The sequence below is a fragment of the Dendrobates tinctorius genome, unplaced genomic scaffold (genome assembly GCF_039654945.1).
Source record: "Dendrobates tinctorius isolate UK_male_01 unplaced genomic scaffold, ASM3965494v1 ptg000018l, whole genome shotgun sequence".
NCBI classification, from domain to species: Eukaryota; Metazoa; Chordata; class Amphibia; order Anura; family Dendrobatidae; genus Dendrobates; species Dendrobates tinctorius.
Genome location: NW_027361686.1, coordinates 19,907,405 through 20,195,762, shown reverse-complemented (window position 1 = coordinate 20,195,762; position 288,358 = coordinate 19,907,405). Strand labels below are relative to the sequence as shown.

At 45.2% G+C, this 288,358-nt stretch overlaps 3 protein-coding genes across 14 annotated transcripts; 2 read left to right on the top strand and 1 right to left on the bottom strand.

Moving 5' to 3' along the window:
- Positions 1-42,451: 42,451 nt before the first annotated feature.
- On the top strand, positions 42,452-43,465 carry LOC141082591 (olfactory receptor 5V1-like). The gene has a single exon (XM_073566573.1). It carries the CDS (start codon positions 42,452-42,454, stop codon positions 43,463-43,465), a length of 1,014 nt encoding a protein of 337 aa, XP_073422674.1.
- A 49,493-nt stretch (positions 43,466-92,958) lies between these two features.
- ZBTB45 (zinc finger and BTB domain containing 45) lies at positions 92,959-126,240 on the bottom strand. Of its 3 annotated transcripts, none has more exons than XM_073566550.1 (3): positions 125,979-126,240; positions 117,151-118,752; positions 92,959-99,303 (listed from the first exon to the last, which is right to left on the bottom strand). In XM_073566550.1, the coding sequence occupies exons 2-3, from the start codon at positions 118,733-118,735 to the stop codon at positions 99,050-99,052; spliced, it is 1,839 nt and encodes a 612-aa protein (XP_073422651.1). In that variant the 5' UTR covers positions 118,736-118,752; positions 125,979-126,240; the 3' UTR covers positions 92,959-99,049. The 3 variants fall into 3 exon arrangements, with proteins under 3 accessions (XP_073422651.1, XP_073422652.1, XP_073422653.1); XM_073566551.1 differs by lacking the exon at positions 125,979-126,240 and adding an exon at positions 125,614-125,889; XM_073566552.1 differs by lacking the exon at positions 125,979-126,240 and adding an exon at positions 125,492-125,563.
- THAP7 (THAP domain containing 7) lies at positions 126,098-218,792 on the top strand. 10 transcript variants are annotated; one of them, XM_073566563.1, is made up of 7 exons: positions 126,098-126,179; positions 180,304-180,410; positions 184,126-184,333; positions 188,047-188,126; positions 200,336-200,491; positions 214,753-214,881; positions 215,273-218,792. In XM_073566563.1, the coding sequence occupies exons 2-7, from the start codon at positions 180,331-180,333 to the stop codon at positions 215,940-215,942; spliced, it is 1,323 nt and encodes a 440-aa protein (XP_073422664.1). In that variant the 5' UTR covers positions 126,098-126,179; positions 180,304-180,330; the 3' UTR covers positions 215,943-218,792. The 10 variants fall into 10 exon arrangements, with proteins under 10 accessions (XP_073422664.1, XP_073422656.1, XP_073422658.1 ...); XM_073566555.1 differs by lacking the exon at positions 126,098-126,179 and adding an exon at positions 148,919-149,002; XM_073566557.1 differs by lacking the exon at positions 126,098-126,179 and adding an exon at positions 177,748-177,947.
- The last annotated feature ends 69,566 nt before the right edge of the window (positions 218,793-288,358 follow it).

The following is a 288,358-nucleotide window of genomic DNA, read 5'->3' as shown; positions in this document are numbered from 1 at the left end:
GGTCAGGGGTAGAGAGGAATCACATACACATGGGGAGACCTCACTTAACAGTCCCAGGCGGAGAGACTTCCCCGGTCTCTTGGGACATGAGCGTAGAAAGTGGGAGGCATCCCCACAATAGAAACAGAGCCCTTGTGCCTGCCTTTTCACACGACGCCGTTGAGCTATCTGGAGGCAATCCACCTGCATAGGCTCAGGTACCGGATCTGCCGCAGATAACTCGGGTAACGGATGAGAAAAACTGCGAGTGGACGAAGAGAGGCGAGAGGACCCTCTCTCTCTGGCTGACTCGCGGGTGCGCTCCTGGAAGCGCAAATCAATGCGTGTCGCGAGAGAGATAAGATCCTCCAAATTGGTAGGGGTATCTCGGCCCGCCAGTTCGTCTTTGATCCGACCGGACAGACCACGCCAAAAGGCCCCTACGAGGGCATCATTATTCCAACCTAGCTCAGAGGACAAAGTGCGAAAACATATCGCGTATTGTCCAACCGATAGAGAACCTTGACGAAGATTAAAGAGGGACTCGGTGGTGGAAGCAAGGCGACCCGGCTCGTCGAACACCTTACGGAAAGTGTCCAAAAAGATGGAAAGCTGAGCGACGAGCGGGTCATCACGCTCCCAAAGGGGATTCACCCACGCAAGCGCCTTACCCTCTAAGTGAGAAACAATAAATGCTATTTTAGCACGATCGGTGGGGTAATGCTGCGGCAAAAACTCAAAATGCAAACGACACTGGTTCAAGAATCTGCGACACAACACAGGGTCACCACTATACCGGGGTGGCTTGCATGTGGAAGCATGGCCTGTGCAGATTCTATGGAAAGGAGCCGATTATCTACCGACGCTATATAGTTGAGAATCTGATCCTGGGAGTCGCGTTGCTGCGCAAGTTCCTGCTGGAGACTAGCCAACTGGGCAGCATTCCCAGGCTCAGAGGACTGAGAGGCAGATAAACCGGACTCCATGGACTTGAGAAATGCCATAATCCTAATCTGGTTTTCCCGGAGGAAGGTCAGCTCCTTTTGGACGGAAGCCGCAGTACCAGCGGGGTCCATGGCCTGATTATACTGTTAGAGTGTTAGAGTGTTAGCGACTCCTGGAGTGGACCTCTGGGTCGCGGCACCAACCCTCCCAGGGCGAGCTAGCCTAGTGAGGACCACCCCCTATACAGGGAGTGTCAGGAGCAAGCCCCAGGGGATACGATACCACGACTGCTGGCACCAGGCGGCCGGCTCACAGGAGATACGAGACTGTGTGACTGGAGGGTGCAGGATACTAGGGAACACAGGAGAGTACACGGGAGTGCGCTGAGTACAGGGTAGTGCTAGACGGGTACACGTGGGCACATAAGGCGTGTAGCAAGTAACAGAACACAGGAATAGGGTGAATGCCAGGAGGCACGGCGGAGCAAGAAACAAGGGACAGGATACGAGAGGATGTGCCAGGAGGCACAACTGAGCATGAAGCAACAAGGGTTCAGAGCAAGTGCTAGGAGCACCACAGAATAGCAGACAGAGCAGAGGACCTGAGAACAGCGCACAGCCAGGCTGGGACACAGCTGACCCAGCCAGGAAGCACAACAATAATCAGGCACCTCCCCTAGGGGGAGGTCGTCTGATATAGCACATGACTACTACTGGTTCCGGGTCAGGACCTAGCCAGAAAGCACATGACCACTAGTGGTTCCGGGTCAGGTCCTCCAATACCATAGAGAGGACCGAGCCCTATACAGCACTGACAGGAGCGCGCAAGCGCAAGCGTGGCATGGAGGAGGAGACCCGGGGACGAGAGTTGCGCGTGCGCACCCGACGGGGACCCCTGAGGGACCGCCGTACCGGAGGGAGTGACGTCGGGGCCGAAGCCCCGCCTCCTGGTGAGCGCGGCATAACAGTGTCTTTCCTTTCCTATCCTATATAGACAGTTTGGGCCCCATCATTTGCTCAGTCTATTTTCTGCTTGTGTTTGTACCTCATCTTGTCTCACTGACAATATATGTTTGGGGGCTATCTATTCCTTTGGAGTTCTATTCCGGGGCAGTTTAGATTTCACCTTTCTTGCTTTAAGCTTAGTTAGTTCTCCGGCTGTACTGAGGCATCTAGAGCATCGTAGGTACGCCCCACGGTTACCGCTAGTTATGTTGTTAGGATTAGGGGTCTGCAGTCCTCTAAGTTAGCAACCTTTCTGGTTTCCTGGTGGTCTAGCGTATTCCTGCCATCCTCCTCGGTGACCTATTCATAACAGCGGGCACTAGGAGAGGTGAGGATTGTGTTTGTTTGTGTTTTAATATATCAGTGTGAGTACTGGACTGTGAGGCCATTCTCTGGGGGGTTATATGCTACGTGGTGCTGTGCTATATACCATGTGGTGCTGTGCTATATACCATGTGGTGCTGGGCTATATACCCTGTGGTGCTGTGCTATATACCATATGGCTGTGCTATATACAATGTGGTGCTGTGCTATATATAAGTGCTATATACCCTGTGGTGCTGTGCTATATACCATGTGGGGCTGGACTATATACCATGTGGTGCTGTGCTATATACCAAGTGGTGCTGGGCTATATGCCATGTGGTGCTGTGCTATATACCATGTGGTGCTGTGCTATATACCATGCGTGGCTGTGCTATATATCATGTGGTGTTATGCTATTTATCATGTGGTGCTGGGCTATATACCATGTGGTGCTGCGCTATATACCATGTGAGTCTGGGCTATATACCATGTGGTGCTGGGTTATATACCATGTGGTGCTGGGCTATATACTATGTGGTGCTGGGCTATATACCATGTGTGTCTGTGCTATATACCATGTGTGGCTGTGCTATATACCATGTGGTGCTGTGCTATATACCATGTGGTGCTGGGCCATATACCATGTTGTGCTGGGCTATATACCATGTGGTGCTGTGCTATATACAATGTGGTGCTGTGCTATATACCATGTGGTGCTGGGCTATATACCATGTGGGGCTGTGCTATATACTATGTGGTGCTGGGCTATATACTATGCGGCTGTGTTATATACCATGGGGGGTACATTATACATTATATTCTATGGGGGAGACTGTGTTACATAATATGGGGGGCTACATTATATTCTATGGGGAGGTGGGCTGTATTATATTTTATTCGGGGCTACATTATATTCTTTGGGGGGCTGTATTATATTTATTTTATTCTATGGGGGTAAATGCATCATACTCTATGAGGGGGCAACATTATACTATATGAGGAGGCTACATTTTATTCTATCGGGAGCTGCATTATATTCTGTGGGGGGGCTAGATTATATTGTATGCGGGCTTCATTATACTTTATGAGGGGGCTACATTATATTCTATGGGGGCTGCATTATACTCTATGAGGGGCTGCCATATATTCTATGGAGGGGCTGCATTATACTATATGAGGTGGGCCGCATTATATTCTATGGGGGGTTACATTATATTCTGTGAAGTGGCTGCATTACACTCTAAGGGTGGCTGAATCATACTATAAGAGGGAGCTGCATTATATTCTATGGGGGGTTACATTATATTGTATGGCGGGGCTGCATTATACTCTGGGGTGGCTGCATTATACTCTGTGGGGTAGCTGCATTATACTATATGTGGGCTGCATTATACTGTATCGCGGACTATGTGGAATACATTATACTGTATGAAGAACCATGGGGTGCATTATGCTATGGGAAGTGAATTGTACTACATGGATAACTATGGCGGTGCATTATACTGTATAGAGCACTATGAGGAGTGTATTATACTATATGAAGGATTGAGCAGTGTATTTTAATATATGGAGGACTATGAGGAGTGCATTATATTATATGGAGGACTGAGTGTATTTTAATATATGGAGGGATAGGAGGAGTGTATTATACTATATGGATGACTGAGGAGTGTATTATACTATATGGAGGACTATGGGTCACATTAAATGATATGTAGGACTATAGGGAGTGTATTATACTATATGGAGGACTATGGGGCACATTATATTATATTATATGGAGGACTATGGGGTGTAAACTGTAGATGTGCTTACGATAACATGATGCTGTATGGTGATCTTTTAGTGATCCATTAGTGATTGTTCTGTCCCCATCATTCTTTCTCAGATGGTGGAAAGAGGCCAGGAATCAAGTGTTGAATGACTTCAATATTGTCGATCATGCTTGTTTAGCAGCCTGAACTCAGCGCATGTAAATACAATCAAAATGCTTCTGTGTGATGTGCAATATGTTGGCATTTGGGGCCCCATTTTAAACTTTGCCTAGGGCCCCACTTTGCCTAAAACCGGCCCTGAATACATCATAAACTAAACATGAGTCAACAGTGTGATGCAGCAGCAAAAAAGGCAAATATAATTCTGGGATGTATTAACAGAAGGAAATAGACACACTGAAAAAAAGCAAAGCAAAATAAAGTATATAGACAAGTAAAAGAATGGCAAAATGTAACCCATAAATATACCAAAAATATTTGCTAAAGGAGTAAATGGCAGACCATTCGGAAAATTTAATAGCAAAAAGGAGAAAAAAAACACAGAACTGGAAGGTCAATCAAATAAATATAAAAACAGGGACATAATAATAAATACAGTTTATTTAGGACAAAAAGGGGGGGGGGAAAGGACAACCATTGATGGTAATGACAACCGATTGTCTGACTGCCCAAAGCAACAGGTGACCAAAAATATTGAAGTAAGATCACTGGGACATACAAGTAAGATGCTAGATATATATCTCTAGTAAGTAAAATACTTGATATACATAGGTATGTAAATGTCATCAAAGTTATAGAAGCACCAAAAAGATATATATATATCAGATAAAAAAATATCATTATATGTGTCCCTATGAAAATAGCAAAAATCAATGAAACAGATATATAATTATCCATGATCCAGTTTAGAAGATAAAAAATATATAATAAAAAAATGTATATATGCCAGCACAGGAAGAAATGAGGAAAAAGGATAAAGTGCAAGTGCATACAAAGTGCATATAATATAATCAATAATTAGTAAACAATGTTACAATAAGGACCCGTTGAAGCGCAGGAGCGCAAAACGGTCGTCGTGCGCTCTCTCTGCATTGCTCCCGAGCCCATGCATTTTTATCCATGAAATAAAGACTTCTACTTTTGGTAACTGTGAGTGCCATCCTTTTTTCTTTCATTGTGCCAATGTTACAATAAGTAGTCATGAAAAACAGCAAAATTAATAATGAAAATAAGTAACAGTATAACATAAGTGTGGCCAATAATAAAGTGCAAATGCTGAATGATAATAAGTAATCATATACTGTATAGCAGCAAAATCATTAGTGCCAAAGAGTAGCTGGTAGCATAATGTGGCCAATTATAAAGTGCTAATGCTGAATAGCCAATATATACTGTACCAAAGAGTAAGGGCAGCTGGAAGATGGATAGTGTAAACAATTACCCGAATGATCACACTGGCATGGGCAGACAGCGTGTTTCGGATATAATCCTTCGTCACTAATGTTTACTAATTATTGATTATTATATGCACTTTGTATGCACTTGCACTTTCTCCTTTTTCCTCGTTTTTTCCTGAGCTGGCATATATACATTTTTTATTGTATATTTTTTATCTTCTAAACTGGATCATGGTTAATTATATATCTGTTTCATTGATTTTTGCTATTTTCATAGGGACACATATAATGATATTTTTTATCTGATATATATATATACTAGCTGAAGAGCCCGGCGCTGCCCGGGCATAGTAACTAACTGTGGTTAGTTCTAACAAATTATAATTATCCTCCATCCCATAGTCCCGTGCCCATATACCCATCATACATATCCACGATCCCATAGGCCCGTGCCCATATACCCATCATACATATCCTCCATCCCATAGTCGAGTGCCCATATACCCATCACACATCCTCCATCCCATAGTCCCATGCCCATATACCCATCATACATATTCTCCATCCCATAGTTCCATGCCCATATACCCATCATACATATTCGCCATCCCATAGTCGAGTGCCCATATACCCATCACACATCCTTCATCTCATAGTCCAATGCCCATATACCCATCATACATATCCTCCATCCCATAGTCCCATGCCCATATACCCATCATACATATCCTCCATCCCATAGTCCCATGCCCATATACCCATCACACATCCTCCATCTCATAGTCCACCATTATGACATCATAATGAGCGGCGGGGCTTGCAACCTCTGATGACATCAGTGTCGCCATGGCAATCATTGTGACATCATAATGAGGGGCGGGGCTTGATACGCACACACTGTTTCCCCATTATGCAGATAGGGGCATTATGACATCATAATGAGGGGCGGGGCTTGACGCGCACACACTTTTTCCCCAGTATGTAGATAGGGGCAAAATTGTTTGGTGAATTGGAATGCGCGGGGTTAAAATTTCACCTCACAACATAGCTTAGGATGCTCTCGGGGTCCAGACGTGTGACTGTGCCAAATTTTGTGGCTGTAGCTGTGACGGTGCGGATGCCTATCCCGGACATACACACATACACTCATACATACATATATACATACATACACACTTTGAGCTTTATATATTAGATATATCTTTTTGGTGCTTCTGTAACTTTGATGACATTTACATACCTATGTATATCAAGTACTTTACTTACTAGAGATATATAGCTAGCATCTTACGTGTATGTCCCAGTGATCTTGCTTCACTATTTTTGGTCACCTGTTGCTTTGGGCAGTCAGACACTCGGCTGTCATTACCATCATTGGTTGTCCTTTCCCTCCCCCCTTTTTTGCCCTAAATAAACTATATTTATTATTATATACCTGTTTTTTATATTTATTTGATTGATCTTCCAGTTCGGTGTTTTTTCTCTTTCTTGCTATGTATTAACAGAAACATACAGTCTAGATCATGTGACGTCATTATTCTCCTCTACTCTGTCATGATCCAGGTCAGAGTTTGTTCTCTATTAACCTTTCCTCGGTCTGGTCATGCGGGGCTAACTTTCTCTGCTTCACTTTGGGATCTGTTTGGCTGTTTCAGTCTGCTGCTATTGGCAGGCAGTGTCAGTTATAGTTCCTGCCCCGGCTTGAGCGGCTGACCACGTTACATTCTGTTTCGTCCTCTGCCCGTTTACTGAGTTCCTGTGTCTGCCCTCTCCTTTTACCCTACTCATCTTGTGTCTGCTTCCCATACTGTGACCCTTGGTATTTGACCCAGCTTGTCCTCTGACTTGTTTGACTGTCTCCCATCTCTGGTATCTCTGCTCTTGACTGGCTCTGACTTCTCTGGCTTGTAGCCGACCACGTGTTTTGCTGTTTGCTCTGGTAATGTGTTCCCTCTCCATTGTTGACCTGGATTGTCTGACTACTCTTCCGCCACTTAGTGGTGCCTGCACTGCTGCACTCTGGTGTTTTGCTGGTAGAATAACCTTTATCCTCCACCTGCACCCCCTAGTGGAGGTTGGAGGAATGGTGACCGTTCTGCAAACCATGTCCTATGAGGAACGGTTTCAGGATTTGGGAATGTTTAGCTTGCAAAAAAGAAGACTGAGAGGAGACTTAATAGCTGTCTACAAAGATCTCAAGGACTCTCACATTGTAGAAGGATCATATTTATTCTCATTTGTACAAGGAAAGACTAGAAGCAATGGGTTGAAACTGAATGGGAGGAGACACAGATTAGATATTAGAAAAAAGTTTTTGACAGTGAGGGTGATCAATGAGTGGAATAGGCTGCCACGATAGGTGGTGATTTCTCCTTCAATGGAAGTCTTCAAACAGAGGCTGGACAGACATCTGTCTGGGATGATGCAGTGGTGCAAATAATGTAACTCTTCCATCACTCGACCTTGGAAGCAAGCACCTTGGTCAGAATGGATCGTTTTCTTGCAACCGTACACCCAGATGAAGTCTCGCCAAATGGCCTGTGCAGCAGACTCAGCAGTCTGGTTCCAGGTCGGAGTCACTACAGCAAACTTGGTGAAGTGGTCAGTCATCACTAGACAATGTTCATACCTGAGATGTGCCAGGCCGACAGCTAATTAGTCAATCATCTATATCTCCAAGGGGGCAGAAGTCAAGATGGTCTGCTTTGGGGCCTTTTGCTCTGGAGTTTTAGCTAGTTCACAGCTCCAACATCTTTGACAGGCCTCCACTACTGCAGTTCTCAATCGGGGGATGATATACCAGCTTCTGTAGCCACTGGAACGTCTTCTCAGGACCAAAGTGAGCCCCTCTCTCATGGGCCTCCGTAGCCACCACATGGATCAACTTTTCTGGGAGCACTACTTGCCAAGTTACCCCCAATTCTAGCAATCCATCTTTCAACTGGAGCCTCTCCCACTGTCTCAGAATCTGCAGAGCTCCTGGGGACAGAGCGTCTCACTCTCGCCGGCTGGAAAGTTGCTTCAGGGCCAGCCACTCCCTCAGCTGGGCAAGTTCTTTATCTGCTTGCTGGAGTTGCACCCAGTCGTCCCAAGGTCATCCCAGCACCCATTCTCCAGACGCCTTTCCCATCTGTCCCTGCATCACCACCAATGACCTAGCAAGGTCCTGAAAACCAAGAATCTCTTCTGCCTCCAATTCTTAATCTCTGTTGCGCTCAGGATGCTCATGAGTCACTCTCGAGAGAGAGAGAGAGAGAGAGAGAGAGTGTCAGCGTGTGTATTCTAGGCCCAGGCCCAGTAAGCAATCTTGTATTGATATTTTGTCATGTGGGCCACCCATCATTGTTCCAAGGCCCCCAATTTTGCAATTTCAAGGTGAGCTAGGAGATTATTATCGGTACGCAACAGGACTTTGAACCCCGACAAATATTCTGTAAACTTTTCGATCATTGCCTACACCAACGCCAGCAGTTCCAACTTGAAGGAGCTGTTATTGTCCGGGTTTCGTTGTGAGTCGCGAAGAGACTGGCTTGCATTGGCTATCACTCATTCCTTTCCTCCCAGCATTTGTGATAGAACAGCCCCTAGACTATGTTGGCTTCCATCAGTGTGAAGGATGAAGTGCTGTGAGAAATACACATAGGTGAGTATTGGGGTCTCTGTGAAGGCCATTTTCAAGGCACTGAAGGCTTCTTCCTGGCTGCTTCTCAATTGAATAGCTCAATTCTTCCAACGCGATGGCAATCCTTTTAGTAATTCCAGTAGCGGATTAGCGAAATGAGTGAAATTCTTCACGAATCTTCAGTAGCACCTGGTAAGCCCCAAGAAGGCCCGCACATCTTTTACTGTTGTCGGGGTGGGCCACTCTTGCACGGCCGCTATCTTTCACGCGCAGGCCACACTCCTTCACCGGATACAATACGTCCCAAATACTCAATTTGCTTGCGGAAAAGGTGGCATTTTTGAGGCTTCACCTTCAGGCCGTGATTCTGCAGCAGACTCAAGACTTGCTTCAGTCGCCGAAAATGTTCTTCAAAGGTGGCCGCATAAACAATGATGTCATCCAGGTAAATGAGTGTTGATTCAAAATTCAAGTCTCCCAAGCATCTCTCCATCAACCGCTGGAATGTCCTGGGGTCATTGGTTAGGCCAAAGGGCATCCTATTAAACTCAAACAGTCCCATAGGCAGTATGAATGCCGTCTTTGATCGGTCGTGTTCAGCCATGGTCACCTGTCAGTACCCGCTGGCCAGATCCAGGGATGAAAAGTACTTTGCCTTTCCCAGGGCTGACAGTGATTCCTCAATTCTGGGCAATGGATAGGAGTCCCACACTGTACAAGCATTCATTCGTCTGTAATCAACACAGAAGCGCAGAGTTCCATCCTTCTTCTGGAATAAAACAATGGGCAACACCAACGGGCTCTGACTTTCCAATATGACCCCGCTCTGCAGCATGTGAGCCAGCATCTCCTTTTCTTCTTTATACATCTGAGGAGGTATTTGCTGACAGAATTGGTGCAGCACTTCCTATAGGAATTTCATGGGTGATAGCTTGAGTGCACCCAAAGTCATCTTTATGACGGGCAAAGACCTCTTGATATCGCTGTAACATAGCTTCCACCTGTTGTACCTGCTGGGGCGAAAGTCCCATCAATTCAGCCAGCATTTGCTTCAAGATTCGGCCACCCTTCTTTGTGTTTCCAGACGGGTGCTCCGGTATCATTGTAACGGCTAGGGTCCAGGGATCTCCTTTTCGGCCTACATCCTTTCCACATACTCTAATCTCCATCCAGACTACCACTGAGACAAGGATGGGCAACTGGTTGGCAGCTGTCTGTCTGCTCACCGGGGCCCACTCTGGCCATGTCACTTCTGGAAAATGACGTCTAAAGTAAGCTTCTGGCATGATGGTCACTTGTGATCCAGTATTAATTAAGCAACAAACTGCTCACCCATTCACTTCAGCCCAGACGGTAGGGCTCGTAGAGATTAAACCTCCGGGACTCCCATCTCTCCTCCCTGGTCTTTCAGGCTCTGGGCTGCGTCCCCAGCCATGGAGCCCACTAGTTTAGCAGTTGCCATGGCAGGGACCGTCCCCGTCTCTCGCAACCTCAGGAATAGTGTCCAGTGTTCCCACACTTGAAACATGTTGGATTCCATTCTGCACGGAGCTGTCTCGTTCCCTGACGAGGCTCGATGAACAAGTGGGACCCTGATTCACTTCTCCCTCGCACTACGCATTTTGGGCTAAAGCAAAGCAGGCACTCTTCTCGCATTTCCCGTATTTCCTTCCATATTTACCGGGCCCACTCTAGTTCAGCTGCGGGCGGGATGGGTACCTCATTGCTCCGGACCATCCCTGCCAAGGCCGCTGTCTCCTGTTCCTGCTCTCTCACTTGCACTTCCGCCACTATTTGTAGGCACGTCATATGCGGTTTAGTGTGCAGGCGCTCTCGCAAAGCTTGTTTAAGTGGCGTGTCCCTGAGGCCCAACACAAACTGATCCCTCAGTATTACATCAGGAGGTTCCGCTCCTATAGCCCCACACCATCCCATTTAGTGATATGCGTATTCACTTCCTGCAATGCATTAATGTACTGAGTTACAGACTCCTCCTCCATCTGGACATGGTGAAACAGTAACATCAGTAATTCCTCAAAGTTGGTGGGATCCCCATGCATCTCTTCCAGGATCTGCATCACCTTGTTCAGAGTATCCCATTCATTAGGAGGGCGAAACATCTCAGAACACCGAGCTTCACCATCCAGGGCCATCACAGCAATCTCCTCTTGCATAGCAAGGGTCATGGGATGCATTTTCAACATGCTTTTAACCCGCTTGTTCCAGTACCACAACATTAGATTATCCCCGGTGAATTTTGGGAGATTGCTGAGTATGTCCTCAAGTGGTAAGCTAGACCTCAGGACACTCATTATGGATGCCACTGTGTTCAAGGACTGCATCTTGCCGACTTCGCCAAAATGTAAAGCAGGTAAACGGATGCAGTAACGCAAAGGCGCAGAGCAAGGGTTAACAGGAGAGCTGTTTAATTAACAATAATGAACTCCTCGCAGGAAGGGGGAAGACAGGTTAAACAGTATAAATGTGGTTCAACGCAACAGTCTTTCTAGCAGCTTTAACTTATCGTGACTCCGGTGTCTTTTAGTCGCCTGTAGTCCAATGATGTAATGCCAGCGGAAGACAACACTGCGTCTACAGTCTTTCCCACCCAACACACGGTCACGCTTGTGGCGGCAGCGGGAGGTCTCCCGTTTTGCCCGCTGAGCCCCTAGTCAATGGAATGGCAGAGCCATGTTGTGAATCTCCGCACAAGTCTCTCCTCAGCGTGTGCTCCCCTGCGCACCTGCCAACAACTGGATGCATGCACCACGATGTCTCACTTGGCATTTGTCCCTCAGTACACCTGCCGGTACCTGAAAATCTGCACCGTGCTGTTTTACCCGGCGCCCATCTCTCTGTGCACCCAACGGTACCCGGGAGTCCTCACTGACCCCCCATCCTGGGTCTCTGCTCTGCGCTTCAACTCGCTCCGCAGCGCGCCACCGGTCCTTGCTTTCTCGCTTCTTTGACTGGAACTTTGTGACTTTTGTCGTTCTAAACCCTGCCGTCTCCCATCACTTACCACGCCCGCTCCTTTCAGGTCATGGGTTCTTTCTGTCTCCTCTTTTCTTTCCCCCCCTGTAACACTGGATGCTGCCTCGGCAGTTCCGGACCCGGCGTCTCAGAGATACCCACAACCTGGTCCTCTTAAGGCTATTTTCACACTAGCTTATTTTCCATGCAGCTCTCGGCGCCGCTAAGCCCCGCCCCCTGCCGGGTGCGCAGACCGTGCGCTAGTAGGATTTTAGCGTGCGCTGCGCACTTTTGAAGGTGCGCCGGTGTGCGCTGAACGCACTATGTTGCATTTTGGCGCGCTCGGCGCACCTTCAAAAGTGCACAGCGCACGCTAAAATCCTACTAGCGCATGGCCAGCGCACGGTCTGCGCACCCTATGCTAAAGATAGGGTGCGCAGATCACATGCAGCCGTGTGCGATAGTAGGCGGCAATGACCGGATGGGGCGGGCAGGGAGCCGACAGGGGGAGGGGCTTAGCGGCGTCGAGCGCTGCGTGGAAAATAAGCTAGTGTGAAACTAGCCTTACATGTACATAATGGACACATACCAGCTGGTCCCAGCTCAGAAACTGTCTAATCCTCACAACTCACAATGCATGCATTGGGAACAGTCATAAGTCTGCAGTCACACAAAGTGACTGCAGACTTATCAATTTAGACTGGACAATCCCTCTAATATTGGCGTTTCATACACCTGTACTAATAATCAACTTACAGGAATGAGATGCACCAAATTTTTTGTGGTTTATCCCTTAGACTTATCAATTTGGACCGGACAACTCCTTTAATAATTTGATGTCGAAGTATATTAAAAGGTTGTAGAACCTTTCACAAGGTTTATCCTGTGATGTCCTAGGCTGTGGTTGCTGGATCATGAGGTAAATGCACTGAGGTGTTTATTACCTGGAGATTCATTAATAAGATGATCTGTTATGGTAACAAATGTATAATAATTTAGCCTGGGTCTGACATCAGCTCAGTCGTTAAGGAGACTACTGGGATTCATTACCAGGCTCCACAGAGAATAGGACATGTGGAACGTAAAGCTGTGTGTTCATCCTAATTGTAATGAAATTGATGACGTCAGCGTAACAATATTAATCTATGAATTCAGCTCCACCACTTACGAAATATCATAAAACCATCTAAGGTTATATTCAATTGCAGCAGGTTTTTTACTGCATTTTTAATGCAAATTAAAAGTTGTTTTTTACAGTACCAGCAAAATCTACAAGATTTCAGAAATTGAAAGCACAAGCTTGGTTTTATTTTCCATTAATAAATTTAAGAACTGCAGCATTTTTTAAATCTGCAGCATGTTAATTCTTTCAGCATTTTTGCAGTATTTTGTAACATGTAGAAAGCAATGCAAAAGTGAAAAAAAAATGCTGCAGAAAATGTAACAAATGATTTAGAGGCGATTTCACAGAGTTTTTTGCTGCATTTGTAATTGATAAAACTAACTTTATTAAACACTAGCTGAAGAGCTCGGTGCTGCCCGGGCATAATAACTACCGTAACTACGGTTAGTTATAACAAATTATAATGATTATATATATATATATATTTATATATATAAAGCTGAGTGTATAGCCCTGCCTACTCCGCATATCCACAATCACTATAAGGCCGGCGTCACACTAGAGAGAAATACGGACGAGTGAGAGATGCTAAAACCACGCATTGCACACGGACCAATGATTCTCTATAGAGCAGCTCCCAACAGGCGTATATTTCTCAGCCATATTTTAAGTGCCGAGACAATCGCAGCATGCTGTGATTGTCAGCGTACTTCAGCCGAAATATGCAAATACAAGTCTATGGGTGCGCAAAAAATAGGCATTACACACAGGCCACACGTGTGATTTGCGAGAAATACGCAAGACTTCTCCAGGTGACAGGAAATGGGCCAATCCATTATAAGGAAGCTTAGACATGCTAATTAGCTCAAAAAGCGCTCCAGACATCCCGGAAGAACTCCTCCACGGAGTCCAGCAGCAAGTCTCCACACATCAATGTGGAGATGTTAATCGTTTTGGTCCAGGAAAGGCCCGAAATGTGGGACCAAAGGGATTGCAGTGCGAATATAAAAATGGCTATTTTGAGTCCATATATTGAAATATCCAGAATGCATTCAGACCAGGACAGAGCTACATTTCTAGTCAAACAGTTACAGACAACATAATGGTTACAGTGACAATCTTGAGACTCTATGTTTGCTGTTTGTCATTGTAAAACATTAAGGTTTATTTAACCTCTGTCTGTGGTGAGTTTATCAGACCATTAGCTGCATTTCTGATGTGACAGACAATAATGACAGTTAGGGTACCGTTACACTTAGCGATGCACCAGCGATCCCGACAACGATATGGATCGCTGGTGCATCGCTAAGTGGTCGCTAGTGAGCTGCCACACAGGCAGATCTCACCAGCGACATTGCAGGGGTCGGGGGTCGCTACTTACCTGTCAGACGAGGCGATCCTGACATCCTCCCGCCCGCGTCCACGCGCTGCTCGTCGGCACCACAGGAAGCCCAGCAGAAAGCGCCCGACGAGAAACGGCCCAGGACATTCTCGCGCGATCAGCGATGAGCAGCAGGGGAGCCGGTCAGAGGTAAGTATCAGACATAGCGATATCACTAGCAATATCGCTGCTACGTCACAAAATCAGTGACGTTACAGCGATATTGCTAGCGATATCGCTATGTGTAACGGGGGCTTTACACAATCTTGAGATTACCTAAAACCATTTCACTCCACAAATAGTTCTAAGTTTCTATGTTTGTTATTGTAAGAACATTAAGGTTTGTCTATGGTAGCTTTATCTAAATCCATATTATAATTATTATTATTATTGTGGCTTTTATATTCTAAGGGTCTATGACCCATTGTCTGATGATTCCATGATATCTCAGTTTCATCCAATCTTGAAAGCTGGCCACTGAAAGGCATGGCTGAAACTAGTTGTTACACCTAAGTGTAATTTATTATATAAGGCCTGAGAAACATGACTTAGACAGAAGCAAAAACTGGATACCTGTATGTGTACAGTGTCGATACCTGCATAAGTGGGGACGCCCGTGCAGTGTTGTGAATCTTCCAGGGGTCTCTCTCTTGGTGTTGCTTCTCTGATATTCCAGACGGATGATGTTTAAAAGCCTCTTGGTGATTGATGAAGTGAGTATACTGTATATAGTTAATCTTTATATACATCTAATCATATGTATTCAATCTTTATCTGTACTTAACCTTTGTATCTTAAATTATACAAAAGTGTACGCAATCATACTATCTAATCAAACTATTCCATTAATTTTATACCTTGTAATAAAATTGCGTTATATCGCAAGCAGTAGCCTTCTTTAAAGCCGTATCCGAACCTTAGTGTTAAAAACTTGGCAATACAGGGATGCACATTATTCCGACTGGGCCAGAAAAGAGCATGGAGGCGCATCTGTGGGCAGATGTTTACTGAGTTTGAGGAACGTTCACGTGAGGAGCAGCAACAAATGAGTAAGTTAGCGTCTTTTTTAACAATCATCTTAAATGCTAGAACTAAGCTTTTTTCAAAGTAGCCCCTAAAATCCTATACTGTGTATGTAGTTATCATTGTTTGTAGGCGCAAATCTGTTCATTAAATCACACCCTACTAGGCCACATGACTATGTGAAATGATGAGACGCTGGCGCAGCATCCGCTACCAGTACCGGCGGGAACGACAGCAGCGGGCCAGGAGTGGGGCTGCAGCACCGACCAATTGTAAATACATATATTTTGACTGCCTTGCTTTTTTGGCTCCAATTATGGATCTCAGACCGTAAGTACAGACATCACACCACGTTACACATATGCTGTTTAGGGTCAGATCTCCAACCTTTTTTTATTTTGCTTACATTTCCTAACAGAACTCAGTCCAACCTCACAGAGAGGGAGACAGGGTCGGATTCTGAGGCCATTATAGACCCTTCCAGCTGCAACCCCCAAGCTCCACCAGCAGCAGCACCAGGACCAGCATCTGTTCCTTTACCTGGCCCAGAACCAGCAGCTGCACCAGCACCCAGCATCCTTGACGAACCTGGCAACAGCAGCAGCCCTACTGTCCGTCTTGAAGGTTCCCCCCAGCCTGCAGCCATATCCCACCATAGGAGACGTAGGCAAGAGAACACTGCCTCTGATACCCGGAGGCATGTTGACACAGGTATCCTCAATTACCTGTCCAGGGCTGCCCTGGATGAGGGTGAAGAGGCTTATTCCCAAAGCCTGGCCCTGTTCCTCCGTCCCCTACCCCGTGAGGTGAGGCTACGTGTGCGAGGATCCATTCAGATCCTAATTGATGCATGCACACACCCCAATACCCCATATGAGGTATTTGAGTTTCTTGAGATGTGGCGGCTCTCACCCCGTAACTGTCTCCACCTTACCCCACACCCAGATGTGCATGCTCAATTAGGATCTGAAGTTCCTCCTGCATGTGTGCCTACACCTCAACCCATCCCCCCCCCAAACCAACCTTGGCCACAACAGGCTCAAATTGCGGCCTATAACCAACCTGCCCAATATGGCCACTTGTACAGACCCGGTGTTGGAGGCATGCCCCAACCTGGATTTGCTCGACATGGTCATATTGGGGGGTATGGACAGGCCTACTATCAGCCACAGGAGTATAATATCCATTTTCCATATGGCCACTTTGGCGCACAGCAACATGACCCTAGCCACATATTACCACAGGGCCAAGATTATCCACCCCAACACGGTGATGGTCAAGCTGGGAACCCCACCCACCAACAAAGTGATGAAGCCCTCCAGCCCTCACCTCCACCAACATACCAGCAAAAAACTAAGTTTTTTATTTGTTTGCCTTAGCAAATGTTTGGTTTTGGTTATCTATTTGGTTGTCCAAATAATGTTTAATACAGAAATGCCCAAATTTTAAGAGCAATATATGCCATATGAAAAAATATGGTACCCATTATCACAAGTTACCTTTTGCATTTATAAAAAATAAGAAAATGCAATGTTTTGACTATTCTTTCATTATTTTAAGAAATCTGATAATTTACACATCTTTAAGCCAAATTAACAGAACACACAAACCATATTAAAGGCAAAAATAATATTTATATATACACATAAGAACATCACAACATGGATACAGCCTGATCTTGCCAGGTAGTAGCACCCTGAGGTGAAACAAAATACTGTGTGAACACATCACAGTCCTGAGAGAGGACGACGTAAAGGGAGCACATGTGGCCTAGGCCTAGACCCATTGTCCACCACACCTTTTGGAAATTATTGGCAATTATCAAGACACCTTCAATAAAGGAGTGGTTTTGCAGGTGGGGACCACAGACCACATTTCAGTACCAATGCTTTCTGGCTGAAGTTTTGGTCACTTTTGAATGTTGGTCATGTTTTCACACTCGTGGTAGCATGAGATGGACTCTACAACCCACATAAGTGGCTCAGGAAGTGCAGCTCATCCAAGATAGCACATCAATGCGAGCTGAGGCAAGAAGGTTTGCTGTGTCTGTCAGCGCAGTGTCCAGAGGCTGGAGGGGCTACCAGGAGACAGGCCAGTACACCAGGAGACGTGGAGGGGGCCGTAGGAGGGCAACAGCCCAGGAGCAGGACCGCTACCTCAGCCTTTGTGCAAGGAGGAACAGGAGGAGCACTGCCAGAGCCCTGCAAAATGACCTCCAGCAGGCCACAAATGTGCATGTGTCTGTACAAACAGTTAGAAACCGACTCAATGAGGATGGTCTGTGTGCCCGATGTCCACAGATTGGGGGTGTGCTCACAGCCCAACACTGTGCAGCCCTCCATAGAAATGTCACCCCACATCATTACTGACCCACTGCCAAACCGGTCATGCTGAAGGATATTGCAGGCAGCAGATCGCTCTCCACGGCATCTACAGAATCTGTCACGTCTGTCACATGTGCTCAGTGTGAACCTGCTTTCATCTGTGAAGAGCACAGAGCGCCAGTGGTGAATTTGCCAATCTAGGTGTTCTGTGGCAAATGCGAAGCGTCCTGCATGGTGTTGGGCTGTGAGCACAACCCCCATCTGTGGATGTTGGGCCCTCAGACCATCCTCATGGGTGAAAATGGCACCTTAAGAAATTCTTCCTTTTTTATTATTGTTATATTGATCTTTTTCTGTATGTTCTTATTGTTTTTTTCTTGTATATATGTACATGATTTTTATTTGCTTATTCTTTGTCTTTTAGTAAACCCCATGATTAAGACCCAGGAGGGTCGAAATGTCGGGTGTTTCTATTTTACTGGGTTTTGGAACAATTTTTGTAACTTGGCACTTATCTGTTTGTCTAAAATAAAATTCCACTGATGGTTGCAAATTATTCCATTAGAGTGTGCGGTGAATTTTTGCTACAGATTTATATCTTGGACAGTGAAGAAGCATTAAGTACAAGAAGTCAAGCAAAAGCAGGACTAACTCCTAGCCGCGGTCTACGGACCAAACATTGGGCATGGGCAGGGCCTTTGGGGCAGATCCCAAGGGCGCTCAACCATGTAAAATAGCTTAGGCTGGTTTCACATTTGCGTTTTTTAGCGCTGGAAAAAAACGCACACCTGCGCATGCGTTTTTTCCCCTATATTTAACATGGGTGCGCATACCTGCGCGCTGGTAAGCGCATGTATGCGATTTTCATGCGCTGCGTTTTTTTGGGGTGTGCGTTGGGATTTTCCAGACGCAGCATGTTGCATTTTTTGGCCCTGCAAAAAAGCGCATGCGCACATATGCGCACGTTTTGCGCTAAAAATGGCCATTATAGCCTATGGATGCGCATATGTGCGCACTGGCATGCTCATGTATGCGTTTTTTTGCATATGCGTTGTTTTTTTTAAACCATGGAATTTAGGGGTTTGGGTTAGAGTTAGGGTTAGTTAAGGGGGTTTAGGGTTAGGGTTATGGTCAGGGTCAGGGTTAGGGTTGGGGTTTGGGTCAGGGTTAGGGTTAAGTATGGTTTTGTTAAGGATTAGGGTCATGGTTAGGGTCAGGATTAGGGTTAAGTATGGTTTTGTTAAGGGTTAGGGTCAGGGTTAGGGTTAGGGTTAGGGTTAGGGTTAGGGTTAGGGTTAGGGTTAGGGTCAGGGTTAGGGTCAGGATTAGGGTTAAGTATGGTTTTGTTAAGGATTAGGGTCATGGTTAGGGTCAGGATTAGGGTTAAGTATGGTTTTGTTAAGGGTTAGGGTCAGGGTTAGGGTTAGGGTTAGGGTCAGGGTTAGGGTTAGGGTTAGGGTCATGGTTAGGGTCAGGATTAGGGTTAGGGTTAGGGTTAGGGTTAAGTATGGTTTGGTTAAGGGTTAGGGTCAGGGTTAGGGTTAGGGTCAGGGTTAGGGTTAGGGTTAGGGTTAGGGTTAGTTAGGGTTTGGGTTAGGGTTAAGTATGGTTTTGTTAAGGGTTAGGGTCAGGGTTAGGGTTAGGGTTAGGGTCAGGGTTAGGGTTAGGGTTAGGGTTAGGGTCAGGGTTAGGGTCAGGATTAGGGTTAAGTATGGTTTTGTTAAGGATTAGGGTCATGGTTAGGGTCAGGATTAGGGTTAAGTATGGTTTTGTTAAGGGTTAGGGTCAGGGTTAGGGTTAGGGTTAGGGTTAGGGTTAGGGTTAGTTAGGGTTAGGGTTAGGGTTAGGGTCAGGGTTAGGGTCAGGATTAGGGTTAAGTATGGTTTTGTTAAGGATTAGGGTCATGGTTAGGGTCAGGATTAGGGTTAAGTATGGTTTTGTTAAGGGTTAGGGTCAGGGTTAGGGTTAGGGTTAGGGTTAGGGTCAGGGTTAGGGTTAGGGTTAGGGTTAGGGTTAGGGTCAGGGTTAGGGTTAAGTATGGTTTTGTTAAGGGTTAGGGTCAGGGTTAGGGTTAGGGTTAGGGTTAGGGTTAGGGTCAGGGTTAGGGTTAGGGTTAGGGTTAGTTAGGGTTTAGGGTTTGGGTTAGGGTTAAGTATGATTTGGTTAAGGGTTAGGGTCAGGGTTAGGGTTAGGGTTAGGGTCAGGGTTAGGGTTAGTAAAGTCATGGTTTGGGTAGTGTGAGGGGCCACCTAAAAATGTTGGAAAAAAACGCAAACTCGGTAAAAACACGCTAAAAACGCATACAAACGCATAAAAACGCTGCGTTTTTTTCATGCATGCTCATAAAAATGCTTGAAAAAAACGCAGCAGTTGTATGCTTATGTATGCGTTTTTTCAATGCGTTTTTTTGCGGGAAAAACGCGCTGCAAAAAAAAGCAAGTGTGAAACTAGCCTTACGCTCAGGAACATTGAGGGATAGTGCTATCAGATAGCTCTACTGGTTCATTTCCTTTAGGAATAGAGCTATGGGATAGCTCTACCCGTGCACTTTCTTCATGGATAGCGCTATCAAATAGCTCTACCCAAACAGTATTAACGACAGTGCTTTTTCATACACAAGGTAGGAGTGGCAGGAGAGGTACTGTCATGATCCAGGTTGGATTATGACAGGTTTTTGTATAAGTAACCTTTTTTTTCTTTGAGCTGTTTGCTCAGGGTTGATTTTGCCCCCAGTGGCCATTAGAGTTATTACACTGTGGTGTCTTTTTCCTAGTTTTGCCCCCGGTGGCCATTAGGGTCATTGCACACTGGTTCCTTTAATTTAAGTGCACATGATTATAGCAGGTGTGATTGCTCTGGCTCTGCTATGACCCTGCCCTTAGGAGTCAATTTGTGCAGGGTCTGTCTCCAAAGTTGCAGGATACTCTGGTGCAGTACGTCTCCCCCAGGTCGCTGGTGGCCGCCATGTCCCTTGCCATCAGGGTGGATAGATGCCTCAGGGAGATACATACACAAAATGTGCCCCCCCCGTTGTCCTCGCCAGGGAGAAGGACCCACCAGTGCGGACGGAGGAACCCAGACAGTCCGGTGTTGTTGGTACAAAAAGGGGGTGTCTGCAGCTCGTCGTGGTGGGGGGTTTGCTTTTCCTGTGGGAAGCCGGGGCATTTCATGAGAGCCTGCCCAGTTCATGCCAAGGCTATGTGAGTCGGAGGAGCTAGTTTGTGTTTAGGCCTGCCTACGGTTCAGGGAGTGGGGTCGGCATGTTTTTACTGTGGGCAGACTGGTCATGTCCTTAAGGCTTGCCCAATGCGCGCCAAATCATCTGTGTCATCTCAGAAGCCGCATTCCCCTGGTCGCTTGGAGGGAGGCGACCAGGGAGTATATATTTCCTCCATTTTGCCCTCCCAAGGTACTATGTCAGCAGAGGTGCTGGCTGGCGGCTTACCGGAGGTGATACCGGTGCTTGTGGACAGCGGAGCAGGAGTTAGTCTGGTGGATGCTCGCTTTGTCCAATCTCATGGCCTGAGGTGTAGGATGCTTGCCCAACCTATAAGCGTCCAGGCCATAAGCTCTGTTCCACTGAGCCAGGGGAGCTTGACCCAAGTCGTAGAAAATATCCATCTTCGTATAGGACATCATGAGGAGTCCTTGTCATGCTACATCTTGGAGGGTATGCCAGTACCTATCGTTTTAGGCCTCCCTTGGCTGAAAAGACACAACCCGGTAATAGATTGGCGGGCGAGTGAAGTGGTCAGCTGGGGGCAGTCGTGTGAGGGCTGCTGCCTAGGGACTACTGTCTCTACCGTCTCTCTTCAATGGACCCCTTGCTCTCCAGTGAGAGCAGCAGATGTGCTGCAGGAGAGTAGGAGCAAGTCTCAACCCTCGCCATTAGCCAACCCTTAGAGACGCAAACCTCGTGGTGGAAGAGGTTGGGGGATGGTGTACCCCGTGGGGAATTGCAGGGGTGTGAGTGTGGTGACACAGGGGAACGCCTCTGTTGTCAATCCCAGAAAGAGTTTACCAATTTGTGACAAACGAATGAGTGGCAATAAATGTTCAGGTCCGGACCTGTGTGTGAACGAGCATGTATGGGTGGCCACCAAAAAACATCCAGTGGAAGTGTGTTGCAGAGTCGTTCCACCTCGAGTACCCCCAAATATACACATACACAACTCGTTCACCAGGTCGGCGCTTCAGAGATGTGTGGTGCCTCCAGAACATACATTGCCAATATCAATGGTGCTCGTTTGTCATCAACCTGACATGCAGGGGTGAACTCTAGATCTGGGCGTCCCCTCTGCAGGTAGTTCTCTGATGAGGAGTGGTCTTGAGGGTCCAGAGGCCCCTCATTAAGGGAGGGTACTGTCATGATGCAGGTTGGATTATGACAGGTTTTTGTATAAGTAACCTTTTTTTTCTTTGAGCTGTTTGCTCAGGGTTGGTTTTGCCCCCGGTGGCCATTAGAGTTATTACACTGTGGTGTCTTTTTCCTAGTTTTGCCCCCGGTGGCCGTTAGGGTCGTTGCACACTGGTTCCTTTAGTTTAAGTGTACATGATTATAGCAGGTGTGATTGCTCTGGCTCTGCTATAAAAGAGTGTCAGGTGTTGCAATCAGTGTTGGTGATAGTATTCATTTCCAACCATCCTTGGTGAAGGAAGGAGCTGGAAAGAGTTCCTTGCAGCACAGTCAGAGGGGATTTTCTTGCAACTCTGACAGAGCTTGGTGGCAGCTATTCTAGAGGAAAGCTGCATTCTGGTGGTGGACTCTGTTGCTGGGAGCAAGAGCAACAGAGCAAAGCTAAGTGGTGTTTCCCTGTTTGTGCCTTTCCTTTATGTGTGTTTCAGTGCAGTGGTGGGATTAGTCTCTGAACCGGCCATTTCACTAGAAAGAGGTAGGTGCAGGGCGAGCCAGGGTTTAAAGGTATCCTGACCGGCGCCCGGTGTGGAACCGGCCTAGGGATCCGTAGGAGTGTAGAGACACTAACTCAGAGGAGTGCAGGAGGTCTCCATATCCCCGTTCCCTATTGCAGGGCCCACCATTGTTATTGTGTCCCTGGTGTTTCCCCTTATTATTTAAATTCGCCCTGTTGGAGGCGGTGTATCCGGTTTTACGCGTATTTCTGAAATTCGCCAGCTGGAGGCGGTGTATCCGGCTGCACGTCTTATTATTTAAATTTGCCCTACTGGAGGCGGTGTATCCAGGTTTCACGTGTGTTATAAATTCGCCCTGCTGGAGGCGGTGTGTCCAGTCACACGTTGATCGTGACAGGTACACCATGTATTTATGTTTGCTGTTAGTCTGTACATACGCCAGTCTGGTGCGTGGTTACACCCCATTGCGAGGTCAGTCTATTGCGTGGTTCGTAATCCTAGCGTATCACTCATATAGAAGTATGTGTTTCCATGGTCACAGACTACAAATTTACACTGTGTAGTCAGATTCTCTACAAATAACAGAAGAATGAACTTACACCTAAATGAAGGATGATGCCACACAACTACGCCTGAGCGCTGTATACATAAAATGACAGGAGATTTTTATTACACAAACTTTGAAACTTTACAAAGATGTGTTTTGACACTGCATACATCATAATATGTGTTTAGTTTCCAAGTCATTACATGTGGAAATATTACGTCAACCTAATTATAATCACACAGAAATTAAATTGCAGTTGGGGAACAAATCTAGGAAAACATTTTTGTATAAGGCGTTATGGAGATTTCGTAACACTAATGGGACAAGTTCCCTCAGAGATCACACAGATTATAAAATCAGTAGCCTGAAAGCTTTTGTCTTTGGCTGGAAGCTCAGCTTCTTCATCACAATCATCAGTTCCAGGATCTAAACAAAAGAGGTACCGTGATCTATTTCCATACAGTATTTGCCTCATCTATGCCAAGACTTCACACACACAAAACAATAAAAAACCTACAAGAAGCAAAGTAAGCATAAACCTTGCTGTAAGGCCTCTTTCACATATCAGTTTTTTGGCGTCAGTCGAAATCCGCCGTCGCGACGGATCGACGGATCCATTGAAAATTGTGAAAAACTGATGCGACGGATCCATTTTTTGATAGATCTGTCACATCCGGTTTTTTTCATCCATTTCTTGTTTTTTAAAAACGCCAAATTGGAGGCTCCAAAAGGTGATTGGCTACTGGAAACTTATATATAGAGTGTTTTAACACCCCATCTTTGAAAGGTTGTAGAGCAAGTGGCAGAAATGGAAGGAGATACTTGGAAAATTATGAACATCTATGCGGATTTTGCTTTTGAGGCAAATCGTTTGGCAGTGATCGTTTCGGGAAAAGGAGCAAGAAAGACAGCGCATACTGCGTCTACGGCGGCGACATCTTTGGATCCATCCGATCACAGCACAGCACAGCGAATGACATGTGGGGTCTATTCAACGCTGTATGGAATTGAGGGTAAACTCCGAGAAGTTTTTCAACTACGTACGCATGAGAACGGAAAATTTCAATTTTTTTGGTGGAACGTGTTGGAGAAGCAATCAGGAGAAATGGCACGTATTGCCGCTTCTCCATATCTCCGGTGGAGCGTCTGATGGTTACTCTTCAGTAAGCCATTTGTATTGTTTCTCCTCCTGCAGACTTATAACTGTAATGTTGTTGCTAGTAGTTTGTATCAATTATTGTCTTTGCCTTTTTGAACAGATTCCTTGCAACTGGCGAATCCCTTTCCTCACTACATTATCAATTCAGGCTTGGGATTTCAACCATATCTGGGATTGTAAAACAGACCTGCCAGGCATTGTGGGACTGTTTACATGAGGAGTATATCACACATCCCACAACAGAGAGGTGACTGGACATAGCAGAGAACTTTGAAAAGATTTGCCAGTTTCCCAATTGCTTGGGTGCAGTGGATGGTAAGTGGGTCGCCCTCTCAGGGCTGTGGGGTACTAGGTACCGGGCCCGATGAACCTCAACGGGAGATGTCACGGCAGCTGGGACCCGGCCCGTGGCCCTGGGCGCCCATTGTTTAAGGGGAAAATGTTCAGTGTGCTTATGATGATTAGAATGAATGAGTCGTGACGCCACCTGTGGTGTTCGGCAATGAAGATGTTAAGCCGACGCACAGACAGATCCTCTGGGACAGATGGTGTGGTGCAGCAATGATGTTATGGCCCTCCACAGGCAGGGCTGTAGTCCCAGGGCAGAGTAGGTGAAGTGACACTTAGATGGTGTAGTGTCGGGCGCAGGGGATGTAGCAGTGCCGGGCAGGTTGACGCAGGAATAAGTGGAGGACACCAGGGCATGTAGTTCCAAAGCTTTACTCAGTTTGTGGAGGCACAAGAGCCCGCATCCGTGCCGTGTCCTCCGGGTCAGGAGCTCAGCCAACTTCCAGGCAAGATGAAGTACTCGTTTCCAACAATCCGCCAACATATTTGCCCTTTCTGAATGAGTCCCTTTTGCGTCTATAGTGAAGTACTCTCAGTACTGAGTTACATTGGAGTTCCTCCTGTCAGATGTTCCTATGAACTCTACTTGTACGGCAGACAGCTGTAGCCTGTTTCGGGGACTCCTTGCTACCAAGTCCCGGCTCACTATCGTTGCTGTTGTGCCCCCAAGTCTTGTGTGGGAATAAAGTGGTGACAACTTCTATTCCTCCGGTGTCTGCTGCAGGACCATTAGTATGCATACAACCTCGGGGACCGGACCCCGGCCATGCGCTGTGAACTTGAGAAGGGTTCTGCTCTAACCCTAATCCTTAGTCCTCTTTTCCTTACGTTCCGTACTAATCCTTCTTTCTTATGGAGAGAGTCAGGCTTTCCTTCAATGTCTCTTTCTTGTGCCAGCGGACCCAGGTCACTGAGGTCGGCTGCAGCACTTCCTTCATTCATCCCACTCTGGGGATCTTCACTCCTCCACTGACTCTGTCAGACTGACTAAATCCTAAACTCTTCCCACTCTTTTGATGCAAAACCTAAACTCCACCAAAGGGTGCCTTGCTACACTACTATGTTGTGTGGGATGCAGGTGTTGGAGTGTGGTCAGTGTCTCCACCTTACCTGAATGGTGGGGTACCACACCTCAGGAGGAGGTGCAGTACCTCTGTGGCGACTGAACCCTCAGGGGCACCACAAAAGCATGTAAGGATAGTCAAACCAGCTGCATCTGGCTCAGAATATTTTAATTGAAAAAATATTTTTAAATTGTGCTTATGGCCATTGCAGATGCGCAATGCAAGTTTATAGCGGTGGATATTGGGGCTCCAATGGTTCTCAGGTTTTTAAAATGTCTGCAATGGGGCGTCATTTATACGGAGACACAATCCAATTTCCACCTCCAAGACGACTCCCTGGAACTTCTGGGCCACCAATGCCATTTGTGTGTGTTGGAGATGAAGCTGTCACGTCGCCGTCAGACTCGGGGCCTGCTGTCCCAGCCTCGGCCACTTGGAGGCGCCGGACTGTCACATTGCCGTCAGACTCGGGGTCTGCTGTCCCGGCCTCGGCCACTATGAGGCGCCGGACTGTCACATCGCCGTCAGACTCGGGGCCTGCTGTCCCGACCTTGGCCACCAGGAGGCCCCAGACTGTCACATCGCTATCAGACTCAGGGCCTGCTGTCCCAAACTCGGCCACCAGAAGGCCCCGGACTGTCACGTCGCCGTCTGACTCGGGGCCTGCTATTCCTGCCTCGGCCACTGGGAGGTGCCGTGGTTTGCCCCTGAGTTCCCCTGTGTGCTACTGTGTGACTTGCTATTGTTTGACTCTGACCTCAGCCTGGATTTCTGACCCCTCTACTGCCTGCCGCTTTTGTACCTTTGCCGCTCTCCTGGTTTGTGACCTTGGCCTGGATATTCGACTCTGCTACTGCCTGCCGTTTTTGTACCTTTGCCACTCTCCCGTTTTGTGACCTTGGCCTGGACTGTCGACTCTGCCACTGCCTGCCGATTCTGTACCTCCGCTGCTCTCCCGATTTCTGTCTACGTTTTTGGTTCCCTGCCTTTTTCCCTTGGCGACCATCCTGCTCTAGTCCACTGCTCCTCTAGACAGCCACCCCCTGGGCCTTGCTACAATTACAGATCCCTGTATAGGGGCAAAGGGTCTCGGGGTTTCTCGGGGTGCTGTCCCTACTGCAGACCAGATTCGAGGAAGGACGTTACATTATATCCGGCCCAAAAAACTGCTTCTTGTGTATATATCCAACATACACAAAAGCAGTCTCCCTGAACTTTTTATTTCCTTCTTCTCCTGCCTGAGCTGATTTTTAGCCTAAACACCTGTTACTTGCTACAGTTCACAGCCTGGAGGATCACTCCCATCTTCCTGCACAAGCATGCTGCAGTCTGGAGACTTCAGGAAGAAAGCTGAACGTCAGAGATCCACACTCCTGGGACATCGGCCCCTGGGCAGCTCTGGCATTGGTTGCCCAGGGGCTCAGGTACTACCTGCAGATGCGGCTAAAGTTTTATTACCCATCTCTCTTTCATTTGGTCAGAAATATCTGTGTTTAAAAGCTTATGTGGATTGTGGATCTGAAGGAAACTTTATGGATTCTTTGGCTCCTAGGAATCTTGGTGTACCGCTGCTAAGGCTTAATGCCCCTATTAAAACCACGGCTAGTAATGGCACATCTATTATTCAGGAGGGGGTTAAATTTGTTATGGTCAAAATTGCTATGTCTGTGGGAACATTACATACCGAACTTATGTCATTTTTTGTGATGGATAATTTATCTGCTGCAGTTATTTTGGGTATGCCATGGTTAAGCCAGCACAATCCTGTCATTGACTGGCACCTGGGTGATGTTGTGTGCTGGAGTTCGCAGTGTCAGGATAACTGCATATCATTAGCAGTAAACCAAGTTAACGTTAAAAACCCCCTCATACCGTTTGCTTTCAGAGACTATGAGGATGTTTTTTCTATTGTAGAATCTGAGAAGTTACCCCCACATAGAGAGTATGATTGCCCTATAGACCTGATTCCGGATGCCCATCTCCCAAAAGGGAGAAAATTTAATCTCTCCTGTCCAGAGCGTCAGGCCATGAATGACTATATAGCGGACAGTTTAAAAAAAGGTTTAAGATTAACACACTGGCGCCAGTCCACTTGGACAGAGAAGGAAGGTCCACTATTCCCAGATGCAGCTGGTGAATAACAGGCTCTGTGCTGGTGCATGTTTAACCCCTTCACCCCCAAGGGTGGTTTGCACGTTCATGACCGGGCCAATTTTTACAATTCTGACCACTGTACCTTTATGAGGTCATAACTCTGGAACGCTTCCATGGATCCCAGTGATTCTGACATAGTTTTCTCGTGACATATTGTACTTCATGTTAGTGGTAAAATTTCATTCAAATAACTTGCGTTTATTTGTGAGAAAAACGGAAATTTGGCAAAAATTTTGAAAATTTCGCAATTTTCCAACTTTGAATTTTTATGCCCTTAAATCACAGAGATACGGCACACAAAAAACTTGATAAGTAACATTTCCCACATGTTTACTTTACATCAGCACAATTTTGGAACCAAAGTTTTTTTTTGTTAGGAAATTATAAGGGTTAAAAGTTGACCAGCGATTTCTCATTTTTACAACACCATTTTATTTTTAGGACCACATCACATTTGAAGCCACTTTGAGGGGTCTATATGATAGAAAATACCCAAAAGTGACACCATTCTAAAAACTGTATCCCTTAAGGTGCTCAAAACCACATTCAAGAAGTTTATTAACCCTTTAGGTGCGTCACAGGAATTTTTTTGAATATTTAAAAAAAAAATGAACATCTAACTTTTTTTCACAAAAAAAATACTTCAGGTTCAATTTTTTTTATTTTATCAAGGGTAACAGGAGAAATTGGACTGCAAAAGTTATTGTGCAATTTGTCCTGAGTACGCTGATACCTGATATGTGGGGGGGGGACCACTGTTTCGGCCCATGGCAGAGCTCAGAATGGAAGGAGCGCCGTTTGACTTTTTCAATGCAAAATTGGCTGGAATTCAGATCGGACGCCATGTCACATTTGGAGAGTCCCTGATGTACCTAAACAGTGGAAACCCCCTACAAGTGACCCCATTTTGGAAACTAGACCCCCCAAGGAACTTATCTAGGTATGTGGTGAGAACTTTGAACCCACAAGGGCTAAACAGAAGTTTATAACGTACAGCGGTACAATTAAAAAATCATATTTTTTCCACAAAAATGATCTTTTCACCCCAATTTTTATTTTCCCAAGGATAACAGGACCCTAAAAGTTATTGTGCAATTTGTCCTGAGTACGCTGATACCCCATATGTGGGGGTAAACCACTATTTGGGCGCATGGCAGAGCTCGGAAGGGAAGCAGCGCCATTTGACGTTTTTGGCTGGAATTGAGATCGGACATCATGTCGCGATTGGAAAACCCCTGATGTACCAAAACAGTGGAAACCCCCCACAAATGACAACATTTTGTAAACTAGACCCCCCAAGGAACTTATTTAGATGTGTGGTGAGCACTTTGAACCCCCCAGTGCTTCACAGAAGTTTATAACGCCCGGGCGTGAAAATAAAAAATTCGTATTTTTTCCACAAACATGATCTTTTAGTCACCAATTTGTTTATTTTCCCAAGGGTACCAGGAGAAATTGGACCCCAAAAGTTGTTGTCCAATTTGTCCTGAGTATGCTGATACCCCATATGTGGGAGAAAACTACTGTATGCGCACACGTCGGGGCTCGGAAGGGAAGTAGTGACGTTTTGGAATGCAGACTTTGATGGAATGGTCTGCGGGTGTCATGTTGCCTTTGGAGAGCCCCTAATGTACCTAAACAGTGGAAACCCCCCACAAATGACCCCATTTTGAAAGCTAGACCCCGTAAGGAACTTATCTAGATGTGAGGTGAGCACTTTGAACCCCCAAAGGCTTCACAGAAGTTTATAATGCCAGGGCATGAAAATAAAAAAATCTTATTTTTTCCACAAACATTATCAATTAGTCCCCCAATTATTTTATTTTCCCAAGGGTAACAAGAGAAATTGAACCCCAAAAGTTGTTGTCCAATTTGTCCTGAGTACGCTGACACCCCACATGTGGGAGAAAACTACTGTATGGACACACGTCGGGGCTCGGAAGGGAAGTAGTGACGTTTTGGAATGCAGACTTTGAGGGAATGTTCTGCGGGTGTCATGTTGCCTTTGGAGAGCCCCTAATGTACCTAAACAGTGGAAACCCCCCACAAATGACCCCATTTTGGAAGCGAGACCCCCTAAGGAACTTATCTAGATGTGTGGTGAGCACTTTGAACCCCCAAGGGCTTCACAGAAGTTTATAATGCCCGGGCATGAAAATAAAAAAATCGTATATTTTCCACAAACATGATCAATTAGTCCCCAATTTTTTCATTTTCCCAAGGGTAACAGGAGAAATTGGACCCCAAAAGTTGTCCAATTTGTCATGAGTACGCTGACACCCCATATGTGGGAGAAAACTACTGTATGGACACACGTCGGGGCTCGGAAGGGAAGCAGTGACGTTTTGGAATGCAGACTTTGATGGAATGGTATGCGGGTGTCATGTGCGTTTGGAGAGCCCCTGATGTACCTAAACTATTGAAACTCCCCACAAGTGACCCCATTTTGGACACTAGACCCCCCACGGAACTTATCTAGATGTGTGGTGAGCACTTTGAACCCCCAAGTGCTTCACAGAAGTTTATAACGCTCGGACGTGAAAATAAAAAAATCATTTTTTTCCACAAAAATGATATTTTTGCCCCCAATTTTTTATTTTCCTAAGGGTAACAGGAGAAATTGGACCCCAAAAATTGTTTTGCAATTTGACCTGAGTAGGCTGATACACTATATGTGGGGGCAAAACACTGTTTGGGCGCATGGCAGAGCTTGGAAGGGAAGGAGCACCATTTGACTTTTTCAACTCAGAATTGGCTGGAATTGAGATCAGACGCCATGTTGCATTTGGAGAGCCCCTGATGTGCCCAAACAGTGGAAACCCCCAATTCCAACTCCAACCCGAACCCCAACACACCCCTAACCCTAATCTCAGCCCTAACCCTAATCCTAGCCCTAACCCTAGCCCTAACCCTTCCCTAACCCTAACCCTAGCCCTAACCCTAATGGAAAAATGGAAATAAATACATTTTTTTTATTTTATTATTTTTCCCTAACTAAGGGGGTGATAACGGGGGGTTTGATTTACTATTTATGGCGGTTTTTATATTTGGCAGCTGTCGCACGCTAAAAGACGCTTTTTATTGTAAAAATAGTTTTTGCATCACCACATATTGAGAGCTATAATTTTTCCGTATTTTGACCCACCGAGTCATGTGAGGTCTTATTTATGGCGGGACGAGTTGACGTTTTTATTGGTACCATTTTCGGGCACGTGACATTTTTCTTTTGGGGGGGTGTGTTTACACCATTCCGCGTGCGATAAAATTGATAAAGCGGTTTTATTCTTCGGGTCAGTACGGTTACAGCGATACCTCATTTAGGTCGTTTTTTTATGTTTTGTCGGTTTTATGCAATGAAAACTATTTTATATAAAAAATAATTATTTTTGCATCGCTTTATTCTGCGAGCTATAACTTTTTTATTTTTTCGCTGATGATGCTGTGTGGTGGCTCGTTTTTTGCGGGACAAGATGACGTTTTCAGCGGTACCATGGATATTTATAAGCGTCTTTTTGATCGCGCGTTATTACACTTTTTGTTTGGCGGTATGATAATAAATCATTATTTTTTGCTTCTTTTTTTTATTTTTTAAGGGGTTCGCTAAAGGGGTTAACTAATGGGACAGTTTTATAGGGCGGGTCGTTACGGACGCGGCGATACCTAATATGTGTACTTTTATTGTTTGTTTGTTTTTTATTTCCAAAAAATGGATTTATTTGGGGGAATATTTTTTCTTTTTTCTAATTTATTTGGCGATTTTTTTAAATTTATTTTAACACTTTTTTTTATTTTTTTTTAACTTTATTAAATAGTCCCAGGTGGGACATCACTGTCCTGTGACAGATCGCTGATCTGTCACATCACAGATCACTGTGACAGATCAGCGATCTGTCACTGGCAGTGCAGAAGGCTTCCTCATGCCTGCGCTTTGCAGCAGGGATGCTGCGATCACCATGTGGGCTCCGCTGATCGCGGTAGACGTACTATCCCATCCATGGGCATAGGGGCCCGGGTCCCATGGACGGGATAGTACGTCGGATGTCAGGAAGTGGTTAAAAAAGCTAAAGCTGATAAGAAAAGAAATACACCGCGCTATACTGGGAAATGAAAAAATAATATAACTGAGTACTCACTTGCTGATGTATGAAAAAAATCACATGGTGGTGGATGTATAGCAGTATCCTGAGATTTGGCCATCCCAAATGAACAAAATATCATCAATGAAACGGCGCCATAATTTTATATTCTTATGTAAGGCGCCATTGTTGTAAATATGTTCATGTTCCCACATGCCTACATAGATGTTTGCGAAACTAGGCGCGAATCTCGTGCCCATCGCAGTGCCATGGGTCTGAATATAGAACTGGTTTTCGTACGTGAAATAGTTGTGTTTCATAATTAAATCAATACTGTCAAGGATGAATTGGATCTGTAGAGGTTTGTAAGTTTTTAAAGCGCCAAGAAAAAATTGTGCTGCCGCCTGACCTTTAGAAGGGTCAATGACCGTATATAATGATTTAATGTCCAGAGATGCTAAAATAAAATTGTCATGCCACTCCAATGGTTCCAGGACATGCAAAGTGTGAGTGGTATCTTTTAAATAAGCTGGCAGCAAGGACCCGCAATCATTTAGTTATATGTTGACACACCAGTACTTTGTACTACATCTAATCAAGTCGCTCAATCAGGCATTTGGGTCAGGTGATCACTTAATTCAGGCTCAGTCTGCTAAAATCTGACGGTCCGCACACTAAGAGGCACAACCCTGATGAAGAGAGTAGCTATCTCTCGAAACGCATCAGTATTGTGCCACCTTTGAGCCACCGTCTTATCCCCAGTGTGACGTCACGCTAGCCCCGCCCCATCACACGCCGACTCCCTCAGCGTTGCTCTCGGCCGGATCGCACAAGGCAGCGGCAGTCTCCACTTCCATACGGAGTAGCAGCAGCAGCAGCAGCCCCCACGCTGAGCACCCAAGCCAGCCTCACTGAGCACTGGCCCTGCAAGTAAGTGCACCAGAATCGAGCACCCCATTCCACTAGCGGGCACAAGCTGTCACTAACTCTCATTCACTTTGCAGGACCTGTGCCATCATTTGTTTTGTACAGGATAAATCATTCTGACCTTGCCTGTTGAAATTGGCATGCAGTAAGGTCAGCATTCAGTTATCGTCCCAAACATCGATTTATTCCACCTCTTTTTTAGTGTTTCATTTTATTTTTCAACTATTATATTTTTTTACATCAGAAACAGGCTGCAACATTCCAATCTTAATACCTTGCAACGGCTACATTTACAGCATGTATTTTATATGGTTCTGACATACTCAAGCGAGTAAATTAAGCTTAGTTCATTTTTTTTCTTTCTCTGAAACACACTAACAGGCTCACCCCTATTTAACCCTATATTATCTACTTTGGCATCCAAATGAAACGCAATATACATCAATGACAAGGTGAATAGTCTCAGGATACTGCTATACATCCACCACCATGTGATTTTTTTCATACATCAGCAAGTGAGTACTCAGTTATATTATTTTTCATTTCCCAGTATAGCGCGGTGTATTTCTTTTCTTATCAGTTTAAAAAAAGGGTTTATTAGACCATCCATTTCACCAGTTGGGGCCAGGTTCTTCTTTGTGGAGAAGAAAGATGGGGTCTCAGACCTTGCATTGATTACCGGGTATTAAACGTAATCACTATAAAGAACCAGTATCCGCTTCCACTCTTCCCTGATCTTTTTAATCAGCTAATGGGAGCCCGTTGGTTTACTAAACTTGACCTCCGGGGGGCATATAATCTGGTTCGCATAAGATGGGGGATGAGTGGAAAACCGCGTTTAATACATCCCTTGGCCACTTTGAGTACCTTGTAATGCCGTTCGGTCTCAGTAACGCACCTGCCATTTCAGAACTTCGTTAATAGAAAAGGGGGAGACAGGGCGCTTCCAATGCGTAGGTCTGTATGGAAAGTAGATGAGTGCACAGCAAGTGTTAGGCTCACCTGATAGGGTTGTGAGAGTCACAACACCTATAATCGCATAAAACAGCTGCAGCAGTCTGCACGAGGTCCAAGGACTTGGTACAAAGAGAAGGCTGGTAGTGCAATAAGAGACTGCGCTGCTGTGGTAGAATTCAAGATATCTTTATTGCCTTAATGATATTTTCAGAGACATTTGTGGAGTGTATGTCGTCGTGTATTTGGATGACATTCTGATTTACTCTGCTGACCCTGTGACACACGCTCAACACGTCTGTTCTGTGCTGCAGAGACTACGAGAACACTCCTTGTTTGCTAGAGTTTGTTTTTTTTGTTGAGGAGGTACAGTTTTTAGGGTACATGGTCTCAGGCAAAGGGTTCCGCATGGATCCTGCCAAGATCCATCCTATTAAAGCTTGGGTACAACCCAAATCACTAAAAGCGCTGCAGCGATTTTTAGGGTTTGCTAATTACTACCGCAAGTTCATCAGGGGTTTCTCAGAAATTGCCCAACCACTCACGGATTTGACCCGGAAAGGGGCAGACGTGGCCAATTGGAACCCTGAGGCAATTCAGGCATTTTCTACGCTAAAGGAGTGCTTTGTGGCCAACCCAGCTTTGGTTCAGCCTGATCTGGACCGCTCATTTATTGTAGAAGTAGATGCCTCTGAAGTCGGAGTGGGAGCAATGCTATCACAAGGCACTGCATCCCTCACTCAGCTTCGTCCATGTGCTTTTTTTTCCCGCAAATTCTCTTCCACTGAGAAAAACTATGATATAGGTAAATCGGGAACTATTGGCAATTAAATGGGTCTTCGAGGAATGGCGCCACTTCCTCGAGGGCGCCAAACATAAGATCACTGTAATTACTGATCACAAGAACCTGACCTACCTGGAGTCAGCTAAAAGACTAAATCCTAGACAAGCAAGGTGGGCCTTGTTCTTCTCTAGGTTTGATTTTATAATCACCTTCCGCCCTGGTACTAAAAATGTGAGGGCCGATGCCCTCTCTCGCAGTTTTTGCTCCTCACAAGCCGAGGACTGTGAACCAGTCCCGATATTGGCCAATGGGATCGTTGTGTCGGCAGTGTCTTTGGACCTTCTGGAGGAGATCCGTAGGTCCCCAGAACAAGCTCCTGACACTACACCCCCCAAAAAAAATGTTCGTTCCGGCTACGTTTCGCCTACAAATTCTTAAAGAATCGCATGACTCTGTTCTGGCAGGCCATCCTGGTCTCAATAATACCACCAGACTGGTAACTAGGAATTTTTGGTGGCCGACGGTGGTTAAGGACTGTAAAGACTATGTCTTAGCGTGTGAAGTCTGTGCCCTCGCCAAGTCCCCCCATAATCGCCCTGCCGGCTGGCTCCAGTCCTTGCCCACCCCTGAGAGCTCCATGGACCCATATCTCCATGGACTTCACTATGGACCTGCCGCCTTCAGATGGAAAAACGTGTATCTGGGTGGTGGTGGACAGGTTCAGCAAACAGTGTCATTTTGTCCCCCTGTCGGGGTTGCCTAACTCCGAAACTTTGAGTAAACTGTTCATTGTGCATGTTGTACGTCTGCACGGTGCTCCGGTGAATATTGTGTCCGACAGGGGTACCCAGTTTGTTTCAAAGTTCTGGAGGGCGTTCTGCAAACGCATTGGTATTGAGTTGTCCTTCTCCTCGGCCTACCACCCCGAAACCAATGGTCAAACCGAGCATACCAACCAGGATCTGGAGCAATACCTTCGCTGTTATGTGTCAGAACATCAGTCCGAATGGGTGGAACATCTGCCATTAGCTGAGTTTGCCCTAAATATTCGATACCAGGACTCCATTAAGACTACCCCCTTTTTCTGCAACCATGGACTGCATCCGCGCTTTGGTTCATTCTCGGCCAGGATGTTGGAGCTCCCTGGGGTAGAGAAAAATATACATCGCTTAAAAACGATTTGGTCTGAGGTAAACTCGAACTTGAAATGGGCCCAGGTTAGACAGGCTTCGGCTTCGAACAGACGGCGATCTAAGGGGCCGCACCTGGGAGTTGGAGACAAGGTCTGGCTCTCCACCAAAAACATCAAGCTTAAAGTGCCGTCTGCCAAACTGGGTCCCAGATTTAATGGTCCATATGAAATTATAGAAGTGATTAACCCAGTAGCCTTCCGTTTAAAACTCCCTCAGTCATTCAAATTGCCCAACGTGTTCCATAAATCTCTCCTCAAGCTGTATCGCTCCCCAATTCATCTGGTCCAGTCCCCTCCTCCTCCTGTTTCGGTCAGGGGTACCTTGGAGTATGAAGTCCAGGGAGTCCTTGACTCCCGCCTTGTGAGATTGTCCGTACAGTATCTTGAACACTGGAAGGGCTACGGCCCGGAGGAGAGGTCCTGGGTCCCCGCGGGGAACATCCATGCCAAAGCATTAATTAGGAGATTTCATCTCCTTCACCCTGACACACCGGGTTTTGAGGGTCCTGAGGCCCCTCTTAGAGGGGGGGTACTGTCACGTCGCCGTCAGACTCGGGGCCTGCTGTCCCGGCCTCGGCCACTAGGAGGCGTCGGACTGTCACATTGCCATCAGACTCAGGGCCTGCTGTCCCGGCCTCGGCCACTAGGAGGCGCCGGACAGTCACATCGCCGTCAGACTCGGGGCCTGCTGTCCCGACCTTGGCCACCAGGAGGCCCTGGACTGTCACATCGCTATCAGACTCAGGGCCTGCTGTCCCAAACTCGGCCACCAGGAGGCGCCGTGGTTTGCCCCCGAGTGATGGCAGCGACAGAGAAGGGACTCCTGCGCAGGCATCTGGTGGACGCAAGCTCCGCTCCTCTGTCAGTTATGAAGGGATTGGTGTATTACCATCTGGCCTCATCCTGGGGGCGGTCCTGATGACATTATCAGTCCGGGAACCTGTGAGGGATGACCTGATCCCTCAAATACCTTGGCACTGGTCTTGCAAGCTGCCGGATATATTCTTGGTTCCCCTGTGTGCTACTGTGTGATTTGCTATTGTTTGACTCTGACCTCAGCCTGGATTTCTGACCCCTCTACTGCCTGCCGTTTTTGTACCTTTGCCGCTCTCCTGGTTTGATTTCTGTCTACGTTTTTGGTTCCCTGCCTTTTTCCCTTGGCGACTATCCTGCTCTGGTCCACTGCTCCTCTAAACAGCCACCCCCTGGGCCTTGCTACAATTCCAGATCCCTGTATAGGGGCTAAGGGTCTCGAGGTTTCTCGGGGTGCTGTCCCTACTGCAGCCCAGATTCGCAGACGGACGTTACAAAAGGGTTTTCCAACTTTCGCAACACCTGCTGAAGCCATACGGAAGTAGTGGCTTGACACCAACTAAAAGAGTATTCAATTATCGGTTAACACGAGCGCGAAGTGTAGTGGAGTGTGCTTTCGGCATTCTAACATCGAAATGGCGAGTTCTGTTGACCGCTATTAAACTGAAGACTGAGACTGTGGATGAGGTGGTGAAGGCTTGTGTGGTCCTGCACAATTTTGTCATATGCAAGGAACGGGTTCCCATGTATGATACTGTGTTTGAAACCACCTTGCGTGATTATCAAAATATTATGTTTCGGAGTCCTGTGGCAGTTTCCAGAATGAGGGACAAATTTGCTGAGTACTTTATGTCACCTCAAGGAAGAGTAGAATGGCAGGATGAGATGGTTTGATATCTTTGGCTTTTGATATAATGTATGTTGGAGTACCAAACTTATTGCTGTTGTCATAGTTGTGATTATACCATGATTTTTGTGTATTAACCAAAGTTTTGTACCTTGTTACCAAAAGTTGTGCATGTTTTGTTATTTTTCCCCAAGTGTTGTACGTTTTGTACCTTTTACACAAAGTATTTTACGTTTTGTACCTTTTTCCCAAAGTTTTGTAAATTTTTTACCTTTCACCCAAACTATTGTACATTTTGTACCTTTTACCCAAAGTGTTGTAACTTATCATTAAAAAAAAGACAATAAATGTTTTTTAAACCAAAACATATTTTTATTTACAACCTATTTACAAATTAGTATAGTCTGGGGTGGAGATAGTACCGGAGGGGCTGACAGGGCGGACCACGTCAATAGTGGGGGAATGGAGACCGGGTTGGGGTTGATCTGAAGTGGAAGGGGTGGAGAAAACATGAGGTTGGGCAGGGAGTGGAGGTACAGATGGTGTAGATGGGAGATTGTATGGTGAAGGAAGCTGGGACGGGGAAGGAATCTGTAACGGGGAAGGAATCTGGTACTGGGAAGGAGTGGGAGGAGGGACAGTGGCTGGAGGGGGGGCAGGTGCGAGAGGAACTACCGGGGCCGGTAGAGGGGGCTTGGGAGGTGACCTGTGCTATGGCAACCTGGCAGGCTTGCATGACATGCAACTGATGGTCAGGAGATAGCCTTTGCATGCGCTCGAGTACTGCCTGAAAAAAGCAATGATTTGGCGACTTACTTGCATCTAAATGCATCCTATCCAGAAAATTGCTGAATTCAAGCATGCTGTTGCGCAACAAATTGAATCCAGTAGTCATATGCTCGGCCAAAAGCTTGATCGAGTTCTGGAAGGCTGTATTTAGATGCAAGAACTCGGGTGCATAGCTCCTTTCCTGACCTCTCTGGCGCTGCCGGCCAGAACCCAAAGGTGATCTAAAGGTGGCGGCAGTGTCAGAGGGGTGGGGTAAAGGGAAAGCTACCTCGTCACCAGCAGCTTCATGTGACAAAGTCTGCCATGATGCTCCAGCGATGGTGGATGGGGCCGAGGGACCAGACGTGAGGGAAGGGTCAGACAGGTGGGGTCTCTCGACGTGGTCCCCGGTGGCAGATTCCTGTGGGATTGCTCCAGAATGATCCAACTCAGCAGCAAGCTCCCGAGTGCTGCAGACGGTGCTGTCAAAGAAAAAAAAAAGAATTAATATATTGATATTGCATTGCCCTGGCTGAAACCAAAAAATAAGGTTAGACATGTAAACATTTTGACATAATAAATGGGTTGGGGAATATTTACCTTCTGCTCACCATCGTCGACCGGAGGAACGACAGGGCTCTAACATGCTTGTACTTGCTCCTGCGTCCTCCCGATCTACTCGGGGCCTGCATCTCCTTGTTGAACTCCCTCTTGAAGCGATCCCTGAGTGACCGCCACCGCTTGATAACCCTTTCACCTGTAAAGTGAAAGCACAAATTGGTTAGTGTACAACACATTACATCCTGCAACATAAATTACTGAACTGTGAATACTTACGCGCTTGATTCTGGGCCGGAGGTTCGAGGTACTCCCAGTCTTCCACAAGTATAAAGGAAATTTTCTCCCAGAGCCGATGGGTGATGACGAGGTCAGCATGGCGGCGGTCCCCCTTGTTCCACAGCGGCTCCCGCTCTCGTACCTCATTGATGAGGCGGTCAACGTCCAGACTATCATCATCACCATCCGAGTCAGGAGCACGCTGTGAAGCCTGTTAAAAAAGAAAAAGAAAAAAACATTAAACTCAAATCATCCACATGAACTATAAAAATAACAATAAAAAAATAGGGTACTTATTCTATGCTGACAGCCGCGACAATCACGACGACGACCCTGGGAGGTACTTCTAGGCCAAGCCCCAGAATGTGAAAACCATAAAAAAATTATGTGCTTGGATGTAGGCATATGCATTGTGTGTACTGTGATGTCTGTGATGATCTGTTTTTTATGTGTTTGGTGGACTGTGATGTCTGTAAGGATCTGTTTCTGAGAAACTTACACTCTGCTCGCCCGCTGGCATATCATCCCATCCATCTCCTTCTGGTAGGCCCTCTGATGCTTCAGCTTGCTGTGAAACCAGAATTAATGCATATAGTGTTAAAAAAATGTTACCATCCCACTGAGAGGGAGGGCTCCCAGAAGAAGACATAATGGCCTGGCTTGGTCCCTGGTTTCTCGAAGTATCTGCAAGTATAAAGACACTTGTTTGCTACTATACAAATTATATATTTAAGCTTTCTGGCCTTTAATACTTACATCACGAGTTTCACTGGTGGCCTGGCTTGGTCCCTGGTGGCCTGGCTTGGTCCCTGGTGGGGTGGCTTGGTCCCTGGTTTCTCAAAGTATCTGCAAGTATAAAGACACTTGTTAGCTATTATACAAATTATATATTAAGATTTCTGGCCTTTAATACTTACATCACAAGTTTCACTGGTGGCCTGCCTTGGTTCCTGGTGGCCTGGCTTGGTCCCTGGTGACCTGGCTTGGTCCCTGGTTTCTCGAAGTATCTGCAAGTATAAAGACACTTGTTAGCTATTATATTAAGATTATTTCTCTGTTGTCCGCTGACTTAGAAAAAAAAGTTAGCTCCAGAGTTATTAGGATTTCAACCCCTCCCCCCTAAAACATCCCCCTATGCCCTCCCCAAACAAAAACTGTACTTTAGTAGGTTTCTAAACCACCTCCCTCTGCAATTTTAGATATGCGCGATGCGCAATCAGGCAAACCCTCCACCTCCTGTATTTCCCAAAAAAAAACCAAAACCTAACACAGCCACCCAAGTAGTACCTTGAAACCCTTCTTCCAACTTGATATGCGAGATGCTCAAACTGGCAAACTGTCCACCTCCTGTATTTCCCAAATAAACCCAAATCTAACAAAGCCACCCAAGTAGTACCTTGATACCCTCCTTCCAACTTGATATGCGCGATGCGCAAGCTGGCAAACCCTCCGCCTCCTGTATTTCCCAAAAAAAACAAACCTATACCTTGCAAGCACCTAATACCCTCCTTCCAACTTGAAATCCCTAAACCCCCACTTGAAGATCTATTGACCACAGATGCTATGTTTTAAAAACCCTGGTAAAATTTTAAATGCCCAATTTCTGCATTCCCCATTTGTATACACCTTTTTAAAAAAAAAAAAAAAAAATAGAACCTTAAACACTTCTGTATTGCATGTTGTGCTTTCCTGTGTGACATAAATTACAATTTTAAAGTGAACTTGGTGAAATGATACTACGGACAGTTTTGGAGCAATTTTTATTTTATCTTTTTTTACCTTTTTTACTTTTTGTGAAAGCAAGAAGGAGCTACACTGCTCTTTATTTTAAATACAAGTACAGTAAATGAAAAATAAAAAAAGCTTGGCTGGACACACACACTCGCCGCACACACACATGCCGCACTCACACACATGCCGCACTCACTCACACACACACACACACACGTCGCACTCACACACACGCCACAGCACTTTGTTAGAAATATAAGTGCAGTAAATGAAAAATAAAAAAAAGCTTGGCCGCACTCACACACAAGCCGCACTCACTCACACACACACACATTCCGCAGCACTTTGTTGGAAATACAAGTACAGTAAATGAAAAATAAAAAAAAAGATTGGCGGCACTCACACAAGCCGCACTCACACACACACATGCCGCAGCACTTTGTTGGAAATACAAGTACAGTAAATGAAAAATAAAAAAAGCTTGGCTGCACTCACACACACACACGCTGCCCTCACACACACATGCCACCCACACACACACGCCACCCTCACACACGCCGCCTTCACAAACACTCACGCTGGCAGGACTCACACTGGCAGGACTCACACTGGCCTCTGTGTAACTGCACGCTGGCTGGACGCTGGCTGCACACTGGCTGGACGCTGGCTGGATGCTGGCTGTATATGCTTTCTGGCACATTGAGGAGTGGAGCCCTACCTGGCAGGTTTATATAGATTTGGGGCTGTCTGGCCAATTGGCTACAAAATAAGAGTTGGAGCATGGTCAGCTTAAAAAAACAGAATCCGTCGCTGGATTCCATCATTTGACAGACAACGACGGATCCTGCGCCCATAGGCTTCCATTATAGCCAACGACGGACGGCGCTGGATCCGTCGCTGTCCAACTTTTCGACGCAGACAAAAAACGTTACTTTGTCCGTCATCTCCAACGGATCCAGCGCACAACGGACAAAACGTGAGGTCATCCATCGCTAATACAAGTCTATGAGAAAAAATCAGATGCAGCGGGATCATTCGCTGGATCCGTTTTTTTCCAAAAATGACAGATTTCAACTGACGCCAAAAAACTGATGTGTGAAAGAGGCCTAACTAAATAGGCAATAAACAAAGCAGTAGTGAAGAGACATTGAAAAATAAGAGGTTTTAGATATTTAAGAGAGAAATAAAAATTAAAGAAAGTGAGATTTTTTTCGTTATTATATTATTTTTTGCTAGATATTTTTGGATAGACAAGGATTTGGGCACCCTTGGTCAAAATTACTGTTATAGTGAAGAGTTAAGGAAATTGAAGAAGAAATGATCTCTAAGGTTAAAGATGACACATTTCCATTATATTTTAGACAATATATATATATATGAGTGCTTCTTTAATTTTACGTTAACAAGATAGCAACCTGTATGGTGTTCCGCGCAGCTCTGAAGACGTATTCCCATCATTTACATTTAATCCCTACAATTCACTTCATATTTTGTTGATACCTTTCTTTTAGATCATCGTTGGTGAGATGATAAAGCAAAATGAGACTTCAGACTTTAGTTTCAATCTGATGGGATTTTCCTACCTACAGAACCAGAGGATTACACTGTTCTTGGTCTTCTTTCTTCTCTATCTTCTCACCATACTTGGTAACACGATCACCATCTTTATTATCTGCATGGACCTTCATCTTCACACACCTATGTATCTCTTCATTAGCCAACTCTCGTTCGTGCACATCTGCAACACATGTGTGACCATCCCCAAAATGCTGATCAACATCATAACCAAAGACAAATCTATTTCTTTTGCTGGTTGTGTCAGCCAACTTTTCATCTTCTCTTCTCTTGGTACAGCAGAGTGTGCCCTGTTAGGTGTTATGGCATATGACCGATACTTGGCCATCTGTAGCCCCCTACGTTACATGGAAATTATGGGTAGTTGGGTATGCATGGTCCTGGCATCTGTCCCATGGTTATCTGGTTTCGTCCAGTCATCTATTCACACCTTTTTTACCTTCCAATTGTTCTTCTGCCAACCTAGAAACATCAATAGCTTCTACTGTGATGTTCCCTCTCTTTTAAAGTTATCGTGTTCAGCAACATATCTTAACGAGATTGTACTGTTCTGTGTTGGGGGACTCTTCAGCTTGAGTCCATTCCTGTTGACTTTTGTATCTTACACCCTAATCCTAGAGGCCATTTTTCAAATCTCATCATCAGAAGGCAGGAGTAAGGCATTTTCAACTTGTGGATCCCACTTGACAGTACTAAGTCTCTTCTATGGGGCAACCATGCTTGTCTACTTTCGTCCCACTTCCAGCTATTCCTTGCATGTGGACAGACTGCTGTCAGTGTTCTATACCTTGCTGACCCCATTACTCAATCCCATTATATACAGTTTAAAGAATAATGAGGTTAGGGAAGCAATGCGAAAAATATTCAAAATCAAAGAAGGAAATTTGAATTCAAAAACACTGACAACGAAAAATGAAAATAAGAAAAAAATATTTTTGTACAACAAAGTGGAATCTAAAGGGTAACGTTTCTCCTTGTGGAGAGGCAATATGCATACAATAAAGTGATTATAACACTTAGATGACCACTAAAGGATATATAGATTCTGAAAACAATGTGACCATATGGAGGTGTTCCAGGAAAAGGCCTACTAGAAGCAAACCAAAAATATGTAGCTAAAATATAACAAAAATTAACAAGAAATGTCATTCAGCTGACTTATAAATAATACTGGTAAAATACAAATAATAATAATAATAATAATAATAATAATAATACTTACAACTACAAATTAAGAAGTTATCACAACAAATGACAGGTCTGTCCATTCATCACTTTCTATGTGTTTTGCAATAAATGTAATAAATATATTACTTATTGTATAAATTGCTAATTAACATGTATTACATTTTCATATATTTTACTTTGGCCAAGAAAATATATCCATCTCCTGATATTTTTTTTCTATTTTTACAGTGCCTTGGTATTTTTATTTTAAGGCATAAAAAACAGCATAAAAATAAAGTTTACCCCTTCTTGTGAAAAAATCATTCAAGCTTGTCGGTGATTAATACTAGTAGGCATGCGCTCTTCTGCTTTTCGGCTTTGCCTGCACTTGGGCGAAGCATACTGCGAACGCGCAAGAAACCATTTGACTGCGCACGTGCAAAATCTCACAGCGATCTGCGTTATTCACGTCAAGGACTGTGTACATCAGACGAGGAGAGGGGTGGAATGAGTGAACCGAAGCCACGTCCATCATACCGGATGGACCCTACTAGCATAAATAATAACGAAGATTTTTATGGGTGATACATGGGGAGTCAGGGGATTACATAACTATTTAGGGAATGCATAGCTGAGACTGAGTAAAATGATATTTTTAGCTGGTAGTATAGAGAAGTGGTGACAGGTTATCTTTAAAATCACTTAATGTAACTGCAGACTACTAAATCCTCACAGTCCCGCATCACTCGCTGTGAGAACTTGCCGTCTCTGGGAGTTGGCTGTCATGTGACCACAAGATTGCGATTTTCAAACATGTGGTCACATGCTGACTAGATTTGCACACTCTCACTATATACAAGCACATTTAGCAAGGCTGAGCACGTGTAGTTTAAAATATGGCCAGAGGGGTGGAAATCACATACTTGTGGTCACATGACAGCTCGCTCCCAAAGCCGGCACAGGAGAACCCTGACTGTCTGAGCTGTGAGAATTCAGAAGTCTGAAGTCACATAGACTTTTACCTTAAGCCTGGATAACTCTTAACAATCAGCATGGTAGTGTTATCAATACTGCATACAGTAAGCTGGCAATATCTGGTTATGGTTTGCTGGTATTTGTCTGTTATATTGCAATATTATTATTGTGGTGTTATTCAATCTTAGATGGCGGAATTATTGGTATTATTAGAAATATTGGTCTTGTATAGTAATAAGCTAGAAACAAATTCAGCAGACACAAGGGTATCATTATTCATATAGAAAATGACATATCAGACATTACTGAGTATGCTCGCTTATTACTATAGAAACCACAACCACAAGAGAAGAAACGATCATCAAGTCCAAAGTACTCAAAATATATCAATTTTTATTTAATTAATTACAAATATAGCAGCAAGTGTAGGGTGGTACAAACCAAAGTGCTATGTGCAGTTAAAGGAAAAACCAAACAAACGGGACGCAGGTGTGCTATCTAAATAGTACAGAAAATATATCTAGTATTGTTATATATATGAGGTAACAAGACCCCACTAGGATTAGTATAATATGTATCCAGATTCCCTCAAAAATATTAACATAAAGATCCTATTTATAACACCCAGGCAGCAATCATTATAACATGATTCCATATAGTATAAACCAAAATGGAGCCATATAGCTCCCAGTACATACCAAATAACTATCACCAGGCCGCTAGGGAAGTGGTAACGAGAGGGAATAGAGACAGCCACACACTGGCGTCACTCCGATGCGCGTTTCGGCGAGCCTTCATCAGGGAACATGACCTAAGTAATATTATTATTATTTTAATTTTGATTTTTATCTTTATTTAATTTTATTACTTTTATTCAATTTTCTATTTGGTTTCTTTCCATTCAACATATTTTACAGTGTAGTATCTCCGTCATAAAAGTGCCAAACCATAAAAAAAGACATAAATGAGGTATCGCTGTAATCGTACTGACCCAAAGAATAAAACCGCTTTAGCAATTTTACCGGATGCGGAACAGTGTAAACGCACCCCCCAAAAAACAAAATCATGAAATGCTGGTTTTTGTTCATTTTGCGTCCCAAAAATCGGAATAAAAAGTGATCAAAAAACGTTATGTGCCCGAAAATGGTACCAATAAAAACGTCAACTCATCCCGCAAAAAATAAGACCTCACATGACTCGGTGGGTCAAAATATGAAAAAATTATAGCTCTTAAAATGTGGTGATGCAAAAACTATTTTTACAATAAAAAGCGTCTTTTAGCGTGTGACAGCTGCCAAACATAAAAACCCGCCATAAATAGTAAATCAAGCCCCCCTTTATCACCCCCTTAGTTAGGGAAGAACAATAAAATTAAAGAAAATGTATTTATTTCCATTTTACCATTAGGGTTAGGGCTAGGGTTAGGGCTAGGGTTGAGATTAGAGTTAGGGGTGTATTGGGGTTAGGGTTGGAGTTAGAATTGGGGGGTTTCCACTGTTTACGCACATCAGGTGCTCTCCAAATGAAACATGGCGTCTGATCTCAATTCCAGCCAATCCTGCGTTGAAAAAGTCAAACGGTGCTCCTTCCCTTCTAAGCTCTGCCATGCGCCCAAACAGTGGTTTACCCCCACATATGGGGTATCAGCCTACTCAGCACAAATTTCACAGCAACTTTTGGGGTCCAATGTCTCCTGTTACCCTTGGGAAAATAAAAAATTGGGGGCAAAAATATCATTTTTGTGGGAAAAAAATATAATTTTTTTATTTTTATTGCTCTATGTTATAAACTTCTGTGAAGCACTTGAGGGTTCAAAGTGCTCACCACACATCTAGATAAAAAAAAATGTTGGTTCCAAAATTGTGCTGAAGTAAAGCAAACATGTGGGAAATGTTATTAAGTTTTTGTGTGCCATATCTCTGTGATTTAAGGGCATAAAAATTAAATGTTGGAAAATTGCAAAATTTTCGCCAAATTTCCATTTTTTTCACAAATAAACGAAAGTTATATCAATGACATTTTACCACTAAGATGAAGTACAATATGTCAGGAGAAAACAGTGCGGGATCCATGGAAGCGCTCCAGAGTTATTACCTCATAAAGGGACAGTGGTCAGAATTGAAAAAATTGGCCCGGTCATGAACGTGCAAACCACCCTTGGGGGTAAAGGGGTTAAACTGTGGTTTTCCCACACACAGATAACATATAAGTTCGATCCAAATTCATCCATTTGTAGTGAACGTGGAAAATATCGTAGTCCATTTAAAATGGGCAAGGCGCGTGGCAAGGGACGGGGAAGTGGACGTGATGATGATGGTGCATGCAGAGGCTGAGGCTGTGGGCAAGCTGAAATTGTGCCAAAACAAACATCCACATCTTCTCACCTGACCTTCCTGTCTGAATTACTAGGAGATCACAGAACACCACTATTGAACCCAGAGCAGTGTCAAAAGGTTGTTGGTTGGATAGCGGATAATGCTTCCAGTCACTTTGCCGCCACCACCACCACCCTTTCTTTCACACGGTCTAGTCTGAGTAGCCGTGAGTCTGGACCGCATATTCCTCACCCTGATCCTCTTTCCTCCCACCATGCCGAGTGCCCGGAGTCAACTGATCCTACACTTGGACACTCAAAAGAGCTGTTCACTTTTCCATTTATAGATTCGGGCCTCTCGCCAGGTCCACTTGAAGCGGGGCAAGATATGATCGCATGTAGTGATGCCCAAATATTTGAGCAGCCACGGTCACACGAAGACGACGGTGGGAACGTGTCACAAGAGGTGGACGATGATGAGACAATTGCCAGAAAGTCAGGAGGAGGACCAGCGTGCTGTCGGGATCCCTCAGATTACTCTTTCATCTGAAGGACCGATGTTCTTAGGTGTGAAGCACCATATGTCTCTAATCAAAGGCTCCGTCCAGAAGAATAGCACAGACACGGCTGTATGATACCACTCGGGATGCCTCCAAGACGCCTCTGGCTTATCAGTTAGGCTTCCGTCTTTTATAGTAAAGAATTTAAACATTTTACAGACATGCGCAGTACAAATGATTTTACAACTTGTTTTCGACAAAGAAAGTCATTTAGGCGAAAAAGCAGAGGTATTTGACCTTGGTTCACAAGGGAAATGTCTGAGACATCTCCTCGAAGAACAGATAAGGTTTTAAACAAGAGAATGCAACATAGACAGAACTCAATTTAACTCCTTCAGTTCCTATCATTCCCCCCTTTGACATCTTCATTTTCCACAATCTGGAACACTGGATCCTGCAACAACAGCGGATAGTGGCTCGTTCACCAGGTACTATCCCAGGCCGACGGGTTGCCCAAGGGAGACAGGTCTTCTACCTTCTCCATCCCCCAGATACTGAAGCCACGTCCATCATTGCAAGAGTACGCTCCTTCATGCCAGAAATGAGATGTCAATCTAGGACTCAAAGGAATAATAGTTAAATTCTTGTTGTTTACAGTCAAACTTCCTTATCTATTTCTACATCTTTTCTTGCATACAGAGATACACCAAAAAACAAGTTTCAATAGCACATATATTACGAAGATACAAACAACAATACGTAATAGACTTAGTATAATCCCAGCTATCCAGCCTCCAATACCCTTAAACCAATTAGCTGGATTAAGAAAGGAGAATGTATCTGACCACCAACTATCCTTAGTACGATCATTGTCTTTATCGTACTGATCTCTAAGTTTTTGAACATCCTCTATTTTCAATTTTAACTTTAAACTACTGTTGGGATCTATATAATGACAGCAAGCTGGTCCGATGACTTGACACATACCTCCTTGCGCTGCAGTTAAATAATCTAGTACTATGGTATGCTGATTAGTGGCTATGATGAGCTGATTTTGGACAGCAACGGTGGTGTTCAATATATCCAATATATCCCATATTTGGTCATCTAAGTAATCTGTAGCCCTGACTAATTTATCCCACATTTGAGTGATCATAGGATAAATAAAAATAGAGCTGACAATTTTATTAGCCACACTCATCTGCACTATATGTGGTCTCCCAGAGAGGCGAGGTGTATTGTCAGCAGCTCTTTTGTACAACGTGTGTTTAGGTATGCTCTGAGTATTCAACTGGTCATTCGGAATAACAAAGGTAGCTGGAGTCAAACGACCCAGAGTACAAGCACCTTTTACCCCTACTGGCAACCATTTATATGCATTGTCTCCACATACCCAGTACATGTCACTAGGTAGGTCCCATAGGGCTGAATGTTGTAATACCAGTCTAGGAACTAAATCTATGAACGCAGATACATTCTGAAGCATACACCAATTTGGAAGTTGTCCTAAAGGGCTACAATACCCTACATCGGAATTTCCACAGGTGGGAGTTCCTTTCTCATATCCAGATGACTCGTTGCAAGGTATATTACCTGAAATATTAAAACAAGTTTCATTATTGCCCTGGGGAAATAAATTGGAATACTCCCAGGACGTATTATGCAACCTTCTTTCTAGCAGTATTGGTTTGAAGGCATCAGTAGAGTGGGAAGTTACATTAAAACTAACTTGTAGGCCATACATTGGAATTTGCCCCAGGTAGGTTAATCGAGTTCTATTCCTGGGTACCCAAGCCCCCCCTTTATATGCCAGATATTGAAGGTATGTATTACTTCCTGAAAGATTACCCTGCCACCAAGGGTATCCTACCCATCCCACAATAGGTATTCCAACAGTTGTGTTCCATAACTTCACATTATTTGTGGCATTATTAGCAAGTGTATCAGAACAACTGGTCCAGGCAAATAATTCCTCGGGTGGCATAGGAATAACAAGGAACGGAATACTAGTGGCCGATACTGGTGAATGTGTGCAGATCCAGCAATCTGCTGGAGACTGAGTGTCTTTTGACCAATCATTTAGTATTTTTTCATGATGTTGTATAAACTTATTATTCAAGGACATTGGAGAATTTAGATTGTCCCACGCAGCTACCATTATTACAGATAATGCAACAAAACCAAACCAAAACATTATGCACTCTTATGCTTTGTTAATTCCTGTGGCTAGTTTGCAATGCGATGCTTGGATCCAGGTTGGTCGTCCTTCCAACTTAACAGAAGTAGGCGTTGTTAGGAGTACTTGGTAAGGTCCTTGATATCGGGGTTCAAGGGTCTTTCTGGAGTGTTTCTTGACATATACGTAATCACCAGGTTGTAGACAGTGAGTTCCTTCCACACTATCTGGATCTGGAATGGAAGAGAAAACTAGAGAATGCATTTGAGTTAAATGCTTTTGCAACTGGATTACATAACTTGTCAATTTATCCACATTGAGTGTTAAGACCTGTGGGTAGTACAACCCTGTGTTCGGTGGTCTTCCAAACAGTATCTCGAAGGGTGACAGTTTAGTTTTCCCCGTGGGTGTGTACCTTACTGAGAATAATGCTAATGGGAGACACTCTGGCCATGGTTTATGGGTTTGTTCCATGGTTTTCTGTATTTTCAATTTTAGTGTCCCGTTCATTCTCTCTACCTTCTCTGAACTCTGTGGGTGGTAGGGTGTATGAAATGCTTGTTCTACACCTATCATTTGCATTACATTTTGCATTACCTCAGCAGTAAAGTGTGTACCTCTGTCTGATTCAATTGTTTCAGGGACACCGAATCGTGGTACTAGTTCCATCACCAGTTTCTTTGCAGTGGCTCGAGCTGTAGCCGTTTTCACCGGGTAGGCCTCTGGCCATCCAGAGAAGAGATCTACACATACTAGGATATTTGCATACACTCCTACCTTGGTAGCTGTATGTCGTCAATCTGCCGTCTCTGAAACGGGTAGAGAGGCCTAGGTGTCGCTTTCTTAGGGACTTTTACTGTTTTACCTGGGTTGTGCTGTGCACAGATGAGGCATGATTGTACAAGTTTCGCAGCTGCGCAACTGAAGCCAGGAGCGATCCAGAAGGCATCTACCATGGCACACATGTGACTTTTTGAGGTGTGATTGGGGCCATGTGCTGCTTGCGCCATGATTGGGAACAGGGACTTTGGTGGGCACATTTTATCCTTATTCTCCCATACTCCATTTGAGTTCAGCTCAGCTCCCAGTCTCCCCCGGTGTACCTTCTCTGTTTGGGCAGCCTTTTGCTGGAGGGATTTCAGGACATCTAGACCCAATGTGGCTGGAATACGCTGACTCCCCGCCACCGTCCACTGCTCTCTCTAGGCCGCCTTGTGCTATTTTAGCAGCCTCGTTCGCCCTTCTATTGCCCTCTACCTCCACGGAGTCACCTTTGTGTGTGCTTTTACCTTGACAATGCCAACCTGGACTGGTAACATCAATGCCTCCATCAATTGTTTCACCAGCTCTGCATTTTTAATGGGCTTCGAATCTGTGAAAATATTAGCGACTTTACCTGCAGCGGCTCTACACGCCTCAGTGAGTGCCTTCAACTCTGCCTCCTGCGCCGACATGTGAGGAGAGAGTGGTTCCGCTCAGATTACCTCATGTGAGGATACTACTGCATATCCAGTGTAGAATCGTCCATCCTGGTGGTATCTGGGGCCATCTACAAAAAAGAAACTCAAAGTCTGCATTAGGAACAGGTTTTTCATGAACGTGTGCAAACCCAACTGTCTCCTGACTCATCAGTTCTATGCAGACATGTTCATGCGTCATGTCAAAGTATCCTTCCTCACTTGCCAATACGGTCACCAATTCCCCCTTTTCTGAATCCACAGGCAGGAGGGTGGCTGGATTCAGAACGTTACATCTTTTGAGGAGTGACATACTCAGGAATTAGTAGAGCACACTCAAGTCGGAGCTGTCTGGCCATAGACAGATGTTTTGGTTGAACTTGTAGGAGTATGGCATGGATGTCATGTGGGGAATAGATTGTCAAAAGAAACGTCAGTGTCATCTCACATGCCTTCCCTATTACGTCTCCACTTTTTTCCTTGTGCTCCAGCATACATGACAGGTCGTTTTATTGTCCTTGTTTGCTCAATTTCTTTAGCTACCTTAAGGAGGTCTTTCAGATCTACATGTCTCCATTCAGGTCTGGCTGTCTGTACTGCGTCTTCTAAGTCTTTGTTCATACCGTCAATGAATGCATCCACCAGTATTCTAACATCAAGTGGGTTTATGCAAATGTACCCCATGTCTGCCCATTTCAGCTGTAACCGTCCAAGGTATATCTCTACTCTCTCTCCTCTTTGCTGTGTCACATTAGTCAGGAGTACAGACTGCTCTGATTGTTCCACTGCAGCCCATTGTCTTAGTGACTCACAGTACGTCTCCCCAGATCGTGCAGATTTATCATCCATGCCCCAAGCCTGATTCTTTGTCACATCTGTGTGTCTTAATTATATGATCTAGTGCGTCACCTGCCTTTAAACTCACCAACCTCTCTAGGTCTGCCCAGGTACACTTATATGTCTGCTGTACTTCCTTTATGTGTCTGTAAAACGGGAATGGTTGGTCTTCAGGGTCAGGCAGCTGCTTCAGCAAAGCTAGCTGGTCAGAGGGGCTCCAGGGATAATACACCTGTATCTTTCTTATTCTAGTCACACTTCTAGGTCCTGCTGGGGTTGGCCGTCTGATGTCTACTGTCAGCTTACTCCTCAAGGGCCAATGTCCCCACTACCCACTATCCACACTATTATGTCAGCTTCTTATGATCTTGTCTGGATAGGATTTAGTGCAATTCTCTTAGGTCAGTAGCACAGGTCACACAAGTAGCTATTCAGTCTGGGTTTGTCTGAGTCTGACCACAGTGTTTACAAGTCCATCTGTTTTGTCTGGGTCTCTGGTTACACTTTGTCAATCAAACATTCATAATACACCTTCCACACTGCTGCACATTCTCAAGCATCATTTATTCACTTGCTATTTTCTTCACTTGTCTGTGCCTTTTTGTACATCCAAACATTCACACTCTGGTATTTTTGCCTTTTTCAATATTTGTCCCACTTGTTTTACTGCTTCCTTCCTTCTCTGTCTCTTGTAATTTGACACAATTTGCTATACAAATCAATCACACAACTAGAAGCAGGTTCAAACACATTAATGACCAAGCAATCACTTACAATTCCCTTCTAAATTAGGCACCATATCTTACTTTTAACTTCCAATCTTCAATTAAGTACTGTTGCTTTAAAATGCACAAATCTTTCAGCGCGTACCTTACGGATAGAATTACATAGAATTTTGAGCACAGCTCACACTCAGCAGAGATAAGAGCGAAGGGAGAAGAAAAACTGTGCAGCGGTATCATTCCCCCCTCCCATCAGAATGCAGCGTCGTCCTTCACAGAATTCTGTAGTTCTTTAGACTTATCAAAATCAATTTCTACAAAGAAACTCAAAATCACGGGATTTCACTGTAAGGGCAGATAACTGTATAATGAGATTAACCATGCCTTGCCCTTTTTCTGGCCAAATGCATTCAGGAAACTTTACAATGTAATGCCACATATAACACGAACTATATCATTACTCAATTCATTCAGTCTCAGATGTAGATTTGAAATATCTATAACGCATCTGTCCGGGATTCCACCACAACTAGAAAGGTCACAAATCTCTTGACACAAAAACGATGTGTGATGATTCATTCATACGTGCTCATTCACTGATTTTTTTTTTTTTTTTTATATCCAATTACTCATCTCTCATCTTATTCAGAGGTTCTCATAGACATATATACAAGGATTCACACAGCCTGCCTATCTTGCACTTTGGATTTGATTAATACTTTTTCCAGGTTCTTTGCTGCACTACTTCCATATCTATCCTCAATTATATCACATAACCGATTTCCTTCTTCAGGTGTCTTTCCCTGACTGTTCCCCATTTTATCTTTTATTCTTATCCTGTTTCTCTTGTTGTCTTCCTGTTAGTCCCCTGCCTTAGGTGGTGTATTGGGTAAGCTCAAGACTAGGCTCTACTATACCTCGTTACCTTCTTCCTAAGGTGCTAACAGGCTAAATGGAGTGTCTGTTCCTCGGTGTACTACGTGTTTCATGTACTTATATGCTATGTAGCATCCGAACAGAAATACTCCCACAACACACAGGATTGTAAATAAAGTGTCCATCTATCGGGGTTCTTCAGTCATATCCTGTCACAGGCTCATTTCACGGTCCTGTGCTCATTCGGTCACACTCTTATCTGTCACAAGGTTTATTCGTAAAGGGTGTTGATTTAAGCTTAGGCGGTGACCTCCCCGAAAGGACGCTGTCACATGGCCCAGTTAGGCAATATCACCACTCTTTGAACGAATACCTACTGTGCAGCTTATTTGTCTACTTTTCACAACCTTTCAAATAAAAGTAGCCATTCAACAACCTCCTCTATTTCTAGTGCGGAATCGTCTATTGTGAAAAACTTGTCCGTCCGGGCTGCGCAGTATGAACTGTTCACCCAGCCTTATATTCCGTAATGTCAGACCTCTCCCATTTTGATTTGCATCAGCTCTTTTTCTAAAAATAGCTGTGCACAGACAGAACCTACAGTAACCTCTCATTCGAGCAGAAATTACATATGCGTGTCACACCCGATTTCCTCAGAGTTCTTATATGGACCTGATTTTACGGCCCCCTCCTCTACTAGATTCCCCTTTATACGGACCTTAGTTATAATGATAGATTATGAAGAGCAGAGAAGAGAAAAATTGATCTCTTACCTGGCCAGGTGTTTAGGTCTGCTGTTCACAATTTCATCAGTAACTGGAGTGGTCTGTAGATCGGGTAGTCTTGGAGAGGTGCCTATATCAGGTCCCTGTTTCGGGCGCCAGGAAACTGTCGGGATCCCTCAGATTACTCTTTCATCTGAAGGACCGATGTTCTTAGGTGTGAAGCACCATATGTCTCTAATCAAAGGCTCCGTCGAGAAGAATAACACAGACACGGCTGTATGATACCACTCGGGATGCCTCCAAGACGCCTCTGGCTTATCAGTTAGGCTTCCGTCTTTTATAGTAAAGAATTTAAACATTTTACAGACATGCGCAGTACAAATGATTTTACAACTTGTTTTCGACAAAGAAAGTCATTTAGGCGAAAAAGCAGAGGTATTTGACCTTGGTTCACAAGGGAGATGTCTGAGACATCTCCTCGAAGAACAGATAAGGTTTTAAACAAGAGAATGCAACATAGACAGAACTCAATTTAACTCCTTCAGTTCCTATCAGTGCGGAAGTGGAAGACGAGGTGGTGGATGATATAGTAACTGACCCAACCTGGCAGGAGGACATGCAGAGCGCGGACAGCAGCACACAGGGGGAGGGAGGTTTAAAACCCCAACAGGCAAGAAGAAGCAGTGTGGTGGCCGCAGACAGAAGGTGGGTAACTGTTCCTCATAACACTAACACGACGGAAGTTGGCAGTACAACTATTAGGCCTTCCCGAGTCTGGTTGTTTTTAAAGACTCTTCCGATAACCCCAAACAGGTCAATTGCACCACCTGCCATGCCCACATCTGCAGGTGTAGCAAAACTACCAGCCTGACAACCACCAGCATGATCAGGACATATGGCAGCAAAGCACCTGACTTTGTGGGCCGAACCCCAGGCTCCAGGAACAGTGTCTGCGGGTGACACCACTGCTTCTTCAACTGTTGTGTGTGGAAGCCAATCCCCTGTCCAGGGTGCATGCGAAACTGCATCTTGCCCTGCACCTGTCGTTGCCCACACTCGACTTGCACCATTATCAAGTATGTCAATTTCCTTGTCCCAGCACGGCCTTCAGTTGTCCAAACCCCAGTCACTGAAACGGAAGCCGAAAGACGCAGCCAATGCCCCACAGTCCACAGTACTAAATTCACACATTTCTCATCTGCTTGCGCTCGAAATGTTGCCTTTTAGGCTCGTGGAGGCAGAAGCTTTCCACAACCTGTTGGCGGCGGCCATTCCAAGGTACTTGGTCCCCAGCCGCCACTATTTCTCCAGGTGTGCCGTACCGACATTACACAAGCACATGTCCCACAACATTACCTGAGCCTTCAACAATGCTGTTACTGGGAAAGTCCACCTAACCACGGACACGTGGACAAGTGCTTGTGGGCAGGGACAGTACATCTCGCTGACGGCACACTGGGTTAACATAGTGGAAGCCAGGACCCAGTCGTACCTTGGGATGGAACACGTCCTCCCGACGAGGAGGATTGCGGACCCTGTGTCAATCAGGGTTGCCCCCACAGTCTACAGCTCCTGCACCTCCTCCACCACCTCATCAGCCTCCATCTCTGAAATGACCACATCAATCACAAGCTGAAAGCACTGAAGCACTGCCTCAGTCAAGCAGCAGCAGGCTGTGCTGAAGCTAATATGCTTAGGTGACAAACCGCACAATGCTAAAGAGTTGTGGACAGCTCTGAAAGAGCAGACAGATCTGTGACTCACACCGCTGAACCTACAGCCAGCATGGTCATGTGTGACAATGGCTGGAACCTGCTGGTGGCTCTGAGGCGAGCTCACACACGTACCATACCTGGCCCATGTGCTTAACCTTGTTGTTCCAGTTTCCTGATCTGCTTGTGAAAGTAAGCTGCCTTTGTACCCATTTTAAAAGGTCAGCTACAGCTTCCGCCGCCCTTGCTGTGTTTCAGCAGCATTTGCAGCTTCCGGCTCACCGACTGGTGTGTGATGTCCCCACGCGTTGGAACTCTACACTGCATATGTTGGAAAGGATTTGTGAGCAGAAGAGGGCAGTTGTTGTCTACCAGCATCAACAAGGCCGTCGGTATTCCTTCCCGACTCCACATACGGCAATCAGACTAGCTCCCTGGATCAACGCAATATTAAGGAAACTAGTGTATATACCCTGTAATATTATACTTTCCAAGAAAGGCATCCAGTCCCTTCTTAAATTTTAGTAGGGAATCACTCATTACAACATCATATGGCAGAGAGTTCCATAGTCTCACTGCTCTTACAGTAAAGGACTTGTGAGCAGAAGAGGGCAGTTGTTGTCTACCAGCATCAACAAGGCCATCGGTATTCAGTTTCAACTTCATACATAAGACCTCAGGAGTAGACATGGATTTCAGACATATTTACCATCCTACGAAACTTTAACATACATAGTAACATAGTAACATAGTTATTAAAGTTGAAGGGAGACTTTAAGTCCATCTAGTTCAACGCATATCCTATCCTAACTTGCCCTAACATGTTGATCCAGAGGAAGGCAAAAAAAACCCATGTGGCAACAGTAAGCTTCACACTGGGGAAAAAAATTCCTTCCCGACTCCACATACGGCAATCAGACTAGCTCCCTGGATCAACGCAATATTAAGGAAACTAGTGTATATATCCTGTAATATTATACTTTCCAAGAAAGGCATCCAGTCCCTTCTTAAATTTTAGTAGGGAATCACTCATTACAACATCATATGGCAGAGAGTTCCATAGTCTCACTGCTCTTACAGTAAAGGATTTGTGAGCAGAAGAGGGCAGTTGTTGTCTACCAGCATCAACAAGGCCATCGGTATTCAGTTTCAACTTCATACATAAGACCTCAGGAGTAGACATGGTTTTCAGACATATATACCATCCTACGAAACTTTAAGGAGTCCACCAAGATGGTGAGCAGCGATGACACCATAATTAGCGTCACCATCCCCTACTCTGTATTCTGAAAAGCTCTCTGCTCACAATGAAAGAGGATGCATTGCAGGCAGAGCGCGACGAGATGGAGCAAGGAATCATACAGGGTGATTACACACAGACCAGCCTCATGTCATCCCAACGTGGATTGTTTAACAATGAGGAAGAGAAGGAGGAGGAGCTACTTTCAAATGCTATAGACGGTAGTACAAGCACAACTGTCATACAGTCTGCTCAGCGTGGAAGGCTTGAGGACAGAGAGGAGCAGGAGGAGAGCATGGTCAGTCGTCCACTTGGTGAGGATACGGAAGTCTTGCCTGTTAGCAGTCTGGCACGCATGGCTGACTATGTTGTGCTGCCTTTCCCGCGACCCTCATATTCTCCAAATTTTGGATGACAGTCATTACTGGATGGTGAACCTCGCTACTAGGAGAACTTTCAATCTCTTCTTCCAGTGTGTCAGCACCACCGCGATTGGTCCCGCTGCCCCTGCCGCCTCCGTACTCACCGCTGGCCCCGCCGCCGCTTTTGCTTCCGGCCTGGGTTCCTCCTGCCTCTCGGCTCCAGCGCGCGCTTCCGGTCTTCCTCCTTTCTGGCGGGCGGCCTCCCGGCGCGCTCCTCCTCTACCCTCGGCCGTGCGCACTGTGCCTTTGCGCACGCGCCAGGGCACCAGACCGCGCGTCCCTGCAGTGGGGTCTTGTTACCTCCTATATATAACAATACTAGATATATTTTCTGTACTATTTAGATAGCACACCTGGGTCCCGTTTGTTTGGTTTTTCCTTTAACTGCACATAGCACTTTGATTTGTTCCACCCTACACTTGCTGCTATATTTGTAATTAATTAAATAAAAATTGATATATTTTGAGTACTTTGGACTTGATGATCGTTTCTTCTCTTGTAGTTGTGGTTTCCATAGTAATAAGCGAGCATACTCAGTAATGCTCAGTACTCGCCCGAGCATTGCTGTACTCGCATTTCTGGGATTATTCGGCGGGAGCTCGGGTCCCCTCCCTGCATGTTTGGCACTCTTTAGAGCACCAAACAACATGCAGGGATTGTCTTCCATGCACTGCAATGCCACAGCCATGTTGGTTGTGGCATTACAGTGACTGAATGGCCGCGCAGCGTCATCAGGTCTATATTAGACCTGGCGCCGCCCTGCTCGTCCCAGTCAGCTCCAGAATCACCAGCGTAGGGAGAGTTGTTGCAGAGATAGGGACAGAATAGGTGGGGTTTCAGGTGGGTATACCATTGTTGAATCCACAAATCCAGCTAAATCAACAGTCCTTCTAAGGACTATATAGATTGCAGTGCTAAGTAGGTAGGGAATGTATGTGGGTATATACAAATCAGTGCAAGGCATGCAGACACTGTATGTGTGTATATACTGTAGATATCACTGCTAGTCAGGCATTGTATATGGCATACTTCATTGCATATATCAACAGGGTCCATTCCATTACTGTGTGCTGCTGCTGCCTATTACATATATTGACCGTACATACATAACCCCAGGCCATTGCTTAATAAAGGATATTTTTGACAACTATTCCCTTTTTTATTATTATTATTATTATTTTAATTTTGATTTTTATCTTTATTTAATTTTATTACTTTTATTCAATTTTCTATTTGGTTTCTTTCCATTCAACATATTTTACAGTGTAGTATCTCCGTCACATGCCTCATCTATCTGTGGGCTACAAATTGTGGCATTTGAGGCCTCCATTCAACTGTTTTTCCTGTGTCTTAGACTGGTTATTGACACCAGATTGCTGGGAAAAAAGTTATCTACAGGCCAGATATTTTAACCCTTTTCTGACATCAGACGTACTATCCCGTCCACGGTACCTGGGCCCCTATGACCGGGGACAGGATAGTACGTCTCAGTGATCAGCGGTGCTCCCGGGGGAGGGGCTGCTGATCGCGGCCGAGTGTCAGCTGATTATCACAGCTGACACCAGGCACTATGTCTCGGGGTGGTTACGGACCGCCCCGGCACATTAACCCCTGGCACACTGTGATCAAACATGATCGCACTGTACCGGGGCATTAGGGAGGCATTGGGAGGGAGGGGGCTCCCTGCGTGCTTCCCTGAATCCCTCAGAGCAGCGCGATGTGCTGCGCTGCTCCGATGGTCTCCTTCCCTGCAGGCCCCCGAATCCAATATGGCCACGGGGGCCTTCGGGGGCCTGCAGGGAGGCGGCTTCCTCAGTGCCTGCTGAGAGCAGACCCGAGAAAGCCTGCATCAGCTCCTGTCAGATCGTTGATCTGACACAGTGCTGTGTGAAGTGTCAGATCAGTGATCTGACACTTCACAGTGATGTTCCCCCTGGGATAATAAAGTAAAGTAAAAAAAAGTGGAAAAATAATTTATAAAAAATCCCCAAATAAATGAATTAAAAAAAAAATATTCCCTAATAATTTCATTTTTTGGAAATAAAAAGAAACAAAACAATAAAAGTACACATATTTAGTATCACCGCGTCCGTAACGACCCGCCCTATAAAACTGTCCCATTAGTTAACCCCTTTAGCGAACCCCTTAAAAAATAAAAATAAAAAACAAAGCAAAAAGCAATGCTTTATCATCATATCGCCGAACAAAAAGTGCAATAATGCACAATCAAAAAAACGGATATAAATAACCATGGCACCACTGAAAACGTCATCTTGTTCCACAAAAAATGAGCTGCCACACAGCATCATCAACGTAAAAATAAAAAAGTTATAGCTCGCAGAATAAAGCGATGCAAACATAATTATTTTTTATATAAAATTGTTTTCATTGCATAAAAGTGCCAAAACATAAAAAAGACATAAATGAGGTATCGCTGTAATCGTACTGACCCAAAGAATAAAACCGCTTTAGCAATTTTACCGGATGCGGAACAGTGTAAACGCACCCCCCAAAAAACAAAATCATGAAATGCTGGTTTTTGTTCATTTTGCGTCCCAAAAATCGGAATAAAAAGTGATCAAAAAATGTTATGTGCCCGAAAATGGAACCAATAAAAACGTCAACTCATCCCGCAAAAAATAAGACCTCACATGACTCGGTGGGTCAAAATATGAAAAAATTATAGCTCTTAAAATGTGGTGATGCAAAAACTATTTTTACAATAAAAAGCATCTTTTAGCATGTGACAGCTGCCAAACATAAAAACCCGCCATAAATAGTAAATCAAGCCCCCTTTATCACCCCCTTAGTTAGGGAAGAACAATAAAATTAAAGAAAATGTATTTATTTCCATTTTACCATTAGGGTTAGGGCTAGGGTTAGGGCTAGGGTTAGGGCTGAGATTAGAGTTAGGGGTGTATTGGGGTTAGGGTTGGAGTTATAATTGGGGGTTTCCACTGTTTATGCACATCAGGTGCTCTCCAAATGAAACATGGCGTCTGATCTCAATTCCAGCCAATCCTGAGTTGAAAAAGTCAAACGGTGCTCCTTCCCTTCTAAGCTCTGCCATGCGCCCAAACAGTGGTTTACCCCCACATATGGGGTATCAGCCTACTCAGCACAAATTTCACAGCAACTTTTGGGGTCCAATGTCTCCTGTTACCCTTGGGAAAATAAAAAATTGGGGGCAAAAATATCATTTTTGTGGAAAAAAATATGATTTTTTTATTTTTATTGCTCTATGTTATAAACTTCTGTGAAGCACTTGAGGGTTCAAAGTGCTCACCACACATCTAGATAAAAAAAAATTGTGCTGAAGTAAAGCAAACATGTGGGAAATGTTATTAAGTTTTTGTGTGCCATATCTCTGTGATTTAAGGGCATAAAAATTAAATGTTGGAAAATTGCAAAATTTTCGCCAAATTTCCATTTTTTTCACAAATAAACGAAAGATATATCAATGACATTTTACCACTAAGATGAAGTACAATATGTCAGGAGAAAACAGTGCGGGATCCATGGAAGCGTTCCAGAGTTATTACCTCATAAAGGGACAGTGGTCAGAATTGAAAAAATTGGTCCGGTCATGAACGTGCAAACCACCCTTGGGGGTAAAGGGGTTAAACTGTGGTTTTCCCACACACAGATAACATATAAGTTCGCTCCAAATTCATCCATTTGTAGTGAACGTGGAAAATATCGTAGTCCATTTAAAATGGGCAAGGCGCGTGGCAAGGGACGGGGAAGTGGACGTGATGATGATGGTGCATGCAGAGGCTGAGGCTGTGGGCAAGCTGAAATTGTGCCAAAACAAACATCCACATCTTCTCACCTGACCTTCCTGTCCGAATTACTAGGGGATCACAGAACACCACTACTGAACCCAGAGCAGTGTCAAAAGGTTGTTGGTTGGATAGCGGATAATGCTTCCAGTCACTTTGCCGCCACCACCACCACCACCCTTTCTTTCACACGGTCTAGTCTGAGTAGCCGTGAGTCTGGACCGCATATTCCTCATCCTGATCCTCTTTCCTCCCACCATGCCGAGTGCTCGGAGACAACTGATCCTACACTTGGACACTCAAAAGAGCTGTTCACTTTTCCATTTATAGATTCGGGCCTCTCGCCAGGTCCACTTGAAGCGGGGCAAGATATGATCGCATGCAGCGATGCCCAAATATTTGAGCAGCCACGGTCACACGAAGGCGACGGTGGGAACGTGTCACAAGAGGTGGACGATGATGAGACAATTGCCAGAAAGTCAGGAGGAGGACCAGGGTGCGGAAGTGGAAGACGAGGTGGTGGATGATATAGTAACTGACCCAACCTGGCAGGAGGACATGCAGAGCGAGGACAGCAGCACACAGGGGGAGGGAGGTTTAAAACCCCAACAGGCAAGAAGAAGCAGTGTGGAGGCCGCAGACAGAAGGTGGGTAACTGTTCCTCATAACACTAACACGATGGAAGTTGGCAGTACAACTATTAGGTCTTCCCGAGTCTGGTTGTTTTTAAAGACTCTTCCGATAACCCCAAACAGGTCAATTGCACCACCTGCCATGCCCACATCAGCAGGTGTAGCAAAACTACCAGCCTGACAACCACCAGCATGATCAGGACATATGGCAGCAAAGCACCTGACTTTGTGGGCCGAACCCCAGGCTCCAGGAACAGTGTCTGCGGGTGACACCACTGCTTCTTCAACTGTTGTGTGTGGAAGCCAATCACCTGTCCAGGGTGCATGCGAAGATGCATCTTGCCCTGCACCTGTCGTTGCCCACACTCAACTTGCACCATTATCAAGTACGTCCATTTCCTTGTCCCAGCACGGCCTTCAGTTGTCCAAACCCCAGTCACTGAAACGGAAGCCGAAAGACGCAGCCAATGCCCCACAGTCCACAGTACTAAATTCACACATTTCTCGTCTGCTTGCGCTCGAAATGTTGCCTTTTAGGCTCGTGGAGGCAGAAGCTTTCCACAACCTGTTGGCGGCGGCCATTCCAAGGTACTCGGTCCCCAGCCGCCACTATTTCTCCAGGTGTGCCGTACCGACATTGCACAAGCACGTGTCCCACAACATTACCTGAGCCTTCAACAATGCTGTTACTGGGAAAGTCCACCTAACCACGGACACGTGGACTAGTGCTTGTGGGCAGGGACAGTACATCTCGCTGACGGCACACTGGGTTAACATAGTGGAAGCCAGGACCCAGTCGTACCTTGGGATGGAACACGTCCTCCCGACGAGGAGGATTGCGGACCCTGTGTCAATCAGGGTTGCCCCCACAGTCTACAGCTCCTGCACCTCCTCCACCACCTCATCAGCCTCCATCTCTGAAATGACCACATCAATCACAAGCTGAAAGCACTGAAGCACTGCCTCAGTCAAGCAGCAGCAGGCTGTGCTGAAGCTAATATGCTTAGGTGACAAACCGCACAATGCTAAAGAGTTGTGGACAGCTCTGAAAGAGCAGACAGATCTGTGACTCACACCGCTGAACCTACAGCCAGCATGGTCATGTGTGACAATGGCTGGAACCTGCTGGCGGCTCTGAGGCGAGCTGACACACGTACCATACCTGGCCCATGTGCTTAACCTCGTTGTTCAAGTTTCCTGATCTGCTTGTGAAAGTAAGCTGCCTTTGTGCCCATTTTAAAAGGTCAGCTACAGCTTCCGCCACCCTTGCTGTGTTTCAGCAGCATTTGCAGCTTCCGGCTCACCGACTGGTGTGTGATGTCCCTACGCGTTGGAACTCTACACTGCATATGTTGGAAAGGATTTGTGAGCAGAAGAGGGCAGTTGTTGTCTACCAGCATCAACAAGGCCATCAGTATTCAGTTTCAACTTCATACATAAGACCTCAGGAGTAGACATGGATTTCAGACATATTTACCATCCTACGAAACTTTAAGGAGTCCACCAAGATGGTGAGCAGCGATGACACCATAATTAGCGTCACCATCCCCTACTCTGTATTCTGAAAAGCTCTCTGCTCACAATGAAAGAGGATGCATTGCAGGCAGAGCGCGACGAGATGGAGCAAGGAATCATACAGGGTGATTACACACAGACCAGCCTCATGTCATCCCAACGTGGATTGTTTAACAATGAGGAAGAGAAGGAGGAGGAGCTACTTTCAAATGCTATAGACGGTAGTACAAGCACAACTGTCATACAGTCTGCTGAGCGTGGATGGCTTGAGGACAGGGAGGAGCAGGAGGAGAGCATGGTCAGTCGTCCACTTGGTGAGGATACGGAAGTCTTGCCTGTTAGCAGTCTGGCACGCATGGCTGACTATGTTGTGTTGCCTTTCCCGTGACCCTCATATTCTCCAAATTTTGGATGACAGTCATTACTGGATGGTGACCCACGCTACTAGGAGAACTTTCAATCTCTTCTTCCAGTGTGTCAGCACCACCGCGATTGGTCCCGCTGCCCCTGCCGCCTCCGTACTCACCGCTGGCCCCGCCGCCGCTTTTGCTTCCGGCCTGGGTTCCTCCTGCCTCTCGGCTCCAGCGCGCGCCTGTGGTCTTCCTCCTTTCTGGCGGGCGGCCTCCCGGCGCGCTCCTCCTCTACCCTCGGCCATGCGCACTGTGCCTCTGCGCACGCGCCAGGGCACCAGACCGTGCGTCCCTGCAGTATGGATGCCCGCCAGCCTGACCTGACCCGGACCCACCGCCTGGCCAATCAGGGGCTACCATCAGGTATTTCAGGCCACCCTCCCTTAGGGGAGGCGCCTGACTATCGAGTTCCTCTCGCTGTGTCCAGGCCCTGCTCGCTGCTGCTAGTCCCTCGCTCCAGCTCGCTCTCCCTGCTCCCATGTCTCCCTCGCCTGTTTTCCTGCTAACCCTTCTGTGTGTCTTCCTTTCTTGCAGTTCCCTGTACCCCTGCTTCCACCTGGTTCCCGCTGTCCTCCTTCGTCCACCAGCAACTCTCTCTCCATTCCCTGGACCCTGGTTACCCCGGATCTCTCTCTGGGTTCTCCACCGCTCCTCTGCTACCCATCCTCTCAAGCCGACCCCTGGTCCTGGCTGCCGTGACGTTTGAACTCTTTGAGCCTGCTCCCAAACGGTCCCTGTATAGGGGTCGGTCCACCTGGTGCGCTCGCTCGGGGAGGGTTCGACGTCACAGTCCAGTGGGTCCTGTTATGAATGAGTCACCGTAGGAGGCAAAAACAGAAATACTAGCTAAGTCCAGAAAACCAGAGAAGTTGGCAGCTATCGGATTGCAGACCCCTGAACCTATCAACAACAACTAGCAGTAGCCGTGGGGGGTTCCTATGGTGCCCTAGACCCCTCGATCACAGCCGGAGAACTAAATAGCCTAAAGACAGAAAGGGAAATCTAAACTGCCCCAGAGCAGACCCCAAAGCAATAGGCAGCCCCAACATATAATGACGGTGAAGCAAGATGAAAAAACACTCACACAGATAGAAAGATAGGCTGAGCAAATGATGGGGCCCAAGCTAACTAAATAGGACAGGATAGAAAAGCTGCTGTCTGCAATCCGCCAAAACCCTATCGAAACAAGAGCCAACAGACTGATAGGGAAAAAAGCCCTGAAGACGCTAGGCTTCAAAAAGACTATATCAGTACTCAGGTATTTTCTGAAGACAGAGCAAAAAGGAATTCAGCTCACCCCAGCAAGGAATGGCAGAAATCCAGAAAAACAAGGCAAAACAAAACCAAAACACAAATGCAAAAAGCAGAGCAGAAAACTTAGCTTTGGAGGAGCAGGAATCAGACTGGTCTCCTAGAATCCCTCTGAGAAATCACCAGCAAGGCAGAAGGGCGTCGGCTGCCTTATATCCAGTCAGCAATTCCAGTCACCCAGTCATCATCATCCTGCTCAGGTGCTTGTAATCAGCCTCACTACCTTCCTTCACCAGAAGAGGGAGTTCATCAGACCTCAATGGTGAAGGGGAAAATGAACTCACAACAGGGTCCACTCTTGCTCCCGTCTCCAGAAGCGTAACAGAATAGTCAGGCCATGGACCCCGCCGGGGCCGCCGCCCAAAAAAGAGCTAGTGTTCCTACGGGAGAACCAAACCCGTATAATGTCTTTTATGAAGACTATGGACTCCCGCCTCACGGCCTTGCAGGCCGCAGATCCCAGCAACGCCTCCCAATTGGCCAGTCTGCAGCAGGAGTTGGGTCAACAACGAGATACCCAGGCCCATATTCGTTCCTATATGGCTTCGGTCGACGATCGGCTGCTCTCCCTCCAGTCAGCAGCCGCTCGAGACCCGTCTCGCAGCCCAGATCCTGTACCTGCCCCATCCCCTAGGCTTGGGAAACCGCCACCGTATGGTGGCGACCCAAAGTTGTGCAGGGGTTTTTTGAATCAGTGCAGGTTGCACTTTGAACTCCTACCTCAGCAGTATCCCACTGACCGGGCAAAAATAGCCTTCATTGTGTCCCATTTGGAAGGAGAGGCCCTCTCCTGGGTGAATCCCCTGTGGGAGCGGGACGATCCCATAGTCTCTAGTGTCCAGACCTTCACGGACACTTTTCGCAAAGTTTTTGATGAGCCCGGCCGGTTTGCTTCCACAACTGAGTCCCTTTTCTGCCTCACTCAGGGTTCTCTCACGGTCGGACAATACACCATCCGGTTCCGCACCTTGGCCTCTGAGTTGGGGTGGAATAATGAGGCTTTGGTTGGGGCCTTCTGGCGTTGTCTCTCGGGCAAAATTAAAAATGAACTGACGGGGCGAGATACCCTGGCTACCTTGGAGGATCTCATTTCTTTGGCCACACGGATTGACCTCCGGTTTCAGGAACGCGCCCGCGAGGCCGCTAGGGAGAGGAGACCGCTTAGATCTTCTTCTCTCCACAGGCCATCCAGTCCACGTCCTCTTGGGCCGTCCTCCAGTCCGGCGCCAGAGCCGATGCAAGTAGATCGGGTCAAGTTGGCAGAACAGCGCCGGAGGGAGAGATTGACGGAGGGCTTGTGTCTGTATTGTGGCAGCGCAGCTCACTTCCTGCGTTCTTGTCCCGAGAGGCCGGGAAACTCCTCCACCTAGGCCAGGTAAGAGAGGCCGTCCTAGGTGTTTCTCACTCCTCTCATCCTCTTACCCTTTCTGTACAGCTGGTTTTTGGTCAGAGTCGGGGTTCGGAGGTGGCCTATGTGGACTCGGGCGCGGCAGGGAACTTCATCCGGTTGAAGGAGGTGAAGAAGTACCAGATTCCCGTGATTACTCTGAAGACTCCACGTGTCATCGCCTCTGTTGATGGAAGACCTTTACAAGTATCTGTGTCCCTGGTTACGGAGGAGGTGCGTCTGCACGTCGGGGCATTGCACCAGGAGCTGATCGCATTCTATGTCCTACCCAACCTGTCCCACGCTCTGCTACTTGGCCTTCCCTGGCTTAGGACACATGAACTCGTTTTGGATTGGCGTTCCGGTGAAGTCCTCCGCTGGGGGCATCCTTTCCAAGAGAGGTGCCTAGGATCCGTTCTTCCTGTCACTCCTCATCCAGTCTCCTCGGGTCCTGCGGGCTTACCTGCCGCATACTGGTCGTTTTCTGACGTGTTCGATAAGAAGGAGGCAGAGACACTTCCCCTACATCGCCCGTATGATTGTCCTATTGACCTACGACCCGGGACCACTCCGCCCAGGGGGCAAATTTATCCCGTCTCCAGCTGAGACTACGGCCATGTCCGAGAACATTCGTGATAATTTAGCCAGAGGGTTCATACGGAAGTCTTCTTCTCCTGCCGGTGCCGGGTTCTTCTTTGTGAAAAAGAAGGATGGTTCGCTCCGTCCTTGCATCGATTTCCGGGGATTAAACAACATTACGATCAAGAATAAATATCCCTTGCCTCTCATTCCTGAACTCTTCGACCACTTACGTGGAGCCCGAGACTTCTCGAAGTTGGATCTACGCGGAGCCTATAATCTCGTCCGCATCCGCTCCGGCGACGAATGGAAATCGGCCTTTAACACCCGGGACGGGCATTATGAATATCTTGTTATGCCCTTCGGCCTCTGCAATGCTCCCGCGGTGTTTCAGGAGTTCATTAATGCCATCTTCCGAGACCTGCTGTACTCCTGTGTGGTCGTGTATCTAGATGACATTCTTATTTTTTCCCCGGATCTGGCGTCCCACAGGAGGAGTGTTCGTCTGGTACTGCAGCGCCTGCGGGAGAATCACCTCTACGCGAAGCTTGAGAAGTGTCTCTTTGAGCAGTCTTCATTGCCCTTCCTGGGCTACATTGTTTCGGATTCTGGGCTGGAAATGGATCCTGAAAAATTGTCGGCAATTCTTCAATGGCCCCGTCCGGTGGGGGTCAAGGCGATTCAACGGTTCCTCGGCTTCGCCAATTACTATCGTCAATTTGTGCCACATTTTTCATCTCTCATCAAACCCATTTCCAGTCTTACTCGCAAGGGCACCAACTCCTCGCTCTGGCCTCCAGAGGCTGAAGAGGCCTTTTCCAGGTTGAAACAAGCCTTTGTACCCCATAATAAGGATTGTCGATTTTCTTTTCCTTTTTTGTTGCTATTTGCTATATGCTATTTAATGCCTATTTGTGGGTTCTCTAGTTTTAAATTTTTTCCGTACCTGTACAAGGTTCTTTACTTCCCATTCCCTTTCCTCCCTTCCTACCATCCTTCCCTTACCCTGTTTAATGACTGAAAACCAATAAAATTACTTGAAAAGAAACAAGCCTTTGCGACAGCACCTGTGCTCCACCGACCTGAGGCTAACAAGCCATTCGTTTTGGAGGTAGATGCCTCATCCAAGGGAGCGGGTGCAGTTCTCTCTCAGAAATCCCCGTCCGGACGACTGGTTACCTGTGGTTTCTTCTCAAAGGCCTTCTCTCCTGCTGAGTGTAATTACTCCATCGGGGACCGCGAGTTGTAAGCCATAAAATTGGCAATGGAGGAGTGGCGCTATCTTCTTGAGGGAGCCGTCCACCCATTTACCATCTTTACCGATCACAAAAATCTAGCGTATCTCCAGTCAGCCCACAGACTGAACCCCCGGCAAGCCAGATGGTCTCTTTTTTTTTGGCCGGTTCGATTTTGAGCTGCGTTTTCGTCCCGGACCTAAAAACGTCAAGGCTGATGCATTGTCCCGGTCTCTGCAGTCTCCTGATTTAGTGGAGGAACCGACTCACATCTTCGATCCGGCCAAGATCATCACGGTGGCTCCTGTGAGTCTGATCACTCCTCTTCCAGGCAAGACCTACGTTTCTGAGGCAGACAGAAAAGAGGTGCTGCATTGGGGACATTCATCTAAACTTTCTGGGCATGTCGGAGTCAAGAAGACACTGGATCTCATTGCTCGTTTTTATTGGTGGCCTTCACTTCACCAGGATGTGATTGACTTCACGGCGTCTTGTTCCTCTTGTGCCAAGGTCAAGGTTCCTAGATGGCCACCCTCCGGTCTTCTGCTTCCTCTGCCAATTCCCTCATTTCCATGGCAACATGTAGCTTTGAATTTCGTCACCGATTTGCCTAACTCGTCCGGATGTACGACTATCCTGGTAGCAGTCGATCGCTTCTCTAAGATGGCCCATTTTATTCCTCTTCCAGCACTGCCCTCTGCTCCAGAGTTGGTGAAGATTTTTATCCAGCATGTCTTCCGCCTTCACGGCTTCCCGCAGCACATTGTCTCTGATCCTGGTGTACAATTCACCTCTCGGTTTTGGAGAGCCTTATGTAAACTTCTGGAGGTCAGATTGGACTTTTCTTCCGCATACCACCCTCAGTCCAACGGGCAAGTGGAACGCGTCAATCAGGTGCTAGCATCATATTTACGCCTGTTCTCTAATGCTCACCAAGATAACTGGGTCCATCTCCTCCCCTGGGCAGAGTTCTCCTACAATAATCATTCCAGAGAGTCCTCAGCCAAGTCTTTTTGTGGTGTTTGGGATGCATCCAGGTATTCCGCTACCGATATCCACTACCTCTGGTGTGCCTGCAGCAGATTCCCTGGCCATAGAGTTCTCCAAAGTCTGGTCCGAGAATAAAGAAGCTCTCAAGAAGTCCGGGGAGCGCATGAAGAGACACGCTGACAAGAGACGCTTGGATTCTCCGACTTATCTCCCGGGACAACAAGTTTGGCTTTCGGCCAAATATATTAGGCTAAAGCTCCCTTCTTACAAGCTAGGACCTCGCTACATTGGGCCTTTCAAGATTCTCAAACGCATCAACAACGTGTCCTACCGGTTGGAGTTGCCTGCCTCGCTCCGAGTTCCCAACACCTTCCACGTCTCTCTCCTTAGGCCACTTGTCCTGAATAGTTTCCACCCGGCTCCGAACTCTTCCCCTCCACCAGTCAGCTCTGATGATGTTTTTGAGGTGAGAGACATTTTGGCCTCGAAAAGGGTAAGGGGTAAAACGTTTTTTCTCATCGATTGGAAGGGTTTCGGTCCCGAGGAGAGATCCTGGGAACCGCAAGAGAACATCAATGCTCCACGCATCATTAAGAGGTTTCTATCCAGACACAGTAGAGGGGGGTGTAAGAGAGGCGGTACTGTCAGCACCGCCGCGACTGGTCCCGCTGCCCCTGCCGCCTCCATACTCACCGCTGGCTCCGCCACCGCTTCTGCTTCCGGCCTGGGTTCCTCCTGCCTCTCGGCTCCAGCGCGCGCCTCCGGTCTTCCTCCTTTCTGGTGGGCGGCCTCCCGGCGCGCTCCTCCTGTACCCTCGGCCGCGCGCACTGTGCCTCTGTGCACGCGCCAGGGCACCAGACCGTGCGTCCCTACAGTATGGACGCCCGCCAGCCTGACCTGACCCGGACCCACCGCCTGGCCAATCAGGGGCTACCATCATGTATTTCAGGCCGCCCTCCCTTAGGGGAGGCGCCTGACTATCGAGTTCCTCTCGCTGTGTCCAGGCCCTGCTCGCTGCTGCTAGTCCCTCACTCCAGCTCGCTCTCCCTTCTCCCGTGTCTCCCTCGCCTGTTTTCCTGCTATCCCTTCTGTGTGTCTTCCTTTCTTGCAGTTCCCTGTACCCCTGCTTCTGCCTGGTTCCCGCTGTCCTCTTTCGTCCGCCAGCAACTCTCTCTCCATTCCCTGGTGCCTGGTTACCCCGGATCTCTCTCTGGGTTCTCCACCGCTCCTCTGCTACCTATCCTCTCGAGCCGACCCCTGGACCTGGCTGCCATTACGTTTGAACTCCTTGAGCCTGCTCCCAAACGGTCCCTGTATAGGGGTCAGTCCACCTGGTGCGCTCGCTCGGGGAGGGTTCAACGTCACGGTCCAGTGGGTCCACTCTTGCTCCCGTCTCCAGAAGCATAACACAGTGTAAGGAGATAGACCGGACCTCAGGTACCTGCATGCCGGGTCCGGAAATAGAAGGGTTGCATCCTCTATTCCCGGGGGGAAGCCTGAGTGGGGCGGACCTTTCCCTGCTGTCTGAGGGAAAGAGGAGTGAGACGGGGCTTTCTGCTGACAGGAGGGGGCGGGGAGAGCCAGAAAAGGGTGTGCAGCAGCAGAGAGATAAAAAGAGAAAGCGCGTGAAGCAGAGCAGTTTGGCGCCAGGGTAGAGCAGCCCACAGAGCGGTAAGTGGCACGCTCTGCTTCCCTTGTCCCCTGCACGGAGTACCGATGCTGCGAGGGGTCGCAAAGAAGGAGCCCCATCACCTGCCGAGCCAAGCGTGTACAGTTGCATGCCAGAGAGAGACTGCTGCGGAGCAGTGCAAAGCAGAGCCGAGCTGTGTACATAGAGCTGAGACATGCAGACTAAGTAGAGCTGAGCCAGCCATACAGCAGCCAAAGAGAGAAGTGCCAAGTCCTGAGAACATCGGCAGTGTGCAAGCTACTGCCAGACATCGCCCGTCGCTAACAGCGGGGACCAGAGAGAAAGGGGAGTACAGCGTGAGTCCGATGACTCTCAGAAAGCAAGGCACAGAACGCTCCATGTCTGTGAGTATAACACACGTACCCATTGGCAGATTATAATGAGGTCAATCTGGGCGGTAGCCCAGGGCCCAGTGGTGTGGGGGGGCTCACTAGCCCAGCGTAAATTGCCCCATTATAAAGTCAGTGTGACAGACAGACTACTTCGGGCCCGGCCACCACTGCCGCCTGCCGTCCTCTCACAGCAGCGCTACCGCCCCCCTCTTCCTCCCGCATGTCATGATGTAGATGTGTGGGAGGATGTTGCAGGACAGGCTTCTCCTCAAGGGGGCACCGAGCATCCTCCTCAGCGACAACACATAACACACGGTGGGAGGAGGCAGGAGCTGGGCCAAATGAAGCAGCATGGCTGGCACAGCAGACACAGGGGACCAGGAGCCCGAATGGCGGCACACTGTACTTTGGGTGGTGGATGCGCTGACCTGGAGGAGGCCGCTGTACAGCCTGGCAGCCTTCCTCTGCTGCAACCTCTTCTGGTAGGTGAAGGCCCAGCAGGGCGGCAGCTGGCATGGGGGTGCAGCTGGGCGGCAACCGTGATGGGTGGGCGCCATGGAGACAGATGCACATACACTACAGAGATATACTGAGGGGCAGAGGGGTGAACAGACATTACAGAGATGGTAGATAATGGATAGATAGATAGAATCCGGGCAGGTGGGCTCTCCTCCATCCTCCCCACCTCTTCGCCTGGAAGTGGCTGACTTACTCACGTCACAGTGGCACAGCGCTGCTCCCCGGGGATGAGGGTAAGGTGCCTGCACCAGGGATGCTAAGTGCTGGTCATGGGCTGCCTGCACCTCACCACATCGTCCTTCCCCGGTGCTGCCCCCCAGTCTGTGCCAGGCTGACCACTCTGTCATCTGAGAAACAGGGGCCCAGTCATTAACCCTTTATACTCAGGTGCGCTGTAATATAAAGGGCCTTTAGTAGTTACATTGTTAAAATATCTATCCAGCTATTATAGGGTAAAAGGTGGGTGCCCACCATTGAGGTACGACCACCAAAGATTTTTCAGGTGGATATCAGACCTGACACCTGCTCGGCCACAACCCTCCTGGGACTGATAGAAAGCCGAAGTGTGGTAATGGTGCAGCTGTCCCCACATGAATCTGACACCGGACTTGTGGACAAATTAATGAAATGTCACTTATGGGGTCCAAGATGGGCGACCATGAGGATGGCGGATCCGCAGGAGACGCCGGGGGACGACCTCACATTTAAGGTGTCGCAGCCATTGTAAATCAGCATCAGATTTTACCACATGATGATTTGTTCTTCGTCATCTTCACGGTGCCACTTACCTGACAAAGTAACGCTGGCACAATTGATAGCACTGGATACAGTGCACCGGGGTCCTGTGCCGGCGGATCTGGCACTGCACACTTATATACAGAAGCCAAAGCACAGTGTGAACAGGGCATGACAGCTCCCTGACATATCCCGTGCCACTCATAGCCTTTTTTTGTTGATGCTCATTGAATTCTCTTTGGTGGACATTTATATATGTGATTACTTAAGGAGGCAGAAAAAATAGCAATCCTGGCAATGGAGGGGATTTTTCTTTCCATTAATCAGCTTTCTTGACAAGAAATGTCTCACGGCTGTTCGACAGCCACGACACATGCAAGGATTGCCTATTTGTTAGGTAATCTGTTATGATTGAGTCACCGAGGAGGAAAGCAAGACCAAGCTAAGCCACAGAAAACCAGAGAGGTTGGTAACTAAGCGGATTGCAGACCCCTGATCCTATCACACAACTAGCAGTAGCCGTGGAGCGTACCTACGATGATTCTAGACGCCTCGACACAGCCGGAGAACTAAATAAGCCTAAAGCAAGAAAGGGGAAATCTAAACTGCCCCAGAGCAGACCCCAAAGTAATAGATAGCCCCCAAACATATATTGTCGGTGAGACAAGATGAAAACACAAACGCAGGTAGGAAAATAGGCTGAGCAAACGATGGGGCCCACACTAAGTAGACAGGACAGGAAAGGAAAGACACTGTCTGCAATCACGCAAATAAACCTGCAAAAAATGCCCAACACTGAATTCACTAGACTTCGCCCACTATATCAGTACTCTGGTATATTCTGAAAGCAGAGCAAAGAGAGGCCAATCTAATAAGGGACAAAAACAAACTGGCACAAACAGTAACATAAGGATGGAAAATCAGCACAGCCCCAGCCGGGGCTGGCTGACCACACAAAACTGAAATAGACAAAACCAAATCAAATGTGAACAATAGCAAAAGAACACTTAGCTTGAGCATGCAGGGACTGAGCTGGAAACTAAGACCTCAGGAGGCAGGAAAAAATCACCAGCAGGGATAGAGGGAGTCGGCTGTCTTAAATCCAGTCAGAAACTCCAAATGTCCAATCGTCCTCCTCATTATCAGGTGGCAGGCCTCTGTTAATTAGATCAGCTCCATTACCTCCTGTAACCACCAGAGGGAGCCTGGAAAGAACTCGCAAACCCTCGGTCAATATAACCAGCTCCAATACCTTCACTAGTAACCAGAGGAAGGCCAGAAAGTGAATTCACAACAGTAATCCCTGCCTGTGTTGAGGCTTATGCTCAGTGGCGTAATTACAAAGTTATGGGCCCCAGTGTGAACTTTCAAATGGGCGGGGGGGCCCATTTGAAAGTTCACACTGGGGCCCATAACTTTGTAATAATGCCAAAATACACATACATCTCTGCTCCGTACACCTCGTACAAACACAGCTCCTCTCCGTCCACCTCATACTGTCACAACTGCGGCCGCAGACGCGGCCCAGCAGGCGCCTCTACGCAATATGGACCCTCTATACCACAGAGGGAGACCCGGGCCTACCCAAACTAGGGAAGGGCAGCAACCGGGATTCTGTGGCAGCTGAGCATGTGGACAAAGAAGACATGTAGGACTAGATACTACTGCACAACTTCAGGTATCAAAAACGTAAAGTTTACTAAAGTAAAGTCACAGTACATAGACGAAAAAGGACTATGCCAGGCTCCCGATTACCCACCTCCCATAAGGGTACCACCCAGTGGACCCCAAGGCACCAACGGATCACTGAGGAACACATAGGCGGGACATCGGGACACAGGCAGGACAATAAGGTACACGAGGACATCAGGACATTAAGGGTCACCCACATGATAACAGAGTCACCGGCAGACAACAGACAGGAGTTGTTCGGTTCCGGACATCCAACACAACTTACAGGCACCACTGCGGTCATCAAGCTCCAGGCTCCAGGCAGTGGTCATCAGGTTCCAGAATGCGGTCGTCAGGCTCCGGGCATCGGACCTAGGAAGGAACTCAAGCGTGATGGTGCCAACGCTTCAGGATTGCTGGGCCTGCATGGAGCTAGCACTGCATGGTAGTCAGAGCACAGGATAGTAGATGCTCAGCAAGAACACCGGTTACAAGAGTCTCAGAGTCACTGGGTGCGGGGCTCCAAACACAGAGGGATTCCAGGAACATAACACAGCAGACAGTTCAGACATGGTCAGGTACGGGACAGGTACAGGATCAAGGATTCAAGCCTGGATACACTGCCTCCAGGGCAGGGTGAATTTAGACGGGGTCAGGTACAGGACATGTACAGGATCATGGATTCAGGCCCGGATATACCGCCTCCGGGGCAGGGCGAGGGAACAGGACAAAGAAGGAATCAAGGCAGGGAATTTGGTACCAAAAAAGAGACAGACGAGGTCCAGGGACACAGACACGAGACACACATGGCAAGGTTCAGGAGCTTTGTGAGTAGCTCTGGCCCCGCCCATAGGGCAGGGTAAGTTTATAAAGGAGCTGCCCCTCAGCAATTGGCTGGGACAGCATTTCAAGTACACACACTAACCCTGATAAAAGCAGGGGAGGTGTGGCCACGCATGCCCTAAGCACACACAGAAACCATTGCAGCACAGTTAGTGCTGGAACTGCAGCCTAGAGCACCTGGCATCATCTGCAAGCCTAGACACACGTGGAAAGTCATGCACCAGCGGCAAATGACCTCGCAACCCGCGGACAGCTTCCACAGCGGCAACCAGGGACCGCACATGCAGATGGTCAAGCAGCAGAGCAAAGACCCAACAACACATATGCAGCTACGCAGCAGAGCAGGGAACTGAGCAGGCTCCATACAAGTAACAGCCAGCAGTATCCCAGCTCAATTAGGGGGAAAGGAGTAAGGGGTTAAAGCAAACACATGCATTGTCACGCCGACAAGCAGATACAGACAGAACGGCGTGACATTATCCCTTCCTAAAGCCCCCTCTTCTGAAGTCCCAAAAAAAATACACAGAAACTTTTCTTGGGATAGGCGATAAGTCCCAGTTCACAAGCAGCAGAGTTCATTGCTCTAGGAATCCAAATTGCTTACCAAGCGCAGGGTTGAGCAACCTAGTCCACTACCAGCTGGGATCCGAGCCATCTCATCCGCTGGCCAAGCGGGGCTCGGAAAAAGTCCTACCATCCATACATGCTCAGCTGAGTCCAAAGCCAGAGCTTCTGTCACGACTGCGGCCGAAGATGCGGCCCAGCAGGCGCCTCTACGCCAACGGCGAGGGGCGGGCGTCCTCCGGGGACGCAATATGGACCCTCTGTACCACAGAGGGGGACCCTGGCCTACCCAAACTAGGGAAAGGCAGCAACCGGGAATCTGTGTCAGCTGAGCACATGGACAAAGAAGACACTTAGGACTAGATAACACCGCACAACTTCAGTTATCAAAAACGTAAAGTTTACTAAAGTAAAGTCACAGTACATAGACGAAACAGGGCTATGCCAGGCCCCCGATTACCCACCTCCCATAAGGGTACCACCCAGTGGACCCCAAAGCACCAATGGATCACTGAGGAACACATAGGCGGGACATCAGGACACAGGCAGGACAACAGGGTACACGAGGTCATCAGGACATCAGGGTACACGAGGACATCAGGACAATCAGGGTCACCCACAGGACAACAGAGTCACCGGCAGACAACAGACAGGAATCGTTCGGTTCCGGATATCCAACACGACTTTCAAGCACCACTGCAGTCATCAAGCTCCAGGCAGCGGTCATCAGGTTCCAGACTGCGATCGTCAGGCTCCGGGCATCGGACCTAGGAAGGAACTCAAGCGTGATGGTGTTAACATCGCAGGATTGCTGGGCCTGCATGGAGCTAGCACTGCATGGTAGTCAGAGCACAGGATAGTAGATGCTCAGCAGGAACATCGGTTACAAGAGTCTCAGAGTCACTGGGTGCGGGGCTCCAAACAGAGGGATTCCAGGAACATAACACAGCAGACAGTTCAGACATGGTCAGGTACGGGACAGGTACAGGATCAAGGATTCAAGCCTGGATACACCGCATTCAGGGCAGGGCGACTTTAGGTGGGGTCAGGTACAGGATCATGGATTCAGGCCCAGATATACCGCATCCGGGGCAGGGCAAGGGAACAGGGCAAAGCAGGAATCAAGGCAGGGAATTTGGTACCAAAAAAGAGACGAGGTCCAGGGACACAGACATGAGACACACATGGCAAGGTTCAGGAGCTTTGTGAGTAGCTCTGGCCTCGCCCATAGGGCAGGGTAAGTTTATAAAGGAGCTGCCCCTCAGCAATTGGCTGGGGACAGCATTTCAAGTACACACACTAACCCTGATAAAAGCAGGGGAGGTGTGGCCACGCATGCCCTAAGAACACACAGAAACCATTGGAGCACAGTCAGTGCTGGAACTGCAGCCTAGAGCACCTGGCATCGTCTGCAAGCCTAGACACACGTGGAAAGTTATGCACCATGCAAATGACCTCGCAACCCGCAGACAGCTTCCACAGTGGCAACCAGGGACCGCACATGCGGATGGTCAAGCAGCAGAGCAAAGACCTAACAACACATGTGCAGCAACGCAGCAGAACAGGGAACACTGAGCAGGCTCCATACAGGTAACAGCCAGCAGTATCCCAGCTCAATTAGGGGGAAAGGAGTAAGGAGTTAAAGCAAACACATGCATTGTCACGCCGACAAGCAGATACAGACAGAACGGCGTGACACATACACATGTGGCTCCGCTCCGTACACTTCGTACACACACGGCTCCACTCCGTACACTTCGTACACATGCGGCTCCGCTCCATACACTTTGTATGCACGCGGCTTCTCTCTGTACACATAGTACACACGCGGCTCCGCTTCGTACACACACGGCTGCGCTCCATACACTTCATACACGACTCTGCTCCGTACACCTTGTACACACGGCTCTGTAACATCCACCCTGTAAACCCCTCCTGACCCCACACACAAATTTTTTTCTTCCTAACTATAGTGTAAACTGACTAGATCAATTGATGTTTGACAGGTTATATTTTCACTCAGCAACTATTCTTCTGGAATAATCTGTTTCAGGTATATGATGACCCTGTTGAATGTCCCCGTCACATGACCGGGAGGCCCACAGAGTCTGAACAGCCTGGGGCCCTGGTTACCCTTAATCCATCCCTGCACATGCCCCATACAAGTGACCGAGGACAGGACAGACCGTTGTACCTTGACTGTACCGGTAAACAACTTCTGAGCCACATGGGGCCCGTACCAGATCGTGACCCCTTTCACCGTCAGCCACTTTGGGCTCGCTTGACCCAGAATGTGAGGAGAGTTGTGCAGGAATCTCGTCGAGCTTAGACAGTAGTCATGGCCCTTACCTTTGAAGGAAACTACAGTATATGGACTAGGCAGGGCTGTGGAGTCGGTAAGCCACAGTTGCGACTCCGACTCCGACTCCTGGATTTTATCAGGCTCCGACTCCGACTCCGGCTCCGACTCCTTCATAAATGGCCAATTCATAACAAATTTACTGTTGTAAAATATTAAACATCGTGCTTATTCAGTTTCTCACCATCATATAAGTAATCAGACCACTTAGAGCAAAAACTACATTTATTAGAATACAATTAGAATATAGCAAATAACTTTTATAAACTTTTCTAAACTGTAAGTAAATATATGCAATAAACACTTTTATGCAGTTAATAAGAAGAAATCTATAAATTTGTCCTCAGAAAAAGTATTGCCTCTGTCAGATCCTCCTTCATGGATGCCCTCAAATCTGATCTAATTATTTTGAGAGCAGAGAACAACCTCTCTACACTAACTTGTGTTGGTGGCAAAGCAGTAACCACTCGGGCAACATCTCTGACAATGTCAGGATACAGAGGAATCGCTTGTTGCACTGTTATTTTTGATGAACGGTCAAATTTCTCAATTTCTTTTAGTGCACATGAAAAATTCTGCTGAAATGTACTGGCTGTGTTCCTTGATGGGGATGACTCTTCTTCTATGCGGGAACGCTTTGCACGGTCCTTGTGATCCAAATATTTTTCTAAATTAAATTTTTTATCAGTTGATGATGAGGGTGAAGATGTGGCAGGATGACCAAATTCTTCTTGTTCCTCCTGACTGTTCTGCAACCCTTTCATCCTTACTGCTATTTCAAACAGAGCTTCTTTTCCTTTACTTAGCTGTTGATCATCTAGAAGAATCCGATGCATTGGGTCTACATAAACAGCTGCCAAAAGAATGTTATTTTGTAATAGTAGCTCCTCTCTCCGTTTCATTGATGTAGCAATGCCACTTGCAATTAACCCTCCTCTTTGGGACAGGCGAAACATCAGGTTCTTCCACTCCTTTAAGAAAATACCTTGAGTTAAGTCCTCTGCTTGTAATTTTTTAGTCACTGTAAATGGGTGCTCTAGCAATTTTTCCAGCTCAGTCACCTGATTCCACTGACTTTCATTTAGCGTCAGTTGAGGGTTAGCCATGTCTACAAGAAAGGTTTTCAGTTCAACCAAGCGCTGAATCATTAAGTAAGTACTGCCCCATCGTGTGGCTTGATCAATAATTGCCCCTTTTCCAGCACGTCTCTTCAAAATTGAGTCAACTTTAGGGGTTCTGGCAACAGTAGCCAATTTTCTCACCTTGCCAATCAGTGCAGCAGCATGTCCTTCTTGCAGACTGTCTCTTATAGCCAGCTGTAGCGTATGCACAACACAGCACATGTGATGAATGAAAGAACATATTGACACAGTTTCAACAAGATCATCTAAACTATCATGTTGCTGTTCATCTGAAGCAACTTCAGTTTGCTCCTCAGTTACAATACTGTGTTCCTCTATTTCAAACATTTCTGTGTCTGTGGACCCAGAATGTTCTTCTAGCTGCTGGTCACCATCATTACTCTCATTCATTAGCTTAATAGTACTTATCATATTTGAAGCATTGTCAGTTACGACAGAAAGAACTTGCTCTTTTTTAAGTTCATAGTCTTGCAGAACCTTTTCCACCAAGACCTGGAGAAACTCACTGGTGTGATGAGCTTTGGTGTCTTTTACTGCCAATGTCTTGGTAACTATTTCATTTTTGTCACAAACAAATCGGACATTGATGGCAAAATAGTTCACTCTGTGACGTGTGCAGTCATCCATTTTAAGAAACAGAAAGCGTCCCTTGAGAGTTTTTTTAAGTTCTTCCTTTTGTTTAAAAGCTTCTTCGATTACTAATTTTCTAATACTCTCTCTCTCCAGAGAAACACCAAGCTTGCGGGCCATTTCCCCAGACACATAAAAGCTGGTCGTGAAAATAATGAAATAGGCACACTATCCTTTACAACAAGCTCTATGATCTGTTTTTTAAATGTATCTACTGTCATTGTCAAGTAACTTTGTCACTGACAAAATATCTTGCAACTGATGGCTGCAAAGTTCTCTGCTCCTTTGTTTGGCTGGAAGAGCTGGGCACTGGTTCATTGGTTTGGATGCAGTCTTTCTCATCCACTGCTTTCAGTACTTCTGGATGAAAGCGCTGTAAATGTCTCTTTAGATTAGAAGCTCTGGTAGGAGCATTTTTATCTTTGCCTGAATATGCACTCATCTTGGCTTCACAGCATTTGTTTTCGTCTGGATTTGTCATACACTGACAGACATAATGTTTTCTATCTTGAGTGATGGTGAAATGTTCAAATACAGCTGATTTAATGTGATGCTTCTTTGACATTCTCAGGTTTTTAATTCTGCATTCACAATCCAAATGACAATTGTTTTTCCTAAAAACAATTGTACAAAATTATTGCCAGGTCGTACAACTGATATAGTGGTCAGTAATACTGTTATTATTCCTCATGTACTCACAGTTAACTGATTCAAAGTTTGTTGAAAGGATAATACTTCTTACAGTCTTCCTCTTCTGAGTAGCAGGCAGCTGTGAGATGCTTGGAAGACGCACACCTAGTATGATCTAGTCTAGAGGAGGAGCTTTACTACTAAGAATTTGCAACACATTTTCACTTTCAGTTTCATACATTGTAAGTAGGGGGGTTGGGGCAGCATGAGGTTAACCAAGTATAAGATTAGATAAGGGCAGTGGAGAACAGTGACACACAAGAAGAAATGTCTCTATCTCCAGCAGAACTGCTTATCAGTTGTTCATAGTTTGATAGAACATATATATTTGAGTAACATTTATAAAATTCATATGAAAGTTCAATTATGAAATATTAATACATTTTTTTTAAAGCTGGAGTCGGAGTCGGTACATTTCTACCGACTCCGACTCCAACCAAAACTAACTCCGACTCCACAGCCCTGGGACTAGGAGCAGTGGAAGGTACTGAAGACTGACCACTGTCACCAGAAGACGGGGGTATTGTTGTCTGCTTGTCCCCATTAACCCCTTTACTCCCAAGGGTGGTTTGCATATTAATGACCGGGCCAATTTTTACAATTCTGACCACTGTTCCTTTATGAGGTAATAACTCTGGAACGCTTCCATGGATCCTGGTGATTCTGACATATTGTACTTCATGTTAGTGGTAAAATTTCTTTGATGCAACTTGTGTTTATTTGTGAAAAAAAATGGAAATTTGGCGAAAATTTTGAAAATTTCGCAATTCTCCAACTTTGAATTTTCATTCCCCTTTAATCACAGAGATATGGCACACAAAAAACTTAATAAGTAACATTTTCCACATGTTTACTTTACATTAGCACAATTTTGGAACCAAATTTTTTTTTTGTTAGGAAGTTATAAGGGTTAAAATTTGACCAGCGACTTCTCATTTTTACAATACAATTTTTTTTTAGGGACCACATCATATTTGAAGTCACTTTGAGGGTTCTATATGATAGAAAATACCCAAAGGTGACACCATTCTAAAAACTGCAGCCCTCAAGGTGCTCAAAATCACATTCAAGAAGTTTATTAACCCTTCAAGTGCTTCACAGGAAATTTTTGATTGATTTTAAAAACTTTTTCACAAAAAAATCAATTGCAGTCCAATTTTTTTTATTTTCCCAAGGGTAAATTGGACTGCTACCCCATATGTAGGGGGAACCATTGTTTCGGCGCATGGCAGAGCACAGAAGGGAAGGAGCGACATTTGACTTTTTCAAAGCAGAATTGGCTGGAATTGAGATCAGACGCCATGTCACGTTTGGAGAGCCCCTGATGTGCCTGAACAGTGGAAACCCCCCAATTCTAACTCCAACCCTAACCCCAACACATCCCTAACCCTGCCGTTTGACTTTTTCAACGCAAAATTGGCTGGAATTGAAATAGGATGCCATGTCGCATTTGGAGAACCCCTGATGTGCCTAAACAGTGGAAACCTCCCACAAGTGACCCCATTTTGGAAACTAGACGCCCCAAAGAACTTATCTAGATGTGTGGTGAAAACTTTGAATCACCAAGTGCTTTACAGAAGTTTATAACGTAGAGCCATAAAAATAAAAAAATCATATTTTTTTCCACAAAAATAGTTTTGCCCCCATTTTTTTATTTTCCAAAGGGTAACAGAAGAAATTGGACCTCAAGAGTTATTGTGCAATTTGTCCTGAGTACGCTTATACCCCATATGTGGGGTTAAACCACTGTTTTGGCACATGGTAGAACTCGTAAGAGAAGGAGCGCCGCTTGACTTTTTCAAGGAACTTATCTAGATGTGTGGTGAGAACCTTGAACCCCCAAAGGCTTAACAAAAGTTTATAACGTACAGCCGTACAATTAAAAAAATCATATTTTTTTCCACAAAAATGATCTTTTCACCTCCAGTTTTTATTTTCCCAAGGGAAACAGGACCCCAAAAGATATTGTGCAATTTGTTCTGAGTATGCTGATACCCTATATGTGGGGGTAAATCACTGTTTGGTCGCATGGCAGAGCTCAGAAGAGAATGAGCGACATTTGACTTTTTCAACGCCGAATTGGCTGGAATTGAGATCAGACGTCATGTCGCGTTTGGAGAGCCCCTGATGTGCCTGAACAGTGGAAACCCCCCAATTCTAAGTCCAACCCTAACCCCAAGACACCCCTAACCCTAATCCCAACCCTAACCCTAGTGGGAAAATGGAAATAAATACATTTTTTTATCTTATTTTTCCCTAACTAAATGTGTAAAAAAGGGGGGTTTAATTTACTATTTATAGCAAGTTTTTATGTTTGGCAGCTGTCACACGCTAAAAGACGCTTTCATGAAATTTTTTTATCACATTTTATTCCGATTTTTGGGAGGCACAATTAACAAAAACCAGCAATTCATGAATTTTGGGGGTGCGTTTACACCGTTCCACGTGTGGTAAAATTGATAAAGCGGTTTTATTTTTTGGGTTAGTTATGGTATAAACATGATTGCATTTTTGCAGTTTTAATTGTTTTTAATTTTTTTTGTGTGTTCGGGTGTTCCAATAAAGAATTATCTGTTATTTCTTCGGTGATCCCTGCTATGTACATGCCTCTTTTTCTCTACATGGTTTCATGGCTTTTTAGCATGTAACAGGTGATCCTGTGCAGTGGTGCCCTCTACTGTTTGTTTATTCAACCTTGTGTCAAGCCACTCATGACCAATAGACAACGCCAGAATTGTGTTACCTGGGCCAAGCAGAAAAAAAACTGGACTGTTGCTCAGTGGTCCAAGGTGTTGTTTTCAGATGAAAGTAAATTTAGCATTTCATTTGGAAATCAAGGTCCCAGAGTCTGGAGGAAGAGTGGAGAGGTCACAATCCAAGCTGCTTGATGTCTAGTGTGAAGTTTCCACAATCAGTGATAGTTTGGGGAGCCATGTCATCTGTTGGTGTAGGTCCACTGAGTTCTATCAAGACCAAAGTCAGCACAGCCACCTGCCAGGAAATTTTAGACCACTTCATGCTTCCCTCTGCCGACAAGCTTTTAGGAGATGGAAATTTCATTCTCCAGCAGGACTTGGCACCTGTCCACACTGCCAAAAGTACCAATACCTGGTTTAAAAATAACACCTGAAGTAGATCACTCTGTAATGACTCTATATAATACATGAGTTTACTTTTTGTATTGAAGAACTGAAATAAATTAATTTCATGATATTCTAATTTATTGAGAAGCACTTGTATGATCGCAGGGTGCTTCAGGCTTAAGTAAACCAGGTCTTGAAGAAGGCCCCTGCCGCCACCATCTTGGTGCTCCAATGAAGGCAAATCACTCAGGAAGAGTTTTACTATATAATACAATACAGAACACTTAGGTCATCAGTATGGCATTCATTATGCCGGTTTTGAGAGGGTCAGACGCTCTAATTCATGAAAAGGTGCACAGCACAAGTCTTCATGAGCCTGAAGCGTCTGATAAGCAGCGTGCGGCTCCGATACTGGAGTAAGATTTCTGACATTGGGAACACCACAGCTCATCTTATATAGGACGAGCTGTGGCGTCCCTCCCGCACTTCCCTAATGTCGATGTAACTAGAAGAAACAGTCGTGAAGACACAAAGTCACATATTTTAGGTGCAACTACAAATTGCACCTAAATTGAGACTTTTCAATGCTTTGCACTAGAATTCTGGAGTGAAAGCCTTGATGAATTGGGCCAACATTATATAGTGCAAATGCCTCAAACAATCACAGGTTCTAGTTTGCTTAAGGAAAAAAAAAAGTGAACTGCAGTTTAAAACGAAACGATACCAAGTTTTTAATTGTCATAATTGTACTGATCTGCACAATCATGTGGCCTAATCAATTTTACTACACAATGAATGCCGCAAAAAAAACCAAGCTCGGATATGGCTGGTTTGGTGGCAAAGTAAAAAGGTATGGTTCCTGGAAAGGGGGGGGGGGTAAAAAAAAAATGGATATTGCAAATACAAACTGGCTGCTTCCTTAAGGGGTTATTCTCTGAAACTACATTTAACGGAATGAATGAGTACTGTTTCACCCGATATACTATTGTATAGTTTGATACAAATACTCCATCTTCCACAATGTAGGACAGTAGAATATGCTCTGTACGGGTGTTGCACAATATGGAATAATGGGGGGGCTGTGAGGAAAAGAACAGAATCTCAAAAAAAAACAGATTGAGATTGCAGCTCTGTGTGACTGGAGCATGATATGATGTAACTTATCAATTGGATTAAAGCAAACATAGAAAGTTACCTCGCATTACGCAAGATTAGTTTGAAAAGTGGCACTTAACGATAAACAGTGATCTTCTGTGTGAGCGCTCCTCACGGTCAAACGCTCCTCCTGTGTAATGTGTGAAATGTACAAGTGGTTGCTGTGCAGCGAGATGAAGTGCGTCAGCTTACAATGCAGCCGCCTCCACACGGTGCAGGACGCAAAAAGTAAACTTAATACTCGATGATCTTCTCACTATGAATCAGTGCAGGCGGAGTGGCTTCAACGAACACCTGTCCAATCACATCCATATTGTGAGCATCAATGTTAACATAGGCTATTGCTACTTGTAAAGACACTGGCAGCAAATGAACCCAACAGCAGATTCATGCTGCCCGAACACTATCTCCATTTCAGCCAGGTATTTTTACTCTGCGGTATTTCAGAAAAAAATACTTAAGAGCCAGCCGGCGTCAATGAGGTGGATTAGTCCAAGAGGAAACTTCTTCCCACCCTGCTCCCCCAGACTGACCGGGTCTATGCATACATAGGAAGGGGAGTGGGAGAAGCAGCCAGGGACTGGCCTCTTGGACTAGTCAACCGAGGAGCATGGTTTCTTAGAAGGTATGTTTTCTCCAGAACAATGCAGCATAAAATGATGGATCTAGTGTCAGATTCATGTTCATAGTAGGTTGCAGCCTGAATCAGTTGTAAAGCTACAGAGAATACGACACCTGGACACGTACCATAAAGGAATACAAAGGACTGCATCCCAAATTCACTAGGGGTCAGTACCTCAAATACAAGACAATGCTATCCAATGTTAGACATAAACTTGCTCCAGTTTGTTGATGTCTTTTTTAAAATGAGGCGCCCAAAACTGGACACAGTATTCCAGATGAGGTCTGACCAAAGAGGAGTAGAGGGCAATAATGACTTCTCGTGATCTAGACTGTATGCTTCTGTTAATACATCCTAGAATTGCATTTGCCTTTTTGCTGCTGCATCACACTGTTGACTCATATTCAGTCTGTGATCTATTAGTATACCCAAGTCTTTTTCACATGTGCTGTTGCTTAGCCCTATTCCTCCCATTCTGTATATGCTTTTTTGTTGCCCGGATGTAGTACTTTGTATTATTCCGTTAAAAACCATTCTGTTAGTTGCTGCCCACTGCTCCAATTTATTTATATCTTTTTGAATCCTCTCTCTCTTCTCTAGTATTAGCTATCCCTCCTAGCTTTGTGTCATTAGCAAATTTAATCAGTTTAGCCTCAATTCCTTTATCTAAATCATTGATAAAGAAGTAGAACAATACAGGGCCCAGGACAGAGCCCTGTGGTACACCATTTGAGACATTCTTCCAACTGGATGTGCAGCCATTTACGACCACTCTTTGGGTCCGATCACTAAGCCAGTTATGAATCCACCTAACAGTTGCCTTGTCCATTCCATACTTAGCCATTTTTCAATAAGGATTGTGTGAGATACTTTGTGAAATGTTTTGCTGAAGGCAAGATATACTATATCTACAGCATTTCCCTGATCCACCCAATCAGTGATTCTGTCATAGAAGGAAATTAAGTTAGTCTGACATGACAGTTACAAACCCATGCTGACTCTGTTTAATCACTTCATTTTTGTCCAGGTACTTACATACATGTTGTTTAATAATTTGTTCAAAGATGTTTTGTGGTATAGAAGTCAGACTCACCGGCCTATAGTTGCCTGGGTCCACCTTCTTCCCCTTTTTGAAGGGAGGAACAACATTTGCTCTTCTCCAGTCTTCTAGGACTTCTCCTGTTCTCCAAGAATTTTCAAAGATTATGGAGAGGGGTTCAAAAATTTCTTCTGCTATCTCCTTCAGTACTCTGGGGTGTAATTCATCTGGACCTAGAGACTTGAATTCATTTAGGTTAGCTAAGTGTTTCCTCACTATCTTTCTGTTTATAGATATCCTGGATTCTTCTATTCCCTTAATAGGACAGTGAACAACAGTTAATGTTACATTTTCTTTCTTAGAGAAAACAGATGCAAAATAGGAATTTAAAAGTTCGGCTTTCTCAACATCCTGTGTTACCATTTCATCATTTTCATCCTGTAAAAATCCTATAGCATCTTTGACTTTTCTTTTACTTTTGACATATCCCCAAAATCCTTTATTATTGCTTTTGACGTCTCTTGCAAGCCTCAATTCATTGTCAGCTTTAGTAATCTGATTTGTGCCCTGCAAGTTCTGCAGACAGCATTATATTCTTCTTTAGATATGCCTCCCTCTTTCCATTTTATAAACATTTCTTCCTTCTTTTTTAGCATGTGCTTAAGTTCTGTGTTCATCCATCCTGGTTTCCTTAAATGCTTCCTATTCCCTATTTTCAGAATTGTTAACAATTGTGCTTTGAGAATTTCATTTTTCTAGATTTCCCATCCTTCCTGGACATTTTTGTCCTTAAGGATATCGAGCCATTGGATCCCTCCAATTCTCTTTCTGCATCCCTTAAAATCTGCCTTTCTGAAATGTAACCTTGACGTCTGAGTCTTCACAGGTCTTCCTCCTCTAGTTATCCAAAATTCTAAAATAGCATGGTCTCTACCTCCTAGGGTCCCAGCCACTTTTACCTCCTCAACCTTTTCCTCCCTGTTTATAAGGATTAGATCCAAGGTAGCAGTTCCCCTTGTTTTCTCCCCTACCTTTTGGAAGATAAAGTTGTCAGGAAGAGAGGATAAGAATTTCCTTGAACTGTTAGTTTTGCCTGAGATTCCCAACAAATGTCTGGATAGTTGAAATCTCCCATGACAACTATGTCATATTTTTTGGAGATCTTGGCATTTTGATGCATAAAGAGTTCATCCATATCTTCAGCTTGCACAGGCGGCCTGTAGTAAATGCCTACAATGGTGTCCTTTCCATTGTTCTGTCCTTGTATTGTTACCCAGTTTCCACAGAACTCCCAGTCTCTGAAGCTTCAATCTCTGTGCAGATATACGCGTTTCTAACATACAATGCGACACCTCCTCCTCGTTAATCAAGTCTGTTTCTTGCAAATAAGTTGTATCCTTCTAGCCTTGTATTCCAATCATGTGTATCGTCCCACCAAGTTTCAGTGATTCCAATGACATCATATTTCTTTTCCTGCATTAGTAGTTCCAGTTCTCCTTGTTTGTTGCCCATGCTTTGTGTATTAGTATAGAAACATTTTAGTTTGTGATTGGTTTGTTTCTCCAATATTTTTATTATTTAGATTCTTTTGTCTTTGTTCTTCCTTTCCACTTCTAATAGAGTTCTCAATAGCATTTATCAGGTGTATGGCTTTTTCTGGCCTTTTGCTTCCCTTCCCACATTGTTCTAGTTTAAAGCTCTCCTGATGAGTGTAGCAAGACAACTTCCAAATACATGTTTTCCAGTCTTCATAAGGTGCACCCCATCTCTAGCAAGTAGTCCATCGTATAGGTACTTCACTCCGTGAACCAGAAATCCAAATCCTTGCCGACGGGACCATCGACGTAGCCAGTTGTTCACCTGCAGAATCTTATTCCACCTCCTTGTTCCATGGCCATATAATGGGAGGATGGAAGAGAAGACTACCTGTGCTCCCAGTTCTTTCACTTTCTTACCCAAGTTTTCAAAGTCACTGCAGATGGTTTCCAGGTCGTTTCTTGCGGTGTAATTTGTCCCCACATGTATTAGCAGGAATGGGTAGTCATCTGTAGGTCTGAAGAGTTCTGATATCCTGTCAGACACATCTTTAATTTTTGCATGTGGAAGACAGCACATTTCTCTTGAGGTTATATTTGGTCTGCAGATAGCGGCCTCTGTTCCTCTCAACAGGGAATCCCCCATGACCACCACTCTCCGTTTCTTCTTCACAACATTTTTCTTTCTCCATCCAGGAGGATTCTGAAGGTGTACAAGGTTGCTGTTTGTGGCAAAGTCTTATCCTGATGCATGTCTTCATCGTTCTCCTGCGTAAGAGCCTGGTACTGGTTCCTTAGCAGTATTGGCGCTGACCGCCTCCAGATCCTCCTGCTTCTCTGGGTCACGTTTCCATTCCTCTGTTTCTTCAAGTGCACTTCGAGTTTCTTCTCGTTCTGTAACATAAAAAACAAATAAAAAACAAACAAATCTGAACTGAGAAAAGTAAGTTAATGTGTATGCACAATGTAAGTGCATGTTAACACATGACCATTAACCAGAGAATACAAAAAGCAAAAAACACAAATATCCTGAACTAAAAAGTAAAAAATATACTGCAAATAATGCATAAAGGTAATAATAATAATAAGGGTATTTAGTAAACATAATTTTGATCAAAATAATGTACAAGCCATCCCGCCACGTCACGGCAACCCCTGTGGGACAGTCCCTACTCTAGTATTTAAAACCTTTTCACTTGCCAAGTGGCGTGAATGTGAACAAGGGTCGAGCGGCTGAACCACTAGTAACAGCTTAGGCCAGACTGGATGGCTTTCCCAGCTCAGAAAGAGGGCGGTCACACCCCTATATGCACTGAATGCACAATGAAATGAATAAAAAACAAATCTGAACCGAGAAAAGTAAGTTAATGTGTATGCACAATGTAAGTGCATGTTAACACATGACCATTAACCAGAGAATACAAAAAGCAAAAAACACAAATATCCTGAACTAAAAAGTAAAAAATATACTGCAAATAATGCATAAAGGTAATAATAATAAGGGTATTTAGTAAACATAATTTTGATCAAAATAATGTACAAGCCATCCCGCCACGTCACGGCAACCCCTGTGGGACAGTCCCTACTCTAGTATTTAAAACATTGTGCATTCAGTGCATATAGGGGTGTGACTGCCCTCTTTCTGAGCTGGGAAAGCCATCCAGTCTGGCCTAAGCTGTTACTAGTGGTTCAGCCGCTCGACCCTTGTTCACATTCACGCCACTTGGCAAGTGAAAAGGTTTTAAATACTAGAGTAGGGACTGTCCCACAGGGGTTGCCGTGACGTGGCGGGATGGCTTGTACATTATTTTGATCAAAATTATGTTTACTAAATACCCTTATTATTATTATTACCTTTATGCATTATTTGCAGTATATTTTTTACTTTTTAGTTCAGGATATTTGTGTTTTTTGCTTTTTGTATTCTCTTTCTGTAACATGAAGAGATAATTCTGCTGTTTAAGAACTCTTCACCTTCCTTGATGATCCTCAATGTAGCTAACCTCGCTTCGAGATTTTGCAACTTTTCCTCCAACAGGGACACAAGCCTGCATTTGTGGCATGTGAAGCTTGGCTTTTCCACTGGTAGGTCTGTGAACATGTAGCAAGAAATGCAGCTCACCAAATGGCTCCTGGCCTCTTCAATGCCTTCATCTTGCAGGAACTGCAGACACACTCCAGCCACATGAGGTCTGGCATTGTCCTACATTAGGAGGAACCCAGGGCCAACCGCACCAGCATATGGTCTCACAAGGGGTCTGAGGATTTCATCTCAGTACCTAATGGCAGTCATGCTACCTCTGGCGAGCACATGGAGAGCTGTGCAGCCCTCCAAAAGAAATGCCACCCCACACCATTACTGACCCACTGCCAAAAGCGGTCATGCAGAAGTATGTTGCAAGCAGATCGCTCTCCACGGCATCTCCAGACTCTGTCACGTCTGTCACATGTGCTCAGTGTGAACCTGCTTTCATCTGTGAAGAGCACAGGGCGCCAGTGGCGAATTTGCCAATCCTGGTGTTCTGTGGCAAATGCAAAGCGCCCTGCACGGTGTTGGGCTGTGAGCACAACCATCTGTGGACGTCGGGCACTCAGACAATCCTCACAAAGTCGGTTTCTAACAGTTTGTACAGACACGTGCACATTTGTGGCCTGCTGGAGGTCATTTTGCAGGGCTCTGGCAGTGCTCCTCCTTGAACAAAGGTCGAGGTAGCGGTCCTGCTACTGGGTTTTTGCCCTCCTATGGCCCCCTCCACGTCTCCTGGTAGCGTCTCCAGCCTCTGGACACTACACTGACAGACACAGCAAACCTTCTTGCCACAGCTCGCATTGATGTGCCATCCTGGATGAGCTGCACTACCTAAGCCACTTGTGTGGGTTGTAGAGTCCATCTCATGAAACCACGAGTGTGAAAGCACAACCAACATTCAAAAGTGACCAAAACATCAGCCAGAAAGCATTGGTACTGAGATATAGTCTGTGGTCCCCACCTGCAGAACCACTCTTTATTGAGGGTGTTTTAATAATTGCCAATAATTTCCATCTGTTGTCTATTCCATTTGCACAACAGCATGTGAAATTGATTGTCAATCAGTGTTGCTTCCTAAGTGGACAGTTTGATTTCACAGAAGTTTGATTCACTTGGAGTTATATTCTGTTGTTTAAGTGTTCCCTTTAATTTTTTGAGCAGTGTACAAAACTCCTTGCAGATGTTGTCCTTGGTGGGATTTGAACCCAGGACCCAAGTGCTGCAGTGCTAACCACTGAGCCACCGTGCTGCCATATAGTGATGTGATTTCATAGCCTTTGAATAGGAACATGATACTCCTGCTCTTTCCATGGCATGGTGACCGTTTTGCACATAGGGATATAGTCCTGATAATAAAGAACTAATTTTAATATATGTTGTCACTGTTATTCTGATTATTCATCTTGTATTTTCCTCCCCCGTTACCATCATATACCATATATATATTTTTCAACATCAATTTTACATACTTTTCACTTTCTTTTACCCATTCACTTTTTGCATTCATTTTTCTCACTAATCACATTACCATCAAGTATATAGTTTGTATCTGTATTTTTTGTTTTATCATTATTCAATTGTTTTCTTCAATTGGTTAATTGCTTATCTCACACAATACACTCTTTTCCCCCACCCCTTCACTTTTTTGCCCATTATTATAGTCTTATTATACATTGATCTCATTCATGTAGTATGCTTACTGTATTCATTCCTTTTTATGTTTTAAAATCACACTTTCACAATAATCATGTATGCATTACGATCAGTTATCACATCATTTATATATATTTTTTATGATTGCTTATACGAATTTTTACCACCTATGCTTTCTTAAATGTATTCTGGCAATGTATCCCTTTTCCAAGATGGCTGCAGGGACTCTAGCACAGCTCTGCACATGCGCCCGTTTTGTTCCGGCTTTCGTTGCCGGGGTTATACGTCATAGACTGTGACTTACGTCGCACTGATGTACCTCCGGTTATCTGAGGGGGACCAACTGGGCTCATGCGTGAGTAGCGGCGCCACATAGCAAGGTGTCCCTGATTGATTAGTTACAACAGCTGTACTATCCCTATACTCATGCACACCCCGTCCTCCTTACTCCCTGACGAAGTGACAGCGAAACGAGAAACGTTGGAGTGGTATAGGGGACATTGGTGTGTCACTGTGGTTGGTATTTTGATTATTACGAATTTATTCCATTGAACTTGTTCTTATGCTTTTAGTTGTGGAGACTGCTACTCATGCTATTGAAATGTTCTGTAACACCATTGCACTATGCACTTTTGCCTCTGGTTAATAAATTACAGATGGCATTTTACTTCGTTCATTATAACTAGGTGCTCTTTCTTATAGTTACCTTCATGTACACTACTTATTAATATTTATATTGCTGTATTTGAGCATTGTGCATGTTCTGTACCAGTGATATTGATATATGCTTGTACAGCAGCCCCCGTAATTTTCATTATTATGTAGTTTTATTTTGATTCATTACTAGTCAATCTGGGTGACATATTCTGTCTCCTCACTCATTGTCTTAGATTTCGTTTTTTAATATTTTTCTCTTTTTCCATTTTTTTTGTTGTGCCATCATGCTTTTAACATTTATCAAATAAAGTTTGTATTATATATGAACACTTTTTTCTTTTTTGGATTTACCTTTTAGGGCTTGGCCTTTAGATTTTTATTAATTTATAAAAGGGGAAAGGCTCTGAAATATGATTGAAAAAAAAAAAAAGGTCTCTTGGTCACCAAATCCTAGTGGCACTGTTGTGTGTAGGACCACGTCTCCATTGCACGTAGGCTTGCCTTGTGTGTAGACTTGCTTAGAAAGAAAACACAAACGCTTAAAAGGATTTTTTTTCTCTCCATTTCTTTAATAAGAAAAAAAAAAACTTAACATGCAACACACAAACAGTAATAAAACACTACATTATTTTTGTGGTAATTATATGTGCAATACAAACATGAAATTATTTGTGGACAAATATGTAAAAGAAAACATTGAACTGGGTCATGGGGAATTTTAGGGTCAAATGGACACCATGACTATTGAACCTTAATGACTGGCTTATCAGCAGGACAATGACCTAACATCGCCATTGGGCCAGGGTTAGACCAGCGGAAGAACATTTTCTCATCTGCATGATGGTCCCTGAAGGCCATTACTTTTTTTTTTTTACAAGTGGCTCAGCTGATTTTGTAAAATTGCTCTTGTGGACTAGCCCATTCATTTGTATTGGCGCGTTCTGTCCATTTGGAACAAAGACCTAAACTACGCTGGTCTGAACAAGCTCTAAGGGCTCTGCTAATGATCATTCTACAGATTACATCTTACTAGTTCACTTTAGAAATTCTTTACTTCTCTTGTGCTGCAGCAGTCTTATAATATCCCAGTCACATCCAAAGTTGCATAAAATGTCACCTGAATCCCCCCTACAGCCCCCTGCTTACAGCCATAAAGCAAGCATTGCTGCAGCAAAGCAAAAAAAACTGTGCAATTTATAGTTTATGGGGCAGACTACTGTGGCACCAGGGCATAAATGTGACTGCCATCACAGCATCATCCTTCATTTTAAGGCAACATATCATGTGATACATTGTAATGTATTATGACCTGTAATCCTGTAGCTGAATGCTTTTTCTTTTGGTTAAATATTATAGCCATTTATAAACCTTTCTTGGAGAAGGTCCATAATGGAGGCCATTCCTTCCTGTATAGACACTGCAGCATGGGAAGGAATAGCAGCTAAAATTGACAGCATGCACTGAACGGACACTGAAAGCACTACAAGTGCTTCTCACTAAATTAGAATATCAAAAAGCTAATTCCAGTTAATACAAAAAGTGAATCTCATTATATAGAGTCATTACAAAACAGTGATTTATTTTGAGTGTTTATTTCTGTTAATGTTGATGATTATGGCTTACAACCAATGAAAACCCAAAAGTCATATCAGTAAATTAGAATAATTAACAAAAACACCTGCAAAGGCTTCCGAATCATTTAAAAAAAGCTCCCTTAGTCTGTTTCAGTAGGCTCCACAATCATGGGGAAGATTGCCGACTTGACAGATGTCCAGAAGGCAGTCATTGATGCACTACACAAGGAGGGTAAGCCACTAAAGGTCACTGCTAAAGAAGCTGGCTGTTCACAGAGTGCTGTATCCAATCATATTAAGGGAAGGTTGATTGAAAGGAAAAAAAATGTGGTAGAAAAAGGTGCACAAGTAACAGGAATAAACACAGCCTTGAAAGGATTATTAAGGACAATCAAAAATTTGGGGGAGATTCGCGAGGAGTGGACTGCTGCTGAAGTCATTGCTTCAAAAGCCACCACACATAGAATTATCCAGGACATGGGCTACAAGTGTCACATTCCTTGTGTCAAGCCACTCATGACCAATAGACGCCAGAGTTATGTTACCTGGGCCAAGGAGAAAAAGAACTGGACTGTTGCTCAGTGATCCAATTTATTGAGAAGCACTTGTATGATCGCAGGGTGCTACAGGCAAAAGCAAACCAGAGCTTGATGAAGGCCCCTGCCGCCACCATCTTGGTGCTCCAATGAAGGCAAAACACTCAGGAAGAGATTTACTATATAATACAATACAGAACACTTAGGTCATCAGTATGGCATTCATTATGCCGGTTTTGATGAGGGTCAGACGCTCTAATTCATGAAAAGGTGCACAGCACAACTCTTCATGAGCCTGAAGCGTCTGATAAGCAGCGTGCGGCTCCGATACTGGAGTAAGATTTCTGACATTGGGAACACCACAGCTCATCTTATATAGGACGAGCTGTAGCGTCCCTCCCGCACTTCCCTAATGTCGATGTAACTAGAAGAAACAGTCGTGAAGACACAAAGTCACATATTTTAGGTGCAACTACAGCACCTAAATTGAGACTTTTCAAAGCTTTGCACTAGAATTCTGGAGTGAAAGCCTTGATGAATTGGGCCCATATTATATAGTGCAAATGCATCAAACAATCACAGGTTCTAGTTTGCTTAAGGAAAAAAAAAAGTGAACTGCAGTTTAAAACGAAACGATACAAAGTTTTGAATTGTCATAATTGTACTGATCTGCACAATCATGTGGCCTAATCAATTTTACTACACAATGAATGCCGCAAAAAAAACCAAGCTCGGATATAGCTGGTTTGGTGGCAAGGTAAAAAGGTATGGTTCCTGGAATGGGGGGGGATAGAAAAAAAAATGGATATTGCAAATACAAACTGGATGCTTCCTTAAGGGGTTATTCTCTGAAACTACATTTAAGGGAATGAATGAGTACTGTTTCACCCGATATACTATTGTATAGTGTGATATAAATACTCCATCTTCCACAATATAGGACAGTGGAATATGCTCTGTACGGGTGTTGAACAATAAGGAATAACGGGGGGCTGTGAGAAAAAGAATAGAATCTCAAAAAAAAAAAAAAAAACAGATTGTGATTGCAGTTCTGTGTGAGTGAAGCGTGATATGATGTAACTTATCAATTGGATTAAAGCAAACATAGAAAGTTACCTCGCATTACGCAAGATTAGTTTGAAAAGTGGCACTTAACGATAAACAGTGATCTTCTGTGTGAGCGCTCCTCACGGTCAAACGCTCCTCCTGTGTAATGTGTGAAACGTACAAGTGGTTGCTGTGCAGCGAGATGAAGTGCGTCAGCTTACAATGCAGCCGCCTCCGCACGGTGCAGGACCCACTTCAAGCAAAAAGTAAACTTAATACTCGAGGATCTTCTCACTATGAATCAGTGCAGGCGGAGTGGCTTCAACTAACACCTGTCCGATCACATCCATATTGTGAGCATCAATGTTAACATAGGCTATTGCTACTTATAAAGACACTGGCAACAAATGAACCCAACAGCAGATTCATGCTGCCCGAACACCATCTCCATTTCAGTCAGGTGTTTTTACTCTGCCGCATTTCAGAAAAAAAATACTTAAGAGCCAGCCGGCGTCAATGAGGTGGATTAGTCAATGCAGCATAAAATGATGGATTTAGTGTCAGATTCATGATCGTAGTAGGTTACAGCATGAATCAGTTGTAAAGCTACAGAGAATCCGACGCCTGGACACGTACCAAAAAGGAATACAGAGGACTGCATACCAAATTCACTAGGGGTCAGTACCTCAAATACAAGACAATGCTATCCAATATTAGTATCGGCATCCAGATCCATATCAAGCGGGAAAATGGGCGCACCAATGACTCAATGCAGGAGAGTGCACTCATATAGAGGCAGGAGGGGGGAGAGAAAACTGAGCTAGTTTGCCTTTACCACTATTACTCCTGGCCTGATGATCATATTTCCTTGTAATCAGATCTCATAACTCATAATAAATAAATAAATTAAAATAAAAAAAAAAAAAAAAATATAACTATACCTTTAATGGGAAAGAACCAAGAAAGCCTCTCTTGGTTCATTAGGAGTCAGGTCTGGAACCACGTTAGAGTTTCTTATGTACTTCATGAAACAACTCAGGCAATGAGCAACATATACTGGATGCTCTGCCAGCCATTTAGCATTATCATTACAGGGGGGGATATATGACACGCCTGGGAAGGCAACCTTAGTCCGCTTGACCAAAGAAGACTCTTTACTGCCAACTTAATGTATTGAATCCCAACCCTCTCAGTCCTACTAATCAGTTCACACAAGCTCAACAAGACTTCACTTCCAGTAGTTCACCATCTTACAGAAGCAGGGTGACAAATGACCCTTAATTTCAAGAGGAAAGGTGATTTAGCCAAAAAAGGGGAAAAAAACACGAACATTAACATCAGGTACCTTCATACCTACAAGGAAATATGTAATTCATATTTGGCATAAACGTAACAGCATCAAGAGACCCTGCTAAAAAAAAAAGTGCACTTCTTAAAAAGGGAATTTATCATTTTATTTTTTTGTTACTAATTAAAGCCAGATACTTCTTTCTTTGCTGCTTTTGCTTTCTGTCTGTCTTTCTTCTCTGTATACAATTATGATGACCGTCTTTCCAGGAAGGGATACAGAGAGAAAAAAAAAAATTAGTAATACTCACTTGTTCAAACCTCAGCCTGGGTGGCCCACCATAAGCTGTTTACTTCCCTACAGTTAAAATGTGCAGTACACGCACGTGATCACTGGCCTCGGCAGCGGATCTTTTAAGTACAGAACAAAACTGCTAAGGCCTTTGTCTGACTGCAACGATCAGCTATGTGCACGGTGTGTCATCACCGTTAATATATCTGGTGGTGGACCACGGGAGTGGCAGTGCTGGAATGGCGGGCGTTTAACAGAGGAGTATTTCATTTTTTAAGATCTGAGACATCAACTTTAAAAAGGCATCCAGAAATGTTCTTTACAGCAGCTATGTTAAGCACAGGTACCTGCAGACTAATATATATACATTTTCAATATTTGTTTCGCACTAGTGTCTCCACATTGAAATTAAGGTATTGGCGTCTTTCCTTTGTACGGTAGTGGTCAAGCTACACAAATAGGCGTGAAAGGAACATTCATTTGGCACTGGCTAAAATCGGTCAATCGCGACAAATTAAAAACCATGAACAAAATTTCGTAAAAAACATGGTCAAAATAAAAACTCAATCTAAACAATAGTTTTTCTTCTGATGACACATTCCCTTTAAAACTGCCTCCCCGTCCAGAAGGCAGGGAAATAAAAATATTTTTTATTTTTGGTGTTAAGGAAAGTTTATTTAAAAAAAAGAGAAAAATATATATATATATATATATATATATATATATATATATATATATATATATACATACATACATACATACATACACACACATTAAGGTTCATGCCACAACAAGTTTCATATAAATCCCATCGAAGCGACATCCATAAAAGCTGGTGACGGGATAATACACACGTACGTACACACGTATAACACACAGCTGACACAAAGTCACATATATCGTCATAAATACAAACATTATTATAAGGTGGTTAAATAGGCTATATACAAGACGCACAAAGTAGAAAAAAAAAAAAAGTATGTGTCCCTAGTCTTTCCTCCAATAGTAACCTTGTGTACTACGAGACACTATTAACCTTGATGCTGATAAAACCTCAATAAACACAATACAAGGAGCTAGTCTTCAAGTCAGATAGATCTAATGGGAACCATGTTCTGGTTAATGGATTCTGATGTCTCATTCTTCAAAGACATTATTTTCCTTCATCTCCAGACCCTTCATGGTAAAAGGGTCCTACAATGCCGCAGCATATGGCAGTAGAATATATAGTCTCCTGGGCTGAGACCTACCATGTACTAGCACATGGAATAGATGGTAGCGACAAGGTATGTCCTAAGCATATACTAACGTACCTCATAGGTCAAGTTCCAGGGGACCATTATAGCCACGGTCCTGGAGAACACCTTTAAGGACAATTCTCTTGACAGAATACTGTCCAATAAATGGGTCCCTAATGGGTAAGAAAACAGCCAAATTCATGTTCCCGCAGGGAACGATTCTTCCTGGCTGTTCACATTTAGAATTTTGCTGGTCAGTAGAACAACATGTTCTTCTTGGAATGCGGGTCCACCAGACCGGATGAGGTCAGGTGATGTTTCTCCATGTTTATTGGCATATAGACCACTCCCTGTATGTTCACATATATGACTTCTAATTGATGCTGTATTGTACAGCTCGTGAGATTGTGTCTTTTTTGATGAAGTCTCCTTTGGATTCCATGAGATTCAGTGCTTTGAAATTTCACCAAACCTCTTGATTAACCTCATGGACAAGAAGCTCTTCCGAACATAATGATTAACGTGAACAGAACTTGGCTCTCCGCAACATTGGCCCCTGGCTAAAAAAAAAAAAAAAAAAAAAAAGAAATCCCATTCATCAGGAAGCAGAAGCCCCATGGGATTAAACATTGCAAGTGAAACTGGGTCGCTGAGGGTCACAGATCAGGCGGTGTGAGTGGCGATGTGTCGCTCTAGTAGAGTGCGGTGGGAAAAGTACTTATTGCAGAAGCAGCACTGGAAGCGCTCAGGTCGATGTGTGCGCATGTGGACGTTCAGGGAGCTCTTCTGGGTGAAGCGTTTGCAGCAGATGGAGCACTGGAAAGCACGGACGCCGGTGTGGGTCACCATGTGTTTGAGCAGGTAATCCCGTAATGAGAAGGATCTCCAGCAGATGCTACATTGATGGGGTTTTTCACCTAAGGGGAGGCAAAAGCAGAAAGTTGAGCATCTCTGGTGAATGGCAATATCTGCATAATTTCTTAGAGGAAAACACATAAAAAGGGCCAACACTATTTTTCTCAATTGGAGATCTCAAGCTATGGGTGGTTAGCAAGGCTACCAATGGAGACCCCTACTTTTCACTAAAACAAAAAAGGTATTAAAAGGAATTTATCACCAGGTTTTTGCCAATTAATCTGAGAGCAGCCTAATAAAGAGACCGAGAGCCCGATTCCAGCGATGTCACTTACTGTTTCACTTGCTGTAGTTTTGATAAAAATCAATTTTTTGTCAACAGATTAGTGGACAAGTAACCCTTCTGCCAGGTAGTCCTCCATTGTCACAAGCTCTGTATAACCCCACCCACATCACTGATTGGGCAGCTTCCGTGTACACTGTGTGCATAGGCAGAAATCTGCCAATCAGTGGTGGGGGTGGGTGAAGCAGAACTCAGCATCATGAGAATTGGTAGATTTGCAGCAGATAAAACAGGGATTTCATCAAAACTTGAGCAAGAAATTAAGTGACAACGCTGCAATGAGTATTTATGACTGTACATCATGCTGTTCTCACATGGGGAAGGAAAAAACCTGGCAGCAGATAGCCAATGTACTTACTGATGTAGAGGAGAGTAGCTAGGAGCTGAAAAACATGTTACCCAGCAGTGCGCCACAGTCCACACATGGTAGTGACTAATTGGGGTGTCCGCACAATCTCTGGAGCCACTATATTCCAAAAGGAGTTATCTGACCAATTCACAGATTAAGTAAAGAGAATGACATTGCAATTAAATAATGAGAGCCATTACCTACCAGATAGATCTGACCCCATTTTAGCACCGCTGCAGCCTGTCGATCTAACCTGTAGCAACGACATCCCTGACTACACAATTGACTGCTGCAGCAAATCACTCTCAGCCTTCATGCGGGCTGTGCTCGGACATCACTGGAGTGGTGAAGTCAGATAGGCAGCAGATATTAGGCCAAGAGAATGGAATTCTGTCAGAGGAAGTTGGAAAACACTTAAAAGGAATCTTTCACGTACAAAACCACTACTAACCTGCAGATATAGGGCTAATCTGCCAGATGCCCACAGTTAGAGCCCTGCTGCTGTGAGGAAATACCTTTATTCCTTTCCGTTCAGGTTTCAGCCATGGGGCGGTGTCGGCTCAGTCACCGCTCTGTGTACAGAGAGTAGTGACTGTAATGCCAAGCTGCTGTCAGTGCGGCAGTGTGGGGGGGCTGCAGTTAGAGCAGTTGATCACCATGCACAGAAAAATAACTGAACCCGCACCAGTGTACCTCCATGACTGCAGCCCCGAATGCTGATGGGAAAAATAAAGTTAATTTCCGCTCGACAGCAGGGCTCTCTGTGCAGGCAGTGGGCAGGTTCAGAATACAATTAAACTGAAGGTTAACCCCATATCTGCAGGTACGGTAAATATTTTTTCAAGTGACAGGTTCCCTTTAAGTTAATTAAACCATAAACTTGGAAAAGCTGTTGGCTACAAAGAGATATGAATGCCTTGAAATGCGTGAATCTGGCCCAAGTCTACATGGGGAGGTTCACTGTAATTGGGAAGTTAGAATTAAAAATTCAGCAGCAACAAATAAGATACAATAGGAAAAAATCAAAAACAATATCAATAAAGACAACCAGAATTGAACACCTCCATACTTCACACTGCAGGCTGCATCCAGAGCACTGAAACACCCCATGCACAAAAAGAACATGGTTCGTACTGTTCCTCTTTGTGCCTGTATTCCAGATAGAGCGCCTATAGTCTGATCTCTCGGGGAGCATCTTATAAACATTTAGGTTCTCTAACAACTTAATCAAAACGTCTGCTAGCTGAAGGAGTAAATGGAAGGAATGTACTAGACGTGTTCACCAGGAAATATGGCGGCTGGCTTCCATATACTCAGGATGTTTATCCCTCTGAATTATTTATTGCACTCTCGGTATAAACCCTGCGGCGTCTCTCTAGAGGCTCCCAAACCGGTTACATAATGGGCTCGCTGAACTGAAAGAATGTCCAAAACTAAGTTTATCCCAGACTGAACCCAAAGCCAGGGAATTATTAGCTCTCAAAATGCATGTGTAAATATATATATATATATATATATATATATATATATATATATATATATATATATATATATATATATATCTCAGTGTGTGTGTGTATATATATATATATATATATATATATATATATATATATATATATATATATATATATATATATATATATATATATATACACACACACACACACACACACACACACACAGTAACTGATCGTTCTATTCCTGCAGTCTCCAAGAGTGTCCTATGTAGGTCTAAATGAGCTTGAACACCCACTCATCAAGGAGGACATGCTGAGCAATGTCGAGCTGTCTACTACTTGTTCCTGCTTATATGGCTTATGATCAATGGCCCTGAGAACAGGGTTAGTGACGACATTCTAAGCCCTTAGGTATTCAGTCATGCTATAACAAATGGGGACAGAGGCAAAAAGCTGGATTTACTTGGTAGAATGGCCACCTCCATAACTGGATACAACTAATTAGCACACGTGCCAGGGGGGCATAGCACCTCATTTTCTGCAAAAAATACTAACGCAAAAGAGTGTAAAGAGTTTTTAAGAACCGTTGTAGTTTCTCTGTACCCGTCATGACTTTGTCTTGTGTGCAGGACATGTTTGGATAACCAGCATGATCTCCATCATAAGACTATTCACATCTCACTACATGAACTCATTCGGCCTTAGGCCTCCATTCAAATAAAGGAGACCTCAGATGGGGGTTAAAAGGGGTACTTTTTTTCTTTTTAAAAAACATGTAACAATGCAGTAGGCTGCATGTACCAAAAAAAAAAAATAAATAAATAAAAAAATACTCCCCAAACGTAGCTCTGAAAATGCGTGAAACTCTACACTAATCCCTAGCGCCTTTACTACTTGCCTTTACTTTGCACGTCCCCTGCTGCACCGCCTCTTATCAGGGGCCAGCCTGCAATAAACTTTAGGGCTATAACTCTGGATTTTATCATTTCAGTAAGCACAATTATGGGTTGCTTATCATTGTCTCTTATGCTGCACAGGGTTGACAGCTGGAAACTGTGTGCACTGCTTAAATATCAGACACCAAGAAAATGGCTCTTTCAGCACACGGTAGCAATAGTCTCCAGTGATAAAGCTTCATTGCTGGCCCTGTACAATATTATGGATAATAGCATAAACCTTAATTGGCTAAGATACCACACGCTTAGCAAGCTGCTGGACATTACGTAACTAATTGGGTAGCAGGCAAAATTTGCATTCCTAGACCTTTCTTGTGTACAATTAAGGTACTGTCACACTTAGCGATGTACCAGCAATCCCAACCAGCGATATGACGCGGTCAGGATCGCTGGTACATCGCTAAGTGGTCGCTAGTGAGCTGCCACACAGGCAGATCTCACCAGCGACATCGCAGGGGTCGGGGGTCGCTACTTACCTGTCAGACGCGGCGATCCTGCGTCCTCCCGCTCGGCTCCACGCTCGTCTCTCCACAGGAAGCTCCGCAGGAAGCTGACGACGAGAAACGGTCCAGGACGTTCTCGCGCGATCAGCGATAAGCAGCGGGGGAGCGGGTCGTAGGTAAGTATCAGACACAGCGATATCGCTAGCAATATCTCTATAACGTCAGAAGTTATAGCGATATTGCTAGCGATATCGCTTAGTGTGACAGGCCCTTTAGGTCCATATATATTTGGACAGAGACAACATTTTTCTAATTTTGATTCTAGACATTACCACAATGAATTTTAAACAAAACAATTCAGATGCAGTTGAAGTTCAGACTTTCAGCTTTCATTTGAGGGTATCCACATTAAAATTGGATGAAGGGTTTAGGAGTTTCAGCTCCTTAACATGTGCCACCCTGTTTTTAAAGGGACAAAAAGTAATTGGACATTTGACTCCAAGGCTATTTCATGGACAGGTGTGGGCAATCCCTTATGTCATTCTCAATTAAGCAGATAAAAGGCCTGGAGTTGATTTGAGGTGTGGTGCTTGCATTTGGAAGGTTTTGCTGTGAAGGAAACAGCGGTCAAAGGAGCTCTCCATGCAGGTGAAACAAGCCATCCTTAAGCTGCAAAAACAGAAAAAAACTCATCCGAGAAATTGCTACAACATTAGGAGTGGCAAAATCTACAGTTTGGTACATCCTGAGAAAGAAAGAAAGCACTGGAGAACTCATCAATGCAAAAAGACCTGGGCGCCCATGGAAGACAACAATGGTGGATGATTGCAGAATAGTCTCCATGATGAAGAGAAACCCCTTCACAACAGCCAACCAAGTGAACAACACTCTCCAGGAGGTAGGCATATCAATATCCAAATCTACCATTAAGAGAAGACTGCATGAAAGTAAATACAGAGGGTTCACTGCACGGTGCAAGCCACTCATAAGCATCAAGAATAAAAAGGCTAGACTGGACTTTGCTAAAAAAACATCTAAAAAAGCCAGCACAGTTCTGGAAGAACATTCTTTGGACAGATGAAACCAAGATCAACCTCTACCATAATGATGGAAAGAAAAGTATGGCGAAGGCGTGGTACAGCTCATGATCCAAAGCATACCACATCATCTGTAAAACACGGCGGAGGCAGTGTGATGGCTTGGGCATGCATGGCTGCAAGTGGCACTGGGTCACTAGTGTTTATTGATGATGTGACACAGGACAGAAGCAGCCGAATGAATTCTGAGGTATTCAGAGCCATACTGTGTGCTCAGATCCAGCCAAACTGATTGGTCGTCGTTTCATACTACAGATGGACAATGACCCAAAACAAAGCCAAAGCAACCCAGGAGTTTATTAAAGCAAAGAAGTGGAATATTCTTGAATGGCCAAGTCAGTCACCTGATCTCAACCCAATTGACCATGCATTTCACTTGTTAAAGACTAAACTTCAGACAAAGGCCCACAAACAGCAACTGAAAACCACCGCAGTGAAGGCCTGGAAGAGCATCAAAAAGGAGGAAACACAGCGTCTGGTGATGTCCATGAGTTCAAGACTTCAGACAGACAGTCATTGCCAACAAAGGGTTTTCAACCAAGTACTAGAAATGAACATTTTATTTACAATTATTTAATCTGTCCAATTACTTTTGGTCCCTTTAAAAACAGGGTGGCACATGTTAAGGAGCTGAAACTCCTAAACCCTTCATCCAATTTTAATGTGGATACCCTCAAATGAAAGCTGAAAGTCTGAACTTCAACTGCATCTGAATTGTTTTGTTTAAAATTCATTGTGGTAATGTCTAGAACCAAAATTAGAAAAATGTTGTCTCTGTCCAAATAGATATGGACCTAACTGTATAGTTGTATTAAGATACTTACTGATCAATGTCTTTCCTCATTTGCAGTGATTTACAGTCCTCTTGACTAATTCCGACTCACCGGATCACAGTGGGGTATTAACTCCATAGGCTTCCATTATAAAAGCAACTTCCAGCCCTCACAATCCCATGTGATCTGGCAACTAGAGCAACGCTGGAAACCGGGGGATCAGCGACGGTGAGTATCTTAATGCAACTACACACATTTAGAAAATGTTTAGGGAATAAAAGCTGTCGGGAATGCTTCTTTATAATAAAAAAAAAAAAAAAAAAAAAAAAAAAAAAAAAAAAAGACAGCTGGTTCTTTCCATAGGTTGTGTCTGCACACGAGATCTTTCATCTACTACATGCCACACAGACTGTGTGAACAAATGTGGCACTGCGCTCCTGTGCAGGTGTACTTATTCTGCCCTGTTGAGGGCAGAGTAAAGCACTGTAGTGCGCAGGCGCTGGGAAATATCAGAGAGGTCCGGCGCCTGCGCACTGCAGTACTTTACTCTGCCCTCAACAGGACAGAGTAAGTACGCCTGTGCAGGAGCCACGGCAGAAGTAAGAAGGAGGACATCATCGCTAGAAGATAGGAGGCGCCGGACGGCGACACCCATCGCACCCGATCCCGACCCCAGTGAGTATAATCTAACGTTTTTCTTATCTTTCAGGTTGCATCGGGGGTTTATCTATAGCATTACAGAAGGCTGTAGATAAACCCCTGATGGCGGTGGCCGCATCTTATTGGCCAAAAATGGGGCGACAGATTCCCTTTAACCAGTATGCGCTAAGGCATCTTTTACACTTACCGGGTTTTTTGCAGCCCGTTATTGCGGGCCGTACCGCCGCAATTTTCACAGTCTGCCGCAATAACGGACAGCAAAAAACTTGCGAATCGCCGTTTTTCAGGTTTCCAATACTATGGAAGAAGTATTGGAAAAAAAAAAAAAAAAACGCGTTCCGCAAAACCGGAAGTGACGGTGCACCACAAAAACAAACTTCTGTTGTTTTTGCAGCCCCATTGATTTTCAATGGGGCCGTGTCCGTAAGCCGAGAAAGATGGACCAGGCTCGATCTTTTTTCATGGCTGCAAGTATGGCCCTCACGGCCATATGGCGCTCTGACTAATTTTTGCGGGCCAATTTTGCGGCCCCATAGAAATATATTGGGGCCACAAAAACAGCCAGCAAAAACACGGTTAGTGTAAAAGAAGCCTAAATAGCGCTGTTCTCCCTATAAAAGGTGTAGACAACCCTATTAATAGGTTGAAAACGGCAGCTACAAATCACATTGGAGAAAGGGAAAATTACAAGACTGGTTTACCGATAATGTATACAAAATAGAGCAAACACCCTGTGCAGGATTCACTAAGGCGACGTAACCAGTAATAGAAAAACGCAGAGCGAGTCTACGACTGTATGACAAGCCATAGGCATCACGCAACACCCCCTCTAATACCACCTATGACAATGTGATTTCAGGGGGGACGCTCATCTTCAAGGGGTTACAACCCCTTCCCGCTGCAAACAATTTATTTTTGTTTTTCACTACATTGTAAAAAGTCTCCTGTAAAGTGCAGATTGCGGCTAGGCTTCACGGTAGCACCAGCAAGGCAGCAACAGGGGCCTTTCATCAGACCCTCTGCTGCCATGGAAAGCCTAACCGGGATGTTGTGTCTTAAATGCAGTGGTCAGTGACCCACAGCAGCATTAAAAAAGTTAAATAGCAGTAACTGGCGCTCATTCCAAAGGCTGCCGATAAAGGCAAATGCTGGCTGTATAACACAGCCTGCACCTTCCAAGTGGGGAGCGACCGCAACACCTGATCCTATTCCAAGCAAAAAGAACTACTAAATAACGTAATTGCGCATCATGTAGTGGGAATGAGATAAATTCTGCTGATACATTGTTTCTCAGCTACAGATAATGGCTCTACCTCAAACTGATGTTACGTTACATATTAATCTGTCTTTGCTTGCAGATTATGGATATGCATGAGCCACCTATGACCACCATTATGTCACATTTGGTCCCTTCTGGAGGGAACATCGTTCATACACTTCCCTATTCTGTGCTTGATATTCTACTACTAACTCAAATGCACAACAAGATGGAAGGAGACAAGTGATTTGTGAACGTGCTCAGATAAGGTGTTATCCGAGCATGCTCGGGTGCTGACCAAGTGACTTTGTCATGCTCGAAAAATATGTTCCGAGTCTCCATGCCTGCATGTCTCACGGTTGTTCGTTAGGCAATCCCTGCATCTGTCGAACAGCCGAGAAACATGCAGGTGCAGGAACTCAAAGATTTTTCAATCACGCCAAAGTCGCTCGGTCAGCAACCGAATATGCTCAGATAACACCTTATCAAAGCACGTTTGCTCATCACTAAGGCTAGTTTCACATTTGCGTCTTTGTGCGCAGCGCATTGTACGCAAGTAGAAACGCATGCAAAAACGTGCATGCGTTTTGAGTTTTTTATGCGCATGCGTTATAAATGGAGAAAAAAGTACAGTCAGACATTAGGTTTTTATACTCACATTTCAAACAATGTTTCTTTGTGTAGGGGGTTGTTTAAACCAGTGTCTAGACATGTTTACTCTTAAAACGCATGCGTACAAAAACGCAGGCAAACGCATGTCCATGCGCATACCTGCGTTCCCATAGACTGTAATGCGTTGTTTTGACGCATTCCGTGTGCAAGCGTATGCATGTGTTTTTTTATGCCTTCGGGCGGACCCAAAAATGCAACATGTTGCGTCTGACGCATCTAGACGCACATCTGGAAAACGCATGCAGACGATTGCATGCAAACGCAAGACCATCCGTACACCATGTTAAACATGGGTACGCGTGACGCATGCACACGATGCGCTGCACACAAAAACGCTAATGTGAAACCAGCCTAATTGAGACAATTTACCAGAGACACTTGGCATTTTTGGCACATCCTTGAATAAAGTTTTGTGAACAATAATGTGCTCATGAGGAAGAATGGTATCCAAAGGAAGGGCAATTCTTAAGGGTTTATTGTTTAATCTTACTAAAAAAAACAAAAAGAAATAGCAGTATGACAACGCTACACCACAGCATAATGAAAGTGTATGGTCACGTTGCTACCCTCAAACTGACGCAACTGCGACAATCAGGTTGCAAGAAATCCAAACCAGCTGGACTTCTTGACACTTGTGTATCACGGTCTTGTCAACATGAGATTTGCAACACAAATACATTAATTTTTTGTTATTTTATTATGTAGCCTTATCATACTGAGTTTTTTGGCTAAGCAATAATGGTCTAAGTAAGGGTCAAAGTTGCTGTATAACCTCATCCTGATGTTCACATCTTTTCTTTTTCATTTTAAAAAAGACCCATCATGAGGATGATCTTTGATCAAACTGATCTGATATTTCATAGTATTGGGGAGAAAAAGCTACAACAATAGGAAGTCAAGGCAACATTTTTGCCATATCTTGCCTTTCTCAACCCAAATCCAACTTTAAGGATTATCCTCTGGTGCCTATTCTACTGTGTTTCAGATTTAGTGGGAGGCCCTAATGAGCAAGCACAGAATTTGTCAATGGTGCATGGGACTTGGTTTCTGTATCTCCTAGTATTTAATCAGTCTTTTGCCATACTCCTTACTTACTCTTCTGGCAGAGGACCAAGGGTAATCGCAGCAGCAGCAGCAATACATAGTGGTCACTCCTGTGACCACTTTTCTACTGCAGCAGTAATGCACCTTGCCAGAAGATGAAGCAAGGAGTGAGACATGGGACCTGCGCAGTGGGACAAAAAGGAAGGCAGGGGAAATTGATAATTTATTGGGGAATTTTTTTATATATATTTTTAGACTATGGGGTTAACCATACTTTAACAGTCTTGTTATGCTGACCGTGGTCTATGCATGCAGCTCCATCAAGTGCAGCTATTAACGGCATATTAGAAATATACCGGAACTGCAATCCCATAGTATACAGTGCCTACAAGTAGTATTCAACCCCCTGCAGATTTAGCAGGTTTACACATTCGGAATTAACTTGGTATTGTGACATTTGGACTGTAGATCAGCCTGGAAGTGTGAAATGCACTGCAGCAAAAAAGAATGTTATTTCTTTAATTTTTTTTTAAATTGTGAAAAGTTTATTCAGAGGGTCATTTATTATTCAACCCCTCAAACCACCAGAATTCTGTTTGGTTCCCCTAAAGTATTAAGAAGTATTTCAGGCACAAAGAACAATGAGCTTCACATGTTTGGATTAATTATCTCTTTTTCCAGCCTTTTCTGACTATTTAAGACCCTCCCCAAACTTGTGAACAGCACTCATACATGGTCAACATGGGAAAGACAAAGGAGCATTCCAAGGCCATCAGAGACAAGATCGTGGAGGGTCACATGGCTGGCAAGGGGTACAAAACCCTTTCCAAGGAGTTGGGCCTACCTGTCTCCACTGTTGGGAGCATCATCCGGAAGTGGAAGGCTTATGGAACTACTGTTAGCCTTCCACGGCCTGGACAGCCTTTGAAAGTTTCCTCCCGTGCCCAGGCCAGGCTTGTCCGAAGAGTCAAGGCTAACCCAAGGACAACAAGGAAGGAGCTCCGGGAAGATCTCATGGCAGTGGGGACATTGGTTTCAGTCAATACCATAAGTAACGTACTCCACCGCAATGGTCTCCGTTCCAGACGAGCCCGTAAGGTACCTTTACTTTCAAAGCGTCATGTCAAGGCTCGTCTACAGTTTGCTCATGATCACTTGGAGGACTCTGAGACAGACTGGTTCAAGGTTCTCTGGTCTGATGAGACCAAGATCGAGATCTTTGGTGCCAACCACACACGTGACGTTTGGAGACTGGATGGCACTGCATACGACCCCAAGAATACCATCCCTACAGTCAAGCATGGTGGTGGCAGCATCATGCTGTGGGGCTGTTTCTCAGCCAAGGGGCCTGGCCATCTGGTCCGCATCCATGGGAAGATGGATAGCACGGCCTACCTGGAGATTTTGGCCAAGAACCTCCGCTCCTCCATCAAGGATCTTAAGATGGGTCGTCATTTCATCTTCCAACAAGACAACGACCCAAAGCACACAGCCAAGAAAACCAAGGCCTGGTTCAAGAGGCAAAAAATCAAGGTGTTGGAGTGGCCTAGTCAGTCTCCTGACCTTAACCCAATTGAAAACTTGTGGAAGGAGCTCAAGATTAAAGTCCACATGAGATACCCAAAGAACCTAGATAACTTGGAGAAGATCTGCATGGAGGAGTGGGCCAAGATAACTCCAGAGACCTGTGCCGGCCTGATCAGGTCTTATAAAAGACGATTATTAGCTGTAATTGCAAACAAGGGTTATTCCACAAAATATTAAACCTAGGGGTTGAATAATAATTGACCCACACTTTTATGTTTAAAATTTATTAAAATTTAACTGAGCAACATAACTTTTTGGTTTGTAAGATTTATGCATCTGTTAATAAATCCTGCTCTTGTGTGAAGTTTGAAGGCTCTAACTTATTTGCATCTTATCAAACCTGCTAAATCTGCAGAGGGTTGAATACTACTTGTAGGCACTGTACATACTGTACTTAATCTGGCTCTTTTCTCCGTTACCATGAAAAGAACTTGTGTTGCCTGTACTGTATGAAATTACTCGCACAATATCAGGCAGAAAAAAAAACCCAATGAGGCAGGTCCTCCCCCCAGGCCCATGACACCGAGGAGGCGGGACACACTCTCAGGTGGCCTTGCTACACATAGAAGCTGGACAACTCTGCTAATCCTTCCCCTGATGAGCAGAGCCCTTCCTTATACTATATATGCGTTTTCAACTATGCAAGCTTATATCTGGTAAGGCCTCTTTCACACTTCCGTTTTTGACAATCAGTGAAAATCCGCCAGGTTTTGAAAAAAACGGATCCGCATTTTTTTCCCCATTGAGTTGCATTACTGGCGGATCTTGACTGATGGTCATCCGTTGGATCCGTTTATGTGAGGATCCGCCAAATTTTTTTCATCCGCCGGCATGCCTGGACGGACCATGCAACGTTTTTGTTGTGGTTGGATCCGCATTTTCCAGTGCGCATGCCCGGAGAAAGGAAGTCAGGAAGAAAATTAACCCTGAAATCCTTTCTGGCGGAGGAAAAAAATTCTCTCTCTCTCGGCCAGCGGTTCCTTTAAAATTCCTCATTCTGCGGATCCGTCAAAAAACGGATCCTGTGGCATCCGTTCACATCAGTTAGGAACAGATCCGCTTGTCCGCCTTTTTGGCAGATTTTAACTGACACAAAAAACTGAAGTGTGAAAGACGCCTAACCAGCTCTTTCAATCTCTGCTCTGAATCAACTCCTGTGTTTCTCCACTCCATTCAATGTCAACAAGCAGTTAATCCTGAATGCTATATGTTTTCAACTATGCAAGCTTATATCTTACTCTGCTTGTCCCCTTATGTTGTGAGGTCAAGAAACTTTTCAAAGTGCTTTATGATCCATGTAGTGCTGGACATCTGTTTATCTGACCACAACATTTATTGGGTCCTGCTGTCTCAATTTAGCTTGATTGATTAACGAGAAGAGTGAGAGCAAAAAAAAAGATCTAAGCCTTAGCCTCCTACCGTATATATTCAGACATAGCTTCTGGGAGCAATTATGCACATGTAATCGAAGTACATGCATCAAAGTACGAGGCAGTTATAACATGGCAGTTAGACAGGGCAGGAGACAGGTAAGACATTTATATACATCTACTCCCTGTTCATCTCTATTGCAAAAAATATATACCATATGCATTTGTGTAATTTATATCCTAGCCGCTGCATTCACACACATCCACCGACCTGGCATTAACTCTCTACACTCCATCTATATCGGCCCCTCGCTCCTTTCCTCTATGTATAGCACTCACGCTCTTTTCACATTGTTAAATTGCACAGATCCAGTCAGTCCCACCATTCAACATAAGAGACGCTCTCACAAATCACTTAACCATCTGCTCACTCTTTTTATCCTCCTTCTCCTAGTCGCAGGAGACATTGCTCCTAACCGTGGTCCCCCATGTTACAGAAAGTCAAACCCCCCAACTGCTACACTCAAACCCCTCTAATCTTATTAATATTCCCTGCATGCCATCTGTCTCTCTTAATTGTTCACTTTGGAATTCTCGCTCAGTGTGTAACAAACTCTCCTTCATTCATGACTTTTTCCTTTCTAATTTTCTTAACCTTCTGGCTCTTACTGAAACCTGGATCCATCAGTCAGACACTACAGCTGCTGCTGCTCTTTCATACGGGGGACTACACTTCTCTCATACCCCAAGATCAGACAATAGAGCAGGTGGAGGCGTTGGTCTCCTCCTATCACCAAAATGTACCTTTCAGGTTATCCCTCAACTACCGTCACTAGTCTTCCCTTCTTTTGAGGTCCATGCCGTCAGACTCTACACCCCCTTCTCCATGCGAGTGGCGGTGGTGTATCGTCCTCCCGGCCCTTGTCAACAGTTCCTGGATCATTTTGCCACTTGGCTTCCACATTTTCTCTCCTGTAACATCCCTACCCTCATCATGGGAGATTTCAACATCCCCATTGCTCCTCCCCTCTCCCCATCTGCTACTCACCTTGTATCTCTAACCTCCTCGTCTGGCCTTTCGCAGCTTACTAATTCTCCAACGCATGAAGACGGAAACTCCCTCGACTTGGTCTTCTCTCAGCTTTGTGCAGTGGATGATTTTGCAAACTCCCCTCTCCAGCTCTCTGACCACAATCTTCTTTCATTCTCTATCAAGAACTGCCAGGCTGCTCAGGTCACACCCACTGTCCATACTTATAGAAACATACAGGCCATTAACACCCAGAAACTTATGAAGAACTTGCAGTCTTCATTGGCCCCTATCTCCTCCCTCTCATGTCTTGATTCTGCATTACATTGCATTACAATGAAAAACTTGCCCTGGATGAATTTGCACCCCCTATAAATAGAACACCACAACACAGACAGCGACAACCCTGGCACACCCTGCAAACACGTTTCCTGCAGCTGTGCTCCAGGTGTGCCGAACGTCTGTGGAGAAAATCCAATCTACACGAAGATTTCATCCATTATAAGTTTATGCTTAGAACATACAACACTGCCCTTCACCTCTCAAAACAAACCTATTTCAACACCCTGATCACCTCACTATCCAATAACCATAAACGTCTGACACTTTTCATTCTCTACTCAACCCAAGAGTACAGGCCCCAACCACGGAGCTCCTAGCTGACGATCTGGCCAATTACTTCAAAGAAAAAATTGACCAGATCCGACAGGAAATTATCTCCCAATCACCTCATACCATGCACTGTCCTCCCTCCCCCACTGCATCTAGCTCGCTCTAATTTTGAACCAGTCACAGAAGAAGCAGGCTCCTTGCATCTTCTCGCCCAACCACTTGCACCAGTGTCCCATTTCCGTCACATCTCCTCCAGTCCCTTTCCCCTGCTGTCACCCCTCACCTAACTAAAATATTTAACCTCTCTCTCTCTCTCTTCTGGTATCTTTCCCTCCTCATTTAAGCATGCCATCATACATCCACTACTTAAAAAACCATCCCTCGACCAAAACTGTGCCACTAACTATAAACCTGTCTCTAATCTTCCCTTCAGCTCTAAACTCCTGGAACGCCTGGTCCATTCCCGTCTTATTCGCTCTCTCTTTAATAACTCTCTTCTCGACCCTCTCCAATCCGGTTTCCGCTCTTGACACGTTACTGAAACTGCCCTCACTAAAGTCTCTAATGATCTACTAATAGCTAAATCTAATGGTCACTACTCCATGCTAATTCTCTTGGATCTCTCTGCAGCATTTGACACTGCGGATCATCAGCTCCTCCTCACTATGCTCCGTTCCATTGGCCTCAAGGACACCGTTCTCTACTGGTTCTCCTCCTATCTCTCTGACCGCTCCTTTACTGTATCTTTTGCCGGTTTCTCCTCCTCTCACCTTCCCCTTACTGTTGGGGTGCCTGAAGGATCGGTTCTAGGCGCCCTCCTCTTCTCCTTGTACACTGCCCCTATTGGTCAAACAATCAGTAAATTTGGTTTCCAGTACCATCTCTATGCTGATGACACCCAATTATACGCTTCTTCTCCTGACATCACACCAGCCTTTCTAGAAAACACCGGCAATTGTCTAAATGCTGTGTCTAACATCATGTCCACACTATATCTGAAACTGAACCTGTCAAAGACTGAACTCCTTGTGTTTCCTCCCTCTACTAATGTACCTATACCCGACATTGCCATTTCCGTTTGTGGTTCCACTATTAGGCTATGTGCACACGTACCGGAACTCTCGCGGAAATTACCGCGAGAATTCCGGAATTCCATTCCGCGGGAAAAATCGCATTTTAAATTCCCGCGGAAAAACTAGCATTTTGCAAGCATATTTAGCTTGCAAAATGCTAGCGTTTTCCAAGCGATCTGTAGCATCGCTTGGAGAACTGATTGACAGGTTGGTCACACTCGTCAAACATAGTGTTTGACGAGTGTGACCAACTTTTTACTACTGAGGCCGCCTATGCGGCATCAGTAGTGAAAGATAGAATGTAAAAAAAAAAAAAAAAAAAAAAAAAAAATAGTGTTATTATCACCTTCCGACGTCCCGCGCATCCGTTCCCAGTAATCCTTTGCGAAAATGCCCGCGATGACGTCCGTTCTCGCGGGATCGCGATGTCTCGCGGTAATTCGCGATGACGTCGCGCGAATGACCGCGAGACTTCGCGATCCCGCGAGAACAGACGCCATCACGGGCATTTTCGCAAAGGCTTACTGGGACCGGGAGCGTGGAGAGGCGGGAATGCTGCGCGGGACGCCGGAAGGTAAGAATAACAATATTTTTTATTTTAAATTCTATTTTTTACAGGGATATGGTACCCAGAGCCCGGAGGACAGTCTCCTCTCCTCCGGACCGTGGGTACCATCCGCAATTGTTCTGCTTACTTTCCGCATGCTGTGCACAGCCACATGCGGGAGGTAAGCGGAACAATGCATTCCTATGGGTGGTGGATCGCCGCGATTCCGCAAATTAATGAGCATGCTGCGTTTACCGCGAAGCGATTCCGCCGCGGTAAAAACCGCAGCATTAGCACAGCATTGCGGAATCCCATAGGAATGCATGGGATGCTTATTTTTCGCGTTTTCGTGGCAATCGTGCGGTTAAAACCGCCGCGGAAACGCGAAAGAAACGCCACGTGTGAACTCAGCCTTACTCCCCAGCAACATGCCCGCTGTCTTGGGGTCATACTTGACTCTGAGCTTTCCTTTGCCCCCCACATCCGATCACTGGCTCGCTCTTGTTATCTGCACCTCAAAAACATTTCTAGAATTCGACCTTTTCTTAGTTTTGACTCCGCAAAAACTCTTACTGTTTCTCTTATTCATTCTCGTCTTGACTATTTTAACTCTCTTCTAATCTGTCTCCCTCTTACCAAACTCTCCCCCCCTCCAATCTGTCTTGAATGCTGCAGCCAGGATCATATTTCTCCCCAATCGTTATACCGTTGCCTCTACCTTGTGCAAATCATTACACTGGCTACCCATCCACTCCAGAATCCAGTACAAACTTATTACCCTCACCCACAAAGCCCTCCATGGCTCAGCACCACCCTACATCTCCTTCCTCGTTTCAGTCTACCACCCTACCCGTGCCCTTCATTCTGCTGATGACCTGAGGTTAGCATCCTCAATAATCAGAACCTCCCACTCCCGTCTCCAAGACTTTACACGTGCTGCGCCAATTCTCTGGAATGCACTTCCTAGGTCAATACGATTAGTCCCCAATCCCAATTTTAAGCGTTCCCTGAAAACGCATTTATTCAGACTGGCCTACCGCCTCAACACATTAACCTAATCTATCCCTGGGTGGCAGTAAAAGTTTTACCATAACCAGGTTCCCCGCATCATGTTCCCACATGCTTTATGCATCCATTAGCCCTCTGTGTCTGTACTGTTACACACTTAACATTATGGCTGGTCCAAACAATCAGGGCAGTTGTTACCACCCACCATTCGTGTCTACCTTTTCCCTCAGACTGTAAGCTTGCGAGCAGGGCCCTCATTCCTCTTGGTATTTGTTATAATCTATGTGATTGTTATGCTGTAATGTCTATTGTCTGTACAAATCCGCTCTGAAATGTAAAGTGCTGCGGAATATGTCGGCGCTATAGAAATAAAATTTATTATTATACTGATCTTTGTTATCTCAGTTACCATCTATGCATAGTAATACAGTTGGAAAAGTGTATAAATAGGTGTTGAGCGCTCCGCTTGCCAGAGGAAGGATGCGCTGTTCTCCAAAAAGCAGATCTCAGTACATTCACCACCTCGCTGACATGCTAGTTAGATTCTCCATTATGAGTGGATTCAGACAACTGTTACACCCCTGTAATAACCAAAATAACAACAGAGCTCCATATAGCACTAGATCTCTAGCTTTTTTGCTGTTGTTAGAAACCCCTATAAATCATAACAGGACACAAAGCTTCTAAGAATAGACAGCTGCAATCAAGGACTAGAAGCTACGAATTTACGGCAATCTGAAACGAACATCCAAAAATGCAAAGACAACAGGAGGATTACCAAATTCAGCAGTAGTTTATGTGCTTTACAGAACAGCCCTATAAGCAGGTCTCTATAGAAGAGCAGTAGGGGACACACCAGTCTAAGGGCGGTAATAACACTTCACAGGCACGATATATACGATGATCGCACCTGCTGTTTCAGTTCTAAACTGGCATTTAAGCCACGTCCTAAATAAGAAAGTCTAAAAAGATGAGACTAATGATCCTGAAGGATAAACATAGAGAAGACAATCACAGATACAAAACAGCTGCCAAGAGAACACAGCCCCTGCCACACTATACACAACCTACACCTGCCAGGTATACCATGGATATAAGCCATTATAATAGTCACCAATAATTACTGTAGAGTGCTTCCCTGTACGCAGTACACCCAGGTGTCTAGCAATGATTTTCAGACAGATTTCATACTAACGGTGCAAAAAATATTCCCAAGTCACAGAAAATACATAAACTTTTCTGTTTAATACAAATTATAATTTATTTCAATTGTTGAAAGATTCCCTTAAATATCTACAAGAATCTACTAGATACAATACTGCCCCCTATGTACAAGAACTACTATTTTACTGCCCCCTATGTACACGAATACAACTACTATAAAACTGCCCCTATACACAAGAATATCACCACCACAATACTGCCCCTATGTATAAATATAACTACTATAAAAATGTCCTTTAAGTAGTAGAATGTGTGACTGCTATACCACTGCCCCGTATGTGATTTTTACTATAACACTGCTTCCAGTTTATCAGCGTATATCTACTAGAATACCCCTTTGTGGAAAGGAATATGAAGAGCATATTCCCATCAGAATTTGCGTCATAACTTATGAAATCCTTACCAGAATGGATGAACATGTGTTTGGTATAATTTTTTCGAGAACTAAAGGTTTTCTGGCAGTGACTGCACACATAAGAAGGCTCTGGGTTACGGGAAGGTCCAGGACGTGCTGTTTGGTCATTTTGCAAATTTCCTGGGACCATATTAGAGTTCATTTGTACCACATTGCTTGCTCCTTCTTGCTGGACGCTGAAAAAGCCCTGTGTGACTCCTGCTGGATTTTGGTTAGGATGAGTCAAGTGGAACTGGAAGATGCTGGATGAACTGGTCGCCACAGCAGCCGAGACTGAGTTTTTAAGGTCTCTCGGAAGGACAGAAGCCACGAACGGCAGTCCTCTAGATTCAACAACCCTTGCATTAAAGGGTGGATTTGGCTTGAAGTCAGAACTAGCAACCACAGCCAAATTTCTCAAGCTGGAGCCATCCAAACTACAGTCAGAGCGAAACTTCTCAGTGTTATCTATTAAATTCTCCCTGGCTCCTTCCGATAGGTTCTCTTCATTCTGCCATGGGGGTATAAAGGATTCTGAAAACACATCCTGGTTGGAGAAGAAATCCTGCCCCTCAGAAGAAAACTCCATCTGCCCTGTGGAGTCTTTCCTTCCACTGCTGGAGTTTCGCACTTTGTCATCAGGGCTTTCGCTTTTTTCATTTTCTCCGCAGTTGGTGAAGGCTCCACTGCATTCGCTGAATCCAACACCTCCCTTCTCATCTTCAGTCTCCTCTTTGCCATTGTCTTCAATCTCTTCGTCATCATCGTCCTCATCTTTTATGATGACTGGGACGGAATCAGAGAGTTGGAGGCGCACGGGCTGGCGCTGCTTGCGGCTGTGACAACTCTGTGGAGCTTCAGCTTGCGGTAAGTAAGCTGTAGACATGCTCTCGCCATCGGACACGTGCTCGACCTCAGGCACCATCTCTCTGACCTCTGGAAGCTGTCGCTGCTGTGATGATAACATGTCACGCAATTTGTACCTCACTTCGGAAGCGCACAGTAATTTTGGCGTTTCACTGACAGACCCGATTTGTGAGATCATCTCTAACTCATTAGATCTCAAGGAAGACTGTAAAGAACAAGTGGAGTCTCTCATGCCAATGGCTGATGGGCAGTCGCCCTCCTTGACGGGCTGCTCTTGAATTTTGTTGATGGAAGACCTGCTTTGTGGTCCACAAGATGCCATCGATCCAGCAATAGACACGGGTTTGTTTGCTCTGCTCTGAGATATGATCTGCGTGCACTCATCAATCACCGTCTTAATCTGTAAGATACTGGCAGCCGTTAGAATCTGCAGTGCTTCAGACTGGGCAACGACTAGCGACCCACTGTACATAAACTCCACTAGCTGCTGAACCACCTGGGTGGGAACAACTGGTGGGACCTCAATCTCAGAGTAACCCAGAAGAAGCTTGTCATGAAAGAAAGGGCTCCCCGCAGCAAGCACACAGCGATGAGCACGCAGGGTGGCATCGTGGATGTGCACGGTGACATCACAGAAATGACCTCCAAGGCGTTGGGCATTCAGAGTCTCCAAGAGAGACTTACTGAAGTTCTGAAGGTGGATGTAGTGAACTGCATCTGCCATCATTTCTGGAGCGTAGTTTGCTATCGAAAGAGAAAAAAAAAAAAAAGAATTTTCAATACAAAAGAAATCCCCAAGTTATCCAATAAGAAAAATCAATAGCGATCAACACACATCAAGATAAAAGAATGTCCACGTGGAAAGCACATTAGTTCTTTAATGTACTACAATAAAGCAGGGTTTTGGTTAAGTGGAGTTTTTTCTTTTTTCTCTGTCTTAGCCGAGTACCTTCATCACTTGTCACTGTTCCACTGGTTCTGGATCCATTTTTTTCTTCTGTGCCCCTCTGTTCTAAAGTTTTGTCCCAAGCAACAAAAATTCATGCCAGTGTCCAATCCCCTGATGATGCCGCAACCAACAGTAAAACGTTGCAGGAACGAGTGCTTTAATATTGAGTTTCCTAGTTTGAGGCAGATTAGGGACAAGTTTCTACACTTAGTATTTTAAATGTGATAATAAAAGTTTCATTTTATGGCTTGATAGAGTGGGATTTTTTTTTGGGGGGGAGGTTCTCAATTTTGGGGGGGAGGTTCTCAATTATATGCAATTTTTCCTTTTGTTATCAACTGGGAAAAAAGCTGTGCTCCAATAGTAGGAAGGGACTTGGTGACTGGAGTTCTCAGCAGTCACACCACACAAATCTCGCCTGCGGAGGACACACTGCAGCTATGACCTTCTCTGTAGGAGTTTGCATTTTCCCTCTTTATGATGCGACTGTTTTTATTGACCAGTGCCATAGAGTGGAAAACACTGACAAAATACAAGGGAAAATTTGCATATCGGACACTTTACAAGGGGAGGGGGTGTAACTTTGGAACAGAGGTGCACAGAGAAAAATAAAAATCTAGACAGATCCAGACTCTGGAGCAGCTCTATTTGGAGGAGGTAGCGAGTTTAAATAAAAAATAAAAGTCAGTGAACGGTCCTCTCAGGCTGCGTTCACACGTTGCGATTTTTTCGCTGCGGTTTTTAACGTGTGATTTTGCCGCGAAAATGCAAAAAAACAGCATCCCATGCAATCCTATGGGATTCCGCAATGCTGTGCTAATGCTGTGGATTTTCCCGCAGCGGAAATCGCATCGTGGAAAAATACGCAGCATGCTCATTAATTTTGCGGAATCACGGCGATTCCGCCCACATTGGAATGCATTGTTCTGCTTATTTACCCGCATGTGGCTGTGCCCACCATGCGAAAAGTAAGCAGAACATTTGTGGATGGTACCCACGGTCCGGAGGAGAGGAGACTGTCCTCCGGGCTGTGGGTACCATATCCCTGTAAAAAATAGAATAATTAAAAAAAAAAAAAAAAAAAATAAAAATTGGGTTATAATCACCTCCCGGCATCCCGTGCAGCCTTAATAGTGCTCCCGCCAACTCCCGTTCCCAGTAATGCCTTGCGACAAGCACCTGTAATGATGTAGCGGTCTTGCGAGACCGCTACAGTATCGCGAGATCGCTACAGCACCTGTAATGATGTAGCAGTCTTGCGAGATCGCTACAGTATCGCGAGATCGCTACAGTATCGCGAGATCGCTACGTCATCAATTGTCTTGCAAGGCATTACTGGGAATGGGAGCATCGCGATGATTGAGAATGCTGCGCAGGATGTCGGAAGGTGAGAAAAACACGATTTTTTATTTTTTTATTATTTTTAACATTAGATCTTTTTACTACTGAGGCTGCATAGGCAGCCTCAATAGTAAAAAGTTGGTCACACTTGTCAAACACTGTGTTTGGTGAGTGTGACCAACCTGTCAAGCAGTTCTCCAAGCGATGCTACAGATCGCTTTGAAAGTGCTAGCATTCTGCAAGCCAATTACACCTGCAAATCGCTAGTTTTTCCGCGGGAAAATCACGGGAATTTAAAATGTGGTTTTCCCGCGGAATGGAATTCCGGAATTCCCGCGAGAGTTCCGTAATGTGTGCACATAGTCTAAGTTTTCAAGGACTGTCCACATGACATGTTTTTAGAATTTCCTTAGAAATACAAAATGAAGCATTGTTCAGTATTAAAGAGACATGGTTGGTTTTTTTTTTTTCCTTCTCAAAATAGTGCCATGCCTATTCACAGGTTATTGCTGTGCAGCCTCATTAACTTTAGTGGAGCTCAGATGCGACACTAGACAACCTGCAGACCATAGTGGAGCTTTTCTGGAAATTTCTGGACAATACCTGCGATTTGGGAACATGGCAAGAGTACCATCTCCAAGATGTCATAAAACCATGACCTCTTCAGGGAAGATTGGAACTGAAAAGCACTGGTCTGAGGCATTCTCTTTGTTGACTAGGTGAACACCCTACTCAGAAAGAAGATTTCGAATGACTACTTTTGGCTGAGTGATCGTCCATTCAAAAGTCGTGAGGCCCAATCTCCCCACGAGGGTGGCTTTACATATACAGCTCTTTGAAAAACTATTTTTTTTTGCCATTATGTTAGCTGTGATTCAAAAGCAAAACCTATTTTGTCAAATGTGAAACACCATACACTTGTACTGCTTTTGGACTTCATAGCATTATTTTCAAAATGCAGCATACTCTAGGTATGAGTTTTTATTGGTAGGCTTCTCTATGATCATGCCAATGCGAAGGACACCTATAGGTGCTTCTCACTAAATTAGAATATAAACAAAACGTTAATTTCAGTTCTTCAGTACAAAAAGTGAAACTCATTATATAGAGTCATTACAAACAGAGTGATCTATATCAAGCTTTTTTCTGTTAATGTTGTTGATTATGGCTTAAAACCAATGAAAACCCAAAAGTCATTATCTCAGTAAATTATAATACTTTATAACACCAGCTTGAAAAAGGATTTTATAACCACGCTTAGGGTGTGTGCAGACGCTGCGGAATCCGCTGCGGATTAATCCGCACGGATTTTGCAAAAACCGCAGGTCAAAAGACCTGCGGATTATCTGCGGTTTTGCCTGCGGTTTGGTCCTGCAGATTCACCATCTCCACAATGTTGGAGATAGGAACCCGCTGCGGATTCCGCAGAAAGAATTGACATGTCACTTCTTTCTGCAGTTTCAAAACCGCAGCAAATCCGCGCGGATTTTTCCGCAATGTCTACACAGCGTGTTTTTTTTACCATTCATTTGAATGGTACTGTACACCGCAGCTAAAACTGCTGCGCGTCCGCAGCAGCCAAAAACGCTGCGGAAACGCAGCGGAATCCGCAGCGTGTGCACATACCCTAAGGCTGAGTGCAGACGGACTTTTTGGCCCTGCGGATTTTTCCGCGCAGAATGGAAGAAATCCGCAGGTCTAATGACCTGCAATTTTCCTGCGGATTTCTTCCATTTTTCATGCGGTTTTTGTGCGGTTTTCCCCCTGCGGATTTGGTGACAGGGGAGATGGAAAACCGCACAAAAGTAGTAACATGCTGTGGATTTTGTACCGCGGGAAAAATCTGCAGCGTCTGCACAGCGTTTTTATTTTTACATTGATTTTAAGGCTACTGTACATCACAATGCAGAAATGCAACGTTTCTGCGCGGTAAAATCCGCTGCGGAACCGCTGCAAATCTGCATCGTGGGCACACAGCCTTAGGAAGCCTTTGCAAGTGATTTTTGTTAATTATTCTAATTTACTCAGATAATGACTTTTGGGTTTTCATTGGCTGTAAGCCATAATAATCAGCATTAACAGAAATAACCACTTGAAATATTAGATCACTGTGTGTAATGACTATATCATATTATATGAGTTTCACTTTTTGTACTGAAGAACTGAAATAAATTAACTTTTTAATGATATTATAATTTAGTGAGAAGCACCTGTATCTACTCTTTCCCATTCAAATTCATTGTTCAAGGGACTGTCAGCACAGAATGACTGATCAAACCAAGCACACGAGCTGGGTGTAGGTAAGGTGTGTCCAATCATTTATATACCTCTTCCTAGCTGCTTGTTTTCCATCTATCAGCATAATAATAAATAATAAAGCCCGGAGGATTCATCAATAACTGCAATTTTCTTTCTGGACTTGACGAGGGGCGCGGTGGAGTTAGACGTTCATTCATGAAGAGGTGACTCCGTCTGTATAAATCTGGAACGCCTGATGAGTGGCTCAGTGCTCCATGCCAAAAATCTCACTCCAGTCAGGTACTGGAACACCACAGTACATCATGAATTAGACGAGCTGTGGCGTCACGCCCTTACCCCTATTCAGCCCATTTTGGCAGTGATTGAAGCAACAGGCGCAAGATTGCCAAAAGTAGCAAAAACTTATCGCGACTCTGAATTGCACCAACATTTTTTTGACTTTTCAAAGCTTTTATGACACTTTGAGAGTAAAAGCTTTGATGAATCGGGGCTAACAGATTATCCTGCACATTAATTATATCATGCCAGGATTAAAAAGGTTACAGATATATAATAAAAAAGACATACAGATATATATAATAAAAGACAGACAGACTAACCAGTAATTAGGAAGGCACTCCCTACACCAGCAGCACAGCATGAAGGTAATAACTAGGTGGAAGACCCATCCTGTAGAGCTGTGTGTGTATATATAAATACATGCAGGCATGTGTACATATACACAGCCCCCTCCTATTCTATACACTGAGTAATGTATGTAGGAGGAGGCTGTATGTATACACACACACACACACATTACATATACACAGCCCCCTCCTATTCTATACACTGAGTAATGTATGTAGGAGGCTGTATGTATACACACACACACACACACACACATTACATATACACAGCCCCCTCCTATTCTATACACTGAGTAATGTATGTAGGAGGAGGCTGTATGTATACACACACACACACACACATTACATATACACAGCCCCCTCCTATTCTATACACTGAGTAATGTATGTAGGAGGAGGCTGTATGTATACACACACACATTACATATACACAGCCCCCTCCTATTCTATACACTGAGTAATGTATGTAGGAGGAGGCTGTATGTATACACACACACACACATTACATATACACAGCCCCCTCCTATTCTATACACTGAGTAATGTATGTAGGAGGCTGTATGTATACACACACACACACATTACATATACACAGCCCCCTCCTATTCTATACACTGAGTAATGTATGTAGGAGGCTGTATGTATACACACACACACACACACATTACATATACACAGCCCCCTCCTATTCTATACACTGAGTAATGTATGTAGGAGGAGGCTGTATGTATACACACACACACACACACATTACATATACACAGCCCCCTCCTATTCTATACACTGAGTAATGTATGTAGGAGGAGGCTGTATGTATACACACACACACACACACATTACATATACACAGCCCCCTCCTATTCTATACACTGAGTAATGTATGTAGGAGGAGGCTGTATGTATACACACACATACATTACATATACACAGCCCCCTCCTATTCTATACACTGAATAATGTATGTAGGAGGAGGCTGTATGTATACACACACACACACATTACATATACACAGCCCCCTCCTATTCTATACACTGAGTAATGTATGTAGGAGGAGGCTGTATGTATACACACACACACACACACACACACACACATTACATATACACAGCCCCCTCCTATTCTATACACTGAGTAATGTATGTAGGAGGAGGCTGTATGTATACACACACACACACATTACATATACACAGCCCCCTCCTATTCTATACACTGAATAATGTATGTAGGAGGAGGCTGTATGTATACACACACACACACACACACACACATTACATATACACAGCCCCCTCCTATTCTATACACTGAATAATGTATGTAGGAGGAGGCTGTATGTATACACACACACACACATTACATATACACAGCCCCCTCCTATTCTATACACTGAGTAATGTATGTAGGAGGAGGCTGTATGTATACACACACACACACACATTACATATACACAGCCCCCTCCTATTCTATACACTGAGTAATGTATGTAGGAGGAGGCTGTATGTATACACACACACACACACACACACACACACACACATTACATATACACAGCCCCCTCCTATTCTATACACTGAATAATGTATGTAGGAGGAGGCTGTATGTATACACACACACACACACATTACATATACACAGCCCCCTCCTATTCTATACACTGAGTAATGTATGTAGGAGGAGGCTGTATGTATACACACACACACACACACACACACACACACACATTACATATACACAGCCCCCTCCTATTCTATACACTGAGTAATGTATGTAGGAGGAGGCTGTATGTATACACACACACACACACACACACATTACATATACACAGCCCCCTCCTATTCTATACACTGAGTAATGTATGTAGGAGGAGGCTGTATGTATACACACACATACATTACATATACACAGCCCCCTCCTATTCTATACACTGAATAATGTATGTAGGAGGAGGCTGTATGTATACACACACACACACATTACACATACACAGCCCCCTCCTATTCTATACACTGAGTAATGTATGTAGGAGGAGGCTGTATGTATACACACACACACACATTACATATACACAGCCCCCTCCTATTCTATACACTGAGTAATGTATGTAGGAGGAGGCTGTATGTATACACACACACACATTACATATACACAGCCCCCTCCTATTCTATACACTGAGTAATGTATGTAGGAGGAGGCTGTATGTATACACACACACACACATTACATATACACAGCCCCCTCCTATTCTATACACTGAATAGTGTATACACACACATTACATATATACCCATGGATCCCTGCAGCCATACCTTACCCAGGCCAGTGTATACATGCAGTGTGGGCACAATACCACCTGGGTGCAGGGTGTAACTGGAGAGGTCCGGGTTGTGGGGCACACACTGGAGATGGAGGGAATTTGGGTGCCTGCGTACGTACCGGACCTGTAATTTAGGTGGGGGGAGCGGCAGGGAATCCATTGTGGATTTCACTACATGTAAAACCGTGACGTCTGCATGAAATCCGCAGAATCGAGGGCAGATTTTATAATCACAACCTCAATTTTCAAGATCTCTTTACCCCCCCAGAACAGGTGTTAGATTTGGTCATATCTCGTCCCCTTTTCCTGCTGACACTTGTAGTGCATGCTGAGCGTGAAGGTTCTGTATAGAAGAGCCTGGGGATTAGGGGCAGTGGGGGTCAGGGGTGACCGCTGGGGTCTAGCGGCCGTCACCCTATGGGCGCCATTATTATATACCTCAGTATGAAGCGCCAGAGCAGCTGCCGTATATAACGCTACTCACCGGCTCTCCCGGGGGCGCGCAGCCGCGCGTTCTCGCTCCTGGCACTAGTCAGGATGTTTCTGCACGGGGCCCGCTGCCCTCCGGGATTCCGCTGCGGGGGGGAGGAGGACGGGGAGTTACTCTCCGGGGCCGCCAGTCTCTGACTTCTAGTCCGCACTGAAGAGCGGCGCCTCTGGGAACAAAACGGCGGCAGCTACGGGAGTAAGCAGACAGCTCTCTAGCGCATGCGCAGTATGTCTCACCAGCCAGACACAAAATAACTTTATTTACACGGACAAAGATCGCAATCCTCTGTTCTATTATCTGAGCAGACACAGGGCAGTCTAGGAGGGCGGGGCTGGTGACTGTGCCTGATCACTGTGTTGTGCAGGCGGCGTGTCCCCCCTCACTGTGTTGTGCAGGCGGCGTGTCCGCCCTCACTGTGTTGTGCAGGCGGCGTGTCCCCCTCACTGTGTTGTGCAGTCGGCGTGTCCCCCCTCACTGTGTTGTGCAGGCGGCGTGTCCCCCCTCACTGTGTTGTGCAGGCGGCGTGTCCCCCCTCACTGTGTTGTGCAGGCGGCGTGTCCCCCCTCACTGTGTTGTGCAGGCGGCGTGTCCCCCCTCACTGTGTTGTGCAGGCGGCGTGTCCCCCCTCACTGTGTTGTGCAGGCGGCGTGTCCCCCCTCACTGTGTTGTGCAGGCGGCGTGTCCCCCCTCACTGTGTTGTGCAGGCGGCGTGTCCCCCCTCACTGTGTTGTGCAGGCGGCGTGTCCCCCCTCACTGTGTTGTGCAGGCGGCGTGTCCCCCCTCACTGTGTTGTGCAGGCGGCGTGTCCCCCCTCACTGTGTTGTGCAGGCGGCGTGTCCCCCCTCACTGTGTTGTGCAGGCGGCGTGTCCCCCCTCACTGTGTTGTGCAGGCGGCGTGTCCCCCCTCACTGTGTTGTGCAGGCGGCGTGTCCCCCCTCACTGTGTTGTGCAGGCGGCGTGTCCCCCCTCACTGTGTTGTGCAGGCGGCGTGTCCCCCCTCACTGTGTTGTGCAGGCGGCGTGTCCCCCCTCACTGTGTTGTGCAGGCGGCGTGTCCCCCCTCACTGTGTTGTGCAGGCGGCGTGTCCCCCCTCACTGTGTTGTGCAGGCGGCGTGTCCCCCCTCACTGTGTTGTGCAGGCGGCGTGTCCCCCCTCACTGTGTTGTGCAGGCGGCGTGTCCCCCCTCACTGTGTTGTGCAGGCGGCGTGTCCCCCCTCACTGTGTTGTGCAGGCGGCGTGTCCCCCCTCACTGTGTTGTGCAGACCCCCCAATGTGATACATGCAGCCTGGCGTCCCCAATGTTGGTGGTGATCCGGCCCTGTCTATTTGTTGACTAAATACATATACGTCTACGTGTGACTGTCAGCAGCCATTACCTTTTTTCTGTGACATGGATGGACTTTTCCGCAAAATAATGCAATACAGAAATTATAGTAAAAATCCTGCTAAAATTCCTGTCAGGCGCCAGCTAGGACCCTCAGGCTATGTGCACACTAGGGTGACCGCAAAAAATCGATGTCGGAATTTTGTCCGTCTGGACCCCACAAAACGATTCCCCTTTCCAGATATTGAGAGAGCCAAAATTTGAGCTCGATCAAACGACGTTAACCCGTGCCGCTCGTCGCTCAAAGTTTGAAAAAATCCAAATTGAGGTATTTTAAGATTTAGGTATTTTGCATAGTCTGTTAGACTATAAAGAATGTGACAACAACATTGCAGAAATAGCCCTGACCAAATTTTCGAACCATTTGTGGTATTTGAATGCAGAGTTGGTGGGATTATCGTTTTTTGATCCCACCATTACAGACAATGAAAAGTTGTTAATGGCTAATAAATTGCTCAGTAGCACAGATGAACCATCAGAGCACGCTAACCTACATGAGTTGATAATTTTACATAGTTATCTAATCTATTCTAGAGCTTTTGTTAAAGTAGTTTTTGAAACGTCAGAATATAATGCTCGGCATTTGCTTACAACTTGCAGGACATATTGCTTTTGTTCTTCATCTTTTGTCAGAAGGTCGTTAAAGTCGGTTACTTCCTACCTCTTTTTTAATTTTTCTTTCCTAACTTTTGGCTTTACAACCCTAGCGTGCTCTGATGGTTCATCTGTGCTACTGAGCAATTTATTAGCCATTAACAACTTTTCATTGTCTGTAATGGTGGGATCAAAAAACGATAATCCCACCAACTCTGCATTCAAATACCACAAATGGTTCGAAAATTTGGTCAGGGCTATTTCTGCAATGTTGTTGTCACATTCTTTATAGTCTAACAGACTATGCAAAATACCTAAATCTTAAAATACCTCAATTTGGATTTTTTCAAACTTTGAGCGACGAGCGGCACGGGTTAACGTCGTTTGATCGAGCTCAAATTTTGGCTATCTCAATATCTGGAAAGGGGAATCGTTTTGTGGGGTCCAGACGGACAAGATTCCAACATTTTTTCCCCCCCATATGAGATCCGGTCACCCTAGTGCACACGTTGCGGATTCTGCTGCGTTTTTTTCCGCACGGAACCACAGGTAAAACCTCAGGTAAAGTGACCTGCAGCTTATCCTGCGGTTTTGCTGTGCGGTTTCACACCTCTACTATGTTAAAGGTATGAAACCGCTGCGGAAACCGCACAAACAATTGACATGCTGCGGTTTGTAAACCGCGCGGAAAAAACTGCACAGCGTTTTTGAAACCCCATAGGGTTTCATTGTACTGTACCATGTCGGTGGAACTGCTGCGTTTTCGCAGGGGCAAAACCGCTGCGGAAACGCAGCAGAATCCGCACCGTGTGCACACAGCCTCACAGGGACACTGATCTCTGATAGTGATGGATCCCCCATGGCTTCTGATGATTCCCCGAAAAGCTCAGTCCTTGGTTACAATAACGGTCCATATACACAGGCCCACCGCTCTCTCCAGGTGTGCGCACGGGCCCACCGCTCTCTCCAGGTGTGCGCACGGGCCCACCGCTCTCTCCAGGTGTGCGCACGGGCCCACCGCTCTCTCCAGGTGTGCGCACGGCGCTCTCCAGATGTGGGCACGGGCCCACCGCTCTCCAGAAGTGCGCACGGGAACGGCGCTCTCCAGGTGTGGGCACGGGCCCACCGCTCTCCAGATGTGGGCACGGGCCCACCGCTCTCCAGATGTGGGCACGGGCCCACAGCTCTCTCCAGATGTATGCACGGGCTCACCGCTCTCCAGATGTGTACACGGCCTACTACTCTCCAGGTGTGCGCACGGGCCACGGCGCTCTCCAGGTGTGCGCACGGGCCCGGCGCTCTCCAGGTGTGCGCACGGGCCCGGCGCTCTCCAGGTGTGCGCACGGGCCCACTGCTCTCCAGATGTCTACACAGGCCCACCGCTCTGGAATGTACAAAACACTTTCATCGGGTGAAATGATCTCTTGCTTTACACAAAAGGTCACCGATCTCAGCAGCTCGGAACAATGGCTGCCTAAGTACACTAACCGATCAGATACCGATCTATTACGATTCTGGGCACAACTGCAGCACAGTTGGCCAGTGTACATCTGAATTGTGGTGAGCCCATGTATACATTTAGAGTATGGTTGGCCAGTGTAAACATCTGAAGCGTGGTGGCCACAGGCCACTCTGGAGCAGGAGAATCTCATTAGCTGATAATAAAGTTTAAACAACAACCACAAGACGGATTTCATCACCAGCTATCATTAATCAGTATGAAGGTGCCGACCTGACACTGTCAGTAGGTTACTGAGCATAATCCTGCTGACAGGTTCCGAGAGGTGATGGAATGACAAAATGGAGCAACATTGACTGATTGGGGCTGATGGGTGTTCTAGTGGGGTTTGTGTGGTAGGGTTGCTTTTTTTTCCCAGTCCGGCCCTGGGCGTAACTATAGTGGATGCAGTATTTATAGTTGCGCCTGTGCCAGGAAGATTAAGGGGCTCCAAAAGATCCCTTTGGCAGTATCAGAAGACCAAGGCTATTAAAGACCTGTGGTACTTGGGGACTCGTTGGAACTTTGTCAAGTAATGTCATTACTTCTCAGAGTAGGGTGGCATCACACTTCAGCATCCAATCTAACCTACGATCATCATCACTGTGTCCCCTACGAGTGGTACTACAGTCATCATCATTAACAGTTGTAAACCTACAGTGACTTGCAATATAAAAGTGAAACATACAACTGAAGGCAGATGGTTTCCACAAGACATGGCAACTTATAGACATCAAATAAATTAACATTGGCAATTACAAAAATGTCAAGCCTGTATTTTATTTAGAAGTAGCTTAGATGTTGTGTGTCCAACACAGGTATCGGGGGAATTTTTCCATCCTTCTTTATACCTTTCAAAAATGATCAAGGCTCCCTACTTCCCATTTAATGCATTACTCTAGAGCCAGCCTGGGGGGGGGGGGAATTAATTTTCTTAAGGCGTTACATGAGAGACTGTGATTGTTGTTGATGGCCGAATCATGAGGCCACACCTAACTCTGCTCAATATTATTATTCTTTATAATTTTTTATCACTTAATGTTGACCAAAATTAAGTGTATTATCTAACTGTGATACTATGGCTTATTGTAACCTGTATTCTTATCACTAGAAGCTAATCAAAAGCATATAATTTACTACTCTTTATAAAGTTTATCATTCATACTACTCCTGTAATTCAGCACTAAGTATATATAATAAGTGTAGATATGTATATATTAATGTACACTCCCCCATACACATTATGATGCCCCTAATCACCCCCATGCAGTATTATGACCCCCACAGCTTCCCCATTCACACACAAAGTATGATACCCTACACTGCCCACCACACAGTATAATGGCCCGCACAGCATCTACTCACACACAGAATGATGCTCCCCACAGACTCCCCAAACAGTATACCATCACAGCACCCCACACACAGTATGACGCTCCCTACAGCCTCCCCAAACAGCATACCATCACAGCACCCTACACACAGTATGATGCTCCCCACAGCCTTCCCAAACAGTACACCATCACAGCACCCTACACACAGTATGATGCTCCCCACAGCATTCCCAAACAGTATACCATCACAGCACCCCCACACACAGTATGAAGCTCCCTACAGCCTCCCCAAATAGTATACCATCACAGCACCCTACACAAAGTATGATGCTCCCCACAGCCTTCCCAAACAGTATACCACCACAGCACCCCACACACAGTAAGATGGTCCCCACAGCCTCCCCAAACAGTATACCACCACAGCACCCCACACACAGTATGACGCTCCCTACAGCCTCCCCAAACAGTATACCATCACAGCACCCTACACAAAGTATAATGCTCCCCACAGCATTCCCAAACAGTATACCATCACAGCACCCCCACACACAGTATGAAGCTCCCTACAGCCTCCCCAAATAGTATACCATCACAGCACCCTACACAAAGTATGATGCTCCCAACAGCCTTCCCAAACAGTATACCACCACAGCACCCCACACACAGTAAGATGGTCCCCACAGCCTCCCCAAACAGTATACCACCACAGCACCCCACACACAGTAAGATGGCCCTCACAGCCTCCCCAAACAGTATGATGGCCCCTACAGCCTCCCCAAAGAGTATACCAGCACAGCACCCCACACACAGTATGATGCTCCCCACAGCCTCCCCAAACGGTATACCACCACAGCACCCCACACACAGTAAGATGGCCCCCCACAGCCTCCCCAAACAGTATACCACCACAGCACCCCACACACAGTAAGATGGTCATGGTCCCCACAGCCTCCCCAAACAGTACACCATCTCAGCACCCCACACACAGTAAGAAGGCTCCCACAGCCTCCCCAAACAGTATACCACCACAGCACCCCACACACAGTAAGATGGTCATGGTCCCCACAGCCTCCCCAAACAGTTTACCACCACAGCACCCCACACACAGTATGATGGCTCCCACAGCCTCCCCAAACAGTATACCACCACAGCACCCCACACACAGTAAGATGGTCATGGTCCCCACAGCCTCCCCAAACAGTTTACCACCACAGCACCCCACACACAGTATGATGGCCTCCATAGCTGCCCACATAAGGTGTGATGCCTTCACAGAAAGTACAATCGCCCCCAGTTTCCCCACACAAGTAATTTCTGACAATATGATGGCTCCCCATAGCTTCCCCACACAATATGATGCTCTCACAGCCAAGATGACCCCACAATTCCTACAAGTACTGACTGACAAAATAAAACTCCCCTCACTGCTCCTCTCTGTGAAGTGTGAGGACAGAGGCTTTTGTAGCTAGCAGATGCGATTTAGTGACATCGCGCATGTGCAGTACACCACTGTTTACAGCTCTTTGGCAGACCCGGTCCGCGGGCCAGACAGTAGCAGCCAAAGGGCCGGATGCGGGCTGCAATTTGCACAAGTCTGCACTAGATTGAATTTTTTGGTGGGTACTGAAGGTTTCTGAGCATTTCTAGTAATCTCCTGAGATGGGGAAGGGAAACTAGAGGCTTCTGGAAGATGAGGAAAATGACTCTTTTTCCAAATTTCTCGTTTTTCCATGAGTTATGAAAAAACGTATAATAGGTCCGTAGCTCTTGCAGTTGTACGTTATAACCACTATAGTCTAAGCCGTTATAAGACAAATGAAGCCAAATGGATTTGTTGAGATCCGTTATCCTGGTCAAGGTTTCAGAGCTCAGAATTTTGTTTGTAAAGGAAAAGTTGGTGGAACCAGCGGGAGTACGTCACCCTGTCATGGTTCCCATAAATTCCAAAATGTCTCCCGACCTTTTCTATAAAGGATAAGCAGAAGTAAGCCTGGTGTCATTTAGAGCAAGCAGCGGACTTATAAGGATATTGTCATCTGTATTTGCTTTATATAGGAGCAGTCTATTTCATGGTGCACACCCTCCTGCCAGCCTTCAAGCCTAGCTAAATATATAGCTAGATGGAGATATATATGGAAAGTAGTCATCTATTTCCCATCCAGGCTTTGTATAGAATCAGTGAGGTTATGTTCTCTGCAAATTGCCATCCTAAATATAACAATGCAGAAGATGGTAAATGTCTCCGCACAATAAGAGCATGTTCACACTTTGTGTTTTTGCCATGAAATAATGCGTTTTACTATACCAGAAAAGTCAATGAGTTTTTCTTCTATATACGTTTTGCGCCACTTTGTAAGTTGTCTTTCTTTTTTTTAAGTCTTTTTTTGATATTTCCCCAAAAGCTTTGGTTTTCCGCATGTTTTAGACAGATTCATGAAGCGTGACCTTTACCAAATGTCGCATGTTTTTGTCCCTGAAGAATGTTTTCATTTTTGTGACACATCCGCCGCAGCCAATCACCATTTTTCCGTTTCTGTCCGCATTGACATGTGAGGGCTTGTTTTTTGGGGGACGAGTTGTACTTTTGAATGTCACCATTGATTATACCACATAGCGTACTAGAAACCATGAAAAAAAATTCCAAGTATGGTCAAATTGTGAAAAAAAACACTCAATTCTGACATTTTTTGGGGGGGAATTGTTTTTACGGTGTAAGAATTACCTTGCACTATGATTCTCCTCATTTATACGATTTTGGCGATACCAAACATATCCAGTTTCTTTTTATTTTATTTTATTTTTTTTTTAAATCAAATGTTTGCAAAAAAACAGGTTTTGGGTTGTGTTGCAATTTTCCAAGACCCGTAACATTTTTATTTTTTTAGCCAATGGAGCTGTGTGATGGCTTATTTTTTGCGGGAAGAGACAACATTTTTATTAATACCATTTTGGAATAGATGTCATTTTTGTATTGCTTTTTTGTGGAATTGCTTCGACCAAAAAAAAATGTAATTTTGGCATTCATGAACTTTTTCTGTTTATGATGTATACCGATCGAGCTAATTGCTTTTATATTTTGATAGATAGGACTTTTCTGAATGCAACGATACAAAATATGTCCTTATTTTCAATGAGTGGAATTCTGGGTAATTTGCGCTTTTAGGTATTTTTTTTTCTTTTTTTTCCATATTTTTTAAAACCTTTTTCTGACATTGTTAGCCTCCTTAAGGGACTTGAAGCTGCAATCATCTGATCGCTTGTGCTATATACAGCAATGTGACAGCATATAGCAGAAATCACCATCTCCTTTGAAGCTCGGCCACAAGCAGGGTTTCAAAGGAGCTCCGTAATGACAAGCACTGGGGTCATCAGCAGTCCCCCGGCTGTCGTGACAACCCATCAGTCACCTGCGATAAGGTCACAGACGCGCCGATGGCTGGAGATAATGACGTGCGCACATCGACGCGTGTTAAATGCCACTGTCAGAGCTTGACAGCGGCATTTAACAAATTAGCAATCCGCCCCGTTCGCAACTGTTAGCGGCAGCTCCTGGCTGTAATACACAGCCATCACCTGTCGGGTATGGGGCTGGCTCGCTGCGTGATCCCACTCCATATACACGCTTCCGGCATGTGTCATACATGTACGGCGGATGTTGTGAAGGGGATTTGCGATTTTTGTTAAAAAGTCTCAAAAACAGGTTATGACCAAAAATAAAATGCAATTTTTATTTTGCTCCAAATTTATGGAATGTATGCTCCATTTTGAAGAATGTGTTACATAAAACGTCAGCGATTACCGCCAGACATAAAAAGAAAAACGACTTTTAAATCACAATCACAAATGCAGAGTCGGAATAAAGTTTTTTTGTGGCATCGCAGTGGCAGTATGCACTGGGCATAAAGTTATTATGTGACTTGTTTAGTTAATGAATAATGTTATTATTGTACAACTCCCGATTCCAAAAGGTTACTAAACCTGAGTATTTAAAAAAAACAAAAGTGAGATTTTATCTTTCTTAGGCCGGGGTCACACTACCGGAGAATACGGCCGAGTGCTATGCGAGAAAACATCACATAGCACTCGGATCAGTGTTAATCTATGTGGCAGCTCACATCAGCGTTTATTTTAAGCGTGCGTGTAAAATCGTAGCATGCCGCGATTGGCTATGAGACTCGTCAATGCAAGTTTATGGGAGCAAGAAAAAAGTTGCACAGCACTCGGACCATGCTATTGCTGTCCGATTTTTACGCACTAGTGTCCTTTGAAAACCCGGCAATTCATGTGCCACATACAGTAAACTGACAGAGTGACAGGTTAGTATTGAATAGATAGAATAGATATATACACAAAGAATGCATAGATATATAGATGTCAGTGACACACATATATATACAACCCCTGGCAAAGTGAGTCTGTGATCACTCCTTTTTACATGCAGACTAACGAGCAGATCTAATTTGACGCAGGTGTTAATTTTGGAATGAAAACTTGCATGGTGATTCCATAATTTTTTCCCTCAGAATTGAGTGATTCCATAATTTTTCCCCTATGCTTGGTTTAAAAAAATAACCATTACTGACTAACACATTTTTTGTTCTTGATTTCTTTTAGTGTTTCTTAAAGCCAGAAAGTTGCCATTTGAAATGACTTTAGTTTTGTGCTATGTCTGTGATCTGCTTTTTTTTACAAAATTAAACAACTGAATGAACAACCTTCAAGGCCGGTGATTCCATAATTTTTGCCGGTGTGTGTGTGTGTATATATATATATATATGTGTAATGTATTTATATTGCATAGAGAGATCGAAGAAAAGCCGATAATTCATCTGCCGGGTTCTGTAAAATCACTGCAGGAGCCGACCGGATGGAAGAGATGTAATACATACAGTAAATACAAATAGAATAGATAGATATACAGATGTCAGTGATAAATACAATTAGTACAGTGTGTGCAGCTTACTGTACTTGTATTTAATTAACAAAAGATTATTTTACAGAAAAAAATATCGTGGGGTCCCCTTAAAATCAATAACCAGCAAAGGTTATGCAGACAGCAGCGGGCTGATATTAATAGCCAAGGAAGAGGCCATGGATGCTGCCCCCCCCTCCACCCTGGCTAAAAACATCAGCTCTCAGCTGCTCCAGAAAAGACGCATCTTTAACTATTACCCCAATTGCCACTGCTACTGGACAAGTGGGAAGAGCGAGGCTAAGTGCCAGAATTGGCGCATCTTAGAGATGCGGCTTTTCTGGGGCGGCTGAGTGCTGATGTTTTTAGCCGGGTGGCAGTATCCATCACCCCTTACTAGGCTATTAATATCAGCCCGCGGCTGTCTGCATAGCCTTTGATGGTTATTAATTATAAGGGAACCCCATGCCATTTTTTTCCAAAAATTAATCTTTTATTAATTAATTACATATACAGTAATTTGCACACACACTGTACTAATTATATTTGTCACTGACAGCTTTATATATCTACCCATTCTATTTGTATTTACTATCCTAGCGGCTCCTGCAGTGATTTTACAGAATACGTCAGATGAATCACCGGCTATCTATCTATCTATCTATCTATCTATCTAGACAAAAAAGAACAGAGCAGCACATGTGCATGAATCTAGGCCATGTGAAAACACAGTTAAACGTCCAAAACACTCAATTTAGCAAAATTGAGTAATTACTTACAGTAATAGATGAAAATATGAAGGTTCTTAGTGCACAAATTGGCCAATTCATGTATGCCCATCAACCACGGCAAGGTGACCTCCCTCTGATGGGTCCCTGCTCTACACTACAAGCCACTCTCGGGCCACCAGCCTACAACAACGTGGTTGATGGGCATACATGAATTGGCCAATTTGCTATTTTCATCTATTACTGTAAGTAAAAACATTTTTTTCTGAAAAAATTTTTTGGGAAAATTTTGCTAAATTGAGTGTTTTTGATGTTTAACTGTGTTTTCACATGGCCTAGATTCATGCACATGTGCTGCTGTGTTCTCTTTTGTCTCTATAGTACAGTCTTCGCAGCTTGCACGTGTTCACATTAGGAGGTGCTGATCAGTTTTTTTGTCTTCTTTAAGTAATACTGGATGCTGGATGCTCCAGTCTGATCTTGCACCCCTCCCATTTGGCCTTGCAGGTGCCGCAATCAGCTCTACCAGCCCATAAAATGTAGGCTGAGCCCAGTAGTGACGTGTTTGTCAAAGTTGTAGGCTGGTGGCCCGAGAGTGGCTTGTAGTGTAGAGCAGGGACCCATCAGAGGGAGGTCACCTTGCCGTGGTTGATGGGCATACATGAATTGGCCAATTTGTGCACTAAGAACCTTCATATTTTCATCTATTACTGTAAGTAAAAAATTTTTTTTATGAATATCTATCTATGCAATATAAATACATATAAACAGTATATACAGTATATTATATATATATATATGTCACTGACATCTATATATCTAATAATTCTATATGTATATATTTATTCTATCTATTCTATTCTAACCTGTCACTCTGTGATTATACTGAACGCAGCAGATGAATTGCCGGCTTTTATTCTATCCATCTAGCTATCTATTATATACAGTATATATTTATGTGTGTGTTTTAAAGAATATTTCCTTTGAAAACAATGTGTAAATGACAGAATTGCTGTATGTAAAAGCTTATGTTAAAATCGGATAGCAATCGCACTGCATTTGGATGTCAATCGGATGCTAGGTGTGAGAAATCGGATTGTACTCACATGACACTCGCATTACACTCCTGCGACTCTCGGCAGGGAGATTTGGACCGATTTTACATACGTTTAGAGTATGTGTACGCACTTTGTAGATTTGCCTTTGTAAATATATGCCGATACAGTTGAATGCAGCGCGCAATGGGGGGGTGGCGCCGACGCCGGGTCCACCTGACTTAAGGCCCCATAGTGGCCGCGTGGACTGGGGGCCCCTGGGGGAGCGGGGGCCCTGGTCTGCGGGCCCTGACAGCGGGCAGTGTTAGATGCAGCCTGCAGCAAAACACTGCCCGCTACTAAAGTGAAGTGGAGGACTATTTATGGGGCATCATACTATGTGGAGGGCTATTTATGGGACTATTATACTATGTGGAGAGCTATTTATGGGCCCAACATACTAAGTGAAGGGCTATTTATGGGGCATCATACTGTCATGATCCAGGCCAGGGTTTGTTGTTATTCTCTCCCCGGTCTGGTCATGTGGGGGTTAACCTTCTCTGTCTCGTTTTGGGTTTTGTGTGGCTATTTCAGTCTGCTGTGGCCTGCAGACCAACGTCAATGATAGTTCATGCTCCCAGGCTAGAGCAGCTGACCCCTTGATACCGTGTTTTGCCCTTTACCCTGTTCCCGTGACTTCTCTTTCCTGCCCCCCGCTTGTCTTAGTGTTCGGTTCCTGTGCTTGTGTAGGGAAGTTGGACTGATGGACAGATCTGCCTGTAGTGAGAGGCAGAGGGGTAGCGCAGTGTAGGTGTGAAAGCGCTGAGATAAAGAGAAAGGGTTCCGTACTATAGTTTGACCATTAGAGGGCAGTGGAGAGTGTAAGAGTGGGACTGAATAACTGCCATTGGTCAGAGAAACTGTCAGGTGATAGTGGGCGGAGCTACCAGGACTGGGAGTATAAAAGACTGAGGGAAGGTTCTGGAAGGTCCAGTCAGTGAGGGGAGCACACCTGAGAGGAGGTTCTGCTGCGGAGATAGAGACAGTAGAAAGGCTCCAGAGAGGACTGACAGTTGAGGCGGTCACGGGGGGTGACCCAGAGGACGGTAGCTGCAGACAAAGACGGTCTGTGGGTATTGGACAGACGGTGTACTCAGATTGGTGAGGCGCTGTGGTGTATGGGCCTAGGGCAGCCACAGAGGATTCCATGATTATAATAGCAAAGGAAGTGAAGGTACCCGGGCCTGTACACAGAGAACTGTAAACCTGCTGTGATGCGGAGGTCGTCAGAAGGACGGCCAATAAAAACGGACCTGTTGAATACAACCTCTGTCTCAGTCTCGTGTCTGTCTGTGGCAAGAAGCAGGTCACCCCCCATCCCTGTTGATTAAACTTTTTCCTCCATCCTACACTTGGACCTCTTGGTATGTGACCTGGCTTGTCTTCTAACCTGTTTGACTGTCTCACATCTCAGTTATCTCTGCTCCCGACTGGCTCTGACTTCTGGCTTGTATTTGACCTCGTGTATTGCTTTTTCCTCTGGCCCTGTTTTTCCTGACTGTTTCTGACTCTGCTCATCTGACCACTATTTCGCCACCTGGTGGTGCCTGTGCTGCTGCTCAGTGGTGCTACGCTGTGTGTGCAACCTCTCTTCCCTCACCAGCATCCCCTGGTGGAGGTTGCGCTATACTGCACTGCAGCACCATTACACATACTGTTCTATGTGGAGGACTATTTATGGGACCATTATACTATGTGGAGAGCTATTTATTGGGCATCATACTATGTGGAGAGCTATTTATGGGACTATCATACAATGTGGATAGCTATTTATGGGACTATTATACAATCTGGAGCGTTATTTATGGGACTGCTATGTGGAGGGCTATTTATGAGGCCAACATTCTAAATGGAGGGCTATTTATGGGGCATCATACTATGCGGAGGGCTATTTATGGGACTATTATACTATGTTGAGAGCTATTTATGGGGCCAACATACTAAGTGGAGGGCTATTTATGAGGCCATTATATCACATGGTGGGTTATTTATGGGGCCATCATATCATATGGAGGGCTATTTATGGTGCCATCATACTATGTGGAGAGCTATATATGGAGCCATCATACAATGTGGAGGGATAATTATGGGTCCAGCTCTCATAGGTTTACTGAGACAGAAAGGTGCCAGAAGATTGCTGTGTCTGATTCCACATACTCCTGCACTGATTAGAAGGATGTTACCATCATATTAAATGGTGCAGGATTCTTTTAGCAGTGCAGGGGTTAAATCTGTTCCCTTGAGAGTCTCTGAACCTTTCCTGCATACATGATCTCAGCTGTTCAGTGTTGGCCACTTCCATCAACTCACCTCTGGCAATCAGAATTGCCAGCGTTAGTTTTATACTGCCCGGTGTGGAGTTGGAGGTATTGTGGAGGAGGCGTTTGGAATGTTGTTCTAAAGACTGTTGCTTGGTTATTTGTCTGTGTGCATATCCTCATCCTCTCCTACTTGGTTTTTCCTTTGGTTTACGTCCCAGTGTTCCACTCTGTTGTTTGTGAGTGCATATTTGTATGATTGGTATTTTCATTCATCCCTGTACCTCTACCCTTGTTAGTCTGGTATGTGTAATCTTAAATACAACTACTCCCCACTTCTCAGGGTGGGACAGATAAATAAGGACATATTCAGGAGCTCAGCAAGGTACGTGGCCTCAGCATCTTCACCATTAGAAGTAATCCAAGGAGCAGGTATAACTATGGTGCCCCTAGCTTTAGGGATAGGGAAGGAGCCCATAGCCCCAGGATATCAAACTGCAGTTACATGACATTAACGCTGACCGTACCATTTTTGTTCCATTATGGATCCAATTAATGCTCTGGCTGGGCAACTGCAGCAACTCAGCCTGGAGTTGTTTCACAGCACCCTAGCTCGTCTGGTTTAGGGTCCACGACTCCCAGGCAACCCCTGCTGGAACCCAAGGTCGTTAACATGACAGGTTCTCTGGGGGGGGGGCCGTGACAAGTTTGCTGTTTTCAGGGAGGCCTGTAAGCTTTACTTTAACCCCTTTACCCCCAAGGGTGGTTTGCACGTTCATGACCGGGCCAATTTTTACAATTCTGACCACTGTCCCTTTATGAGGTAATAACTCTGAAACGCTTCCATGGATCCCACTGATTCTGACAATGTTTTCTCATGACATATTGTACTTAATGCTGGGGGTAAAATTTCATTCAAATAACTTGTGTTTGTTTGTGAAAAAAACGGAAATTTGGCGAAAATTTTGAAAATTTCGCAATTTTCCAAATTTGAACTTTAATGCCGGTAAATCACAGAGATACGGCACACAAAAAACTTAATAAGTAACATTTCACATATGTTTACTTTACATCATCACAATTTTGGGACCAAAATTTTTTTTTCGTTAGGAAGTTATAAGGGTTAAAATTTGACGAGCGATTTCTTATTTTTGCAACACCATTTTATTTTTATGGACCACATCACATTTGAAGTCACTTTGAGGGGTCTATATGATAGAAAATACCCAAAAGTGACACCATTCTAAAAACTGCACCCCTCAAGGTGCTCAAAACCACATTCAAGAAGTTTATTAACCCTTCAGGTGCTTCACAGGAATTTTTTGAATGTTTAGAAAATGAACATTTAACTTTTTTCACAAAAAAATTACTTCAAGACCAATTTTTTTTATTTTAGCAAGGGTAACAGGAGAAATTGGACTGCAAAAGTTATTGTGCAATTTCTCCTGAGTACGCTGATACCTGGTGTCATGATCCAGGATGGGATTTCGCTTTGACCCGTCCTGGTTAGACTATGGGTTAATTGTGCTGCCTCTCTCTGGCAGCAGGAGGCTATTTAGTGCTCACTGGACCTGGGTCCGGTGTCAGTTATACTCCTGCCCTCGGCTGAGTTAAGTGACCTCTTGTATACGTGTGCCTTGTGCCTGATATCTTGCTTGCTTGTTCGGTTGTGATCTGGTTCTGTCCCTGTTACGAGTTCTGCCTGCCCTTCTTGTACTGCGCTACCTCTTGTGTATGACTCTCTGCTTGTGACCCGACTTCTCTTTGCTCGTCCCCTTGGTACCGCGTCACCCTCTTGTGTATGACCTTTGGCTTTGTCTGACTACCCGTCTGTTTGTCCCTCCTGTACCTCGTTTGCCCGTACTGTGTGTGACCTCCGTTTTGCCTGACTCTGAGTTGTTGTATGGTGTCCTGTCCTATCTGAATACAGGACGCTAAGCCACGCCCCCTTGCAGTCACTTGACCATAGGTCCCGTGTAGACTATTCAGTTTCAGTGTCCGCAGGTCCTATGCCTCTTTACTTTCCAGCGCTGACTGGACCCTGACACTATTAGCCTGAAGCACGCATGGTCACCTCTGCTGCCCGTCTCTACAGGTATCTTTTAGCACTGCTTCTGTATTCAGGACACGCGCACTGGCTCTATGAGCAAGTGCAGTGCGGTGTCTCTGACACCTGGTATGTGGGGGGAACCACTGTTTCGGTGCATGGCAGAGCTCAGAAGGGAAGGAGCGCCGTTTGACTTTTTCAATGCAAAATTGTCTGGAATTCAGATTGGACGCCATGTCACGTTTGGAGAGCCCCTGATTTGCCTAAACAGTGGAAACCCCCCACAAGTGACCCCATTTTGGAAACTAGACCCCCCAAGGAAGTTATCTAGATATGTGGTGAGAACTTTGAAACCACAAGGGCTTCACAGAAGTTTATAACGTACAGCCGTACAATTAAAAAATCATATTTTTCTCCACAAAAATGATCTTTTCACCCTCAATTTTTATTTTTCCAAGAGTAACAGGACCCCAAAAGTTATTCTGCAATTTGTCCTGAGTACGATGATACCCCATATGTCGGGGTAAACCACTATTTGGGCGCATGGCAGAGCTCGGATGGGAAGCAGCGCCATTTGACTTTTATGGCTGGAATTGAGATCGGACACCATGTTGAGTTTGGAAAGCCCCTGATGTGCCAAAACAGTGGAAACCCCCACAAATGACACCATTTTGGAAACTAGACCCCCCAAGGAACTTATCTAGATGTGTGGTGAGAACTTTGAACCCCCAAGGGATCACAGACGATTATAACGTACAGCCGTACAATTAAAAAATCATATTTTTTCCACAAAAAAGATTTTTTCATCCTCAATTTTTATTTTTCCAAGGGTAACAGAACCCCAAAAGTTATTCTGCAATTTGTCCTGAGTACGCTGATACCCCATATGTGGGGGTAAACCACTATTTGGGCGCATGGCAGAGCTCGGAAAGGAAGCAGCGCCATTTGACTTTTATGGCTGGAATAGAGATCAGACGCTATGTCGCATTTGGAGAGTCCCTGATGTACCTAAACAGTGGAAACCCCCCACAATTGACCTCATTTTGGAAACTAGACCCCCTAAGGAACTTATCTAGATGTGTGGTGAGCACTTTGAACCCCCCCAGTGCTTCACAGAAGTTTATAACACCTGGGCGTCAAAATAAAAAAAATCATATTTTTTCCACAAACATGATCTTTTAGTCCCCATTTTTTTTTATTTTCCCAAGGGTAACAGGAGAAATTGGACCCCAAAAGTTGTTTTCCAATTTGTCCTGAGTACGCTGATACCCCATATGTGGGAGTTAACTACTGTATGGGCACACGTCGGGGATCGGAAGGGAAGTAGTGATATTTTGGAATGCAGACTTTGATGGAATGGTCTGCGGGTCTCATGTCGCGTTTGGAGAGCCTCTGATGTGCCTAAACTGTTGAAACTCCCCACAAGTGACCCCATTTTGGAAACTAGACCCTCCACGGAACTTATCTAGATGTGTCGTGAGCACTTTGAACCCCCAAGTGCTTCACAGAAGTTTATAACGCCCGGGCGTGAAAATAAAAAAATCATGTTTTTTTCCACAAAAATGATATTTTTGCCCCCAATTTTTTATTTTCCTAAGGGTAACCGGAGAAATTGGACCCCAAAAGTTGTTTTTCAATTTGTCCTGAGTAGGCTGATACCCCATATGTGGGGGTAAAACACTGTTTGGGCGCATGGCAGAGCTTGGAAGGGAAGGAACACCATTTGACTTTTTCAACACAGAATTGGCTGGAATTGAGATCAGACGCCATGTTGTATTTGGAGAGCCCCTGATGTGCCCAAACAGTGGAAACCCCCCAATTCTAACTCCAACCCTAACCCCAACACACCCCTAACCCTAATCTCAGCCCTAACCCTAGCCCTAACCCTACCCCTAACCCTAGCCCTAAGCCTAACCCTAATGGCAAAATGGAAATAAATACATTTTTTTAATTTTATTATTTTTCCCTAACTAAGGGGGTGATAAAGGGGGGCTTGATTTACTATTTATGGCGGTTTTTATGTTTGGCAGCTGTCACACGCTAAAAGACGCTTTTTTTGTAAAAATAGTTTTTGCATCACCACATTTTGAGAGCTATATTTTTCCATATTTTGACCCACCGAGTCATGTGAGATCTTATTATTTGCGGGACGAGTTGACTTCTTTATTGGTACCATTTTCGGGCACGTGACATTTTCTGAACGCTTTTTATTCTGATTTTTGGGACGCAGAATGAACAAAAACCAGCATTTCAAGATCTTATTTTAGGGAGTGCGTTTACACCGTTCTGCGTGTGGTAAAATTGATAAAGTGGTTTTATTCTTTGGGTCAGTATGGTTACAGCGATACCTCATTTATGTTATTTTTATGTTTTGGTGCTTTTATGCGCTGACAACAATTTTATATAAAAAATAATTATTTTTGCATCGCTTTATTCTGTGAGCTATAACTTTTGATTTTTTCACTGATGATGCTGTGTGGCAGCTCGTTTTTTGCGGACAAGATGACGTTTTCAGCGGTACCATGGTTATTTACAGTCATATGTTAAAGTTTAGGCATCCCTATTAATGTTAACCTTTTTGCTTTATAACAATTTTGGTTTTTGCAACAGCTATTTCAGTTTCATATATCTAATAACTGATGGACTCAGTTATATTTCTGGATTCAAATGAGGTTTATTGTACTAACAGAAAATGTTTTAACAAAATTTGACCGATGCAAAAGTATGGGCACCTCAACATAAAAGTGACATTAATATTTCGTAGCTCCTCCTTTTGCAAAAATAACAGCCTCTAGTCACTTCCTGTAGCTATTAATGAGTTCCTGGATCCTGGATGAAGGTATTTGTGACCATTCCTGTTTTCAAAACAATTCCAGTTCAGTTAAGTTTGATGGTCGCCGAGCATGGACAGCCCGCTTCAAATCATCCCACAGATGTTCAATGATATTCTGGTCTGGGGACTGGGATGGCCATTCCAGAACATTGTAATTGTTCCTCTGCATGAATGCCTGAGTAGATTTGGAGCGGTGTTTTGGATCATTGTCTTGTTGAAATATCCATCCCCTGCTGTTGTGAGTTCATTTTCCCCTTCACCATTGAGGTCTGATGAACTCCCTCTTCTGGTGAAGGAAGGTAGTGAGGCTGATTACCAAGCACCTGAGCAGGATGATGATGACTGGGGGACTGGAATTGCTGACTCGATATAAGGCAGCCGACGCCCTTCTGCCTTGCTCGTGATTTCCTTGAGGGATTCTAGGAGACCAGTCTGATTCCTGCTCCTCAAAAGCTAAGTTTTCTGCTCTGCTTTTTGCATTTGTGTTTTGGTTTTGTTTTGCCTTGTTTTTCTGGCTTTCTGCCATTCCCTGCTGGGGTGAGCTGAATTCCTTTTTGCTCTGTCTTCAGAAAGTACCTGAGTACTGATATAGTCTTTTTGAAGCCTAGCGTCTTCAGGGCTTTTTTCCCTATCAGTCTGTTGGCTCTTGTTTTGATAGGGTTTTGGCAGATTGCAGACAGCAGCTTTTCTATCCTGTCCTATTTAGTTAGCTTTGGCCCCATCATTTGCTCAGCCTATCTATCTGTGTGAGTATTTTTTCATCTTGCTTCACTGTCATTATATGTTGGGGGCTGCCTTTTGCTTTGGGGGTCTGCTCTCGGGCAGTTTAGATTTCCCTTTCTGTCTTTAGGCTATTTAGTTCTCCGGCTGTGATCGAGGGGTCTAGGGCACCGTAGGAACCCCTCACGGCTACTGCTAGTTGTTGTTGATAGGTTCAGGGGTCTGCAATCCGATAGCTGCCAACTTCTCAGGTTTTCTGGACTTAGCTAGTATTTCTGTTTTTGCCTCCTACGGTGACTCATTCATAACACCCTGCGTAACTTCAACTTCGTCACTGATTCTTGCACATTATTGTCAAGAATCTGCTGATACTGAGTTGAATCCATGCGACCCTCAACTTTAACAAGATTCCCGGTGCCAGCATTGGCCACACAGCCCCAAAGCATGATGGAACCTCCACCAAATTTTACTGTGGGTAACAAGTGTTTTTCTTGGAATGCTGTGTTTTTTAGCCTCCATGCATAACGCCTTTTTGTATGACCAAACAACTCAATCTTTGTTTCATCAGTCCACAGGACCTTCTTCCAAAATGTAACTGGCTTGTCCAAATGTGCTTTTGCATACCTCAGGCGACTCTGTTTGTGGCGTGCTTGCAGAAACGGCTTCTTTCGCATCACTCTTCCATACAGCTTCTCTTTGTGCAAAGTGCGCTGTATTGTTGACCGATGCACAGTGACACCATCTGCAGCAAGATGATGCTGCAGGTCTTTGGAGGTGGTCTGTGGATTGTCCTTGACTGTTCTCACCATTCTTCTTCTCTGCATTCTGATATTTTTCTTGGCCTGCCACTTCTGGGCTTAACAAGAACTGTACCTGTGTTCCATTTCCTTACTATGTTCCTCACAGTGGAAACTGACAGGTTAAATCTCTGAGACAACTTTTTGTATCCTTCCCCTGAAAAGCTGTGTTGAATAATCTTTGTTTTCAGATCATTTGAGAGTTGTTTTGAGGAGCCCATGATGCCACTCTTCATAGGAGAATCAAATAGGAGAACTACTTGCAAGTGGCCACCTTAAATACCTTTTCTCATGATTTGATACACCTGGCTATGAAGTTCAAAGCTCAATGAGGTTACAAAACCAATTTAGTGCTTCAGGAAGTCAGTAAAAAGTAGTGTTCAAATCAAGAAAATGATAAGGGTGCCCATACTTTTGCACCGGTCAAATTTTGTTTAAATGCAGATTGCACATTGATAATTGATTGATAATCAGCTGATCGCGCTAGACGTACTATCCCGTCCATGGGCATAGGGGCCCGGGGCCCATGGACGGGATAGTACGTCTCATATCAGAAAGGGGTTAAATTGCGGCCCCATCCCTTGGAAACCGAGGAGCAATGGGTGGGGATCGTAATCTCACTCCTGCCGGGTGACACCAATGCCTGAGCATTATTTTCTCTTGGCAGACTCTCAGTTGCTTTGGGCAGTTGAGGAAATTCTTCAGGCGCTGGGTCACATATATGACAACCCCGACTGCGTCTCCGTGGCCGAGGCTACACTCCGTCAGCTTTGGCAGAGAGACCGGCCAGCGGAGGAGTATTGCTCCGAATTTTGGAGGTGGTCCACTGACTTTAATTGGAATTACTCCGCGCTCCATAGCCAGTTCAGTCAAGAGATTTCTCTGAGGGTAAAAGATACCTTTGCCCTGTATGAGACTCCAGTTTCCCTTGAAGCAGCCATGTATCTGGCAATCTGTGTGGACCACCGTCTTCGCCAGAGACTTAAAGAAACACTCCAATTTGCGGACGGTACAGGGTCAAGGGAACCTAGGTGTGAGTTAACTGTGGAACTCATGCAGTTGGGTGGGGTAACTTGTGCTGTTAGTTAAACTGTAGTTCGGCGTAAAGGGGGAGTATGTTTCTTCTGTGGTGGAAAGAGTCATTTTATGGGTGCTTGTCCTTCCTTATCACACCAGAAACAGCTGCTGGAAAACTAAAGAGCCCGGGTTGTGGAGAGGTTAGCAACCCGGGTGTACGTATTTCCTCTGTGGGTAGGTCACAATTTTTTTCACTGCCCGAGAACCATCTTGGGAAAAATAAGGTGATTATTTCTGCCTTTCTGGACAGTGGGGCAGGGTTTAATATGATCGACACTAAGATCATCCAGCTCCAGGGCCTTAAATGGCATAAACTGCCTAGACCAGAGGTGGGCAATTAATTTTTCCAAGGGGCCACATGAGAGACCGTGACTGTTGTGAAGGGCGGAACCAATAGGCTGAAATTAATTCTGCTCAATATTAACATTGATATATTATAATTATTATATTATTGATAATTTTATTAATATTAATTGTATCACTTAATATTGAACAGAATGAAATATGCTGACATCCTCCTATATATAGTTTGAACCCGAGCACAGCCCCTTCTGTATGTTGTATGAGCCCCCCAACAGCGCCTTATATGCGGTATGAGCCCACAAAGCCTCCCCCATATACGGCATGAACCCCACACAGCCTCACCATATACGGCATGAGCCCCACACAGCCTCCCTATACACACTGCATGAGCCCCCACACAGCCTCCCCATATACTGCATGAGCCCCACACAGCCTCTCTATAAACAGGGCTGCCATCAGGACATTACTACCCTGACTGGCGTATGGGGCCTGGTGGGCAGAGAGGGCCCGCATCGGGCCCCGTCACTTTTGCTCATCAGACCCCAACGGCAGGATTCTACGGTTCAATAACTGAACCTGCGTTCGAGATGCAGGTTCAGTTACTCTATTGCCTTGCGGGCCCGCATGGCAATAGTTAAAGCTGCCAGCCAATCGGAGGAATATGGGGCAGGATGGAGACAGAGGTGTAGGATCATGGGGCAGGATGGAGACAGAGGTGTAGGATCATGGGGCAGGATGGAGACAGATGGTGCAGGATCCTGGGACAGGATGGATATGATGGAGACAGATGGGGCAGGATCATGGGACAGATGGGGCAGGATCACGGGACAGATGGGGCAGGATCACGGGACAGAAGGAGCAGGATGGGGAGATCATATGGGGCAGGAGGAGGAATGCACAGAAAAGAGTTTTGCGAGGATTAACCACACTGTGGTGCCCATGCCTACCATCTGGTTTTCCAGCAGACGGCTTTGAAATATACAACTTGCCATAGAGGATCCTCTGAATGGGTGAGCTGGAATTTTTCTCTTCTCTTTTGCTATATGGGGCAGGATGGGACATCACATAGGGGCAGGATAGGAGAACATATGGCTGGAGCCAGGAATGAGACACACAGGGGCTAGGATGGGGGGATATTATTACCATAGGGGCTAATTAAGGGATATTATTACTGCAGGGATGTTTTTATTATTTTTTGAGGATACTGTTTTAAATGGGGGCGGTCCTGTTACTGTGCAGAGCGACACTATGTCGCCTTTTTTTCTTCATCTTGTGTAGTTTAGAATTTGGGGAAAAAAATAAGTGTGTTTTGCAAGCAGTGCTCTAGATAAATGTGTTATTTCCTGCAGAGACCAGCTCTGGCTGAAAGAAGTGACGGCGGTCTGTGCTGGATGAAGATTAAAAGCGAGGATGAAGGACTTCACCTAGAGACATCACTGGTGAGTCAGTGTGTTACATGTACACTGACACTATATACTGTATACTATATAGAGCGGTCCTGTGTACAATGTCACTGGTGATTACTGTATTACCTATACACAGACACTGCATACTAAGTACAGATCTCCTGTGTATAATGGCACTTATGGTGATATTAGGCTAGTTTCACACTAGCATTTTGGAGCGCAGCGACGGCCTGCGCACGGCCGCCGCTAAGCCCCGCCCCCTGCCGCGCCCCGCCGGTAGCTCCGCCCACCGGCGCATGACGCTGCATGCGCCCTGCGTCCCCTATCTTTATCACAGGGGGCGCAGGCCGTGCGCAGTATGCGTTTGGCGGCGCATGCGTCCTTTTGACGGTGTGCCGACCTGCGCCAAACGCAACCTGCTGTAGTTTGTTTGCGTCGGAGCACCGCCAAAAAGGCGCATGCGCCGCCAAACGCATACTGCGCACGGCCTGCGCCCCCTGTGATAAAGATAGGGGACGCAGGGCGCATGCAGCGTCATGCGCCGGTGGGCGGAGCTACCGGCAGGGCGCGGCAGGGGGCGGGGCTTAGCGGCGGCCGTGAGCAGGCCGTCGCTGCGCTCCAAAACGCTAGTGTGAAACTAGCCTTAGTATTGTGTTTTTTATTACTGATCAGTATTGTAGTATTCAGTCACTATGTGGTGTGGTGTGGCGGTATTTGTTCCTTGTATGTGCTATTATTTGGTCACTGTGTGGTGTTAATATTTGGTCTGGTCATGGTGTGTTGGTATTTGTTCCTGTTAATACTCAAGAAAAAAGTGTGTACGAAAAATGGCCAGGATCACCATGAATAAATTTCAAATATTAGAAACAATACATTTTATTAAAGCATGATTACACAGGATCACATAAACAAGGTACAGACCACACGTTAAAAACAATTAAAAAAAAAACATTGAAGGTATAAACCATAACACGTGAAGGACTGGTTAGGTACCTTGCAGCTATCTCAACTGTGCACCAGACGTATAAAAAATAACGCAACATTGAACAAATGACAATCAGCCAATAGTCTAAATGAAGTAAATTGCCCCAAAAACAGACAAAATATTCAAGTCCAGTGGTTAAAGCTGCACTGAGAGAACCCCATTAGAGCAAATGCAAAAGACCCTAAACAATGGGGTCAGTTGAGCTATAGGTTTAAATATAAGGACTATAGCATATGGTAAAAGCCATTTAGGGGTAAAAGAAGAAGGCAGCAAAAAAATCTGTAGGTGGATGCGGACATACAAATACCCTGTCACAGCATGGTGTGTGGAGAGAGGAACCCCATGTGTATCGCCACTAAGCGTGGCTTCCTCAGGGGAAAGAGCTCTGGCTGCTGCATTCACTCACATCCACTGACCATGCTTTAACTCTTTACACTCCATCCATATTGGCCCCTCTGTTCTTTCCTCTCCTATGTATAGCACTCACACTCTTTTCACATTGCTAAACAGCACAGATCCATTCATTCGCACCATCCAACACACGAGACGCTCTCACAAATCACTTAACCATCTGCTCACTCTTTCTGTCCTCCTTCTCCTAGTTGCTGGAGACATCTCTCCCAACCCCGGCCCCCCATGTCATAGTAAGTCGAACCCCTCAACTGCTACACTCAGAAACCCCTCTAATCTTATTAATATTCCCTGCATGCCTTCTATCTCTTTTAATTGTGCCCTTTGGAATTATCGCTTAGTGTGTAATAAACTCTCCTTTAACCATGACTTCTTCCTTTCTGATTCTCTTAACCTTCTGGCTCTTACTGAAACCTGGATCCAGCAGTCAGACACCACCGCTGCTGCTGCTCTTTCATATGGTGGACTACACTTCTCACATACCCCAAGATCGGGCAACAAAGCAGGTGGAGGGGTTGGTCTGCTCCTGTCACCCAAATATACCTTTCAGGTTATCCCTCAAGTACCCCCACTTGTTTTTCCGTCTTTCGAGGTCCATTCTGTCAGACTCTACATCCCTTTCTCCATGCGAGTGGTGGTGGTGTATCGTCTTCCAGGCACCTCCCATCAGTTTCTGGATCATTTTGCCACCTGGCTTTTCCACACTATCTCTCCTGTGATATCCCCACCCTCATCATGGGACACTTCAACATCCCCATTGCTCTTCCCCTCTCACCATCTGCTTCTCACCTTTTATCTTTATCCTCCTCTTTCAGCCTCTCGCAGCATACTAACTCTCCCACGCATGAAAACGTAAACTCCCTCGACTTGGTCTTCTCCCGACATTGCTCAGTGGATGAATTCACAAACTCCCCTCTCCCACTCTCTGACCACAACCTTCTATCATTCTCTAGAAAAAAATTGGCCATATCCGACAGGAAATTATCTTCCAATCAGCTCATACCATGTACTGTCCTCCCTCTCCGGCTGCATCTAGCTCACTCTCTGATGTTGAACCAGTAACAGAAGAAGAAGAAGTAATCAGGCTCCTTGCATCTTCTCGCCCTTCTACTTGCACCAGTAACCCCAATTCCATCACATCTCCTCCAGTCCCTTTCCCCTACTGTCACCACTCAGCTAACAAAAATATTCAACCTCTCTCTCTCTTCCGGTATCCTTCCTTCCTCATTTAAGCATGACATCATACAGTTATTACTAAAAAAAAAAACATCCCTCAACCAAAACTGTGCCTCTAACTATAGACCAGTCTCTAATCTTCCCTTCATCTCTAAACTCCTGGAACGCCTGGTTCACGCCCAACTTATCCGCTATCTCTCAGATAACTTTCTTCTCGACCCTCTACAATCCGGTTTCCGCTCTCTACACTCTACTGAAACTGTCCTCACTAAAGTCTCTAATGATCTTCTAACAGCTAAATCTAATGGTCACTACTCCATGCTAATTCTCTTGGATCTCTCTGCAGCATTCGACACTGGATCATCATCTCCTCCTCACTATGCTCCGCTCCATCGGCCTCAAGGACATCTCATCTTCCCCTTACTGTTGGAGTTCCTCAAGGATCGGTTCTAGGCCCCCTTCTCTTCTCTTTGTATTCCGGCCCTTTTGGTCAAACAATCTGTAGATTTGGGTTTCAATACCATCTCTATGCTGATGACACCAAGTTATACACCTCTACTCCTGATATTACGCCTGCCTTTTTGGAAAACACCAGTGATTGTCTTACCGCTGTCTCTAACATCATGTCCTCCCTCTATCTGAAATTGAACCTGTCAAAAAAAGAACTCCTCGTGTTTCCTCCCTCTACTAACCTACCTATGCCCGACATTGCCATCTCCGTGTGTAGTTCCACCATTAGTCTCCAGCAACATGCCCGCTGTCTTGGGGTTATACTTGATTCCGAGCTTTCATTCACACACCACATCCAATCACTGGCTCGCTCTTGTTATCTGCACCTCAAAAGCATTTATAGAATTCAACCCTTTCTCACTTTCAACTCTGTAAAAACTCTTACTGTTTCTCTTATTCATTCTCGTCTAGATTATTGTAACTCTCTACTAACTGGTCTCCCTCTTACCAAACTCTCCCCTCTCCAATCTGTCTTAAATGCTGCAGCCAGGATCAAATTCCTCACCAATCGTTATACCGATGCCTCTACCTTGTGCCAGTCCTTACACTGGTTGTTACCCATCAACTTCAGAATTCAGTATAAACTTATTATCCTCACCCACAAAGCACTCCATGTCTCAGCACCACCCTACATCTCCTCCCTCGTCTCTGCCTACCACCCTACCCGTGCCCTCCGTTATGCTAATGACCTGAGGTTAGCATCCTCAACAGAGGTGTAGCTAGGGTTTCGGTTCAGGGGGGCGAAACTTCTGAGTGGGCCCCTAACTAGGTAACTTTGATTACAACTCGGTGACGCACCCTAATAGTGGATATAGGAGATGACTGCGCTGTTACTGAAAATAATTCCTATATAAAGACCAACATGGATATTACCGCAATGGGTCAGTGGTAAATACCAGTCCTACAAAACATATGTGATTACTGCACAGGTATAGTTGGTGTCTTACCGCTGACGTTCTTTCTGATGGAATCTGTCACTTTTCACGTCTTTTCCATCTGGCCCAGACCGACATGACAACTCCTCCAACCAGGACTCGGCTACAGAGAATACAACAACGACACGTTTCACTTCTCATATTCCAGCCCCTTAACCATGTATCCCCAACCTGCACAAACCCATCATCCTGCTGATACCCCAATGCTGAGCCGCTGCTGCCGTATGTGTCCCAATTACTGAACCTGATACCCCACTCCTGAGCCACTGTTGCTGCCGTATGTGTCCCTATTACTGCACCTGATACCCCAATCCTGAGCTGCTGCTGCCGTATGTGTCCCTATTACTGCACCTGATACCCCAATGCTGAGCCTCTGCTGCCGTATGTGTCCCTATTACTGCACCTGATACCCCAATGCTGAGCCGCTGCAGCCGTATGTGTCCCCATTACTGCACCTGATACCCCAATACTGAGCCGCTGCTGCTGTATGTGTCCCTATTACTGCATCTGATACCCCAATACTGAGCCACTGCTGCCGTATGTGTCCCTATTACTGCACCTGATACCCCAATACTGAGCCGCTGTTGCCGTATATGTCCCTATTACTGCACTTGATACCCCAATGCTGAGCCGCTGCTGCCGTATATGTCCCTATTACTGCACTTGATACCCCAATACTGAGCCACTGCTGCCATATGTGTCCCTATTACTGCACCTGATACCCCAATGCTGAGCCGCTGCTGCCGTATATGTCCCTATTACTGCACTTGATACCCCAATGCTGAGCCGCTGCTGCCATATTTGTCCCTATTACTGCACTTGATACCCCAATACTGAGCCACTGCTGCCGTATGTGTCCCTATTACTGCACCTGATACCCAAATGCTGAGCTGCTGCAGCCGTATGTGTCCCTATTACTGCACCTGATACCCCAATACTGAGCCACTGTAGCCGTATGTGTCCCTATTACTGCACTTGATACCTCAATGCTGAGCCGCTGCAGCCGTATGTGTCCCCATTACTGCACCTGATACCCCAATACTGAGCCGCTGCTGCCTTGTGTCCCTATTACTGCAACTGATACCCCAATGCTGAGCCACTGCTGCTGTATGTGTCCCTATTACTGCACCTGATACCCCAATGCTGAGCCACTGCTGCCGTATGTGTCCCTATTACTGCACCTGATACCCCAATACTGAGCCATTGCTGCCATATGTGTCCCTATTACTGCACCTGATACCCCCTATACACACACGGCTCTGCTCCGTACATGCTGTACACATGCGGCTCCGCTCCGTACACCTTGTACACACCTGGCTCCGCTCTGTACACCTTGTACACACACGGCTCTGCTCCGCACACCCCGTACACACGCGGCTCTGCACCATACACCTCGTACACATACGGCTCAAATCCGTACACCTTGCACACACGGCTCCACTCCGTACACGCCGCACACACAGCTCTGCTCTGTACACCCCGTACACACTTGGCTCCGCTCCGTACACAAACAGCTCTGCTCACCCCATACACACACGGCTCCGCTCCTCTGCACACCTCATACATGCATATCTCTGTTCCGTACACCTTCTACACACACGGCTCCACTCTCTACACCTCATACACACACAGCTCTGCTACATCCACCCTGTAAACCAATCCTGACCCCACACAGAAACATACTTCACCTCATCCAGCACCATGACAACCAGCACAGCAGAGCCCTGTGCTGAAGCCCCTGATCATGTGACCCCCTGACTCCGCCCCTCCTGTGACCTCATCACAGGTCTTGTGCGCAGTGCGCACAGAAAAGCTCAGGACGACATTGCTGGCTGTGAGGTGGGGGGCCCACTGCTGGCACCGGGGCCCCCCACCGCCTTCTCAGGGGCCCATAGCGGTTGGGCAGCAGAGTAGGGAGATCGATTCTCCCTGCTCTGCCGTAGAATGTAACTGTATGGGCGCGGTGTGCACGCCGATACAGTTACAGTAGCGTAGCTCAGTGGGCCCCTCAGAGCTTGGGGCCCGGGGCGACTGCCCCCTCTGCCCCCCCCTGGTGGCTACGCTACTGATCCTCAATAAGCAGAACCTCCCACTCCCGTCTCCAAGACTTTTCACGTGCTGCTCCAATTCAATGGAATGCACTACCCAGGTTAATACGATTAATTCCCACAGTTATACGCGTGCCCTAAAAACGCATTTGTTCAGACTGGCCTATCACCTCAACGCATTAACCTAAATGTCCCTGTGTGGATCATTCAAATTTTTTTTATCATAACCAGGTTCCTCGCATCATATTTTCACATGCTTTAGTTGGGTCGCCCTCCCAGTGCTGTGGGGTACTCGGTACCGGGCCGGTGTCGACGGGATGTGTCACAGTAGCAGGGACCCGGTCCGCGGCCCTGGGCGCCCAAATAGGGGGAGTTTGAATGGTAGAATGGCGTGAATGGAATTCTTCATCTACACATTTCTTTCCATCTTTAGTGCACATTTTCTACTTTCTTTTAACTCTGAGTGACAACCGTGGTGCCTGGTTCATCACCTACATTTCCAATTCTTTATTCAAATCTCTCATCTCTCTGTCCAAACATTCCTAATTCTATATAAAAGCCATTTCCTAGTTACCAATACTCTCATAAGACACATCATTATCAAATACTTCACATTAAAACTTTCAACAATTCTTGGAAACGCTGGACACTACTCCCAGCCGGGATCTCTTGCAGTGTCCTTTGATCGGAGTCATACTCCAGATGAGGTAGACCTTATCTTCAAAAAGTGTCTATGTAAAACCAAGAGAGGGCACCTAAAGAGGTTCAACTATTTACAATGGCAGTTCTGGACCATTCAGCGCTCATGATCTCTATAGTTCAAGTATAAAGGCTGCCAACAAAACTGGGCAACTCTGGGAAAATAAACAAGGACATGATAACCAAAGATAGGAAAACTAGTGCAAAAAAAAATGAAAAACAATGGCACAACTGTGCAAATATCCTCCTGGGTAACGAGATTTACTAATGGTTGTTGTTTCCTCCTGGGGTTTCTGAACTGGAACCGCTACCAGATGTGATGCTTTGGGTATCTTCATCTTGTTGCTGGTTGCTTGCCAAACGCATGTATTCTGCCTCCCAAAGGGTGAGATAGGGACTGGTCGGGGTAATGGAAAGGGCCATGGAAACGTCAACTGCCTGCGGAGACGGCATATCCGCTACCACCGAGGGCACTTCTGCTGCTGTCGGTGATTCAGCCGGCGCTGTCACTAATTCCTCGGGATCTGATTCTTCAGTGTCCATTGGGACCTCAGCCAGCGGCTCTGCGGTCGGGGATCGCCGGCGGAGGTCAATTGGGCCATCCCTATCCGTGGGTTCCGCTCCCAAAACTAGGGTCAGACCTGGAGTGGTGATAATACCTGGCGCTCCCAGTACCTGGTGGTGCATGGCGGCAGCAGTAACTCCCGGAGTGGTTGATGGCGTGGACCGCCGTTGGATTCGGGCAGGGGCAAGGCCAGTTTCGGCTGGGGTCGTCGGTGGAGGCCGGTGCAACTGCGCCCGGTCCAGACGGGGACGCGGTCCCGGCCAGCGGCTCTGCGGTCGGGGATCGCCGGCGGAGGTCAATTGGGCCATCCCTATCCGTGGGTTCCGCTCCCAAAACTAGGGTCAGACCTGGAGAGGTGATCATACCTGGCGCTCCCAGACGCGGTTCCGGCTCCGGTACCTGGTGGTGCACGGTGGCAGCCGTAACTCCCGGAGTGGTTGATGGCGTGGACCGCCGTTGGATTCGGGCAGGGGCAAGGCCGGTTTCGGCTGGGGTCGTCTGTGGAGGCCGGTGCAACCACGCCCGGTCCAGACGGGGACGCGGTCCCGGCCCTCCGTTCTGCTCCAGAGCCCATATATATCTCCTCCGGACGGGACTCATCCAATGGCAATATCGGTTGTAAGGTGGTGGCGGTCGCAGCCTCCGCAAGGGCGGCCTGGGGGCGAGTGGCTTCTCCTCCCCCTGTTATTCTGACTTCTTTTCTCATTCCATCATGGCGTTCTGGCGTTCTTCCTGTCTCGGCTCTTTTCCCGCCACTGGCTTCTGCCCCTCCTTCTTGGGGCGGCGTCTTCTTCCAGCGCCTCCATACCAAGCCAGTATACGAACCCCTCGGGGGGTGGGCCATGTTGCTGTCACATAGTAATTCAGGCAGGGGAGGCCCAAGACTGTTCGCGGTCTTTTCCTAGGACCTCCCCTATCGTCATGCCCTTCTTCTACGCGCCAGCGGCCATTTTTAATGTTCATTTTACAGTCTATTAAATTGGGTCTTCTGCACATTCTCAAAAGTTTTAAGTACAACAAATCTTAGGCACACAGAACCCGATGGCATCGGGTCTCGTCATCCTGTTCGTGATGCCAAGTTGGGTCGCCCTCCCAGGGCTGTGGGATACTCGGTACCGGGCCGGTGTCGGCGGGATGTGTCACAGCAGCGGGAACCCGGTCCGCGGCCCTGGGCGCCAATTAATAGGGGGAGTTTGAATGGTAGAATGTAGTGAATGGAATAGTTTGTGACGCCACCTGTAGTGTTCGGCAAGTGAGATGTTAAGCCGATGCTGCCTGCAGATCCTCTGGGGCTGGTGGTGTGTTGCAGTCAAGATGGTGAAGCTCCCCACAGGTGAAGCTATAGCCCCAGGGCAGTGTAGATGTGGAGTTAGAGGAGACGCACAAGCAGTGTCGAAGCTGGTACCCAGATGTAGCAGTGCTGGGTGTGTTGACGCAAGAATCAATGGAGGACACCAGGGCTTGTAGTTCCAAAGCTTTACTCACAGTCAGTAGTACACACAGGTGCCTGCCTCCGTACTGTGTCCTCCGGGTCAGAGGCTCAATCAACCTCCAGGTCAGATGGAATGCTCCCTTCCAATGCTCCGCTAACATATACCTTTCTGAACGTCTCCTCTTATAGCGCCTTTAAGTGTGAAAATCTCCTAGTACTGAGTTACACTGGAGTTCCTCCTGACAGATATTCCCAAGAACTCTACTTGTACGGCAGACAGCTGTAGCCTGCTTCCGGGACTCCTCACTCCTGAGTCCCGGCTCACTATCCCTGTTGCTGTTGTGCCCCCAAGTCTTAGATGGGAGTAGTGCATTTACAGCCCACTACTCCAGCGGTGTCTGCTGCAGGACCATTAGCATCCATACAACCTTGGGGACTGGGCCCCGGCCTTGCGCTTAGAACTTCTAGGCAGGGTTCTTTCCTAACCCACGTCCTCTGTTCCCTTTTACTCCTTCGTTCCGTACTAATCTCTCTCTCTCTTATGGAAGATCAGGTTTCAGTTCAATGTCTTTCTCCTTCTTTCCTTTCCCGTGCCAGCAGACCCAGGTCACTGAGGTCTGCTGCAGCACCTCCTTCCTCCATCCCTCTCTCAGGGATCTTCTTTCCTCACTCCTCTCTGAGTGGCTTCCTCTCCCAGACTGACCTGTAATCCTAAACATTCCCGCTCATTTATGTATTCTCAACTCCACCCGCCTCCCAGCACGTTTCGTGTTCCAAGCAGGGAGCCACCAAAGGTGGTCTGCTACACTCCAATCAGGGAGCCGCAATGTGGCTTTGCTGAACTACTGTGTTGTGTGGGGTGAGAGTGTTGGAGCGTGGTCAGGAGCCTCCAACTTACCTGGATGGTGGGGCACCACACCTCAGGAGGAGGTGCAGTACCTCTGTGGCGACTGAGCCTCAGGGGCGCCACATATGCATTTAATAGCCCTCTGTGTCTGTACTGTTACATATTTAGACTGGTTCATGCAGCATCACAGGAACACCCGATTCCTACACTATGGCTGGTCCGAACAGCAAAAGCAATTGTTACCATCCACCTTTCGTGTCTCCCCTTTTTCCTTATAGATTGCAAGCTTGCGAGCAGGGCCCTCATTCCTCTTGTTATCTGTTTTGATCTATGTGTTTATTGGTATGCTGTAATGTCTGTTGTCTGTAGAAGTCCCCTCTATAATGTAAAGTGCTGCGGAATATGTTGGTGCTATAGAAATAAAATGATTATTATTATTATCATCATGCTTTAATAAAATGTATTGTTTCTAATATTTGAAATTTATTCATGGTGATCCTGGCCATTTTTTGTACACACTTCTTTTTTCTTGAGTATTAACATAGTCACGTTTTAAGTGTGGGGCTAGTGATCCCTAGTATTATTTTGTGGTGCCCTCAGACTTCTTTTATGCAATTTGGTATTTGTTCCTTTTATGTGGTATTATTGGTCACCTCATGGTGGTAATATGTGGTCTGGACATGGTGTGGTGGTATTTGTTCCTTGTATGTGCTATTTGGTCACTACGTGGTGGTAATATGGTGTTTGGTCATGGTGCAGTGGTATTATTCCCCTGTATGTGATATTATTGGTCATTTTAAAAATTGAAAAATAAATTAAAATATACCTAAATTGTATTGGATATTTTAGCAAATGTTTAATAGGTTAGAGTAGAGTAGGGCCCAGCCAAAAGAATCTACCTTGGCGTGGTGGCAGCTTAAAAAACTTTTGACTGTGGACAGTTTGAGGGGTGGAGGCGGGGCTGGGGTGGAGCCTGGGCGGACTCTCAAGGGGGCCCCAAAAATTTTGCCAGTATGGGACCCTGAAATTCCTAGTTGCAGCCCTGTCTATATACTGTACACTGCATGAGCCCCACACAGCCTCCCTATATACACTACATGAGCCCCACACAGCCTCCCTATATGCACTGCATGAGCCCCACACAGCCTCCCTATATGCACTGCATGAGCCCCACACAGCCTCCCTATATGCAGTGCATGAGCCCCACACAGCCTCCCTATATGCAGTGCATGAGCCCCAGCAAGCCCTATGTGCAGCACCATGTCACACCCCCATGTGCAGTACCATGTCACCCCATGTGTGTGTGGCGCCCCTGAGGCTTCAGTCGCCACAGAGGTACTGCATCTTCTCCTAAGGTGTAGTGCCCCACCATCCAGGTAAGGTGGGAACTCCTGACCACGCTCCACACCTGCATTCCACACACAGGATAGTTCAGTGGGGCCACCTAACAGATTCAGGCTGGCGGTTAGCAGAGCACCCCTCGTGGGACCCTGCTTCGTAACACGAGATGTGCTGGGAGGCGGGTGGAGTGAGATGATACAAAAGAGTGGGAAGAGTGAGAGTTAGTTAGTTGGTGAGTGAGAGAGAAGAGATAAGATGGGTGTCTGAGGGACGTGCTGCAGCAGGTCCCAGTGATCTGGGCTGCTGGCACGAGAAAGACAGAGAAAGAGACTGATACAGTGGCGTAACTACCGGGGTAGCAGCCGAAGCAGTTGCTTTGGGGCCCGGCCCATATAGGGTCCCGGGTCCCCGGCTCCAATCGGCGCTACCCGGGTAGTGCAATTAACTGCAACTCCTCCCTTAGCATGTCTCTTGCACTTGCAGGCAGCCCCGGGCCCCCCCGTGCTTATTCCATCTTCAGTTCTCAGCGCTGTTCACTTCTTCCTGCTTTCAGGGTCCACTCATTACCTATGCGCATAATGAGCGGCTCATTACATATGCACATATGTAATGAGCGGCACCACGTGGATGCTGAAAGCAGGAAGGAGTGAACAGCGTTGAGAAGAGAAGATGGAACAAGCACCGGCCGGGGGCTGCAAGAGACAGAGAGAGAGAGGTGACTGAGTATAACGGAGGGAGGCTCAGGGGCAGGCTCGGTCTGGCCTGGCGGGCTACCAGGTAAATGCCCGGTGCCGGTGGGCCCCGAGGGTCGCGGGGGGCCCTTTAGATTTCCTGCCCCTTTAAATGTAAGAGCGCTTGCACTTTACTTTAGGTTGTGTGTGCAGTCGGGTGGCGGCTTCCTGGCAGGCTGTCTCCAGCGGCGGCGGCTCCTGACTCACTGTTCATGTCTGGTCACGTGACGGTGAGTCACTTTCCTGGGCCCTGACCGCCGCGTGACCTGGTCCTGCTGTGCTGTCTGCAGTGGTTCGCGCGGGCAGTTCCTCTTCTGTAGCTGGCTGCTGCCTGGCTAATAGCAGCGCCAGCACACAGAGCAAAGGACGTCGTCTGCGCTCATCCTGCTGCTGCTCCCGCTCCTGTGTCTGACTGTAGTGTTACCGCATCCCTGAGCCCTCCTGTCAGCGGGTCCGGTGAGTGAGTCACACTAGTGACTAGTCAGTCGATCGATGTATAAAATAGCAGGGGAAAGGGTCCAGCAGGGGACACTAGGGCCAGGAGACAGTCACACACTGACACAGACTAGTCCAATGTCCTCGGCTGATGGCTGTGTCTGTGTGGTGGTGGGTGGGGGACTCTCTCTGCTCTGCCAGCTGTGTGGTGGTGGTGGTGGACTCTCTGCCGGACTCCCTGTCTGACTCCTGCAGCCCTGTGGCCTGCTCAGTGTGTCCAGTGTCCTCCTCCTCGGTCATGCAGCTCTGCCAGCTCCCGACTACCGCTGTCCTGCAGTGCCGGCCCGGTTGTGTGGTGGTGGACGGTGGTGGTGGACTCTCTGCCGGGCTCCCTGTCTGACTCCTGCAGCCCTGCGGCCTGCTCAGTGCGTCCAGTGTCCTCCTCCTTGGTCATGCAGCTCTGCCAGCTCCCGACTACCGCTGTCCTGCAGTGCCGGAGAGTGCTGGCCCGGCTGTGTGGTGGTGGTGGTGCTGTGTGCTCTCTGCCGGGCTCCCTGTCTGACATTATTTCTAATTCTGTTACTTAATGTGACTCTAGTATGCATTATCGGTAAGAGGGTGTGTCTTGAAGGGGGTGTGTCTTGAAGGGGGTGTGTCTTGAAGGGGCCCCGTTTAAAAGTTTGCTATGGGGCCCAATCAGTTCTAGTTACGCCCCTGGACTGATAAGATTGATAACCTTACCTTCCATAAGAGAGAACAGATCGGAACGAAGGAGAATAGAAGGACGGTGGGAAGCTGGTTGAAGAAAGATAGAGAACCCTTCCAGTCCAGAGCGCAAAGGCCGGGGCCCGGTCCCCGAGGTTGATTGGATCTTTATGTCCAGCAACAGACACCGGAGGAGTAGTGAGCCACTAATGCCTTGCTCCCATCAAAGACTTGGGACACAACAGCACTTGAATAGAGCCGGGACGCAGAAAGGAGTCCCCGAAGCAGGCTACAGCTGTCTGTCATACAAGTAGAGACTAGGAATGCCTAGAGAGAGGCATTCCAGGGTAACTAAGTACTGGAGTGCTTCGCACCTAAAGGCGCATTGGAGGAGTCGTTCAGTAAAGGTACATATTGGCGGAGTGTGGAAGGGAGAATCCTATATGGCTTGGAGGTTGGCTGGAGCCCTGACCTGGAGAACACAGTACGGAGGCGGGCGTGTGTGTGAACTGCAAACAGTGAGTAAAGCCTTGGTACCGCACACCCTGGTGTCCTCCAGTTATTCCGCACCGTTACACCTGAGTACCTGTACCTACATCATCTACGCCTCCCCGCCATTACTTCATCTACACTGCCCTGGAACTACAGCTCCGCCTGTGGCGAGCTTTACCATCTAAGCTGCGCATACCATCAGTCCCAGAGGATCTGCCCGCAGCGTCGGCCTAACATCACACTTGCCGAGCACCACAGGTGGCGTCACGAACTTTCCATATAAACTATATTACAACCATCACCGCCATTGATATTGGGCGCCCAGGGCCACGGACTGGGTTACCGCTGCTGTGACACATCCCCCTGACACCGGCCCGGTACCGACTACCCCGCTGCCCTGGGTGTGACGGAGGGCAACCCATGTGCAGCACCATGTCACCCCCCCATGTGTGCAGCACCATGTCACAACCCCATAGCCTCCCCATGCCCACTCAAACAGCGCATACACGAGAAAAAAAAACACCACATACTCACCTCGGTCCCGTTCCCTGGCGCTCTGCTTCTCTCTCTGCCTCTGATGCGTGGACTCTCCGGAGTACACAGCTGACGCAATGAAATGACGTCATTGCTTCAACTGTTTCACATGCTGATTGGTGGAGGAAGTGGCCGGAGGTACAGCGCAGAGCCGCACATGGAAACACAAGTGGACAGGTACTGTGCGGCCTGTGGACCTCTGATTTCCAGCCTCACGGCTGTCTCTGTCCACAGGCCGGATTGAGACAGCCAGAGGGCCGGATGTGGCCCGCGGGCCGCACTTTGCCCAGGTCTGGTTTAGACCAATACCCATATTTGCCATTGACCTGCGCCCATGAGCCTAAGGTATTTTACTCATGTCATTTGTGTGTTACATCTTCAGGTAGGGGCCATGCTCTCAGAGTTTATTGACTGTTATATGTTACAGGGCTTGCCCTCTCCTATGGTTCTTGGACTACCTTGGCTTACGATACACAATTCTGTGATAGACTAGCAGACTCTGGCTGTGGTAAAGTGGAGCGAGTATTGCCAAGGACACTGCTTGGGCACTCGGTTAGCCAGGGTGGGTACCCAATCTCTATCTGAATATCTATCTGACTTCGGGGATATGTTCTCAGAACGGGGGTGTCGAGAACTTTCTTCCCATCGTCCTTACGATTTGGACATTAATCTTATTCCTGGAGCCAACCTGCCAAAAAAGCAGTTTATATAATATCTCTGGTCCAGAGAGACAGGCCATGAAGGGCCATATCAGATTGTCTTCATCTTCTATTGCAGCTGGGTTTTTCTTTGTCAAGAAAAAAAAGACAGGGGGTTACATCTATGCGGGAAGGGGTTCTGGTTAATTTCAGGAATATCGGGTACAAATATAACAGTGTGGCTGATCGGAGAAGTTTGGTGGGTCCGGAACTGTGTGTTGATGATTTGGTGTGGTTGTCCTCAAGGAACATTAACCCCTTTCTGACATGTGACATACTATCCCGTCCATGTGACCCGGGCCCGTGGAACCGTGGACGGGATAGTACGTCACCGCAATCAGCGGCGCTCACGGGGGAAGCGCTGCTGATCGTGGCAGGGTGTCAGCTGATTATCACAGCTGACACCCGGCACATTAACCCCTGGCACACTGTGATCAAACATGATACCAGTGTACCGGGGGCACAGGGAAGAATCGCGCAGGGAGGGGGCTCCCTGCGTGCTTCTCTGAGACCCTCGGAGCAACGCGATGTGCTCACGTTGCTCCGAGGGTCTCCTCCCTGCAGGCCCCGTATCCAATATGGCCACGGGGGCCTTCAGGATCCTGCATGGAGGCGGCTTTCTCCGTACCTCCGTACGTAGCAGGCTCTGAGAAAGCCACTGCAGTGCCTGTCAGATCGCTGATCTGACACAGTGCACTGCAAAGTGTCAGATCAGCGATCTGACACTATACAGTGATGTCCCCATTGGGACAATAAAATAAAGTGAAAAAATAGAATAAAATAAACAAGTGTAAAAATAATTTTTAAAAAATTCCTAAAGAAAAAAAAAAATTCCCTAGCAAACTCTTTAATTTTGTTAATTAAAAAAACAATAAAAGTACACATATTTAGTATCGCTGCATCCGTAATGACCCGCCCTATAAAACTGTTCCACTACTTAAACCCTTTAGTGAACCCCTTAAAAAAATAAAAAACAAAGCAAAAAACAATGCTTTATCATCATACCGCCGAACAAAAAGTGCAATAACGCGCGATCAAAAAGATGTACATAAATTATCATGATACCAACGAGCCACCATACAGCATCATCAGCGAAAAAATTAAAAAGTTATTGCTCGCAGAATAAAGTGATGCAAAAATACTTATTTTTATATAAAATTGTTTTTATTGTATAAAAGCGCCAAAACATAAAAAATTATATAATTGACATTTTGCTGTAATCGTACTGACCCGAAGAATAAAACTACTTTATCAATTTTACCACGCGCGAAACGGTGTGAACACCCCCCCAAAAGAAATTCATGAAATGATGGTTTTTGTTCATTCAGGGTCCCAAAAATCGGAGTAAAAAGCAATCAAAAAATGTCACGTGCCTGAAAATGGTACCAACAAAAACGTCAACTCGTCCCGCAAAAAATAAGATCTCACTTGACTCTGTGGGTCAAGATATGGAAAAATATATAGCTGTCAAAATCTGGTGATGCAAAAACTATTTTTACAATAAAAAGCATCTTTTAGCGTGTGACAGCTGCCAAACATAAAAACCCGCCATAAATAGTAAATCAAACCCCCCTTATCACCCCCTTAGTTAGGGGAAAATAATAAAATTAAAAGAAATGTATTTATTTCCATTTTCCCATTAGGGCTAGTGTTAGGGTTAGGGCTGAGAATTGGGTTAGGGGTGTGTTGGGGTTAGGATTGGAGTTAGAATTGGGGGGTTTCCACTTTTTAGGCACATCAGGGGCTCTCCAAATGCAACATGGCGTCTAATCACAATTCCAGCCAATTTTGCAATGAAAAAGTCAAATGGTGCTCCTTCCCTTCCAAGCTCTGCCATGTGCCCAAACAGTGGTTTACCCCCACATATGGGGTATCAGCCTACTCAGGACAAATTGCACAACAACTTTTTGGGTACAATTTCTCCTGTTACCCTTGGGAAAATAAAAAATTGGGGGAAAAAAAGATCATTTTTGTGAAAAATTAATGATTTTTTTATTTTTATGGCTCTACGTCATAAACTTCTGTGAAGCACTTGGGGGTTGAAAGTGCCCACCACACATCTAGATAAGTTCCTTGGGGGGGGGGGTCTAGTTTCCAAAATGGGGTCACTTTGGGGGGTTTCCACAGTTTAGGCACATCAGGGGCTCTCCAAACGCGACATGACTCCAGCAGACCATTCCATCAAAGTCTGCATTCCAAAACATCACTACTTCACTTCCGAGCCCCGATGTGTGCCCATACAGTAGTTTTCTCCCCCATATGTGGTATCAGCGTACTTAGGACAAATTGGACAACAACTTTTGGGATCCAATTTCTCCTGTTACCCTTGGGAAAATAAAAAAAATTGGAGACTAAAAGATCATGTTTGTAGAAAAAATATGATTTTTTTATTTTCATGCCCGGGTGTTATAAACTTCTGTGAAGCACTTGGGGGTTCAAAGTGCTCACTACTCATCTAGATAATTTCCTTGGGGGGGTGTAGTTTCTAATATGGCGTCACTTGTGGGGGGTTTTCCACTGTTCAGGCACATCAGGGGCTCTCCAAACGCGACACGGCGCCCTATCTCATTTTTAGCCAATTTTGCATCAAAAGGCGCTCCTTCCCTTCCGAAAATAATAAAATTAAAAGAAATGTATTTATTTCCATTTTCCCATTAGGGCTAGGGTTAGGGTTAGTGCTGAGAATTGGGTTAGGGGTGTTCTTGGGGTTAGGGTTGGAGTTAGAATTGGGGGATTTCCACTTTTTAGGCACATCAGGTGCTCTCCAAATGCAACATGGCGTCTAATCTCAATTCCAGCCAATTTTGCAATGAAAAAGTCAAACGGTGCTCCTTCCCTTCCAAGCTCTGCCATGCACCCAAACAGTGGGTTACCCCCACATATGGGGTATCAGCATACTCAGGACAAATTGAGCAATAACTTTTGGGGTCCTGTTTCCCTTGGGAAAATAACAATTGGGGGTGAAAAGATCATTTCTGTGGAAAAAATTAGATTTTTTAATTTTACGGCTATACGTTATAAACTTCTGTGAAGCCCATGGGGGTTCAAAGTTCTCACCATACATCTAGATAAGTTCCTTGGGGGGTCTAGTTTCCAAAATGGTATCATTTGTGGGGGGTTTCCCAAGCCAATTCTGCATTGAACAAGTAAAACGGCACTCATTCCCTTCTGAGCTCTGCCATGTGCCCAAACAGTGGTTTACCCCCACATATCGGGTATCAGCGTACTCAGGACAAATAACGCACAATAACTTTTGCAGTCCCATTTCTCCTGTTACCCTTGGTAAAATAAAAAAATTGAACCTGAATTTTTTTTTGTGAAAAAAAGTTAAATGTTCTTTTTTTTTTTTTAAACATTCAAAAAATTCCTGTGAAAGCTTAATAAACTTCTTGAATGTGGTTTTGAGTACCGTTAGGGTTGCAGTTTTTAGAATGGTATCACTTTTGGCTATTGTTTATCATATAGACCCCTCAAAGTGACGTCAAATGTGATCTGGTCCCCCCCAAAAAATGGTGTTGTAAAAATGAGAAATCGCTGGTCAACTTTTAACCCTTATAACTTCCTAACCAAAAAAAATGTTGGTTCCAAAATTGTGCTGATGTAAAGTAAACATGTGGGAAATGTTACTTATTAAGCTTTTTGTGTGCCATATCTCTGCGATTTAAGGGCATATTGTAAAAATTCAAAGTTGGAAAACTGCAAAATTTTCGCCAAATTTCCATTTTTTCACAAATGAACGCAAGTTATATAAATGAAATTTTACCACTAACATGAAGTACAATATGTCATGAGAAAAACAATGTCAGAAGCACCAGGATCCATGGAAGCGTTCCAGAGTTATATTACCTCATAAATGGACAGTGGTCCGAATTGTAAAAATTGGCCTGGTCATTAACATGCAAACCACCCTTGGGGGTAAAGGGGTTAAGTTGAATGTTCCCTCTTGGAGACTGGGTCCCAGGTTCATCAGTCCTTATAAGATTATTGCCGTTATCAATCCTGTAGCATTCCGCATTGCTTTGCCACACACTTTTAGGATTCATAATGTGTTTCACCCGTCTCCACTCAAAAAATATGTGGCCTCCTCTGAACCACCACCATTATCTCCATTCCCGGTCATTGTTGATGGGAAATTGGAGTTTCAGATAGCTAAGATTGTTGATTCTCACTTGACTCGTTGATCTCTTTGGTATCTGGTTCACTGGAAGGGTTACGGTCCTGAAGAGAGAACCAGCATCGTTCATGTGGTCTTTTCATGCAGCTCACCCTGATTAACCTGGCCCTTAGGTTCTGGAGGTCCCTGTTAGAAGGGGGGTACTGTCACGTGTTTACCATGAGAGCGAGAGGACAAAAAAATCACAGTGTCTGATTCCACTTATTCCTGCAATGAATAGAGGGAGATTTATGTGGCCATCACATTAGGGCTGACGGAGCGCACCAAATAATAAAATAATAGTAAGGTGCGTTCGCAGCCCGGGGTCCACCGTGCAGGGGTGGTAAACTTAGTAATGGCGGAAGTATAAAGCGGTATACAAGAGGTCACACGTGGGTTAACGTCACCCAGTGTGAACAGAAGCGAACAATGTTACGACACAGAGCCGCGCCCCCGCTGAACATAAAGGCTGGAGCCTGTTAAAATCACAGCACTCAGCAAGAGAGCGCTCAGTATGTGGTCACAGGACTCAGCCCCAAGGACACGAGGTCTGAGTCCCTCTAGACCTACTGAGCGTTCGGCGTCGCACCTGCAGACGCCACTATAGCTGCTGACTAAGGTGGAGTGTGGAGCACGTGCACCGTGGCGTGCAGAGCCACCGGTGGACACTGATGTTAGTCTCAGACTCTGCCTTTACCTACACCTAAGCCTGGGTGCTTAACAGGCTAGTGTCATGATCCTGGTTGGATTATGACAGATTTTGCACAAGTAACCTTTTTTTTTCCTTTAAGCTGTTGGCTTAAAGTTAGTTTTGCCCCCGGTGGCCATTAGGGTCATTACACTGTGGTTGTTTTAGTTCTAGTTTTGCCCCCGATGGCCGTTAGGGTCATTACACTCTGGTTACTTTAGTTTAGTTGCCCCTGGTGGCCGCTAGTGTTATTGCACGTGATTATGAAACAGGTGTGATTCCCTGGCTCCTACCTATAAAAGAGTTGCAGGTGGTCTCACTCACTGTTGGTGATATTGCTCATTTCCAACCAAGTCTGGTAAAGGAAGGAACTTCAGAGAGGAGTTCCTGGCAGCTCAGGGGAGCTCTGGTGTAATAGCTTCAGGCGGAAGATGAATTCAGGTGTCGAGCTTCAGGGGTGAAGCTGAACTTTGGTGTTGTACTCTGTTGCTGGGAGCAATAGCAAGAGAGCAAAGCTAAGTGGTGTTTTTCCCTGTTTGTGACTTTCCTTGTGTGTGTATTAGTGCAGTGGTGGGATTAGTTTCTGCACCGTCCAGTTCACTAGAAAGGGATAGGTGCAGGGCGAGCTAGGGATTTGAGGTATCCAGCTCGTCGCCAGGTGCGGAACCTGCCTAGGGATCGTCAGGAGTGTAGGGACACTGACTCAGGGGAGTGCAGGAGGTCTCCATGTCACCATTCCCTATTGCAGTGCCCTCCTGTCACGGCACCGCCAGACTCAAGGCCTGCTGTCCCGGCCTCGGCCAGTAGGAGGCGCCGGACTGTCCTATCACCGTCTGACCCGTGGCCTGCAGTCTCGGCCTTGGTCTCTGGGAGGCGTTGTGCTTCAACCCCGAGTGGTGGCGGCGATAGTCATGAGGCTCCTGCGCAGGCGTCCGCTGGACGCAGGCTTCGCTCCTCGGTCAGTCATGAAGGGGCTGGTGCATTACCATCCAGCCTGGTCCTGGGGGCGGTCCGGATGACATCATCAGGCCACGGGCCTGTAAGGGATGACCTGATCCCTCAAATACCTTGGGACTGCTCTTGCAGGCCGCCGGATATATTCTTGGTTCCCCTGCGTGCTACTGTGTGAATTGCTGTTGACTGACTCTGACTTTTGCCTGGACTTCTGACTCTGCTTCTGCCTAACGATTCTGTACCTCTGTGACTCTCCTGGTTTATGACTCTGACTTTGGCCTGGATTCTGACTCTGCTTCTGCCTAACGATTCTGTACCTCTGCGACTCTCCTGGTTTATGACTCTGACTTCGGCCTGGATTCTGACTCTGCTTCTGCCTAACGATTCTGTACCTCTGCGACTCTCCTCGTTTATGACTCTGGCTTCGGCCTGGAATCTGACTCTGCTACTGTCTACTGTTTTTGTACCGTTGCTGCCTGACTGGTTTAGTCTCGGATATCATTGCCTCTGTGTCCTGTATTGGAACACCTTTCTGGCGACCGTCCTGCTCTGGTCATTGCTCCTATTCAGACAGTGCCTCCTGGGCTCTGCTATAAATCCAGATCCCTGTATAGGGGTAAAGGGTATCAGTGTTTCTCGGGGTGCTGTCTGGCTGCAGTCCAGACCGCAGGCAGACGTCTCACCTCCATTGTAATGGTTTCCCAGGTGTTCCCCTTAACTCTGTTTAAATTCGCCTTGCTGGAGGCGGTGTATCCAGGTTCACAGGTGGTATAGAAATTCGCCCTGCTGGAGGAGGTGTATCCAGTCACACGTGACATTACAGCTAGGCTGCACAACACATGCGTACCAAGGGTAGGGGTTTCAAATGAGTCAGTCACCAGAGACATTCATACTTGCATACTACACTCACTCATAGTCTGGTAATGCAGTGTATACTAGCGCATGGCCGAGCGGCCATTCGAACCTTTTATAGCCGTGTCCTTCCGGGACCTTCCTGACCTTTCTGATGGTTCAATCCGAGCTGGAGAAGGACCTGAGCATGTGACCTCCGATCTCCAATGAGAGATCGTCCCATGGGCATGCTCAGTGGACTGAAAGGAGGACTTAGTCCCTGAAGTAGCTTGCTGCTGACCAGCATGCGTTGCTATAGCTGGACCAGAGGAGGCAGCAGCAACCAAACCAACGGAGCTAGTCTGGGCAGAGCGCCGGGACCGACGAGTCTGCTGAGCAACCTCCTCTGCGGCTGGAGAGGAATGGGAGACTGCTGGAAGCAAGGCTCGGGATTCCCGCTGTGCAGCAACAGGAACCTGACGCCTAACATTATCCCCCCTCCTAGGGCCCCCTCCTCTCCGAGCCTCGCTCTGCTCAAATTCCACAATGAGAAGTGTAGCGCGGATGTTCTCCACTGGCTCCCAGGTCCGAGCCTCTGGACCATGACCCTTCCAGTCCACCAAATAAAACTTTTTACCATGCACCACCCTGCATCCCACGATGGCCTTAACCTCAAACTCGTCCGAGGACAGGTCAGATGACCCGGCAGACGACTCGGAGAACCGGGACATGAGGACAGGCTTAAGGAGGGCATGTGGAAGGTATCGGAAATAGCCAAATGTGGTGGAAGGGTCAGACGGTAGACCACAGGGTTGACCTGCTCAAGGACCTTGAAGGGGCCAATGTAGCGTGGTGTGAATTTTGTGGACTCGACCCGCAGCCTGATGTTACGGGCGGAGAGCCACACCAAGTCGCCAGGAGCAAAGGTCGGAGCGGGGCGTTGGTGCGTGTCGGCGGAGGCCCTCATTCTCTCCTTGGAGGCCCGGATAGCATCCTGAGTGCGATCCCAAATGTCACATGCCTCCACCGCCCAGTCTGCCACCCTGGAATCGGTGGACGACACGGGCATGGGCACAGGGACGCGCGGATGCTGGCCGTAATTTAGGAGGAATGGGGTCTGGCCGGTGGAGTCGGCCACAGCATTGTTCAAAGCGAACTACGCCCACGGCAGCAAGGATGCCCAGTCATCCTGCCTGGCTGAGACAAAATGTCGTAGATATGTGACCAGGGTCTGGTTGGCTCTCTCTACCAACCCGTTCATCTCGGGATGATAGGCGGAGGAGAGATTTAGCTCAATGCTGAGCAGGCTACAGAGCTCTCTCCAGAACCGAGACGCAAACTGGGGACCCCGGTCGCTGACAATCTTGTCCGGCATGCCGTGCAGGCGGAAAATGTGCTTAATGAACAACGCTGCCAGGCCCCATGCAGAAGGTAACCGGAAGAGAGGTACCAGGTGCACCATCTTGGAGAAATGGTCGGTGACAACCCATATGACCGTGCTGCCACTGGACTTGGGTAGCCCCACCACAAAGTCCATACCGACCATCTCCCAGGGCCTGTCCGCTACCGGCAAGGGATAAAGTAGCCCAGCGGGCTGCTGCTGAGAGGACATATTCTAGGCGCAAGAGACGAACGCCTGAATATAGTCCCTGACATCACGGGCCACATGCGGCCTCCAGTATGTCCTCGCCAGAAGCTCAGAGGTCCGTTTTGGCCCGAAATGTCCACCCACCCTGGACAAATGAGCCTAAGAGAGGACCTCCGGTCGCAGACGGGCAGGGACAAATGTCTTGCCCGGAGGTACTGACTCAAGGGCGACCGGAGCCACAGTCCTCAGGCTTTCGGATGGGATGATCAGCCGAGGCTCCTCCTCCTCTTCCACTGATGACACCACGGAGCGGGAGAGAGCATCGGCCCGGACGTTCTTCTCCCCGGAGAGAAAATGGAGGGTGAAGTGGAACCGGGAGAAGAACAAGGACCATCTGGCCTGGCGAGAATTTAGCCGCTGGGCTGTTTGCAAATACACCAAGTTCTTGTGGTCAGTGAACACCTGGAAAGGGTGGCGAGCCCCCTCCAGAAGGTGTCTCCACTCCGAGAAGGCCAACTTCATCGCTAGCAACTCCCTGTCCCCGATGGAATAATTCCTCTCCACCGGTGTGAAGGTCTTGGAGAAAAAGAAGCATGGGTGGTTCCGACCTTGCGTGTCCTTCTGAAACAGGACCACTCCAGCACTGACGGAAGAGGCATCCACTTCAAGAATGAAGGGTTTATCTACATCGGGGCGATGTAGAATGGGAGCGCTAGCGAAATGGGACTTAATGGAGAAGGCCTTGGAGACAGGTTCCAACCACAACTTGGGATTTGCACCCTTCTTGGTAAGGGCCACCAAGGGGGCTACCAACGTTGAGAAGTGGGGAATGAATTGGTGGTAATAATTTATGAACCCCATAAAGCGCTGCACCGCTTTGAGAGAATGGGGCTCCTGCCAATCCATCACCGCCTGTAGCTTGGCAGGATCCATGGCCAATCCCTGGGCGGAGATGATATAGCCCAGGAAAGGCAAGGACTTTGCAAACATCTCTCCGATGAGAGTCAATATCTTGAGAGTAGATGAGAATATCATCCAGATAGACTACAACTAAGGTGGTGAGCATACCCCGGAAGATGTTGTTTACAAAGTCTTGGAAGACAGCTGGAGCGTTACAGAGCCGAAGGGCATCACCAGGTATTCATAGTGCCCATGCCTGGTGTTAAAAGCTGTCTTCCATTTGTCCCCCTCACGGATGTGAATCAGGTTGTAAGCCCCCCGCAGATCAAGCTTAGTAAACACTCTCGCTCCCCGTAGCCTATCAAACAGTTCCGATATCAGGGGCAGAGGATACTTATTCTTAACGGTGATGGCGTTAAGACCCCTGTAATCGATGCAGGGACGTAATTCTCCATTCTTCTTATGGACGAAAAAGAATCCCGCCCCCGCTGGTGACACTGACTTCCTAATGAATCCTCTTGCCAGATTCTCCCTGATATACTGAGACATGGCCTCTGTCTCAAGGAGAGATAGGGGATAGACTCGACCCCGGGGAGGCTCAGCACCAGGCAAGAGGTCAATAGGACAGTCGTAGGGTGTTATGATTGAGTCACCGTAGGAGGCAAAAACAGAAATGCTAGCTAAGTCCAGAAAACCAGAGAAGTTGGCAGCTATCGGATTGCAGACCCCTGAACCTATCAACACAACTAGCAGTAGCCATGGGGGGGTTCCTACGATGCCCTAGACCCCCCGATCACAGCCGGAGAATTAAATAGGCCTAAAGAAAGAAAGGGGAAATCTAAACTGCCCCAGAGCAGACCCCAAAGCAAAAGGCAGCCCCCAACATATAATGACGGTGAAGCAAGATGAAAACACTAACACAGGCAGAAAGATAGACTGAGCAAAGACGGGGCCCAAGCTAACTAGATAGAAAAGGACAGGAAGGCTGCTGTCTGCAATCCGTGAAAAACCCTATGAAAATAAGAGCCAACAGACTGACAGTGAAAAAGGCCCTGAAGACGCTAGGCTTCAAAAAAGCTATGTCAGTACTCAGGGATATTCTGAAGACAGAGCTACAGGCAAAAGGAGATTCAGCTCACCTCAGCAGGGAATGGCAGAATACAGAAAAGCAAGGAAAACAAAAACAAACACAAATGCTAACAGGCAAAGCAGAAAACTTCGCTTTAGAGGAGCAGGAATCAGACTGGTGTCCTAGAAGTCCACAGAGAAATCACCCGCAGGGCAGAAGGGCGTCGACAGCCTTATATCCAGTCTGTGACTCCACTCAGCCAGTCATCCTCATTAGGCTCAGGTGCCTGATAATCAGGCTCATTACCTTCCTTTACCAGAATAGGGAGTTCACCAGACCTCAGTGACGAAGGGGAAAATGAACTCAGAACAGTAGGGGCGGTGAGGCAGAAGGGTCTCCTCCGCCTTCTTGGAAAATACGTCTGAATACTGTCAATAGCATTTGGGGAGAAAGAAAAGGTCTGCGGGTACTTCAGTGGAGGCAACCTGAACGCACTCCCTTTGACATCTACCCTCACAGGATTTACTCCACCCAAGAATTCTCCATGAGGACCACTCTATATGGGGAGAGTGATGACGCAATCAGGGGACCCCTAAGAGGACCTGGTCGATACCCTTGGGCATGACAAGGAGAGATAGCGTCTCCTGATGGGAAGGAGACAACGAGAGTATCAGCGGGGTGGTCTGGTGGTTGATCTGGGAGGGTAATGTCGCTCCATTCACCAGTCTGATGGTGACTGGCTGAGGTAGCAAAACCAGAGGAATTGCGTGCCGTTAGGCGGAGGCAGATGACATGAAATTGCCGTCCGCCCCGGAATCCACACAAACCTCCACCATCAGAGTGGAAGAGACAAACTCAAGCGTGCCCTCAAAGGACAGCTTGGAGGAAAACGTTGCAGTATCTAGTAGGCCTCCTGCAACAGCCACTAGACGTGAGCGTTTTCCTGGCCGCTGTGGGCACCTGTTGGCAGGGTGACCAGACTGCAGGCAAATGTGACAGACCACAGATGCTCACGTGGACCGGGACCTGGATCCTGCACAAGAATTCTCCATGGCCTCTTGGAGCCCGGACGCCCGATCGGGAGGTTCCGGAGGTTTAGTAAAACTAGGTGCCAACCTAAACCTCTGCCTACACTGGGACCGCTCCAACCTTCGCTTCAAAAAACGAAGGTCTATGCGGGTGGAGATGGTGATAAGCTCCTCGAGTGTGGCGGGAATCTCCCTGGTGGCCAGGGCGTCCTTTACATGGCCAGCCAGACCTCTCCAGAACACCGGAATGAGGGTCTTATCTGACCACTCCAGCTCTGAAGCCAGTGTCTGGAACTGGATGGCATAATGGCTGACCAGAGACGAGCCCTGCGATAAAGCCAGCAGCTGGAGCGCGGTATCATGGGTGACTCGCGGTCCCAAAAAGACCTGCTTCAGAGTGCCCAAGAACCGCAAGGCACTCTGCACCACATGATCACCACGCTCCCACAGCGGTGTGGCCCACTCCAGAGCCCTGCCCGACAAGAGGGAAATAACAAATCCCACTTTAGCCCACTCAGAGGGGAATCGTGCAGCCAGCAGCTCCAGCTGTATGGTACACTGGCTCACGAAACCCCTTCAAGAAGCACTATCGCCCGAGAACTTCTCGGGCAATGTGAGGCGGGACAAAGATGGGGCAGGGATGGCAGGGGACACACGGGAGACAGCCTCTGTGGCTCCCTGAACAGCGACTGTGGTAACATCCACAGCCGAGGCTGAGCGCTCAAGAGCCGCCAGTCTGCCCTCCAGCTGCTGGATGTACCGCTGCAGTCATTGTTCGTCCGCCATTACTAGCCAGACCCTGGCACTAGTATAATGTTAGGGCTGACGGAACACAGCAAATAATAAAATAATAATAAAGTGCGTTCGCAGCCCGAGGTCCACCGTGCAGGGGTGGTAAACTGCTGCTTAATAATGGCGGAAGTATAAAGCGGTATACAAGAGGTCACACGTGGGTTAACGTCACCCAGTGTGAACAGAAGTTAACAATGTTACGACACAGAGCCGCGCCACCGCTGAACATAAAGGCTGGAGCCTGTTAAAATCACAGCACTCAGCAAGAGAGCGCTCAGTATGCAGGCACAGAACTCAGCCCCAAGGACACGAGGTCTGAGTCCCTCTAGTCCTACTGAGCGCACAGCGTCGAACCTACAGACGCCACTATAGCTGCTATGGTGGAGTGTCGAGCACGTGCACCGTGGCATGCAGAGCCACCGGTGGACACTGATGTTAGTCTCAGACTCTGCCTCTACCTACACCTAAGCCTGAGCGCTTGACAGGCTAGGCTGCACAACACATGCGTACCAAGGGTAGGGGATTCAAATGAGTCAGTCACCAGAGACATTCACTTGCATACAACACTCACTCCCAGGGCCGGACAGACCAAAAAGCAGCCCTGGCACAAAAAAAAAAAAAAAAAAAAAAATTCACCAGCCCACATACAATGAATGTCCTGACCCAAATCGTAGAACACTGGCAGGTTGTGCTAACTTTTGCTTTAGCTCACACACACACACACACACACACACAGCTCACACGTATCACACACGCTGTATCACAGCTCACACACAAGTAGCTCACACATACACACACAGTTCACACACAGCTCACGGTCACACACACAGCTCACTCGTATCACACACACATGTATCATACAACTCACACACTCAAGTAGCTCACGCTCACACACACATGTATCACAGCTCACACACACAAGTAGCTCACACTCACACTAGTAGCTCACACAGCTCACACGTATCACACATGTATGTCACACACACGTATCACACAGCACACACACGCCTGTATCACACACACAGCGCATGCTCACACAGCTCACACACACACAGCTCACGTTCACACACACATATGTATCACACAACTCACACACACTCACGTATCATACAGCTGACACAGTAGCTCACGCACACATGCATGTATCACACACAGCTCACACACAGAAGTAGCTCTCACACACACACGTATTACACAGCTCACACACAAGTAGCTCACACACGTATATCACACATACACGTATATCACCATACATGTATCACACACGTATGTATCACACAGCTCTCACACACACAAGTAGCTCACACATGCATGTATCACACAGCTCTCACACACACCTCACACACACAAGTAGCTCACACATGCATGTATCACACAGCTCATGCTCACACACGTATCACACATACACACAGCCTCACACACACACAGCCACACACGTATCACACATACACACAGACTCTCACACACATAGACACAGCCACACACATACGCACAGCCACACACATACTCTCCTCTGTGGCGCAGGGGAGGCTGGTGTCCATGCGCAGCTCATCAGCTTCTCCTGCTCACAGCAGCACTGTCAGCACATCCCCTGGTCTCTCCTCTCCACCGGGATAGCAGATGAGAGCAGGGGCAGCTTATCTCTCCCTGGGAGCAGCCACCTATGCTGATTTCATCTTGATAGCTGCAGTGGCTGTCACCCTCAGAGCAAGCTGCCCAGGAGCACAACAGCCCCGGAGGTTTCATAGCGACTCCCCTGGAGAAGAGCAGAGAGGTGTCCTGTGCGCGCCCAGGCGGCCCTTTCAAATGTCTGACCTGGGCCCTGAGTGTGCGCACTCCCCTGTCTTCCCGCACTGAAGAGGGCCGCGGCCGCGCTCACACACTGACGCGGGCCGCTGCGGCCCTTATCAGCGCGTGCACCAACAGGCGCGCGAGCGCACACAAAGCCTAGTCAGAAGTTTTAAAGGGCCAGAGACCCATTTTGTAGTTCAGAGCTGCCGGCCCACCAGGAATCTGCCCGGTTCGCCAGATTATCAATCCGGGCCTGCTCACTCCTCATAGTCTGGTAATGGCCATGCGAACCTTTTATAACCGCGTCCTTCCGGGACCTTCCTGACCTTTTTGATGGTCCAATCCGACCTGGAGAAGGACCTGAGCATGTGACCTCCGATCTCCAATGAGAGTTCATCACACGGGCATGCTCAGTGGACCAAAAGGAGGACTTAGTCCCTGGAGTAGGTCGCTGCTGACCAGCATGCGTTACTATAGCTAGACCAGAGATGGCAGCAGCAACCAAACCCACGGGGCTAGTCTGGGCAGAGCACAGGACTGATGAGTCTGCTGAGTAGCCTCCTCTGCAGCTGGAGAGGAATGGGGGACCGCCGGAAGCAAGGCTCGGGATTCCTGCTGTGCAGCGACAGGAACCTGACACGTAATATGTGGAGGGCTATTTATGGTGTCCTCATACTATATGGAGGAATATTTATAGGGCCATCAAACTATGTGAAGGGAGATTTATGGGGCCATGATACTATGTGGGGGTCATTATAGTATGAGGGAACACTAAGGGGCTTCAATAATAGGGGCAAAGTTTCTTTGTAATAGCTGCAAAATTGTAATATGTGTCCTAGCTGAATATATTTATTTTTATTTTTTGTGCGGGGGGGGGGGGGGGGTCCAATTAGGACTTTTGCTATGGGGCCCCATAATTTCCACGTACGCCCCTGCACACAGGGATTTTTATTGCTTTGTTTTCCTGGTTGTTTTTTTCCCCCCACATTTTTGTGTAAAAAATACATTGCAACCAAACGTTATCCGTCCTCAATATGAACGCTAAAGCAGCCATTGCATTTTTTAATGTGAAAAGAAGCAAATAAGAAGTGTGTGACCAAAAAAGAATATAAATAGAATAAAGTAATAAAAGAGGGCAACTACAGTACCCCAAAAATGTGTAAAGCTGAGAGCCTCAGAGTCAGTCTGCCTGACAGCACCGCTCAGAATGGGAATCATCGAGCCAGCGCTGCAGTGCGCTCCTCCCTCCAGCAGATGGCGGCGTAGCGACACACAGGAGGGACGGGCTGTCTATGTGGAGTGGATGAGTTCGGTGCACGGTGGATGGGAAATGAGGATGATGAGGGCAGCTGGAGACGGATGAGCCCGGACTCTCGTGGCTGGGACTCGGTGTATGTGTATATACTTCCGGCAGGTACACGGGGTGCAGAGCTGGGGGGGGATGAGGCCACCATGTTGGTTTATAGTGTGTCAGGTCATACACACAGCTTCCAGTGATGTCACTACAACCCCCATCCTCTCTTGCTGCACCTTATGTGGGCCCATACCTATATATAGAGGTATGGCCTTATATATGCGCATCCTTGGCCTTTGCACTGCTCACAGCGCTGGGGGTTGTTGTCCTGCAGCTGATGATGACCTCTGACGTGTCCGAGCCCAAATGACTGAAACCTGCTAAGTGGGCACTTCAAAATATCCAGGATGCAAGTCCGAGAATGTCTTGGTAGATGATATCTGACGCCCCATAGAGAGGGAAATATTATAGTCAGTGCCACCCTATGGAGAGCGCCTCCCCGTAGACTGCTCCTCCCTTGGAGAGCGCCTCCCCGTAGACTGTGCATCCCCGTAGACTGCATCTCCCCTTGGAGAGCGCCTCCCCGTAGACTGCATCTCCCCTTGGAGAGCGCCTCCCCGTAGACTGCGCCTCCCCGTGGAGAGCGCCTCCCCGTATACTGCGCCTCCCCGTGGAGAGCGCCTCCCCGTAGACTGCGCCTCCCCGTGGAGAGCGCCTCCCCGTAGACTGCGCCTCCCCGTGGAGAGCGCCTCCCCGTAGACTGTGCATCCCCGTAGACTGCATCTCCCCTTGGAGAGCGCCTCCCCGTAGACTGCGCCTCCCCTTGGAGAGCGCCTCCCCGTAGACTGCATCTCCCCTTGGAGAGCGCCTCCCCGTAGACTGCGCCTCCCCGTGGAGAGCGCCTCCCCGTATACTGCGCCTCCCCGTGGAGAGCGCCTCCCCGTAGACTGCGCCTCCCCGTGGAGAGCGCCTCCCCGTAGACTGCGCCTCCCCGTGGAGAGCGCCTCCCCGTGGAGAGCGCCTCCCCGTAGACTGCTCCTCCCTTGGAGAGCGCCTCCCCGTGGAGAGCGCCTCCCCGTAGACTGTGCATCCCCGTAGACTGCATCTCCCCTTGGAGAGCGCCTCCCCGTAGACTGCGCCTCCCCGTAGACTGCGCCTCCCCGTGGAGAGCGCCTCCCCGTAGACTGCGCCTCCCCGTGGAGAGCGCCTCCCCGTATACTGCGCCTCCCCGTGGAGAGCGCCTCCCCGTAGACTGCGCCTCCCCGTGGAGAGCGCCTCCCCGTAGACTGCATCTCCCCTTGGAGAGCGCCTCCCCGTGGAGAGCGCCTCCCCGTAGACGGTGCTGCACGTAGCAAGTGACGCCCTACAGAGAGCAACAATTCTGATGAGTCTTGACAGCTTGAACCCTCATCCTACCTGAGGATCACGGACGTAGGGTAACATGGCCCCAGTGATGTTGGCCAGTGCAGTAACCTCCATATTCTTGAATGAGGGGAGTCAGTCCACCACTGTTATCCAAAAAGGGACCTGGAGGTGTGATCCCCGTGTATGTGACACTTATGAAACCCTATGAGAGTCCTTATACCGGAGTCACATAACGTTTCTCGGATGCTGTAGAAATGTGACGTGAGCAGTGTGGGCCGGGAACACGTTCTTAGCTTATCTCTTACTGTCATGTTGGTGTCTGTCTTGTAATCTCCAGGTAAGATCTGCGCCTAAAAGGAACGAAATGGTGCGATCATGTTCTGCTGCTAATTGTGTCAACCGCCAGACAGTGCAGACCAAGCGCAAAGGAATAACCTTCCACCGGTAAGTGTTTGTGGACGCCTGTACTCCTGTGCTAGACGGGCTTCAGAGCAGTGCGGAGGGTTGTATCTGATGATAGGACTTAGGCCCCTCGATCACTCGTGGTGCCTGTGAGCATCAATGGAATCACACACACCCTGATCTACAGTAAGAAGTCACATGATGGTCTCAGAAATCTGCTCATTGAGGAGACTTTTTTTTGCTTCATAGGGAAGAATTGAGGTTATTCTCGAGCTATGGCAGGACTGTGACCGGGCCCCCCGGGTGATCACACTATAGTCTCACAGAACTACCTTCATCATTCATCCCTTTCTGAAATAGGGTGGGTGTTCTGTGTTAATATAGGGGGTCCCACAGTCCAGGCCTTTCTGTATTGGCTTTTGTGATAATACATAGTGAAAAACTAGAACTATTTAACCAGTTCAGGACCGGAAACCATTTATGTGTTGTATGCTCTGGATTATCAGCCAGATGTTTCTTATTTGTTGACCTACTGATGTGATTTCTGGTGAAAATGCACTCCAGTTATCCATACATTTCTCATATAAGGCCATGTTCACAATCAGGTTTTTTTCTGCAGCCAAAACCTGCTCTGTAAAAACGCTGCATTTAAAATACCCATTTTCATGCGTTGTTTTTTTTGGGTGCAGATTAGATGTGTTCTCTGTGTCACGCTGCAGCTATGCAGGTAGCTGCAAGCTCCACTAGATGGCAGCAGAGTGGAAGGAGGACAGCACGTCTGCAAGAGCAGACCTGCAGCGCCGTAGTGAGGCTACCACCAGGTGGCAGCAGAGTAGTCAAACAAGCAGAGTCAAAACCTAGACCGTCACGCAGTACAAAGGGAAAAAACAAGCACTGAGTCAGTGGAGCGCCAGAGGGTCAAAACCAGTCCAAAGTAGAAGTACCAGAAGCAAGAGCCAAGGCAGAGTCAAACACTGGGAAGTCCATAAATAAAGGGAAACACTCAGACGGGATGGCCAGAGAGGAAGGAACAGACACGGACAAAGTCAGTAAGCACAGCAGGACAAATCAGGGTACTACCAGAGTCAGATATTCACTCGGCAGGCAGAAAATATAACTGACATCATCTGCAGGATGCAGCGAGGAGAAATAGCTCACCTGAACTCAAAACGAGGCAAATCTAATTTAACCCTCGACATGATCAGACCGGGAAAAGGGGCTGACAGGTCTCAAAACCCGGTCTGGATCATGACACCCTGTCTACAGTATGAGTTTAATAAAGTTAGTTTTATTTACAAAAAAAAAAAACAGGCCTGTGTATGAGATTTCTGAAATCACATCCTTTTATTATTACTGCAAAAAGCAGCTTTTAATTTGCATAAAAAAATGCTGTATGTGAACATAGCCTAAGATGCACGACAAAATTATGGTAAATTTGTAAGGCTCGGTAACGCCCCGCCACATCCCTTTTGAGATTTGTCCATTTGTTGAAAAGGAAAAATGTTGGAAGAGCTGGCATAAAATTTGACAGTAGACAATAAACCTAGATAAAATTGCCATTTCACGTTATGATCACCATTATTTTTACACTATTAGCCTAAAAACTAACAAAAGTGGAAATTATAGGGGGGGATTCATCAGAAAACTGGTGTTAAAAAGTTGAAAATTTTGGGGAAACACAAGTGTTGTTTTGATATATAAAATGCCTTATTTTAGGGAGAGGACCAGTGTCCATGAGACAGGAGACTACTATATGTACGGCAACTGGTGCTGCCCAGAAAGCAGGCCTGTAAGGCCTTGTTCACACATTGTTTTTTGCTGTTTTGTCAGTAAAAAAAAGCTGCAGCCAAAACGCAGGTTTTGCCATTTTTACCGCGTTTTTCAGTATCCCAAAGTATAGCTTTGCTTCCACCTTGCAAGCAGGACCAATGCAAGGTGTTAGGCCTTCAATTCAACCACGTATGTGAAGCCATTAAATATTTTTCAAAAAAAAGGGTAATTCGATTAAATTATTTAGGGGAAGAAGGTTTGTCTGAGAAAATCGTGACTATCCTAAACAAAAAGGCTGGATTGATATATGATACACAGCAGTGAACTAAGGGTATATGAGTTCATAAAAAATACACAATTGCAAATAAAAAATACAGCACAGGGGAACGGGGAGTTGAATTGGTCAAGCATTGATAGGGTAATGAGTTGATAGGCATGTTTCACTTTAACACATTGGTAGGGCATTATGTAACGCATTGGTAAGGCAATGAGTTAGTAGGGCACTGCATACTTTCACACATTGGTAAACCATTGTATGCTTTTACACATTGGTAGGACAATCTTTTCTACACACATAGGTAGGGCATTGTATATTTTCACACATTAGTAGGGCAGTCAGTTGGTAGGGCATTGTTCACTTTCACACATTGGTAGGGCATTCTTTATGTAACACATTTGTATGACAGTGAGTTAGTAAGGCATTGTATACTTTTACAAATTGATAGGGCATTGTTTAATTCACACATTGGTCTGGCATTGTATGCTTTTACTCATTGGTAGGGCATTGTTTACTTCAGACATTGGTAGGGCATTGTTTACTTCACACATTCGTAGAGCTTTGTATACTTTTACACATTGGTAGAGCTTTGTTTACTTGTCACCTTAGTAAGGCATTGAGTTCACCAGGCATTGTCTACTTTAACACATATGACTAGTTTAAACTGTAAAATTACTGTACTAACTCCTTGCTTATGTGAAAATTCTATGACATTATGGTTTAAACTTGGGAAAATTAAAAAAAAAATGGGATTCAAATCCTGCAGTACCTGTGTTCCTTTCACCAAAAACGCTTCAGAAACTGGTAGCAGTGTTTTTGCTGCATTTTTGCACTTAATAGTTGTTTTCTGTGGGTGAAAAAATGTTGCAGAAAGACTTGACGTGTTTGTTTTCAAAAGCATAGCAGTTTTCCAGTTCAGTCAGGACAATAAAGCAAGTGTGTGTGAGATTTCTGTTAAAAAGCAACTTTTAGGCTACTTTCACACTTGCGTTTTTTGCGCTGCGCACCGTGCGCAGTGCAAACGCACATAAAAAAACGCATCATGCGTTTGTGTGCGTTTTTTTGCGGGTTTGGGTGCGTTCACGTATGCTTACCCATAGCCTATAATGGGTGTTTGGCTGTAAAAAAAACGCATTGCGTGCACATGCGGTTTTTGGGGGCACGTTGGACGCACAAAAAATGCAACAGGATGCATTTTGTGCGCCCGAGCGCACACTACAAAAAAACACATGCGCATACAAACACATACAAACGCATGTGTATGCGCACTCATGTAAAAGACAGGGGAAAAAAACGCATGCGTTTTTTTGCGCTAAAAGACAGCGCAAAAAAACGCAAGTGTGAAACCAGCCTTAATTTGCATAAAAAAGCAACAAAAACGCACAGTGTGAACATAGCCCTAGGGTGGTTTTTTAAAGGTTTATGTGGTCTATTAAGCCGTATTCACAAGTGGATTCAGCGGAATAAGGACTATAAAGAAGGGACCTCTTCCAACCGGATCTATGTGCAATAAGCCTCTGCTTGTGAAAACACTTTCTGGATAGACCCAACATCAGCGTCTTGCTACCGGTATGGTAGTGATCGTATGACCACCAGGACCATTAGAGGCAGTTGGGGATAACAGGTTGCTAGGAAAACTCGGTTGGCTTTGTTGTGTGCTGTGCCTTCACTCTCTTGCTAAACATTTTGTGACCATTTTTTGTAAACTAGGTTTCCAAAAGATGAGTCTCGGAGGACAATGTGGGTGAATGCCGTGTCTCACTCCCACACAGCTTTCGGCAGTGACTGGACCCCATCAGTTCACAGTTGCTTGTGTTCGCAACACTTCCACGATAAACAGTTCGATCGAACCGGGCAGACCGTGCGACTCAGGGACTCTGCAGTCCCCGTAATCTTCTCAACTCTCGACTTTTCGAAGGTGAGCCTATATCTCATTCTTAAAGGGTTATTCTCCCCATCTGAAGATGGCTATAACTGGAAAATCCGTTAAAAAACTTTTCTAATCTGCTATTTATTAAAATTTGAATGGTTTTCCTAATGTCACTGCTTTTCTCTTGTTATTATTTTCAGCTTGTTGCCCAGGGGATCCGCCACCTCTGTGGTCTAGCAGCTGTATCTGCCGAGCACAGTGTTTACAAGCTGTTTTCTATTGAGCTTGTAAGCACTGCTCTGAAGCTGTCCAGGATTGCTGTAGCGCACTGTTAGCTCTTGATCTCGGCCAACTTCGGGCCCACACCAAGAGGCTGCCTCATATAGCAATATGAAAAGTGCACATTTCACACCAGCGACATGGGGGATGCTATTAAAGAAAGATGGAGCCATCTCCTTAACCCCTTTTCTCCATGGCCATTTTCATTTTTTCCTCATCTTTTCTCAAGAGCCATAACTTTTTTTTATTTTTTCACCAATATAGCCATATGAGGGCTTATTATTTTTTTTAGTTTATTTAAAGGGAAGCTGTCAGCAGCATTGTGCACAGTAACCTACAGACATTGTCAGGTCGGTGCCATTATATTGATCTTCATTTTCAGTTTTTAGTTAATGATCTGCTCGTGTCTCGGGACGGCCTGTGGAGGGTCTTCATGCAGTGCTCTCATTAGGTGTTCATAATGAAGACTGCTAACAGGTCACTGATCCCTCACTGACCTGCCCCCTAGTTTACGTAATGAATACCATCACATACTGATTAAAAAAAAACCTTCTGCGGGCAGGTGCCGGAAATGGCCGTGCCAGCATTATCACATGTTTAGTGTCCTAGTAATAACTGTTGTTCACGTTATTGCGCACATACAAAAATACATTTCAAAATGGCGCTGCCGCGCATGCGCAGCAGCAACTGTCGTTGCGTAAAGAGATCCGATAACTGCTGTTGCGCAGGCCCGGTGATGCCATCTTGGAGGAGGAAATTTTTTTCCTTCTCCAGCAAGGTGGCACCGCCTGCACATGCACAGTAGCAGCTATCGGATTACCTCTGTACACACCAATATCTGCTACTGCACAGGCGAGGCGGGCGCCATATTCAAATTTATTTATTTTTGTCCACTTGCACAATAACATCAAGAACAGTGATTATTAGGACACAAACCATGCGATTATTCTGCAGCGCAGGAACCACGGCCGGCACCTGCCTGCAGAAGGGCTTTTTATTTCTTCAGCATGTGATGGTATTCATTATGTAAATTAGGGGGCATGTCAGTGAGGGATCAGTGACCAGTCAGCAGGCTGCATATCATTAACTAAAAACTGAAAATAAAGATTAACAACCACAAGACAGATTTCATCACCAGGTATCAGTTAATCAGTATAACGACACCGACCTGACACTGTGTTGGTTACTGTGCACAGTCCTCCTGACTGGTTCCCTTAAAGTGGTGAAAAAAATTCCAAAATGTGTATGAAAAAGTTTTTGCATTTGTTGCCATTTTCCGAGGCCCGGAGCGTCTGCTGGGGTTGTGTAAGGAGGCACGAAAGTGTAGTGTCTCTCGGCAGATTTTTGTAGGACTGCAAATGTTGGTCTTTTTCAGGGACCTATTGCTGATATCTGAATCAGGACATCAATACGAAGCAATAGATGGACCTTTTTTTCCACTGCTGTTGAAAAATTTGTTGAGAATTTCTTAATATTTTGAAAGACATTTTTCTTTCTGTGTTGAAAACACATTTTGGACATGGACCAAGTTTTTTTTTTTTTTACCAGCTACCGTATACATCTAACTTCAATATGACTCTATTAGGAAAATGTGCGAATCACTGGCCATGTCCCCTTCCTTTTTTACAAACATTTCATGTATTTTCCGTTTTAAACTTCTTTTTATTGATTTTAAACAAGAAGTAAGAAGATTACATGCGACAAATAAAATACATTTTCCAGAAAATCAAGGCTATCCTAGTCCTTCCTACTGACTCCATATCGGTGTATTTTTATTACCACCTAATACCGTTTGCCACATGGCACACTGGGTGGCAGCGTTTCTTCGAAGTCGTCCAAGCAGAAGGCCGACATCGGATCTTTGTCATACGTTTCATATGAATATGCCAACCTTTGACGCAGTGTAAAAAAGATTTTTAACTGAATAAACAGGATAGAGATGAGGGATAGAGTGAAAGTCTAGAAAGAAAAAGAATTTGGGGGTAGATTGGGGTGGGGAGAACAATGGGGGTTAGTGTCCAGTCAGCAATGTGTTTCCCTTATCCGCATAAAGGGGCAACTCCCTCTACCCTCCACCAGCTTAACTTTAAGATAAATAAGAGATGTTCTACTGGGAGTTTAGAAGTTGTAGGTACTCGTCTGACTCTCTAAAGAGTATCCACGGCGCCCAAACCAGGCTGAACCTACTTAACCCAAAGGTCGTGCTGGCTATTACCTCTTCAATATGGTAGATTTGGTTAACTTTATGTAACCATTCTGCAATAGAAGGATAGGTCTGAGTCAGCCAATACAGAGGAATTAGCATTTTAGCTGCTGCCAGCAAATACAAGTTTTTTGTGTTTAAATTGTGCTACTTCACCAGAACAGTTCAAAAAGATCAGTCTCAGGGATGGGGGGTCCGGGAGCCGACAAAGTTTTGTCGAAATTTTAAGCAATTTACGCCAAAATGGCTGAATTTTATCGCACTGCCACCAAATGTGCATATAGGTACCCTTCTCCCCAAGGCATCTCCTGCAATCCGAGGACGCCTCAGGTTTCCATTTCTTTTTTACGTCAGGAGTGGCATACCACCTAGTAAGGACTTTGTAGGAGTTTTCTTGGATCTTTACACAGCCAGATGGATCATGCAAATTTTTATATATCTTGTCAACCTCCCATTCCTGCAACTCCACCCCAAGATCCCCCTCCCACTTTAATATGAACGCTCTTTTGACTGAGGTGGAGTGGGTCAATAGCATCTGATAAAGGTTGGCTAGTACAACTCTAGGTTTGTTTGTCTGGGTCAACATCTTTTCAAATGCCGTCAACTCTCTGAGTGGGAATCCGGATTGTAAATATGACCTGAACGAGTTTTTGAGCCTATTGTAATGAAGAAAGTTAATGTGGTAGTGCGGGAATTTCACTTGCAGATCCTGCATAGGGAGGATCACTCCATCCTCCATAAAATCATCTAGGTCGTCGTCTATCTTGTGCAAAGTTTCTCTTACCTTTACCAGAGGGGACGGAAGCGGCATCGGTGAGGATGAAAATTTGGACCAGGACTTAATCAAATTTTTTGTTATTGCATTTTGGGAGGAGACTTTTTTTAAAAACACCGTAGATGAATGGAGTAAAGTGGTAATTGGGACCGACAATGACTCTTTCGCTATTTCTATCCAGAGTTTGTGTTCCCTGTCCCTCACCCAGTCAACCAAACATTTCATGTATTATTTCTATATTTTTTCAGGTCTATCCCGGGTATTTGCCCAATCATATCTTTACCTGTTGTCTTTCTCCCTCCTGAGTGGTTCCAATAGGAGGTAGATGATTCCGTGGGGAGAATCTCCTGCAATTCTGCTTGGTGCAAGCCCAATAAATAACAGAATCCATTAAACATGGACTATTGGTCACTGCTTTGTATGTTTTTGAAAAAAACTGATAACAGATTTCCTGTAATGTTTTTCTAATCTTACTGTTTACAAAATCTCTCTTTTGGCGTCTAGATGCCGCGTCACTGCTCTGCCCTCGGATGCACCACTCGAGATTCTCAGCTGACAAGAGACAACAACATCTCTTTCCACAGGTCTGCGCTAACGACTCATTTTATGCTAGGGGAAAACCTCTTTAGGGGCTCACTGGGATTAAGAAAGAATCAAGCAAAGCATCTTATCCCCTTAATGACCGCCAATACGTCTTTTTACTGACCTGAGATATAAGATACTATCATCCCCATACAGGTGACAATCCCGCAGCTGTCGGCTGTACACTATAGCTGACAATTGGCTGCATCAGCCACGATCAGTGTTTGTACTGTCCATATCTGTTTAACCCCTTAGATGCTGCTGTCAATAGTGACTACATCATATAAATGGTTAAAAGAGTGTGGTATCTCCCTCTTTATCCCCATCGGCACCCTTAGATCATGATTGTGTGGTCCTGATATTTGCCATGGCAATTCACGACCATATAGCAATCTTAGAGTCTCCCGGCTACAGTGGCCTGTTCAGAAGTTAGCGGCATTTAGGTGGTAAAAATACACTTTTTCATTCCTGTCATGTCACTTTGCATTAATTCCTGAAAATCACCTGAAGGATTAATTAACTACCTGATAGCAATTTTCAATGTGTCAGGGGGTGCTGTTTTTAAAATGGTATCACTTTTGAGGGTTTCCCAATATATGGGACCCCCCAAAGTCACTTCAAATCTAAATGTTTTAAAATTTCCTTGAAAAAAATGACTGCTACATTTTTAAATCTCCTAAAATGCTAACGATATAAAAGAACATTTTGCAAATGGTGCTGATGTAAGGCAGACATGTGGGAAATGTTAGTCATACCCCAGAAAAACATTAATAAATATCTGGATTAAAGGGATAATCATTCAAAGTTTGAAAATTGCTAATTGTTTAACATTTTTCTCAAATTTCTGATATTTTTTGCAAATAAACACAAAACATATGGACCTAAATATACCATTATCATAAAGTATAATGTGAGACGAAAAAACAGTCTCAATGGGATTTGTTGAATCGTTCCAGAGTTATTACCAAATAAAGTGACACTGGTCAGATTTACAAAATTTGGCTCCGCCACTAACGGGTTAAAGTGGTTTTCTGATATTTTTATATTCCTATCCTGTGGGAGACCATGGGAAATCAACTACTATTGTGCGATAAAATGTGGATGTGTCACATACGGGTTCACCTTTTAAATTTCATACTCTATGCTTAACCCCTTCCCGATATTTGCGGTACATATACGTCATGGAAGGGAAGCACTTTGTGACGAAGTATATATACGTCATAGCGATCGCCCTTGCACAGGAGCTGTACACAGGCGATCACCAATGGGTGTTCAGCAAACATCACAGCTGACACTCGGCTATCACTGCCAGGAGCGCATGCGCTGCCTCTGGCGGCCATTTTTCCCAAAGTCCACCAAAGTGAAAAGGATGGAAAGTGCAACTTCCGACATTTGTGAAAGCCCGGGGCCCACCTCAACCTTGCACCACCAAACACCCCCTCCTCCCAGCCCAAGGCCCGTAGCATTGCCCCACTCCTGTTGCCGCCAGCTTCCTGCTGCAGCGACCCTTCCTCCTGGGACCCTGCCCCCTCTCCACCGCAGCTACCCCCCCGGTTACTGTAAAAGCGGGCTATAAGATGCATCACCTTTTGGAAAAAAAAATATTTTTTTCCTAATTTCCTCTCCATCTTATAGTCTGCAAAAATACTGTAAATGTGTTATCGCTGTAATCGTACTGACCTGAAGAATAAAACGCCTTATCAATTTTACGATACACAGAATGGCGTAAAAAATAAAACCAATTCTTCACCTGCTGTTAATTTGTTCATTCTGCCTCCCAAAGATCTCAGTAAGGCTCAATGTTTATTTATACTGCGCTCTGCGCTGAGCGCTTACACCGTGGTTTCCATGTAAATCTCTCAAATACGTGATTCAGACTGAATCCTTGGTGGAAGATTCCCTATAATGAGGCAGAAGGAGGCACTGTGGACGCCGTGTGGCTGCCTATGATTCGACGTTGTCCGTCTTTTTAGCCTTGCATAAAAGGGAGGTATGCCATATTTGGGTACCTCTGAAAAAAGAACAACGCTGAACAGAGGCCAGACTCTGCTGCCTCATTACACTGTGTTCCAAATTATTATGCAAAAAATATTTCCTCATATTTTCTCTAAATTACCTATGTGAATTGCAGTAATTGTTATTTTCCAGTCATCTAATATTCTAGTATAATTGCAATGTTTTTGAACAAACTGCCTATGAAAACAGTATATTTTTAAAAATAAGAAACACTCAAAATGCATGTTCCAAATTATTATGCACAGCAGAGTTTTGAACCTTTTTATTTTGAACAAAAAAATGGTCAATTGTGAAATTATAAGCATTATCAGCTTATTACAAAATGAAATCAAACAGTTTTCAAGTCAAAACTTTATTCTAGGTGATGTTACATTTGCACATAGAACCCCTTGTTCGAAAGAAGCTTCTGAACTCTCTCGTCCATTGAATTTGTCAGTTTTTGGATGGTTTGTGCTTCAATTGTTTGCATGTGGACAGAATACCCTCCCAGGCTGTTGCTTAGATGTGAACTGCCTCCCGCCATCATAGACACTCCTTTTGATGATGCTCCAGAGGTTCTCAATGGGGTTGAGGTCAGGGGAAGATGGTGGCCACACCATAAGTTTGTCCTCTTTTATGCCCATAGCAGCCAGAGATGCAGATGTGTTATTTGCAGCTTGAGACGGTGCATTATCATGCATGAAAATGATCTTGCTGCAGAAAGCACAGTTCTTCCTCTTGAACCATGGCAGGAAGTGCTGTTTTAGAAACTCCACATAGATTATGGAGTTCATCTTTACACCTTCAGGGATCCTAAAGGGGCCGACAATCTCTCTCCCCATGATTCCAGCCCAAAACATTACTCCACCTCCTCCTTGTTGGCGCCTTAGCCGTGTTTTCATGGGGTGTCCATCAACCAGTCATCCTCCACTCCATCCATCTGGACCATCGAGCGTTGCACGGCACTCATCGGTGAACAAAACAGTTTGGAAGTCAGTCTTCATGTATCGTTTGGCCCACTGGAGCCGTTTCTGCTTGTGTGCAGTAGATAGAGGTGGTCGACAGGATGGCTTACGCACAGCTGCAAACCTCTGAAGGACCCTGCATCGTGTTGTTCGGGGGACGTTGGAGGCACCAGCAGCTTCAAAAACTTGTCTGCTGCTATGACAAGGCATTTTTGCAGCTGCTCTTTTAACCTGACGCAATTGCCTGTTGGAAAGAGTCCTGAATTTTTCCTTATCAGCACGCACACGTGTGTGCTGAGAATCAGCTACATACTTCTTGATTGTGCGATGATCACGATGAAGTGTCTTGGCAATGTTGATTGTAGTCATACCTTGACCTAAATACTCCACAATTTGTTGCTTCTCAGCAGCTGACACATCCTTTTTTTTTTTCCCAATTTGGAAAAAAATGTAGGCTGCTTAATAATGTGGAGCAACCATCTTAAGTAGACTTGCCTTTATTTGGACACACCTGCCAAACTAATTTGCGCAGGTATCTGCAATTGCTTTCAGCAGGGTGGATTTGATTTAAATCTAACTGATTTAAATCACGATTTAAATCACAATTTAAATCACTAGTCAGTAAGGCTTGATTTAAATCAGTGATTTAAATCAAAGTTTCTACCTAAACTAGTTCTTGCTACTTTAACATGCAAGTAGATGAAGATTTTTAGAATCACTTTTTATATTACTTTTTTCTCCCCAGTTTAATGGGTTAATCATTCATATTTGGACACCACTGTTCTGTTGTACTTAGGAAGGAGAAAAATAATCCTGACCTTAATAACAATTTAAATAGATTTATTCAACTGAAACAATAACAACATTACAGCATAAGTTATTTGCTTAAACAAACATCCATGTTTGTTAACTAATTTGGCTAAACAAAATATATATATATTTTAAGAAACTTAGACTGTCAGCCCAGCCGACACATGAAAAACTTAAATACTACTGTCCCTGCTGTCCTCTGTAGCTCACTTGTCGTCATCTTCATCATCATCTTCTTCTTTGTTCCTATTCATAATCTGGAAAAGAAAAACAAGCTTTCCTGCTTTATTGGGTCCCAACCGATTTCTCAATTTAAAATGAATGAGTCCAAAGGAAGAGAATATTCTTTCAACGCCTGCAGAAGAAGCTACTGCTGTTAAAAGTGAAATCATTACTTGAACAGTCTCTAAATCCAAGCGCTTAAGTGAATTCCACCAGTTTACTGGTGAGACCTTCCTTAAAATATCTTCAGCAAACATATATTTCTTGAATGGTTCCCCCTTAGCTCTGAAGTTTATTATAGTTGGCATTAAAGATGGATGATTGCTGGATACCCATGTCATAGCTAACTCCTCTTCCTCAGCACTTAGGTTTTGACCCTGATATTGGATATTTTTTTTAATCAGATACATTTTTATTAAATGATAACAAGTATATCATATGACATCAAGCAGTTGTTCACATATAATCATAAATTTTTATGAACAAAACTCCCCCCCCTTCCCCCCCCCCTCCAAGACCCCTTCAGTGTCTTCCTCATTTCTATTCCGATACTCTTTCCCACCTCCATATATACTTGTTTATTATGAACATCATCTATATCATAAATACATCCTCCCCACAAATCTAACTCCATTCTACCCATGGCTGCCATATCTTATGAAATACATCGAGTTTATTTCTCTTCGTATAAATACTTTTTTCCAATGAAATTATATGCTCCACTTGCGTAAGAAAGTCTCGTCTAGTTGGAGCCTGATATTGGATATTGACAATATTTGCCAAAAAATGAGCTGGAGTCAGTGCTTGTCCCATTCGTTTGTTTACTGCTTGTAATTTAATTCTGTCCATGTGTAGTTCTGTTTTTAAGTGTTCACTCAGTTCCTTCCAAATTTCAACAGCATCCGCAATAAAACAGCTATTTTTCTGTATTTTGTTTAAAGCTTGAGAGATGGGTTTCAGGAAGCTCAGCATATGTTCAACATTTCTCTTAAGCCCAATGTTGAGGATTTTGGCCGTGACAGTGCCATCTATTTTATCTCGATTTTCTTCACAAAGTGTCATCAGAATAGGCCAGTTTTTGATATACTGCTCAAAACAGTCCACCACAGAATTCCATCTAACATCTTGTGGGAGCGTTAGCTTGGTTCCACCCATCCTTTTCAGAGCTGCTGCAGCAAAATGATTATTACGGAAGTATTTAGCAATTTCAACAACATTAGCCTTTATTTCTGGAACACTTACGTCTTTGGCTAAGAGGTGCAGCAAATGAGCACAGCAACCATATGTTATTAGCAGCTTTGTATTCCCTCCCTGCTCTTCTAAATCTCTTCTCATCTTGGATACGTTTGCAGCATTGTCAGTGACCAAACTGCGTACTAGACATTTGAATTTTTGTTCACATGTCGTTATAGCTTTTACTGCCACTTCTTGTAAGTATTCTGCTGTGTGTGCATTTCCTGACGTATCAGTTGTTTGTGCAAGGAAGACTTTACCTTCTTCTGTTGTTATACAAGCACATACAATAGGATCATTGTGGACATTACTCCACCCATCAATACTTAGGTTAACAATTTTACCCTCCAGAGCTGTTGCACATTGCTCCATTTCTCTGTCATACACTTGATCCAGCAGTTTCCCTGCAACATCAGCTCTGCTGGGTGGATTGTATCCTGTTCTCAGTGACTGAACCATATTAATGAAATGTGGGTTCTCAGTCAGACGGAAAGAAGAGTTCGTTGCATAAATAAACTGGGCAATTTTTTCATCAATCAACTCTTTTTCTAATCTGCTAGTTCTTATCACAAACCTATCTATGGTGGTTCCAGGAGGTAAAGGTTTTTCCTTCCTTTTGGGTGATGGTGATATGTGGCTGTGGGTGTCTGATGATGATGCTGCTGCTGCTGCTAATGAAGCACTATCCTGGATAGATAACTCTGAAACTGTAGAACAGGTTGATGGTGATCTTGGAGGTGGATAGTTTCCAGAATCCATGAAATCCCCTAAACAAAAAAAGTCAATGCTGTTATTTTATTGTTTATACAATTTCTGCTTATTGTACACAACACATCACTGCCCCTGCCCCAAAAGGAATATTTGTTTTTCTTCATAACCAGGGCTGTGGAGTCGTGGAGTCGGAGTTAGTTTTGGTCGGAGTCGGTAGAAATGTACCGACTCCGACTCCAGCTTTAAAAAAAATGTATTAATATTTCATAATTGAACTTTCATATGAATTTTATAAATGTTACTCAAATATATATGTTCTATCAAACTATGAACAACAGTGATAAGCAGTTCTGCTGGAGATAGAGACATTTCTTACTTCTTGTGTGTCACTGTTCTCCACTGCCCTTATCTAATCTTATACTTGGTTAACCTCATGCTGCCCCAACCTCCCTACTTACAATGTATGAAACTGAAAGTGAAAATGTGTTGCAAATTCTTAGTAGTAAAGCTCCTCCTCTAGACTAGATCATACTAGGTGTGCGTCTTCCAAGCATCTCACAGCTGCCTGCTACTCAGAAGAGGAAGACTGTAAGAAGTATTATCCTTTCAACAAACTTTGCATCAGTTAACTGTGAGTACATGAGGAATAATAACAGGATTACTGACCACTATATCAGTTGTACGACCTGGCAATAATTTTGTACAATTGTTTTTAGGAAAAACAATTGTCATTTGGATTGTGAATGCAGAATTAAAAACCTGAGAATGTCAAAGAAGCATCACATTAAATCAGCTGTATTTGAACATTTCACCATCACTCAAGATAGAAAACATTATGTCTGTCAGTGTATGACAAATGATCCAGACGAAAACAAATGCTGTGAAGCCAAGATGAGTGCATATTCAGGCAAAGATAAAAATGCTCCTACCAGAGCTTCTAATCTAAAGAGACATTTACAGCGCTTTCATCCAGAAGTACTGAAAGCAGTGGATGAGAAAGACTGCATCCAAACCAATGAACCAGTGCCCAGCTCTTCCAGCCAAACAAAGGAGCAGAGAACTTTGCAGCCATCAGTTGCAAGATATTTTGTCAGTGACAAAGTTACTGTGACAATGACAGTAGATACATTTAAAAAACAGATCATAGAGCTTGTTGTAAAGGATAGTGTGCCTATTTCATTATTTTCACGACCAGCTTTTATGTGTCTGAATGAGGAAATGGCCCGCAAGCTTCGTGTTTCTCTGGAGAGAGAGAGTATTAGAAAATTAGTAATCGAAGAAGCTTTTAAACAAAAGGAAGAACTTAAAAAAAACTCTCAAGGGACGCTTTCTGTTTCTTAAAATGGATGCCTGCACACGTCTACACACCAGTGAGTTTCTCCAGGTCTTGGTGGAAAGGGTTCTGCAAGACTATGAACTTAAAAAAGAGCAAGTTCTTTCTGTCGTAACTGACAATGCTTCAAATATGATAAGTACTATTAAGCTAATGAATGAGAGTAATGATGGTGACCAGCAGCTAGAAGAACATTCTGGGTCCACAGACACAGAAATGTTTGAAATAGAGGAACACAGTATTGTAACTGAGGAGCAAACTGAAGTTGCTTCAGATGAACAGCAACATGATAGTTTAGATGTTCTTGTTGAAACTGTGTCAATATGTTCTTTCATTCATCACATGCGCTGTGCTGTGCATACGCTACAGCTGGCTATAAGAGACAGTCTGCAAGAAGGACATGCTGCTGCACTGATTGGCAAGGTGAGAAAATTGGCTACTGTTGCCAGAACCCCTAAAGTTGACTCAATTTTGAAGAGACGTGCTGGAAAAGGGGCAATTATTGATCAAGCCACACGATGGGGCAGTACTTACTTAATGATTCAGCGCTTGGTTGAACTGAAAACCTTTCTTGTAGACATGGCTAACCCTCAACTGATGCTAAATGAAAGTCAGTGGAATCAGGTGACTGAGCTGGAAAAATTGCTAGAGCACCCATTTACAGTGACTAAAAAATTACAAGCAGAGGACTTAACTCCAGGTATTTTCTTAAAGGAGTGGAAGAACCTGATGTTTCGCCTGTCCCAAAGAGGAGGGTTAATTGCAAGTGGCATTGCTACATCAATGAAACGGAGAGAGGAGCTACTATTACAAAATAACATTCTTTTGGCAGCTGTTTATGTAGACCCAATGCATCGGATTCTTCTAGATGATCAACAGCTAAATAAAGGAAAAGAAGCTCTGTTTGAAATAGCAGTAAGGATGAAAAGGGTTGCAGAACAGTCAGGAGGAACAAGAAGAATTTGGTCGTCCTGCCACATCTTCACCCTCATCATCAACTGATGAAGAATTTAATTTTGAAAAATATTTGGATCACAAGGACCGTGCAAAGCGTTCCCGCATAGAAGAGTCATCCCCATCAAGGAACACAGCCAGTACATTTCAGCAGAATTTTTCATGTGCACTAAAAGAAATTGAGATATTTGACAGTTCATCAAAAATAACAGTGCAACAAGCGATACCTCTGTATCCTGACATTGTCAGAGATGTTGCCCGAGTGGTTACTGCTTTGCCACCAACACAAGTTAGTGTAGAGAGGTTGTTCTCTGCTCTCAAAATAATTAGATCAGATTTGAGGGCATCCATGAAGGAGGATCTGACAGAGGCAATACTTTTTCTGAGGACAAATTTATAGATTTCTTCTTATTAACTGCATAAAAGTGTTTATTGCATATTTACTTACAGTTTAGAAAAGTTTATAAAAGTTATTTGCTATATTCTAATTGTATTCTAATAAATGTAGTTTTTGCTCTAAGTGGTCTGATTACTTATATGATGGTGAGAAACTGAATAAGCACGATGTTTAATATTTTACAACAGTAAATTTGTTGTTATGAATTGGCCATTTATGAAGGAGTCGGAGCCTGATAAAATCCTGGAGTCGGAGTCGCAACTGTGGCTTACCGACTCCACAGCCCTGTTCATAACTGTACCAAATGACAGTAACATGCAGTAATAATAAGAAATATAATTTTTCTCACACATGACAGTTCAGTCTTTAGAAATAGGATTCAATAAAAATGTTTACCAACCTGAAGATCCTGCCTGTTCAGAAGTGTTTCTTTGGTCATCTTCATCACCGCACTTCTCATGATGTTGCCTCATTCGCGCCACCAGGCCTTGCATCTCTTTGTTGCATCGTTTGCATTTTGCACGCATGCCTGCCTTACCGATAGGCGAAGGAGCTTCATTAAAATATTCCCAAACTGGGTCTCTTTTACGGCCTGCTGCCATTATAAGGAAAGAATGTAATAAACCTCAGATCGTACACACAAACAGATCCAGACTTGTCTGTCTGTGGCTATGCTGCAGTATTGTGCTCAAAGTTTCACTTTCATTTTCTTGTCTGCTTGCCCTTCCTCCTCCTCCTCACACTTAGATTCACATTCTTCTTGTGTTGTGCAGATCTATTCCACTCCAAACAATCAGAAACATATTGTTTAACTTCTTGGACTTGGCACTGAAGGGGTTGATTCTGTATTCATAGGTTTGTAGAACAATACGATTAAGGTCTTTTTCTCAACTCTTTTCATGTTGTAACATTTTTGCTGTGAAGAAGAGGCTGGGACCTCTGCGGAGTCAAATTCAGTTCTGAGAACTGCGTAAGTAAAGCGAGCGTCTGTGATAATATAGGAGAGAAACTGCCCACTAATCCTACAGAAACCTCTGGAAGAGCATGGCATTGTGAATGTTACACATATACAGCCTTTATTCTACTGAGTTAAACAACTCAGCTTTATCTCATGATGGAAGAACCTTTGGATGGTAAAATATTTTCCTCAAAAAGCAGTTTATTGAAAAAAAATCCGATTTAAATCAAAAAAATCCGATTTTTTTTTTTTGATTTTTTTAAAAAAAACATTGATTTTTATCCACCCTGGCTTTCAGTGATATAAAGAGCCCTGACACACATCACCCTCAATGAGTTTAAATGACAAACAAAAAAATTCTAACCTTATCACTCCTAAACTCTTTTTGCATAATAATTTGGAACACATTTTGTAGTGAATGGATCCCTCACAGTTTCATCTGAATCAGGTCACTCAGATTTAGATGGAAACCCCAATATGAGTGCTCGGCATAGAGCGCCAGATAAATGTGATCCCAAATGTTATGTAAAATGTTCCCAATAAGGCTAAGTTCACACGTAGCGGAACTCTCGCGGAAATTACCACGAGAGTTCCGGAATTCCATTCCGCGGGAAAATCGCATTTTAAATTCCCGCGATTTTCCGGTGGAAAAACTAGCGATTTGCAAGCGTAATTAGCTTGCAAAATGCTAGCGTTTTCCAAGCGATCTGTAGCATCGCTTGGAGAACTGATTGACAGGTTGGTCACACTCGTCAAACATAGTGTTTGACAAGTGTGACCAACTTTTTACTACTGAGGCCGCCTATGCAGCATCAGTAGTAAAAGATATAATGTTAAAAAAAATAAAAAATGGTGTTATTCTTACCTTCCGACGTCCCGTGCAGCCTTCCCGCCTCTCTCCACGCTCCCGTTCCCAGTAATCCTTTGCGAAAATGCCCGCGATGACGTCCGTTCTCGCGGGATCGCGACGTCTCACGGTGATTCGCAATGACCGCGAGACTTCGCGATCCCACGAGAATGGACGCCATCGCAGGCATTTTCGCAAAGAATTACTCGGAACAAATGCGTGGAGAGAGGCGGGAAGGCTGCGCGGGACGTCGGAAGGTAAGAATAACACCATTTTTAATTTTAAATTCTATTTTTTTACAGGGATATGGTACCCAGAGCCTGGAGGACAGTCTCCTCTCCTCCGGACCGTGGGTATCATCCGCAAATGTTCTGCTTACTTTTCGCATGGTGTGCACAGCCACATGCAGGAAGTAAGCGGAACAATGCATTCCTATGGGTGCAGGATCGCAGCGATTCCACAAAATTAATGAGCATGCTGCGTTTTTTACCACAAAGCGATTCCGCCACGGTAAAAACCGCAGCATTAGCACAGCTTTGCGGAATCCCATAGGAATGCATGGGATGCTTATTTTTCGCGTTTTCTCTGCAAAATCGTGCGGTTAAAACCGCCGCGGAAACGCGAAAAAAACGCCACGTGTGAACTCAGCCTAAAGGATTCAACTTAATCCACAAAAAAAGCAAGTCCCAACTCAGGTCCATCATCTGTTAACGGAAATATAGGGGGTTTCCACGTTACTGCAAGGAATCAGAGTTATTACCCCATGAAGTGACACTGGTCAGAATTTAAAATTTGGCCTGGTCATGAAGGTGAAAACAGGCTTTGGGGTTAAAGGGAACCTGTCAGTAGAAAAAAAACGCTATTAACCTGCACATACGTGGTTGATCTGCAGAGTAATAGTGTTACTAACCTGCCTGGCGCCTGCACTTAGTTGAACGCTGCTGGTAGAAAATTATCTTTATTCTCCCTGGCAGTGTTCCGGTATCAGTCATAGAGGCGGGACCGGCGCGGGTTCAGTCACCGCACTGAGTATACAGAGCGACGGCTGTAACCGTGTTTCTGGCCCTGACTGTTCCTGCGCCGCATTGGGTCCAGCTGTCAGTCATGGCTGGGAGCGCGGTTACAGCCATTGCTTTGTATAGTCACTGCAGTAACTGAACCGGCACCGCCACTGGGACTGACACTGGAACGCTGATGGGGGAAATTAAGCTCATTTCCTCCCTGTAGTGTTCTACTATGCAGGCTCCGGGCAGGTTAGTAACGCTATAATCCCGCAGATTAACCCTTTATCTGCAGGTTAATAGCGTTTTAAACTTGGGAAAATGCACCCTTAAATTTCCACAGTATAAAGCACGTTTTATATTTCCTTGCTGCATTTTTCTGCTATATGTGGATGTGGTAACAGAATCCTTTGCAACTGTACTGTACTTTGTTGTGGATTTGCGATAGAGAATTTCCACCCCAATCCACAGTGTCTGAACTCTCTCATAGACAAAAGTCCGTATTTTCTATAGTTGTGGAAGGAATACCAAGAAAAGCCCATAAACCTCTGTTTGAATGGGTTGTGCACATAAATGCCGTGGCTTCCTTTTCGTAAAAGAACAGCCATGCCTGCTTCACTCTATTTTATTCAATGGGACTGAGCTGTAAAACAAGCCGACAACCCGTGGGTGGGGAGGAGGAGTTTCTGAACTAAAAGGCTGTGCTTTTTCAACCCTAGAAAATCCCTTTAACATTACCATGTAGCAAATATGTTTGATATCTGAATGTTTTTCTTTCTCAAAAGGCTTCCAAGGAAGGACGACCCTAGAAGGAGCCTTTGGATTGCAAACTGCAGGAGAACAGACCCCAGTGGCAGTGGGCTTTGGGACCCTTCTTCTGACTATATTTACTTCTGCTCCAAGCATTTTGAGAAGAGCTGTTTTGAAGCTGTTGGCATTAGGTAGACTTATACTTATTCCCTTACATACATTATGGAAGATGTTTAACCCTTTCCACTCTGTGATATACTATTATGTGCACGCTTGGGCTGTAACCTTAACTGTTACACTTGAAGACCTAGGTGTCAGTCAGAACAGACATCTCCTATCCTGCTGAAACCGCGAGTACCAATCATGACCATTTAACTCTCTAGATGCCGCAGTCATAATATACGTAAAAAGTACTGGAATAGTCTTTCCTAACTTTTAAAACCGTTTATTATTGGGGGATAAATATACAGTGGGTACAGAAAGTATTCTGACCCCTTTAAATTTTCACTCTTTGTTTCATTGCAGCTATTTGGTAAATTCAAAAAAGTTCATTTATTTTTCTCATTAATGTACACTCTGCACCCCATCTTGACTGAAAAAAACAAATGTAGAAATTTTTGCAAATTTATCAAAAAAGAAAAACTGAAACATCACATTGCCACAAGTATTCAGACCCTTTGATCAGTATTGAGTAGAAGCACCTTTTGCGCTAGTATGTAAGAAAAAGTCCTTACTGAGAGCTGAAAGAGCCGGGAAAAAGATGAAAGATGTAGACAATCCTCTTATCAAGCTGAGGTTGAAGTTTATTGAGCGCTACACGGCAGAACAGGTACAGAGAGTCAGTGGAGCTGAAGCATGCAGGCACAAAACGGGGATCCAGACGGGCAGAGATTCGCTGAAAAGTCTGGCGATGGAAAGGCTCTAACCCTGGCCATGGTGTGGCACAGTGGCATAATGGCGGAGGAATGGCCCCGAGCAACAGTAACAGGGGCTTTTTATGCATAATGCGAACAAAGAAAGCTGCATTTTGCCCCAGAGGGCGTTTACATGATAATTCTAGAGAAACATGTTTTAGAACAGAGAATATAATGACATAATACTACGACCTTAATTAACGTTTCCCCAAACAACACTAAAACCCATAAAAGTCATTATCTATAGCTACTGTCCTCAATTTTATCACTGCTTCCAGCCTAAATCCATAAATTCATGCATTAGACAATTTAATGAATTTGTTCTCTACAGACACTATCACGTATACACACATTGACCATATATTTGTTAACCCTATTCCCCTATTGATCCGATTTTCCTTTATGCACGTCCGCTCAGTCTGCTAGCAGACATGATCTCATTTTACATCCACTTTTCCAAAGTACATCTTATTAGTTCTATTGCAAAAGTTGAATCTTTTCCTAACTTTTACAAGATGGCTGCCTGGTTCATTATGGCAGCTCAGTATATTATAGCTGACCATTCTCTTACATAGTACAGCCATGAGTCGTCTTGGGAATGATGCAGCAAGTTTTTCACACCTGGATTTGGGGATCCTCTGCCATTCTTCCTTGCAGATCCTCTCCAGTTCCGTCAGGTTGGATGGTGAATGTTGGTGGACAGCCATTTTCAGGTCTCTAGAGATGCTCAATTGGGTTTAGGTCAGGGCTCTGGCTGGCCCAGTCAAGAATGGTCACAGAAGTGTTCTGAAGCCACTCCTTTATTATTTTAGCTGTGTGCTTGGGGTCATTGTCTTGATGGAAGGTGAACCTTCGGCCAAGTCTGAGGTCCAGAGCACTCTGGAAGAGGTTTTCATCCAGGATATCTCTGTACTTGGCCGCATTCATGTTTCTTTCAATGGCAACTAGTCGGCCTGTCCCTGCAGCTGTAAAACACCCCCATAGCATGATGCTGCCACCACCATGTTTCACTGTTGGGATTGTATTGGGCAGGTGATGAGCAGTGCCTGATTTTCTCCACACATACCGCTTAAAATTATCACCAAAAAGTTCTATCTTCATCTCATCAGACCAGAGAATCTTATTTCTCATAGTCCGGGAGTCCGGCATGTGTTTTTTAGCAGTGTGTGGGCTTTCGTATGTCTGGCACTGAGAAGAGGCTTCTATCAGGCCCCTCTGCCATAAAGGCCCAACTGGTGGAGGGCTGCATTGATAGTTGACTTTGTGGAACTGTCTCCCATCTCCCTACTGCATCTGTGGAGCTCAGCCACAGTGATCTTGGGGTTCTTCTTTACCTCTCTCACCAAGGCTCTTCTCCCATGATTGCTCAGTTTGACTGGACGGCCAGGTCTAGGAAGACTTCTGGTGGTCCCAAGCTTCTTCCATTTAAAGATTATGGAGGCCACTGTGCTCTTAGCAACCTTGAGTACTGCAGAAATTCTCTTGTAACCTTAGCCAGATCTGTGCCTTGCCACAATTCTGTCTCTGAGCTCCTTGGCCAGTTCCTTTGACCTCATGATTCTCACTTGGTCTGACATGCACTGTGAGGTCTTATATAGACAGGTGTGTGCCTTTACAAATCAAGTCCTATCAGTGTAATTAAACACAGCTGGGCTCCAATGAAGAGTAGAACCATCTCAAGGAGGATCACAAGGAAATGGACAAGATGTGACTTAAATATGAGTGTCTGAGCAAAGGGTCTGAATGACCATGTGATATTTCAGTTTTTCTTTTTTAATAAATTTGCAAAAATTTCTACATGTCTGTTTTTTTTCTTTCAGTCAAGATGGGGTGCAGAGAAATTTTAAATGGGTCTGAATACTTTCTGTACCCACTGTAGATGTATGTATATATATTATACACATATACACACAAAAGACCGCTCAAAAGTGTTGCACCTGTTCATACAATGGTTTTCTTTCTATTGGAATGTGCACATTGTGGATGCAGACTGAAGGCAGGAGAACTGAATTTATACATGTGGAAACAAGGAGTAAAGAAACAAAGCAAAATATGTTCTAAACCTTTGCTTTTTTACAATACTTCCCTTTTACGGTAAATTCACAGGATGTTTTCTTGCTGCTTTTTGTTCTGCATCAAAACCTGGTCTTCTTGGCAGGAAAGAAGCTGTGGCAAAAACGCAGGTTTTGGTGCGTTTTTTTTTTTTTCTCTTTGTCCATGCTAATGTCCATGACTTCTCTGCAGCAAAAATGCTGCATATAATGACACCTGCGTTTTTGGTGCGTTTTTGTAGCACCCATTCAAGTCAATGGGTGAAAAACACTGGAAGAAGTGACATGCTCTATGTCTAAAACATGCAGCAAATTACAAAATCCTGATCACACAAAAAACAATGTGTGTGTGCATGAGATTTCTGAAATCTCATAGGCTTTGCTGGTAATGGTAAAAGCAGGTGAAAATTAGCATAAAAAAACGCAGCAAAAGTCCTGTGTGAACGTACCCTTACTCTGATCATAGCTTTACACCCCCTTGGCATCCTTGGCATTCTCTCAAGAAGCTTCATCAGGTGTTACCTAGAATTGCTTTCAATGAACAGATTTGCCTCTCAAAGTGTTCATTTGTAGAATCACCAGCCTTCAAAAAGTGTTTGCGGTCCTCAGATGTGTTTTGCTGAGGCAGTGTTTTAATCCAGAATATTTCAATAACCACTCAACTAAGTAAAGAGAAAAAGTCCACCATAACTTTAAGGGTACGTGCCCACGTCTGGAATAGCAGCATTTTGGATGCAGGTCACCTGCGATGCTTTCTGGGTTACAAGCACAGTGGATGGGATTTATAGAAATGCCATGCCCACTGTGCTTTTATTTAACGCTGCGTAACCTCACCTGCGGTGCGGGTTTACGAGCTGCAGTATGTCAATTATCTGCAGCGGAGACGCTAGTCTCCGCTGCGTAGTCTCATCCATAGCAAGTCATTACATGTAGTAAATCCTCGTGGTTCATGTCTCGACCCTGCTATCGGACGACCTGGGACTAGGGGCTCCTTTCCTGTCCCTAACGCTAGGGGGTGCCCTAGCCCGCACTGTTCTCCGGGTTACTTCTGAAGGTGAAGATGCCGGGGCCATCTACCTTGCCTTATCTCATGAATCCACCCTCCGTCTGTACCCTTCCCCCACCCAGGGAAGAGGGGAATATTAGTGTACCATAATACACCAGCAAGATGAATAAGGTAACAGGAACAGGGGAAACGAAAAATACCAGTCGTACAAATATACACTCGCATAGAACAGAGGTATGCATCTATGCAGAGGAGTGATGGGGAGGAAACTGGGGGTAGAGAGGAGTTAAATCCATAGTAGGAGAAGAAAGGAAATTATCACACTCACTAAACCGAGCAACAGTCAGTGGTAAATCCACCAGCCGCCTCCTCCAATAACAACCACCCACAACCTTCAGCCATGCAGCAAAAGCTCCAAGTTATGTGTCAGTCAGGACCCAGAAAATATAGGGGATAGGAGTAGCTAACAGTGCTCAGCTGAGAGCCCAGACTCCCAAAGCGCTCAGCAAAGCAAATTAACCCCTGCACTGCCAAAAGAAATTTACACAGTTTAATAAGAAGGTGAACTGCTTCTATTCAGCGCCGGTATCGAAGCAATCAGACGCTGCAGTCTTCTGGATCCTCTCTGTTGTGGTAACCCCGTAACAGTTCACTGAGCACATGCAGATTTAACTGCGTGATTAGAACACAGCGTTTTGGATGCAGCGAAAATACGCTGCGTCTAAAAAACTGCTATTTCCTGATATTGGGGACACTTACCCAGCATGACTACCACAGCATTCTTCAGTGACATACCATCCCATCTAATGTTTGACACATATTTTGTTTTGCTTCATAAGTGTTTTCTCGCTCCTTGTTTCCATCTATGTTCCTTTGTAATTTTGCTGCCTTCATTTTAAATCTACAATGTGCAACTTCCTAAATAAGACCAAGGAAAACCAGTGTATGAACAGGTGTCTCCAAATGTTTGACCAATATTGTGCCTATTTGGTGATTCTGCATCTTTAACCCCTTTCTGACATCTGACGGGGACGAGATAGTACGTTATAGCGATCATCGGCACCCCATGGGGGGAGCGCCGCTGAACGCGGCCGAGTGTCAGCTGATTATCACAGCTGACAACCGGTACTATGTGTCAGGGGCGGTCACAGACCGCCCCTGGCACGTTAACCCCTAGAACACTGCGATCAAACATGATCGCAGTGTACCAGGGGTTTAGAGAAGCATCGGCAGGGAGGGGGCTCCCTCCTTGCTTCCCTGAGATCCCCAGCGCAGCGCGATGTGCTGCGCTGCTCTGGGGGCCTCCTTCCCTGCAGGTCCCTGGATCCAATATTGCCGCAGGGGCCTTCGGGGACCTGTAGGGAGGCGGATTCCTCAGTGCCTGCAGAACGCAGACAGTGAGGAAGCCTCTGCAGCGCCTGTCAGATCGCTGATCTGACACAGCGCTGTGTGAAGTGTTAGATCAGTGATCTGACACATGACAGTGGTCCCCCCCCCCCCCCCCGGGACAATGTAATAAAGTTAAAAGAAAAGTGTAAAAAATAATTTATAAAAAATCACTAACTAAAAAAAAACTCTTCCCTAATTAATTTTTTGGATTTAAAAAAAGAAAAATTAAAGTACACATATTTAGTATCGCCGCATCCGTAACGATCCGCCCTATAAAACCGTCCCATTAGTTGACCCCTTTAGCAAACCCCTTAAAAAATAAAAATAAAAAACAACAAGGCAAAAATCAATGCTTTATCATACTGCTGAACAAAAAATGCAATAACGCGCGATCAAAAAGACGGATGTAAATAACCATGGCACCGCTGAAAACGTCATCTTGTCCCGCAAAAAACGAACCGCCATACAGCATCATCAGTGAAAAAATAAAAAAAAGTTATAGCTCGCAGAATAAAGCAATGCAAAAATAATTATTTTTTTATATAAAATTGTTTTCATTGCATAAAAGTGCCAAAGCATAAAAAAAAGACATAAATGAGGTATCGCTGTAATCGTACTGACCCGAAGAATAAAACCGCTTTATCAATTTTACCCCACGTGGACCTTGAGAAAGACACATCACTGTGTTGATACGTGTGGGTTTTGGGGTCCCATGTAACCTACCCGGTAGCTTGTTCATCCTCAGAAACCAGGTGATATCACGCTAGGGAAAGGGACTTATTAATGTCTGTTTATTTGTGTTGGCAACATGATAAGCATTCAATTTTCTGTCCATGGTATATGTAGAATTTCTATGTAACCATAGTAGTTATTGATAATATGGTATTTTTTTGATTTGAGGTCATGATTGTCATAACAATTGATTTGATAGACCCTAGGTTATGGTAACTAGCAGATACCTGGCATTATACTGTATGGTTGGTCTTGGGACCCATAGCATTTAACTATTTATTAAAATGACCCATTGTCTTTGTTTTGTTATCAATGTCTGGTTGTTCAGACTTTTTAATTGTTTTTAACCACAAAGTGTCTGTTTGTTGTGTCCATTAATAAAATTGATACTTTTTTCATATCTTTGTGGTGATCCCTATTTGTGTGCATATACTTTTCCCTTTTCACGTGGAACGGTGTAATCGCACCCCCCAAAAGAAATTCATGAAATGCTGGTTTTTGTTCATTCTGCGTCCCAAAAATCGGAATAAAAAGTGATCAAAAAATGTCACGTGCCCGAAAATTGTACCATTAAAAATGTCAACTCGTCCCCCAAAAAATAAGACCTCACATGACTTGGTGAGTCAAAATATGGAAAAATTATAGCTCTCAAAATGTGGTGATGCAAAAACTATTTTTACAATAAAAAGCGTCTTTTAGCGTGTGACAGCCGCCAAACATAAAAACCGCCATAAATAGTAAATCAAATCCCCCGTTATCACCCCCTTAGTTAGGGAAAAATAATAAAATAAAAAAATGTATTTATTTCCATTTTCCTGTTAGGGCTAGGGCTGAGATTAGGGTTAGGGGTGTGTTGGGGTTAGGGTTGGAGTTAGAATTGGGGGGGTTTCCACAGTTTAGGCACATCAGGTGCTCTCCAAGCACAACATGGCGTCTGATCTCCATTCCAGACAATTCTGCGTTGAAAAATTAAGTCGGTGCTCCTTCCCTTCCAAGCTTTGCCATGCGCCCAAACAGTGTTTTACCCCCACATATGGGGTATCAGCCTACTCTGGACAAATTGCAAAACAACTTTTGGGGTCCAATTTCTCCTGTTACCCTTAGGAAAATAAAAAATTGGGGGCAAAAATATGATTTTTGTGGAAAAAAATGATTTTTTTTTTATTTTCACGCCCGGGCGTTATAAACCTCTGTGAAGCACTTGGAGGTTCAAAGTGCTCACCACACATCTAGATAAGTTCCTTGGGGGGTCTAGTTTCCAAAATAGGGTCATTTGTGGGGGGGTTTCCACTGTTATGGCACATCAGGGGCTTTCCAAACGCGACATGACACCTGCAGACCATTCCATCAAAATCTGCATTCCAAAACGTCACTAATTCCCTTCCAAGCCCCGACGTGTGCCCATACAGTAGTTTTCTCCCACATATGAGGTATCAGCGTACTCAGGACAAATTGGACAACAACTTTTGGGGTCCAATTTCTCCTGGTACCCTTGGTAAAATAAAAAAATTGGGGACTAAAAGATCATGTTTGTGGAAAAAATATTTTTTTATTTTCACGCCCAGGCTTTATAAACTTCTGTGAAGTTTTTGGGGGTTCAAAGTGCTCACCACACATGTAGTTAAGTTCCTTGGGGGTCTAGTTTCCAAAATGGTGTCATTTGTGGGGGGTTTTCACTGTTTTGGCACATCAGGGGCTTTCCAAATGCGACATGGCGTCCGATCTCAATTAAAGCCATAAAAGCCAAATTGCGCTGCTTCCCTTCCGAGCTCTGCCATGCGCCCAAATAGTGGTTTACCCCCACATACGGGGTATCAGCGTACTCAGGACAAATTGCACAACTTTTGGGGTCCTGATACCCTTGGGAAAATAAAAATTTGGGGTGAAAAGATCATTTTTGTGGAAAAAATATGATTTTTTTAGTTGTATGGCTGTATGTTATAAACTTCTGTGAAGCCCTTGGGGGTTCAAAGTTCTCACCATATATCTAGATAAGTTCCTTGGGGGGGCCTAGTTTCCCAAATGGAGTCACTTGTGGGGGGTTTCCACTGTTTAGGCACATCAGGGGCTCTCCAAACGTGACATTTCGTCCGATCTGAATTCCAGCCAATTTTGCATTGAAAAAGTCAAACAGCGCTCCTTCCCTTCTGAGCTCTGCCATGCGCCGAAACAGTGGTTCCCCCCCACATATCAGGTATCAGCGTACTCAGGACAAATTGCACAATGACTTTTGCAGTCCAATTTCTCCTGTTACCCTTGGTAAAATAAAAAAAAAATTGGACCTGAAGTAATTTTTTTGTGAAAAAAGTTAAATGTTCATTTTTTTTTTTTTTTAAACATTCAAAAAATTCCTATGAAGCACCTCAAGGGTTAATAAACTTCTTGAATGTTGTTTTGAGCACCTTGAGGGGTGCAGTTTTTAGAATGGTATCAATTTGGGTATTTTCTATCATATAGACCCCTCAAAGTGACTTCAAATGTAATGTGGTCCGTAAAAATAAAATGGTGTTGCAGAAATGAGAAATCGCTTGTCAACTTTTTAATCCTTATAACTTCCTAATGAAAAAAAATTTTGGTTCCAAAATTGTGCTGATGTAAAGTAAATATGTGGGAAATGTTAGTTATCAAGTTTTTTGTGTGCCATATCTCTGCGATTTAAGGGCAAAAAAATTCAAAGTTGGAAAATTGCGACATTTTCAAAATTATTGCCAAATTTCCGTTTTTTTCACAAATAAATGCAAGTTATATCAGTGAAATTTTACCACTAACATGAAGTACAATATGTCACGAGAAAACACTGTCAGAATCACCGGGATCCATGAAAGCGTTCCAGAGTTATTACCTCATAAAGGGACAGTGGTCAGAATTGTAAAAATTGGAACTGTCATAAACGTGCTAACCACCCTTGGGGGTAAAGGGGTTAAAGCTCCAAGCTATGAAAACAGCATGTCACCTTTCTTGCCTGGTGAACACTATAAAAAATTATTGATGCTTTCTGGAAACCGTTGCTCAAAAAATGGTAATGAAAAGTGATTTAAAGTGTTAGGCTGGTTTCACACTTGCGTTTTTTTGCGCAAAAAAAAGCATGCGTTTTTTTCCTATTCTTTACATGGGTGCACATACACATGCGTTTGTATGCGCATGCGGTTTTTTGTAGTGTGCGCTCGGGCACACAAAATGCACTCTGCATGCATTGTTGTTTTTTTTTTTTTTTTTTTTAAAAAGCGCTCAAAACCGCAAAAAAACGCACAAAAACGCATGATGCGTTTTTTATGTGCGTTTGCACTGCGCACTGTGCGCAGCGCAAAAAAACGCAAGTGTGAAAGTAGCCTTACATGAGTGTAAAAACTATAAAACGAGTTATACAAAAGTCATACAATTTTGCATTTCGTCACTGTAGAAATAAGCCCTTGCACATGTCCATGGCTGCGACCTGGAATTTCAGGGCCCTATACTGGCAACATTTTTGATCCCCTTTAGACCTCCACCCCTCAAACCTTCCACAGTCCCACTGCCCGTTCTAGGAAAAATTCCACTTCTGCACCACGTCCTCACCAATCACACATTAACAGTTCCTAACAAACACTACATCACATACATATCCATCAGCTTTTGTTTTGGCCAAAAGATTTTTTTTTTTTTTGAGCCGCCCCCAGGACAAGGCATTCACTTTTGGCCGGCCCTATTCTACTGTATCCTATTAAACATTTGTTAAAATATCCTGTACTCTTTTTAGGTATATTTTTATTTATTTTTCTTTGAGCAAATGTGTCACATACACTTTTTTTTTTTTTTTTTTTTAAATGACCAATAATATCACATACAAGGGACAAATACCGACACACCATGGCAGGACCACATATTACCACCGCTTTGTGACTGAATAATACCATGAACAAGGAACAAATACCACCACACCATGACCAGAACACATTACCACCACATAGTGACCGAATAATACCACATACCAAGAACAAATACTGTCACATCATGACCAGACCCCATATTACCACCACATAGTGACTGAATACTATACAATAAGACTGATCATTAATAAAAAACAATACTAATATTACTGTAAGTGTTAAGGAACTCTCCACATAGTATACAGTGTATATTGTCAGTGTACAGTTAATACAGGGATCACTGGTGACATTATACACAGGAGCTCTGTATATACTATATTAGCTATTGAACCCGTTCTACGCCCAGGTGGCGAACATTTTTATTAGTGAATATCTCTCTCTCCTGCGCAACACTTGTTTTATTATAGATAGTATATAGAGTAAGTGTACAAGTAACACACTGACTTACCAGTGACGTCTTTAGTTGAAGTCCTTCATCTTCGCTTTTCTTCATTTAGCGCAGACCGCTATCATTTCTGCCAGCCAGGACTTGTCTCTGCAGAAAATAAGTTATCTAGTGCACCGCTCTTTCTCTCTCTCTCTCTCATTCTCTTGCTCTCTTTCTCTCGCTGTCTCTCACTCATTCGCAACACTTGCGGTTATATTATAGATAGTGTATATAGGGTAAGTGTACAGGTAACACAGTAACTCACCAGTGATGTCTCTAGTTGAAAATATTGATAATCACTTTGCTTCTTCATCCAGCGACCGTCATCATTTCTTCCAGCCAGGACTCGTTTCTGCAGAAAATAACAGTTATCTAGATCACCGCTACCAGAGCACATTCCCCAATTTTCCCCCAACTTCTCCACCACACCAGATAAAGAAAAAGGCGACATTGGCACCCTGGACAGTAATGGGAGCTTCCCCACACACTGAAAACAGTATCCTCAAACATAAAATACATCACAGCAGTAATAATATCCATAATTAGCCCCTACAATGATAATGTCCTATATCCTGGCATCTTCCTGTAATAACGTCCCCCATCCTGGCCCTCCATGTGGCTCATTCCTATCATGGCCCCATATGTTTACTCATCCTGGCCCCGTATATGTCGTCCCATCATAGCCCCATATATGTCCTCATATCCTGGCCTCATATGTCCTCCTCTCCTGGCTCCATATGTCATCTCTATTCTGCCCCCCCCCATATGTCTCAATCCTGACCCCCTCATATGTGTCTCACCATATTGCAGATTTCAGTACAAAAAAAAGTTTTGCCTTCCCTGGCCATGGTCCAGCTGCATCCTCTTCCTCAACCATTTGAGGATGCATGACAGGGACGTCATATGCTGGTCACATGCGCACCAACTTCAGCTGCCGACCTCTGATTGGCTGGCTGCTCCTATTGCAGAGTAAAAAGCTGGTCCTGCACAGCAACAGATTTCAACCGAACGTGCATCCTTGGATGCACGTTCAGTTACTGAACGAATGGCAAAACCTGCTCCTGGGGCCCAGTAAGGATATGCCAGTAAGGATAGTAATGCCCTAATGGCAGCCCTGCATGCATCTGTAGATAACAATATAAGTTATTACTGTTGGAATGACAACCAAAAGGCAATTTTTGAAAAATTAGATTTTATTGTAAGAAATAAAATATAAACTTCACAAATTTGGTGTCCCCATGTTTGCAGAAACCAAACTATAGAATTTTCATGCTGTTGATATCGCCCAATGAACACCAGAATTACTTTTTTTTTTTTTTTTGTCACCTGGTCTCCATAAATACCGTATAAGCCGAGGCACCTAATTTTGCCACGGAAAACTGGGTTAGCTTATTGAATCGAGTATAAGTTGGGTATGCATGGCTCCCCCTGGTCCCTGTCCTGGTATGCATGGCTCCCCCTGGTCCCTGTCCTGGTATGCATGGCTCCCCCTGGTCCCTGTCCTGGTATGCATGGCTCCCCCTGGTCCCTGTCCTGGTATGCATGGCTCCCCCTGGTCCCTGTCCTGGTATGCATGGCTCCCCCTGGTCCCTGTCCTGGTATGCATGGCTCCCCCTGGTCCCTGTCCTGGTATGCATGGCTCCCCCTGGTCCCTGTCCTGGTATGCATGGCTCCCCCTGGTCTCTGTCCTGGTATGCATGGCTCCCCCTGGTCTCTGTCCTGGTATGCATGGCTCCCCCTGGTCCCTGTTCTGCCTGCGCGCCCTCGCTGGATCTCGTTGGTCCCGGCGCCAGCAGCTCTTCCTGCGATCAAGTGGTATGGCTCTTTAAGGTAATGAATATGCAATCCACGCCTATGGGAGTGGAGAGGCTTGCATATTCATTACCTTAACAAGCGGGGCCACATGATCGCTCAGCCGGAAGAGCTGCTGAGCTGAAACAAACGAGATGCAGTGGCGGGCACACAGGAAGGTGAGTAGGATGTGTGCTGGAAGCCGGCGGCTGGCACTGTGAGCTATAACAGCAGCGTGGCACAGGCTTTAGCCACAGCTGCCGGCTCCTGCTTCTGTGACCCACTGCTCCACCGCTCCCCCTTCCCTGCTGGCTCCTGCCTCTGTAACCCACTGCTTAGCTGCTCCCCTTCCCTCGCCGTCTTTCTGGGACAATTGGCTCGTGTATAAGCCGAGGGGTTGTTTTCAGCGCAAAAAAATGTGCTGAAAATCTCGGCTTATACACGAGTATATACGGTAATAAAAGACAAAGCGATCAAAAAGTCACATATACACCAACATGCTATCGAAACAAACTACAGCTCATCCTACAAAATTAAAGCCAAAGCCCCAATAGACACACAACTTTTTTTTATCTATTAGAATATGACAAAAAAGGTATTTTTTATTTTATTGTTTTTTTTTTTTTTTTTGTTTTTTTTTTTTTATCCTAGAACCTCTGAAATTGGTGGCCACTAAATAAGGCCTCAAGTGTGCAAGGTGCTCTTTCACTCCCGAGTCTTGTCACAAGATTAGTGTAGACTGTTGCAAAAACTGGAAAAACAGCATACAGATAATAAGTGAACTGTCCTTTTATAATAGAAACCTATTTATAGAAAAATTGCAATTTTTCTATATGCAACATCTATTCCACACTAATTTCTGTAAAACATCTGCTCATTGCGCCATTGGATAAATGCCTTGATGGGTGTTGTTTCTAAAATGGGGGTCAATTTTGTTTGGGGTTTCACTGTTTTGTAACTTTTTAGGGGCTCTGCAAATGCAATATGGCGACCAAAAACCACTCCTGCAGAATTTGCTCTCTGCAGAATTTGCTCCCCTCTTCTGAGAAACAAATATGTATGCTCTCATATAAAATATGGGGGTATGGGGGGAGGAATATATATATGTGTGTGTGTGTGTATATATATATGTATATATAATATATTTTTTTTTATAATATTTTTTTTTTTTTTTTTTTTTTTTTTTTTTTACGACACAGTGCCCATAACAGTCTGTGAATCACCTGTGTGTTCCAAATGCAATATTCAAAATGGGAGCTTTGGGGCATTTTTCTTGTGCTTTAGCACATCAGTGCCTCTGCAAACGGAGATAAACATAATAAAAAATGGGCCCCTAAATCTATCATCCACCGATACCACTTGCTAAAGCACTGGACCTGTTGTAATTTTCATCTTGAGCTACAAGGTTCAAGGATTTATAAGGAAAATAAGGAGCATCAAATACCATATATAAATATTTTATTGAATATATTCATAAATACTGATTATCAATCACATAAAAAGATTTTTATAATAATTATTTCTAATATTAAAAGTTCTTAACAGTGTGAAGGACACAAGACATACGGTACGACACAGTTACTATAATTGCAGATCAGGGAGACAACCTTATAATATCTTTAAATATACCACTAGTACCAGACATATAAAATCATTAATGCCACTATATATATATATATATATATATATATTATGCCAAACTAGTATCCACAAAAATTCTATTAAAAATCTAGATGGTATAGAAGGTCTCACCCGACTATATCACACCGAGCAGCCCCCTGAGGAAGCCCAAGCGAAACGCGCGTTGGGGCTGCTTGGTGTGACCAGTTACACATATATTCGGGTGAGACCTTCTATACCATCTAGATTTTTAATAGAATTTTTGTGGATACCTGATCTGCAATTATAGTAACTGTGTCGTACCGTATGTCTTGTGTCCTTCACACTGTTAAGAACTTTTAATATTAAAAATAATTATTATAAAAATCTTTTTATGTGATTGATAATCAGTATTTATTAATATATTCAATAAAATAATATTTATATATGGTATTTGATGCGCCTTATTTTCCTTTTTTGCTTATAAGTTTTATTGGAGTATAACTTTTAGTGTATATTTTTCTAATTTAGTTTTAACTCCTTTTTCTGGAATTTTTTAAAGGTTCAAGGATTGCAGTGAAAACTGACACAGGAGCACCAAGAGAGCGGGTGTAACTCTGCGTACGGCAGGTTATGTTCTGAGTAATGTTATTGCTATTCTGTTTTCTGTATTACAGCGGCTACCATCGTCTGAAGGAAGAAGCCGTGCCAACATTATTTACACCATCTGCAAAACTACGCAGAACTGCAAAACTCAGAGCTCAGAAAAGGAAAAGCTTAAAGGTGACCAAAGTAAAGAGGAAAAAGTGAGTGTGAAATGTTCATGTAGAGTGGAATCTTGTGGAGAGGACAGAGGAGTTGGTTCTTACGGCATTGTTGTGGTGATCATGGCCTGTCCTTACACTAACCTCCCGTTGAGCTTGCAGTATAAAGCATGGACTGAAAGCAGCGGAGTTTCAGTCTATAATGGACAATATTGCAGGGTCCTTTTAACCATTTACCACTTTACCCCTTTTGGTTTTAGCATCTGAATCCTGGTGCTTTTAGTAAAAGTCCCCCATAGTCAGCTGATTGTCAGCGGCACTGCATTAGGACAAACTCTTTAATGTCCACTTGCATGTCTTGTGGTGTGGGAGTTAACATTACAGTCCATGATTATCATTCAGTAGTATTCATTAACTGTTATTTCTTCCATAGGGAGTTCCTGGTAAATGATACTTCAGCCCCACCAGACTCTGCAGATCGTTCCGACAACCAGTTTTTTGATAGTGGGAGGTATGACAATGTACCCACGCCAGATCTGGTTAATTTCCATGGACTATGCCCTGAAAACAATGATATTCCTGGAGATGCCGCTCCAGCTGAAGGAGCCTTGGCCACCACAGTGGACCAGCAGATGCATCCAGAAGCCGCACTAGAGGACATAGAGGTTGCATCAGTAATGAACGGACCACTGTCAGACTTAGAACTGTCTCATGTACGAGAGGGAATGTCCGCTGAAGTGTCATTGAATACAGAACCAAGTGAACCCTCAGGGCAGGTGGACAGAACACCTCGGCCTGTGTCTCCCTCCACGTACATGATGCGTATCCCACAGCCACCGGGAGCGTACATACAAAACGAACATAGTTACCATGTGGGGAATGCTCTCCTCTGGAAGAGAAGAGCGGAGGCAGCGCTGGAGGCTCTCAGTAAAGTCCAGAGGCAGCTGGAGGCTTGTAGGAGACGTGAGCAACGGCTCCGTCTACGCATCTCTTCTTTACAGCAAGAACACATGCGGGAGCGGCGTGCACAGTCCGACGTCAGAGAAAAGCTGAAGGAGCATCTTCAAGTTTTTGAGCTCCAGCTCATCAATGACTTTGTGTAGAATGGTGGCCCCAGAGTAAGGACAATGAAGGCTTATTGAAAAGTATTGCGAACTCTCACCAGACTTAGTTTCAATTCCTCATTGCCATTACGATCCCTGGTTGCTGTCATGGGATGAAAACATTTAATGTGTTCAGTGGCTGAATATCCACGCTGGTCTTAACTCAAGGCAACACAGATCCTCATCTTCCAGCTTGATAGCTGTTACCGACACTGATACAGTGTCAAAAGGGTCAAAAGAAATACAGCTTTTGGATTAAATATAGATTGATAGTAAGTAGAGATCTTGATGAGGAATTGAAGCACAAGGTATTAGAAAGGTACCCTACTTTTCATTACTGCAATGATTAGGCTTTGTGTCACACACTCTCTGGTGAGCACTACAAGATGTGGGTCTGCTTGGTGATACTTTACTGTTGCTGAAACTGTAATCGCTTCTCTTTACATTCCCTCGGTCTGCCGTGTTCCCTTGCCAGTTATCTCTGCACTTTTTGTTCTTTCTGATGTCTGGTTTTCCCACCCTGGTGATGTTACTATAGATAACATATGTCTACAATGATTTGGTCTCCGTGACGTATCTCGCCTGGGGACGACATGTCATTACTAGCGATGAGCGAGTATACTCGTTGCTCAGGTTTTCCGGTGTCCTCCGAGTATTTTGACGTGCTCAGAGATTGTTTTTGTCGCCTCAGCTGCATGATTTGCGGTTACTTGCCAGCCTGAATACATGTGGAGATTGCCTAACAAACAGGCATTCCTTACATGTATTAAGGCTGTCCAGCAGCCGCGTCGGCAGAAACTTAATTTCCGAGCACGCCAAAATACTCGGCGTACACCCGAGCATGCTCGGAAAAACCCGAGCAACGAGTATACTCGCTCATCACTAGTTATTACATAAAGGGGTGCACAGAGGAGAATTGTGGAACCCAAGCAGGTAAGTTTGGGCCACCTTTAGGCTACGTTCCCACAATGAGATTTTGATGTTGCATTTTTCTTTTTGATAGGTCATGCTTTAAATAAAGCTGCTTTGTTTTTGATGTTTTGGTATTTGACTGTGACAACTTTATTGATACAGACATGTGCGGATTATATGCATTTTTGGAACAGAAAGTCACCTCGTGTGTGCATTTTTTACCTGCAGACTTTCCCCATCTAATGTAATTCTATATGGAATATCTGCACATAAAACTCTATGCACCAACAAGAGAAATTAACATGTTGCGGATTTAAAACACACACCGCAGGTCAGTTTATGCAGCGTGAAAAAAAAGCACAGTGGGCAGGAGATTTATATAAATCCCATCCACTTTCCTGGAACTGTAAGATGCTACTTTGTATTCACAACAAAAATATGCAGTCAAAAACTTATTGTGGGAATTTATCCTGATATCACAATAAACAATGAGGTAGCAAAAAACTAATCATTACTTATCCTACAAATCTCCCGCTGTCCTGGTGCTTCAGTGGTCCCCAACAGTCCTACATCTGTGATGTCAGGTACATAGTGACCGCTGCAGCTAATCACTGGTTTGATGTATAGCCTGTCAATAGCTGCAAGACCGGCAAAGACCATCTGATCTGCTGCACTGCAACAGTGGGAGATTCTGAGAGGTAAATGGTTATTTTATTATCACATTGCCTGCTGTTATATCAGTTACATAAAATCCTGAAACCACCGTTTTAAATCTGTTGTCCCCCAAAAATAATTATAAAAGGAGGCACTAGTAAGGAATATTAAAAGAAAGTAAACCAGCTCTAACAACCTGTAGATCCAGCGTGGGCCATTAAGGGGTTTTCATTAAGCCAGGAAGTGATGACGTTTTGTTCACCTAAGTACTAAGGCCTGTGATTGGCTGCAGCAGTCTGGTAACTGAAAAGTGACAGATTAAATGTGCATAAGATGATGTCCTGTTATGAGAATGAAGAACACAACATCAACATTTCCTGGCATAGCAGAGACCACCAGAGCACCGCACTGAAGCAATGGGGGTTAATGCTGGTAGTGTACCTCATTTTATTTTATATAAACATGATTTTGTAAGATGATCAATCCCTTTTAACTAGGCCTCTGGGGACTAGACTAGTTTTGTTGCCAAAATTATCTGCTTCGTGGAACTAACAATTTAGGGGAGGTTGTTAGTAGGCCACCACCATGACATTCATATGCCATTGGCTAAAGGCCCCATCACACACAGCGATATCGCCAGCAAGATTGCTGATTTTGTGACACCACAGCGATCTTGCCAGCGATATCGCTGTGTGAGATATGGATCAGCGTCCGGCCCCCCTGCCGGGTATCGCTGATCGTGCTCCATCGTCCTGGGCCATTTTTTGATCGTTGGTCTCCCGCTGGCCAGCGCGCATCACTGCGTGTGGCAGCGAGAGATCAGCGACGCTGGTTTCCAATGTAAACAGCGGGTATCCAAGAGCCGTGGGGCTCTTGGATACCCGCTGTTAACATTGGAAACCAGCTTGCTCGCTGGTCCTAATCGCTGGAGGGGCTGTCTAACGATGTCCCAGCGATCCTATCCATGTCGGATTGTTGGTGGAATCACTGGGACATCGTTATGTGTAACGGGGCCTTTAGGCAGAAAATCCATTTAACGGTACGGAGACCGCGACTTCTCGTTGACATTTTCTTTCCCTGTGTACAATACTCTGCTATATGTTCTACCTTGAAGGAAAGAGTGTATTCTTAGTTGACAAAACGTGGGACACCTATTATTTAAGGATGTTTTTTTATTTTCATTTTGTAAATGTGTCTGGCTCCATAATTAAAATTTATCTTTTGTGTTCTCTGCCTTCCCATCTTTTTCAATCTTCGTATTGAATAAAAGCAATTTGTCCCCTATACTGGCCCCTTTTTTTTTTATAGCAGGGCTGCTATAGCAGGGCTGCTACATCCACTTCCAAGCTTTGATTGGCAGGGTCTGGAAAGGAGCGGTAAATGCACATGCCCGCAGAGAAGGCTTTGAAGAAAAGTCCAGTTGAATTGCAAGTAGAGATTTCACATACTGCGCTCCACAAGAAACCAATTTGAAGATCTCTGCAATGGAGCAACATGGCACAAAAAGGGAAAAAGCTGCACAATCGAGAACTCGGGCAGAGAAGTACGCCTGCGCAGGAGCATGATGCCAAGGACATTGTGTGGATGACGTTAATGACGCGTTAGCCAAACAAAGTGAAGAGAGGCACCAAACCAAGACCAACACCACCCCTTGGACCGGCCCCGCCCCCCCAGGTGAGAATAATAAGTTATTTCCTTGTCTTGCAGGTCGAGTTGAGGCTTATATACAGCATTATAGAATTCTGTATATCGGGCCTGAAAGGTGGTGGCCATATCTCATATCAGCCAAACCTGGTGACAGGTTCACTTTAATGTCCCCATACACATTTGGCTAATGGCCAAAGCTCAGATATTGACAGATTCGGCCAATGGCCTGTTCTTTATGGGGACACCGGATGACTGATGGGAGGGAGAGATGTCTATCAAGCATGTCCGAATTCAGATTGCTGATTACATTGCTTTCGAGAGAAAAGACATCAGCTGACATGTGACAGACAGACGATATCTATGACAGATAGCGGCTTTCTCATAGAGTACGCAGGAGTGCTCAGTCAAATGAATGCTTCTTTGATAGTCGGGTGAGATGAGTGTTGGGGCCCAAGCATTGTTCACCTGACACCCATCAAATATGTATGATGGGTTTTACATATAAATACTTTAGTATCAAAAAATAACAATTTCTTTTACTTTTAATTTGTTCTTTGTCCATTGCTGACATGATAATACAGCTCTGGCAAAAATTAAGAGACTACCACATCAAAACCCTGTCATGGGCAGCCCATTCTCCAGACCTGAACTCCATTGAAAACCTCTGGAATGTAATCAAGAGGATGAGGCTAGTCACACGCCATCAAACAAAGAAGAACTGCTTACATTTTTGCGCCAGAAGCCGTGTGAAAGACTGGTGGCAAGCATGCCAAGACGCATGATACCGGTGATTAAAAATCATGGTTATTCCACAAAATATTGATTTCTGAACTCTTCCGGAGTTAAAACATTAGTATTATTGTTTCTAAATGATTATGAACTTGTTTTCTTTGCATTATTTGAGGTCTGAAAGCACTTTTTATTTTTTTTTTACCATTTCTCCTCTTCAGAAAAAAAAAAAAAAATTTTTGCTTGGAAATTCTGAGATATGATGTCAGAACTTTGTAGACTAAAAGAACAATTTACATTTTACTCAAAAATATACCTATAAAGAGAAAAATCAGACAAACTGAACATTTGGAAGTGGTCTCTTAATTTTTGCCAGAGCTGTATATTGGGATGTAGGAAATTAGAGATCCATTTACACAAAGATTATCATGTACGAGTGTTCCTAGGAGTCTAAACAGGCTAATAATGAATGTTTCACTCTTTGTTTCAAAGCAGCCATTTGGTAAATTCAAAAAAAGTTCATTTTTTCTCATTAATGTACACTCTGCACCCCATCTTGCCTGAAAAAAAAAATGTAGAAATTTTTGCAAATTTATTAAAAAGGAAAAACTGAAATCACATGGTCATAAGTATTCAGACCCTTTGCTCAGACACTCATTTAAGTCACATGCTGTCCATTTCCTTGTGATCTTCCTTGAGATGGTTCTACTCCTTCATTGGAGTCCAGTTATGTTTAATTCAACTGATAGGACTTGATTTGTGAAGGCACACACCTGTGTATATAAGGCCTCACAGCTCACAGTGCATGTCAGACCAAGGAGCTCAGAGACAGAATTGTGGCAAGGCACAGATCTGGCCAAGGTTACAAAAGAACTTCTGCAGTACTCAAGGTTCCTAAGAGTACAGTGGCCTCCATAATCCTTAAATAGAAGTTTGGGACCACCACAAGTCTTCCTAGACCTGGCCGTCCAATTGAGCCATCATGGGAGAAGAGCCTTGGTGAGAGGGGTAAAGAAGAACCCCAAGATCACTGTGGCTGAACTCCACAGATGCAGTAGGGACTGGGAGAAAGTTCCACAAAGTCAACCATCACTGCAGCCCTCCTCCACCAGTCGGGCCTTTATGGCAGAGTGGCCTGACGGAAGCCTTTTCTCAGTGCCAGACATATGAAAGCCAGCATAGAGTTTGCTAAAAAAAAAACACATGAAGGACTCCCAGACTATGAGAAAAAAGATTCTCTGGTCTGATGAGATGAAGATAGAACTTATTGGTGATAATACTAAGCAGTATGTGTGGAGAAAACCAGGCACTGCTCATCACCTGCCCAATACAATCCCAACAGTGAAACATGTTGGTGGCAGCATCATGCTATGGGGGTGTTTTTCAGCTACAGGGACAGGACGACTGGTTGCAATTAAAGGAAACATGAATGCTGCCAAGTACAGAGATATCCTGTATGAAAACCTTTTCCAGAGTGCTCTGGACCTCAGACTTGGCCGAAGGTTCACCTTCCAACAAGACAATGGCCCTAGGAACACAGCTAAAATAACAAAGGAGTGGCTTCAGAACAACTCTGTGACCATTCATGACTGGCCCAGCCAGAGGCCTGACCTAAACCCAATTGAGCATCTCTGGAGAGACCTGAAAATTGCTGTCTACCAACGTTCATCATCCAACCTGACGAAACTAGAGAGGATCAGCAAGGAAGAATGGCAGAGGATCCCCAAATCCAGGTGTGAAAAACTTGTATCATTCCCAAGAAGACTCATGGCTGTACTAGCTCAAAAGGTGCTTCTACTCAATACTGAGCTATGAACATGTGATATTTTAGTTTTTCTTTTTTAATTTGCAACATTTCTGGGGGGTTTTTTTCAGTCAAGATGGGGTGCAGAGTGTACATTAACCCCTTCCTGACATATGACGTACTATCTCGTCCATGTGCCCTGGGCCTTAATGCCCATGGACGAAATAGTACATCATAGCGATTAGCTGCGCTCATGGTGTGCTCGCGTTCTTCCGAGGGCCTCCTCCCTGCAGGCCCCTGGATCCAAGATTCCTGTGGGGGCCTTCTGGGTCCAGCAGGAAGGTGGGTTCTCAGTGCCTGCCGAGAGCAGGCGCTGAGAAGCCGCCTGCACTGCCTGTCAGATCACTGATCTGACACAGTGCAGTGCAAAATGTCTGATCAGCGATCTGGCACTATATAGTAATGTACCCCCCCCCCCCCCCGGGACAATGTAACAAAGTTTAAAAAAAAAAAAAAAAAAGTAAAAATAATTTTTTAAAGATTCCTAAATAAAGAAAAAAAAAATTCCCTAATTCTTTATTTTTTGTAAATAAAAAAATACAATAAAAGTACACATATTTAGTATCGCCGCGTCTGTAACCACCCGCCCTATAAAACTGTCCCACAAGTTAACCCCTTTAGTGAACCCCTTAAAAAAAAAAAAAAAAAAAAAAAAAAAAAAAAGGCAAAAAGCAATGCTTTATCATCATACCGACGAACAAAAAGTGCAGTAACGCGATCAGAAAGACGGATGGTAAATAACCATGGTACCGCTGAAGACGTCATCTTGTCCCGCAAGAAACGAGCTGCAATACAGCGTCATCAATGAAAAAATAAAAAGTTATAGCTCGCAGAATAAAGCGATGCAAAAACAATTATTTTTTTTATATAAAATTGTTTTTATTGTATAAAAGCGCCAAAACATTAAAAAAAAGATATATAAATGAGGTTTCGCTGTCATCGTACTGACCCAAAGAATAAAATTGCTTTATCAATGTTACCACACTGGGAATGGTATAAACAACCCCCCCCCCCCCCTCCCCCCCAAAAAAAAAAAAAAAAAAAAAATTCATGAATTGCTGGTTTTGGTTTATTCTGCGTCCCAAAAATCATAATAAAAAGCGATCAAAAAATGTCAATGCCTAAAAATGGTTCCAATAAAAGCGTCAACTCGTCCCGCAAAAAATAAGACCTCACATGACTATGTGGACCAAAATATGGAAAAATTATAGCTCTCAAAATGTGGTGATGCAAAAACTATTTTTTCAATAAAAAGCGTCTTTTAGCGTGTGACAGCTGCCAAACATAAAAACCCGCTATAAATAGTAAATCAAACCCCCCCCCTTTATCACTCCCTAAAAAAAAAAAAAGTATTTCCCTTTTTCTGCTAGTGTTAGGATTAGGGTTAGGGGTATGTTGGGGTTAGGGTTGGAGTTAGAATTGGGGGGCTTCCACTGTTTAAGCACATCAGGGGCTCTCCAAACGTGACATGACACCCGCAGACCAGTCCATCAAAGTCTGCATTCCAAAACTTCACTACTTCCCTTCCGAGCCCCAACATGTGCCCATACAGTAGTTTTCTCCCACATATAGGGTATCAGCGTACTCGGGACAAATTGGACAACAACTTTTGGGGTCCAATTTCTCCTGTTACCCTTGGAAAAAAAAGAAATTGGGGACTAAAAGATCATATTTGTGGAAAAAAAATGATTTTTTTATTTTTATGGCTCTATATTATAAACTTCTGTGAAGCCCTTGGGAGTTCAAAGTTCTCACCACACATCTAGATAAGTTCCTTGGGGGGTATAGTTTCCAAAATGGGGTCACTTGTGAGGGGTTTCCACTGTTTAAGCACATCAGGGGCTCTCCAAATGTGACATGGCGTCCGATCTCAATTCCAGCCAATTTTGCGTTGAAAAAGTCAAACGGCGCTCCTTCCCTTCCTACCTCTGTCATGCGCTGAAACAGTGGTTCCACCACATATCAGGTATAAGCGTACTCAGGACAAATTGCACTTTTAACTTTTGTGGTCCATGTTCTCCTGTTTCCCTTGGTAAAATAAAAAAAAATTGGACCTGAAGTAATTTTTTTGTGGAAATTTTTTTTTAAACATTCAAAAATTTCCTGTGAAGCACCTGAAGGGTTAATAAACTTCTTGAATGTGGTTTGGAGCACCTTGAGGGGTGCAGTTTTTATAATGTGTCACTTTTGGGTATTTTCTGCCTCCAAAGTGACTTCAAATGTGATGTGGTCCCTAAAAAAAAAATGTAAAAATTAGAAATCGCTGCTTAACTTTTTTAACCCTTATAAGGCTGGAGTCACACATAGCGACTCACCAGCGATCCTGACAACGATATCAATGTGTCAGGATCGCTGGTGAATCGCTATGTGATCGCTGGTGAGCTGTCAAACAGCTTCACCAGCGATCAGCACAGCGACGCCCAGCGCCCGGCATCGCTGTGCACGTTAGTAACCAGCGCGCTGATGCAGGAAGCTGGTAAGTAACGTACACATCGGGTATCCAAGGGACGTGCGTCCCTAGATACCGGATGTGTATGTTAGTTACCAGCTCCCTGCATCAAGCGCGCTGGTAACTAACATACACATCGGGTATCTAAGGGACGCACGTCCCTTGGATACCCGATGTGTACATTAGTTACCAGCAGATCGCTGGTCTCCCGCCTGTCATACGCAGCGATGCGTGGTGGCCAACGGGAGACCAGCGACCAAAAAAAAAAGTCCTGGCCTTTCCTGCAGCGATCAGCAATACCGGCAGGGGGGGCGGTCGCTGATCGCTGTCACACACAGCGATCTCGCTGGTGAGATCGCTGTTGTGTCACAAAAATTGTGACTCAGCAGCGATCTCGCTAGCGAGATCGCTGTGTGTGACGGGGCCTTTTCATAACAAAAAAAATTTTGGTTCCAAAATTGTGCTGATGTAAAGTAAACATGTGGGAAATGTTAATAATTAACTATTTTGTGTGACATATCTCTGTGATTTAAGGGCATGAGAATTCAAAGTTGGAAAATTGCAAAGTTTTCGCCAAATTTCTGTTTTGTTTTTTTTCACAATTAAACGGAAGTAATATGAAAGAAATTTTACCACTAACATGAAGTACAATACGTCACGAGAAAATAATGTCAGAATCACCGGGATCCATGGAAGCGTTCCAGAGTTATTACCTCATAAATGGATAGTGGTCAGAATTGTAAAAATTGGCCCGGTCATTAATGTGGAAACCACCCTTGGGGGTAAAGGGGTTAAATTTACAAAATGCCTGCAATGAAACAGAGTGAAAAATTTAACAGGGTCTGAATACTTTCCGTACCCACTGTATTACAGATGGCTTCGTGCACAGTGGTAAGAGCGGTTTGCCTATGTAAACAGGATATTAAACGAATGCCAACCAGCAAGTGCGGTGGCTGATCAGTGCTCGGTTACTCCCGATGGTCGATTCTTGTAAATGCTGATCAGCGCTCTGTTGCTCCCTATGGTCGGTTCTCGTAAACCAACTTTTTGCCACTCTGAAAAACATCAGTATTAAAGCCCAATCTCCCCCTTCAGTTCAATAACAGTGCGTGTGAGGCCTTATCTGATAGAAAAAATCATTGTCATTAATGTAGGATCCTATTAGTCAAAGTACTTTTTATTGTTATTTGAGTCTTCTTTTCCCCTAACTTTTTCCTACGCTTATCATGTGCTCTCAAAAAGGGGCCTAGTATCTATGGATCACAGAGTAGGACTTCTAAGATAATAAGGAATCTATTGAAAAATTGCCTTATGCAGATAGCACATCTGCCAGCGTACATGTAATACACTTTGTCATAGGATTTGTACTATACTGCCAGCCTACCATAAGGAGTAATGGCATCCTAGGAATTTTTAATTGATGTATACATGTTATTGTAAATGGATGTTATATTACCTTGTTTTGGGAAATGTTATCATACTGATTGCATTATTTTAGGCCTTGACCCCTTTCAGAAAATCACGGTCCCAAGACGCATTCTGTTATAAAACAAACAAAAACTATTGTACTCATCCTCCCTGGGTCTACCGTTGAGTCTCTGCCATTGCTGTCAGTGTCTGTTATTGACAGCAGCATTGACCTCACACCAAGAGCTTGGTAGCCAAACCGTGAGGTTAGTGTCTCGGAGCGGGGTGTTCTGTCTACATGAGCTGAGCCGCTGAGATCAGATATCGGCTGCAGTGCTATTGGCGTGCAGCCAATAACTGACACTATAAGCAGCTGCGGAGACGCACTGGTGGACCAGAGGACAGTGAGTAGTCCACAGTTGTGTGTTTGTTTTTTTTTGTTGTTGTTTTTTTTAACAAGCAGGGTTTGGAACTATATCAGTGCATGTCTACTTGGTACTTGCAGATTTTCGATATTTCTCCATACTAATTGCATTATGAAGATATCAGTGTACTTACTATTGGCATCTAGTTTTGTTATGTTTGCTTTTTATTATTTCTCTACCTTTGTCACCACGCTGTCATTTTACTCCTTGGCTGCGCCCTTCCCTGGAGGAAGATCTGGCTAGTCCCGTGTTTGAGACTCTTAAATGAGGCTCCACGGACTTTATTTGCATATTCGTATTTCCCAGGGAGCAATGCACCTAGGATTTCACTGATTGAGCGCCTTTGCCGGCTGCCGCAGTGTTTTCTTTGACTGGTCTCCCTGAGGTCAGTGATTGTTTCGTGATGTTGGTCTACTAGGCATTGCTCCCACCTATCCAGAATCCTACTCCACCTATGAGGGGCAACACCCTGAAACAGCTGTCTGTGGATGGATACCTGGCCTTGGTATTTCCCTTGTCATATCTGTAAACTCGTAAAGAGCTGGATATTGACTTAAAGGGCCAATTAATATGGTGGTTTCCGAAAGGAGCCACTCCTTGGCTGCGTCCTTCCCTGGAGGAAGATCTGGCTAGTCCCGTGTTTGAGACTCTTAAATGAGGCTCCACGGACTTTATCACCATCATCTACCAGTGTCTCCATTTATTGGGCTGCCATCGCTTATCAACCCCTGTTTGTTACTTCTGCTAATACCAGAGTAAGTGTCATATCTGTGAGTCAGAGTCTATATCAATAACAAGGGTAATATACTCACCAACCAGTACCTTTTTTTTTTTCTATTATTCGCTGAAGCACACAGCTTCTTTATTGAAAAAGCTCATTGCCAGCCAACCCCCTGGTTCTAGCCGCTCTGTTACAATTAGCACTCAGCACTTTATTCAGGGAGACCTCTCCTTTTTCATGGACCTCTGCATGAATCAGTGAGTACTCGGATTCCCTCATCAGTGCATCACTGTTTTTCAGATATTTTCTATATTTAATAATATATTTAATAATTTTTTCATCAGTATTTCATCAGCTTTGCTCTCCAAACAGATTAAAATTTGCATTTATCTCAGTACGCTCCATACCAACTCGCTCATTGTATGAGTATACAATATTCAATCTATCTCAGCATTTGCACTGTGATCCCCTATTTACGGTACTTAGCATTTTTAGAGGAGCTGGCACAGAGCCTGTTGTTTTCACCAGCTGCAGCTGAGATTCATTTTATATCCTTTCTCGAGGAAGTAAACACCAGTGTGTATACATATATATAATTTAGGACTATATGTTTCTCACTTCACCAACTACGACTATTTAGTGCTGATGCCTCGCACACAAATCAGATTACAAAAATATTTAACTTCAGGTGGCAATGTAACAAAATAGGAAAAAAGCCAAGGGATTGAATACTTCCACAAGCCACTGTATCTACATTCACTGATATTGGAACTAAATTGTTATCCAATATATTTATGGTGGTTTATATAAAATATAAATAAAAAACAATTGCTGTTATGTCTCATTCTCCTCATAAAGAGTTAATAAAACTTTGATAAGTGATATATACACAAAAATGATGCCACTGACTAGTACAACTCTGCCATAAAAAATAATTCACAATACAGCTATGTAGACAAAAAAAAATAAATATTATGACACCTGGAAAAAAAGAAAAAAATAGCGTTGTCTTCGAGGCCCAAAATTGACGAATCATGAAAGGGTTAATGAATAAAGCTGATGGATCTTGTTACTCTTCTATAACAGGTCACAAACATTAATATTGTAAATGCCTTATCATGATAAAACCAGGTATAACTAGGTATAATCACTAATCCTTCCCTTTTTCGCATCTTCATCACAATATTTATGCTAGTAATACGTTTCATTATTGCTTTCCTGTTTAGATTCTGTTTTCATAGTTTCATAGCTGAAATCTCATTAACTTCCTAAAATCATTAATGACCATATTATAAAGTGAATCGGTGTTATTGCCGCCTCTTTCTAAAAGGAATATGGTGGCTGAAAGATTGTCCAGTACTCGGACAACCTCTCCTCAATCACTGTGTGTCCCCCAGTAAGATAACACTTCTACTCCCCTCTGGTGCCGTTCCAGATGGACCTAGCTGGGTGTCTTTGGTTTCTACAAATTCAGGGTTGATGGCACTGCTGGACATCTTCCGATTTTAAAGAGAAGTAAGCATGATTTTTTTTTTTTTGTATCTGCTGCACTGTTTTTTTAGGCTCACCATTGCATCTAGGGTTCTCCGTGTTGCCTATTTCTTCATGTACTCAATAAGGAGAAATGCAGGCATACACTTATAAATCATGCAATACCATCATGGAGGCGACTGGCTCCAAATATATTCAGCAACTCGACAAAGACCCCAAACATACAGCCAGTGTCATTAAGATGTACTGTATCTTCAACATAAACAAAAAAGGGGGTTCTAGAGATGATGATATGGCCCCCACAGTGCACAAGTGACATCCACAGATGATCTGTGGTTAGTTCTCCAAGATGTTTGGAGCAACCTCTTTGTTGATTTTTTTTTTTTTTTTTTTTCAAAAACTGTTTGCAAGTGTAGTTAGTAGAATTGGAATCAATGCTTTGCTGATTTGAAGGCAAAGGGTGGTCACAACAAATATTGATTTGATTAATTTGAAATTGGTAATAAACTTCTCTATAAAATGTTATTGATTTTTGATATATTCCATTCATTCCAATATTCAAGAGGTGTCTTGTTCTTAGAATAGAACAAAACTGGCCTATTTCACTTAGTCATCCAACCTCTACCTACTAAGCAAAGATCATGTTAATACTTTACATGAACACGTGTTAATAGACTTTTTTTTAAGTTATGTATACTTTTAAGCTTTAAACCCTTTCTGACATTGGGCATAATAATACGTTCCTGCACCCTGGACCTTATTGACCAGGGATGGATTATGTCTAGGCGTTTGGAAATGGGCTGTGTGTGGGCGATCTCCGCCAGGTGTCAGCTGATTCTGACAGCTGACACTCGGTACAAAGTGCCAAGAGCGGTCACGCACCGCTCCCGACACTTTACCCCCTAAATGCTGCAATTGAACACGATTGCAGCATTCTCGGAGCAGGCAGAGGGATGACAGCCCTTCTGCCCTTGGATCGGAGATCCTGCAGTGTGACGCGGGGTCCCAATCGTTGCCATGGTGACCTGATTTCGTCATGATGACATCCTGGTCACCAGAGCTAAGAAAGTTGCTTGATTATGCACCGTGCATGATCAGCAACTTTCAATGTCAGTGCAGAGTTGGCAGTTTGCATAACATGGGGATGCTGCTGCATCCCCATGCTGTAAAAGTGATCAGCCAGCAAAAAATGATTGTCCCATAGTGGAACAAAGTAAAAAAGTTAGCAAAAAGTAAAAAAAAAAAGTAAATTGTAAAAATATTTTTTTTTTAAAATAATAAAAAAAAATCAAGATCTTGTACCCATAAATTTGTATGGGAAAAAAGTACCCATACTTTGTAATGACCTGACCTATAAAACTGTCACACTGTTAACCCCTTTAGTAAACACCATAAAAAAATAAAAAAAGGCAGAAAACAATGATTTAGCATATCGCCGAACAAAAAGTAGAATAAAACGCGATCAAAAAGACAGATATAAATAAACACTGTGCCGCTGAAAACGTCATCTTGTGCTGCAAAAACAAGCCACCATCAGAGGGGAAAAAAAAAAAAGTTATAGCTCTCAGAATAAATGATGCAAAAATATATTTTTTTCTATAAGCGTTTTTGTTGTGTAAAAGTGCCAAAACATAAAAACAATATAAATGGATAAATGGAGTATCGCTGTAGTAGTTCTGACCCGAAGAATAAAACTGCCTTATCAATTTTACCACATGTGGAATGACCTAACCTCCCACAAAGAATTCCTGAATTGTTGGTTTCTGTACATTCTGCCTCCCAAAAATCAGAATAGAAAGCGATTAAAAAATGTCCTGTGCCTGAAAATGGTACCAATAGAAACGTCAACTTGTCCCGCAGAAAACAAGCCCTCACATGACTCTGTGGGCCAAAGTATGGAAAAATTATAGCTCTCAAAGTATGGCAATGCAAAAAACTGTTTTTTTGCAATAAACAGCGTCTTTAGTGTGTGACAGCAGACAAACATAAAAACCCGATATAAATCTGCTATCACTAAAATTGCACCGACCCAAAGAATAAAGTCATCTAATCACTTTTACCGCACAAGGAATGGCGTAAAAAAATAAATAGAACCAATTCTTCACATGCTGTTGATTTTTTCATTATGCCTCCCAAAGTAAGGCTCGGTGCACATTTATCCTGCGCTTTGCACTGAGCGCTTACCCAGAGTTTGTGTACATATATCTGAAATACGTGATTCAGACGGAATCCCCGGCAGAAGGTTCCCTGTAATGAGACAGATGGAGGCACTGTAGACGCTGTGACCTGTGATCCGACGGTGTCCATCTTTTTAGAATTGTATAAAAGTACCATCGGCCACAGTTTTGTGCACTTCTGAAAAGGACACCGCTAAACGGAGTCCAGAGTAACTCTGCTGCCTCATTATAGTGAATGGATCCCTAGGGGGTTTCATCTGAATCACATCACTCAGAGATTTGGATGGAAACATCAAAGTAAGTGGTCAGCGTAGAACGCCGGGTTAAATGTGATCCCAAATGTTATGTACAATGGTCCCAATAAAAGCTTCAACTTAATCCACAAAAAAGCAAGTCCCCACTCAGGTCTGTCATCTGGTAATGGAAATATAGGGAGCTTCCACCATACTGGTAGCACAAAGGCTCTGAAAAAGCGAAACTGCTCGTCACCACCAAAAGAAATTCAACAAATTCTCCACACTCAAATCCAAATGCCCCCCTCCCTTCTCATCCCCACAGTGTTCCTAAACCACATAAGTGTCCACATGTTTGGCATTTCTGAAGCGATGAGAGCCCGCCTAACAGCCCGTGCTTCTGGTGCATGTCTCTAGATGCACGGCCTGGGCATAACATACGGGTGACTGCAACTTACTGCTCACTACAGCGTGCTGGTCACTATAACGGCAGTTTGCAATTTTCACTTGGCAACATTCATTGCTGCTTGTTTCTGGAAAATACCCATGGAGTCAAAATCGTCACTGTAGATAAATTCCCAAAGGGGTGTAATTTCCAAAATTCCATCACTTCTAGCAATTAGGGGCTCTGTATATGGAGTCCGCAAACTGTTCTAGGAAAATCTTTGCTCGAGGAGGCAAATAGCGCTTAGTTCCTCCCGAGTCTCTCCATATGGCTTAGTAGTACTGTACTGCCACATATGGGGTATTGCCACGTTCAGTAGAAATTGTGGTACAAACTGTGGTGCTATTTTTACCCACTTGTGTGAAAATGGAAAATCTGGGGCTAAAACTACATTTTGGTGTTAAAAATGTAGTTATTTTTTCTTCATTGCTTAAAGGTATAACATTCTGTGACACATTTGTGATGTCAAAATGACTACGGCACCCCCAGATGAATTAATTGAGGTATAGTTTGTAAAATAGGGTCACTTTTGGGGGGTTCTGCTGTTTTGGCACCTCATGGGCTCTCCCAGTGAGTCATGGCACCTGCAAACCATAACAGTAAATCTGGCGCTCCTTGCGTTCTGAGCTTTGTACTGTGCCTGAAAAATGTTTCCTGATTACATGTAGGGTATTGGTGTATTCAGGAAGAAATGGACCTCAGTTTTTTATTAAAAAAAAAAAAAAATTCCTATTAACCCTTAGAAAAATTAAAAACTTGGGGCTAAAACAACAACATTTTAGTGGTAAAATGTAATTTATTCTTTCTTCACCACTCAATGGTATAAAATTCTGTGAAGCACATGTAGTGTCAATATGATCACAGTCAGGCCCGGATTGGCAATATAACCAACCGGGCATTTTCCCGCTGGGCCGCTGTCACCTGGGCCGCGGGCGGCAGCGCCCGATCATCTGGCCGCTTACCAGCTGCTGCGGCCACTGTTGCTCCTGCCGCCGGCCCTCTGCGGGCACGGCGGTGATAGTTTCCAAGTTCCTCCCGCACTGCAGGGAGATAAGCCGCCACGCCCCCCATCCTCGCCTTAGCATGAGACCCCCTCCTCCCCGCAGCCACTCACAGCGTCGCACTCGCTTGCCTGCTCGCTCTGTTCGCAGGACCTGTGATGAGGTCACAGGAGGGGAGGAGTCAGGGGGTCACATGATCAGGAGCCTTTGTCCAGACCCCCGATCATGTCACCCCTGACTCCGCCCCTCCTGTGACCTCATCACAGGTCCTGTGCGCTCAGCCTTGCCTCTACCGTCTGCGACTGCAAGACTCTGCTTTGCTGTTGTCATGGTGCTGGTTGAGGTAAGTATGTGTGGGGTCAGGATTTACAGTGTGGATGTAGCAGAGCTGTGTGTGTATGAGGTGTACGGAGCGGAGCCGTGTGTGTATGAGGTGTATGGAGCGGTGCCGTGTGTGTACAAGGTGTACGGAGCGGAGCCGTGTGTGTACGAGGTGTACGGAGCGGAGCCGTGGGTGTACGAGGTGTACGGAGCGGAGCCGTGGGTGTACGAGGTGTACGGAGCGGAGCCGCACGTGTACGAGGTGTACGGAGAGGAGCCGCAGGTGTACGGAGAGGAGCCGCAGGTGTACGGAGAGGAGCCACAGGTGTACGGAGAGGAGCCGCAGGTGTACGGAGAGGAGCCGCGCGTGTATGAGGTGTACGGAGCGGAGCCGGATGTGTACGAGATGTACGGAGAGGAGCCACGCGTGTACGAGGTGGTCAGAGTGGAGCCGTGTGTGTATGGATTGGAGCCATATGTGTACGGGATGTACGGAGCGGAGCCAAGTGTGTACAAAGCATACAAAGCGTGCTTTTCCCACGGACACAGGAGTATACGGCGGAGCCCCGAGGAGCATTTTAAAACTCACACATGATGTTCCACCTGAAGTGATGCGCTGGAAGCTGACCGGAAATGAGATAATTTCTTGAGGAGATTGTGACGGAACCAGGAATGCTTCAGATCCATCACCGTGTCCTCCTCCGACAGCGCAGACAGCAGGATCGCCTTGGAATCGGGGATGCCGGCCATGTGAGCGGATCATGATAGGTCCTGCACCGGGAGGCTCAGGTGGGCACTACAATGGGAGCCGGGCTGCTATAGTATCTTTGTAGAATCTTTCTTTCTCTCTTTTTCTTTCTCTCTCTGTTCTTTCTTTCTCTCTCTGTTCTTTCTTCCCCTCTTTCTTTCTTTTTCTTTCCTCTCTTTCTCTCTGTTCTTTCTTTCTTTTCTTTACTTCTTTCTTTCTCTCCCTGTTCTTTCTCTGTCTCTCTGTTCTTTCTTTCTTTCCCCTCTTTCTCTGTCTCTCACTGTTCTTTCTTTGTCTCTCACTGTTCTTTCTTTCTTTCCCCTTTCTTTCTCGCTCTCTCTGTTTTCTTTTTTCTCTCTCTCTGTTTTCTCTCTTCCTTAGTGCCAGCCACTGTGCCCTCAGTACCAGTCAGTGTGATCAGCAGTGCTAAATGGGTGCGATTAGGTGTGGACATGGGTGTGGCTGCGTGCGCCGCAGTCTTTGTCTGTCTTTCCCTTCTTCAAAAGTTGGGAGGTATGATAGGGGCGGCTATGACCAGGGGGTCTGGTTGCCCAATAGAGAGCAGTTCTGCCAGGAATTCTGTAATCATGCATACAAAAGGGGACAGAGATTTGGGAGGAGTACTGTACCTAAAAGCAATAAATAGGACTGAGCTGAAATACTGGGCACAGCTCTGACTACATGTTATATAGTCGTGTTAATCTCTCACTTCTTGTAAACTACAAGTGTACAAAGATATTATATAGTCACCATGTGACTAGTGGGCCTGTGTAACTTCAAATGCCAGGGCTGAATTTTAGTCCCAGTCCGGCCCTGATCACAGTACCCCTATAAGAATTCATTGGGGAGTGTAGTTTGTAAAATGAGTTCAGATATAAGGGGTTTCTGTTGTTCTGGCACCTCAGGGGCTCTGCCAATGTGACATGGCACAGTCAAACCATTCCAGCAAAGTCTGAATTCCAATATGGCGCCTCTTCCCTTCTGAGCTTTGCATTATGCCTCAAAAGTAGTGTTCCCCCACATATGGGGTATCGGGGTACTCTGGAGAAATTGCACCATAAATTGTATGGTGCAATTTCTCCTGTTATTCTTATGAAAATGCAATATTTGGAAAATGTCATTTTATTTTCACGGCTCAACAGTATAAACTTCTTTGAAGCACCTTGGGGGCTCAAACTGCTCACCGCACATCTAAATTCATTCCTTGAGGGGTCTAGTTTCCAAAATGGGGTCACATGTGGGGGTTTCCACTGTTTAGGCACATCATAGGCTCTCCAAACGAGACGTCCGCAAATGATTCCAGGAAATTTTACATTCAAAAAGTCAAGACTCTCCTTTCCTTCAGAGTTCTGCCGTGCGCCTAAACAGTAGTTTTCTCCCTCATATGGGGGATTGGCATACTCAGGAGAAATTACACAACAAATGTTGGGGTCCTTTTTTTTCCTGTTTTCCTGGAGTATATTTATTATGAAAAAGTTAAATGTTAATATTTTTTTTTTACCACATTCCAAAAATTCCTGTGAAGCACCTGACAGGTTAATAAAATTCTTGAATGTGGTTTTGAGCACCTTGAGGGGTGCAGTTTTTAGAACGGTGTCACATTTGAGTATCTTCCATTATATAGACCCCTCAAAGTGACTTTAAATGTGATGTGATATCTAAATAAAAATGATTTTGTAAATTTTGTTGGAAAAATGAAAAATCACTGGTCAACTTTTAACCCTTTTAAGTTTCTAACAAGAAAACTGATTTCAAAATTGTGTTGATGTAAAGTTGACATGTTGGAAATGTTTATCAACTTTTGTGTGACATTTCTCTGTGATTTACGGGCATGAAAATTCGAAGTTTAAAAATTGCAAAATTTTTGCCAAATTTCTTTTTTTTTCATAAATAAACGCAAGTCATATCGTAGAAATTTTACCACTGTCATGAAGTACAATATATCACAAAAAAATTTACCGCAGAATCAGTGGGATCCGTTGAAGTGTTTCAGAGTTATAACCATATTAAGTGACAGTGGTCAGAATAGTAAAAATTGGCCCGGTCACTAACGTGCAAACCATCTTTGCAGGTAAAGGGCTTAAACAGGACTCTTCCTCTTCCCCCTACACCCAAATTCCCCTACTCCTCTCCCTTCCAAAGCCTTTCCATGTTATTGTTTGAGAGTTTTTTTTTTTTTAGAAATGACTTAATATCCTTTTATTATGGTCATAATAAAATGTTAATGTGTTTTTGAACATTCAAAATTAAAGAATTTAAAGGAAAAAAAAATATAAACATGTATTTCCATTTTTAAAGTATTATTTGCAGCATTTTTCCCACCCCTGCCTAAAACTTATGCATAGTACTGTATATTCTCATTTTCAGAGTTATTGATAATTGAGATTTCAGGATAAGTACCATTCTTTTTCCAGCTGCATTAATCTTTTTCACAGTACAGTGTTTTTAAGTGTCAGTTTTCTTATAAACTGAATATTATTTAGGTTATAAGAAGAAATTTTATAGATACCCTTCACCCACAGACTATTACCTGTTTTTACGTTCCCCATAGTTGGTTCCAGATTAGTCTGCTTTATGTTTTTTTGTTTGTTTTTTAGTTGCTGTTAATCTTCCTTCCAGACAGGACCAAAGTAAAAAAATTGTTATCTGTAAAGTGTATGACAGCTAAAAGATCCGCTGTGGACGCGGGCGGGAGGACGTCAGGATCGCCTAGTGTGACAGGTAAGTAACGACCCCTGCGATGTTGCTGGTGAGATCTGCCTGTGTGGCAGCTCACTAGCGACCACTCAGCGATGCACCAGCGATCCTGATCACATCATATCGCTGGTCGGGATCGCTGGTGCATCGCTAAGTGTGACAGTACCTTTACACACATGGACACAATGACCTAATCTACACATCACACAGCCATTTGTGCCACATATATTTACAAAGCATTAAGAAACTGCAAATAAAGCAATCTGACAAAGGATCTTATAGTGTGTATTTGTCCTTGTCCAAATACTTCAAGATGTGAATTCTACATTAAATTCAAGGTCTCCACTTGCTAAAGAAAAAAAAACTGATGGTAATCAGACTGCTCTGGGACAAATGAGTGATATCCCAAATACTACAAGTGATCAGATGCAACTGAACCCAAATTCAGAACAAAGGTGTTCTACAAGAGAAAATTAAGGTAAACCACCTGTACGTCTCTCATAAATGGCAAGCGGAGACAATGAACACTTCTGAACACTTTGCATTCAGAAGTGAAAGTCAATAAATTGATAAAGGCTGCATAGATAGTAATGAAATCCATGCATCACACGAAAACATGGACATTAAAAGATCTACTAGTTGAGAGAAACGCCATATACTTTAAATGGGCATAGTTGCATATTATTATTATTACTGCATAAAACTCTTAACTTCATCCAAAGTTTTGGGGAGGGTATGCATGAAAGTTTGTAAACCCCCTTAGAATTTTCATAAATCTACATAAATTTGACCTAAAAGTAGATAAAGCGAACCAAATCAAACTACTTTGACGTTGCCATTTATTTAAATGAGGAAAATGATCTAATATCACATGGCTGAGAGCCATAAGTGTGTGAGCCTTAGCTTTCAGTATTTGGTGTGTCCCACTTGTACAGTAATAACTACATTTAACCCCTTAACGACTGCTGATATGCATTAAAATGGCGGTCATTAGGGGCCTTATTCCCCTCTCAAAAATTGGGGAAAAGCTCGGATCACATTTATCCTGTGCTCTTTGCTGAGTGGTTACATCAGGATTTCCATGTAAATCCCAAAAAGAGCCCTTTCGATAAAACCCCCGACGGAATCACTAACTTATGAGGCAGATGGAGACACTTTGGACTCCATGTGGTCTCTGTTCCAATGGTGTCACGTTATTTTAGGTGTCTTTTTTAGTGCACAAGTATGGATGTCCACAGTTCTGTGAACACCTGAAAAGATGGATACCACAGGAACAGACACCAAAAGCCATACAAAAAGACTCCATCTGCCTCAGTATGGTGGGTAGTTCCATCGGTGTCTGAATCGCATTTTTGTGGAATTTACATTGAAACAGCAAGGTAAGTGCTGCCGCAGAACATAACGTTACCCCAGAATTAGACTGGAAACTATCAAAAAATGCTATGTACCCCTAAATGTTACCAATAAAAACTCTAATTTATCCCACACAAAACCAGCCCCCACTCAGGTCCATCATAGGTCACTGGAAATATAGGGGTTCTTATACAAAGCTCTGAATGAGATAGATTTAATTGATAAACTACCCTATCTGAAGCACTGGAAATCGGAATTAGGCATATCCCTGGAACCGGACGAGTGGAAAGTGGGCTTGGGAGTGATACAACTTGTATAAACTTGTGTATAAACCATTTTGAACATTTGAAAAAGATACACATATGGTACCAGTGGCCAGCGAAACTAGCTCATTTTGTTCCAAATCAGTACTCACTATATTGGAAAGGATGTGGGGAGTAATGTACATTGGGTCATCTGTGGTGGTTTTGTCCCATAGTCACTAAATTTTGGGAGGGAGTAGCTGATCTTATTAAAAAGGTTCTCATGATGCAGATATTATTGGACCCCAGATTAATGGTACTTCACATTGGAACGGATAAGGTTCCTTGTGACCTTAGGTTCCCTAACTCACATTTTAATTGTGACTAGATTAGCTCTCTCGGTTAAATGGAAAGATCAGAATGTACCTTCTATTAGAGAAGTGGTTGAAAGAATTAACGTAAATTGTCAACATGAATTATCTTTGGCTCAGTCCTTAGCAGCTAAGAATAGAATATCCCACATATGGGATCCCTGGTTAGACAGTCCTATGTCCACCCCACTTCAATGAGACAGGACGAGAATTAGAAAAGTAATGGTATAATCTCCAGCTAATATGTGATATGCACATGTTACGTTTGGGTGTAATCATGGACTAACCGTTCATATTGCCTCCTTGTCCAATACATTATGATTACTGCTTAATATTTAAAAGTTAATATACAATACATGATTACTTGATGGAAAAGCTGAGATCAGTGTTATTGATATATTGCACAGATATCCTCTGTTAGTATTGAATTTTGAAAAATTAATAAAACTTTTGAAAACTTAATAAAAAAAAGAAATATAAGGGAGTTCACATGTTACTGGTAGTAGAACAAGGACTCTGGAAAAGTGATCCCTGCCCCCCCCCCCAAAAAAAAAAAAAAATCCAGTGAATTCTGTGCTTCCAAATGCCCTCCTTCTGAGCCCCACTGTGCCTAAACCACAGTAAGCGCCTACATGTTTGGCATTATTGTAGTGGGGAGAGAGTACTGAACAATTTAAAGGGTATGTGTGGTGCCCCTGAGGGTTCAGTCGCCACAGTGGTACTGCATCTCATCCGGAGGTGTGATACCTCACTCTCAGGTAAGGAGGGAGCACCACCCAGGACTCTAACATCTGAACCCAACAAAGACTATTGCAGCAGGGCACCCTGGACTTACCCTAAGGGAGGATGGTCTCATTCCAGGCTGGGTAGTAAAGGGTGTTGGGGGAGTGAGTGGAGAAGGTAGGAAAAGGGGAAGAACTTAGAGAGCAGGAAAGAGTGCAGAGACAGTGAGTCAGACGTCAGGCATAAGAGGCGTCTGGTAAGCAGTGGAAACTGAAGGTAATGAACTGAGATTTAATTAGAGGATATGCCACATGTTGTCCTGCCCAGGTACGTGTGCCATGGGAGGAGGACGCGCTGGTTAGAAAGGCACTTGAGTACGTGTGTACGCCCTCCCGGACACAGACACAGCGCTATTCCCCTGCACTCACGTGCCTTTCTAACCAGCGCGTCCTCCCGTGGCACACGTACCTGGGCAGGACATACTTCCTCTAACAGTAACAGTCCCATATCAGGGACACAAGCCTGCTATGCACAACATGTGGCATATCCTCTAATTAAATCTCAGTTCATTACCTTCAGTTTCCGCTGCTTACCAGACGCCTCTTATTCCAGACTTTTAGACCAGATATTCAGTACTGAATATTATAACACAGGCCAGCTGTTTCTCATGATATATGGAATTTTCCATTACAGCTCCTTTCAGTTAAATCAACTGTGAATTTCCTTTTCTCACCTTTAACAGCTACATCCAAACTGCCCTGGTATACAGCTGTATCTGTAGAGAGCTAAACCATCTCTGCTGCCTTGTCACCATCCCAGAGGATCTGCATAGTGGCGTCGGTCCCCTGACCGAATACCACAGGTGGCATCACACTTTATTATAAACTGTATCCCTTGTAAATATCTCTTTAATTGGATGCTCAGGGCCATGGACCGGGTCACTGCTGCCATGACACATCCCTGTTATGATGAGTCACCGAAGGAGGAAAAAACAAAATGCCAGCTAAGTCCAGAAAAACCAGAGAGGTTGGCAGCTATCGGATTGCAGACCCCTGGACCTATCCACAACAACTAGCAGTAGCCGTGGGGGGTTCCTACGGTGCCCTAGACCCCTCGATCACAGCCGGAGAACTACACAGCCTAAAGACAGGGGAAAAACTAAACTGCCCCAGAGCAGACCCCAAAGCAATAGGCAGCCCCCAACATATAATGACGGTGAAGCAAGGTGAAAACACTAACACAGATAGAAAGATAGGTTGAGCAAATGATGGGGCCCAAGCTATCTACACAGGACAGGATAGGAAAGCTGCTGTCTGCCATCCGCAAAAACCCTATCAAAATGAGCAAACCGACTGATAGGAAAAACAGGCCCTGAAGTCGCTAGGCTTCAAAAGACTATATCAGCACTCAGGTATATTCTGAAGACAGAGCAAAAGATCAACAGATCAGAGACAAAAATGGAATTCAGCTCACTCCCGGCCGGGGATGGCAGAACTCCCAAAAAACAAGGCAAAACAAAAACAAAACTGAAGAGTACAAAGCAGAGCAGAAAAACTTAGCTTTGAGATGCAGGAATCAGACTGGTCTCCAAGAATCCAGCAGGAAAATCACCAGCCAGGAAGAAGGGCGTCGGCAGCCTTATATCCAGTCCTCAATTCCAGCCACCCAGTCATCATCTAGCTGCCCAGGTGTTTGATAATCAGCCTCACTACCTTCCTTCACCAGAGGAGGGAGTTCATCAGACCTCAATGGTGAAGGGAAAAATGAACTCACAGCACATCCCCTTTAAGGACCAGCCTGGTACCGAGTCTCCCCACGGCCCTAGCGGGCGATCCATATGTGTCACCAGAAGCACAAGCTGTGCACAATGAATGGGAGCGCTACAATATATGGGGCTCTACACTGTATGTGGACACAATTTATGGACACTAAACTGGCATACTTGCAATTCACCAGAATATTGCCTGGTGTAGATGTTACAAAATAGTCACTGTAGCCATTGATTAATTGAGAGATGCAATTTCAACAATGTGGTCACTTTTGGGGTTTTTCTGCTGTTCTGGCAAATGATGCCCGTAAGCTACTATAGCAAAATCTGTGTTTAAAAAAGGAAATGGCGCTCCTGCCTTCTCAGCCCTCATATGTGGCCAAACTGTACTTTCCTTTGATATAGAGGGCATCGCCATGTTCGGAAAAAATTGAGCAATAATTTGTGGGGTTTAGTTTCACCTATTAACCACTGTGTAACTGTCAAATTTGCAGCAAATAACAAAATTACATTTTTACCACTAAAATGTTATACTTCCCCATCCCAATATCAGAAAATTCTGTGATGCACCCATGGGTCCAAAATATGCACTACACCCCTAGCTGAATTCCTTAAGCAGTGAAGTTTCCAATATGGGGTCATCCTGGGGGCGGGAGGGTTCTGCTGTTCTGGCACCTCAGGGGCTCGGCTAATAGAGCCCACCATCTATTCAAATGGAATCTGCATTCTAAAAGCCAAGTAACGCTCCTTCCCGTCCGATCCCTGCCGTGTGCTCAAACAGTACTGTGCATCTATATATACTGTGAGGTTCAGAGAAAATTGCATTATAAATTGTGTGGTCCATTTTCTCCTATTTCCCCTTGTATAAATTATAATTTGGTGCTAAAACAGTATTTTAGTGGAAAAAATGTAGTCTTTTGTTTTCAGATCTAAATGTTATAAAGTTTTGTGAATCACTTGTAGGTTAAAGATGCTCAGTAAACCATTATACAAATTCAAGGAGGGGTCTAGTTTCCAAAGTAGGGTCAGTTTTGGGGGGGTTATACTGTTTTGGTATTGTGGGAGGAAGGACCGGAACAATAGAGGCAATGGTGTCTCTGGGCCAGAACCATTGGGTCTGCCACTAGTGTTGCAGAGGGACAGAGAACCTGACCGGGACGGACCTGTGACCCCAGCTGCCAAGGGCTGGTCTGTTATAAAAGGGTCTGGGCGCGGGAACCTGGGGCTTTTGGCGGGAAGTAAGGAGTTTGCGTCAGGTGAAGGTTTGCTCCCTCCCTGCGGGCAATCCAACGGACGGCAGATTACGCTTGAGTGTGTACTACCCTGCATCCAGCAACAGCGCCATTGACCGCTTACCGCTGCTGGACGCCGACCCTACGCGACCGCAGGCAGGAAACGCCAACCCTACTGCACAACGCTTGACCACTGTGACAGCTTAGGTTGCACAGCCCCATCAGAGACTTCAACTCTACAGCCGCGGCTGCGGCCTTGAGACCAGATCCCTCCTCCTTATACGCGGAAACAACAGCCACTGGTACCCGGACATACAGCGGCCCACCAAAAGTTCCCAGACTCTTCGCCACCGCCAAGAGACAGTGCCTCTGGGGCTTCCAGGACCGCTTCCTCAATGTGACACGCCGTCTGCGGCACCATCGTGGGATGTTCCAACCACCTCCCTCCAGACAACAGTCTGATAAGTTGAACCCTACGTTTTTCCTTCCCCGCCGTTAGCAACTCTTTTCTTGTTTACCGTTGTTGACAGCTGAAGTCAGGCTGTCACCGCATTATACTGCACTTTCATATAGCTGCCCGCGCAATACTGCTGTGCATCTTGTACATATCAACTCCCTGCGTGGAGAAAGCTTTGTCATTTTTTTCCTCTTGTTATATAAAAAACACTCGTTAACACTTGCGCTGCCTCCTGCTCGTCACTGCATCTCACGCACCTGCTAGTAACCTACAGTATGTCAGAGGGTCAGCAAATGCCGCATGGCATTCACAATCTATTTCAGACAAATTAACGCTCCAAAAATGATTAGATCTCTTGCCTTTCTGAGCCCAGCCGCATGCTCAAACAGCAATTTGTGACCACATATGGGGTAGTATTGCATTAGGGAGAAATTGTGTAACAAATTATGGGGTCCATTTTCTCCTATTATCCATTGTGAAAATTACAAATTTGGGGCTAAAATAACATTTTAGCAGAAAAAAAATAATTTTCACTTTCACGTCTACATTTTTTGAAAAGTCCTGTGAATCACCTATGGGTTCAACATGCTCAACACAGCCCTAGATGAATTCTTTGATAAGTCTAGTTTCCAAAATTGCAATTTATTCCTACCAAATTTACAATTTAAATATCAAATGTTGCTTCCTCTTTTTTGAGCCTTGCCATGTGTCCAAGCAGTAGTTTTTGACTACTTGTGGAGTATTGTTGCGCTCAGAAGAAAGTTAGTAACAAACTGTGGGGTCCACTTTTTCATGTTTCCTCTTGCAAAAATGAACCTTCCTGTAATAATGTCCCTCGTCCTGGACCCTTTCTGTAACAATGTTCCATGTCCTGACCAATTTCTGTAATAATGTCCTCCGTCTTGGCCCCTTTCTGTAACAATTTCCCCTGTCTTAGGCCCCTTCCTGATATAAAGTCCCCCTTCCTGGCCCCATTCTGTAATAATGTCCAACGGTCTTGCCCATTTCTGTAATAAAGCATCCTCCTTCCCGACCCCTTTCTCTACTAATGTCCCAGGTCCTGGCTCCCATCCTGTAATAATGTCCCCTGTCCTAGGCCCCTTCCAGGCATAATATCGCCATCTTGGGTTCCTTCCTTGTGTAATGACCTCATCCTGAGCCCTTTCGTGCTATAATGTCTATTCTGCCACTCTTTTCCAAAACATTAAAAAAAATTAATAAATGATTCTTTTTACCTTTGTTTGCTCCCATGACTTGACGTCTTCTTGTATAGCGTGAAGCTGATTCCGGCATGCCAGTCATGGATTGCGCATTAAGTCACTGCCATGCACTGTTTGTGACGGGCACACCATCAGCTGTCTGCCTCTAATCTGCCGGCGTCATGTTGTACAGTGGAAATAGCCAGGGGGTTAGTGGACTCACATCCAGCTGAAATAGGCACTGGTGTAGGAGGGCCCCACTCCAACATGGCCTCGTCATAGCCAAGAACTGTTACGCCCCTGCTTCTTGCTTGTCCAGATGATCTTTAGCAAACTGCAGATGGGCAGCAATATTCTTTTTTGATGGCAGTAGCTTTCTCCTTGCAACCCTGCTACGCTTTTTTTTTAGTGTCTTCCCCAGTGTCTTCATGAGTCCCTTCATGGACCCATGAATATTAATGCTAGCTAGTGTTAGAGAAACCTTTAGTGGCTTAGAGGCTATCTTGGATTATTGTACGCCTTGGTCTTTGAGCGACCTTGGTTGGTTGAAAACTCCTGGGGAGGGTACCGTTATAATGTCTTTAATTTCATCCATTTGCAAACAGTCTTTCTGACTGTGGATTGGTGAAGTCTAAACACTTTAGAGATGGTTTTGTAACCTTTTCCAGATGGATGAGAGTCCACAATTCTTCTAAGATTCTCAGAAATCTACTTTGTTCATGCCATCATACACTTCCTCAATAGTGTTTTGTAGATCAGACTTTGATAGGTCTCTCTTCTTTAACCCCTTTCTGACATCTGACGTAATAATCCGTCCATGTGCCCTGGGCGATTTTTACCAGGGACGGATTATTACGTTACCGCGATCGCCTGTGCACACAGGTTATGCACTGGCGATCGCTGCTGAGTGTCAGCTGATTATAACAGCTGACACCTGGCACTAAGTGCCAGGAGTTGTCACACACCGCTCCCTGCACTTTAACCCCTTGAATCCTGCGATCAAATGTGATTGCAGTATTCTGGGAGCCAGCAGAGGGATGACAGCCCCTTTGCCTTTGGATCGAAGTCCTGGCGGCATGACATGGGGTCCCAATAGTTGCCATGGTGATCCGATATGGTCATGACTACAACTGGGTCATCAGAGCTAGGAAAGTTGCTTAGTCATGCACCGTGCATGGTCCGCAACTTTCTCTGTCAGTGCAGAGCTGACAGTTTGCATAGTATGGGGATGCTGCTGCATCCCCATACCATACAAGTGATCAGACTGCAAAAAAAAAAAAGTAAAAAGGTTATAAAAAAATGTTTTAATAATTGTAAGAATATTTTTAAAAAATCGAAAATAAAATCAAGATTTTGTATCTATAAATAAATATTTGTATGAAAAAATATATAAACAATTAAAGTACATATTTGATATTGCCACGTCCGCAACGACCCGACTAGTTAACCTCTTTAGTGAATACTATAAAAAAAATAAAAAACAAAGCTAAAAACAATGCTTTATTATTATACTGCCAAACAAATAGTGGGATAAAACGCGATCAAAAAGACAGATATTAATAAACATGATACCGTTGAAAATGTCATCTTGACCCGCAAAAACAAGCCATTATACATCTCCATCAGTGGAAAAATAAAAAAAGTTCTAGCTCTCAGAATAAAGCAATGCAAAAATAATTATATAAAAAACATTAAAAAATATAAACGAGGTATTGCTGTAATCGTACTGATCCAAAAGAATAAAACTGCCTTATCAATTTTACGACACACGGAACGGCATAACCCCCCCCCCCCAAAAAAAAAAATATCCTGAATTTCTGCTTTCTGTTCATTCTGCCTCCTAAAAATCGGAATAGAATGCGTTCAAAAAATGTCATGTGCCTGAAAATGGTACCAATGAAAAAAACCTCAACTCTACCCGCAAAACATAAGCCTTCACATGACTCTGTAGGCCAAAATATGGAAAAATTATAGCTCTCAAAATGTCGTTATGCAAAAATTAGTTTTTGCAATAAAAAGTGTCTTTTAGCGTGTGACAGCAGCCAAACCCGCTATAAATCTGGTATCGCTGTAATCGCAGCGACCCGAAGACTAAAGTTGCCTAATCGCTTGTACCGCACAAGGAACAGCGTAAAAAATAAATAAAACCAATTGTTCACCTGCTGTTGATTTTTTTTATTCTGCCTCCCAAAGATCGCAGTAATGCTGAATCCACAAAAAACAAGCCCTCACTCAGGTCTGTCATCTGTTAACGAAAATATAGGGGGTTTCTACGTTACTGGCAGTACAAAGGCTCTGGAAAAGTGAAATGACTCCATAATTAGTGATGTGATGACTGATAATGGTGGTGTATCATGAGCATTTGGCACGTGTTTCATGAGGGGAGAGGTTTTGCACAGCTCAGAGGCGCGGCATTCTGGTAAGCACAGCACAGCAGTCACTTTTTTCCCCCTAACTTTATGTGTGCACATTGCGGCTAGCCAGTCAGGACGCAGAAAACACCCACAATGTCCTGACACTACGGCCTGTGTCATTGGCCATATAAATAGCGGACATCTTATTTTAGCGCCATTTTGACACTGTAACAGCGCAGAGAGACTGCTCCTGACGCTGCCACTGTTAACAGCAAGATTTTAGCTAGTTAGGTGGTTGTATATCAGTCAGATAGTGTAGCTAGATAGTGTGGCTGTAAAACTTACCTTCCGGAATTTTTTTTTTGTTAGGGCCATTACTAAGGTCCACAGACAAAGCCAGCAGGGCACATGTTCTACAAGTGTGTTTTGCACTGCTTCTATGTTTTCTCCATGCCCAATTATAGTATTCTAAATAATATTTTTTCAATAGCTAAATGTGAAAAAGCCTGCTGTATCCCACATTGTCATTTAGTGCTGTGGTGATATGAAACTGTCTGCAGACCTAAGACACATTAAAGAAAGTATAATTTTTTTCTGTTGAATGTGATGCAGCCCGCTGTATCCCACATTGTCATGTTGTGGCGGCGTTATGAACCTGTCTGCAGACCTAACGCGCATAAAAAAATTAGAATATTTTCTTTGCTGAATGAGATACAGCCCACCGTATCCCACATTGTCGTTTTGTGGCGATGATATGAAGCTGTCTGCAGACCTCAAGCACATTAAAATATTTATTTTTTTCTGTTACTAACCGTGATACAGCCTGCTATATCTAACCTTTTCATTTAGTGGCATTGAAATTATTCTGTGTGCAGAGCTGTTGCACATTAAAATTAATTTATTTTTTTTTACAAGCGTGATACAGCAGCAGATATCGGAGTTTGAAATTGTTTTGAGCCTATCTTCTAGATCATGTGCTTCTTTGGCATCCAATTTCTCACGGGTATCTTTTATACCTACCGTATATCCCCCTCTCGTCTTATATTCGAGTCATATACAAAGGGGGTCGGAGGGGGGGCGGGGGTGTCAGGTCATACTTACCCGTCCTGACGCTGTGTCTTGAGCCCCCAGCTTCTCCCCGTGCTCTCTCTTCCTGCCTTCAGCGGTCACGTGGTGCCGCTCATTAAAACTCATGAATATGCGCATATTCATGAGTTTTAATGAGCGGCACCACGTGACCGCTGAAGGCAGGAAGAGAGCGCGGAGAAGCTGGGGGCTCAAGACACAGCGTCAGGACGGGTAAGTATAGCGATACTCACCTGTCCTGCGTCCATGGCTGCTTGCTGCTGTCTGTGTCTGTCATCGGTCAGTGACTTCAGACAGCAGAGGGCGCAGTGACGTGGTTAGTGCGCGCCGCGCCCCCTGCAGTCTGAACGTCACTGACTGATGACGTGGCAGACAGCGGTGAGCAGCCATGGACGCAGGACAGGTGAGAATCTGACACCCAGCGACGGAGAGGTGAGTATGTCATTTTTTTATTTTTACATGCAGCAGCGGCAGCACATGGGGGAATAATCTTAAGGAGCTTCTAATGGGGGCAGCATATGGGGGAATAATCTGTGGAGCTTCTAATGGGGGCAGTATATGGGGGAACAATATGGAGCTTATAATGGGGGCAGTATATGGGGGAACAATATGGAGCTTCTATTGGGGCAGCATATGGGGGCAGTATATGGGGGAACAATATGGAGCTGCTTATGGGGGCAGTATATGGGGGAACAATATGGAGCTTCTAATGGGGGCAGTATATGGGGGAACAATATGGAGCTTCTATTTGGGCAGCATATGGGGGCAGTATATGGGGGAACAATATGGAGCTGCTTATGGGGGCAGTATATGGGGGAACAATATGGAGCTGCTTATGGGGGCAGTATATGGGGGAACAATATGGAGCTTCTAATGGGGGCAGTATATGGGGGAACAATATGGAGCTTCTAATGGGGGCAGCATATGGGGGAATAATCTATGGAGCTTCTTCTGGGGACACCATATGGGGGAATAATCTATGGAGCATTTCCCACCCTAGACTTATACTCGAGTCAATAAGTTCTCCCAGGTTTTTGTGGCAAAATTAGGGGGGGTCGACTTATACTCGGATCGACTTATACTCGAGTATATACGGTAGCTTAAAACACGCATCTCTTACACCTATCTTCTGATGAGCATCAAACACTCTCTGGTAATTGGTGTCAGGCAGATGAGTAATCGTTGTAGGCTGGATCCTGGATCTTGTACTTCCCTTAGCCGCCCTGTTATTGATCCTGTTGTACGTTCCCATTCCCACCCCCCAAAAAATTCTTCTGTTACTAACGTCATACAGTAGAGGACATGTCACTTTGAAATTTTTTGTAGCATCTAGTCAATGTTATATGTTGTACAGGCCTCATCCACAAAAAAAAACAGAAAAAAATCTGTTACTATTGTCATACAGTAGGGGACATCTCACTTTGAAATTTTTGGGAGCAGATCTTCTTTGTTATACAGGCCTCATTGACACTGAAACAATTTCTGCTGTAAGTAACGTGATGAATCACGCCATTTTTCACCTTCTAATAATGTGCCTCTGAAATTCAGCTGTGTGCAGAGGTTGTGCAGAGTAAAAAAATCTATTTTTAGTTGCTAATAGTGTGCTCCTAGCACACTATCTGAGCAACATGACTGTGAAAAAGTGAGGTTGTGGAGGAAGGGGTATTAAGCTTGGTGCTCGAGGTGTATGTGGGGTAGATGTTTCTGAAAGCACTGGTGACCCACTAACCTGACGTCCTATCCAAAGACAACTGACAATTTCTGTTATTGGATGTTGTAGTTTTTAGTGTGCTGCATCGTTCTTGCGTAATTGCAGCCTCTGATATCTTTAGTGGGGCTTATATGCCTGTTCTGTCCTCACTAAATGAAGCAGACTGTATATAGCTATACAGGCAGCTAAACCGCTATACTGGGGTCCAATAAGGAAACTGTAGGTTGAATCTGTGCTTTATTGAACGTGATGGTATATTGGCACAGTGAAACTACAAACAAAAACATATGCATACAGTCAATACTGGGTTCATCAGGGATTCATATATACATAATACATCATCTGCACTAATAGCTAACCAGGGGAGAACGAACTAAGCAGGCTAGTATGAGACAGGAATTGGATACAGGAAACATAAATACATACCAGCGATGCTGTCACAAGGGGAGAAGAGAAATGAGATGCTTCTTGAATGCAGGCAGAAGTAAAAGGGTGGACTGGAGGGAAAATGGGGGCTGAACTAACCATAATCCTTTGCAAAAGGCTACTAGGATGCATTGTAACCTTACCAGAACACACTGCAAATGGAGGGAAATAGCAAAGTGAAAGTAAAACACACAATAACACTGTGGTTATGACTCTGGTCACTAGATGGAGCCAGAAAACACTGTAAACATTAACAAGCAGATAATCAGGGATTATGAATTAAATGTCGGAGACAGAACACTTCCCGTCTGGCATCAAACGGATGTCACTATTCTTTTTCTCTGAAGACAACAATAGGACCAGCTCAGTTACTGGTCTGGAGAAGGTCTTAAGTTCATTCCCTTTGGCCATCCTCAGTTCGACTTTGAGGACGTTGCCATCCTTACTCAGGAATGTTGCGGTCACTAGACCAAGTGGCCACTGGTTCCGATGGGCCTGACAGTCTTTCACAAGGACGAGATCACCAATCCTCAGATTAGGCCGAGTAGATTGCCACTTCATCCGTGGCTGCAGGGCAGACAAGTACTATTTGCGCCACCTGTCCCGGAATGTTTTGGCAAGACTTTGTACCTGTCTCCATTGGCGCTTGTAGAGATCCTTTACGTCAAATCCTCCTGGAGGGGCACTGGATAGTTCTGTTTTCTGGGTAAGGAGAGTAGCTGGAGTCAATGTATGAAGTGTAGACAATTGAGGGCGGATTTCAGCATCAGAGTCCTCTCTCTAGTTCAAAGGTGTCTGGAAAACATTCCTCAGTGTACAATAGTTTTAGTCCTGAGAGCCATGTTGTACTCCCTAGTCGACTTGCGTCAACTGCTCTAGTTGCGTGATCTGCTGGATTTTGGTCCGTGGGAATGTAATGCCACTGTTTTGGATGAACTGATCTCCTAATTCGTAGCACTCTGTTGTTGACATAAACGTAGAATCGTCTAGTTTCTTTGTGTATGTATCCCAGGACTACTTTGCTGTCCGAGTAGAACTTGGTTTGTGTCAGGTTGATGTCCATCTCGGATGCGATGAACTCTGCTAACTCGACGGCTAAGACTGCAGCACAAAGATCTAACCTGGGTATAGTGTGCTCTGGCTGTGGAGCAAGTTTGGCCTTCCCCATAATGAATCCGATGTGGCTCTGACATTTGGAGTCTACAGTTTTGAGATAGGCAACATCAGTAATTGCTTTGACAGAAGCATCTGCAAATACATACAGTCTTTGGCTTTGTATTTCTGTAGATGGCACAGGGGTGTATGGTCTTGGAACATTCAGGTTGGAGAGGGCTGCTAAAGAGTTCTTCCATACTTCCCACTGGATTCTCTTATCATGTGGCAGAGGTGCATCCCAGTCAGATGTCTCCTTAGTTAAGTCTCTTAGTATGGCTTTGCCTTGTATAGTAACAGGAGCTGCGAAACCCAAAGGATCGTACAGGCTGTTGATGGTAGACAGGACACCTCTGCGTGTGAAAGGCTTTTGTTCCTGGCTGACCTGAAAGGTGAAAGTGTCTGACTGTAGATTCCAGAGAAACCCGAGGCTGCGTTGCATTGGTGTGGAGTCTGACCCCAGGTCCAGGTCTCTGAGACCGTTATACAAGTCTTGTGAAGGGAATGCTTTCATGAGTTCTTGGACACAAGTCTTGTGAAGGGAATGCTTTCATTAGTTCTTGGCTGTTTGAGGCTATTTTGTGAAGCCTGAGGTTAGAGCAAGCAAGCATCTCTTGAGCTTTCCTGAGAAGACTGATGGCAGTCTCATTTGAAGGCATGGCATTCAGACAGTCATCAACATAAAAGTCCTTTTCTATGAATTGTCTGACATCTGATCCGTATTCTGTTTCTCCTTCTCGACCTGACCTTTTGAGTCCATAAATGGCGACTGCAGGTGAAGGACTATTGCCAAAGATGTGCACTCTCATGCGGTACTCTGTGACCTCTTTAGTAGGATCATTGTCTCTGTACCAGAAGAATCTTAGGAAGTTCCTGTCTCTCTCTCACAAGGAAACAATGGAACGTTTGCTGGATGTCAGCGATGAAAGCAAAGGAATCCTTACGGAAACGCATAAGTACTCCCAGCAGTTTCTTATTGAGGTCTGGTCCTGTCAGTAGAACATCATTCAGGGAGACATCATCAAACTTAGCACTGGAGTCAAACACCACTCTAATCTGGCCCGGTTTCTAAGGGTGGTATACTCCAAACATGGGTAGGAACCAGCATTCTTCGGAGTCTTTGAGAGTCGGAGCTAGTTCTGCATGGCAGTTATCAAAAATCTTTGACATGAAGGAGAAAAAGTGATCTTTCATCTCTGGTTTCTTTTGTAGATTATGTTTAAGAGAGGAGAAATGTTTTAATCCTTGATTTCTGTTGTGTAGACATGGTCTGTGGGTTCTGAAGGGAAGAGGTGCGACCCAGCTGTTGGTCTCATCTTTTACAAGTCCCTTGTCCATTACCTCTAAGAACAACTTGTCCTCTACCGACATTGCTACTTGGCTGTCTTGCTTAGTTCTCTGGAATACTGTGCACAACTGATCCTCATAACACCATACTGCTGTCATGAGTAAAGTCTATTAAATGATTGGGTAGTTGGATGCTGTGTGGTAGTTCCTTGACATGGAACTCGTTGTTGCAAGGTTGAAATGTAGATGGGCGTCCTTTCTCCAATGTATTTGTTAGCATACTTGTCATAGAAGATGGGGAGTGCATATGTCCCAAGCATACGTTTCCTATTATGACCCATTCTAGGTCTAGCCTTTGGGCATAGGGAGCATTGTGGAGTCCATTGATATGACATCTCACTTTATGGACCTGTAAGATATCTCTTCCCAACAGCAGTATTATCTGAGCCTGATGGTCGAGTTCCGGTATAAGGTGTGCTATGTGTTTGAAGTGAGCGTGATGGATTGCCATATCTGGTGTAGGGATTTCAGATCTGTAGTCTGTGATCTGATTACACTCGATGATTGTAGGTAGTAGTATCAGTGTTCCTTTCCTCCCCGCCATGCTCACTGTCAGCTGGTGTGTTTTGTGCACTCCATGGAGCTGTGCCAGGGTGTAGGGCAGTGTTATGATCTGTGGTGCCGCATTCTGTGCATTTTACACTGACTTTACAATCCTTGGCGAGATGAGTGGTGGATGAGCAGCACTTGTAGCAGATACCGTTCTCTTTCAGGAAGCTTCTGCGATCTGGCATAGATTTTTCCATGAAAGCTCTGCATTTCAGGAGAGGATGAGGCTTTTGATGGAGCGGGCACTGCTTGTCAGGTTCTTGTACCTTTGTCTCTGATTGGAAGCAGCCAACAGACCTGTAATTGGAACTTGGAGAAGAAACATAAGTCTTGTGCACTGCCACAGATGTTCTGCGTGGGTTTGCAGCTGGTGACGGTGTGACATATGACATTGCAAAATCAAAGCTGGGATCATTTCTGATTGTCGCTTGTTTGTGTATAAAGTCTACAAAAACGGAGAAGGGAGAGAATGAAACACTGTCTTTGTATTTGTACATGGAACCTCATGTGGGCCACCTCTCCTGTAGATTGTAGGGCAACTTTTGGACTATAGGGTTAACACCTTTGGCTGTGTCAAGGAATGCAAGTCCTTGTAGGTCACCTTCATATTTGGCAACTAGGACTTCCTTCAGCAGGTCACTTAGTTCTCTAAGTTTCTGGAGACCTTTGTTAGATATTTTAGCAAAGTCATCGATTCTTTTGAACAAGGGTCTCTCTATTACCTCCGCTGAGCCGTAACACTCATCTAGCCTCTTCCAGATCTCTTTGAGGCCGATCTCAGGGTGATTTATATTAATGTCTCTGATCCTTACTGCATGTTTGACTGACTCTTCTCCAGGTATTTGACTAAGAGGTCTATCTCTTCCCTGTGTTGTAGCCCCAAGTCTCTAGTGACATTTTGGAAGGAAGCTTTCGAAGCTCTATAACCTTCAGCGTGGTCAGTGAATTTCTTGTGTCCCTTGGCAACCAGTTCACGTCGTGTGATGAACTTAGCAAATTCTGTTGTGAACCGGTTGTCAGCAGAGTATACTGGTGATGAGTCACTCTGATAGTGATGTGAGGTGCATTCATACCTGTTAGTATCCTCAGGGTGGCGCCAGCTAGGGTCATGTTGCTTCGGTCTGACATGCGGTGTGTCAGCAAGGTGATTCACGCTGGTTACCTGGTGAGGGGCAAGGTAGTCATTAGCAGAATTGTTTTGCTCCAGGTTTTCCTGGAGCTGAGCCTCATCATGACTCTCACTCGCTTCACTGGATGTGTCGTGTTCTTGGTTATAGTTTGGATCAGGAAGTTCATTAACATACTGATATATGCGTTGTAGCAAATCTTGCAGTGGCAACTTCAGACTTGACGTACTGTTTCGGCTATGCAGCTCAGGGTTTTGCGCAGCTTCTAGTGATACTGCTTCAGCTAGGGCTGTGGCAGCGTCTCTTTTTTCTTTTTACTGCTAGGCTCTCTAAGGCGGCATCCACGTGTGCCTTCTCTAACTGCGTCTTTCTCTCTTGCTCATCTCTTTCTAAGAGTAACCTTCTCTCTTGATCCTCTCTCTCTATGCGTGACCTTCTTTCTTGGTCTTCTAGGCGTGCTTTCTGTAATTTAAGTTGCATCTCTTCAGCATAGCTTGCTCGCATTTTGGTGACTTCAGCATTTGCGCGTGCAATGGCGACCGCGCTGCTAATGGATATAGTCTTGGAGGAGACAGATGTAACAGATTTTGTCCTGTGTGATTTGCGAGACATTGTGTCTTGGAGGAATGCTTGGCTGTGCAGAGATTGCTGCAGCTGTATTAGTTTCTGTGTAGCCGGAGACTTGAATCTCACTAGGTGGGTGGCTGCAGTTTCACTAGTTCCTTGTGTGTTTCCTGTAGCAGAAGGCCTCTGATACCGCAGTCCTTCACTGTCTTTGAGTCAACTACCCGTGTTACTATCCTTACATTTTTCTGACAATAGTAATCTATGAAACTGATATGGGTGCCACCTGAGTGTGGCTGAGCATCACTTTCAATTTTTGGGGGGTTTTATCACTTATATAGTGCCAATAATTCAACATTTGCTTTACAGACATCACTGGCTCTGTCATCATTGGGACTCACAATCTAAATTTACTATCTGAATGTCTTTGTAGTGTGGGTAGAAAAATAATTAATTGGACTCGGAGTAAACTCTCGCAAACAAGGGTAGAACATACAAACTCTTTGCAGATGCTGTCCTTGGTGGGATTGTAACACAAGACTACAGCGCTGCAAGGCTGCTAATGTTTTTGCGTTGACAGCTGAACGTTTCTGTGGTTGGAAGGCTATAACTGCAATTCAAACTGTGTCTCATTGCTGTGTTGGGGAAAACACTGTCAAGATTGTCTTCCAGCATGTTTTGATACTGCAGCATGGGTGCGTCCCTTTCTAGGGGGGAAAGCAACAGGCAAAACTTACTTTTGCATTGTAGCTAGAACACACTGGCAACCCAGCAGAGAGCATTATTCGAAATCATAGCTATATGGGTAACAATCATGTTGCAGATAGTGCTGCAAGAAGACGCTCATGGGTCGGTCTCTTTCATGAGGTTCAACTCCACAGTGTGTTGGTGGTGGAATAACACTCAAGCTTTCTTCCTGCATCCCCTCCTGACAACCACGGACAACATAGAGGGAATCATTATCGTCTTCATTTCCTAACTGTTGCGCGTCCATCGTCTCTTACTTCTCGTCCTCTTCATGGTCCTTCTCCATTTGTTCCTACCATGGCAAATGTCTGTGAGATGACAGACTTGAACTTATAGATATTGTTAACCCTAAAGGTATCCTCTGCTTCCTCCACTCCCCCCAGGACCACCACCTCCTGTTCACACACTCTATATAAAGTGTGCTCCAGCATGTAAATGACAGCAATAGGGATGCTGAATGATGATGGCATCATCACCGCTAACCATCTTAGTAGCCATTAAGAAAATGTACAGAAGGGTGCAGAGGTCTTTCATCTGTATCCAGTACGCAAGTGTGATTTGCACCATGTTTGCACTGCAATGTGCTAGGCTATCAAAAATGTTATCCTGCACCAGGTCTCGACTCTGCAACATGTGCAGAATTTAATTCCATATCAACCGGTTAACCGGTAGTCCTAAAGATCTCGTTTCCTGTATCACCAGGTTGAGGATGCAAACGATGCAAGTGTAAGGGGTGTGCAGGTGGCTGATTTTGTCCCTGCACCTTAATGCATATCTGCTGGATCAAACCAGGTACGCTGTGGATGTTTTACTAATGCGCTTATGTGTATATGTCATTTATAGTATACAATTACATGTGATGCAATGTTTATATACCTGTATTGTGTTAGGGACTTAGTGACAGTTAACAACACAGTTAGGCCTAGTGTTTTGCATAGTATGAGGTTATGTGAAGTATAGTGCAGTGGGGGCACTATAGAGGCAGAGATGTAGATTTAGATGTAAGATAAGATAGACATTTCTGAACGGAAGAGGAACGGGGAGCCCCTGGAAGAAGCAGGACCGTTATCTCAGTTAGCTGTGGAACTGGGTACCTGGGAACCAGATCTTGTGCCAGAAGACAGTATTAGGCCGGGGTCATACTTGCAAGAAACTCGGACGAGTCTCGCATGTCAACACCCGGCACTGCTGCCGGCACTCGGGAGCAGAGCGTGCGGCCGCATAGAAATACATGCAGCTGAACACTCCGATCCAAGTGCTGGTGGCAGTGCCGGGTATTGATGTGCGAGACTCGTCTGAGTTTCTCGCAAGTCTGACCCCGGCCTTAGGAAGAGTCTAGAGAAGGAAGTTTCTGTGTCATGTGGAAAATACTGAACTGTAACTGCTGCAATTTTGAACGAATTAAGTAAAGTTTTGCAAAAAATGAAAAGTGACTCACAATATTTGCGTGTGCGTGAGAAGAAAAGGAACCCTCATAAGAAAAAACGAACAGCATTCCATCAGGGTGAAGATAAAGTATCTTATGACATCTTTATTCTGCCAAATGCAACGTTGCATGCATGCTTGGAAAAGACCATTATGGGTCAAAACGTTGCATTTGGCAGAGTAAAGATGTCATGATACTTTTTCTCTCTCACCAATGACAGCACCACGGAGAGAGGGAGTCCGCCCATCAAGGACAGGAACCTACAGATAAAAAGGCGGCGCCTCGCCTCCGCCCCAGTTGGGTTCCTGTCCTTGACGGGTAACCCGTGGAACCAGCAGCAGAGGCAGCAGCTTACCTTGTTCAGGAGTCCAGGGCCGTCCCGTCCATGCTCCAGATAGCGGGAGTCCCCTGTTGCGGCGGGGTTGGTTCCTGAAGCCGCAGCCGACGGGCTTGACAGGGTGAGCCGGGGGGAGAGGACTGAGCCGCCGCTCCGGAAAGGAGGCTGAGGCTGGGGCTGGGGGGGACCCGGACACGCGTGAGCAGCGCCGCAGTACAGATGTGTACCAACATGGCGCTGCCCCAGAAATAGAGGAGGCGACTTCCGGGTCCCCGTGGTCGGCGCATGCGCACTGCGCGCTCCCCAGTCTGAGAGCGGAGCAGGCTGGGAGAGGAAGTGACGTGATGGCCGGAAAATTTAAAAACGAAAGCGCTGAAACAATCCTTGCTGGAAGCGTCCTGTAAAATGGAGGACAGCGACTAGCAAAAGCAGCAGCCAGAGCAGCAGCCTAAGCAGCAGCGCAGGCAACACCACCATCACCGGCAAAAGGATAAGGACTGGCCCGACGGCCGGTCCAGTAGCCGCTCCACGCAACTCAGCAGGTCGGCTGCAAGGAGCAAGTCACGTTCCTTGGATCAACCCGTGAGGGACCTGAATCCACCTCCCGAACCGGGAAAGAAGAAAGAGAAAACAAAGAACAGGGAATGCCCCACCTGTAGCAGAGCCCTGCCTGCTTCTTGGGATAAAAAGCTTTGCGAATCCTGCATACAGGAAGTTCTTTGTGACGAAACCCCGGATTACGCCTCAGATCTAAGAGCTGTAATCTGATCAGAGTTTCAGAGTGCCCTTTCATCTTTAAAACACAAAGGGAAAGCAAAGAAGAGGGATGTAATAGCAGGCTCCCAGTCAGACACCTCGTCATCAGGGGAGGTTACCTCACAAACTTCGGACACCGACTCGCCATCCTCAGACGAAGAAACGGGGGGTCATCACTGTTTTCCCCTAGATGAGGTAGACATGCAAGTAAGAGCGGTAAGGGCTACCATGGGAGTGGCAGACCCTCGGCCAGATAGGTCAGTCCAGGACATAATGTTTGGGGGGACTGGGCCAAAAGAAAAGGAGAGTGTTCCCGCTAAATAAGAATGTACAGGGCCGTGGACATGGGGCTTAATGTATGCCTTTCCGACGACCATTCTCATCCCGGCAGTCATAAGAAAAGTCAGAGAGGACAAAGCAAGAGTGATACTAATTAGCCCCCTTTTGGCCAAAAAAAACTTGGTTCTCCTGGCTAAGAATACTGTCAATAACCGACCCTTGGGTCCTACCAGATCTCCCGGACCTACTGTCTCAAGGACCAGTGTTACACCCTCAGGCAGTGAACCTCCATTTAACAGCATGGAATTTGAAAGGGCACTGCTGAGGGGGAGGGGGTTCTCCGAAAACCTGGTTTCTACACTACAAAAGAGTAGGAAACCGATATCAATGAGAGCCTATGGGAGATCTTGGGTGAAATTTCTGTGCCCGCCCGCAGTGGGCGCGGCGAAGGAAAAAGAAATCCCACCTCCTACAGTGGATTCCTGAAGAGCAGAAGGAGTCCAATGCAGAAGGGAAGGAGCCGCCGGAGCCCGCATCACCCTGTCCCGGGAGGAGCCAGAAGAAGGAAATGGACATATCAGGCTGGATGGCGACATTACGGGTGGAGCAAGATGGCGCCCAGAAGGTGTAGGCGTCTGTTCAGGAAGAGGTCACTGCAGAGGCGGAGGACACCAATGATGATAGAGCTGCAGTAGCAGAACTGCTGGTAAGTGTCCCCAAATCACCGAGTGCCGATCCTACCGTGCCGGACCCCCATCTCCCTGACCCTCACCTCAGCGGCGGCAGGCGGTGGGCACGTCTTCATCCTCCATGCAGGGTGGCAGAAGTGGTGAAAGATGCAGAAATGCAGGCGTTCCTGGAATGGGACCCGGAGCGAGAAGCTCTCCGTCTGAGGCCTAGGTCTGTTTGCTCTTGCGCACCAGAGGATGCAGTGGCCAGAAGGATTTTAGCGATAGCTGGAGCATGGGCACGGAGCTCTGAAGCTAACGATGATGATGCTGATGAAAGACAGTAATGTGGAATGGTCCTTAAAGTGAAAGTTGTGCTCATTGCACAGAGTCCTGATGAAAAGTGGAACTGTTTCGCATCTCTGAGGGCAGGAGCCGTGTAATGCTGTGAGGGACTGTTCTGCATCCCGTGGGCAGGAGCCCAGAAGTTATTGTGGTGAGGATGGCCACAGTTGAGCAAGTTGCTAAATTTGTTTTTTCCCCTTTCAAGTTTTGCGCCTGTTGCGCCCCTTCTGCTGGGGACTGCAGAGGAAAAGAAAAAAGCACCACTGCATGTATGTGCACACTGACCCAGATATAAATTATAAAGTAATGAAAAATCTTTATTGATACACAGGATATGCAAAGTTAAAACATAATTAAAATCACAAAATTATGGCATCCATGGTAACTATAGTATATATCCATTTACAAAATATGTTAACATGAAGACACATACAATTTATGCATATAATCAATAACAGATGTTATGGATGAGGATGGCCACAGTTGAGCAAGTTGCTAAATTTGTTTTTTCCCCTTTCAAGTTTTGCGCCTGTTGCGCCCGTTCTGCTGGGGATTTCAGGACTCAGACCTTATGAAGAAACGGTGCCCTATGTACTGTTGTTGGACTGTGTGTGGCTGCTTTAAAGACTGCGTTTTAAGATGAGAATTGTCTTTCCTTAACTTAAATTTTATTTGCAGGAGATTAATTACAGCACACACATTTTAAAGGGACTGTGGTCTGAAAACAGAAGGGAGGAAGGGGGGTAAAACATGTACAATGAAGCCCATTTGAAATGGAAGGACCTGGTGAGAGACTCAGGTCAGAAGAAGAAAGATTGTGTGCTCCTGGACTGGTGGAGCTGAAGTGAATTGGCTATGTGGGCCATGACGATAGTGTGGAATTGGACATTCAAGACAAGTTAAAGGACTGGTCAATAGACCTGGAGAGTCCCATGGAGAACTGTCTGTCTGTCCAGGTCTCAATAAGGGGAGACCGGGGTTGATTGGACCCATAGCCTTTTCTGGAGAACCCAAGGATCGAGCCGGGTTATATATGGACTGCGCTTATGTGACGGTGAGCTGGTGTGGACTGAACTGTTTGCTCTGTGGTCCCAAGTAAGTGGGATTGGTACCAGTCCTGACCTGTAGTAGGGTCAAATGTGGTGGACTGGAGCAAGGTTCTTGATATAATGTATAAAAGTTGTAAAAGTTATTCATGTTTTAATAATAATTCTTTCCATATTCTTGTACTTATTTTAATGTTTTTTATTGCTGATGCTTTTACCAGTACCGCATGGTCAGGGACGACCATGGTTTTAGAAGGGAGGTATGTAAGGGGTGTGCAGATAGCTGATTTCGCCCCTGCACCTTGATGCATATCCAAAGGATCAAACCAGGTACGCTGTGGATGTTTTACTAATGTGCTTATGTGTATATGTCATTTATAGTATACATATACATGTGATATAATGCTTATATACCTATATTTTGTTAGGGACTATTGTAGGGACTAGAGTTGAGCGACTTTGGTCTGATCGGGTTTCATGAAACAAAATTTGTTTCAGATGAAACTGGTCTGACTAGGGCAAAAAAAGTCGGAGTTCCGTCCGAAACCCGACCCCAATGCAAGTCAATGGGGAATAAAAGTCGGCATTGAGTGGATGAATGTCATCCGCTCAATGCCGACTTTTATTTCCCATTGACTTGCATTGGGGTCGGGTTTCGGACGAAACTCCGACTTTTTTTCCCCTAGTCGGGCCAGTTTCATCTGAAACAAATTTTGTTTCATGAAACCCGATCCGATCAAAGTCCCTCAACTCTAGTAGGGACCATTAACAACAGAGTTAGGCCTAATGTTTAGCATAGTATGATGTTATGTGAAGACTGTAACTGCTGCAAGTTTGAACGAATTAAGTAAAGTTTTGCAAAAAAGTCTGCGACTTGTTGCTGAAGCGCAGGCACATCTTTCTTAGAGAAGTAATGGTGACTGGGCAACTGGTATTGGGGGGACTGCGACGGCCATCAGCTTTCGGAAACCATCTGTATCCATAAGGTTGAAAGGCTGCATTTCCGTGGCCAACAGATTGGAGTGGCCATGCAGTAATCACAGAGATCACAGGCCATGAGTCATACAGAAACAAGCACTTGATCTTAGTAGCTAGCTCTCAGCTGCCCCTGTTGTCCAGACAATGACACTATTGGGCTACAAATCACCCGAGGAGGCCGCAGGCTGTTCACAATAATTAGTTCTCAGAAAAGTAATAGTAAGCGTACGGCTTATCCACGTCCAAATTACAACCTATGGAATATGCGTATATCCCACTGTATGATCACTGCTAACTCCACGATAACCCTAAACTCCTTGCTGCCAACAACAATCCTGTTTTTAATCCAATAAATAAATGCAGGCCGACTGGACGCCATTCTTCTTTTGAGGTTCACACCATCAGGGTGTTCCATCCCCTCTCCCTCAGAATAGCAGTCATATACCGGCCCCCAGGCTCAACCACCCACGTCCTTGACCACTTTTATGCGTTGCGGCCACTCTTCATGCCCTCAGGCTTGACAACCCTTATCCTGGGAGACTTCAACAGCTCCACCTCCCCAACTGCATCCCAGCTTCTATCTCTAGCCAATTCTCGCCGCCTCTCACAACTTTCAAACTCAGAGACACACAAAGACGATAACATCCCTGATCTGGACTTTGTCCGGCTCAGTTCAATCTCCTACCTAGATGAATCACCTTTATCCCCCATGAAATTAGGAGTATAACCACAACTTAGACATTTTTAGGTGCTCCCTAAAAACACATCTGTTTAGGGATGCCTATCATGTTCCCTAATCAAAGTCCTTTTTATATACTGTATATAGCTTATTCTCTACTTCTCTGAACATAATTCACCATCATACTCAACCGTACCCATAAGGCTCATGCAGCCTTTATCTTCCCCCCCTTTCCTTAAGATGGTTGTACCATCATTGTAAATAAGCACCTGTAATTGGTGTCACCCTCACCTCATTGTAGATTGTAAGCTATGAAGAGCAGGGTCATCATTATTTTTGCTTGAATTGTTTGATTATCTTAAACTTGGTAACTTTTGACTGTTTTATATGAACTGCTGACTCATAAAGCTATGCGTAATGTGTTTGTGATATATAAATATTATTATTAGTTGTAGTAGTAGATTGAAGATGGTGAAATTCAAGCTGTTAACTTTGCCTTGTGTAGGAGTAAAGAATCTTTTACATGAGCAGAACTGCACAAACAAGGGTTTGCTACTGTGCCGACACAGGGTGAAGTAGGGTGAAAACGACAAGCTGCTTGACTGTGAGAGAAATGCAGGCAGGGATGTTGCGGTGGATTGAGAAAGATGGGGTGTGCTTGGTATGTAAGATCAGTCGAAAACAGCAGGCATGTCCAATTCCGTATCAGCTGACAGGCTCTCAATCACCTCAACTGTAGGGGATAAACAAGTGGAGGTTCATCGGTCTGTGACAAAACTTGCCACGGTGAGGGAGGAGGAAGAATCAGAAAATGCAGTTGATCGGGTGGACGGTGGTTGGCGAGACCCGCTAGCCTGCATTTTAGCACAATGACATTCCCAGATTAACACATGTTGATCAAGCATGTGCCAGTTCATGCATGTAGTACTGAAATTATTTAATTTGTTTTTTATTCTACTAGGTCTTTTTTTAAAAATTTGACAGCTAACATGATTTTCTAGATTTTTGCCGGTCTGGAAAAAAGACCCAAGATAGCCAGCTGCAGAACCTCGAACGCTGCTGTCCACTGCCAGAGTTAGGCCTCAGGAAGCATTGGTTGCGGTGGTTGCATAACCCTTTGTCTACTTAACCTTCTTCCTCCTCCTCCCCCTCTGCTGAGTTACTCAGCTGCATGCCTCTGGGTTTACACAAAGTGTGATCTACTACCTCATCATCATACGCTCTATTCTCCCACTCCTCGCCCTGAGAGTCAACCTCCTTCTCTTCCTGCCTTGACAGCACAGTACAATTCGCGGGAGCCTCAAATATCTGAGTCTCGTCACAAATGGATCACCTTCACCCAATGGGATTAACGTCTGTTGACGAAGGTTTTGTTTATGCTCAAACAAAACTTCGTCTGGCCATGGATCAAAGCGAGAAAAAATTTGGCCATCGGTGCAGATGATTTCATCCTCTTGACTCTGTGGATCTTTAGAGTATGCTTCCTATGCCCATGGCATACAATGTGTGAAGAGATCTGCAGACATCTGTGGTTCCCAATAGTCAGTTGGGCGCTTGGAGTGTTGTGATGTGGGGGGGGAGTTAATTGGGGTGCCACCACTGAGGACTGTACTGTGTGTGATGTTAAGGTGGAGGAAGAGGAGCGGAGACCACTTGATGCAGCGCATGCCATCTACGTACCGTTGTATGGCTGCCAAAGAAAGGGAGTAGAGTTGCCCGTCCAGTATCAGAAGATGTAAAAATGCTGTGCAAATTCTAACTGCAGCAAAACAAACCGACTTCTCATCCCTCATATCATACCTGTCTCACAACCCTAAACAGCTATTCAGCACTTTCAATTCTTTCCTGCATCCACCAGTTCCCCCTCCCTCACCTCTCATCTCAGCAGAATACTTTGCCTCACCACCTGTGAACTTGACAGAATAACATCCCACCTCACTCCAAACTTAACCACAGTCTTCATCACAAGCATATCCCACCTCTTCATCCTGTCACTAATAACTGATGTATTCCATCCTGTTTGAAACATACCTCGATCACATCCATCCTCAAAAAGCCCACCCTTGACCTATCCTTTCTGTCCACCTATCGCCCCATATCATTTCTCCTCTATGCCACCAAACTACTGGAACAACATGTCCATTTTGATCTGTCCTCTCACCTCTCCACTTGCTCCCTCTTTGACCATGTACAATCTGACTTTAGACTGCACCATTCCACTGAAACTGCCCTGACTAAAGTCACCAACTACCTACTAACTGCCAAATGAAAGAGATGCAGGTTTGTCCTCCTCCTTCCCCTGGACTTGGCATCTGTCACAGTGGAATGTTCCCTCTTAATACAGACTTTCTGATCTGTTGACATTACAGACTCGGCCCTTTGTTGGATCTCCTCGTACCTAACAGACATTACATTCAGTGTCTCCCACTCACACACAACATCTTCATCTCGCCCCCTATGTGTCGGTGTCCACCAACGTTCAGTTGTTAGACCGGAAACTATGCTTAGAGGGTGCACTCGCACGCCCCCTCCCTCTTAAAGGGACGACCCACCTGAACCTAAGGTATTCCCAACCTATAGCTGGGTGACACCTTCTATTTAAGGCTTCTCCTCCAATATCGAGGTGCCTGAGCCGCGTTGTTAGTTTAAATTCCACGCAGATTTGCTGCGGCTTATTTTCCGCAGCATGTTACTTCTTTTTTGCGGAACCGCAGCTGCAGTGTTCGTTCGGGGACATACAAATCAATCAATCTCTCTCTCTCATCCGCACTGCCAAACCGCACTAGAACCTGCATCAAATCCGCTGTACACATGCTAGGAATCCGCAGGAAAAATGCATGTGTTTTACCCTGCGGTTTCTGCCAAGAGATATGGATTCTCCGCAGTAAAAGCCACAGACTTATCTGCAACGTGTGCACACACCCTAACAGATCACCATATAGTATCATGTTATCAGCAGCACATCTACAGTTTACACCCCATAGTCCTCCAAATAATATAATCTGCCCCATAGTCCTCCATATAGTATAATACACTCCTCAGTCCTCCATATAGTATAATGCACCACCATAGTCACCCATGTAATACAATTCACTTCCCATAGCATAATGCACCCCGTAGTTCTTCATATAATGTATTCCCCATAGTCCTCGATACAGTATAATGCAGCCCACATTTAGTATAATGCAGCCACCCCATAGAGCATAATGCAGCCACCCCACAGAGTATAATGCAGCCCCGCCATACAATCTAATGTAACCCCCATAGAATATAATGCAACCCCCTCTTACAGTATAATGCAGCCACCCCTTTGAGAATAATGCAGCTATCCCAGAGTATAATGCAGCCACTCCACAGAATATAATGTAACCCCCTCATAGGATATAATGCAGCCCCTTATATAGTATAATGTAGCCCCTCCATAGAATACAATGTAGCCCTCCTCATATATTATAATGCAGCCCCCATTGAATATAATATAATACAGCCCCCCATAGAATATAATGTAGCCCTCAATAGAATATTATACAGCCCACCTCCCCATATTATATAACACAGCCTCCCCCTATAGAATATAATGTAAAATGTACCCCCCATGGTATATAACACAGCCGCATAGTATATAGCCCAGCACCACATGGTATATACCCCAGCACCACATGGTATACACCCCAGCCCACGATGGTATACAGCCCAGCCCACCGTGGTATACAGCACACCATGGTATAATATAGCCCACCATGGTATAATACAGCCCACCATGGTATAATACAGCCCACCATGGTATAATACAGCCTACCATGGTATAATACAGCCCAGCATGGTATACAGGCTGTATACCATGCTGGGCTGTATATCATGGTGGGCTGTATAATAGAGCCCAGCATGGTATAATACAGCCCACCATGGTCTAATACAGCCCACCATGGTCTAATACAGCCCAGCATGGTATATAGCCCCCCTAGAATGGTATAATACAGCCCAGCATGGGTATATAGCCCCCCAGAATGGTGTTGGGTCGCCCTCCCAGAGCTGTGGGGTACTCGGTACCGGGCCGGTATCAGTGGGACGTGTCACAGCAGCAGTGACCCAGACCGTGGCCCTGGGCGCCCAAGTAACAGGGTGGATGTTGTGAATGGTGGAATGTAGTTAGATAAATAGTTTGTGATGCCACCTGTGGTGTTAGGCAAGGGAGGTGTTAAGCCGACGCTGCATGCAGATCCTCCGGGACAGATGGTGTGGTGCAGCAATGATGTTATAGCCCTCCACAGGCAGGGCTGCTGTCCCAGGGCAGTGTAGATGTGGAGACACTTAGATGGTGTAGTGTCTGGTGCAGGGGATGTAGCAGTGCCAGGCGGACGGACGCAGGAAGGAATGGAGGACACCAGGGCATGTAGTTCCAAAGCTTTACTCACAGTCTGTAGTGCCCGCTTCTGTGCCGTGTCCTCTGGGTCAGGGACTCAGTCAACCTCCAGGCAAGATGGAATGCTCCCTTCCATGCTCCGCCAACTTATGTGCCTTTTCTGAACGTCTCCTCTATAGTGCCTTTAAGTGTGAAGATCTCCTAGTACTGAGTTACACTGGAGTTCCTCCTGACAGAGGTTCCCAAGAACTCTACTTGTATGGCAGACAGCTGTAGCCTGCTTCGGGGACTCTCTACTTCTGAGTCCCGGCTCTCTATCTGTGTTGCTGTTGTGCCCCCAAGTCTTAGATGGGAGTAGTGAATTTACAGCCCACTACTCCACCGGTGTCTGCTGCAGAACCATTAGTGTCCATACAACCTCGGGGACCAGGCCCCGGCCTTGCGCTTAGAACTTCTAGGCAGGGTTCTTCCTCTAACCCACGTCCTCTGTGTTCCCTTTTACTCCTACGTTCTGTACTTGTCTTTCCCTTCTATGGAAGCTCAGGCTTCGGTTCAATGTCTTTCTCCTTCTTTCCTTTCCTGTGCCAGCTGGCTCAGGTCACTGAGGCAGCTGCAGCACTCCTTCCTCCATCCCTCTTCCAGAGATCCCCACTCCTCTCCGAGTGGCCTCCTCTCTCAGACTCTCCGCCTGACTGACTGAACTGAACTCCAATCCTGGAACTGTCCCGCTCTTTTATATCTAGTCTAAACTCCACCCACCTCCCAGCACGTCTAGTGTTCCAAGCAGGGAACCACCAAAGGTGCTCTGCTTCTCTCTAAGCAAGGAGCTGCAATGTGGCTTTGAACTACTCTATTGTGTGTGGTGTGAGAGTTGGAGCGTGGTCAGGAGCCCCCAACTTACCTGGATGGTGGGGCACCACACCTTAGGAGAAGGTGCAGTACCTCTGTGGCGACTGAGCCTCAGGGGTGCCACAGTATAATACAGCCAAGCATGGTGTAATACAGCCCAGCACGGTATATAGCCCCCCCCAGAATGGTATAATACAGCCCAGCATGGTATAATACAGCCCAGCATGGTATATAGCCCCCCAGAATGGAATAATACAGCCCAGCATGGTATATAGCCCCCCCAGCATGGTATAATACAGCCCAGCATGGTATATAGCCCCCCCCAGAATGGTGTAATACAGCACAGCATGGTATATAGCCCCCCAAAATGGTATAATACAGCCCAGCATGGTATAATCAGGGCCGGCCCGAACGTATAGGCGAACTAGGCGGCCGCCTAGGGCACCGACCCAAAGGGGGCGCCAGAGAAAAAATAGAAAAAATTATAAAAAATCTTTTCAAAAGGCAAAAAGTTTTAGGGATGGAAAGAAAAGTGTACATATTTAAGGGCAAATATGACTCGAGAGGTTGGTTGGGTTGGCAACAATTTCGATAGAATCTGAAGTTGCTAAACAAATTAATCTCGGTGATTTAGTGTCATCCTTTTAAAAAAAAAAAGGCAAGGAAACAAAAATTTTAATTACCTATGGTCGTTTTTGTTTTGTGTTATTGATTACTTTGTATATATTTGTCCTATACAATGTCTCAGAAGATTAAAGAGTTAGGAGAGAGTTAATTAATCATTGTTGTTGTGGTTTATTTTGCTCCTAAATTTATATCCCAAGTTTTCATCTACTGCCAAGAATAGTAAGGGCGCAACAAAATAGTTTCGCCTAGGGCGCCGTAATCTCTCGGGCCGGCCCTGGGTATAATACAGCCCAGCATGGTATAATACAGCTCAGCATGGTATATAGCCCACCCAGAATGGTATAATATAGCACAGCATGGTATATAGCCCCCCAAAATGGTATAATACAGCCCAGCACGGTATATTACAGCCCACCATGGTATACAGCCCCCCAGAATGGTATAATACAGCCCAGCATGGTATATAGCCCCCCCAGAATGGTATAATACAGCCCAGCACGGTATAATACAGCCCAGCATGGTATATAGCCCCCCCAGAATGGTATAATACAGCCCAGCATGGTGTAATACAGCCCAACGTGCTATAATACAGCTCAGCATGGTATATAGCCCACCCAGAATGGTATAATATAGCCCAGCATGGTATATAGCCCCCCAGAATGATATAATACAGCCCAGCATGGTATATGGCCCCCCAGAATGGTATAATACAGCCCAGCATGGTTTAATACAGCCCAGCATGGTATAATACAGCCCAACATGCTATAATACAGCCCAGCATGGTATATAGCCCCCCCAGAATGGTATAATACAGTCCAGCATGGTATATAGCCCCCCAGAATGATATAATACAGCCCAGCATGGTATATAGCCCCCCAGAATGGTATAATACTGCCCATCATGGTATAATACAGCCCAGCATGGTATATAGCCCCCCCAGAATGGTATAATACAGCCCAGCATGGCATATAGCCCCCCAGAATGATATAATACAGCCCAGCATGGTATATAGCCCCCCAGAATGGTATAATACAGCCCAGCATGGTTTAGTACAGCCCAGCATGGTATATAGCCCCCCAGAATGGTATAATACAGCCCAGCATGGTATAATACAGCCCAGTATGGTATATAGCCCCCCAGAATGGTATAATACAGCCCAGCATGGTATAATACAGCCCAGCATGGTATATGGCCCCCCAGAATGGTATAATACAGCCCAGCATGGTATATAGCCCCCCCAGAATGGTATAATACAGCCAAGCACGGTATAATACAGCCCAGCATGGTATATAGCCCCCCCAGAATGGTATAATACAGCCCAGCACAGTATAATACAGTCCAGCATGGTATATAGCCCCCCCCCAGAATGGTATAATACTGCCCAGCATGGTATAATACAGCCCAGCATGGTATATAGCCCCCCCCCCAGAATGGTATAATACAGCCCAGCATGTGTAGCCCCCCAGAATGATATAATACAGCCCAGCATGGTATATAGCCCCGCAGAATGGTATAATACAGCCCAGCATGGTATAATACAGGCCAGCATGGTATATAGCCCCCAGAATGGTATAATACAGCCCAGCATGGAATATAGCCCCCAAGAATGGTACAGTGGGGAAAAAAAGTATTTAGTCAGTCAGCAATAGTGCAAGTTCCACCACTTAAAAAGATGAGAGGCGTCTGTAATTTACATCATAGGTAGACCTCAACTATGGGAGACAAACTGAGAAAAAAAAATCCAGAAAATCACATTGTCTGTCTGTTTTTTTTTTTCATTTTATTTGCATATTATGGTGGAAATTAAGTATTTGGTCAGAAACAAAACTTCATCTCAATACTTTGTGATATATCCTTTGTTGGCAATGACAGAGGTCAAACGTTTTCTGTAAGTCTTTACAAGGTTGCCACACACTGTTGTTGGTATGTTGGCCCATTCCTCCATGCAGATCTCCTCTAGAGCAGTGATGTTTTTGGCTTTTCGCTTGGCAACACGGACTTTCAACTCCCTCCAAATATTTTCTATAGGGTTGAGATCTGGAGACTGGCTAGGCCACTCCAGGACCTTGAAATGCTTCTTACGAAGCCACTCCTTCGCTGCCCTGGCGGTGTGCTTTGGATCATTGTCATGTTGAAACACCCAGCCACGTTTCATCTTCAATGCCCTTGCTGATGGAAGGAGGTTTGCACTCAAAATCTCACGATACATGGCCCCATTCATTCTTTCATGTACCCGGATCAGTCGTCCTGGCCCCTTTGCAGAGAAACAGCCCCATAGCATGATGTTTCCACCACCATGCTTTACAGTAGGTATGGTGTTTGATGGATGCAACTCAGTATTCTTTTTCCTCCAAACACGACAAATTGTGTTTCTACCAAACAGTTCCAGTTTGGTTTCATCAGACCATAGGACATTCTCCCAAAACTCCTCTGGATCATCCAAATGCTCTCTAGCAAACTTCAGACGGGCCCGGACATGTACAGGCTTAAGCAGTGGGACACGTCTGGCACTGCAGGATCTGAGTCCATGGTGGCGTAGTGTGTTACTTATGGTAGGCCTTGTTACATTGGTCCCCACTCTCTGCAGTTCATTCACTAGGTCCCCCCGCATAGTTCTGGGATTTTTGCTCACCGTTCTTGTGATCATTCTGACCCCACAGGGTGGGATTTTGCGTGGAGCACCAGATCGAGGGAGATTATCAGTGGTCTTGTATGTCTTCCATTTTCTAATTATTGCTCCCACCGTTGATTTCTTCACTCCAAGCTGGTTGGCTATTGCAGATTCAGTCTTCCCAGCCTGGTGCAGGGCTACAATTTTGTTTCTGGTGTCCTTTGACAGCTCTTTGGTCTTCACCATAGTGGAGTTTGGAGTCAGACTGTTTGAGGGTGTGCACAGGTGTCTTTTTATACTGATAACAAGTTTAAACAGGTGCCATTACTACAGGTAATGAGTGGAGGAAAGAGGAGACTCTTAAAGAGGAAGTTACAGGTCTGTGAGAGCCAGAAATCTTGATTGCTTGTTTCTGACCAAATACTTATTTTCCACCATAACATGCAAATAAAATGAAAAAAAAAACAGACAATGTGATTTTCTGGATTTTTTTTTCTCAGTTTGTCTCCCATAGTTGAGGTCTACCTATGATGTAAATTACAGACGCCTCTCATCTTTTTAAGTGGTGGAACTTGCACTATTGCTGACTGACTAAATACTTTTTTTCCCCACTGTATAATACAGCCCAGTACGGTATAATAAAGCCCAGCATGGTATATAGCCCCCCAGAATGGTATAATACAGCCCAGCATGGTTTAATACAGCCCAGCATGGTATATAGCCCCCTCAGAATGGTATAATACAACCCAGCACGGTATAATACAGCCCAGCATGGTATATAGCCCCCCCAGATTGGTATAATAGAGCCCAGCATGGTGTAATACGGCCCCGCATGGTATATAGCCTCCCCAGAATGGTATAATACAGCCCAGCATGGTATATAGCCCTCCCACAATGTTATAATACTGCCCAGCATGGTATATATCACCCCCAGAATGGTATAATACAGCCAAGCACGGTATAATACAGCCCAGCATGGTATATAGCCCCCCAGAATGGTATAATACAGCCCAGCACGGTATAATACAGCCCAGCATGGTATATAGCCCCCCCAGAATGGTATAATACAGCCCAGCACGGTGTAATACAGCCCAGCATGGTATATAGCCCCTCCAGAATGGTATAATACAGCCCAGCACGGTATAATACAGCCCAGCATGGTATATAGTCCCCCAGAATGGTATAATACAGCCGAGCATGGTGTAATACAGCCCAGCATGGTATAATACAGCCCAGCATGGTATATAGCCCCCCCCCCCAAGAATAGTATAATACAGCCCAGCACAGTATAATACAGCCAAGCATGGTATATAGCCCCCCCAGAATGGTGTAATACAGCCCAGCATGGTATATAGCCAGGGGTGAACCTAGCCTCTCTGCTGCCTGAGGCGAACAGCAAAATGACGCCCCCCCCCACACAAAGTAAATTTTCATATCTATACTGTAAAACTGAGTTCAATAGTGGACATTTTGATTTAGATAAATACTGTAGAAAAAAAAAGTGTCCAAACACAAGGATGTCAGCGCCATCACACGCACAGACAAGAACAACACAGAAGTATCCAGAACAAGGGCCATTAAAGGCAATGGTAGGCCTGCCACAGGGTCGGACTGGGACAAAAATGCAGCCCTGCCACACAAATCCCACCAGCCCACAAACTATAGCACTCCTCACCCCGATCAGTGAATTTTTGCTATACTTTGTCGTCCCCATATCACTCTCTTTAAGGAGTTATTAGAAGAGCCACATGTGAATGGCACCACAGTACGTATGATTGACCACAGCTCCATTTTCATGGTGCTCTTCAAAGCTACGTTTCCTAGGATCATGGGTGTCCCAACGGTCAGATCCACAACAAACAGAAAGTCATCCCTTATCCCCACATAATGCTCCATACAGTATTATGGGCTCCATATATTACTGCATACAGTATAATGGGCACCATATACTACAGTCATGGCCAAACGTTTTGAGAATGACACAAATATTAATTTTTACAAAGTCTACTGCTTCATTTTTTATACTGACAATTTGCATATACTCCAGAATGTTATAAAGAGTGATCAGCTTAACAGCAATTACTTGCAAAGTCAATATTTGCCTAGAAAATGAACTTTATCCCCCAAAACACATTTCAACATCATTGCAGCCCTGCCTTAAAAGGACCAGCTAACATCGTTTCAGTGATTGCTCCATTAACACAGGTGTGGGTGTTGATGAGGACAGGGCTGGAGATCAATCTGTCATGAGTAAGTAAGAATGACACCACTGGACACTTTAAAAGGAGGCTGGTGCTTGGCATCATTGTTTCTCTTCTGTTAACCATGGTTATCTCTAAAGAAACACGTGCAGTCATCATTGCACTGCACAAAAATGGCCTAACAGGGAAGAGTATCGCAGCTAGAAAGATTGCACCTCAGTCAACAATCTATCGCATCATCAAGAACTTCAAGGAGAGATGTTCCCTTGTTGCCAAAAAGGCTCCAGGGCGCCCAAGAAAGACCAGCAAGCACCAGGACCGTCTCTTAAAAGTGTTTCAGCTGCGGGATCGGGCTACCAGCAGTGCAGAGCTTGCTCAGGAATGGCAGCAGGCAGGTGTGAGTGCATCTGCACGCACTGTGAGGCGGAGACTCTTGGAGCAAGGCCTGGTCTCAAGGAGGGCAGCAAAGAAGCCACTTCTCTCCAGAAAAAACATCATGGACAGACTGATATTCTGCAAGAGGTACAGGGAGTGGACTGCTGAGGACTGGGGTAAAGTCATGTTATCTGATGAATCCCCTTTTCGATTGTTTGGGACATCTGGAAAACGGCTTATTCGGAGAAGACGAGGTGAGCGCTACCACCAGTCTTGTCTCATGCCAACTGTCAAGCATCCTGAAACCATTCATGTGTGGGGTTGCTTCTCAGCCAAGGGAATGGGCTCTCTCTCAGTCTTGCCTAAAAACACAGCCATGAATAAAGAATGGTACCAGAATGTCCTCCGAGAGCAACTTCTCCCAACCGTCCAAGAGCAGTTTGGCGATCAACAATGCCTTTTTCAACATGATGGAGCACCTTGCCATAAAGCAAAGGTGATAACTAAATGGCTCAGGGAACAAAACATAGAGATTTTGGGACCATGGCCTGGAAACTCCCCAGATCTTAATCCCATTGAGAACTTGTGGTCAATCATCAAGAGACGGGTGGACAAACAAAAACCTTCAAATTCAGACAAAATAAAAGCATTGATTTTGCAAGAATGGACTGCTATCAGTCAGGATTTGATCCAGAAGTTGATTGAGAGCATGGCAGGGAGAATTGCAGAGGTCCAGAAGAAGAAGGGTCAACACTGCAAATATTGACTTGCTGCATTAACTCATTCTAACTGTCAATATAACCTTTTGTTACTCATAATATTGTTGCAATTATATTTCTGTATGTGATAAAAACATCTGACAAACACACATAAAAACCAGAGGGCAGCAGATCACGTGAAAATATAATATTTGTGTCATTCTCAAAACTTTTGGCCATGACTGTACTTCATGAAGCATAATGGGCACGATATATTACTTCATACAGTGTAATGGGCCCCATATAATGCTCCAGACAGTATAATGGGCCCCATATAATTCTTCTATTCTTCTCCCCAAACCCCGCTGCTCTGGTCCTCCTCAGTGTATTCTGATCCTCCGCACTGCTTGGCACAGGGACATCATTACCTTTACGTATATAATTGTCCAGTTGGACTGATAGTAATAGTGATTTGTTTGTACCCTGTTGTCTGGGGCTGGCCCTGTTTAAGGGGTGCTCAGGGCATATGATTATACACCAATAAAAATTATGAGAGGCTCAAAGTGACCAGTGCCACCTAGTTTCCTACCCCCCTTATTCTACTGGTACTGTGGGCACGCTGACTGGTACTGAGGAAAAGAAACAAAGAACAGAGAGAAAAATGAAAACAGAGAGCGAAAGAAAGAACAGAGAGAGAAAGAAAGAAAGAAAGAAAGAACAGAGAAAGAAAGAAAAGAAAGAAAGAACAGAGAAAGAAAGAAGAAAGAAATAACAGAGAGAGAAAGAAAAAAAGAAAGATTAGAGAGATAAAGAAACAGAGAGAGAAAGAAAGATTCTATAAAGATACTATAGCAGCCCGGCTCCCACTGTAGTGCCCACCTGAGTCTCCCGATGCAGGACATATCATGATCCGCTCACATGGCCGGCATCCCCGAGTTCAAGGCGATCCTGCTATCCGCGCTGTTGGAGGAGGACACGGTGATGGATCTGAAGCATTCCCTGAAGTGCCTCCATGGTTCCGTCACAATCTCCTCCCGAAATTACCTCATTTCCGGTCAGCTTCTAGCACGTCACTTCCGGTGGAACATCACATGCGAATTTTAAAGTGCTCCTCGGGGCTCCGCCGTGTACTCCTGTATCCGCTGGAAAAGTAAGCTCCCAGCCGGGGCAGTATCTCTCTCAAAATCGGGCCTGTCTCGCTGGGAGGTATGAATGCTCCCCACCATACACCTTGTGCACGTATGGCTCCGCATACATCATACACACACGGTTCTGCTTTTTATGCATTGTACACACGGCTCCGTTCTGTACACCTCGCACACACATGGCTCCACTCAGTACACACATGGCTCCACTCCGTAAACCTTGTACACATGCGGTTCTGCTCCATACACCTCACACACGCGGCGCCGCTCCATACACATACGTGCGACTCTGCTCCGTACAGCTCGTACACGTGCGACTCCGCTCCGTACAACTCACACACTCGCGGCTCTGCTCCGTACACCTCGTACATACACACGGCTCTGCTACATCCACACTGTAAACCCTCCCTAAACCCACACATAAACTTCACCTCATCCAGGACGATGAGAACCAGCACAGACAGCAGAGTCCTCCATAAACCAAGGGCTGATACTGGGTACTGGGGGAACAATATACTGTGTATGGGGAAGATGGCGGTACTGGGGGAACATTATACTGTGTGTGGGGGGTGACGGTAGTGGGGAACATTATACTGCGTGTGGGGGATGGCGGTACTGGGGGAACATTATACTGTATGTGGGGGATGGCGGTACTGGGGGAACATTATACTGTGTGAGGGATGGCAGTACTGTGGGAATATTATACTGTGTGGGGGGTGACGGTAGTGGGGAACATTATACTGCGTGTGGGGGGTGACGGTAGAGGGGAACATTATACTGCGTGTGGGGGATGGCGGTACTGGGGGAACATTATACTGTATGTGGGGGATGGCGGTACTGGGGGAACATTATACTGTGTGGGGGATGGCAGTACTGTGGGTATAATATACTGTGTGGGGGGTGACGGTAGTGGGGAACATTATACTGCATGGGGGATGGCAGTACTGTGGGAATATTATACTGTGTGGGGGATGGCAGTAGTGTGGGAATATTATACTGTGTGGGGGGGTGACGGTAGTGGGGAACATTATACTGCATGTGGGGGGTGACGGTAGTGGGGACCATTATACTGCGTGTGGGGGATGGCGGTACTGGGGGAACATTATACTGTTTGGGGGATGGCAGTACTGTGGGAATAATATACTGTGTGGGGGGGTGACGGTAGTGGGAAACATTATACTGCGTGGGGGATGGCAGTACTGTGGGAATATTATACTGTGTGGGGGATGGCAGTAGTGTGGGAATATTATACTGTGTGGGGGGTGACGGTAGTGGGGAACATTATACTGCGTGTGGGGGGTGATGGTAGTGGGGAACATTATACTGCGTGTGGGGGATGGCAGTACTGGGGGAACATTATACTGTGTGAGAGATGGCAGTACTGTGGGAATATTATACTGTGGGGGGTGACGGTAGTGGGGAACATTATACTGCATGTGGGGGGTGACGGTAGTGGGGAACATTATACTGCATGTGGGGGATGGCGGTACTGGGGGAACATTATACTGTATGTGGGGGATGGCGGTACTGGGGGAACATTATACTGTTTGGGGGATGGCAGTACTGTGGGAATAATATACTGTGTGGGGGGGTGACGGTAGTGGGGAACATTATACTGCGTGGGGGATGGCGGTACTGGGGGAACATTATACTGTGTGAGGGATGGCAGTACTGTGGGAATATTATACTGTGTGGGGGGGTGACGTTAGTGGGGAACATTATACTGCGTGTGGGGGTGACAGTATTGGGGAACATTATACTGCGTGTGGGGGATGGCGGTACTGGGGGGACATTATACTGTATGTGGGGGATGGCGGTACTGGGGGAACATTATACTGTGTGGGGGATGGCAGTACTGTGGGAATATTATACTGTGTGGGGGGGTTACGGTAGTGGGAAACATTATACTGTGTGTGGGGGATGGCGGTACTGGGGGAACATTATACTGCGTGTGGGGGATGGCGGTACTGGGGGAACATTATACTGTATGTGGGGGGATGGTGATACTGTGGGGACATTATACTGTGTGCGGGGACAGGAAAGAGACATTGTAATATGTGTTTCCTTACACCGCACTCCAAATAGAGAATAATGGGGCCTCCAGCACCGACCTCCACCGCACTCCAAATAGAAAATAATGGAGCATCCGGCACCGACCTCCACCTGCAGAGCCGCACTCCACATAGAGAATAATGGAGCCTCCGACACCGACTTCCATCCATAGAGCCGCACTCCACATAGAGAATAATGGAGCCTCCGGCACCGACCTCCACCCACAGAGCCGCACTCCACATAGAGAATTATGGAGCCTCCAGCACCGACCTCCACCCGCAGAGCCACACTCCACATAGAGAATAATGGGGCCTCCAGCACCGACCTCCTCCTGCACTCCACATAGAGAATAATGAAGCCTCCAGCACCGACCTCCACCCTCAGAGCCACACTCCACATAGAGAATAATGGAGCCTCCAGCACCGACCTCCACCCGCAGAGCCATACTCCACATAGAGAATAATGGAGCCTCCAGCACCGACCTCCACCCGCAGAGCCACACTCCACATAGAGAATAATGGGGCCTCCAGCACCGACCTCCACCCGCAGAGCCACACTCCACAGAGAATAATGGAGCCTCCGGCACCGACCTCCACCCGCAGAGCCGCACTCCACATAGAGAATAATGGAGCCTCCGGCACCGACCTCCACCCGCAGAGCCGCACTCCATATAGAGAATAATGGAGCCTCCAGCACCGACCTCCACCGCACTCCAAATAGAGAATAATGGAGCCTCCGGCACTGACCTCCACCTGCAGAGCCACACTCTACATAGAGAATAATGGGGCCTCCAGCACCGACCTCCACCGCACTCCAAATAGAAAATAATGGAGCCTCCGGCACCAACCTCCACCTGCAGAGCCGCACTCCACATAGAGAATAATGGAGCCTCCGGCACCAACCTCCACCCACAGAGCCGCACTCCACATAGAGAATAATGGAGCCTCCGACACCGACTTCCATCCACAGAGCCGCACTCCACATAGAGAATAATGGAGCCTCCGGCACCGACCTCCACCCACAGAGCCGCACTCCACATAGAGAATTATGGAGCCTCCAGCACCGACCTCCACCCGCAGAGCCACACTCCACATAGAGAATAATGGGGCCTCCAGCACCGACCTCCTCCTGCACTCCACATAGAGGATAATGAAGCCTCCAGCACCGACCTCCACCCTCAGAGCCACACTCCACATAGAGAATAATGGGGCCTCCAGCTCCGACCTCAACCCGCAGAGCCGCACTCCACATAGAGAATAACGGAGCCTCCGGCACCAACCTCCACCCACAGAGCCGCACTCCACATAGAGAATAATGGAGCCTCCGGCACCGACCTCCACCCGCACTCCACATAGAGAATAATGGGGCCTCCAGCACCGACCTCCACCTGCACTCCACATAGAGTATAATGGCGCCTCCGGCACCGACCTCCACCCGCAGAGCCACACTCCACATAGAGAATAATGGAGCCTCCAGCACCGACCTCCACCCTCAGAGCCACACTCCATATAGAGAATAATGGGGCCTCCAGCACCGACCTCCACCCGCAGAGCCACACTCCATATAGAGAATAATGGGGCCTCCAGCACCGACCTCCACCCGCAGAGCCGCACTCCACATAGAGAATAATGGGGCCTCCAGCACCGACCTCAACCTGCACTCCACATAGAGAATAATGGAGCCTCCAGCACCGACCTCCACCCTCAGAGCCACACTCCATATAGAGAATAATGGGGCCTCCAGCACCTACCTCCACCCGCAGAGCCACACTCCACATAGAGAATAATGGGGCCTCCAGCACCGACCTCCACCTGCACTCCACATAGAGAATAATGGAGCCTCCAGCACCGACCTCCACCCTCAGAGCCACACTCCATATAGAGAATAATGGGGCCTCCAGCACCGACCTCCACCCACAGAGCCGCACTCCACATAGAGAATAATGGAGCTTCCGGCACCGACCTCCACCCGCAGAGCCGCACTCCACATAGAGAATAATGGAGCCTCCAGCACCGACCTCCACCCGCAGAGCCACACTCCACATAGAGAATAATGGAGCCTCCAGCACCGACCTCCACCCGCAGAGCCACACTCCACATAGAGAATAATGGGGCCTCCAGCACCGACCTCCTCCTGCACTCCACATAGAGAATAATGAAGCCTCCAGCACCGACCTCCACCCTCAGAGCCACACTCCAAATAGAGAATAATGGAGCCTCCAGCACCGACCTCCACCCGCACTCCACATAGAGAATAATGGAGCCTCCAGCACCAACCTCCACCCACAGAGCCACACTCCACATAGAGAATAATGGAGCCTCCAGCACCGACCTCCACCCTCAGCGCCACACTCCATATAGAGAATAATGGGGCCTCCAGCACCGACCTCCACCCTCAGAGCCACACTCCATATAGAGAATAATGGGGCCTCCAGCACCGACCTCCACCCGCAGAGCCACACTCCATATAGAGAATAATGGGGCCTCCAGCACCGACCTCCACCCGCAGAGCCGCACTCCACATAGAGAATAACGGAGCCTCCGGCACCAACCTCCACCCACAGAGCCGCACTCCACATAGAGAATAATGGAGCCTCCGGCATCGACCTCCACCCCGCACTCCACATAGAGAATAATGGAGCCTTCAGCACCGACCTCCACCCGCAGAGCCACACTCCACATAGAGAATAATGGAGCCTCCAGCAACCAACTCCACCTGCAGAGCCACACTCCACATAGAGAATAATGGAGCCTCCGTCATGAACCGCCACCCGCACTCCACGTAGAGAATAAAGGGGCCTCCAGCACCGACCTCCACCTGCACTCCACATAGAGAATAATGAAGCCTCCGGCACCGACCTCCACCCGCAGAGCCACACTCCACATAGAGAATAATGGAGCCTCCAGCACCGTCCTCCACCCACAGAGCCACAATCCACATAGAGAATAATGGGGCCTCCAGCACCGACCTCCACCCACACTCCACATAGAGAATAATGGAGCCTCCAGCACCGACCTCCACCTGCAGAGCCGCACTCCATATAGAGAATAACGGAGCCTCCGGCACCAACCTCCACCCACAGAGCTGCACTCCACATAGAGAATAATGGAGCCTCCGGCACCGACCTCCACCCGCAGAGCCGCACTCCACATAGAGAATAATGGAGCCTCCAGCACCGACCTCCACCCGCAGAGCCACACTCCACATAGAGAATAATGGAGCCTCCAGCAACCACCTTCACCTGCAGAGCCACACTCCACATAGAGAATAATGGAGCCTCCGTCACCAACCGCCACCCGCACTCCACATAGAGAATAATGGGGCCTCCAGCACCGACCTCCACCTGCACTCCACATAGAGAATAATGGAGCCTCTGGCACCGACCTCCACCCGCAGAGCCACACTCCACTTAGAGAATAATGAGAAAAAAGAGGGGGAGAAGCCAGCGCTGCTTGTGGTCAGAACGTAATACATAAAGTGTGAAAACACACATTGGTTTCTATCTGCATTCAAAAATGAGACATTTAGCAAAAAATTGATCAATTGTTTGAGCTACCCCGCCACGTCAAGGCAGTCTCGTATGGGGAGTCCTACTCTACGTTTTTTATGTTCGCTGTGCCATTGCGGCCTCCTAAATGTATAAAAGCAAGACCTCATTACATGCACACTGTACCTCAAGCATTTCAGAATCGCTCCTATGGCACCAGAGAGGACAAGCGCAGGTAAAGGTTAGCCAGGTCCATGCAGACATTTCAGGTCCAACCTCCACACTGCCTGACCAGCACCACAGATAAAGGACGATCCAGGCCCAGATATAGGTGCGTAATCAATTGATCAATTTTTTGCTAAATGTCTCATTTTTGAATACAGATAGAAACCAATGTGTGTTTTCACACTTCTTGTATTACGTTCTGACCACAAGCAGCGCTGGCTTCTCCCCCTCTTTTTACTTAGAGAATAATGGAGCCTCCAGCACCGACCTCCACCCGCAGAGCCCCACTCCACATAGAGAATAATGGGGCCTCCAGCACCGACCTCCACTCACACTCCACATAGAGAATAATGGAGCCTCCAGCACATACCTCCACCCGCAGAGCCGCACTCCACATAGAGAATAATGGAGCCTCCAGCACCGACCTCCACCCGCAGAGCCGCACTCCACATAGAGAATGATGGGGCCTCCAGCACCAATCTCCACCCGCACTCCACATAGAGAATAATGGAGCCTCCACTCAGTCCTGCAGCTTAAAATCGCTGATGTATGTGGGTATTATATCTCGATCTCCGTTCTCCAAGTTCTTCTCCAGTAATCTGCAGTCTGCACTGGGAGTTTGGGACAGGACATGGGATGAACACATACACAGAGGTAGAATGACTGTGACCCACTGACTGGATCACCAATCATCTCATCACACTCCCTGGCTGCAGGGGGTCAACACAGAGGAGATAGAGAGCCAACCAATTGTTGTTCAAATGAAAGTGAAACAAAAGTAAAAACAGCCTCCGAGTCATCCCTCCCAGGTCTTGATCACAGCCAGCCAGGCAGCTCTCTGGTTCTTATCTTCACACAGTGTCAGTGTCACACAGTGACACAAACACAAGTGACTCATCACCAATCACGCAAACAGCATTGCAGCCAGGAGCATGGCGTCAGCTTATCTGATTGCAGGGGACAACGCTGCTCTGCTTCCCCCTCTTCAGAGACTCTGTGCCGCCTGAGCTGACTTCTCACCTTGGCTCATGGATGATGCGGCCCTGTATATAGCCCCCCAGCATGGTATACTACAGCCCAGCATGGTATATAGCCCCCCAGCATGGTATAATACAGCCCAGCATGGTATATAGCCCCCCAGCATGGTATAATGCAGCCCAGCATGGTATATAGCCCCCCCACAGTGGCCCCACAGTCCAGTACTCACACTGATTTAAAAAAAAAAAACACTCCTCACCCTCTCCTCGTGCCTTCGCTGCTGGCTGCTCCTGTCTCCTCCTGCTCTGTCTGGCACACAGTGAGAGTGCGATAATGTCATCACGCCCCCGCTGTGTCAGAGGCAGAGCGGGGAATGATGGGAGAGGGAGCAACAGCTGACGCTCTCTCCTCCATCACTACCTCCTTCAATGCGGCGGCGGCGGGAGTCGGCGCTGGGGGCAGGCGGGCCACCCTGGCTCACAGGGGCCCCATAGCAGCTGTGTGATCTGCCGCTGGCTGGGGACCCTGGAGGAGTGGGAGCCCTAGGCAGCTACCTAGTCTGCCTGCCCGTAACGCCGGCCCTGTGAGTCCATGATCCCCAGACCCAGGCGCAGACCTGGTGCAACTTGTACAGCGACACAGGGGTCCAAGAGGTTAGGGGGCCACTACCACCTCCAAAACAGGCCCAGACCTGAATCCAATTGGGAACCTCTAAAACATTATGTATCAATGCATCTAATACCGGGGTCTAGGAGGCTGTGGTTAGTGTTGCTCAAAAAGCTGATTGCAACAGACTCTATGGATGAGCGGCTTATGTCTATTAACCCCTTTACCCTCAAGGGTGGTTTCCACGTTCATGACCGGGCCAATTTTTACAATTCTGACCACTGTCCCTTTATGAGGTAATAACTCTGAAACACTTCCATGGATCCCGGTGATTCTGACACTGTTTTCTCGTGACATATTGTACTTCATGTTAGTGGTAAAATTTCATTCATATAACTTGCGTTTATTTGTTAAAAAAATGGAAATTTGGCAAAAATTTTGAAAATGTCGCAATTTTCCAACTTTGAATTTTTATGCCCTTAAATCACAGACATATAGCACACAAAAAAACTTACTTGGTAACATTTCCCACATGTTTACTTTACATCAGCACAATTTTGGAACCAAAATTTTTTTTTGTTAGGAAGTTATAAGGGTTAAAAGTTGACCAGCGATGTCTCATTTTTACAACACCATTTTATTTTTACGGACCACATCACATTTGAAGCCACTTTGAGGGCTCTATATGATAGAAAATATCCAAAAGTGACACCATTCTAAAAACTGCACCCCTCAAGGTGCTCAAAACCACATTCAAGAAGTTTATTAACCCTTCAGGTGCTTCGCAGGAATTTTTTGAATATTTAAAAAAAAAAAATGAACATTTAACTTTTTTTCACAAAAAAAATATTTCAGGTTCAATTTTTTTTATTTTACCAAGGGTAGAAGGAGAAATTGGACTGGAAAAGTTATTGTGCAATTTGTCCTGAGTACGCTGATACCTGATATGTGGGGGGGAACCACTGTTTTGGCACATGGCAGAGCTCAGAAGGGAAAGAGCGCCGTTTTACTTTTTCAATGCAAAATTGTCTGAAATTCTGATCGGCCGCCATGTCACGTTTGGAGAGCCCCTGATGTACCTAAACAGTGGAAACCCCCCACATATGACCCCAGTTTGTTAAGTAGACCCCCCAAGGAACTTATCTAGATATGTGGTGAGAACTTTGAACCCACAAGGGCATCACAGAAGTTTATAACGTACAGCGGTACAATTAAAAAATCATATTTTTTAAACAAAAATGATCTTTTCACCCCCAATTTTTATTTTCCCAAGGGTAATGGGACCCTAAAAGTTATTGTGCAATTTGTCCTGAGTATGCTGATACCCCATATGTGGGTGTAAATGACTATTTGGGCGCATGGCAGAGCTTGGAAGGGAAGCAGCGCCATTTGACTTTTTTGGCTGGAATTGAGATCGGACACCATGTAGCATTTGGAAAGCCCCTGATGTACCAAAATAGTGGAAACCCCCAAAAATGACACCATTTTGGAAACTAGACCCCCAAGGAACTTATCTAGATGTTTGGTGAGAACTTTGAACCCCCAAGGGCTTCACAGAAGTTTATAACGTACAGCCATACAATTATAAAATCATATTTTTTCCACAAAAATCTTTTCACCCTCAATTATTACTTTCCCAAGGGTAACAGGACCCTAAAAGTTATTGTGCAATTTGTCCTGAGTACGCTGAGACCCCATATGTGGGTGTAAATGACTATTTGGGCGCATGGCAGAGCTTGGAAGGGAAGCAGCGCCATTTGACTTTTTTGGCTGGAATTGAGATTGGACACCATGTCGCATTTGGAAAGCCCCTGATGTACCAAAACAGTGGAAACCCCCCACAAATGGCACCATTTTGGAAACTAGACCCCCCAAGGAACTTATCTAGATGTTTGGTGAGAACTTTGAACCCCCAAGGGCTTCACGGAAGTTTATAACGTACAGCCGTACAATTATAAAATCATATTTTTTCCACAAAAATGATCTTTTCACCATCAATTCTTACTTTCCCAAGGGTAACAGGGCCCTAAAAGTTCTTGTGTAATTTGTCCTGAGTACGCTGATGCCCCATATGTGGGTGTAAACGACTATTTGGGCGCATGGCAGAGCTCGGAAGGGAAGCAGCGCCATTTGACTTTTTTGGCTGGAATTGAGATCGGACACCATGTCGCGTTTGGAAAGCCCCTGATGTACCAAAACAGTGGAAACCCCCCACAAATGACACCATTTTGGAAACTAGACCCCCCAAGGAACTTATCTAGATGTTTGGTGAGAACTTTAAACCCCCAAGGGCTTCATAGAAGTTTATAACGTACAGCCATACAATTATAAAATCATATTTTTTCCACAAAAATGAGATTTTCACCCTCAATTCTTACTTTCCCAAGGGTAACAGGACCCAAAAAGTTATTGTGCAATTTATCCTGAGTACGCTGATACCCCATATGTGGGGGTAAACCACTATTTGGGCGCATGGCAGAGCTCGGAAGGGAAGCGGCGCCATTTGACTTTTTTTGGCTGGAATTGAGATCAGACACCATGTCGCGTTTGGGAAGCCCCTGATGTACCTAAACAGTGGATTCCCCCCACAAGTGACCCCATTTTGGAAACTAGACCCCCTAAGGAACTTATCTAGATGTGTGGTGAGCACATTGAACTCCCCCAGTGCTTCACGCCCGGGCGTGAAAATAAAAAAATCGTATTTTTTCCACAAACATGATCATTTAGTCCCCAATTTTTTTATTTTCCCAAGGGTACCAAGAGAAAATAGACCCCAAATGTTGTTGTCCAATTTGTCCTGAGTACCGTGATACCCCATGTGTGGGAGAAAACTACTGTATGGGCCCACGTCGGGGCTCGGAAGGGAAGTAGTGACGTTTTGGAATGCAGTCTTTGATGGAATGGTCTGCGGGTGTCATGTTGCCTTTATAGAGCCCCTAATGTACCTATACAGTGGAAACTACCCACAAATGACACCATTTTGGAAACTAGACCCCCTAAGGAACTTATCTAGGTGTGTGGTGAGCACTTTGAGATCCCCCAGTGCTTATAACGCACGGGCGTGAAAATAAAAAAATCGTATTTTTTCCACAAACATGATAATTTATTCCCCATTTTTTTATTTTCCCAAGGGTACCAGGAGAAAATGGACCCCAAAAGTTGTTGTCCAATTTGTCCTGAGTACACTGATACCCCATATGTGGGAGAAAACTACTGTACGGGCACACGTCGGGACTCGGAAGGGAAGTACTGACATTTTGGAATGCAGACTTTGATGGAATGGTCTGCGGGTGTCATGTTGCCTTTGGAGAGCCCCTGATGTACCTAAACAGTGGAAACCCCCACAAATGACACCATTTTGGAAACTAGACCCCCTAAGGAACTTATCTAGATGTGTGGTGAGCACTTTGAACCCCCAATGGCTTCACAGAAGTTTATAATGCCCGGGCGTAAAAATAAAAAAATCGTATTTTTCCACAAGCATGATCATTTAGTCCCCAATTTTTTTTATTTTTCCAAGGGTACCAGGAGAAAATGGACCCCAAAAGTTGTTGACCAATTTGTCCTGAGTACCCTGATACCCCATATTTGAGAGAAAACTACTGTATGGGCCCACGTCGGGGCTTGGAAGGGAACTAGTGACGCTTTGGAATGCAGACTTTGATGGAATGCTCTGCGGTTGTCATGTTGCCTTTGGAGAGCCCCTGATGTACCTAAACAGTGGAATCCCCCCACAAATGACACCATTTTGGAAACTAGACCCCCTAAGGAACTTATCTAGATGTGTGGTGAGCACTTTGAACCCCCAAGGGCTTCACATAAGTTTATAACGCCCGGGTGTGAAAATAAAAAAATCATATTTTTTTCCCACAAAAATGATATTTTTGCCCCCAATTTTTTATTTTCCTAAGGGCAACAGGAGAAATAGGACCCCAAAAGTTGTTTTGCAATTTGTCCTGAGTAGGCTGATACCCCATATGTGGGGGTAAAACACTTTGGGCGCATGGCAGAGCTTGGAAGGGAAGGAGCACCATTTGACTTTTTCAATGCAGAATTGGCTGGAATTGAGATCAGACGCCATGTTGCGTTTGGAGAGCACCTGATGTGCCCAAACAGTGGAAACCCCCCAATTCTAACTCCAACCCTAACCCCAACACACCCCTAACCCTAATCTCAGCCCTAACCCTAGCCCTAACCCTAATGGGAAAATGGAAATAAATACATTTTTTTATTTTATTATTTTTCCCTAACTAAGGGGGTGATAACGGGGGGTTTGATTTACTATTTATGGCAGTTTTTATTTTTGGCAGCTGTCACATGCTAAAAGACGCTTTTTATTGTAAAAATAGTTTTTGCATCACCACATATCGAGAGCTTTAATTTTTCCGTATTTTGACCCACTGAGCCATGTGAGGTCTTATTTTTTGCGGGACGAGTTGACGTTTTTATTGGCATCATGTTCGGGCACGTGATTTTTTTTTATCGCTTTTTATTCCGATTTTTGGGAAGCAGAAAGAACAAAAACCAGCGTTTCATGAATTTCTTTTGGGGGGTTCGTTTACACCGTTCCGCGTGCGGTAAAATTAATAAAGCGGTTTTATTCTTTGGGTCAGTACGGTTATAGCGATACCTCATTTATGTCTTTTTTTTATGTTTTGGCGCTGCTGTGTAGCGGCTTGATTTTTGCTGGACAAGATTATGTTTTCAGCGGTACCATGGATATTTTAATGCGTCTTTTTGATCGCGCGTTATTGCACTTTTTGTTCGGCGCTATGATAATAAATGATTATTTTTTGCTTTGTTTTTTATTTCTATTTTTTAAGGGGTTCGCTAAAGGGGTAAACTAATGGGACAGTTTTATAGGGCAGGTCGGTGCGGACGTGGTGATACCAAATATGTGTACTTTTATTGTTTTTTTTTTATTTCCAAAAAATGAATTTATTAGGGAATATTTTTTTTTTAATTTATTTAGCGATTTAAAAAAAATTATTTTTACACTTTTTATTTAACTTTATTAGGTTGTCCCAGGGGGACATCACTGTCCTGTGACAGATCGCTGTGACAGATCAGCAATCTGTCACAGGCAGTGTGAAGGCTTCTTCCTTGCCTGCGCTTTGCAGGCACTGAGGAAGCCAGCTCTCTGGAGGCCCCCGAAGGTCCCCGTCGCCATTTTGGATCCGGGGACCTGCAGGGATGGAGCTCCCCGCAGCAGCGCTGCACATTGCGCTGCTGTGGGGGGGCTCAGGGAAGCACGGAGGGAGCCCCCTCCCTGCCGATGCTTCCCTTTAACCCCCGGTACACCGTGATCGTGTTTGATCGCGGTGTGCAAGGGGTTAACGTGTCAGGTGTCAGCTGTGATAATCAGCTGACACCCGGCCGCGATCAGCGGCGCTCACCACGTGGGCGCCGCTGATCGCGCTAGACGTACTATCCCGTCCATGAGCATAGGGGCCTGGGTCTCATGGACGGGATAGTACGTCTGATGTCAGAAAGGGGTTAATGAACAGAAGAGCGGCTATATTGAGCACTGATAAATATTTCTTAAATATCAGAAATGTACTTTTTAACTTTTTGAGTTCCTTCATTATTATTCTCACTGTAAGAGGAAAATAAACAAATGAGATGAGAAAATGTATGTTTTTCATTTAGTTGCATAATAATTCTGCACAATAATAGTTACTCAATACTTCTGCGCACAGAGATATTCTCCAAAGAAAGAAAAAACTTTATTTTTAATTTCCTAAATATTCAGGTTTCAGATTTATTAACATTTTGAATCAATCAGCAGCACAGTAGTTGTTCAATAATAAAATGAATCAAAAATACAAATTGTGCACACAGGGTATACACTCACTGGCCACTTTATTAGGTACACCATGCTAGTAACGGGTTGGACCCCCTTTTGCCTTCAGAACTGCCTCAATTCTTCGTGGCAGAGATTCAACAAGGTGCTGGAAGCATTCCTCAGAGATTTTGGACCATATTGACATGATGGCATCACACAGTTGGCGCAGATTTGTCGGCTGCACATCCCTGATGCGAATCTCCCGTTCCACCACATCCCAAAGATGCTCTATTGGATTGAGATCTGGTGACTGAGGAGGCCATTTGAGTACAGTGAACTCATTGTCATGTTCAAGAAACCAATCTGAGATGATTCGAGCTTTATGACATGGCGCATTATCCTGCTGAAAGTAGCCATCAGATGTTGGGTACATTGTGGTCATAAAGGGATGGACATGGTCAGCAACAATACTCAGGTAGGCTGTGGCGTTGCAACGATGCTCAATTGGTACCAAGGGGCCCAAAGAGTGCCAAGAAAAAATTCCCCACACCATGACACCACCACCACCAGCCTGAACCGTTGATACAAGGCAGGATGGATCCATGCTTTCATGTTGTTTACGCCAAATTCTGACCCTACCATCCGAATGTCGCAGCAGAAATCGAGACTCATCAGACCAGGCAACGTTTTTCCAATCTTCTACTGTCCAATTTCGATGAGCTTGTGCAAATTGTAGCCTCAGTTTCCTGTTCTTAGCTGAGAGGAGTCGTACCCGGTGTGGTCTTCTGCTGCTGTAGCCCATCTGCCTCAAATTTCGACGCACTGTGCGTTCAGAGATGCTCTTCTGCCTACCTTGGTTGTAACGGGTGGCAATTTGAGTCACTGTTGCCTTTCTATCAGCTCGAACCAGTCTGCCCATTCTCCTCTGACCTCTGGCATCAACAAGGCATTTCCGGCCACAGAACTGCCGCTCACTGGATTTTTTTTCTTTTTCGGACCATTCTCTGTAAACCCTAGAGATGGTTGTGCGTGAAAATCCCAGTAGATCAGCAGTTTCTGAAATACTCAGACCAGCCCTTCTGGCACCAACAATCATGCCACGTTCAAAGGCACTCAAATCACCTTTCTTCCCCATACTGATGCTCGGTTTGAACTGCAGGAGATTGTCTTGACCATGTCTACATGCCTAAATTCACTGAGTTGCCGCCATGTGATTGGCAGATTAGAAATTAAGTCTTAACACACAGTTGGACAGGGTGTACCTAATAAAGTGGCCAGTGAGTGTATATGTATATGCATACATCTGCAAAAATTTGGTTCATCATCCTTTACATTTCATTTCTATCTATTATCTATCTAGCTATCTGTCTATCTATCTCTATCATCTCTCTTATGGTGACATCACAATAAAACCAATGTCACAAGTGATGTGATGACATCATCACATTCTACATTCCATTATTGCAGCCTAAGGGAAATCACTGCCTTACAGACTCCCAAGGGTGAGGCAACCCCTTTTGTTTTTCGTGACGAACGAAGCAAAAATTCATTCTAAAATGGATAAAGAGAGAAGAAGAGCCCAAAGAGATTGGGTTCTGAGAGAGAAGAGAGGAATAAATGAAGAGCAGGTA

Excerpts from the sequence above, each read along its gene's own strand:
- LOC141082591 (XM_073566573.1), top strand. The coding sequence starts at position 42,452 with ATGATAAAGCAAAATGAGACTTCAGACTTTAGTTTCAATCTGATGGGA.
- ZBTB45 (XM_073566550.1), bottom strand. The coding sequence starts at position 118,735 with ATGATGGCAGATGCAGTTCACTACATCCACCTTCAGAACTTCAGTAAG. Across the intron at positions 99,304-117,150 it reads ACACATGTTCATCCATTCTG|GTGAAAAACCCCATCAATGT; the intron begins GTAAGGATTTCA and ends GCCTCCCCTTAG.
- THAP7 (XM_073566554.1), top strand. The coding sequence starts at position 178,804 with ATGTCACTACAACCCCCATCCTCTCTTGCTGCACCTTATGTGGGCCCA. Across the intron at positions 184,334-188,046 it reads CAACTCTCGACTTTTCGAAG|ATGCCGCGTCACTGCTCTGC; the intron begins GTGAGCCTATAT and ends TTTGGCGTCTAG. Across the intron at positions 188,127-200,335 it reads AACAACATCTCTTTCCACAG|GCTTCCAAGGAAGGACGACC; the intron begins GTCTGCGCTAAC and ends CTTTCTCAAAAG.